This window comes from Emydura macquarii, unplaced genomic scaffold (assembly GCF_026122565.2).
Source record: "Emydura macquarii macquarii isolate MOO-44397 ecotype Brisbane River unplaced genomic scaffold, CSIRO-AGI_Emac_v2 contig_2924, whole genome shotgun sequence".
In the NCBI taxonomy this organism is placed as follows: Eukaryota; Metazoa; Chordata; order Testudines; family Chelidae; genus Emydura; species Emydura macquarii.
Genome location: NW_027133061.1, coordinates 5,009,003 through 5,262,205, shown reverse-complemented (window position 1 = coordinate 5,262,205; position 253,203 = coordinate 5,009,003). Strand labels below are relative to the sequence as shown.

At 55.2% G+C, this 253,203-nt stretch overlaps 10 protein-coding genes across 17 annotated transcripts; 1 reads left to right on the top strand and 9 right to left on the bottom strand.

Annotated features, from left to right (window-relative positions):
* Positions 1–13,985: 13,985 nt before the first annotated feature.
* LOC137167477 (interferon-inducible GTPase 5-like) lies at positions 13,986–15,253 on the bottom strand. The gene has a single exon (XM_067569673.1). The coding sequence runs from the start codon at positions 15,236–15,238 to the stop codon at positions 14,027–14,029; it is 1,212 nt and encodes a 403-aa protein (XP_067425774.1). The 5' UTR covers positions 15,239–15,253; the 3' UTR covers positions 13,986–14,026.
* Positions 15,254–20,187: 4,934 nt separating this feature from the next.
* Positions 20,188–64,880, bottom strand: F11R (F11 receptor). Its single transcript, XM_067569594.1, has 10 exons — positions 64,733–64,880; positions 39,397–39,456; positions 34,361–34,468; positions 31,708–31,851; positions 29,679–29,881; positions 29,475–29,577; positions 27,824–27,931; positions 27,095–27,104; positions 25,745–25,793; positions 20,188–22,290 (listed from the first exon to the last, which is right to left on the bottom strand). Exons 1-10 carry the CDS (start codon positions 64,782–64,784, stop codon positions 22,255–22,257), a joined length of 873 nt encoding a protein of 290 aa, XP_067425695.1. The 5' UTR covers positions 64,785–64,880; the 3' UTR covers positions 20,188–22,254.
* A 1,240-nt stretch (positions 64,881–66,120) lies between these two features.
* On the bottom strand, positions 66,121–76,204 carry TSTD1 (thiosulfate sulfurtransferase like domain containing 1). Of its 2 annotated transcripts, none has more exons than XM_067569620.1 (5): positions 76,014–76,204; positions 74,807–75,167; positions 69,581–69,703; positions 68,387–68,549; positions 66,121–67,769 (listed from the first exon to the last, which is right to left on the bottom strand). In XM_067569620.1, the coding sequence occupies exons 2-5, from the start codon at positions 74,901–74,903 to the stop codon at positions 67,715–67,717; spliced, it is 438 nt and encodes a 145-aa protein (XP_067425721.1). In that variant the 5' UTR covers positions 74,904–75,167; positions 76,014–76,204; the 3' UTR covers positions 66,121–67,714. The 2 variants fall into 2 exon arrangements, with proteins under 2 accessions (XP_067425721.1, XP_067425722.1); XM_067569621.1 differs by lacking the exon at positions 76,014–76,204 and adding an exon at positions 70,304–70,389 and having other exon boundaries at positions 74,807–74,835.
* A 1,808-nt stretch (positions 76,205–78,012) lies between these two features.
* LOC137167501 (immunoglobulin superfamily member 11-like) lies at positions 78,013–89,560 on the top strand. Its single transcript, XM_067569714.1, has 7 exons — positions 78,013–78,094; positions 81,321–81,481; positions 85,591–85,795; positions 86,952–87,107; positions 87,554–87,676; positions 88,627–88,783; positions 89,212–89,560. The coding sequence occupies exons 1-7, from the start codon at positions 78,013–78,015 to the stop codon at positions 89,558–89,560; spliced, it is 1,233 nt and encodes a 410-aa protein (XP_067425815.1).
* A 1,958-nt stretch (positions 89,561–91,518) lies between these two features.
* On the bottom strand, positions 91,519–114,751 carry USF1 (upstream transcription factor 1). 6 transcript variants are annotated; one of them, XM_067569498.1, is made up of 11 exons: positions 114,666–114,751; positions 103,366–103,455; positions 102,684–102,733; positions 101,923–102,041; positions 100,369–100,470; positions 98,953–99,151; positions 98,035–98,122; positions 97,673–97,731; positions 96,200–96,294; positions 93,306–93,434; positions 91,519–92,897 (listed from the first exon to the last, which is right to left on the bottom strand). In XM_067569498.1, the coding sequence occupies exons 2-11, from the start codon at positions 103,371–103,373 to the stop codon at positions 92,808–92,810; spliced, it is 939 nt and encodes a 312-aa protein (XP_067425599.1). In that variant the 5' UTR covers positions 103,374–103,455; positions 114,666–114,751; the 3' UTR covers positions 91,519–92,807. The 6 variants fall into 6 exon arrangements, with proteins under 6 accessions (XP_067425599.1, XP_067425602.1, XP_067425603.1 ...); XM_067569501.1 differs by having other exon boundaries at positions 98,959–99,151; XM_067569502.1 differs by having other exon boundaries at positions 101,923–102,035.
* Positions 114,752–119,644: 4,893 nt separating this feature from the next.
* ARHGAP30 (Rho GTPase activating protein 30) lies at positions 119,645–152,737 on the bottom strand. The gene is made up of 12 exons (XM_067569457.1): positions 152,629–152,737; positions 141,797–141,899; positions 137,994–138,138; positions 133,978–134,060; positions 132,110–132,217; positions 131,472–131,599; positions 130,547–130,718; positions 129,874–129,974; positions 128,604–128,681; positions 127,153–127,641; positions 123,162–123,388; positions 119,645–122,290 (listed from the first exon to the last, which is right to left on the bottom strand). The coding sequence occupies exons 1-12, from the start codon at positions 152,735–152,737 to the stop codon at positions 120,335–120,337; spliced, it is 3,699 nt and encodes a 1,232-aa protein (XP_067425558.1). The 3' UTR covers positions 119,645–120,334.
* Positions 152,738–158,035: 5,298 nt separating this feature from the next.
* Positions 158,036–194,481, bottom strand: NECTIN4 (nectin cell adhesion molecule 4). Its single transcript, XM_067569445.1, has 9 exons — positions 193,894–194,481; positions 167,704–168,057; positions 166,908–167,198; positions 166,221–166,341; positions 163,470–163,621; positions 162,428–162,575; positions 161,332–161,410; positions 159,556–159,645; positions 158,036–158,724 (listed from the first exon to the last, which is right to left on the bottom strand). The coding sequence occupies exons 1-9, from the start codon at positions 193,964–193,966 to the stop codon at positions 158,461–158,463; spliced, it is 1,572 nt and encodes a 523-aa protein (XP_067425546.1). The 5' UTR covers positions 193,967–194,481; the 3' UTR covers positions 158,036–158,460.
* A 7,852-nt stretch (positions 194,482–202,333) lies between these two features.
* On the bottom strand, positions 202,334–216,140 carry LOC137167362 (lens fiber membrane intrinsic protein-like). Its single transcript, XM_067569466.1, has 5 exons — positions 216,121–216,140; positions 210,212–210,463; positions 205,745–205,885; positions 204,434–204,568; positions 202,334–203,602 (listed from the first exon to the last, which is right to left on the bottom strand). Exons 2-5 carry the CDS (start codon positions 210,384–210,386, stop codon positions 203,535–203,537), a joined length of 519 nt encoding a protein of 172 aa, XP_067425567.1. The 5' UTR covers positions 210,387–210,463; positions 216,121–216,140; the 3' UTR covers positions 202,334–203,534.
* A 5,160-nt stretch (positions 216,141–221,300) lies between these two features.
* On the bottom strand, positions 221,301–228,217 carry LOC137167410 (uncharacterized). The gene is made up of 3 exons (XM_067569541.1): positions 228,154–228,217; positions 222,332–222,799; positions 221,301–221,395 (listed from the first exon to the last, which is right to left on the bottom strand). The coding sequence occupies exons 1-3, from the start codon at positions 228,206–228,208 to the stop codon at positions 221,301–221,303; spliced, it is 618 nt and encodes a 205-aa protein (XP_067425642.1). The 5' UTR covers positions 228,209–228,217.
* A 6,279-nt stretch (positions 228,218–234,496) lies between these two features.
* On the bottom strand, positions 234,497–250,844 carry LOC137167518 (V-type proton ATPase catalytic subunit A-like). Of its 2 annotated transcripts, none has more exons than XM_067569734.1 (15): positions 250,766–250,844; positions 247,275–247,403; positions 245,668–245,796; positions 245,047–245,261; positions 243,681–243,818; positions 242,391–242,542; positions 241,710–241,872; positions 239,398–239,506; positions 238,988–239,110; positions 238,059–238,173; positions 237,337–237,400; positions 237,041–237,244; positions 236,791–236,885; positions 235,537–235,708; positions 234,497–234,705 (listed from the first exon to the last, which is right to left on the bottom strand). In XM_067569734.1, the coding sequence occupies exons 2-15, from the start codon at positions 247,354–247,356 to the stop codon at positions 234,613–234,615; spliced, it is 1,854 nt and encodes a 617-aa protein (XP_067425835.1). In that variant the 5' UTR covers positions 247,357–247,403; positions 250,766–250,844; the 3' UTR covers positions 234,497–234,612. The 2 variants fall into 2 exon arrangements, with proteins under 2 accessions (XP_067425835.1, XP_067425836.1); XM_067569735.1 differs by having other exon boundaries at positions 234,575–234,705; positions 235,537–235,685.
* Positions 250,845–253,203: the final 2,359 nt, after the last annotated feature.

Here is a 253,203-nt window from a genome sequence, read left to right as displayed (position 1 = left end):
TCTGGATCTTCTTATTACACCGATAAAGGCCCAGTCCTTCTGCGAAACCTACTAAGCTCCTGGTCTCCATGATCCTTGTGGTAGTGAGTTCCACCAGCTCACTGCGTGGAAAAATGTTTCTGTCAAATTTTCTGGGGGGAGAGGGCTTGGGGGGGGGAGGGGGAGGATTTTGCCAACAGAAACAATGGAACTCTGAGCCCCTCAGACTGTCTTCATGGGAACGAAGAGAAGGCAGTGTGAGGCTTTGAACGGAGAAACGATTCCAGCTCAAAACATCTTCTGCTGCCCACAGGCCTTCATGTGATTCATGGTGCTGGTCTATTTTGCTTTGCCGTTGTCCTGAGCTCTTGTGCACATGGTATAGGGCCACGACAGGAGATTTATCCCCTTTGATGGCTTCTCAGCACCGGAGGCAGCTGGACCCAGGGCTGGGCAGAGCCACACACAGACCTCAGAGCCAGGGCCAAAGGTGAGTGACTGCAGAGCAGGGACTAGAGCCGGCAATCAGAGAAACTACACACTGGGTCTGAATCCCTGCTGCCAGCAGCACCAGTGTCCAGTGCCCATCAGCCTGGGTTCCTCCTTCAGACCTCTCCAGGGATTTTCGTTGCACCTAAGGGAAGCTGCGCTTCAACCAGAACCAGGCACAGGGGTCAGAACTATTTTGCATCTTCTCTTGGGTTGGCTCCCGTCCCCACAATGGTTAAAACATGGTAACAAATCTGGCTTGAATTTCACTGCTGTCAACACCCTGCTGCACGCTTGGAAATGCACAGCAGTAGTAGCTCCCGGCCATTGCTGCCTGTATGCCAGGAGAATCCTCATCAACTCTTAGCAGTACAGGGCCTATGACAGATGGCCAAGCAGTTCTGATTCCATCCAGCAGAGGACAGCAGTGACAGACACACCGGCCCGTACGAATCGCCTGCATTCAAGCCGGAGACCGGCAACACCCCAGAGAAGTTAAAACGAAGGCAAACGTTTACCTCTCATTTGTAGCCGAGTCCCAGGTACGGGCATGCAGCTTAGACTGAACCTTATCTCCACTCCCAAACAGACCTGCTGTGATCTCGTTCTTTATTACTGTAAATTCCTGACATCAGAAATGCTGAATCCAGAAGCCAAGCCTATGGGAAACTTGATCAGTGTTAAAGAAATGTTTGATCCCATTTCCTCCCAGGCTCTCTGACCTCTGGTTATCGTATCTGATCTTTGTCACATGTTTCAAGGGTCAGTGGTTCACAGCTGGGTCTTGGAAGTGTGGGAACTGAGTGGGGACATTACGCACTGATCTGCGAGTGCTGTGTCTGAGCACTGTGTGTGTGTGTGTGTGTTGAGGGTGCCATTTGAAATTGATTTTGATCCTGCCATATGGTCCTTGTAACAGTTTGTGCCTGGGTCAGTTTCTTTAATTTAGGGTCGGGGGAGGGGAGTTATAGTCATTTTAAAAAAGAAAAAACGTCATAAAAATATATATTGAAAAACATACATAATGGAGAAGCTCTAGACTGATAACAGTATAGATCTTCTAACTTTTTAAAAGGCAGCGTCTAGGACTATGTAGGGAACTACTTGCTGGCTGAATTGTTCTGTGCTGTGCAAAAATGAAGTGAAACAACGTTTAATTCTGTCTCCCTAGAGTCACGGTATTGTATAAAAATGCAGACAGATTAGTTTAGCTTTCAAAAGCAAATTATTAACTGGAGTGATGGTAATAGCTTCCACAGAGAGTTCTTTTTAATGAGTAAAGAGTGATTCTAAAAAAAAAAAAAAAAAGAAAGAAAAACAAACACTTAAAAGCTTAATATTTAAACAGCAGCCAGTAACAGTTCTGTGCTATTGTTTTTAACAGGGCACACATTGTGTATCACAAAATTGCTAGGTGAAAAACTGCTAGAGAGATACTTTCCAAAGCTGAATACCAGAGGCGTTCTCCCATTCCAAAATACCAGCAAAGACTTGGAAATGTTTTACAGAAAACACCATTATCCTATAGATTATCCTTGCTATAATCTATGGGTTGGATTAAAAAAAAAGCCAAAAAACCACAGACAGGCTCACATTATCTATTAAATTCTAAAGAACCCTATACTTTCGATAGCCCCCTGTTCTGTTTCTATAGCTCCCTCTTGGTTTCATCTCTACAAAACCATATAGAACTTTTCCCATCAGGGATATTAAAGCAGAATTACCAAGCCCTGAATTAGCTGCCGGTCAGTTTCAGCACTGATATTCCCTGAATGCAGAAAAAATGGTTTGTTTATAACAGTGTAACTTACAAATGTCAGTTTCATATCCATTCCTATTTAGTTACACAATGAGGATAATCCCAACACACCTGAGATGTTGCCAAGCCAGGGGACTGGAGAGAGCATCTCCTGATGGAGAAGGGAGGGGGCTGGACTGTGATTAAAGCTATGACTTTGCCATGCAAATATTTAGTCAGTTCTATGGTGGAGGGGTAGGGGGAAAAAAACCCATAGTTAGGGAAAGGTCATGGTCTGGGAAGGAGGGTGTTGCCCCACATTCACTCCAGAGCAGTGACACCTTCCCCATGCGTCGGGGGCTTGGGCTCCGCACACTGGGAAGTTGCAGCACAACTCAGATTTGGCGCATCCACCTCTCCATCTCCATCTACGCGGAAGTGGATGCTCCATACCTGAGTGGCAGAGTGACCACATGGTCCAGGTCGCAATGCCCAAAGCGGGGAGGCAGGCCCACAGGATCTGCCCCTGCAGGGGTCCTGGGCCTTATTAAAATTCACCAACTGTGAACACTGCGATGAGTATAAAGGTGGTTGTTTTTGGAGGATGCAGGACCTAGACAGACACTCTGTGGTTCTCTCTGGCTCTTCAGCTCCTGGCCTGTGGTGCCCAGTGTCAGGGTCTCTCTGAATTCTGGCCTGGGCTATTCTGTCATGGAAGGGATTGCTGGCTGTATACAGGCATGTACACGGCACGCTTCCTCCTGCTTTGCCCTGCATCGCAGCAGGCAGCCCAGGGTTCAGTGCCATACCACGCACAATGAAATGCTCTGAAGACAGAGCACCATGGGCAACTAAGCGGTGGAGCCAACGCCCCAGCTGGGAGCAATACGGCTTTCATTGTGACTGGCAATTAGCTTCTGTTTCCAGCTTCATCCCACTATGCACTGGGCCCCTCCAGGCTCCATCCCTTCTTCTCCCGGCTCCTTTCCCAGCATTGTAGCCTTGATTTAAACCCAGCTGCTTCCCTTCATTTCTCCATCAGGACTGATCACAAAGGTCATTAATGCCCAGTCCCCCCCCCCAGCAACAGGGGACAGGACACTGCAGTCAGGCTGGCTGATGTCCGAGTGCTTTCTTTCATGCAACCATCCCCAAGAGCTCCGCCAGTTTTACCGAATGATTTTAAACAGAGATCGTTTACTCGCCATTGAAATGCAGCCACTTCCGGGGTGGCGCTCAGCAGCTGTTTAACACTGCACAGCAGCTCAAGGCAGGAAGTGAAGAAGGATCTTTTATCTAGTTATGACTAGGGAATTTAGGTTGGCCAATTGTGTCATTACCCAAGGTGGGATCTGGCCAAAATGCTGAGGCTGCTGCACCTATGAGTGGCATGGGATTTTAAATTATTATTCTGAATTGGGGTAGTCATGGACCAGGACCCCACTGTGCTAGGTGCTGTACAAACACAGAACAAAAAGATGGTCCTTGCCCCAAGGAGCTGACAGCTTAAGCAAATGACCACATGTGATTGGGACCTCACTGTTATCTCTCATCTGTCAAATATACCTACAGTCAGGCTGTCAGGTGCTGTAAAGCAGGTGTAGCACCATCCAGGTGGAGTTAGGTCCGTCTGCAGCAGCTGGGTGTCCGGCCCATTGTGTGCTGGGTGACGAAAATAAAATGGTTTGGAAAAGAAACAGAGAGCACCACAACTACATCATTTTGTCTGAAGTTAGTCTGTGAGTTAGAACACAGAGGTTCCATTTTTACTGAGGATTAAGCCCCAACCCATCTCCCCCCGTCTCCCTACCTCCAACTTGTCCTGAGTTAGAATCCAAAAGCTCCTTATTTTGTGGTGCAGAATTAACTCCACGCAGCAGCCACCTGCTGAAAGTTTGGTTGCTGTCTGGAAGGAGAATCCATGGATCGTTTCGTTTAGATTGTTAGAGCTTCCTGGATTCTAGAATCTGGAGCCTTGTAGTAAATCCTGGGTTCTAGATGTCCACACCTGTTCCACTTCCTGGGTTCTATGATTCCAAGTCTTGCAGAACTTTAAGGGCTTCATTCTATTTAGGAGAAAGAAAAAGAATTAAAAAAAAAACTCTTTTGTGCTTAAAGGATTTCCATGGGATTTTTTTAACAGGTTGACAGTTAAATTTAGCAACTATAAATAGTCCTGTGGAGAAATAGTCCCCTGGGTAAGAAAGTAGATATTGGGGGTTGGGGGAGAAACCAGGCCAAGAAAGTACAAAAGTAGAAGAGGTGTTTGAGAAAGAACATTATAAAACCTTGATGATTTTTAGAAAAGGTCTAGACTTTTCTCATAGCCCCAAACGTCTCTGTATTCTCTCTCCTATTTCTGACTCCACTGCCCTCTCCTTGAGAGAGTCAGAACAAGCCTTTTCAGCTTCCCAAACCAGGACACATTATGCAGCATAAAACTGAAGCCCTGACTTCTAGTGACCATTCAAACAATGGCTTGTCTTCTTCTGCCATCTTTCTTTCAAGGATCTCAAATATTATATAATGAAGTCTGACAACTGTCCTGTGAGGCAGGCAAGGGCAAAATTTCACCAACCACTGAAAAGCAGCCACCTCTGGAGTGGAACGCAGCGGCTAATCAACAATGCACAACAACACTGTACAACAGCTTAGCATATAAAGTGAAAAAGAATACTGTAACTTATGGACGTGATACAGGGGGTTTAAGGTAGGGGGAATGACCCGGAGTTCAGGTTTGATAGGACACCAGAGTTACTCTTAGCAAGAGCACCATGAGATCTTTAATGACAAGATGAGGTCAGGAGGATATCAATTTCACCTGTACAGGCTGGAGCACACAACAAATACTGGAACACCTCCAGCCCCACACTGGGACCTTCATTCCCTACCTATCCAAAGGGAGAAGCACATGCCACTTAACTGCAAACATGACTCCAGTGATCTCTCTGCAGATCTCCCACCTGAGTAGCAGGTAGGATCAATCTGGCACCTTCAGTGCCTTAACTGCTAGTGTGAGCAGGCTCTTAGCGTATTTTATATATACCAGTCATAGGAGAGGAACGCAACACACTTAGCCAGAGGGCTACACCCAGACCACACCAGCTGCTGTCCTCGGCCTGATTCTCGGTCATGTTAAGTCCTCATTACACTGAGGGGGCTTAAAGTGGGTGTAGCCGTAATCTGCAGCAGAACTGTGCAAAGGAGCGATAGTGTAACTGAGCAAATCCGGCCTAGTTCAATTACAAACAGACAGGGCCTGATTCCCCTTTACCCAGCCCCTCCTGCCATCACTTACCCCTGGGCAAAGTGGGTGTGGTGCTACCCAATCAGAAATAAGAGTATTTTACACCCACTTTGGCCCTGGTGTAAAGGATGGCACACTGGAGAATCTGCCACAGGTGCCATATGAAGATACATGTACTTCCAGCCACCCACCCACCCCTGGGCACAGAACTCCCCAGAGTGCCTTCATGGTATAAACGTTTGAGGAGTCCAGTGACAAAAACAACCTAGACTAGGCTTCTCAGAGGAATCTGGTTCCAGAAGGCTAGTTCCTACAGAATTTCCTATCTCCCGTAACCCTCTTTGAGAAACCCAATCACCCAGCCCCTGGCATGGCCTTGGCGTTCTAGGTATTGTGCCAACAAGTGAAGATGACAGCTCCTTTAAAGATGGAGCCATTAGGTTTCATATCAGGATTCTTGCAGTACTGATTTTAAAGTACTGTGGGGAGGTAGATAAGACAACAGGAGTTCCCTGTTGCCAGAGCGTGTGATTTTACTGTGACTGTTGCGGTAGCTGGAGCTTTTCTTAACGCCCCAGCTCCTGGAGTCCTGTGATGATATGGGCATCCCAGCTTTTGTTTTGTTTAAAAGGAAGTTTCTAACCCTTCGGGTTGCGGGGGAAAACTGGTCAAAGTGGCCTGAATGCACCCCTACAGGCTCAGTGGCCAGAAGATGGAGCTGGAAAGGACCTGACTTCTTTGATTTTTTTTTTTTTTTTTTTAAAATTCAAGAGTTGTAAGCCAACTTCCTGATTTTCGGGACCTGCCTCCTGAATGCTCAGGGCTGGCCGTGCTGTTAATGCCGCCTGGTTCTGAATGATCCACACAGGCCACTGTCTCAGGTGCAGACTTACAGTCTGAGTCTCATTTACACTGTGGCCCCTTTGCACCACGTTGGCAAGAGTCTTAAAGTTGGCAATGTGCACTGGGCAGTGTGAGGGAGAATCCAGGCCCCTGTATTTGCGATGCTCACAGAGACGTGCGGTCTCCTGAGCTGAGCTCCTGCACGACTTTGTGGATGTTGAGATGCTCCAAGGGCTTCTTTTCAAACTACCGTCCCATGAAGAAAAAGGGAAGGAAACAATCAAATCCACATAATGCTCAAACCAAGGGCTTCTTGCTGTCTGGAATCGCGGAGCTAACGGGTGGCTGTTTGCTACGCCTCAAATGAGGCTGACCTTTCTGTTTCTTAAAACTGTTTGCAAGAGTCCAAGCCACTCTTTGCATGCATTGGTCCTCCGGACGAATGCTACAGCACTGTTTACTTCTAAAGGAAAAGCAATGTCCTCCACCCAGCAGTTAAGAGCAACCCTACAATAACTGCCCGCTGCATGCATCCCAGCACTCACAAGAAGTCCCATGAGAAAAAGCCATAGAGAGCAGCCCCGCATTCACAAGCAATCGCATGATAATAAGCCACCACGTGCAGCCCAACGCTCACAAGCAACCCTACAATAACCACAAACCACTGCATGCAGCCCAGCGCCCACAAGAATCTAGAGGATGTTCCACCCCACGGGATGAGAACTGGCATGTGGTGTGGGACAGTCCCTGGTCTTTCAGAGGCGCACAATAGCCTTTAACCTGTTCTGATGCACTTGGGGCTGCAGCTGTATCCAAACCTATCCGTCAATTATGGGTGTCATTTAGGGAGGGTAAGGGAGCAGGAGCCCCCCCTGCGTTTTGTACAGGAGGTCTGATCAAGGCGCACGACCTAGCCGCAGACAAGCTGAGTGTGGAATGTGAGTTCTGCAGAGAGGGGCAGGGTGATTAAGATAAGAAAGGGCTGGTGATTAGACTGAGGATTTGGAAGTCCTTAGATGAGCCTGTAGACAGGAATGCCTCTGCTGGGGAGGGTGTGTGTGTGTGGAAGAGAAAACGCAGGAGACTCAGAAGAAATACAGCCAAGCCCTCTGAGCCAAGGTTACTCTCAGAAAAGGAGAGAGATGAAATATCTGTAAGTGGAGGCATTGAGGGCAACACAAGTTTTACCTGATTAAGGACTGGACCCTCCAACTTTTTTTCAAGAGGAAGAGCTACCCAGAGCTCCTGTGCCTGTTTATTTTCCTTTCCTGCCTGCCGTGGCCTTGATATACCTCATAAGACTCAATTTTTTTTCTCAACTTGAAATGTGGAATTTTCTTGGTGTTTTGTTTTAAGTATTCTCCTGTGAGAACTGCAACTCAATCACTGTAGTGTTGTGTTTAAGAGCCTCCTGGAAAGTAACTAGCCTTTAAATAGAAGTGAAAGCAGTGTTGCCAACTCTCATGATTTTTTCATGAGTCTCATGATGATTATTATTTTCCTTAAAGCTCCAGCTCCTGGAGTCAAGTGGATATGTAATGATTTCAGCCTTCATTCTTAAAGGAAAAGTAAGTTTCTAGCCCTCGTGACTATAGAGAAAGCTTCAAAATGTAATCCCAATGCACCATAAAGGCTCAAAAAGCAGAAGGCAAGTAAAAAGACTATCCAATCTATTATTTTTACCTACGCTCATGATTTTTAAGTCAATCTTATGATTTTTGTTGGGCCTAACTCATGATTTTTGATTATTTGAGGTTGGCAATACTGTGAAAGTGACTTGAAAGTGTCAATTTCATTCCTACTTAAAGTCAGTTTCTAGTCTATTATTTGTAGTATGATAAAATCCCCTATAATCTCAGGCAGGTGCAGTATAAACTCATAGGGCCTTTCTCTGGTAGGATGCTTCCGAAAGTTAAATGATCTATGCCAAGCTTAGTGAACTGCAAAAAGTAAGTAGCCTAAATGATAGAAAGTAATCTAGATTTTTCTACCATTGTTTCAATTGTTGTATTCAAGAGCAGTCACAAAGTAAGAATATACATTAAAATTTTAAACCTACCCAGTGTCTGTTAAGTGACTTGACACAAGAAATCAGAACATGTTCATAGTACAGGTGAGTGGATCTAATATTTATTTAATTTTCTTTCTTTATATAGGAATTAGACTCTGTGTGACTCCTGGGGACACTACCCTCATTTCCACAGACTAAGGAAATCTCTCAGCACCCCATGCTGGCCTTGATCTGTGGAAGGAGAGGGACGGAACAGAACGGTGTCTCTATTACTTGGAATCAGAGCAGGCTGGGGCCACTGCTGTTATGTCAGGCAAGGGTCCAGCCCACGGGCCAGGGAGCTGGGATAGTGTTCCACTGTGTCTGCAGTAATGGATGTCTCGCCACGTGTACTGTGTGTCTGCTGTCGTCCTGCTAATCCTGACTAATAGACTCATAACAGTACAGGGAGAAAAGCCGTGCATAGGGACGTAACGTATGGAAACAAACCTGGCAATCTGACTGATACCACACCATCTCTCAGTATACACACGTGTGTACACGCATGCACAGATGTTCAGATGCTTCCAAAGACAGGAGGCTTCTTATCTTCTTGTAAAACTACCATTAAATAAACAAAAGGGAATTAATTAATCCCATCTCCATGAACATAAAATGGAGAGCATAGACACATGCATCCACAGTCACACACACGCAGACGCTTACACAGATGCATGCACCTATATGCTCATATATACACACACAAAGACACACATACACAAACACACAGAAACTACACTGGTTTCTTACGTTAACAGTAAAAAGCACTATCAAACACAGGAAAGGTGCTGTATACATCATTAACAATATATATTAGTCTAGCATACAGTACTTCTATAGATATATTGCACATCTCTCTCCATATATATATATATACACAAATGTGTATCTAGGAAAATTGTATAATGTTACATATCTCTGTATAAATATTGTGTTCTTTATTAATATATATAAGACATTATGTATAAGAGAGAGGGAGAGAGATTGTATATATCTAGATCAATAGATAGATAATACTTCTGCATCAATAGCGTATTTTAGAACTGTGTAAAACTGTTGCAATGAGTCTTGGCTGTCTGAACAAAACCCACAGTTCTCAGCTCTGGTTGTGGAAAATGGCCACAGACGTTCACAAATTGGGGCCAAATTTCAAACCAAGCTGGGCTTTGTGGCAGATGCCACTTTGGTGTCGAGTTTGGGGGGTCCCAATCACATGACTCCAGAGGGCCAGATGAAGCATGTGGAGGAGAGGTTCTTGAGAAGCTCTGGGAAACCCCACCTTTTGGTGCTTCCCATAGCTCCACTGCACGTTTCTTGTGCTGCTGTAGACACAGACACATGCTGTCTGTAGAAGAGGCACCTCGGTGGCAGAGCTGAGTGACACAATCAGGGTCCCACGCTGTTGCCACATTATCTATTTAGCATATGCCTAGCTAGGTAACCCTTCCATCTAGAATCAGAACCTTCCTGCCCCCACCCTGAGATCCGGAAGGGCTGGAGGACAATGGTTTCTACCTTTGGGATGCCTTAGAAGCCAAGCCCACGTGGAGACTGGAGGGTTCTGGCTCTAGGGAGCCCATGTGCTTAGGGGCCAATGATGCTGGAGTCTGCTAAGGCAAAATGGAGGTTGGGGAGTCGTTTTCAGCTTCGTCTCAGCACCACATTGTTGTAGAGCGGGGCTGGTTTCTTGCAGGAACAGTGCCAAAGTGATGTAATATAAAGATAGAAAGAGGGAGAACAGCTCTGCTCTCCATATAAGATATCTATTGAAATATATAAATCTCTATAAATGAAATATATATCTTTATTTTATTAGGGAGATCTAACAAAACTACTAAGCACTTTGTTGTCAGAGGGTTGAGGAGTAGGCACAAGACTCCAGCAAGGTCAAGGGACAAATTCAGGTGAGCCAGGGTGAAAATTTGGAATTTTGAAATTTCAATGAGAAATGTTATCCAAATTTGAAACATGGACAAAAAATGGTTGAAATGTTGACAAAAATATTCAATGAAATGCTGACAACATTTTGTTGAACTATGAAATGTTGATGAAAAATGTTGTTGAAATTTAGATGGAAATTTTCATTGATACGTGAAATTTTGACCAAAAAATTAATTAAAATTTAAACATTTTGATAAAAATTGTGTTGACATTTCAATGGAAATTTTAATTGAAATCTTGAATTTTAACAAAAATAGTTGTTGAAATTTTTGATTAAAACGACATTGAAATTTTGATGGAGATTTTCATTGAAATATGAAACTTTGACAAAAATCTTCATTGCAATTTGAAATGTTTATTAAAAAAAAATCCCAACAACAGGGGAAAAAATGCAATACTGTCACAACATTTTTGTTCCTGTTCTCAGACCATCTCTAGAGTTGGGATGCAGCTCATAACAAAACATGAAGATGAAAATTACTACTGTTACCAACAGAGAACAGTAACCCCAGATCTAAGCAAAATTATGGGGTGTAAGAAATCTGCACCTAGTTGAGAATTTTACATTGAGAATATATAATGGACATGCATTCCGGGCCTGATACACAGATCTCAGCATAGACTTTTCTCGACTTACAAATATTTCCCTCACTTCTGATCTGGGCTTGAATTCTGGGTGAAGAGTCACTCGTCCCTTGATAAACCCATCTGCACAGCCACTGATGGAAGATTCAGAGGCATAAATGGAAGCTGCTTACTGAGTGGCACAGGGCACATACACCTTTGAGGAGGTGAAGGAAAGAGTGGGCTTTGCCATTTAACTGTTCTATATGATAATCAACATAAAACCTTGAGACACTGCTAAACTTTTTCGATCTATATTCACAGCTGTCAGTAGTTCCTCAGAGTCAGGGTGAGCTGTGATTTTTAACAAGGAATTTAATCCAAGATTACCAGCAGCACAGGCTGATTTAGTGGCATGACAAACTTATATTTGTACTTTGTATATGGAGGTGCCTACATACGTACACCTGCTTAATGTTAAAGCAAACGCACCACTGCTAATTTAGTTCATCTGGGTATTAACGTGTTTGGTTTAAAAAGAAAAAAACTATGTTTATTTTTGCCTGTTAATTACGTACTGTACTGAGAAAAATATATAATATATATATATAATTAGGGGATAGGTGTTTTTATCCACTGGAAAGACGTCACACTAAAAGCCTGATTTTACTTGGGGGGAAGGGGAGGAGAGAATGTTCTTTTATTTTTTTCTCTGTTTCGAAAAACAAAAGTTACTAAATAAAAATATTCAGATTTTAAAATCGCTTTTGAACGTGTCTTTAATTTGCCATGGTGAATGAAAGGCAAATACATTGAACCAGATTCTCCTTTACACTCAGGACCCTTGACCCTCTCTGGCTGTCATTTTAGTTGTTTGCAGCACAGCAGAGCTAGCGGTCCGGACTAAGAACATAGACACATAGTGAGAGACAGTCCCTGCCTCAAAGAGCTCACGATCTAATTAGACAAGACAGAGGAAGGGTGGGAGGGTAATGGGGGCACAGAGGGTAAAATTTCCACAAGCACCTGAGTGACTTATCCGCCTATCAATACAATAACACCTCTCCCCGCCATCCAGTGACACTGACTATCTTGACAGCCATCCTCTCCTGTCAGCATAGCTGCGTCTACACTGGGGTTTTGCCAGCAAATTGCAGCAGTTAGGTGCTGTGGATTTTTCCCACTGCTGACAGATGTAGCTATGCCGACAAAACGTTGCAGAGTAGACCTGGCTCCTAGGTCACTTCTGAAGATGGGACTGAGGTTCTTAAATCATTTAGGGATTTTTGGAAATTCCACCCAGAAGAGCAGCAGAGCCAGGAATAGCATCCAGGTCTCCTGATGGCCAACCAAGGCTCCGTCCATTAGACCACACTGCTTCTCCAAGTCACACCCCCTTTAAAGCCTCTTTTCACTGCTAAAGGGGTCTGATTATGAATGAGAATCAGACCAACATCAATAACTTGGGGTACGTCTACATTGCAAAAAAAAAAAAACAAAATAAAAACCACGTGGCACCAAGTCTCAGAGCCCAGGTCAATTGATTCAGAGCCCAGGTCAATTTTTTCCCATGTCTACTCATTGGACAACCGTAACCAATGGAGTCAGTGGACCCCTGCCTTGTGACCCATGGAACCCTAACCTACGTTAGGTGACAAGGGCTGGAGAATAAAATGTTTACTCTTTTCAGTACTCGTGTGTCATGCCCTTCTTAGATTGTGCTAGAAGTGGGATTCAAGGCTGAACCTCTATCCAGGGACCAGATCTTGAAATGACCACCAGGCATCTGAATGAGTGTTGATGAATCTCGAGGATTTCACTAATTTTAGCCTGAATAGTTATTGTCTGAATGTTCACCCTGGAGTGTGTTAGCCACAGGACACTTTGTTAATCTCTGGTTTTAAAGATTTCTGTCAGCCAATAATGGGGAGGGAAAATATACCATGTGACTTAGTTGACCAATCAGCATGAATAGGAGACAGTGAGTAGCTGATTTGAATAGACACTTAAACCCGCTTCCCCACAAAGCTGAGAAAAGATTGGTTCAAACTGTTCAAGCTGTTCCAGTATATACCCAGGGTCCTCGGTGGGCAAGGTGAACTCATACAGCTGCCCATGGTGCAGTGGGTCCACTGCTGTTGTTACTCGAGCTGCCTTTGCTCTAGTTCGATCAAAGTGAGCTTGGGTCTGCCTACACGAGCTGCAGTGGCACCTCCTGAATGCAGTGTAGACGTGCCCAGAGCCATTTAGGAGCTTAATTCCCACTGAAATCAATGGAAGTTAGGGCCTGAAATATCTTTGAGGATCAGGGCCCTGGGCTTGAATATCAGTGCCTGCATTGCCAGACCTGTGTCCATGCCGCAGTCCCATGGGAAACCCATCCTCCCATCCAGGAATGCTCTGCAGGCTTGTAGGCTCCCCGGGCTTAGCCCTTCCTACATCATAAATCAACTTATTCTGCTTTCCCAGAATGAGGCAGTTTCTTGGGTCTTCTTAACCCCAGGTGGGACTGGGGCCATGGCTCAGCACAGCAGGCAGTGGTTAATCGCTCCTTACCTTGTCTGGATCCGTGAACTTCAACTCCCTCCTGTCGCCCGGTCAGCTGATGATCGACTGGTAGCTCCTGTCTGTCACTTTACTCCCAGGTTATAACAATGTATGTACAGGAAAGTTACTCCTGGTTCACACCAGCATTTACTCCTGGTATTCAGTTGATTTACTCTCGTTTGCACCAGAGTACTTAGAGCTGAGTTACTCCTGGTTTACAGTGGAGTATTTACAACAGAGTTATGACCAGTTTACAATGAATTATTTATTTATAATGGAATTACCCACGGTTTATGATGACATATTAAAGACGGATTTTTCTATTTTACAGTGAAGTATTTACAACAAAGTTACTCCTGGTGTATAGCACGTTTACCCTTGATTTCCACCAATGTGAGTGAAAGCAGAACCAGATCGGCTATTTGACGTTTAAATAGCGAAGTAACAAATGCAGCAGAAACTTTAGAAATTCAATCATGGTGTTTATATCCAGCTCAGGAATGAACTTCCGACATCAGGTAGGAAGCTCAGAGGATTTCCTGGAGAAGCCGGAGTCCTGTCTCCATCTGGGACTGGATTTGGGTCTGTTCCCTCCATAGAAAGTGTCTCTCTTCTCCTTCTCTCTGGCTCACTTCTGAGCATCCAGTTTGAAGGCTTTGATCAGCATCCTCTGGGCATCAGCGGCCACCTCATTTACGAAGCTCCTCAGCATCTTATACGCTGTGGCAAAAGAGAGTGCTCCCGATGCAAGAGAACCCAGGAGCGGGACAGAGCTCAGGACCTCATTGGAGAGCTTAGGTGTCTTGCTGCCTGCCCGTATCAGCAGCTGCACCACCAGGATGTTGGAAATCTCCTTGGCCAACGGTGACTTGATCATGGCCTTCATCTGCTCCACCGGCTGCCCCACTTGTGCCGCCAGCTTCTCCAGAGAGTCGTCGTCCAGGCCAAAGCCCTTGCAGTAACCTTGCAGGGTCCTGGCCAGGATGTCCACATTGCAGGAGATCAGGAGCCCTGGGATGGGCTCAGCATGGACACCACAGGCCACGGTGGAGACCAGCCACATGTGCTCCAACATGGCTGCCTTCTTCTTCTCCAGGATGTGCAGGGAGATGTTGGGCAGGGCCATCAGGAAGGCGTGCCGCTTGTGGTGGCTCAGCTCCCTCTCCAGCGTCTCCTCCAGGAGGTGGAAGTCATACTTGCTGAGCTCAAAGGCCGAGAGGAGGAAGACACGGGGAGAGCTGATGCCTTGGGCCCGCAGACCCTCCAGGCAGTTCTCCCGGATCTCCTGCAGCACCCCCACCTCGCTGTAGCTGGATGGCCGGCGCCTGAGGGAGGAATCCAGATCCATGTCCATCTTGGAGCGGACAAAGTAGAAGCTCTTGTCCAGGGCCTGGATGTGGTGGGCCAGAGCGGCATGGTTGGTGGTGAAGCGCTGCGAGGCGATGATGAAGAAGATGTCGTAGCGCGAGAAGCCAACCTGCTCCAGGTAGGAGTCAGGGTGGAAATCAGGTGTGCCGATCCCTGGCAGGTCCCAGATGGTCACGTTGGGGTACCGGGGATGCTGGTATGGGGTCGGGTCCCTGGTGGTCTCCACTACGCCGGTGCGGGCAGCCCCTGCATCCTCATCACCCAGGCCCCGCAGGGCATTGACGAAGGACGACTTCCCGGAGCCGGTCTCGCCCGTGATGCCCACGTCCAGCTGGACACTCTCCAGTGACTCCAGCGTCTCCTGCAGCCTGGAGGCCACTCCGGAGAGGTTCCCCTCCTCAAAGGCGGCTTTCAGTGCCTCCAGTTCCTCCCTCGACAGCTTGATGATGCTCTCACTGCTCTGTGAGGCCATGTCGGCTCCGGCAAGCTGCTGCAGCCCCTGCCTTACAGGAGGGAAAGGCCAGTTCTTGTGTGAGTTCCAGGGACTGCTAAGCCACTGAAACCCTGGTCTAGGTCTTTGACTCTGGGCAGCTCCTCCTAGAGACCCAGCCACCCCTCTGCTGGGATCCTCATCCTCTAACCTCCCAGAAATCCGGCTCCCTCTCAGCTGAGATTCTCCTCTGGCCTGGGCTATCACAGCTCCTGCCTCTCCCCAGCTCCAAACATCTGCTCTGCTGGGATCCTCCTCCCAACCTCCATCTCCTCTGGCCAGGCCTAGGGCAGCGCCCTCCCTGCTGGCTTCCCAGAGCGTCAGACACCAGCGTGGGCTGGCTGGGGACGAGGGCCTGGGCTTGAAGCAAGAGCAGAAGTAGAGCCATTTCTGCTGCACCAAAGGGCGGGAGGTCATGAAGTTACGAGCAAGGGGGAGCTTTTCGCCAAGGCCAGCTGCACAGAACGGGGCAGGGCCGTCAAGAAAGAAGCTGGTGAATCCCAGTGGGGCTGAGAGAAGATGGAAGCTGAGGATTGGACTGAGGGATGGTTCCTTACTCTGACAGTTACAGTGCTGCAGGCGAGAGTCCCATCCCACAACTACCACTAGACCAGAGCTGCATACAGACCCGGGAGGCCAGCCTCCCAGACCCCTGTGCTCTAACCACTAGACTTCACTCCACTCCCAGAGTGGTATGTAGACCCCAGCTGTCCTCGCTCTCAACCCCTCTGTTCCTGCAGCCGCCTGCCCTCCCAAGGAAGCTCTGGGTGCACAGACGGTTCTGGCTAGGGTTGTTTAATACACCAGGGAACACCTCAGAGCAGGTTACTCCCATTCACACCGGCCTCCTGGCCTCTGTCCCCTGCTCTGCTTCAGGGTCACCCAGCATCTTATCCCTGGCCATTTCTGCGGCACCATCGGGTGCTGCCATGGAAACATGATCACGTCTTATAGGCACGTGCTGATTGGCTGACTGAGCCTTCTTATGTGACATCAGCGGCCGTGTAGCACGTCCCCGCTTTCAATGCTCATTTGCACTCAGGGGGTCGGTGACAGTTGTGGAAACCTGCCCCAGGCAAGACAGGGCTGAGGTGGGATGCCCTGACCCACTGGCCCTGTATGTCATGGCAGGTGGGGAGGAGAAGAAGGGGCTTGACTCAGGCCTGGTCGACACCTAACTTTACCTCCTCCTCCATTAAATGGATCCACAGTTGGTTAAACAGCAAACAAAGGGTAGCTCTTAATGGAATGATGTTGGATTGGCGGGAGGTCTCAAGTGGGGTTCCACAGGGATCTGTTCTAGGTCCAGTGTTGTTTAACAGCTTTACTAATGACCTGTCTGCAGGGAGAGAGAGCAGAATGATCGAATTTGCGGATGACGCACAGCAAGGAGGGGTTGCCAACACTTCGGAGGTTAGAGCTAAAACTCAGAGGGATCTTGATAAATTGGAGAACGGGGCTATAGACCACAAAATGAAATTCAACAGAAATGTAAGGTGCTACACTTGGGAAGAAAAACCCAATGCACAAATAAGGCATGGGGGTGGGGGGATAACTGGCATGGCAGCAACATTGCTGAGAAGGATCTGGGAGTTGTGGTGGATCACAACCTCAACATGAGTCAGCAATGCGATGCTATTGCACAAAAAGCAAATGCAGTTTTGGGTTGCATTAAGAGAGGCATAGCATGCAAGTCATGGGAGGTGATAGTACTGCTCTGCTCGGCCTAGCTGAGGCCTTAGCTGGAGCGCTGTGTCCAATTCCGGTCATCAATGTATAGAAAGGATGAAGAGAAACTGGAAAGGATGCAGAGGCGAGCGACAAAGCGGATCCAGGGGCTGGAATGCAAGCCGTGTGAGCAAAGGCTGAAGGAACTGGGTCTGTTTAGTTTCGAAAAGAGGAGAGTGAGGGGGGACATGATAGCGGGCTTCAAATACTTGAAAGGCTGCCATAAAAAAGATGGAGAAAAGTTGTTCTTTCTTGCCTCAGAGGGCAGGACGAGAAGGCGATGGGTTCAAACTGCAGCACAGCAGATTAAGATTCAATCTCAGGAAAAACTTCCCATCTGTAAGAACAGTAGGACAAGGGAACAGACCTCCTCTACTGACCTCAGTCTGGGACAGTTCCTCTGAGAGAAACAGGAACGAGGCACTTCATTATAAACTTTCCAGAGGGAAAATAAGAGGACATCAGAGAAGATCCCCATTGCAAACCCCGCTCGATGCTGTTTCCGCGATAGTGCTTAGGCAAAGATTGTAACTTGCTCAAATTAAGTTTTAGGCACTAGAAAGCATCCTTCGTTTGTAACCATCCGTGTCTCTTTCCCCCTTGCTCAGCATCACTCAAATCTCAGATCTTTGTTAAACTTCCGTCTCTTGGGAGAACAGTGAACTTAATTTCTGTGAGCGTCCCGTGAGAGGGACTGGTCACACAGACGTCTCTGGGGAACGGCGGTTCGCTGAATGTTACCTGCAAGGCAGGGTAAAGGCTGGCAGAGTCTCAAGGCATTTTCTGGTGAGGTGGACAGCCAGGCATGGCGGGGAGCTGACATGCAGTTTAACCTCCAGCAAAGCTCATGCTTGCTAAGGCCAGGCAGAGGGAGAACACTGTGGCATATGGTTCTGGGTGTCATGACCAGAACAGCACAATGGGGACACGGGTCTTACCCTCTCACCTCCTGTACTGGGGTCCCCCAGCCCCCTTCCCCCAGCTTCACTGCATTGAAGTGAAGGATCAAAGTGGAGCAGGATCGAAATGGAGCTGACTAGTTCTGGATCAAAGTGGAGCAGTTCTGGATTGAAGTGGATCAGACTAGCTGTGGATCAAAGTGGAGCAGATCTGGATCGAAGTGGAGCTGACTAGCTCTGATTCAAGTACCCGTGGCAGTGCGAAAGGCAGCGCCAGGTTGACCCAAGACCTCAGCACACAGCTGTGTGTTATGGTAGTGCCTAAGGGCCAGCAGAGAACAATGGGCCATTGTGCTGAGCCAGGCCCAGACAGTGCAAGAGACAATCCCTGCCCCAAGGAGATCCCACAACTGAGGGCAGGAGAACGGGGGGGAGCAGCTAGTGGTGCGGCAGTGCCACCACCTGAGTGCTGGGTTTTTAATTCCTTGGGTTGGGGTTAGCAAGGTGGGAGGACAGGGGCGGTGAGACTGAGGTAACAAGACTGAGGAAGGACATGTGAACAAGGAACCATCAGCACTGGACACCCAGCGCCAATGCCACCATCCATCTGCAGGGCCATGCAATGTGGTTGGCTGGTGGCGTAAGCTAGAAATGTGCTGCCACAGTCAGAAAAAGGCTGAGGTCTCAGGCATCCATGGGGGCAGGTCTGACTCCCCACCTCCCACCCAGCTGGGCCTACGTGCTGTTCAGTATCTGACCTACCCCAAGCCTGGCACACTCACTCTCTAGCATCCGGCTCCCTTTCTCCAGCTCGCTGGTTGAGGTGGGTCTGTGCCAATCCCTGGCTTTCAATCATCCCCCTCGTGTTTGGGACACTGGGTGGAGCGTCTCCCTTTCTCCTTCATCCATGCAGCTGCAGGCAGGCTTTGGGGCTCCCTCTTCCAGGGTTCAGTCACGATTCTGTCTGGGGGAGCTGGCCTTAGATTTATTCACAGCGGTCTGGGAAGGGAGCTGGCTCCCTGCTGGTTCGGCCTGGTCTGGCCAGTTTTTACATGATGTTTAAGGGTCAACTAACAGCAAGCGAGAAACCCGTGATTGTTATTGTGTAGGTTCCTGTGCATCATACTGGTCGCAAATCCAAGCGGCACCAACAGAGGCACTGCCGGGGGGCCAAGTGGCAGAGAAGCTGTTGGTAAGAAGCAGTGCGATGAGCTAAGGGGATTGTTAGCATGCACCGAAAGCCAGCTCTGCTCTGTTCTTACTTTGCAATCCATGAGTCAGCCAATCCCGTCAACAGCAGGATGTCAAAGAAAGGGGCTCCCTTCCTCCAGTCAAGCAACCTCTTCCCTCTGAGCCCCTCTTCCTACTAACAGTAGCGGGAGGGCGCGGTGGTTGTGGATGCCCCGCCTTGCTCCATAACAGGCTACGCAGACCCAGCGCGAGATCTCAAGTTGTCACCAGCCATGCTTATATTAGCCCTGTGTGACCAGACTGGTGGGGAGAGTGGGGCTAGCGAGAGCTCAGTGAATAAGGGATGTCTTCATTTGGGGGCTGAACCAAAAATCCTGGAGAAGAATCAGGTTGGAGTCAAATCAAATCCAATTCTTTACCAAAAAAAGCTGTCAAATTGAAAAAAAAAAATTGCCTTGAATTAACAGAAATATTTTGTTTGACTCAAGCAAAGTGTGAGTTTTTCTTTTCAATTCGGCCGTGTTCAAGTGTTTTGTACATGGGCTGAATTAGAAAACAAAACCCTGTTTCTAAATAAGAAACTGAAAACATGGCTAAAAACCAAAAACCCCACTTCTTTTTTCCAGCCAAAACTATTTCTCAAATTCAACCCGAATCGGTCGAGTCCCACTGCCCCCAAAATGCACTTTCTGACGACGTTTCTATTCTCCAAAAAAATGTGCTCCCAGTCTGGAGGCTAGCACAGCTGTTAGATCAGCTGTTCTCAGACTGAGGCTCACACATGGCTTTTTAATGTCTCTCCAGTGGCTCTTTGCAGCATGATATAGAAACACTGGGATTTCATTAACAACCAATCAGGATGCTTTTACTATGTTATTAGCCAATTGCAGTTGATGCAGCAATGAATTCACACAGCTGTGGCTCTTTTGGGGAATGCTGATCACTAATTTGGTTCCTGACCACGGTGGTCTGAGCTTGTCCCCGTATTGGATGAAGAGAGAAGCACCACGCAGTTCCACCGCTGACCAGCAGGGGGCAGGAGAGCTGCAGGCCATTCCATATCCTAGCAAGCCATCCCCACCTTCCTCCTTACAAATGTGTGGGAGACAGGGCTCAAACAAAAGGGTTTATTTCCAGTTACAAATAGATAAAATTACACGAGCATTTTCAAGTGGTTTAAAAAGTGAATATTACAGTGTCTCAGGCTTTCAAGGTAAGGTCTGGGTAGGTTTCTCTTGCTGAGCTCTAATAAAAAGCAGCCACAGAGTTCAATATGTCCAGCTGTCTGAGGGGTGTCTGGCCTCTGCTCGCAGGACGGCCTCCTGGAGCGCTCCTGCCCAGGTGATTACGCACTGTGATCCAAACAAACTCAAGGATTCGACTCCAGCCTCCATTATAATACTTCCTGGTAACTGAGCCAGTCTGCTTTAGAGCCTCCCGAGAGCAATACAGATTCTACGGGCAAGGCACAATGTACCGCAACCTGGCGGCAGCACCTTTTCTGCTCCCTGCAGACAGTGGAAGGCAGGCTCACGGCCTACAAATATTTCTCGATGGATCCCGACATGTCGTGGTTTTAAACTCCTGCCGTTCATACTGAGGTTAGGGTGACCAGATAGTGGAAAAATCAGGATAGTTTTTTTTCTGGGAGGGGAGAAGAATGCAGTTGTGTATACAAGACAAAGCCCCTAATATCGGGACAATCCCATTACCATCGGGACACCTGGTCTCCCTAACTGAAGTGGGATCTGTCGCTGTGTCTGATTAGATTAGTACTTAGCAGGCACCTACAACAGGATCCTTTTAAAGGCTGAATGCTCAAGGATCTAGCCACCCATCTTCTGGCCATAGCAATGATTAGTCTTCCAAGTCAACCCTACGGGTTTGGGTCTCATTTGCACCAAGACCAGTCACACACTGAACGGCCGTTTGCCCCTTAGAGCATCTTCCATGCAAAGACGTGCTCAGGAACAAGCACCACGAAAGCTGACTGCAGCTTCCGTCCAAAGCAGGAGAAGCCACTTGGTTATGTGAGCCAGGGGGTGGGTGGGGTGCAGGGTGAAGCAGCACAAGGCAACTCAATGCCCAGCCTTGAAGAGCACCTGCCTTGAGGAAAGGCTCAGTGATTCCCCCTCAGACACAGGCGGCCAAATCCAACCCACAACTCTGAACAGCAGGAGACTGGAGAGCATCACCAGTTCCCACCACCACCCTTTTCGTATATGGCCCACGGCAGGGTCAGGGTGTGAACCCCATCTCCACGCCGTACCAGTCAACCTAGCTTCAACCCAAGTTTGGCCCAACCACTCCAGAGAGAATCAGATTGTTCCGGAAGGCTCTCCTGGCCCTGCCAAACTGTGCTGAAACAGAGCTCCAGCAAGGCTTTAGATTAGTGGGAAGAAGTTCCTGATTTCTCCTGGCCTGGATTTTCTCTCTGCTGCCTCACAACCAAATCACAGGCCGAGGGAAAGGTGAGCAAGTCCACTTAGATCCCATTGTTACATCTCTAATCCATTCTCACCAATCACCTCCCACTCCAGGGAAATGTAGAACTCATCCTATTCAGAGACCATGAAGATGACCTTCGCGACACACTAGTACAGCAGTGACGGCATGGATGCGGGGGAGGAGGGAGAGGAGACACAGCAATCTTCTACGGTCACAAAAATAGACTTGCATTACCTACGTTCAGTGCATTAGCATAACCAGGGCTCCCCAGCCTGCCACTTCTGGCAACTTAAAGCCCAAGCTGGCCTGCTGTACAGGCTGAATTTCACCCTCCTTGGGAAACCACTGTGCTAGTTGATGTCCCCAAGACAGGGTGAGCCATTTGTAATGCCAGCGAGTGGCAGGGGAGCCCCTTTGCTGGGTGCGCTCAGCAGCCGGATTTGTCGTCTGTCGCTCTTAGGAAAATAAGACTGGTTTGTGTGAAGTAGCCTGCAGCGCAGCGGGCCAGGCTCCAGCCCCACGGGCGCTGTAATAAAATCTACAGAACAGCATCTTCACCCTGACATCAAGAGAGAGTCGAGAATGTGACCAAAAAGGCACTAGGTGTAACTTTAAAAAAAAAAAAGTTAAAATCGCAGTGAGTTACAGTAGTTCACACGGGACATTTACAGCAGTTCATGGGGCAAGGGGCAGGACATCGGCACAAGAGGGAGAGCCAAGCCAGGGCCAGTGTCACACCAGGAAGGATGAGGTCTGTTTGAATTCTCCCTAGGAGAGCAAAAAAAAAAAAGACAATGAATTCCCACATACAAGAATTACAGCGAATTCTTCAAAACAAAACCGATCCCTTTGCCCCCCTCTCAGAGAGAAAAGCTCATGGGGGTAGGTGGCCAAGGAAAAGCAGCGAGTTTGTGCAACTAGGATGCTGAGCTGGGATTCAGGAGACCTGGGTTCCAGTCCCTCCTCTGCCACTCACCATGAGCAAGTCCCCTCTGCTTTCGGTGCCTCTATTTCCCCTCCCACTCTGTGTGTCTAACCTGTCTACCTAGACTGAGTTCTTGGGGGCAAGGACTGTCTCGTGCTCTGGGCAGCACCTGGCACCAGGGGTGCATGTAAAGCCGCCACCACCACTAAGTGGCTCAGTGGGCGAGCACAGACTAGGCAGAAGCACAGATTAGGTTGCAGGCGAAGTTATGTTTATGGGCTCAACCCCTCATCACAAAGCCGCCTCGTGCGAGGAAGAGCTGACTGTTTGCTTAGGAGAAACTTGGCCTGGCTACACCTTCTATTATTCCAGACCTCTGGGAGACAGAGTCAACCTCACCACTACTCTCCCAGCCCATCTCTGACATCAGTCTGTGTCACTAGCACACAGGGTTTGAGTTTTGTTAAGTACACCTTGTGCTGATGCTGAGCCAATGGGAGATCTACCTGTGTTCTGGGGAAGCTGCCCTTTTCCAGCGCACTGGAGTGGCTGCAGCACTTTACAGAGCAGAACGCAACGTGGCGTGTATGTAGTACCTGAGCCAAGGATCCCAAGCTGCTAAACAACTGAATTTTAATCACCATGACGATGTATTATACCTATTTAACAGAGGGGTAAGTGGAGGCACAGATGGTGTAAGGGACCAAGTTGGGAATAGAACCCAGGAAGCCTCTAACTCCCAGACCCGGACTCTGGCTTTTACCACTAGAAAAAACTCCTTTTTTCCCCAACCTCAGAACAGCAAATGGTGCTGGGCTCTCAGCAAAGACGTAATTTTCCTGCCCAAACTCCAGGGTAACAGGCTGCTACGTCCCATTTCCAAGAATGGTGGAGATGATTGACGGCAGGTTTTTAACTGTGTTTAGGTGCTTGAAGATGCAGATAGGCACCGAGGGAGATTTCCAAAAGCACCTACGCGCATTTATGCATCTTTAGGCATGTAGATCCTTTCAAAACCTGGCCTATGGGCTCTTGAGTCCCTGTCACTTTTGAAAATAGGACTTCTGTGCTTTTGAAAGTGTTACCTCCAGTCTGATGAGAGGCAAAGGACTCAGTGTGCAGACATCTCTTCCTGTGCCCCAGTCTGCATCTGACGCTCAAAATGGCCCCATGCTGGTTGCTTAATTACATTCCAGACACTAAGCATTGGTTGTTTATTTCTCACTGCAAGGACTGGCGTCATTCAGTTTCACTCTGACACTGCAGTTTCACTTTGAGGGCCTTCGCCTCTTTAGCACATGGAGGAGGTTAGCCTGGATTTTAGCATAGCGTTACTGACTGGTTCCTTGACGTTACGGCTTGCGCGGCCAAGCAATGCACTGGAGCTCTCTGACCCCACGTTATGGGAGTCTGTGGAAATGGTTTTGATTTTAAGAACTGGGGGCTTCAGCTCTTTTAATTCCATATGACATTGGTAAATTGCACCATGGCTGCAGACGGGGGGGAAAACTAATGGTAGCCTTCATCATTCTTCCACAGCTAGCTACAGCAAGGAGGGCCCATGGCATGATGCTTTCACTAAGCCAGAAGTTATGGGCTTGCCGCAGAGATCACGGGGTGAATTCTGTGGCCTGCGTATGCAGATGATCATCATGGTCTTTTCTGGCCTCAATCTCTGACTCTAGAATGACCTAACAGAGCAGGTAACAATGCCCAGTAGGATTGTGCATATTTGGCTTGGTATCAAAGGGTGACTCGGTGAAAGGAGTGAAAGTTACATAGCCAGAGCAGCAGGTTTTAACTGGGTAGGGCGTGGGTGGAGGCACTAAAAGGAGAGGTGTTTACATTGCTCTCGCCAGAGCTGGTCATGACTGAATAGCACCAAAACGTAAAAGCCGGGTGAGGATGGTGATGTTGCAGTGGCAGACTGCGCAGGGTGACTCTAAAGACAGTCTCATGGCAAGAGAGAAACCTTCCCCGCCAGAGCGACTAGTCCAACTCCTTGGGATAATGCTTCAGAGCCGTCCATATCGAGGGGCCAGCTGCACCCCCCTGTGCTGGGGAGGCAAATACTCAATACTTGAAACTTCTTGCTGAATGGCAGTTCGGACCCTTACCAACTCTCAGAACGGAAGGTGGGTTTCTCTAGTTTAGAAATGCCCCATTTTTAACTCAAGCCTTGAGTAACGGCTTTGGTGAGAATCAAACGTGCATTAAACAGAAGGCCTGAAAGGCGTGACTGTGACTAATGGGCTCTGATTAAAGGCAAATCTGGCTAATTCTGAACAGCCACCACACCCAGAAGGATTACCTTCCTGGACAAAGGGGCATCCAACCACCTGATTTATATGGGGGTTACAGTAATTATCTGGGTGATTTATCTGGCCCAAATCATCAGAGACCATCATCTCATGGTCTTTCATGCCTTTATCCTCACATCCCCCAGTGGCAGGGCAGGGCAGGGCAGAGCTATTATCCCCACTGCCGAGGTAACTGGATAACTAAGGCACAGAGCCACAAAAGTATTTAGGCTCGATTTCACTGGAAGTTAGGAGCTGCAGTACCTTTGTGGGTCTGGGCCAGAGAGACTCAGGCCAGACCTACGCTAAAAAGTTAAGTTGATCCACCCCTGAGTGATGTAGTTAAGCTGACGTAACCCTCAGTGTAGACAGCTCTAGGCTGATGGAAGAATAATACTTCCATCAGCCTAGCAACTGCCTCTGGGGAAGGTAGATTAACTAGTGATGGGTGAATTGCAACACAGCAGCCATTTAAGCGTAGACACAGCCTCAGTGACACACCCAAACTCATACATCTGAGGGGGGAATTGAACCCAGGTCTGCCCAGTCACAGGTTAGTACCCAAACCAGCGAGCCATCCTTCCTCTCAAGATCAGAAAGTCTCGGTTCAAGCCATTACCCAGAAACCGACACGGGGCTGGCAGCACTTGAACAAGCTTCAAACCCTCAGCTATGCCCAGCGAACGAAGAGTTTGTCAAGGGAAGTGTCTCTCCATCAGTCTGTCCTTCCCTTCCCCGAAGTGGCTGGCTTTGGGCAAGGAGTGTCTAGGACGCTCTCTAAAGCCCATGAGACATGGGCAAAGCGCTGCTGTAACCAGGCTCTGCGGCTGGGATCCATCCCGCCTCCCTCAAGTGTTGCCGAGGCACCAGACCCAGCCTGGAGGGCTTTTGATCACAGCCCTCACGCTCAAGAAGCCAGAAACAAAGTCAGTTCTTTGGGGACATGAGACTTTCTGGGCTGCCAGGGTAAAGCCGTCTGGCTGGCAGCTCTACTTACGTCACTCCGGTTGGAGGGCTGGCTGTAGATAACCTGCTTATTGGTGCTGCTAAAAAGAGAAAGAATTAAAGAATGAAACCCACTGCACAAGGGACGGATCGCTCCTCAGACCCCACCCCAGCAACCAGCTGTGCCATTGCAACCCCCAGCGTCGGCCAGTCAGCCAGCAGCGATGGGGAAGCAAGTCAGCAGGCGGCTGCTGTTCACCACCAGGCTACATCAAACGTCACATCAAAAGATTGACAAGAGGTGCCTGCTTTGCCCCTTCTCTCCCAAAACCCACCAGGAAAGACACAGCCTCCCCCAGCTCTGGCAGGAGAGATGCTTTACGGACCTGCCCCATCCGATCCCCAGCACACCCCTAGGGCAGGATTGGGAAGAGAGCAGCTACAAGGCTGTGTCCCGATACCCAACCTGCCTTGAGGGACAAGTAGGTTTTGGGATCTCTTCATTCCCCACATTAGAACCAGCTCGGAACTTGGGATAATCAGCTGCTCAGGTCAGGACCAGAAATGGCATGGAAATAAGGGCTGAGGAGGGTCAGGACAGAGGGGTGTTGGAACAGCTGGAAGAAGAGTCCAGGGCCAAATCAGTGGGGGGCTGTGGATCAGAACTGAGGTACCTGAGCAGAACTGTGGAGGAGGAAATTTGCAAGCTCATGACAGTGCTATTAGCTCTCGAGATATTGACTTCTTCTGGGAGGGGAAGCAGACAATGCCTGGCACAGTCTAGAGGCAGCATACTGCCCTGCTCGGACCCTTCTGCAGCCTTTCGCTCACTGCCATCAGGGGGACGGGGGAAGACCATGCTCTGCCCAGATGCCACCTGCTAACCCATTTGGGTGGGGAAAACTGCGTTGATGGAGGCTTGGTCCCTGTTTTCAGTTGGAAGATGCTGCTGGAATAGGGCGAGGACAAAGGCAGTGCGGACCTGAGGGGGTAGGAGCAACCCGTGGTGGGGACTGCAGAAACACATGCCCGAGTCAAAGAGGAAAGGTCGAAGTCTCAGACATCTCCCCATTGTTCCTGACCCAGAGATCCCACTTGGCAGGTGGGGCCAGCAACAGGTGCCACACAGTGGCCACACGGGGGTGCAGCGGGGTGGGGTGAGGAGCCTGGCGTAAGCGCTGGTCCCTTGCGCTCTACCCGCTGCAAGGAGGAGATCCCAGGCTGCGTTTAAATTGCCAGGGAGGAGGTGGCGGAGTCTGGCTAGTCCCCATGACCCAGGGGAACACTCTACCCACTCCACAGGGCTAGGAAGATCTCCGCAGGCCAGGAGTGCATGGAAGAGACTTGGCGGATGGGCCGAGAACAAGGCACACACTGGAACAGAGTAAAAGGTTCCACTTACCCTCTTGTCTCTGGAAGGGAAAAAGAAGAAACAAGATGGTTTAAATGTTGGCAGCCGAGCAACACGTGCTATCTCCCAGGGGCTGGCACCCGGGCACTGCTACAGTGGGCAGCAACAGAGGCTTCTGCGGGGCCACGCTGCTTTCACAGCGCACTCGACTGGCTGGGCCGAGAGCAGACAAGCCACATGCGGACGGGGATGCTGGGGAACAGAAGCCTCCACGAGAGGAATTCATGGAGGGGGGAGCACAGGCCTGACCACGCCTAGCTAACGCCGCACCACAGGCTGTGGGCCCCCATTTAATCCAGAGAGGCGGTCAGCAGAAACTACAGTTCCCAGCATGCAATGCTTCACCTTGATTCAATGGGGGCTCCCAGAGACATGGAGAGCTGCCCACAGGGTCAGCACCTCAGCATTGAAAGGGGGAAGGCGGCCAAGGTTTGCAGCATCACAGGCAGCCTTCAAGTTCCTGCCCCGGAGCAGGCTCAGCCCACTGCTTCGATGCCCCTTCCTAGAGGAGGCACAGGGAGCGGAGACCCTTGCCCTGCTTCTTCAGCAGCAGTAGCCAGAGCTCATGAGCCTGCAGCCGTCTGCCAGGTACCCTGCCCAGCCATGAGTGCCTTGGCTCCTGCAGGGGAACTGACCCAGGGTCAGCGGAGTAGCTGAGTGCAAGGGGAAGGGGGCAGGGAGAGGCGCCTTCTCAGCCCAAGTGGGTAGCTCAGTACTTACTGCTGAAAAAGCCACGGCTGTAGGCGAACCAGATGCCGAAGGCAACCAGCCCCAGCACAATCAGCAGCACGACCACAGCTGCCACAATGCCGCCCACGTTGACTTCAGCTGGGAGAGAGAAACGCTAGGGTCACATTTCCAGCCCACCCTGCAGGCCACCAGGTCACAAATGCTTTCACGTCTGCCACTGTCCCCAGGGGTGAGTGACACTAGCAAAGGCTTTCATCTGTTTAGCTGCAGTCACAGGGGAGGCCTGGCTGAAAGGGCCAACCACCCGTGGTCAGTTGCCTTTCCATTGATTTAAGCAGCTAGGGCTGAGCTGCCTCCATCAGGGGACCCACCAGCTCCCCACCCCTGGGTGGGGCACAGAGTGAGAAGCTCTGGGCTAGTTATCTCAGGGGGTGAACGAAAGGGCTCTGTAATTATAACTCTGATGACACCTCCTCGTGAGTCTGAGACAGGCTCCCTTCATACTAAGACAGTTCCCAGCCTGCACCACCTCCATTTCTTCCTAGCCACCTCCACCTATGCGGAAGTGGCAGCAGGAAGAGCAATGTCCCATGGCCACCCTCACCTGGGACATGCCTGTGAGCCGACCACCCCTCCCTGGTCTGCTGCTTTGCTGTGTGGTTCCAGTGAGCTCAGCCCTGCCCTGATGCAAAGTCTTTAGAGGCCCTGGCCTATGAAGGGAGCACAGGCACCCGAAGACCTGCAGTCGTCTGAGCTCCGTTATGTATGGCAGCCAGCCACACGAGCCACGTTTTAGCCTCGATGGGCCTGAGCAGTGAACTCAGCGTGGCAGCAACTACCCTGTGTGCCAATACGGCCCCAACGTGGAGGGGTCACCCTCTCCACGCTCGAGTCAGATGAGGCAGGAAAAGGCGTTCAACTCCCCCTTGACATTCCTCCTTTTCCTCAACCAAATCCCTGCCAGATGACTCCCAGCTGGACTAAGATGCTACAGTGTAGCAGATCTGCTCCTCCCTGTGCACCCTACTGCCTGTTTCGGGTCCGGGTCCAGGCCCAGTCAGCCAGGTTGAACCATTGAAATCTGTAGGCAAGACTTACTGGAGCAGGGATGAACCACCAGGCACAGGGGCCAAGCAGGGGTGTAACACTGGGCAGGGCTACAACCAGACCAAGGGTGTGGGAAAACAAGATAGTTTGAGCAGCTCCGGGGAACCAGGGCTGAGCTGCTGGGGGGAGACGGCAACTTTGGAGGGGAAGATTGGGATGGTTGGCCTGACAAGCACACCCATCCCCAACCTCATGCACTCAGTCACTCCCAATCCCAGGGTGCACAAGATAAGCAGAGAGCCTCCTCTGGGGTCTGTCTGTACAGGGGCCCGGCTCTGGAGGCCACAGAGGAGGCAGGACACACCAGGACACTCAGTTCTCTGTGGATGTTGCTCTTTTAGGAGGGCAGCCCAGCGGACTTCTGGTTCCAGGTTCTCCCCAGCCACTCCAGCAAAGCACATACTTGCTTTCCCATCGGGCACTCGGGTACTGTCCCACCTTTAATCTCCCAGCCAGCTGCAGGAGGCCGGGGAAGGGGTAGCAACAGCACTGGCCACTGTAAGCCTGCAGGTGACTTCCAAAGAGCCCAGTGCGGACATGTGCTCGCACCCACCCCCGCAGACCATTTCCTTACTGGCTTCCAAGTGGATGGCTTCCGATTTCTGAGCGGGCCCGACGCCATTCTGAGCCTCGCAATAATAGTCCCCGGAGTCGAAGCTGGTTACGGGCTCAAAGGTCTGGAGTGGGAAAGAAGGCGTAAGAGAGGCATGGACCGAGACCCGGACAGAAGCACCAACTGCCCAAGAGTCAGGCAGCCCCAAACCCTCCCAGCATGTACCAGCACTCCTGTCTTGGGATCGATGGTGTAGGAGGAGTTCTTGAAGTTCTGGCTGATCTTGGGGTCGGAGGGCATCAGGACGTTGTCTCTGTACCACTGAAAGGTGGGGGGCGGAGAGCCATCTGTTTCCGTGCACGTCAGCACCGCTTTGTTGCCGATTGTCACAGAGGTGGGCACCTTGGCAGTGGGCTGGGAGGGAGGCACTGCCAGAGGAGAAGGCAGAGGCATGTTACAGATGACCTTGCAGAACTCGGACCCCACCGCTGTGATCCCTGCCCTAAACACACCCAAGTCGTGATCAGTTGCTAAGTCACACTTATTAACCCACAACTGTCTGGATTAGACTAGAGGACCTGCACTAATGCAAACAAGTGGCCAGGTCATTTTAAGTGCAGTAAATGGTAAGCAGCAGCACTCATGTTTGAGTTCCTGAGACAACGGACTGAGTCAGTGACTGGCCCTCTCCCATTGGCAGGGCATCCTTGGCACTGCTCCAGGGCTGACCAGTGAAGTTCCAGACTTCAGGCCAGGGTAACTGACATTCCCGCATCATGCAGCTTTAATTGTGCAAGGGAAGGAATGAAGGGCCGCTCCTTCCTGACCTTTGCAGAGATCCTGTCTGCCCTGAAGCTTGATTACACTATAAATATTAGTGGACTTTTCTTTAAAATCCAGCCACGGCCTTGTCTGTCTTGGTCTCCTCGGGCAAATTCCACAGAGAGCCACATTTCCTTGCATGGGTTCTGAACTAGCTGCACTTTAATTCAACAGAGGTTTATTGGCATTCACGGGGCCAGATCTTCCATTCCCTGCTTCCTGGGCAGTCATTTATACCACTGCAAAGGCAATTAAATCAGAGCAGTGGCATTTCCAGGGTTTATGGGATGGCTCACTGTGCTCTGGTGCAAAGGAGGAGCAAGGAGATGGAGAAATCGGGTTCATGGCGTTCACTTAAACAGCAAGTGCATGTGGGGAGAAGTTAAAATAGAAACAGAATTAAAAGCAGTGGAATCTCCCCCCGCCCCCGAATCTTTTGCCAGGAACCTCAGCCCAACCCTGGAGGGACCATTTTGAGGTGAGGAATGGTTGGCCTCCATTGATCTCTGCTTACAATACAGTCAAGATTCAGACTGTTGCTGACAGCAAGTTTTCAAGGTGTGAAGAAGTGGACTGACAGGACACACGTACGAAAGGGATCTCTGTTTAAATGCCGTTAGCATGCAATGCAGTGTAAGCATGGACTTGACCATGGGCCCCTGAATCGCCAGCAGGTGAACAGTTCGAGTGTCAGACTTCCTGAGCACACATTACAGAAATAACGGCACCCTGATGCAGCTAGGATTGTTTCTTCACTGCCACATAGTGAGCCAGGAGACGCATTCTTTGATAACAGGCTGTGTTTAACAGTTCTGAAAATGAAGAGCCAGTAGAACTGGAGTCCGGGCAGTCGGCTCTCCCCAGGGACCCCCTTCAAACCGTGCTAGCCTGATTTGATTAGAGGATTCTTGCCACTGCCCAGAGCAGTCTGTCCATGACTCTATTCTAGCAGGACAGACACTGATCTCAGGAAGGCCCTGAAGCTCCCTTCATGAGCCGCTCTGTCCCTGCAGCTCCACGGTCAGGAGACATGGGTGAGAATTTCGGATAATCAGGTTGAGACGATTAAGGCTTCCCTAGAGTCTAAGTCCAATGTGGGAAGAGTCTTGTTTCAGTGACCTCAGGCTAGTTTATTATTATGACGCCATGATGTGCAGAGAGCAACACTATTCAAACAAGCCACTGGGCTCAAGGGCATCTCTTAGCAGGGAAAAATAATGCCCTCCCTGAGGCAGGAATCGCTGGACGAGATTCTCTGGTCTGTGCCATGCGGGAGGTCAGGCCAGACATTCATAGTGGTCCCTTCTGATCTTAAAGCCAATGAAACCCCACTCCTACCCACAGTCGGCAACGGGCCTCAAGGGCTTCCCTCTCCAAGACTAAAAGCCATGGCAACTGGTCCCAGGTTGTAATGACAGGAAGGCACCAGTACCTCGGACGATGAGATCAACTTCTGACTTTCTTAGCTGGCCATTGCTCCCAAGGACCTCACAGATGTACTTCCCCGTGTCCGTCCGAGTCACCGACTTGAAACGAATCCCCGTGGGTGTGAACTGAGCACGGTCTTTGTAAGGGTCTGCAAAGAACGGGGAGACAGCGACAGACTGAGAGCACTCGGAGGCGCAGGAATACAAGTGAGAACCAGAACAAGCTGCTGGCACTGGAGAAGATGAAGAAGGGCAGCCCCCCGAGAACCAGCCTCAGAGCAGAGAGCAGGGTAAGGAGAAGAGCTGATTAAAAGGGGGTCAGTTCAGTTCAAATACAAGAGGTCTCCCCACTGGAGAAGGAAGCTACATGTCCCTATAGCCAACAGCCAAGCCAGCCCAATCACAGCTGGCCAGTGGGATAGTGGGGTTTGTTGCAGGGTTTATGGGATGGGTTATGTTATGCTGTGGCAGACAAGAATTAGGCAGTGAAGTTATTCCACCCCATTTCGTTCCTCATAGCTCTGCCCGTGATTGCTCAGTGCTTTAAGAAACTAATTAGCAGTGGTAAAGCTGATTCCAGGCAGAGCAATATAGGTCAGAGTGTGTGTTACACCAGTCACATTAAAAGACGGTTCTCAAACAGTGCAGCTAACACGGCTAAGCTACAGAGGTTCCTACAGAAGGTGAGAAAGCCATCACTAGGAAAGAGGACACAGAATGGCTGGTTGGTTCTCACTTGCCTTTGTAATACCTTAGCCCATCCATACAGCACGGCCATGGCAGCACCAGTGCATGCTGGGATTCCTGAAATGCCTACCCGCTAGGGTCCAGCTCCATTACTGGGGGAAGGAGCTTCTGGCTAATTTCCAGATGTGAAGTACTGCATTGCGGGAAAGAGCAGCTGAATCCGGGTAACTGCTGCCAATGCCCGTGGCTTCCTGCCCACAGTGGGAAGGTACAGACAGAACTGGTTCAGAAGGACCCGAGCTAAAGATCTCACTTTGGATCAGTTGGGATAAAAATCAGTGATTAAAAGAAAGCTTTTTTTAAATTTAAATTGGATTTTTTAACGTCTAAATTAGATAAGTTTATTTTAAAAAATGAATCTGTATTTAAAAATTTGAAATTATGACAACATGCACGAAGGCCTAAACGTACTAGAGTCTATTAAAATTTAAATTTAAATTAAAAAAATAAACAGAATGTTTGCTGCTGAAGTTTTAATGTCACATCACTGAACTGGTGGAAGTCACTGGCTAAGCCCCTGGAACCAGAGATGCTAAACCAGCTTTGGATAGCACTAGCTGCTTCTGTATGTGCAGAGAATATTTTTTTCATTTCAGTTTATTAACTAGTTCATCTGAATGACTAGTTCATTCATTAAACTGATTGGGAGCAGGAAAGCACATTTTCCTCTTCCAATCTATGGATAAAAAGTAGGTGTGAGAGTATGAGATCTACTAGCTCTAAAATCTTGAAGGCCATGGTGACCAGAAACAATCAGTTCAATTCACTAACTACAGGTAATACTTTGTTTAATATATCAATTTTAAATGCAAAACAAACTGTCAAACTTTTCTCCTTATGAATCCAGTGCATGTAAGGTAGTTTTATTTAACGGCTAAAAAAAAAAAAGTTTAAATGCTGTTGTTGTGCCTTTTTCTTTGAATTTCGACCTTCATCCAGAGCTTGACACAAATCACAAAAAAGTGAATCTAGTAAACAAGGAAGGCATAATTCCCCATTTTCTAACATATTAAAAATGTAAACTTTAAGAATCTGAATAAATGTATGTTAAGCTACATAATTGCATAGCCAAATGTGGATCCACCTGGTTAGCAAAAAGCACCAGCAAACTTAGAGTAAAGCTATGTTATATTTAGTTGCAAATGAACATGCTTCAATGGTTACCAACCAATAACAATCAACCCTTCTTTAGGAAAAGAACCAGGAGGTGGATGTAGCCATCAAATTCAATGGGTGAACTATACCAAGTTACTGAGGGGGCACGGACCACCTGTGGCAGCACCCTTTGCCCCAGCACTGCAACCTTAAACCCTGTAACCACAGCCCTGGAGTGGTGGGAGGGCTGGAGAGTCAGCCCACCCCACGCTCATCCCCACAGCGGTGGCTCCTGTCTTACAAGGCTGGGCCAGCTTCCCGCTCCCGGCATTGTGACCTGGGTGCACGGGGTTGTAGTATCACTCAGGTTCGATCCCTCCATCGAGCAAGGCAAAACCTGAGCGGTGCTGCTGCCCTGTGCACCAGGTTGCAATGTCAGAGCAAGGAGGCAGAAGCTGACGTTGCAGGATGGGTAGAGGGCGCGCTCACTCTGCAACATCTCCTCTCCCCACCCCGCGCCCACTGGGGCTTCCTATCCACATCAGGCTGGGAAACAATGTACGTTTCCCTATTTTTGCACCCTTGGTTCCATGATCTCTGTGGAGGCAAGTGAACCGTAAACCCATGCTACAGCCACCACTGAAAACAACAAAAAGGTACAAATGCAAAACAAGATAAAAATTGATCATTTAAAACACTCTGATTTAAAGCAACCCATCCTGCCTCAGCTGCTGCAACCAGCTGGTATAACCTGTGCGTATCAAACAGCTGGACCATAAAGAGGCCTCAGACATCCCATACAATGGGGTTACATACCTGTTAATTTGGAATCATAATAGAACAGCACTATTGACGAGCCCTTTTCAAACTTCCACTCCACCCTTCCGCCTTGCGACGTGTAGGCAGCACAGGGTATTTCAATCGCTGGAAAGAAATAGCAATAAGTCAGCCTTTGCGCTGCTCTCCAAAGCTCCAATGTAATTAGATGCTATTTGTAAGCAGCTGGCAGAGCTAAGCCACTAACATATTTGTTTTAAGAGAGATTCAGAGCCAGATTTTCATTTATACTCAGGACCAATTACAACGTAGTGTGAAGGGAGCGTACATCATTCCTGAATCCCCAGGGTTGGAAAAAAATGCCTTACAGGGAGAGGCTTAAAGAGCTGGTTAGTTCATTGAAAAGAAGATTGAGAGGTGACACATTTATGGCATTATAAACACCTTCCCAAGAAAAAAATACCAGGTACTAAAGAGCTCTTTACCCAGGCCCAGAAAGGCCGAACAAGAACCAGTGGCTGGAAAAAGCCAGATCTGTTCAAATCAGAACTAAGGCACAATATTTGTCTGTTTTTAAAAGAGTGATTAACCATTGGAACCATCAAGGGAAGTGGTGTATTCCTCAACTCTAGATGCCTTCAAATCCAGCCAGGCTGCCTGTCTGGAAGAGCTGCTTTAGCCATACAAGTTATTGGGCTCAATACAGGGGGGAAGTAGGTGAAATTCTCCGGTCTGTGTGATGCAGGAGGTCAGAATAGATGATCTAATGGTTCCTTCTGGCCTTAAAAATCTACCATTTCCTGAGGGCCACCATCTTAAAGTCACATGGGTCTGAAAATTCAGCCTCCTGCTGACCTGGAATGCTAAGATCACAGGAATAAAACCATTAACAAGCTTTTTTGTTCACTTTGTGCATTTGGCAGCACTTTGGGTATGGGCAGTTTCAATACTGCCCATCTGGTGAGTTATATAGGTCTTTCACTTAGCAAAAAGGCAGAAATTCACTTAAGAAATGTTAAAGCAAGAAATTGACTGTGAAGCTGCAGAAACTAGCAGGGACACATCCTGTATCTGAAACTACTGGGAACTCACTGAGATTTCCTAGATTTCACAGCAAGGTTCCTGGAAGTGTCAATCCATCAGCAAATCAGGAAACTGACATCACATGGACAGCGCAAAGCAGAGTCGAGCTGCAGAACGCAGCTCCTGCTTTAACGCCTGGGAAACCAGAGATGGAGTTATCACTGGCAACTGACATTTAGAAAAACAATCTAGGGGTAAAAGTTTCAAAACATACCTAAGAAGCTTAGGAGTTTAAGTCCCTTAGGGCCAGATTTTCAAAGGTATTTAGGTACCTAAAGATGCAGAGAGGCACCTAATGGGATTTGTAAAAGTGAAACCAAAGGGGAGTTATATTCTTAGCCTGCCTAGGTGCTTTTGAACATCCACTGGAATGGACAACAGGGGATGGATCACTTGATGATCACCTGTTCCCCTTTTCCACTGGGCCTGGACAGCCAACACAGCCATTGGTACTTCTTGTGAGCTGGATGGATGGCTATGTGGAAGTACATGTCATGTCAGTAGAGAGCCATGAACCAACCTTGAGCCTGAAGAGATGGGATGAAGAGATGGGATGACGGAGGTAAGCATTACTACACTGCCTCCGATTCAGGATGGTATGTGTTTATCCACTCTTCTCAGGTCTAGGATGAAGCTTGTCTAGGAAAAAAACCGCCTTTCTTCTTTAGAATAAGGTATATAAACAGGAGTAAAATCCTCTCCCCTGTACTCCATAGAAGAGAGGAAGCTATGAGTGCACTTCTGTTTGTAATAGGCTCTCATGACAAGGATCCCTGAAGAGGGATGGGGCAGGTGGTAATCTGTGGAAATGGAGAGGGGAGCCTGAAGGTGGATGCAGACTCCAGATTGACTCCAGTGCAACTCCCAATGCTCCTGTCAGAACTACTGCCTCAGAGGGAGTCTGGTGTGCTGAGGAGGTGGAAGATGGATGCCCCTGGAGTACCTGGGATTCTTTCTTTGAGGGTGCTCCTGCTGTTGATCCCACGAGTAGCATGATGTCCTCTGCCTGGGCTGCTACGTGTAAGGCATCCTTGAGAAAGCCAGTGTGTAAATCCCTAAGAACCACAGAGCTGTCAGTAAGGGACTGGAGTACTTTGTTTTCTAGCTGAACAGCTCCATCCCATTAAAGGGCGGGTCCTCTATAGTGGCCTGTACCCACAAGGCCCATCTCATGTGATGACAGTGGCCGTCAACTATGTGGCCATATCAGATGCGTTCTTGATTGCCTGGAGGGATGTTCTCACGAGCATCTGGCCGTCCTTGATTCTTTCCTTCAGCTCATCCCTGGATTCTTGAGGGATCTTGGACAGGAAGGGAGCGACCCTCTCCCAAATGAGAAAGGTGTATTTGGTGAACAGGGCCTGGTCATTCGCCAGCTGGAGCGAGGCTGATGAATGCGCCTTGCGCCCAAGGAGATCCAACTTTTGGGGCTTTTGTCCTTAGGCTTGCCGCCTTTCATGGACTGATTTTTCCTATGCTGTCAAAACAGCCAGGAACTCTGGCTGGATGTTTGGATGGACATAAGGGCATTTAATCAAAGCCCTTTGGGGGCACTGGTATCTCTTCTCCACCCTTTTCAAAGTGGGAAGAAAAGTGTCCGGCATTTGCCACAGTCTTTTAGCAGATTCCAGGAGCCCCTTGTTAATAGGGAGGGTGATTCTGGCCAGCATCATGGTGTTCAAAATAAAGACTTCTCTTGTATAAATGTAGCCTCAACATCCACGGTCTCTACGATGCAGGAAAGGAGATCTTGAAAAGCTTTACAATCAATCGCTGGGGCCAGGGCTGGTGTCACTGCCTTGTCCTTGGGTGGAGATGGGGGTCGTTGTGATCCCTCCGTTGCTTCCTGCTCTTGGGGGGCCATGCCTGGTTCTGGTGTGGGTGGCCTGATTAATGATACCACTGGGGAACAGGATCTCCTCCTTCCTGGAAACATGGGAGGGGGGGATCTGCTCCCAGACGCAAGAGCTGATGATCCCCAGTAAAGCTAAGATGTCACATGGGTACTAGACTCCCCAGTAACCTTCTTGGGGTCTCACTCCAAAGGCAGAGGGGGATCTCTACTCAGTGTGAGCCAGGAGGAGTGCATGGGTTGTGGTGAGGAGGAGCATCTTTCTGAACAGCAGTGCCGTAGGGCGATGTGCCATTGGGGTCAGTTCCATTAGTCTCTTCAGCACAGGGAACATGTCCGGAGGTGATCCAGATTACTCCAGGGCAGACACCTGTGCTGAGATTGGTGCCAGGTCCCTCATTCCCTGTGCCACTCACGGCCTGTGTCGAGGACTCAGAGGCTCTGTCCTTTGAATGAATGTTTTGTTTCCTGCTTCCAGGACCTTCCTTCACGTTTGATGCTATATTTGGGCTCTGTCCAACCCCGTGCATTGCATCTCACCCTCATGTACAGGCACAGATGCCAGCTTTACTGCCTGGGAAGCCAGCGCTGGCTCAACCAACGTGGACACCAGGGCCATCCACGCCAAGAGTGTCAGTACCGCAGCTTTCGGTGCAGAGACCTTCGCCAATATCAAAGTGGGTGCCATCAAAGTCACTTGTGCCAGCTCTGCCGATACACTTCGCCTTCTGTCCAGCACTTGATCCTGGAGTATAACATAAGCCGATATCGGCCAGCGCTCCCTTGAGCATAACTAGCTTCAGTGGCCATCACTTCTGTGTCCTAAGTGACGCTTGTGGACTGCTCCAGCAGATGTAGCCTGCGCTGCGTGTCCCTGGATTTGTGGGTGCTGGAAGAAAAGGAGTTGCCCACAGAGCACCCAGTTGAGAGGTGGCTCTCCCACAGGCAGAAGCTGCATTGACTATTATGGATGAGTCCATGAGACATGGCAGCTTGTGTGAGGCGTCTCACACCAGAGCACAGGGAAGGGTCTGCAGTAACCTTTTTTTTTTTTTTTTTTTTTTTTTTTTAATGTCCACATGAAAGGAGTGTAAAGATGACTATTTTTTTCACAAGCCTGATTTAAGAATAGCAGTGTTCAGAGTCTCTAAGGAGAAGAGTGAGTCAGACTCTTGCTGGGTCCCATCTTGCTGCAATGGGCCTCAAAGGGAAGTGAGGGAGGGTTGTGTCCGCTCTGCCCTCGAATGGGAGCACGAAGGAGCTTGGGGATGGGAAAGGAGATGAGTGGCTCCAACAGCCCCTGCTATTCAAAAGAAACCGAACTCATGCTGTAAGGCACCCACGTGCAGCTGCCGTGGAATCCACACGGACACCAAGTCGAAGAAGAGCTGACCTTACAGCAGCTTAGGTACAAGTGATCATGATCAGATCATATTCATTACGTGCAGACAGCATCATGTCTAAACCAGTAATATACATACCTGGGCCAGTTTCACAAAGCTGAAAACACGTGAATCAAATCAGCTGGAAGGAACCAACCCAGGGATAATCTTTGCAGTTTGTGAGCTCCAAGCCATCAGAGCACCTAAAAGTCACAACAGTGGCTTCTGCTGGAAGGAAGCAGGACCACAGTAGCAGTTTGTCAGGGTGAGTGCTTCAATACAGACACTCTTTACAGCGAGGGGAGGGATTCTTGCATCACTGTAGTTAACCCACCTCCCCGAGAGGCGGTAGCTATGTCGACAGAATTCTTCCAGCAACCTAGCACTGTCTACGCCAGGGTTTAAACTGGCATAGCTATGCCTCTCAGGGGTGTGGATTTTTCACACCCCTGAGAGATATAGCTATACCAATGTGAGTTTTCAGTGGAGACCAGCCTTCAGCCAGAGATCATTCCCTGGCTGAGAAAAGCCAGTGGATGGAAATACACCTTGATTGCACAGGGCAGCAATCAACATAACTTCTCTGTCACTGGCAATTTTTAAATCAACGGTTTTTCTAGAAGCTCTGCTCTAGTTCGAACAGGGATTAATTTAGGGAAGATCTATGGTTTATGTTATCAAGGAGATTTGACTAGATCATAGTGGTCCCTTCTGGTCTTTGAATCTATGAATTGATTAATTTTGCACACCACACTTACGGTCATTCTCCGGCACTTGGATGGTTTTCGTGTCCATAACCTGGCCTGATATCAAGGACCCTACGGGAAGGAGACAAAATATGATTAGGATATGTGTTTGTTTACAAAAGAAGCCAAGTGATCCCAAAGCTGTCAAAACAGCTGCCAAGCTCAACCCCAGAGAGATTCAGACATCCTCCGAAGGATCAACACCTTAAGAACATTCTTTTCTACCCCATTTTCTTGAAGAACTCATAGCCTCAGAGTAGATGCCAAGGGACTACACTCAATTATGGGAAAGGGGTTTTTAGTCAGACTGCTTCAAGCTTTGCTTTCTGGTTGGTTTTTGTTAAGACAAAGTTAAATGTTTGCATTCATTAAGGCCTTAAGGCCCTGAACAAGGGTCAGGGCCCCACTAGGCTAGACACTACAGGTGTACAGAAAACAGTCTCTGCCCCAAAGCGCTTACAATCTAAAGACAAGACGGACAGATACACATTTCTTCCCAGGTTCCACTTTAAACAATTGCCCCCCACATTGCCTCCCCAGTCTCAGCAGTGCTCCTCCACCCCATGGGAAACCATGTAGCTTATCTATGATAGACTGAGAAAGAGCCGAACTGACCCAAGTGTACAAAACCAGAGAGTCCAGACTTTACATTCCTGGTGTTAAGGTAAAAGCACAAAGCAGGCTTTTGTTGCAGGAGAAAGGTTTTTCTAGGCCTCCTTTATATGTCAAAGAAAAAAAAAATCACAAGCCCAGATTTTTCAAATGCTTTGGAGGCATCTTTAAGCAGCAAGAAGCCTGACACTCGTTTTGCCAGAGATCAGTTTGAGGTGACACAATGTATGTTGGGCTGCGAGCTTCCTACTAGCAAGCATTCCTGATCTTGCAGAAACTGGCAGCTCCGAGACTGCACTGACTACTGCAGATTATTTTTAGAACAGCTCAACTATGAGATTCCGCAGTGCAGAATGAAACTCTCAGCATTCCCACTCCTGTTCCAGGTAACATCCCGAGCTTCTGACCTACCTTAGGCCAAGTATGAGAGAGACTGCTGCCATCTAGCGTCCCCCTGAAGCCCTGCTCACTCCTCATTGCCTCTGTGAAAGGGAACAGAGTCCTCTTCCGCCTAACCACCATCACCTGTCAGCTAACAGGAAATCCTTCTCTGGAAGTGATCTATTCAGTAAGTGGGTGGATACAGGAAGCATAACAGAGGAGGCAGGAGATGGTCTATTTAATATATCCTGAGGAATAGCAACAGCAGGACAGAGGTTTGTTCTGTGTCCGTAGCTCCCCCCAGACTGCTTTGCACTTTGCCATCATACCAGTCATTTAGCATCATATGAACTTCATTAACGTACTGTTTCTCTCATACAAGAGACAAGTGGAGACCTTTAATTTGTAAATTCGACAGCATGTTCCGCCTGCTTTACAAACATGGGAGTGTCACTAAGATACCCAAAGCTGCCTACGGGACAAATTGTAATGGGAACTGGGCATCCAAAATCCCCTAGACACAGCTTGGCGAGTCTCTCCAAACCCCAACGGGATGGGGCAAGGTAAGCCCTGTTTTATAAAGCGGCAATGGAGGCACAAAAAGTACTTCAATTGTTAGGTGTTTGGGGCAGGAATAGTCTTTATTCCGTGTTTGTACAGTGCTTAGCTCCTTGGGGCTCCTATATGTTACTGAAACACAAATCCCCAATATCAAATACCCCAGACCAATATGTGACTTACCTAGATCAGCACAAGACTGTGACAGAGCCAGGGGCACAACCCTGATCATAGGCAATCAGTCCTGTGCTGAACTACCCCATTCTCAAGATAAGACCCAACGCTGGGGCACCCAACTAGACAGTTATCTAGGTATTTATCTGGCTGTGTCACTATTAGTCAAGAGCCTGTCCCACCATGTTGACATTTACCCTGCTAGTTTTCAATCCATAGCACAAGGAGCATAGACAAGCTAAACTGAATTCATTGCAGTAGATTAAGATTGAGACGGGCTAATCAAGTATTAAAATCCAAGTGTGACATCTTCATTCCTCAGCTGCTGTTCTGTCCCAAGAAAGCAATCAAACAAAGCTGTTACCAAAGTGGAGGAAGAGAGTAGGCCAATAAAATAATGTGAACGAGACTGTGTCCCCAGTTAAAGGGCAAGAACATTGAATCAGAGCCAAAACCTGTTATCAGCAAGGACTCAGGAGACAGCTACATACTAAACAGGGAGGGGGGGGGGGAGCTAGCAGAACAAGGAAGAGAGAAGCTCTCAGTTAGTTTCTATGACTTAAGCTGCCAGGTGGAGTTTCCTGTCCTACCTGTTTTGTATCGTCTCCTCCCACGCAACCCCCCCTTTGTTCAGGAGTTTCACGGGGAACCTAGCCCATATTTGTCAAATGAAACTTTGCTTGGCATTTCTCAACTTACTTTCCCTCTCATTCCCCAAGTCTTTAGTCATCAGGCTCTCTGCATTGCCTGCTCTGTTCAGAGCAGATTACACAAGAAAGGACTCTATACAGGGACCCACATCTGGGAACCCTGCCAGCCTGCTCTGCCAGGTCTCCTTGCTCCCCAGGGATATGGCAGGTTTTTAATGATTACCAGAGATATCTCCCTGCCGCCACTTTTGCTTTGTGGGGTTGTTTTTTCCAGATGCCAGTGACTGGCAGGCAAGTTACCACCCCCCACCAGCATGAGTTTTCAATACTTCCTAGTGATCTTGTGTGCTCCTGGAACGCGACAGCTGATACATTTAGGATGCACTTCAAGTGGATGGGCTGCTTCTACAGTGGCAGTCATCTTGAATGCCTGATTGCTAAGAGCTAGTCATGGCTCTGCTTTGGTCAACTCACTCAGGTGCCTCAGTTTCCCCATCTGTAAGTACTCTCATACGTAAATCCCTTCTCACTGCACCACCTTCTCACTGCACCACAGGGCTATTTCTACAGTGTCTACAGGGGAAGTTTACAGGCTCCTCCCCAAGAAGTTCACAATCTAAACCCCCCACTGGCTTCACAACCACAGCAGGGGTGACAGCTAAATCGTGGCTCAGCTCTGTAGAGCCGGGTCTTACAGGCTTCAGCCCTGTCTGGGAATGCTTTTGCACAGCCCATGCATGTGGAGTGGCCAAGGGCCGGTCTACAACACCAAATGTAAACCATGCTTTGATTATTCGGAGGAAAAATGATGATGTAACCAGGATCTGTGACAGGGCTGTTCTGTAGATGGGGCCTTATAACCAGTTTAAACAGTCGTAAAATCTGGCGATGAGCCACCCACGTTTATGACATCATAGCCAGGACAAGAAACGATAATTTAGCCTAGTATCTACCAGGATTAAAACAGTTCCCAAACACAGTTATATCCTGTTATTTTTCCTGACTACAAAGTCAAGCGATACGTTTCACAGCTGCCTCTAAATAAGGTTCTTGCAGCGTTCAGGCCTGTGACACAACCAGAATTAGGGTAAGCAGAAGACAAAAGGATGATACAGTTTAAGGTCACATGATCCAGTTTCATTACATCTTGGTTCTTTGCTATACCTTAAGTTAAATGAATTTAATCGATATTGCAGGTCCACCAAGGACAAAGAGTAGGATGGGGAGAGAGAGAGACTAGGCTGATACTTTGCAAGGCAGGAGAGGAGTAAGGACACAGAGGTGTAAAGTGAGTGTGAAGTTGAAATTCGAAGTGTTAATGGACATTGTGGCTGTAAATTGAACCAGGAGAAGAGAGACTGAGCAGCAGTCTGATAAAAATGGCTGCTAAGTGGTAGCAACAGACTGGAAATGGGCTGAATCAAATTACAGTCATTGATTAAAGTCAGTTAAGTAACTAGAGAGTGAAAACCAGCACTAATCACATGGAAAACTAAATCAGCTAAATGACAATTGACAAAACTAACCCACAAAGGAACGGTTCTTAGAGTCAGTGAGTTTCAGCCTGAGCAGTAGTCTGAAGTCTACACAACGACATGACGACACCATTTCAACCCACAATCAAATGGCTGTAACACAAAGATGCACCACCCTGGCTAGGGTCCCATTTACAACATATAGCACAACCTCCAAGCACTGCTGTACCAGTGCATTGTGGGGCCTTATCCCACAGTTCCCTGAGGCAAAAGTTTGTGGGAGTAATGGCTAGCCTACACTAGAAGCACTGCAGCTGCGCGGTTGTAGTGCATCTGGTGAAGATGCTCTATGCCAGTGGTTTCCAACCTGTGGCCCGGGGTCCAAAAGTGGCCAGCGGGGGCTTCCAACATGGCCTGTGGCTCCCCTCCTGTTGACTGCAGAAGGGAGCCACTGCCTAAGGACCCAGGCGGAGCATGTTTCCACAGGGCTACAAGACCAGTGCAGCCAAGGGGACAGGAGAATTAGCCTTAGAATTTCACCCAGCAATTCCTGCCTCAAGTCCAATAACGAGTAACTGAGCTACAGCATACACATTAGGACACCCAAACATGACAAAGATTTCAAGTCCTTAGTTCACTGTCCCAGTGGGTGATGCCCCTCACTGTCGTGCCCCATTTCCAGCTTGAATTTTTCAAGCTTCGGTTTCTAGCCATCAAATCTCACGCTCTGCCTTTGCCTGCTGGATTAAAGAGCATCTGGCTGTGTAGCGTAGTGTTGTGCTAACAGCAGGCACACAGGAAACACCATGATCCAGCCACCATTTAACCTTCTCTCTGGCAAGCTAAATAGACTGCACTTATCTTCATTCTACTGCACTAAGATTACAGGAGCTGCCACAGCTCAAATCAGGTGGAATCAGGAGTACAGGTGACAACACACAGAGCGGTCACTGAAGGAGTGTACAGGAGCATTGCATGAATGCTCTGGAAGGACTGTAAGGACACAGCTGTGATGCCGGCACTTTCCATTTACACTAGCACTGCTGACAATGCAAGATATATATGGCAGTGAGTCTTGCTCTAAGCCAGTGTTTCTCAATTGGTGTTCCGCAAGAAAGTGACATCGCACCGCTGAGAGCAGCTGTTCTCCACGCCGCCGAAAAAGGGAAGATGTCTTGGATTTTTCGGCGGAGGGTATCGAGCATGAGTGTAATTTCCCTGTGGAGCCTAAAGGGTTCCGTGGGGAAATTTAATTGAGAAACGCTGACCTAGTTGTTTGTATATAATTTGCTTATTTCGACATTTTTTTTGGCCCCATATGTAAAAATACTGTTAAGAGTTTGGGGGTTCCGCAATTATTTATCGAGTTCAAAAGGGTTCCGTGGCCAAATTTCATTGAGAAACACTGCTCTAAGCAAACACAACAGTGCTGGATGCATTCGTGCACTGATCTGAGCATCCTGGAGGTTAAAATTATCCTGGTAGTACAGGCTAGTGGATAGAGCTGGTGGTGCAAATCCTAGCGAGCTAGGAGATGGAGCAACTCTCTCTCTGGGACAGGCGACGTGGGACAGCACTGAGTAACTATGACAAATTACTTCCACCAGCTCCCTGTAGCTTCTACTTCACCCCCCAATATACCTACAAGTCATCTTTAAAGGTGAGCTGTGAACCAGGACAAGAGATTTGCTTTTGCCCCTTGCTGCTCTCACGCAGGAAGAGGTTACAGCTCTTCAGAACAGAAGCTTGGGTATTTTATTACTGAAATATCAAAGATCTCAGGTCTCTGGGAGCCTGGATCGGCTGGCGGGCTTTGCAAGATCTGAATAATGATGGCATACCAGACAGTAGCCTGGGCAGCATCTGTCCCTCCACTTGCACTGAGAGGGAAGAAATACCAGGTCCAAATGGAACTCCAAGGATCTTGGAAGGACAAGAGACAGCATGGATCCCCAGGAGGATTTAAACCTGGAGTTCCAGTGAGTTGGTATTTTAAATCCCAAAGCGTGGCCCACTAAGGAAATCCCTCCAGCATAAGAGAACAAAGAGGCACCAAAAAAGTCACTCAAGGAAGAAAATGGAAGTCTGCCACTGTGCTATAATCCTTCACGTATGAAGATCTTAGTAAAAAAAACAGGATTGAGATGGTTAACTCTCTCAATATTAAGGTACACATATTTCCCCACCCACAACCCAGGCAGCTGCCATCTCAGCTGTGCCAAGAATCGATTGTGGATGTAAAAGGAGAGGCCACTAATTAAAAGTAAGAGGTTACCATAAACTGTAATCAGTAAAGGGTGGAGGGAGAATCCTGGTGCAAACTGAGGAGAGGAAGGACAAAGGTTAGATTTTACTTGGTGTTCTTTAGGGTTCCTGCATCCAGATTCCAGCTGATACGAAGGTGAAGAGCAAAGCCCGGTTTTGCAATTAATCTGTCTCCCTTCAGGCACTTCCCAGCAAGATCCAAACCTCACAATCACACAAAGGATAGATATCTCTCAGCAATCAAGGGCAGCTCAGTTTACAAGAGGCCTTCTGCTGAGCCAGCACAATGCAAGAGCGCACTGTTTGGAAGTGTAAAAGAAGGAGGCCTGGAAGCCTTATTGTTTATTTGCTCAGCAAACTGGGGGAGTCTTTTTTTTTTCCCTCTTTTCTTTTCAACACAAACAGGCTGCCGAACCAGGAAATGCCAAGTTAACTCTGAGTAAACCAGGGCAGGCTTACAGATCTGCAGCAGTGACATGAAGGGTCCTCAGGAAGGGTCCAAGGCATCCAGTCTATTTTGGTTTCAGCATGTCTGCACAACAGCACATGTTGATGCACTAGTTCCAAGAGACAGTCTGGTCTAGCAGCCAGGGACTAAACAGGAAATCAGTGCTCCTGGGTTATACCGGGCTATGCTGCTGACCTGTTCTAACCTCAAGCAACTCACCTTCCTTCTACATGCCTCTATTTCCCTTCCCACCCTTCTGTCATGTCTCAATTTTAAGCTCTTCAGGGCAGGGACTGTGTGTACATACCGTGTCTAGTACACTGGGGGCCCAGTTTTCGCTGGGACCTCTAGGCATTAGAGCAGTACAAAGACAAGAAGTTACTGTTCTTCCATACAGTTTCCTCACCGCATTCCAATATCAGATCCAATGTTTACTGGAGAGGAGTTCAACTCTATAGGCAAGAGAATCAATGTAACCGAACTTGAAAGGACTCCCACTGGCCAGCTCCCAGAGACCCAGCCCTTCATATTACATCAAACCGGTGCCCTGTTCTCAGTCCCATCTCTCAGGACTATAAAGTCAGAGCTGCTCCGTCCTGAAAGAGCAGAAGTGCCCCTGAGCCGATCATTCATAGATACCAGCCGGTCTAGTCTGTAAGTGTGGGTTATGTGTTTTGCTGCTGTTCCAGCCCACAGTTTCATTCGACCCAACAGGATCAGATGATTTATGTTTCTAAAAGGCAAATATCTGAGCCTATTCTCCAGGGTTTACAGATAGCTGCTGGAAAATAAACTCTGGAGCCTTCTGGGCGTGTTTGTAATACAGCACAATGGCCAAGATATCTTAAATTCGCTGATCCTGAGTTATCATTTAACCTCTGTATGAAAAATGCCTGGCTGCACCCATGCTCATCTAACCCTGATCCAGCACATTTAAATCCGCCACCACGGTGCCATTTCAACTCATGAGTCAGGACGAATGACAGATGTATTTCCTCTTTCTGTTTAACAGACTCTGAAAAAACCCAATGACACGGAACCAACTGACATCCTGGTACTGGACATACTTGGGGCACGGGAGACAAGGACAAGAATGTGTGTCAACACCAACCCATGAGCAAATAACGACAAATCACTCCCCCCAGCAATTCTAGAGGTCTCAAGTCAGCCAGCTACTGGCCAGACACCATATCAGGCAAAGCTCTCTGGTATCTGCAGGTGCATACAGTACAGCTAGTTAGGAATTTTTCAATAAAACTGTTTTCTAATCAGAAAATGCCGATTTGCCAAAACAAACTTTTTGTGGGAATGTACCAGTTCTGATGAAACTTTAGACAGGAAAGGTTTCCCAGGTCCAGGGTGGATATCTGGTCAAAACCCAAGAGAGAGAAACCCCAGAATAGCCTGGTGGTCAGGGTACTCACCAGGGATGTGGGAGAATGGTAAAGCAGGGACTTGAATCTGGATTTCCCACATCTCAGGTGAAGGGGAGACACCTAATCACCAATTGGCTATTCTGGTTGGGAAGGGTCAGTCGGTCTATCAAAAAACTTTGAAAGGAAGGTCTGTTTTGAGACTTTTCAGAACAGGAAAAGTCTCAAAAAGTTTTTGTAGGATGGGAAAACCATTTCCTGCCCACCTCTTCGTGCACAGCACCTAGCACAATCCTAAGAGGGGCCTCCAGGTCCTATAACAGATCAACAGGTTCAACAGCCTTACCCTAATCTATGTGGCAATGTTCATGCATTGCCCATGAACCAGCAACTTTTTGGAACACGTTTTCAGCTTTAGAAACCTCCAATAAGACCCTCCCCCTTGTACAGATGTCCTCTTTGGGAGGTCTTGGTCAGCTTTCCTTGCAGCCTTTTCCTTTCAACTGCTTTGAATTCTTCAGCAGTGGGGCAGGGAAATCTTCTTCCTTAGGACCAGCATAGCAGGGGATGGCTTTGTAACTTGAGCTCAAGATTGGAATCTCTGAAGCTGCAGAACCGGGACTAGAAGTTCCAGCTGAATTTGCCAAACAATTTCTTGGTGGGGAAAAAATAAAAATCCATGACCCAGTCAGGTATTTTCTGTGTCCTACAAAGTTTCTCAGCACTCCCTGCAGTTTCCTGCATCATCACAGAAACAGGGGACAGTTGGCACACTGCGGATGTGAAGAACTAGTGTATTTGAGTGACAAGTAAATGCATATTGCAGCAGTTGAAGTAAATGGAGGACAAATGGTGAGAGCAACAGTTTGAATAACTACTTCCTCAAACCCCGTATCTGCCAAGGAAACCACAGTTTCTCTAACAGTAGGAATACAAGGGAAAACTTCTGCCCCACTCGGTATTAAAACTTCCAAGTCTTGCCCAATGCTGTTGATTATACATCTCTTTGCAATGAATTATTGCAGGAGCATTTGTACCAGTTACTCAGTACACAAGAAAGAATTGCCCAGCCACTTCAACCAACCCTGTTTGCTTTATAGAGATGGTGTTAAAACATGCAGAGACCCGAGATCCGTGGCCATTAAGGCACGCAGCAGAGCGCTAATGATAGCTGTTGAAACATAGACGCTTAGAATCCATTTTAACCAGAGACACTTCTGAGTTCTTGCACTAGGGACATCACCTTATGCTGTTTGTGCAGCACCCAGCACACTGGGGCTCCAATCCTGATCAGAATCTGTGTGTGCTACTACAGTATACTTATTACAAGCTGGCTCCTGGGAGTTGGAGGGTACTTGCTAGTTCACTGGCAGTGCCAATAGCTGATGCTTTGGCTGTCAGAGAGGTGTACAATCAGGGTGGGAACAGATGGAAAACCACAAATATTTATGCAAGAACAGTCAAATGAGTCATTCTGCTCTAAAACTACAAACTACAAAATGGAACAGGCATGCTGAAAAAATTAAAGCTGCTGTGCTTTCAGGTCACTCCACCATGCAGTTTTCACCCCAAATGGTAGCCAAGCAGAAGCAAGGATACAGACCTGCACAACGCAGCTTCACTTTCCCAGCCAGAGCAAGTAAATGACATTCCCGGGACCTTTTCTGACCCATGTCTAATCCATTATTACGCAGGCAAGGTGGGTATCCAGGGCACCATATCCATTGCCATTCTGCTTTATGAAATGCCGAAGAAAAACTAGGAAGGACTCTGACCCACAAAGGAATTCTGAGCAAAATTCCCCTCCAGATGACGTGCTGGATAACCACCAAGAACACAGTACTTTGTACTTCGAGACTGCAAAGCTCTTTACCACCCCCCTATGCCCAATACAAGTACACCCCACCAACCCCCCATTGTGGGCTGTAAGTTTCAGGATACTGGGATGCTAGACTCCGCCCTGAACATAAAATCTGATTCAATAGATGGCATGTTTGTTCTATCAAAATACATTGAAGCTCCTAATCTCCCTCAACATAACAGCACCTCAAACAGAGTATTAATTAGGCTGATAGGTGGGTGAAGTATACCACTGCAGGGGTACAGCCAGCACTCAGGACAGCATGGGGAGTGCAACTTAAACAGCTGCTGTGTTTACCTGTATGTCATCACAACACCACTCCTATGCACTGAAGTGTTATTTAGCATACCAGGACAGGAGATAACTACCATCTGAGTGTGCCAACTTTCCCATCAATCACTGCAGCATAACAAACCCCAGGATCCAGCATGTTTATACTCCAGCCGCACCACTGGCATCACCCCAGACACACCCTGCCTGGAAGGAAAGAGCAAACTGTGCCTCAGGCCTTAAAGGCTGCAGGACAAGTCCTGGAAATTTGAATGGGGGGCTCTTGCCAAGCCCATACCTGGATCCCATGGCACAAGGGGTTTCCATGAATGCTCTGAACCAGCCAATATCACAGCACAGTTTGTTTCCCTATACAAGGGACAACAGAATGGATGCCCCATGAACTGAACTCTGGGAGCTGCCCTGGATTAAGGGATCCGTATTTCTAACTTGCCATTTTACCATGAGTCTCAAGACATTTGGTATTTTTCTTAAGGCCTCAACTTCCGCAGCTAGGTGGTTACATGAGAACCTCCCCTTTCAGTTCTTTGCAGTGGTTACAGAGAAGAGTTAAAGCTCAGAACCCAGAAGGTCAGTAAAGACCACTCAAATTATTTAAAATCTCATTAATTTTAAAACCATCTTGTGGTTTGGGGGCCATGGTCCGTGGCTTTTGAACAGTTGGGGTTGGCAATGCTGAGAACCCAAGTGCCAGAGGAAAGTCTTTTAAAAATGGACTTAGTTACCGCTCCTTGGAAGTGTTCGGAGGATCAGGATCGCTCTACTCACCCTGGGCTGGATTAACATAAACCCATGGAAAGACTCCCACACCCCGCTTCACTTGTCACTCATTCTGTTCCCAATACAGAGTCAAACTGGAAGCCCTCCCCACCAAAACCTGTCTGAACAACACATTCCCAGGGTTTGAGCATGTGGATTTGGCCCATCAGAGTATCAACGTGTGCAATTCAATAGCAATATTTTATTCAGAACGCTAAGCAAAGGATTCTGAAGAGCACCGCTGGACTACTGTACAATTCAAATCTGAATTAGAGACTCCCCTCCCTTTGCACCAGCAATTTGGCACTTATACACCACTTCATCTGGAGACATTAGGACACTTTATAAAGGTGGGGTGGGGAAGCCAGCATTATCCTCATTTACAGACATAGGAAAGGACGGTTACACAGTGAACCAGTAGCAGAGCCAGGATTAGAACCCAGGAGTCCAGAAGATAAGGGAAGCAGCTTTGGCCAGTGCCCAAGTAATAGCTGAAGAGCTACAGGGCTTCACACTTTCCTTTGCGGATCTACTGACAAGGGACCCCCTCATGCAGAGTCTGAAGGAATATGCATGTGGTTAATTCCGAGGGGAGGTATTTCTGCCTACGTGAAGTCATGGAGGAGCCACCTTGGCTGTTTTGCGCTTCACTGGTAAACATGAAAATTACTCCTCGTGCCCAGACATGCTTCACCCAGTGTTTGATTGAATTACCAGTCAGGTGAGATGGGAGGTGCATGGCACAGATACAACTGGCTGATAATTTGTAGTTTGAAGCCATGGAGCCAGTAGAGAGTGAATGACTCACTACTCAATTTGCCTTGGACAAATCACAGCAAAGAGGAGACAAACCCCAAAGAGTTCAAATCAAATCACTGGCAGTGGAGCCTCTGCTCTAAGGGTTATTCTTGACAATGGTAGGCACTTAGAAGGGAACAAATGGCAACAAAATGCTCCCCAGGAGAAATGCTTTTAGAAGCCAGACACAAGGTGGAGGAGGTAATATCTTTTACTGGACCAGCTTCTGTTGATGCGAGAGACAAGCGTCTGAGCTTACACAGAGCTCTTCTTCAGGGCTGGGCAAAGCTGCCTCCCTTAACAGTGGGTTTTCCTTTTAGAAGCATCAGTCACCTGCCCTCAGTCTGTCAGTGGGAAGAAGAGATGAGCCCATTTCTACCAAAAGAGAATTCTCTTTCACACTCACCACATTGTGGGAAGAGGCAGGAGATGTCTCCAGATATGCCCTTAGCTAAGCAAAGCCAGAAGCACATCCCAGCAGTCAGATCCTGTGATTTCAGGGTTTCTCTGCAATTAAGTTAATGCGAATTCGAAAGGGTGTGTGAAGACTGCATCTTGCAACAGAAAAGCACAATGTACATGCACACTGCTATATAACCCTGCCCTGCCTCCAGCCAAGTAGCAGCCAAGGTGTGAACCCACCTTTCCCTTCTGCAAAGGGGCGTTCACTTGAATACCCAGATGGCTCAGTTAAATGCTAACGTTAAGCAAAGGAATGTACAAAACAGGTTACCAGGAAGCACAATCAAGCGGCCCTGGGGGGGACTCCACTCCTAGTTCACCACAAGTTGGAGGTGGTAGCAGCTGTATTGTAACACAGTGTACAGGCATTTTACCACCATTAGGTAATGGACCAACATTCCCACCAGTGGTGAATTACAAGGCTCATTTTAGTCACAGCCTATACTTCTCAGATAGAGGTTTCATATCACACTGCCTGGACCAAGAATTCTCTGCCTCCCTGCATTCCCTTCAACCTCAGTTGTCAATGGTAGCCCCGATTAAACGTGTTTGTGGCCAGAGCACGCTGCACCATGGCTGTGTCGTATCTTTTCAGACAGAAGCAGCACTTGCAGGGATTATGTTTGAGTCCTGGAAGACACCAGTGCATTTTGTCTGCTCAGAGACAACACTGAGCCATTTTCATTTCCCAGCCTCCTCCATACAGGCAAGATGAGGACGAGCATGTGATTTTTCGTAAGGGCTGCACATTATTGTTTGACACGTGAGGGTGGGGAAAGTTAGTCACAAGAACTGTACTTTACTCCCTGTTAACAACTTCCTCCCAGATGATCTCCTTGCAATGACTCATCTATATGCAACATCTCCCAGTTTCCAAAACAGGTTTAAGTGTCGTCCACAATGCGAGATGTGATCATTTAAACAAAACCATTTCCAACAGACCTGAACGTGAGAGACTGCCTCTCACGCTGCCCTCCTGCAGCCCATTCTAAGACCTGGCTGCTGAACAGTAGCGGAGCAGTGCTTAGAGAGGGACCCACAGGAAACGTTTTGGTGGGGGCTCAGAAGTCCATGGCAGAGGAGAGGGGGATAGGAAAGGGAACTCATACCCTTCTCGGGTGTGGATTGCAGGGAGAATCAGAAGGAGGCCTCATGGGCAGTGGGAGAAGGTGGACAGTACCATTATGCAAGAGGCCTGATGGAAAATTTCCTGGGGCACATACTGTACTCATCAGCGAGCCAGTCTGGGAGGGGCAGGGTGATAGACAAACCATCATTAAAATCCAGTCCTAATAGTGTAGAAAGGAAACAGGCCACCAGAAGACACCAAAGATAGGGGATGTGAACTGTTGTATGGGGGAAGTGGAATTGCTATTGGGAATGGCAGGAGAGACAGTGGATGTTGGATGACATTATTGGTGAACCTAAGCCAAGATTTGGGGCCTCATTGGGATTCACTTAGACAGATGCTAAGCCCTTTGAGACATGACATCTCTCTGTTTGTAAAGTGCTTAGTAGAATCGCTCTCTAGCCTCCAGAGAGGTGCTACCATGATACTATTAATAGAAATGAGCCAACAACCAGAGCCCTTATCCCCTTATTTTGGCTTTTGGTTTTCAGACTGACCACTTTCCCTTCTCTATGTAAACGGTGAAAGCCCATCCCAGGCAATAAGTCATTTGCTTTCTAGTTTCGTTACAAACATTTTGCCTGGCCCTATTCTGAATAGAGGCTCAGCATTTTTAAAACATGATTTTTTTTTAACTCGACTGTGTTCCGTTAACAAAACTTGTGAATTATCTATTTTTAAACAGGACTTGCGCTAATCTCTACAAAATTAAGGATAAAACTATTAGAAATAACTGGGTAAGAGAAGTGCAGCAAGAACAAAAACAACTTGGCTGTGGGGTGGGAAAGAAGGATCTGTAAACTTTGCACACTTGTATCAGGGTTCAGGGGTTACGCTGCAGTGTGTGGTGACTTGTAAACAGCTTTAATGTGATGAAATGCAAATGGTGTGGAAAGTCCTTTCTGCTTTGCATATCCAAACCAAGTATGGAATGATCTCTGGAAACCAGGTAAATTCTGCATCCAGGGAACTTGGAAATGAAAAGCTCTCTTTCTCCGCAAGCGGTTTTGGAAGGAAAACCGAACGTTTTGGCAAGTTGTTTACATGCATGTTCCACTCCGAAATGAGTAAAAAGTGAAAGCTTGACAATCAACTTCCACTAAGGAGTAGAAATGTAATGTGGAAATAGCTCTAAAAGATGGCCACTCTACTGGGCTTTCATTTACAGAGAGGAAGGGCAGTCAACTCAGGCAGCAAGCATGCACTACCCAGCCAATATGGCCTCACTCTGATCTGGAAGAATGAGGGGGAAATTCAGGTTTCATGGCCAGTTCTGTGTCTCTCTGTCTCTACTGGGTCCTCTATCAAGGGTATTAAGCTGTGCCAGTTGTAGCACTGGGTTTTCCTGATGTGGACACTTGTCCATTAGGACCTGGGCTGCAGAACCAAAATCATTTCACATACCATAATATCACTAAAGGGCATAGATGAGGATGATGGTTTTCAGTGGCTAAAGATCTGGTGACCTAGAGTTGGCTGCGCAAGTATGGTGTTCGTAACATGTTCGTGGCTTCCTCTTTGGAAATACCAGCTGGTTTCAGAAGTTGCCAGGTAACAGCATCCTGCCCTCAGGCCAACTTCCCCCACTGAGAGCTTGTTCTGATGATGTAATGCTTGGGTCTTTATACCGTTTCAGGGCTTTGTGGGGATGGAGTCTGCACACAACTAGAACTAGTGCCTTGTTCCTTGCTCACGTGTGGTTGCAATAGGACACAGCTGAAAGGTCATTGTTCTTTCACATCCAGGCTTTTAATTGCTTGTGCACTGAACACATCTAAGTGAAAGGCTCCATATTTCCTTTCAATTGCCTGACCCACTCAGCTCCCACCCACCCACACACACACCCACACACCCACACACACCTTACCAGCTGCCATCCCAAAAATCCATCTAGTTGAGCACATGTAAGTGAAGATCTGCCTTTCCCCTCCCCTTCTATTTTGGCCTCCAGTGTGTTCCTTCCTTTCCCATACCCCGTGGGTCCTATCCCCCTTCCTCTTCTCCATCCCTGTGCCCCTTGGGGGGGGGATGCATCTCCAAATGCAGGGGATGAGCATTCGGAAGGGCAAATTTGCAAGTTGCCCCCTCCAAATGCAGATGTGCACAGACATTAACCGACCAGCAACTTCATTCTGGAAGCCACGTGTAAATATGCAAGTAACTGAATGTTTAAAAAAATCCCCCCCAAACAAAACAGGCTCCTTATCCTTACAGAGCCTGCAGTCTCCCACTGGTACCAGTTCTCCATCAGAATACAGCATGAGTGACGATTGCAAGAAACACCTACTTTCTTGGGTAAATCTCTGTCCTGTTCTTTTCCCCCCAGTGCTCTCTTGTAACACAACCTCCTCCTCCCTCCTCTCCCCCCACTGTTGTAAGAGGTGGTGGTTTTGTTTTTTTAAGATAATGGCCAGGTATGTGCACTAATGGTTTCAAATTGTATTTTATCTGCATCTCCCTTCTAGGCATTTGGACAATGACCCCGCTGATTGGAGCCACAAACACTGCTTTCTCCATCTAAGTGAAAATAAGTTTGCCCTTATTAAAATCATTTAACCTAAAAAAAAAATCCCTCCTTTAAATAAAGTTTTTTTTGTAATCTGGCCACCTGTTTGCTATCCTCTCCCCTCGTGCGATATATTCAGTATCTCACTGTAACTGAAACCTCTATTCCTGAAAGCTACATCTCATGGCAGTTTCTGAGTAGAGGAATCTAATCCTCACACAGCCACTTCCCACCTCCCCTCCCCAAGCTCTTGGGAGGTAATAAATATCCCAATTGTACAGATTTAGGAAAGTGGGGGAGAAGAGAGATTAAGCTATTTGCTCAAGGAGTCTGTCCGAGCCAGAACTGGAATTCATGCATCCAAGACTCCTGCGTTCATGTAGCCCACTGGTGAGTGTGTTACAGATCCCATCTCTGCCCAGTCCTCAGGTTACATTTCTGTTACAACCCCAAGCCTTTAGCTCTGCAGGCCCCTGGTCCAATCCCTGAGTACAGCAGTCAACACCCACTTCATTTGTTCAAGGACAGCCTTGATGATGAAGCACATGTTTAAACGCCACAGAGGAACAATGTAACTTTGGCTTAGTGAGGTAAAGGGCAGCTACATATTAACCTGAGACACTGGGATAGGCAGCTTACTAAATGTCATTTCTCCCTGCAGCTCTAGGACAGTCTCACCAAGAATGTTTGGTGGGTGGGAGAACTTTTTGCCTTTCAGGTGTCCCTCCTAAGGACACTGGGCTGAATGGTGAAGTGTAGGCCCCTCCGTCTGTAAAAATAGCAGCAACTCTAGGAAAGAAAAGCTGAGCAAGATGCTCGGATATAAAAATCAGATTTGAAAGTTGGGAACTTCTGTTTTTAACAGCATTTTCCAGCACAGAAATGAAACATTAAAGTTGCCTGAACAGCCTTCACTGCACACTCCCCTGTCCATGTGAAATAGATGTCTGGTATGTGTGAGCAAAAAAGGCATTTTAAATCCTGTATCACTGTTGCTTCAGCTATGGGTTTTCAACTCAGCTCAGCTCCAGACTAAGGGCTTGACTGTATGAGACAGTTGCACTGGTTTACAAACAGATATAGTAGTTAAACCAGTGCAAAACCCCAGGTAGACGCCCTTATTCTGATTTAAGATTTGCTTTGGCTCAGTTTAGCTGAAGTTGGGAAGGAATCGACTTCAGCTAAAATGATATAAGCCACACAAACTAAGGCCTGGTCTTACACTAGAGAGTTTTGTCAACAAAAAAGTCAGCTTTCGTCAACAAAACAGTGGAGGTGTAACACACCAAAAAGCTCCTCCCGCCGACAACACTCTCCTGCTTTGCTGACAAAACAAAACCACCTTGACAAGAGGCAAAGAGAGCGTCTTTCGGCAAAGTTAGATCGACAAAGGGTCAGTGCAGACACTGTGCTTGGTTATGTCACTGTAAATTGCTTCCAGGAGGTGTCCTATAATGCTCATCCTGACCGCTCTGGTCAGCAGTTTGAACTCCGCCTCCCTGCCAGGTATCTGCCCATCCCCCTTTAAAGGCCTGGGAATTTTTAAAATTCCATTTCCTGTTTGCGTGGAGAGCTCACCTCGCATCTTCCCAGCTGGCCATGGTGGCTCCATACAGCAAATGCTCTGCCATTTGGCGCACACCAGAGCTGTTGGGTCTGTGTGTACATGAGGCTGTGCAGCCCCAACCTCGCTCCAGACATAGGAACTTCGATACCTACGGTCAGATTTATCGAGGCCATTTGGAGAAGGGCTACAAAATGGACACACATCAATGCCATGTGAAAACCAAGGAGCTGAGGCAGGCGTACCAGAAGGTAAGGGAGTCAAACCGTCACTCTGGTGCTTCACCGAAGACCTGACACTTCTATAAGAAGCTGGACGCCATCCTCAGCGGCAACCCAACCTTGACTGCCAAGAGCCCAGAATGCAGGAGAGAGGAGCTCTGGTAAGTGATATTTTTGAGTTGAGGTGCCGACTCCTGGGTGCTCTGGGGCTCAAGTATCCATGGAAAAAAAATAAGGGGTGCTCAGTACCCATGAGCCTCAACACGGGCAACAGGATGCAGCACACCTCCCTTTGGAGACATACCAGCCCATCACCTTTGGAGCACTGCCACTAGAAGCTCCTGAGACGTGGGAGAGCCACTGGCACCCAAACTGTGGCCCTGCCGGCACTCCACTCCCAAGACCCCACCTCGCTCTGCTTCTTCCCCTGAGGCCCTGCCCCCATTCCACAAGCACCAACCGGCAAAATCAAAAGTCATCACCCGTGAGTAGAGCTGTCCTTTGCTTCATTATATTCTACAAGTTGGTGAAGATATAGAAATGCACAAGACTAGCTGTGTTTGCATGTGCTTCCCGTTCCCCTGTACAGCTAAGCAGTGCGGCAGAAAAGTGTGTTAATGCACACCGAGATTCCACAGGACTCCTCCGGAGAGATCTCAAAGCAACTTTCCTGGAGGCATTCGCCAATCCTCTGCTGCAGGTTCCTTGACTGAGCTGCTTTGCTCCTTCCCCCGTTGCTTCTGCCCCACCCCTCCCCTCTGTGAGCAGCTGCCACGTTTGCTGAGTCTGTCAAAGCCCAGGAGGCGCACTATTTGCAAGACACGTCCTATGGTGTCTATTTATATTAGAGAGAAGAAACACACTGCTCAGAGCCAGACGGAGGCATAGACCTCACAGCTACATGCCATAGGCCCTGGCACCCAGTCGCATGATGCAGTTAGAACCTCAGCTTTCATTCACTGGTGCTAGCTTCTAGAAGAGCCAGCAAATATGACCCAAGTGTAAGTGATGCTGAAACGTCTGCCTTAGTCTGCAGACAGCCTTCAGCAGGAGCAGCAGCCATTAGAGGCAGGGAGTAAGTCTCTGGCCCCACACACATCACTAGCACAGCCCAGGTACCCACTACTCTGGGGGAAGCCACCCTGCTGCCGTCTACACTAGCAGGGGGCATGGGTCATGCATATGGAGAACTCCTAAGCACGGGTGGGGTAGAGCCACAGCATGGGGCCAGAGCACGGATGGAGGGGAGTGCCCAGGGCACAAGTCAGGCAGGGCCATAGGTTGCCTGACCCTGCTGGATTCTAATGAGATCCCAGTGAGTGTTACAACCCTCAGACCTGACTGGAGAGCAGCACAGGGGTCATCTCTCCTCTGGACACCGGACAGCAAGAGGCAGAGCTCAGAATAGCTCAGGAGTGGCAAAGCAGCTTGAATGCCAAACAAATTCTGAAACCAGCTGAGATTGAGTCATTTGGGAACCTGAGTAAACAAGGCAGGCTGTCCTTCGCTCTGCTGGGGCAAGCAGCCCGTCACACACAGGAGGCCTCTCCATAGTAACCTCCACTTTCAAACCACAGGGCGCTCAGAGAAGAACCACAGATGAGGCTGAGGGGTCTGGAGGGACCAGCTTCCAGGACTGAGAGCTAAGCCATATTTATTTTAATGATGAGGTAGGTGATAAGGCCAGGTGCGCAGGAAGGAAAATACTGATTAGAGGAGACAAATACAGTCAGGGCTTCCTGGACAGTGCAACACAAATATCACAACTTGCTGATGATGATAGTGGTGCCCATTTGGTTGGTGCAGGACAAGTGGGGAAATATCTGCCCCATTGTCATGGCTTCTACCGATCCTTCCCTCCTTCTCTCCCCCTCACACACACACACTCGTAACTTAGCATTGGCTGCAAAACCATCTTCATAAAATGTGAAGTTCTGATAGCTCAGCAAACACGGGTCTCAGTGGGGCTAATGCCATTAGAAACATCAGTGGAGCATCAGCATAGACAGGACACTGGTGCTTTTAAACACCAAGGTGTCTAAACCTGCTCAGCACAGGTCTAGATGACATGGTGGCAAAAGCGCTAGGACCTGGTCTGTACAAGCACTGCCACCACTAATGACGGAGTGATAGATTTCCCAAAGCAGTCGAGTGTATGTAGACAAGGCCACTCACTCTTCAAATCCCTGCCTCACCCTTATTTGGGTCACCAGACTGTCAACTCGAAACCCTTGCACGCCTGTTCCCCAAACACATAATTATGCTTTCAGCAGTGTATAAGAGCCACAGCTACAAACAGAGCTCCAAGTATCCCACCTGGACTGGAAACTGACCACAGGACTAGATTGAACAATGGTCTAATCATTAATGGTATCTTCTACGTCCCTAGAGCTTTGAAAGGAGCTCCTTTAAACACAGCTAATTGCCAAGATCTCGCTCATAAAAAGAAACATTCTCCCTCTGCCACCTGCGTCCCAAATCGCTTGACATCTCCATTCTAGAACTGACATCACCTGACAGTTGTCCCAGCATCCAGGGTGAACCAAAATGAACATCAACCAGTTCAACATTACTAAGAACCTTCAGCTCAAATGGACCTAAGATGGAACTCAAGAGGGCTCCAGTTTCATCATCCAAAATGTACGAAAGAGCCATCAGCACCACAACAGGAGACTGGATTTGGTTTGCCATAACAGCACATCCCACTCTTCTTACACTGGAAAAGACAAATCCCGCAGAAATAGTCCCTTGGACTGATCACCTCTTTTTCAGCACCAACCTGCATCTGCATTTGCCTGTGCCATACCTCTGGCTGCAATCAGCAGCTAGTTACAATCCATTAATAGGTTTTCACCAGCACAGTTGTGGCAGGGTGTAAGTGAGATATAACTTTATTTACAGTTTTCAAAGGCAAACTGAGATTTAGGATTGCATCTCAGCCAACTCATTCCCATCCAGGTACTGGGGGCAGCAATGTGGTACTCATTTCTCCAATCTGAGCTACAGAGGTTTGCTTTTATGTATGATGAACCCAGATTCACTATAAAGATTTTTTCCAAAATGCACACCCTGGAACACAAACATCCCATAAAGCTAAAGCAGATCTAGGTAGTTATATCTGAGCACCTCACAACCACCAATGGATTTTAACCTCACACTACTGTGAAGGTAGATAAAGTATTATTCTCATTTTACAGATGGCGAATCATGGCACAGGATAGATTAAGTGAGTTGCCAAGGTCACACCAACAGCCTGTGGCAGAGTAAGGAACTGACCCAAGTCTCCCAATTCCTAGTCCAGTGCCTTATCCAATAAGCTATCCTTCCACCCCACGAGTCTAATTAGAGATCTTTATGCTTCCAGCAAAGGAGATTTCCCTTCCAGCATCTGGGTCAGTAATCAGTGTCACCACATCCCTCACAGATGAGAAGTTCAGGCTTATGAAAGAGATATGTTTCCCCTAGAGATTTTAAAGACCCAGGGAGTGAAAGGGAAGATCTCTGTACTGACAAGCCCCGTCAATACTTGTTTAGTCTAGACCACCAGCTTCCCCAGAGGCTCTTACATCCTTTTGAAACTCCTGCCCTCTATCCACACTATTGACACAATCCCTGCAGATACCTCTACCATTAAGAGTCAAGCATATTGCCCTCATTACTAATTTTTAAGAGATTAAATCTGTAGATACATTTTATAGGAAAACACAGGAAAATGATTTAGTTTCAGGTGCTTTTTAACTCACTTAAAGAAACACCTTAATTTGGAGCCAACTTTAAATTAGTGTTGATTCTTTGTGTGGACAGACTGGAGTCTTCGGCAGTCAGCATTTGTTATTTCTACTGTGATGGCACCCAAGCACCTCTATCAAGAATTAGGGCCTCATTGCACTAGGCAAGGTACAAACAAATCAGACAGTCCCTTTCCCAGAGAGCTCACAGTCTAAGGCCATGTTTATACCTACAAGCTTACAGCAGCATAGCTGTACTGATACAGCTGTGTCGCTGTAAGAGCGCTTGTGTAGCCACGGGGAGAGAGCTCTCCCATTAACATCATAAAACCAGTTCAATGAGCAGTGAGAGCGGTGATAGAGAGCATCTCCCGGCAACACAGTGCTGTGCACATGAGTGCTTACACCAGCAGGAGGGAGGAGGAAGGGATGTTAAGTGAATTGTAACAGTGATCTTAGTACTTACAAGTGATCACTCGTCTAGCCAGTGTCACATGGCAATGATCTATACATTTTACAAAGGGAGGCTTTAAGGAGGGATTTAAAAGAAGATAAGGGCGTGGCTTTGCAAATTCTGATGAGGATTTCTTCTGAAGAGTAAAGGCCAGGGCAAGCATGGGAGAAAGCCCGGAGGGAAAAGCAGACATGCAGGTTTATTAATAACCTATTATCACTAGCATGTCATTAATGCAATGCTCATGCATCATAAGAATGTCACTAAAACAGCATCGCGTGCAAAGGAAATAGCACACCCTCATGACTTAGTCAAAATATATGGTTAAAATGAACGGGGAGATTTTGAAACAGAGAAGTGGACAATTTGTCTCTTTTCAACAATACCATCTGGAATAAAAAAAGGGTGGAGAAAAAACCAAACCCAGATTGTATGAGCTATACACACATTCTGGAATTATTTGACGTTTTAATTCAAAGCTAAATTTACAGGCATGCACCATGCATTACATAAGACTGAAGATTTTTAATCGAAAGAGAGGCTACCTTAAAAAAGGAGGTTGGCAGGTCACTTATGGGTATGTCTACACTGCAAAAAAAGAGTTGTATTCTGAACTCAGGTTAGCTAACTTAGGTTCAAATAGCAGTGAAGACACAGCAACACGGCTTTTAACTCGTGTTAGCATCTTGCTTTAAAGTATATAGGGCAGCCTCGGATGAACTTGCACTGCTAGCCCAAGCTAAAAGCCAAGCTAGTGTGTCTTCATTATTATTTTACCCAAGTCAGCGAACCTGAACGAAAAATACAACTTCTTTTTCTGGCAGTGTAGCCCTACCTGTTGACTCACTCCTCAAACCCTCCCTTCCTTCTGCCTCTGCTTCTCTCTTGACACAGGATCTTATCAATTTCTTCCCAGGAAAAGTTGACGAAATATGACAAGACCTTCCCTCTCCCATCAGCTTGCCTTTTCTTCACCAACCCCTCCACCTTACAACTCTCTTTTCCCTGATCACAGACAGAAGTTTCTCAACTTCTCTCCTCCTCGAATCCCTCCCCTTGCCTCAGTGACTCCATCCCATGCCCCTCACACACACTCTCATCCTCCGTTATTCTTCTCCACCTCTTTCCCCTTACAATACAAACAAGCCAACTAGTGAGTCTCTCTCGTCTTAAATAACCCACCCTTCACCCTCCACTACCATCCCATCTCTAAACATATTGAACAATCAGTGGCTGGAATTCCTCTCCTCCAAGTCCATCCTAGACCGGAGGATGCACTAGGGGTGGGTTTATAGGGGCTATAGCCACCCCAAAATTTACCTTAGCCACCCATAGCCATCCCATAGCAGCTGCTGCTTTCTGGCCGCCCAGCTCTGAAGGCATAGCAGAGAGTGGTGGCTTCTGGCCAGGCGCCCAACTCCAGAAGCAGCGAAGAAGTAAGCTCGGGTGGGAGACGGGGGCCCTGAGAGCAGCCCCTGGCACACATCCCCCACCCGCCAGGGCATGCAGCCCAAAGCAGATGGAGAATCTGGAGCCAAGACTGACCCACTGTGGCCCAGGTTCCTGGGCCCTGACTTCCACAGTCACTGCTCTCAGAGGGCTCTGCCAGCCCCAGAGCTGGATCCCCCCCCCCCCCCAGCGCTGCCCGGCTCCAGCTTCTGACCTGGCCAGGGCCACACAGAGAAGGGGAGGCCTCATGGTGAGGGGGGACACAACCCCCCCAGTTTTCTGTCTGGCCCACCTCAAACCCCCCCACCAGAAAGAGGCTGGCTCCACTCATCCTCAACCCTCTCTAATCCAGCTTCCACCCCTTGCATTCAACTGAAACTGCTCCCACCAAAGTCTTTAATGACATCCTCTTAGCCAATGCTCAGAATCAATTCTCCATCCTCATCCTCCTTGACCTATCAGCCACCTTGGACATAGCTGATCACCCGCCTCTTCCTGACATCTTGGCCCTCCTAAGCTTCCATGACTGTCCTCTCCTGGTTCTCCTCCTACCTCTCTAATCCCTCCTTCACTATGTCTTTCTGCGAATCCTCCTCATCCCACCTCCAGCTTCCTGTGGGGGTTCCACAGAGCTCTGGCCTTGGTCCCCTTCTCTTCCTCTACACCTTGTAATTGGGTCATCTTATCTGCAAACACAAGTTCAAGTGCCATCTCTACACTGATAGCTCAGATCTAAGTCTATTTCAGATCAGTCTCCTGTCCAATCTCAAATCTCGGCCCATCTCTCTGACATCTTGGGGATGTCGAGCCAGTATCACCTCAAGCTTTGTACAGCATTTAGCACAATGGGGTCCTGCTCTATGACCAAGGCTCCTAAGCTCTTCAATAATACTAAGAGCTTGAGAACTTTCAAAATTCATTAACACATATTGAAAGCAAATCCTGACAGATTTGGGTGAATAGCTATTTATAGAAGATTCAGACACCTTCACACCCTTTTGGGTTGAGATGACTCCCAGTTCTCTCATCCTCCAGCAAGAACAGGGAAGACAAGACTTAATACTTCTAGCAACTGTAAGGTTACAGAAAACAGATAAGATCTAAAAAGACTCAGGCTGCTGTCATGAGTCATAAAGCTGCACAAAGAGAACAAGCTGCCTCCCCACCTTTAAACAAAGGAAGCTTTCCCAGGAGTGTTTGCAATCCAAACTCTGGAACAATGACATACAAGCGACCCCAAAAAAATGCAATGGAATAGCTAATTTTTGTTGTTCAGGTGCAAGAAGTGAATAACCTCAATGGCGAAGACCAGACTGGATTTCTGCTGTTCTTGTTAACACATGAAAGGACATTTGTTCAGAGGGATCTAGGATTCGTGACTTGAACGCCTGGGTCTCTAACGTGAGCACTGCGCAAACAGACCCTCCTGCAATCAGTATCTGCACAGGCCCCTCTGCGTGCTCCTGATAAGGAATCAGCAGCATTTTACAAACTGGGTTTAATTCATAAAGGGGAGAAACTTCTTCCCCCATTTCAGACCAAGCAAACATTCAGAATGAAGCATCGCTAAAATCCACCCCCCCGCCTGGCTAGCGCTTTACCGAGGATCAAACCCCAGGCACAGACCAAAGGCAGAGCCCAACCCTGACCGCACAGGCAAGACGGGCCGGTGCAGGGTGGGGACTGCGCTGACAACAGGAGGCTCAGCCACCAAACAACCCACTTGTGGAGCGAGACCGGCGAGCAAAGGCCGCCGTGGGCAGCCTCCAGATACCGGGGTCCCCCCCACCCCACAGAGACAGAGCTCCCTGGAGAGACCCCCACCCCCCCGTGCGGACACGCCTAGCGGGATGAGAAGTGAAACTCGGTCTGACTCCGGAACTGCCCCCCTGCCCTGGCACCTCACTGCCCAAAGCCCCTCCTCCACCCGCTCCGCTGCCTCGCTGCCCTTCCCCCCACACCTCCCCCGCCTCACTGCCCAAAGCCCCTCCTCCACCCTCTCCGCGGCCCTTCCCCCCACACCCCTCCCCCTTCTCTTCCCTCACCCCACACCTCCCCCGCCTCACTGCCCCAAGCCGCCGCCTCTCCCCCGGAGCCGCACTGCCCCTGCCCCCGCACTAGCCGGCCCGCCTAGGCCTGCCCCCCTCCGTGCCCCGTTCGCCCCCAGGCGCCCCGCGCCTCGGCACTCACAGGAGCCGGTGCTGAGGAGCAGCAGGAGGATCCGCGCCCCGGGCTCAGCCATCGCTGCGCGCGCTCCCAGCTACTCCACGGGACTGCAGGACCCGACCCACCGACAACGCCGCCGCCAGCGCCTGAGTGCGCCCGTTCACCTCACACACACTGACCCCACCCGGCCCCGCCCCGCGCAGGTGAGGCCCCGCCCCGTTCGCCAGGTGAGGCCCCGCCCCCTGAATCCCGATTGGATCCAGGCCTACGCCCACCGTTACGTTAGGCCCCGCCCTCCACGTGCTGATTGGATTCCGGCACGGTGTCGTAAACTCGTGACGTCATCGTCCTTGCGCGGGGACTGGCTCTCTCACTCGCAGTTCCGCCCTGAGTAGCTTAGGTGGCGGGAGAGGCGACCAATCAGAGGCCGGCCTGAACGTCACTGGGCGGCCCGCCCTGCTTCAGCCAATCAGCCTCCACGATTGCCCTTAAGCCCGCCCATACATTTAGCTCACTCCCCAGGGAAAGAGCCTGCCTCCCAGGTTGCCATGGTGACCGAGGCCGCCACCGCGCCACAGCTTGCCTCAGCCTGGTGTCCCTTGGTTACCGTGCTGCCCGCTAGGAGCGGGGCACGTCCCCGGCGGGGTGACGAACTGCCGCTGCGGTGAGTTGACTGTTGGGGGCCCCAGCGGTGCCCTGACAGGGAGAAACGCCTCCCGGATCGGGAAACGGGCCCTCCCCCCCCCGCCGAAATCTGGTCTGCGGGGAGCGCCCCAGGCGGGGGCCCTTCGCAGCTAGTCCGCGCCAGCCTGGGGCGCTCCCGGCGCATGGGGGAGACCAGCCTCACCCCCTCCTGCCTTCAGAGTCCAGCCCTGGACACAGGAGTGCGGCCTTCCTACAACCGGAGTCAAGCGGTGCCTCTAGCCCTGAGCGTGTGTGGAGCATGCAGCCAGAACACTTGGCTGGGCGGTTGCAGGCAACAAGGGGAAGCTGCTAGGTGTGCTCGCCCAGCTGGGCAATCAGGAAAAGGCATTTAAAAAATGGGGTGTTTTAACGGGGGGGGGGGTTGCTTCCAATCTCCATGGAACAGGGCAGTAGAGGTCACCATTGTGACCAGAGCAGTCACTGTCAGGCATTGAGGAAGAGCTGCGGGAGGACTGTGGGGATCAGCACTCCCAGTGCGTTGACCTCTGTAGGCCCACCACGGCACAAGGCTGGTAGCGGAGGTGGTTTGATTGTGTTGCCTTAATGGGGCCCTTGATGTCAGCAGGAGAGAAATTTGAGCATAGATACACAGCCACAGGGTGATCTAAGGTGGCTTACATCAACTTAACTGTCTAGTGTAGAGCAGGCCTGTGTAGAAAGATCACCTCCTCAGTGACGTTAGCTATGTCGACAGAGCTCTCTTTACACCAGGGTTTTTGTCAATGTGGCTATGTTGCTGCAGAGGGGAGGGAGGGTTTCACACCCTTGCCAATATAACTTTTCAGTGCAGACCAGGCCCTAGTTCCATTTAAGTGGTTTTTTACAGGTAACTTAAATCTGGTTTAAACTAAGTCAAAATAAGTTGATCTTAACCTGAAATAAAAGTGTCCACAGAGAGGTCTGCGGTGATGTAACTGAAGCAGTTTCAGCTAACGCCCTAAGTTAAACCAGTGCAGTTTTCTTTTGCAGCCAAGCCCTCAGATCAAATGAACCAACTTCCAGGAGTTCGAGAGCTGCCTGTTCCCGCCTGCTCTCTGATGGCTACGAGTTGCGGGGATCAGCTGCAAGGTGCCATATGCTGGTTGCGTTCCACTTGCAGCTGGCAGAGGTGAGACGTTTGCCAGGATGTACGACGACATGCGTGGATTATTCAGAACAACTTGTAATGCTCTAGATGAGTGTTTTGCAAGTGGTGGGCATGACTGTCCAGGGACACCATGAAAAGCAATCAGTGGCATTGAAAATTTTTTTACAATCTAAACCACAGACTCGCTCCCCCCATCCTTGCAGAGCCAGACCCACCAAGGTCAAGTAGTCTCCACACCCCCCATATCAATTCTATACCCTAAGGATACATCTACACTTAAAACACAGCAGCGGCACCACTGCAAGCCTGCAGCCGCAGCACTTCAGTGTAGATACTCACTGCAGTGACAGGAGGGGTTCTCTCGTCGCTGTAGATAAGTCACCTCTGCGAGAGGCTGTAGCTAGGTCAACAGAAGCATTTTTCCATCACTCTAGCACTGTCTGCACTAGGGGTTCGGTTGGTATAGCTACATCTCTCAGGGGTGTGGATTTTTCAGATCCCTGAGGGACGCAGCTTTGCTGCTGCACATTTTCCACATGGACCAGCCCTATGCATCATTGGTAATGAGAGTTTTTATTCTGATAGGCAATATAAAGAGAGGTTGTGCAATTTTTTTAATGTGAATAAGGGCTTGCTGATGTGAAGAGGCTGAGAAATGCTGGTCTGTACCAAGACTTGAAACGTGTTTAATAAAATAGCAAACCTGGCTGACCCTGAGTAATTTCCACTGTGGTTTTGCTGCCAACATATACCCCCACCCCTTATCAGAGCCATGTACTACATCAGGGGAAATGCTAGAGATCTCTTTTACAGGCACGGCTGCAGAAAAGATCCCCCAGGGGTCCCAGATTCCCATGGGAGGTGGGGGAGGAGTGACTGGGGAGTGTAGATATTTTCCCACCCCCAATAAAATCTAGCGTGCTTGAACCCTTCCCCTCCCGCCCCCCAGCACTATCAGGAGCGGGGGAAGTAGCTACATGAGAAGCAGGTGTAGACACTGGGCCGAAGGATGAGGCACAAAGCCGAGTGGCAGCTTCTCAGGCAGGTGCTTTAGCCAAGAGCTCACCAGGCCCCAGAACATCCCATCCCAGCACCGGGGCATCCACAGCAACAGGACGATGTTGCAGCAAGGAAGTGAAGAAAGCGTCCTCAGAGTAAAGCCAGCTGCTGGGCGGGGAAGGGCAGACGCCAGCCCCTGGGGAGCCCTTCCCACTTCACTTCCCTTCCTTCTCAGACCATTCCTTGTAGCCGCCTGCGTAGTTCCGGGCCCTGCAGAGACAGGAAGTGGCATAGGGGTTCAGAACGGGCGATGGGAGGGGAAGAGACAGACCCAGCCCAGACTGCCCACGGGCCAGAATCCCTGCGTGGGACTAGAACAACAGAGGGGGATCTGTGCCCAGAACTTTGAGAAATAACCCGCCCCCTGCACAGAGTCATAGGGATGAATTCGAAGGGACCCTGAGGAACCAAGGTTGCCATGCGAACATCCCCTGTGGGGTTTGCTAAGAATTACTCTGTCCTTTTTCTCAGTAGCTAACCAAGACTTTGTCTCTCTTGCCCTGGTGACAATCTGGAGTATCACCATCCCCTCCAGTGGGTTTACTCCAGAATACACCAGTGTAAACAAGATCAGAGCCTCTGCCTTGGGCGCCAAGGGGTATCTGATGTCTCTCCTTATCCTCCAGACCCAGAGATTCCTCCATTAGTAACTCTACAAATGAGCATTTAGGGGGGATGCGCCAAAGGGCAGGTGTCCATAGGATCCAGCACATTTTAAGCACCTACAGCCCTTGCCTCTGAACCCACAGCGCCCGTGGCACTCTGACAATCTCCCAGAGGGTCTGGCACCCCATGGTACAAGGGCCTAGGGGGAAGGGCAGACTCACTTAGCATAGCCGAGGATCATGGCAATCTCTGTGGCCTGAGCCCCTCTCCTGCCCATCTGGCAGTGGAAGATCAAGTTCTCATCATCCTTCCGTGGCTTGTCCACGCCATACTTCGTCTTAAATGACTCAGGGTCCATCTTCAATGCTTCCTCGATTTCCGCCACTGGGTGGGGGTGGGAAGAGGAAGAGAGAGAGAAAGAGATGATCACAATCAGCAGTGCTGGTGTAACACCTGGGAAAGGGTGTCACATCCCCTCTACAGGCTGTTTCACTAGAGGATAAAAGCCTACTGCTGCTCCTTGCTAATAGAGTTGCTCCTTTAGCTCAACTGGCAAAGGTCTGTATCTTGATGCTGAAGTTGCTGAGTTAAACCCTGCTGATGAGTGTGGCTACACTGTTCCATGAACACAGGTGATGATGCTCTTATGGTTTATGCTTGACAACCACAGATCCCATGTGCTTCACAAAGGGACATCAGTGATCACTTCTCCCATTACTGAAATGCAGCCCCCTCTGCAGTGGAACACAGCAAATGACCAGGACACGGAAAAAGTGCACATCCATGCAGGACAGGAAGTGACATAGAATCCTGCATCCCATTGAAACCACCACAGCAGTTTACAGAAGGAGAAGACAACTCCCCGAGCTGGAATTTGGCCAGGGCAACCAGGTTACACCCATCTCCATGAGCACATGTAGGGTCTCTAATGATCCCACTTTGGTCTCAAGTCACTTCCCCAGCACAGCACCTTTGGCACACTGGGGAGCTGGAAGGAAAGAGCACACCCTGCCAAATTACCAATTCCACTTCCTCCAGTGCTCCATGGGTCTGAGTCCTTGCAGCTGACCTGGGGCTGGCCAGCTCAGCCCTGAGTCAGGCTAATGAGTCCAGCTGAGCTGTGACAGAATCCTGCTTGGCTTAGCCCACTCATGGCTGCAAGCAGACTATGGGTCTGCAGTTAAATTCAGGAGCAGGTCACTGACTCCTCCACAGCTGCGATTGCTCTTGTGCCTGCCTTGTTTCCAGTCCGGCTCCAGCCAGGCTCAGTTCCTGACTCCAGATTCCGGCTCTAACCACTAGGCCTGACTGCTCTCGCCCCAGTCTGTCACATTGTGCTGCCCTCTGCAGTGGGGGGGAACTCTCCCGAGGTGCAAACAAAGCCCTGGTTGCTGGCACCCACGGCAAATCCTCACCTGGAATATTGACCGAGCTGGCGATACGGCCAATCGCCACCTCCTCCGGCAACCGCACGTCAATAATCCGAGCCTTCCCGCTGGCGACCAGCGCCTTCATGTCCTTGTGGGAAATGACGTTTCCTTTGTGGAAAGCAGAAACCAGGGGTCACTTCGTCCGCTCCCCTCACAAGGCTCCTCCCCCAGCAACCAGGGACAAACCCCGCTGCTCCCCCATCACAGGGACAGTACCACCCCGGGAGAGTCGAGGTGGGAGGGCATCCACAGGCTGCAGCAGATAAGCCCTTGCAGCCCCTCCCATTGCACAGCCTCCTCCCCGTGTCAGACGATTCCCACCCACATCAAGACCCTTTATGCTGCTCTCAGTGAGTAATTGCACTTTATACCCCTTTGCGCTGCTAGGGCCACTGCCCTATAAAAAGGCCTTTGGTGTAAATCAGAATTGGCAGATACGACAATCTCCTGGGCAAGCCCTCGGGAATTAAGTTTAAACACAACTGAATTAAGTTTAAGTATTTTAGGAGTCCCTTGTATTCAAAATGCAAGTGTTTATGTACTAAACGCTGGGATTGTATAGAACGTCTCTAGGTGGACAGATCTGACTAATACAATCTCTGGAAGATATTAGAAACTTCAGAGGTCCTTTGGGAACAATACCTGTGAAGTGGATTTCCCAGGAAATACTTGGGGGGAGGAGGAGGGTGGAAAATACAAATGACCCACCTCCATCCATCCTTTAGAAGCTGCACTTTGAGCAGAGATCCACTGTCAGGCAGATTACCTGTCCAAGGTCACTTCCTAGAACCAAACTGAATAAATGAGTGACTCACAGAGCTGTGGGCTGTTCTCCTTGGGAGCGAAGGGTGTGATGAACTTGAAACCACAGGGAAACCCGTGGGTGGGGCTGGGCAGGATTGACCCTGCCAGAGCCCACGCTGGAGGGGGTGATCTCTGATAAGCTTATTAGCAGGCATGTCTGTTCTTTGGATTGTTTCTTCATATGTTTTCCTCTGTTTTCCCTTAAGAGTAAATAGGCTCACATAGGAAGAACTGGGTTGTAATTTATAACTGTGGCAACTACCCTGTTATTAGTCTCTGAAGGGGAAGCCAGCAGGCCTGCTTGGGTAGATTATCTTTTGCTGAGAATAACCAGAAAGGCAGGGAGCTGCATTGCCTGGAGATAAACCAGCCAGCAAGGCGAGAGACATGTGTCTCCACTCGAGAGGCGACAACCAGGGGAGCTTCAGAGTGGGCATCCTTGCTGGGCCATCAAGGGGAATTACGGGTGGAGGTGCCTTGACGTGTAACAAGAATCCAGGCCCCTTTTCTTTAGTAGGAGTCACTCATGTCCTGTGGGGCAAAAATCAGCCCCCTAGGAGGCAACGGCAGAGGTGGGTTGTTCCTTTAACCATTGATTTTCCAGACACAGGATTTATTGGCTCCTGACATGCTGGAGGAGGGGGCAGGCTGTGCAACACACCGGGGGCCAAATTCTGCTCTTGTTCACACAGCGTAAAGCTGGGAGCAACCCCACTGACGGCCACGGGCTCCATCCAACAACACAGAGAGAGGTGCTAGGGATGGGCCTGCATACCAAGTGTGTGGGGGGGTGGAATTTTCCCCACAGCTGTAGACAGGCCAGTACTGAGGGTTGCTGTGGGGAGATCTCCCAACAAAGTTGCTTCAGCACCTGGGGCTGTGTCTAGACTAGGTGGAAAAGATTTTAAAAAACAAAATACACACCATGGAGGTAGCTCAGCCCATTTCAAACCTGATTTAGCACCCAGAGTGGCTACATCTTAACACCTCCCCAATCCCATCAGCAGGTTGTGCTGTAATTTAGGTCTTGTCTAGGGGCTCTGTCTACACACACGAGTTGTCCCCATTTAAGTAGGTCAGCACAGGAAGGGGAATAAGCGATCGCAATACGAGGCACCCTCACGCCAATAACTGCATCCACAACAGGGATTGTGCCACTCTGACTATTGGTAAAAACAACACAAACCCGGAGTTACCAGGATGGACACTGTGCAGAGAGGAAAAAGGCCCTGGTTTTCCTATTGAGTCGAACCCAATTGAAAACACCAATGCAGAGACCATCTAAAGCCTTCAGCTCAGTTCGAACATGTCAAGTTACAGCCTGTGCTTTAATCCAGTCAGTTCAGCACATGCTACAGGTGAGGTCAGTTGCTCCGGCCTGACTAGTTAGACGGAGTTAGTTGGTTGACCCAGGTCACTTGACCTGACATCACACTTTTAAATCCTAATGTGGACAGGGCCCTATGGGGATCTGTTGTAATAATCTTTATACAAATTCTGCCGTGCGAGGCACCATTTGAAAAGGGATCACTTGCTGGTGAATAGCATGGTGCAATGTATGTGGCAACATCAACCTTATGCTAATAGCATCCTTGGGGGAGGATTTCATATGTTCAAAATCAGCCAGCCCTGCCTAGGCAACAGCTGTTGAACAGGTCTGTCCTCAGAGGAATATGTCCATACCTCAACTCACATATAAGTAATAAACAGGGTCCTCAAGATGAGGGAGGGGAGTGGCCAGAGACAAAGCAAATTTAAATCTCAGCAGACAAAGGTGAGGTGCCCCCAGACTCCAGGTCCCCGCCTTTACTGTTTGAATGAACCTTGCTTTCAAGGGCAATCTTCAGAAGAATCTACTTCCAGGGTTGACTGGACTATAAAAGAAAGGGGCAGAAAACCTCAAGTTCTCGCTCTCTTTCCACTAAGACAAAGGCACCAACACATTTGGGCCTGTGGGCTAGATCCTGACCAAGATCAGGTTCAGTCGCCATCTGGCTGGAAGATTGGGGGTGCAAAAGGACACCTTAAAGCCTTGAACCAAAATTAAGGTGGTAAGCTTGAAAGAGATCAGGTGGGTGAGGAAATAACTTGTATTGGACCCGAAGAAGAGCTCTATGTAAGCTTGAAAACTAGTCCAATAAAAGCTATTCCCTCATCCACCTTGTCTCTCGAATATCCTGGGACCTCCACGACTCCACCCCCCCTGCCTACACCAATGGAAGATGGAGTTTTAGACTTAGATGTGCATTTTCACTTTTATTTGCTTGTAACCATCTCTGACTTTATCTCCCTGGACTTGAATTCACTTGCAATCCCATCTTCTTACGTGAACAAGCTTGTTTTATTTTCAAATCTAAACCAAACCAGTGCTGTGTTTAAACAAGTCCAGTGAAAGTAAACTGTGGAATATTGACTGTCCAGGGGAGCAACAAACCGTTAATATCTGAACTGTCCAGAAGGGGGCTGCACAGTGCAGGAGACCGGTGTTTGGGAAGATTCAGGCCTGGCAGTGTATTGGGGGCCCCCAGCATGTACTAAAGCAAGGCCGGTGGAAGCCAGAGTCGGACAGGTGTGTTGCTGGCAAGCTGCTGGACCAGGGCTGCAACTACACACACAGGGTGCGTGACCCGTGGGCTGGTTGTGAACAGCCCAGGCTGGGAGCTATAGCAGCAAAGTGTTGTGAGGCAACTCCAGGTTGCAGGGCAGATGGCGACACAACCCCTGACTGGTTTGGATTGCACCTCAGGATCAGAGAGACTTTGGGGGCAAAACAGCACCAAACACTGGTGGTAGGTGGTGTTTCAAATGGACTTCGTTACCCCAAGGCAGCCAGCCCCATTTATAAAAGCACCTTTTCCCGTAGTCTGGACAGATAGAGGTGCAGCCTTCACAGGCATTTTACATCTGGGCCATGCAGCCCAGCTTTGCACAGGATTACACGAGGTGGTGACCATCTACACTTGCATCCCTTCCCCCCACCACTACCCCTGGCAACACACTTCTCCTCATCCCTGGAAAGCACCCAAGAATATTATTGTTTTATTTAAAAAGCCAAATAAGCCAGAGCTAATTACTAGTTACAGACGAAAACAGCAATTCATAGCCTAGGGTGACACATGCGACCTCTCAGTGCCTCTGATTCTCCATGGTCATTACTTACCGGCTGAAGCGTACGACACACTCGTGTGTGTGTGTTTGGGTCCCAAGTTAATGAGTCCACGTCAGCCACTCAAATGCACTTGCCAGCAGAGCCTTGCAACTGGACCTGAACTTGATGGGACCCGATTACCAGGGTCAGTTCTGAAAACCACCTGATCCCCTGGGGTTCAGGTCAGGTCAGGCACTCTGTGATCACCTCCTCCCGCCTGTGGGGTTGGCCAGGTGGCGGGTGCCTGCTGCATGCATGCAGATGAGTCACAGCATCTCTCACGCCATGGCAGGAGCTTTACACTCCAAACTTAATTAAATATTTTACAAAGCTTCATTTTAACAGAAAGGTTTTTACAATGTTTATTTCTATAAGAGTGGCGAGGAGGGAGTATATTTGGGAGAGCAAAGCAGAAAATACAAACAGAGGGCTAGATTCTGAGACAGCCTCACATCAGAATAGCCCCGGGATTCAGGCACCCACCTGAGAAGCAGCAGATCCCAGTTCAAATCCTCCTCAAGTGGGGGGGGGGGGGGGTGTCCTCCCACATCCCAGGTGGGGACCCTAACCACTGGGTTAAAAGTTATGAGGGAGAGCATCTCTCCCAGCCCTTCTGAGTAAACTCACCTAGAGGGGCCGATCCAGTAGGCGAGGTCTGAACACACTTACCGGATCAGGCCCTGCTGGTGAGTTAGGCAGAGGAACTGCCCCTGGGTGCAGTGTCTGCTGTGCAGATGCCCAGAGACAGAAATTCAGGCTCATGCTTAATTTAAAGAACACTTCCTGCAAAAGTTTTACTTGCTGAGTCAATTTAGGCACCTCTGAAGTTCAGGGCCCACTGAGCTGGGGGTTTTGTGAACCCCAGCAGGGCCTGACTCTGGGATTTAGGCACCTACAGTGGCAGTTAGGTGCCTAGGTAATGAATCTAGCCCCGAAGCTGTAGGGAGTAAAAAAAAGGGCCCTGAGACCAGGGAGATGAAATGGACGGAAATTTACAAACTCTCCTGCCCGGCGGCTGGGCCCCAGGGAAACTAACCACAAAACCTTTGGCTGGCCCCGTGCAATTAGCCAAGGAACCGAGGCTGGGAGAGCGGCTGGGCAGGAGTTTGCAAGGTCGTTACGGTCGATCCCGGTTCCGGTCCCAGCCCAGCCAGGATCGTGCCCAGCCGGCGGCATTGGCTCCAGGTCCCTCTGGGGGGTCGGGGGGGGGTCCCTCGCTCAGCCCCTGGCTGCCGGCGCGGCGCGGCGCGGCCCGTTACCTCTGTCCATACTGCCCAGCGCCGGGGTGCTGCTCACACGTGCCAGCCCCAGCCCGCTGCCCGCCCGTCCGAGGAGTTTCTGCAGGTGAAGAAGCATCGCGGCCGCCCGGCTCCCTTTGCCCCGCCCAGCACCTGGCAGGAGGGCGGTCCCAACACCAGGCACCGTCCACAAACTCCTCGGCCGCCCGGGAAGCGTGGGTGGCTTGGCCCGGCGGCGCCACGATTCCAGCCGCCCTCCCCTCCCTCAAAATCCGGATCAGGGGCCCGATCCTGCTCCCAGCGGGAGCCGGTGGTGATTTTGCAGTTGGCTTGGCTGGCAGCCAGGCTGGGCCCCTCTGGGATGGTCTCAGGTGCTGGGAGTCTGGAAGAGGAAAGAGTCCTGGGGCTAATCATGAGAGGACAGGGGCCGATCCTTCCCCCCAAGTTACACACAGACAAACACACGCTGCCCCGCACCCTGGGGTCTCTCCCGCAGCCGTGCAACGCCAGGGCAAAACTCTGCCCTCGTCAAAGGCTGCAGCCGTGCACCCAGGCCGGCTTACTCCACCCCCGCTTCCACTTGACTTGGCAGAGGCAGGAATGGGGCACCATGGCCCCGTCCGGGGCATCCTCGTTCACAGGAGGGTGAAGTCAGTGTCACGGGCTGCAGGCCCCGTTCCCGCTGGTGGAAATGGCCCTGCGCCGCGCCAGGAAACAGGGACTCTGGGCCTGACTCCAGCTGGAAATCCTGGCTGGGAACTTCAGCAGAGCCCAAGGGAGTTAGGCACTGAAACCCCATTGAATCGGGGCACCCTGCTGCCTACTACGGGGGATTAGTTATTTAGGCTGTGAACTCTTCGGGGTAAGGATTGTCCGCTGCCCTCTGGTAACATGGTGCTTGGCACAGCTGGGGCCAGGATCTCAGTCGGGATCTGGGCTAGTCCCTCGGCCCTGCTGGAGTAATTAATAAATAGGGAACAATTGGGCACTTTAGAAAATCCCAGTTTAGACCCACCCCTCGGCGTCCCTTGGCAGGGTTACCAGGGGTGTAAAGTGAGGGACCCGGGAGGAGTCGGGGTGAGCTCTCAGGACACCCAGCCCAGCCACCACTCCAGCCCGGGAGGGGAGGGGGAAGCCGTGTCACTCCCCCACCCCGTGCCTGGCGCTGGATCATTCATCCAGGGTCGCCATCGCCGTCTACGTTTGCAGAAGGTGTTTGGAATTTTACCCCTGTCCCTGAGAGCCCCAAGAGGCCCGGCCCCGCACGAGCCGGCAGGAGAAGAAAGCGGATGAGATGAGCTGATTCGTGCCGGTCTCAGCCTGGGCAGCTGGGCTCTGCGCGCGGGGGGGATCGGGCCGGTCAGTCCCTGGCTCTGCACTCGCTGCCCGCAGACTGCTCGGCCAACCCTCCGGCGCTCAGCCAAGGATTTGCCCAAATGCCCAAGTTTAAGCAGCAGAGCCCTGATATTTACCCGGGGGGGCTGACCTGGGCCGGGCCGGGCCGGGGGTGGGGGGCAATGCACAGAAGAGCTTGTCCTGGGATTGGAGCCAGCTCTTGCTAATTGCTTCCTGCATCGTTTTAACTCTGTGCTGCCGGGGAGGGAGCCTGGGCTGGTGGCCAGAACCTCAGGACTCCTGGCTTCTAGTCCCAGCTTTGCTGGGTGACTCGCATAAGACCCTTCCCCACCCTGTGCCTCAGTTTACCATCTCACCCTGCATCTGTTTAGATTATGAGGTCCTTGGGGGCAGGGACAGGGGGCCCCAAAGTGCTGCAGTTATACCAATGATCATCCCTGGCTCTTACTGGTGGATCTTTACAAAGATGGTAAGTATCCATAACCCCATTTCACAGATGGGGAAACTGAGGCACAGAGCAGGGGGAAGCAACTTGCTGACGGTCACCCAGCCAGGCAGTGTGGCAGAGCTGGGACTAGAACGCGGGAGCCCTGGCGTCAGTGCATGGCCAGTGCCGGAGAGCCCCTGCAGAGCCCAAACGTCTCTCAGAGAAACCGAAAGCCAGGTTAAAAAACGAACACACCAGCCACAGCATCAAAGCCAGGCACGCACGGGAGGGGCAGGCTCTTTAAATGGGCAACCAGAAACTTGGTAAGGGTAGACTAGAGGACTGGACGTTTCACGGGGTTCTGCGTACGCAGGGGTCTAGCCATCTATCGATCTCCAAAAGGAATTGCTAAAGGCTGAGCTTTTCAAATCCATCTCTCATCACAGTCCCTGTGTAACCCCCATGTGCACCAGAGCAGCGTGAATGAGACTCAGGCCCCGAAGTTAGGCGTAGACCAGACGTTTTACTTCTGCTTTAGCTAAATGTGGATCCAGACACTCCATAAATGTTGGGGCCAAATCACACGTCAGCCTTGTCTACACACGAACATCGTACCACGTTAACTGTGGCAGAAGAGTTACAACCCCCCCTGGTATAGGCTGGGTTGTATTGATAGAAGAGTGCTAGGGCCGGGATTGCTAGCCCTGCTGGGAAAGGGCGTAAACCTTTATACCAGTCTAGCTGCAGCCACACTGGGTTTGCCCCGGTCAAACTATTTTGCTAATAAAATCAGCCCCCTCAGTGGAAGAGTTATACCGGGACAAACCCTGTGTGTCTCTCAGACCGATGGGGGCTCCGGGCAGGGATTGGCGCAGCAGCCCTCCTGGCTCCTGCGGGATTGGCACCTCTTCCGGAGGCAGGACGCTGGATGGTCTTTAACCTTAAAACAGATCAAATCGGGTACAGAGCCCTGCTTGGCTCCAGAGGCAACTGTTACCCGGTTGTCCTTCCCAGCAGAGGATCTGTTCAGTGAAAACAAGGGGCTGTCACCCTTAAAATGGGGGGGAATGGACATGCATGAAGCGTGCGTCATGTCCCCCTCTACTGGCTCTTCTACATGCAGGATAACAGCCTACTACTGCTGCCAGCAAAAAGCTCAAGCAGCTTGCAGCTGAGAAGGGGGGGGTTCAAATGCTGTCAGCTGTGCCGAGTCTTGTTTCCACCAGAGCAGCCTCAGGTGCCCTGGATTTGGGAGAGGGGAGGGGACTAGACACGAGTTGAGAAGGGAAGGGACGGAGAGAGGCGGCCAGCGGGGAGCTGGGCTGGAGCCAAGCGCAGCATGGGATGGACTCGCTGAGCGCAGCATCGCAGCCATGGCCCCGAGGGAGAGAACTAGACGAGACCCCACGCATGGGATGGACTCGCTGAGCGCAGCATCGCAGCCATGGCCCCGAGGGAGAAGGCGAGACCCCACGGCCACCCCGTCGCCCCCGCCGGCCTGTGGCTTCTCCACTGCTACCTGTCAGGTACCCCTGGGGGGCAGGGCTGGGGGCACGAGGGGAGTCACCCTGAGATAGAAAAAGGGGTGAGCATGGAAAAGAACGAAGGGGGATCCCGATGGGAGAAGGGACAATTCTTTCCCCTCCCTCAGCCAGGATGGTGACCCCATGAATTTGCCTCCAGCCCCTTCTGGGCCTGATTGCTGCTCGGGTCAATGGTCCTGCAGGTGCAATCAGCGGGGTGAGCAGGGCAGCCCGGGGGCTGGGCAGAAGAGGCTTTGCCCGGTGTGTGTGTGGGGGAGGGGTTGGCCTCGTGGGCTGGGCATCGGGGAGAGAGATGGAAAGGAAGTCCTTAAGCCAGGTGCCAGTCCCGAAGCGTTCACCACCACCCCCTGTGCCCACAGCCAGAGATTCGTGTGGCGCCTTGCTCAGAGATCGGGGTTAACGCTTCCAAGGGGGCGGGAGCAAAGGGGTCGCAGGTGAGCCGGAGGCGGCACAGGGAGGGGCAGAGAGGTGATACCTCTGGGGGCTGCTGCCCAACACGACATGGCTGCCAGTGCCAGGTGGTGGTAAAGTGCCAGCAGGTCAGGACGCAGTTAGGGGTTGGTTGTGCCCAGTGGTTTGGGCACCAGCCTAGTGCCTGGGAGACCTGGGTGCTCATCCCCGCTTTGTCGGGCTCCTTGTATGAGCTGGGAGAAGTTGCTTAACTTCTTGTGCCTCAGTTTCCCCTGTGAACAATGGGGATAGTAGCCCTGCTCCACTGGGGTGAGGGAAGACAAATACATGCCACAGGGCGGGGTGCTCAGATATTACGGTGATGGGGGCCAGATAAGGTCCATAGATAGATAAAAGCCCTGCAGAGTACGTCCACACTGCCAAGAAAACCTCCAGCGCTGCATCTCAGAGCCAGGATCAATTGACTCAGGCTCTCTGGGCTCGGGCTGTGTGGCTAAAAACCACTCCGGGCTGGAGCCTGGGCTCCTAAGCCCTCCCCACTCCCCAGAACGCTCCAGCCCAAGTGGGATTGGCTAGCTGCTGTTTTTCGCCCTGTGAACCCAAGTCATTTGAGCCGGGCTCTGAGACTCGGCACCGCGGGTTTTTCTTTGCAGTGTAGACAAACCCACCATGTCTGATTCTCTGAGCCTGGGGCAGGGAATCTCTCTCTGGGGGAGCAAAGATCTCGATTGTCCTCAGTTGACCTGCCTCATCCTCATAGTCTGGGCAGTGTGATACTCAGCTATTTGCACTGCGACATACATCCCGTGCCCTCTAATACTTCTCAGAGGGGACAGCATACCTAGTGGTTACAGCAGCAGAGGGTAGGGACTGGGAGGCAGGACTCCAGGGTTCCAGTCCCAGCTCGGGGAGAGGCGTCTAAGAGCAGAGCACAGCAGACTACAAAAGGCTGGTATTCCCAGCACTTTCTTATCCCCTCGTGTGACCCTGGGCAATTCACGTAATCAACCTGTGCCTCCGTTTCCCACATATCAGCTGCCACTTGAAGGGCTCAAGGGGGTAAATCTGCCATAAGTGCATTGTGTTACCAGGCTAAACAACAGTCCACCCACCCTGCCCGCCTGGCACCTTAGAGCTGCCCCGCTGCAGTGGCTTTTTCTAGGCTGAGAGGCTTCTTTGTTCCAGGTCATTGGCGTGGGGAGGGAGAGAGGGTGTTGATGACACCCCCACAGGCATGTGGCCAGCCACAAACCCATCTCCCAGCAACACGCCAAGGGGCACCGGGGGCTGGAACGGCCTGGGGAGGGGCGGGAGTCCTGCCACTTGGAAACTCATTGGAGAGGCCTTTAGAGAGGCTGGTGGGGAGGGGAGTGCGGTCTAGCAGTTAAAGCATAGCCGTGGCACTCAGGATGCCTGGGTTCTAGTCCTGGCTCTGCCGCTGACCGTGGGCGAGTCGCTTTCCCATCTCTCAGCCAGGCCGCTTTGGTGCATCCAGCACTGGCCCCCGATCCCCTGAACTTACTGCCCTCTGCTCAAGGGGCCGTCTGAACTGGTGAGCATCTAGGTGACCAGGCCAGGGCCCCTCAGACATGGCACCATCACCGCGGCTGCCGTTGGCTCTTCCCGTCCCATGGCCCCTCACACAACGCTTCCTAATTACTGCCAATTACACTGAGGAGCTGTCACACCCCCACCCCCCCCGCCCAGGCCTCCCTCTATTATCTGGCATGGGAATAGGACAGGCAGATGCTTCCCAGTTTGTGCAGTTCCCTGGAGCCCCACAACCGCCAGACAGTGCCCCATTGTTCAGCCCCCATCTCCTGCATCCAACTGAGATCCCCGGTGGCTGGGGGGAGGCTGGGTGTCTCATCACTACTGGGGCCAGCCTGGAAAGGGTTAACCAAGCTGGCGCTGATGTTTGGCTGGGTTCCTAATCGCTCCTCCGGTCCCGAAGGGGTTAACCCAGCCGAGCTGGGATTGGCGCTGGACAGGAGACAAATCCATGTTAATTACCGAGTGGGACTAATGACTATCGACGGGTTGGCAAAATGAATTGGCAAATATTCAGTTGCCTGGTGACAGACAGACAGACAGACAGAGGCTGCAGCTCCAAACCTATTCCAACTCTTCAGTCCAGCAATCCCGCCCGCAATCGCTTATGCGCTGGCTTCCCCAGGCACGTGGCTTTGAGGCGCCCTGGGTCACAGGTGTCTGGCTGGGAATCCTCCTGCCAGTCTGCTGCTATTTCACTTTCCCTGCTCAGCCCCGACTTTCCCGTCGTCCTCCTCGTTTCTCCAGCCACTCCCGGGTTTCCCATGGTGGGGGCGAGAGCGAGGGAAACATTCAGCCAGGGGGGAATTCCCCTCAGCAACCAGGGGAAGGCCTCAGGTAACGCCCAGCTCTGCCCGGGGGAGCGTCAGCAGCGCCCCTGCTTCACCCGGGTGAGAGCTGCATCTCTGGGAAGCTGGGCGGCTATGGGGGCAAACGGGAGCTTTGTTCCTGGATCGCTTTGTTTGACAGTCCCCGTGGTAACAACCACCTATGACCGGCTCTGGGCTGTGCCAGCGTCACCCGCGGCTCCCCTTTCCGTGGGATGTGGCTGTCTCGCACACGCTGTGGGGACCCAGTTTGTTAGTTCTGGAGGGCCCAGCCTCTATCCCTGCGTTGGCTGGTGGCGGCCGTCCCGGCTGGAGGAGCCTTTCTGGTTCTCTCTCCTCTGGCTCTGAATCTTGGCCGGGCTCCCAACTTTTATTGCCGGGGCAGGCCAGGCTCACTCCACCCATTGTGCCTCTTCCAGCGGCGGGCGCGGTGAAGGTTTCGGTGGGTGCCGCCAGCATCCAGGTGGCGAGGGGCGGGAACGCTCTTCTGCCTTGCGCCTTCCACACCACGGCCTCCCTGAATCGCCTCAACATCATCTGGACGGTCACCCCACTGGCGGAGCCGGACCGTCCCCAGCAGGTGGGTGGAGCATGGCCCCTTTACCTCCCTTCTCTGCCCTTCCATGGCCAGGGGGCCAGTTAGCTTCAGTACAGTCAGGGATCGGGGCCCCAGGATGCTGCCCAGAGAGCTTACAGCCTAGGATGGTGGCCAGAAAAAACAGATGGGGACAGCAATGAGGAGGAAAAGCAGTGGGGGGGGGGGCACCAAGTCACAAGGTCAAACCAGAAATCCTGGTTCCCCAGCTGCTGTCAGATAGCAGAGTTTTGCAGGCATCACAGCAGAGAGGAACTGTTGTGAGCTCGCCATGCAATTCCTCAAGACTTGGGCACCATTGACCTGTGGAACTCCTTGCTGCAGGATACTAGTGAGGCTAATTTAGCAAAGAGTCGATGCACAGGAATAATAGCAGCAACTGCAGGCACACGGTCCAGATAAAACAAGGATCAGATTTCAGGGTGGAGCTACCTAAAGAGTCTCTGCCCTGCCCCCGTGGGGTACTGCTGCATAGCTGCTTAGGAGCATTATATGGAGAGGGCAGTGAGTCACCTGCCCCTCTCTCATGCTGCAGAACACAGCCCAGCCTCACCTTTCAGGTCACCAGCCTAAATAGTGACTTTAAAAGCAGCCCCCACTCCCAGTCCCACGGGGGGGGTGGCAGTGCTGGTTGTTCATCCTCACGGGCCGTGCTGGTTTCTCTGCAGTAGGCACAGCCCAGCTCCTGCTGACACCGGGCTTGGCGCTAGCCCCTCCGGGTATAAGAACATACAAACAACCACCCTGGGTCAGACCATGGCCCAGCTAACCCGGTATCCTGTCTGCCAACTGTGGCCACAGCCGGGTGCTTCAAAGGGAGCGAACAGAACAGGGCAATTATCAAGTGATCCATCCTCTGTCACCCAGTCCCAGTATCTGGCAGTCAGAGATTTAGGGACACCCGAAGCATGGGGGTTGCATCCCTGCCCATCGATGGATCTATCCCCCATGAATTTACCTAATCCTTTTTTGAACCCGATTATACTTTTGGCCTTCACAGCATCCCCTGGCAGTGAGTTCCACAGGTTGTCTGTGCATTGTGTGAAGAAGCACGTCCTTTTGTTTGTTTCAGACCTGCTGCCTATTCATTTCATTGGGTGACCCCTGGTTCTTGTGTTATGTGAAGGGATAAATAACACTTCCCTAGTCACTTTCTCCACACCAGCCATGATTTTATAGACCCCCCTATCATATCCCCGTTAGTCGTCTCTTTTCCAAGCTGAACAATTCCAGTCTTTTTTAATCTCTCCTCATATGGAAGCTGTTCTGTATCCTTAATCGTTTTGTGTTGCCCTTCTCTGCACGTTTTCCCACTCTGTTATTTCCTTTTTGAGACGGGCGGCTAGAACTGCACGCAGTATTCAGGGTGTGGGCGTACTACGGATTTATATAGCAGCATTATGATATTTTCTGTCTCTTTATCTAGCCCTTTCCTTATGGGGCCTAACATTCTGTTAGCGCTTCTGACTGCTGCTGCTGCACACTGAGTGGCTGTTTTCAGAGAACTAGCCACGATGCGCTGACTGAGGCCACTGTCCCATTTGACTGCCAGATGTCAGCGACTCTCAGCACAGCTGCCTTGCCACCCCTTCCACATCCGCTGAACCCTGAGCCCCAGGGGTTCGCAACTGCTGCTCCTCTGATGGCTAGAATTCAGAGCTCTTCGGGGTAGCAGACTGAGTCTCTGGCCTGCGCACACCCATTGGCACGGACACATCTCCCCACCAGCGCCTGCAAGGGGTGCAAGAGACTGGCCTGAGCTGTTAGATCGATGCAGCCACAGGGAACTCTGTTCCCCTGGCCAGTGCGGGTCCTGCTCCCTGCACTGCCCTGGTTAGGTTAGGGAGAGATGCCCCCTCCGGCCCGGCCCTTCCAAGACACAGGATTGACCCTTGCCCTGTGATTAGCTGAGCGGCTTTGTCCATCCTCCCCAGGATGGGGCTTCCCTTGTGAGGGGGTTTCTCCAATTACAACCCCAGAGGGATCTACTCTGGCCACCCCCATCCCCCAGGATCTCACTGTCCCTTCCCCTCCTGGAGCTGCTGGCGAGGGCACCGTCCATGGGACCCACCATCACCGCTGCACCCATGCCGTCACTGGACAAGGGCTCATATTAACCCCTCCAGCGCTGATCTCCTTACTGGTCAGACCCCACTGAAACCTTGCTCCTTGGCAGACAGCACAGAGCATATTTAACCCCTTCTTGGCTACACGCAGGCATCAGTTGGCAAGTAATTAACCCGAGGGACCTTTCCTGGGCTACAGGGACATCCCTCTTAATTTCCAGCTGGTTAAAACTGTTCACACAAAGAATCTTTCACTGAACGCCTTTTTAGACAATGGAAAATTCCGTGAAAACATTTTATTTTTCTTCCAAATGTTAGCGGGATTTTTTTTTTTTTAAGAAACAAAACGAAAATGTCTCAGCTTTTGTTTTGCCTCTTCCCTCCTTTTTCTAGAGGCAAAAGGAAAAAGGGGCAAATCAAAACCCAAACAGCTTCAGTCATTTTTTTTGTGTGTGGAAATGTTTCAATTTTTTTTTTTTTTACAAAAACAAAAAATGATGGTGTTTTTCCTTCCTCCATGTTCTTCCCCTTTTTCTGTGGCAACGTGGAAGAAGGAAAACAAGTTAGGTTAGCCACCTGAAAATGCCAAGGTCAGGGCAGGCTGCAAAAGGAGAGCAGATTCTCCCAGCACTGGTGGGTGACACTGAAGTCAGGCTTCCCAACCAGCCACAAACAGCGCTTCTGATTCCCCACACCGGTTATCAAGAAGCCAGTACACAAATATGCACAGTCCCCTTTACTGCATTTCAATCTCTGGCTCCCAGTCGGCCACTAGGTCCAGTAAAGAGACCAGTTATTTAAACTCTATGCTCTTTATTAAAAAGGTTCCTCCTGACGGGTCAGCCACAGCACCAGATCAATATAAGTTTGGATTTTACCCAAAATCCCACGCCGCCAGCCAATCCTTTAGTAACTAAAACTAATGGTTTTTTATAAAAAGAAAGGAGCAAACAATCAGAGAAATATTAAAGGATTAAAGCAATCGGATACATACAAATGATTGGAAAGTCCATATATATCAGGTTTCTGGAAGAACTGTGGAGTTTGCAGGCTTGTATAGTTCCTCTGGTGCACATCCAGTACCTGGGCAGGTCTCAGCCCTTTGTTTCACAGCTTCAGTTGCAGATGAATTGATCCAGAGGAAGGTTGGTGGCTGAAGCTGAATTGGATCGTAGACAAAATGGATCCCAAGGCTTTTGCCTTATATCTCCTCTGGCCCCTGCCATGCTGCTTGTGAAATTTCACAGGAACCAACATGGAGTCCAGAGTCACATGAGCAAGTCCTGGTGACTCATCAGGTGTATCCCTGGCTTCTCCACCTGGGCCCCTTGCACCTGGGAATGTCTTAATGGGACATTAAGCAGGCTATTGTTCTGCAGCCATCCTGTCTGGGGCGTTACCCAGACAGCACCATTTGAAATACTGATATCTCACACATATCCGTAAGTTCCATCACACACATAACACCGGAACATAAACAGCCTCATCTGACTTAGCACATTACAGCCTTTCTAACAGGACCTGACATGACATATCTCACATGAATCACTATGATTTTGACATACTGATGTCAAACAATATACTAAATGCCCCCTCCCAATCCAGCCAGCATGACAGCCCCCAAAACCGAAACCCTGGACATTTCAGATATGCGTTGTCCATGACAGGCATCGATGAAACAAAACAAGTTTCCTTTTTGAAACCTGCAGACCAAAAATGCTGTCGAAATTCGCTGTGAAAAAGCTCTCCGTGCAACAGAGATGCAGGAGGAAAGGAATTTTCCGTGCAGCGAGACACAGGAGGAATCGGAGCTGCAGGGAGAGCCTGACTCTTCCAAAGCCATGCGAGTTGGTGGCAGCAGTGGGATTTGACGTCAGTGCTCCTCGCTCTCAGCCTGCGGCTTTGCCCACTGGCCCACACCACCTCTGCAAGTGCAATGGAAATGCCCTGTGCTCAATGAGGGAGCAAAGGGGGGGGGGCGTCTCTGGTTCATGGCTGGGTTCTTCCCTCCTGCCTTCTCCACCCCAGGTCCTGGCCTACGAGCAAGGAGAGGTGGTGGAGAGTCTGTCCCAGTACACGGGCCGCGTGGGCTTCGCCTTCCCACCCACCCGGAGCGCCACCATCTTCCTCAATGAGACGCGCAGCTCAGACAGCGGGACGTACCAGTGCAGCGTCATGAACCCCCCTGACAGGGACACCCCCAACATTGGGGTCATCCAGCTCACTGTGCTCGGTAGGTCCCGCCCCCCATGCGGAGGAAGCCCCGCCTCCCCTCTGCTGCCCCTCCCCCTGGCCCTCAGAGTCCCTGTCTTGACACTGTCTGTTGGGTGCTGCTTGTTACAGTGTGTGTGTGTGTGTCCTGGTCTTGGGGTGTGTCTGTCTGTGTGCAGCTCTTGGTGTGTGTGTGTGTGTGCAGGTCTTGGGGGGGATGTCAATGTCAGTGTGTCTGCCAGAATGTGTGCAGCTCTTGGTACATTTGTGCATTTGTATGTCTGAGGGTAGGCAGGTCTGGGAAGGCATCTGTGTCTTGGGGTGTGTGTGTGGGTCTTGGGGTGTGTGTGTGTGTGTGTGTGTGTCTGAGTGTGGGGGGAGTCTTGGGGTGTCCGTGTCCCAGCGTGACTGGGATTGAGTGTGTGCACCTGTCTGAGTGTGTGCATGCTTCCTGCCTGTGCCTGTGTTTGTGCCTCAGTGTGTGTGTGCGCACACACTTCAGAGAAGCTGTGTGGGTGTGTGTTGTGCGCCCACTTTGTTGCTGTGTGCCGCTGTGTCACTGTCTGTGTTAGCATGAGATATTGTGCGAAGTGCGCGCGTGGGGGTGACATCTCTGTGCAGGGGCGTGCACAAAGCGGGGGAAGCAGGGGCCCGGCCCCCCTCAATAATGGTTCAGGGGCACAGAACTCCTCCGGCCCCGGCAGAGCGAGAACCTCCTGGGGTGGGGGTGGGGCACATAAGGGGTGACATTTAAATTCCTGCGCACGCCCCTGTCTGTGTGTGAGCGCGTGGCCATGCGTGTGCCTCAGGCTGAATGCTCTGTGTGTGTGTGTGTGTGTGTGTGTGTGTGTGTTGCGTGCGCGCAGTGTTTGTTTGCACACATTGCGCTGTGTCCTGTGTATATATATGCAGGGGTGTGTGAATGCCTCTGTGTGTGTGTGTGTTAGGGAGTGTGTGTGCATTGAAGGTGTGTACTGTGCAATGGGTGTGTGTGTGCACACAACTTAGTGTGTAGCTCTTTGTCTCCGGCTGGGCCAACCCATCCCCCAACTCTCTGACATGGACTAACGAACCCCCAATGCCTGGGCTCTCAGTAGCCGCTGTGGGTGCTGGCAAGGGGAGACTGTCCCCTCCATGGCAGCCCCTCCCTAACCCAGCGTGGGTCTGTGTCCCCGCAGTGCCCCCCTCCGGCCCTGAATGCTCCAGCGTGGGGAGCGGGGAGGAAGGGGGGGACGTGCACCTGGTCTGTGCCGTGCGGGAAGGCGTGCCCACCCCCACCTTGCGCTGGGAGAAGATCCCCCCCAACAACCAGCCCCTGGTGATGAGCTACACAGGTACTGGGAGCGGGGGAGGGACGGGGGGGGGCAACGGGGAAGCGCCGAGAGGGGCCCCGGGTCTCATTAGCAGGGATCCCGCCCCTGAGCGCGTGAGCCCCCAGCTGCACCCGTGCGACGGCTCCCGTGCCACGTTGCAGACGCCGGGCACAGACCGTGTAGCACCTGCCCCGGGACCTGCACGGCCAGAGACCAAGGGGCGGGCACCCTGCAGGCAGAAGAAGCCGCTGAGGGGGGTGTCAAGTGGCTGGACTCATGGAGAGGCGACGGGTCTCGTCCCACCACCCCCTGGGCCGCCGTCCCCTTTAGCCCATGTGGCAGAGGCTCCTGTGCTCGGCCCCCCAGGGAGCTGGGTTCAAGTTCCGGCTCCCCTGCCCTGGGAGAGCCCCGTGTAACCCACTCTCTGGCTTGTTGTTTATCCCCTCGCTCTCCCGCCGGCGGGGCAGAGGCGCGCCGGGCCCGGCTGACCCTGCCGAACGTGACGGCCGACACCTCAGGCCTGTACCGCTGCACGGCCTCCAACCCGCTGGGCTCCCGCTTCTGCACCCTGCAGCTGCACGTCCGCCTGGGTGAGTCAGGCCGGGGAGAGTGGATCCCGCTCGCCAAACGCTGGCCGTTGATTGGACGCTCAGCTGTGCTGGGGCCCAATGGCAGAGCTGGACCCAAACGAGCCCTCTGATTGGCTACATAGACACCAAAGCGATCCCAGCTGGGAAGCCAGCCCAAATGCCCTGGCCACGGCTGGAGGAAGAGTGTGTCCCAGGGGAGAGAGCTGCCCCAAAGAACCCCCACGCCGTCCCTGGCGTAGGGCCCTTCTCCCACTGGGCCGAGACCTGGCTCGCTGCACCCCTGGACTAAACCTGGACCAGGTCAGAACAGCTTGCATTTGGGGAAGAAAGGGGAGATGCCCCCGCCCAAAGCCAGCATCTCTGCGCCTCTAAATCCCTCCGGCTAATGACTAGGCCTGGCCAGTAGCGATCCAAGGGACGGGTTCTCTGACAGAATGGGCTGATTTGTCGACAGCGAAACACGACAATTTCGATTCAATTTCCTTTTGGAAAATGAAACAACGCTGCAAACGTGGCGACGTCCGAGGGGCTCCAGCTTGGACCGTTTTGGACGGGAACGTCTCAACTTTTCGTTTCTAAACCGCTTTCTGTTTCGGAATTTCTTTCCTTTGATAGTATCGGGGGGAGGGAGGGGCAGGAAACATTTTTACACAATGAAATCGGTAGGAAACATTTCGATCGACCCGACGGCGCTTTTGGTTCTGGGATTTCATTTCCTGGGAAAGGCTGAAATTGTTCGTTTTCGTTCCGCTCGGGAATTTTTTCCCCCCAAACGTGCGGGATTTCCCATGAAATGAAAAATCCGATTCCCAGCCAGCTCTGCCGACAAATCCAGCACTGGGGCCAGCGTCTGGTGCAGGTCCTCTGCACCCGCTGAGACCACGAGATGCGACCGCCTGGGCAGCGATGGGACGCCGAGCTGCCGGTGACCTCCTGCTGGTGTGTTTCAGCCCCGCAGGGCACGCTGAGCATCGTGGTGGGCGTGACCGTCACCATGACCATGGGGCTGGTGCTGCTGGCTCTCTTAGCCCTGGTGCTCTGGCTGCACCACCAGAGCGTGAGGAAGTGGCCGGAAGAGGAAGAGGAGGATTCATACAATGAAATCAGGTGAGCTCAAAGGGAGGGGAGAGGCGAGGAGGGGTGAAAGGAAGGAAAGCAGAGCAAAGGCAGAGCACACTGGCCTGCAGCCCCCCCTTGGTAAAGGGCGTGGGAGATTTGGATGCGCTTCGAGAGACAAGGGATCAGACAGCTGCCCCCTGCAGCACCATCTATCGGATCCTCGCTGTGCACTACCCCAGAGGTGGCTGCATTGCCCTGTGTAGGGCCTCCCCCCCCCCTGCAGCACCATGTCCCCACCGTGCCCCACCCCACCCGCTGCAGCCCCAAACCCCCCACCACACCCCCTGCAGCACCATGCCCTCCACTGCGCCCCCCAGGCCCTCGCTTTCCCATTCCGTCAATGGGACCCTGCTGGCGCCGTGGTGCAGGCAGGCCCAGGGCAGTGGGTGATGCTGCCGTGCCCTATGTCTCCCCAGAGTCGACAGCATCTCACCAGGGCGTCTGATCGTAGCCAAGACCCTCTCCGGCGACATCCCCTTGGCCAACCGGGCTGCAAAGCCCCTCTGGGTCTTCGCCGGCTCCACCCCCACCTCCGCCAACCGCCAGCGCGGGCCAGGCGATGGGAGCCAGGCGGCGCCGCCCGGGGAGCCGAGCCAACCGGCCTGGGCAGCGCCGCGGGGCAGGAGGAAGAGCAGCAGCCTCTGCGAGGAGGGGGCCCTGCCAGGCAGCGAGTCGGAGGAGGAGCCAGCCTGGCAGCCTTCATGCCACCGAGAGCCAGCGCTGGCCGTGGCGCTGCCCACCAAGCACCCCGGATTCCTGGTCTAGGGGCAGCAGGAGCGGCACGTGCCTCCCCCCGGGATCCGACGGGCACCGAAACGTGAGGCTGATGCCCGCAGCCGGGTGTCCCTGGGCAGACCCTGCTCCTCTGGCACATGCAGCAGTTTGGGCCAAGCTGTTCCCACCTGCCTGTCTCCCGTGGGTCTTCCAGGGGAGCTCTGGGGCAGCCCCCCACCGACAGGCTGGGCGAGCTGTAAGCTCCCATCATCCCCCACCAGCCCTGTGTCCCATGGGATCTGCTCTGCACTCAGCCCCCAGGCCCTGTCCCCTGGGCACAGCCCCTCTTCTGGGGAGGCAGCCGGCCAGCCACGCAGCCCCAGGGGCCATTCAGGTGCCAGCCCCGGAGGCCTCTGCCTGGCGCCCAGGTCACATACAGACTGGGCAGAGGCAGGGCTAGCTTCCCCCATGCTGCCCCCGCCCCCCGATCTGGCCAGCCCAGTGCCAGCTGTGACACAGGGACAGGCCCGGGACCGAGCACTTCCTTTGCCCAACGGTGAGCAGATGGAAGCAGCGACCTCGCCAGCAAGGGCTCCCTCACCTGGCCCGCACCATGGCATCCTTCTCTGGGCCATGGCTCAACCCCCCCAGGCACAGGCCTCTGCCGAGCAGCACCCCCTACAGCCGCGGGGCCCTGTGAACAGTCACAAACACATCGAGGCCGGTCAGCGCTGGCATGGGAGGTAGGGGAGGGAACGGGCTGGAGCCAGGGCGGCTGGAGCTGTTTGGATCCAAAGTTTCCCCTGCCCCACGCTCAATGCTGTGCATGGGAAAAAGCCAGAGATGCTCAGATGATCCGGGGCTGGACTAGGCCCTTTAAAGGGGACAGATTCCCCCAGGGGGTGTCAGCGCTGCCTGGAAACCCTGCCCCTTTGAGGACCGCAAACTGGGCCCCTCCCATCACATCATTTCTGAACATCTTAGCCTGATCCCTGCCCCGGATGCAGCCCTGTCACTTGGGCACTGGCAGGGGCCAGGAAGCACCACACAGAGGAGGAAGGCATCTCTGCTCATCGGGCGAGGGAGAAAATAAGGGGGCTGCTGGGGAAAGGGGCAGGATCTCTCCCAGGGGATGGGGAGGTTTTTCCCCACTAAGAACCCAAGTTTTCCCATGGTTCAAGGGCCCAGCCCACCCCCGGTACCCGAGTCAGCTACACACACGGAGCCTGTCTGCACAGCCGCTATGCTCCCGTTGGTTGTTGGGTGGCAGAGACAGGCTCCGAGCTGTGCTGACACCATCACCCACCCCTGGGGGACAGGCAGGGCTTAACTTGTAAAGAAAGAGAGGCCGGCGCTCAAGCAGTCTTTTTACATTCATAACTGATGCAGGAAGCCCAGAGGTGCCAGGCGCTGCCCTGCCCTGCCCAGAGGTGCCAGGGCTATGCACAGGCACTGGTCACAGGCAGCGGTATGGTCCCCTCTAACGGTAAACCAGAGCTGGGCGTTAACCCCACCATGGCAGCAGCAGGCCCAGAGCCTGCCAAGCTGTGGGCACGGGCCCGAAGCTGCCAGGCAGGACAGCCCCTGGCACCCAAGGTGGATTCAGCAATCTTCCCCCCTCCCCCAAGTTCAGAAGGGCCATGGGAAAGGTCATCCCCCTCGGAGACTCGTTTTGGGGGGAGGGATTAATACCTCCTCCGATGCCCACCAGGGGCCAGCCCATCAACTCCAGCCCCCTGGTGCTTTTCATCCCACAACCCAAACTCCCCCCTTCAAGAGAGGGGCTCATCCCCCTCCCCGGCACCCCCCAGCTCACATCCAGCTCCCCCTCTTCAGGAGTCATGGGACATCCTCGTGTGAGCATTTGGTGGTGGGGGATCAGGTCCTACACGGGGACCCTACTGGGGAAGCTCTCTGGCCTGTGTGCCGCAGATCAGACAATGGTCAAAGTGGGGCCTTTCAGGCCCTGCCCTTTACCGGGGAGCTGGCCCTGGGGGGGCTGGAGGATGTAGCAGCAGGGGGCCTGGCCCCCTCTCCTGCCCACCTCTTCCAGGGCTGGATTGGGGGCTCCCTGCCAGTGAAATAAAAGCAGCACCACATGGAAAAACAAAGCACTATTTTTTATTAATTCTGCTTTTTAAATTCAGAGAATTAAAAAAAGTCAGAGGCCAGCAAAGCCAGCCATGGGGAGGGAAAAGGGGGGGTGACAGGGAAGAGCCCTGCTGGAGCAGGTGCTGTCCCCAGTACAGCATCATCTGCTCCCCCCCGGTGAAACGGTCCGGGGCTCAGCCAGCAGTACCTGCAGGGAAGGCCAGCTGCACTGGGGAACTGCTGGAGCCAGGCTAACAGGCTCAGCCGTGTCTCACCAGTGCCGATAGCTGACCTGGCCGCAGCACATGCTCAACCAGCCCAGGCTGGGGCGGCGACGGTACCAGGGAGGAATGGCTACAGGCAGGCTGGCTAGCGGAGCCCAGCGGCTACCTCTGGGACAAGTGGCTGTCTCCCTGTCGAAGCAGGCAGGGGAGCTGGGCCGGGCTGGGGAAAGGAAAGGAGCCAAGGCAAGGGGTGAAACGAGACAAAGAGCATCTGCCTGCTCAGAGCCCGGGTCTCAGGGCCAGCTCCGGCGGGGACTGGGATGTGACAGCACACCCATGCGAGGGGATACGAGGGGGTGGGCATGTGGGGCTGAGAGGTGGACGTGCTACTGTGCAAGCCTGAGATCGTGTGCACACGCGTGAGAGAGATACCTAGGAATACGTAGCCGTGGGCGAACACAAGCAGGGGTGGCACTGTGACGGGGCACAAGAGCCCACACACGTGCCCTGCCTTTCTGCCCACAGCCTGCCGGGGGGCCGTGCTGCGAGCAGAACAGCACACGTCATTACATGACACCAATCAAAATACTTTTTAAAGAGACAGCGTCAGCTTATTTATTCAAACCAGCTCCACTGAGGAGGGGGGCTGCAGGCCGAGTCTCTGGCCCAGGCCGGTTGGGGAGGCAGGGGGAGTTGCAGAGGGCAGGCCCATTGTCAGGAAGGGAGGGGGGAGGCAGGCTGTGTCTCTGGCCCAGGCTCGGGGGAAGCTCTGGGGGGAGGTGCGGGCGCTGCTTTCAGCCCCTGGACGCTGACACTGCTGCTTTCGAGTCTGTAGGGCAATAGCGAGGTGCTGCAGTTCAGAAGCATCAACAGGCGCGAGCTGCTTCCTGCGGGCAATCGTTACTGGGGGTCCCTCCTCGCCTCGTGCCTGGGCAGGCCCTGAGGCCTGGGGACCAGCCGCTCCCCCCCCAGCCCCTCGCCAGTCAGTGGGTGTCGTTCTTGATGATGATCTCCACCCCATGCTGACGCAGCTGTGCCCGCAGGATCAGGTTCTTGTTCTTGAGCTCTTCCACCTGGAAGAGGAGGGGGCGTCAGGATGGGGACTCGCCCTTGGCCCTGCCTAGCCAGAGGTGGCTGCCTCCTTTCCCAGCCCAGGCACATAAGGCTGTCAGAGCAGTGCTGGGCAGTAACTCTGCCCAGTGCCCAGGACAGCAACCAGGGCTGAGCCCATCCTGTGTGCCCATTCAAGACCTTGTAGCTGCCAGACGAGGAGGCTAACCAGCAGCAGCAGTGACATGGAGTCCCGCCCATCAGCATCAGGACAGTCACCCCACCCAGTCCCTAGTCAGGGCACCCCAGGCAGGTGGCAGCTACTCCCAGCCCCCTTCCAGCTGGACTGGATTGGATTTGATGGCCGAAAGGGGTGGGCGGCCCAGCCCCCAGCACCTGCGGGGCAGTGACGGGCAGCACCCTGCGCTCACCTGCTGCCGCAAGACCTCGTTGTCCATCTGCAGCTGGTCAAGGCCCTGCAGCTCTTCGGAAAGGCGGTGGTTGCTCTGCCGCAGCTCCTGGATGTAGTCGCAGGCTTTGGAGAGGATCCCTCCCTTGCTCTGCAGAACAGAGACAGCCGAGATGAGATGCGGGTCCAAACACAGCAGTAGAACACCACCACCAGGGCCGGGCTCCAGGCTGGGAACCGCCAGCCTCGGCCCCTGCTGCGCCTGGGATTTCCTTACCCCTTTAACTGGAGCACGGCCCTGTGCGGACGCTCCCGTTCTCCCTTTGCAGCTTTGCTTAATCCACTCAGCAAAGGCTTTAAGCTAAACTGAAACGAGGGTCTGCACCTGCACGTGCACCAGTTCAGTTAAAGCGGTCCAAGTTTGTGCGCACACAAGGCCTGGCTGCATCTGCCCATGCCACCCGCAAAGGCTCACGGGCCAGGAACCCAGCGCTCAATGATGGCTCACCCCACACAGGGATTTACTTCGGCCCAAACTCGGGAGCAGATGGAAGGGTTTCCACACAAAAATTCACCCCTTTGGAGGAGGTTTCTCCACAAGTTCTGAGTACGCAGGACCAGGGCTGCGGCGGGAGCACGACCGTGGCCACGCTAGGCCGCATGCCGGCAGGGGACGGGACTGCACAGAAACGTTTGCCCCACTAGCTGTGGTCAGGTTATAAATCGGTTTCATTAGAGCAATGCAGCCCCATGTGGACGCAAGAAACACAATTTAACCCCCACCCCCCCAACGAGCGAAGACTGCTAGGAATCAAGTGACACTAGACTGATGTAGCCAGGTTGGACTGAAGTCTGTGTCCATGCAGGGATCTACGTCTGCTAAGCCTCCCACCCCTGCAGCGTAGGCCGAGCCTGGCCTGGATCCATGGATCACTGCTCGCTGGCGCCCGGTCCCTTGTGCAGTCGTTTACACCAGTGCAAAGTGAGCGTCACAAACACGAGGCAAGGACCTGTCCCCATTGGGGGGGGGTGCCGAGGGCCAAGCTGCACACCAGCCTTCGGTGTGCTTCGGGAGCACTTAAAAGGATGCCATGAGCAAGCGATCGGTGCTTCTCAGAGCACGAAACACCACCTGGGGATGGGGAGCAGTGGGGGTGGGGTGATCCCAGGTGGGACACGAAACTGTCTTGTTCGACAGCCATGAGCCCAGCCCTGCGGAGTGGGGAGGGGAGTTACTGCCATACACTGGGATCCCGGATCCTCCCCGTCACTCCAGAGCCAGCTGGGGTTTAGAGCAATTCCCCTCGCTCTTCAGCTGGGCGTTTCTCTTCCACTCATCCTTTACGCCCAGCTACATGCTTGGCGTGAACTTTGCCATCCGCCAAGCGCTCCCCGGCCGTTAGCGAACCACCCTGGCCATGGACGGAGAGTGAGGCAGAGACATTTCGTTTCCATGCCCAGGGCCACGTCTGCGGCTTCAGGGACAAAAATACGTTGTTGCTGCTTTTTACCCTCCTGCTAGTGCCACACAGCCAGTCTAGCAAAGGGGGAGGAAGCGGGAGGGGCTGGGGGGACAACCCCCTTCCTGTTAACCCAGCAGGGCCAGCCTGGCCACGGGGGAGGGCGCTGGAGGGGTTGGTCAGCTGATGCTGCCGGAGGAGGGAGACCAGTCTGACCCTCCAATCCCACCAAAGGATGCAGGACTGGCAGTCGGAGAATCATATTTGTTATGACTGCAGCATGCCCACGTTCGATCTGACATCAGACACACAAATAGAGCGGGGAGCCCAGCGCTGTCTCTGCGTCACTGTCAGGACCCACCGAGCAGCCCACCTGCTCTGCAGCGTGTCCTCGATCGCAGGTGTGATCTGATGGGGCGACTCTATTCATTTCCGCTGCAGTGCCACAGGCAGGCGAGAGCGGCCCCAGGGGAGAAACCAGCAGCCGCTGTGGTCTAGAGCAAGGTCTCAGGGGGGAGGCGCAAAGCAGAGCAAAGGATGTGCCAGACACCTTCCGATCAAGGGCCCCGGCTCTGCTTTGGAAATATCCAACTCTGTACCCATTAAACCTAAATTAAACTGCATGGATCCCACCCCCAGCAATCTCTTCTGTCCCAATGATACAGCACTGCCTGGGGGGTCACTAATCCTCCTGAAATTTACTTCAACATCCCATTGATTTCATGATCCAACACATGGGCTGCAGATTTCTGAACCGACTGTAGCAGTGCAGCAACTGCAGAAGCACCTGGGGGAGCTGAGGTTCATAGGAGGTGGATTTATTTAAGAGGCTTTGGGGAGGAGAGGGGGAAAAGTCCCTCTTCTTACCCAGAGGGGACATCATATTTGAAGAGGGGTCTGAACTCCTCATTCCCCACCCTAAATCTTACAAATCTTTGCCCCATCACTTCACACATCAGCTGGGAAGGGGCACGTTTGCTGGATGTGAATGTGACCTTTACATCATTAGGGTTCAGTGTTAACACTCAATAGGGATGAACAGGGCAGTTCACGCTTCTCCCAGGCAGGCAGGGCATCAGCAGTTCCCTGGATGAAAGGTTTCTTTGCAAGCTTGAGGGCAGTTTTTCAATGAATCAGGCTTCAGAGCACAATTCTGCACCGTCAGCACAGAAATCTGGAGGTACGTGAGCATTTGCACGGATGCAAAACTGCACAACACCTGAGAGCCCAGGGGCAACGATAACTGCTGGTCAGCTGAAGGCAGCTTTTAGCCTACAGGTAAAAGCCTCTTCACAGTCCCCCCAGCCACCTGCTGAGACCGGGGAAGCCACTGGAAGCACCTAGGTCCGAAGATGGGCTGAAATGGACACTGGCATAGGGAACTGCAGCCGGTGCAGTTTGGCCCCTTATGCCAGTCCTTGGACTGTGACCAGCTCTTCCAGAGGGGCTCCCTTACCTGCCCTGACTTGGTGTTCTCCATGGAGCAGTCCGGGATGATCTTGGAAAGCTGCACGATCCAGTTGTTGATCTTGTCCCTGCGTCGGCGCTCCACTGGGCGGGGAAAAAGGAGATGGAATTTTAGGAAGGTTCCCCTTCCAGAGGATCTCCCATGCACAAGCTTGACGCACCCCCAACCCTGGGGCCTCTGGGACTGCAGACAGCTACACACACCAAAGCCCAGGTTTGCCTAGAGAGAGCTGGTGCCCTGAGGGCTGAAACCCAGCCCCCCACGACAGATGTCTCTACACCCACCCTGGCCACCGCTGCAGGTGGGACACTGGGAGGAGAGAGAAGATGGGAACCCGAGTACAAGGGGGAGAAGAGGATCTGGTGGGGTTGCATTGCAGTGTGGAAGGGTGGAGAATGTAGGATGGGGGCTGGGGATGGGACCCAAGACTTGTTGGGGTGACACTCCTCATAAGGACAAAGAGCCCATTGGGTGGGGTAGGAGCAATTAACCCTTTTCCTTGCTGGGATGCTTTCACGACTGGTGCAGGGGGAGTGAAGCCCCCTGCCCAGCTCCCCTCAGCCGGATGGGCAGAACGCCGTCATTGGAAACCCAGAGCTGAGGTTAAGCATAAGGACCCAGCCCTTTGAAAAATGGGCAACGCACAGGCCAGGCACCTAAATCACCTTAACTCTGCCCCCGAGGCTGTAAGGCTGAGGGAGGAACCTGAAGCACCTCGTACATCTAGAACATGCTGCGTCATCTCCCTGAAAGCAGGCATTCGAATCCTTCACTAGGGATCACAACCTCTGCCCTTCAGACAGCCTTACGCTGCGCACGGAGAGCTGTGGGAGAGGCTGATGAGACTAACGACATCCTGACGGTCCCCGGCCACAGCTCTTCACTAGAATGCCATGCGCTGCCAGTTACACTGAGAGCTGGGCACGTACAGAGAGAGCCCCCGGGCCCAGCTCAGGGCAGGACGGCACTGCCATGGGATGGGCAGCCAGCGCAACAGCAAGGAGCCCTCTTTATTGCTATAGCACCCACAAGGACCGCAGCTCATCCAGACAGCCGATTTCTGCTGCCGCAGGCCGCCAAAAGCCCTTACGCTGGAGGATGCTCGGGATGGGATGTAGGCAGAGGCAGGGCCACATTTAAGATGCCCACAGCAGTCGTCTGAGCTTCTGAAAGCCCTTCCTCCCAAAGCACCATCGCTACAGGATGCTGCAGAGACGGTGAACAGCCGGGGTTTTCAGGGTCTGCCCCAGGTCGAAGGGGAATAGCGAAGGGATGGCCGGAGGCAGAGTTAAGGCCCGTTTGGGTGCCCTACCTGTGCACTTCCAGATTTTCAAAGGGCTGGGTTGCTTTTAAGTTTAATCTGCTTAGCCGGGGATATCCTGGGCTCTGATAACTACAGCGCTCCCACTTATATATGCTTTCCATCTTAATCGAGTTTTCCATCTGAGCCTCTGCCCCTACCTTCATTGTGTTGTGCTCGGCGTTTCTCATCCCGGGTCGTCCGAGGAGCTTCTGACTTCCTGAAAAGCAAATAACCAGACACTAACGCAGTGATGAGCCCCCTCTCAATGCACTTTACTCAGGGCAGAGACAACATCAACCCTGTTTTACAGGGAGGGAAACCGAGCTCCCGAGCGGTGTAATGATACCCACACAGCAAGCCAGTGACATGGCAAGCAACAGAACCAAGGAATCCAGTCCCACAGATCAGCCACAGCTGTGGATTAGAACAAAGATGCCCCTCCCATCTCCCCAAGTGTTATTAGGGAAGGGAGAGGAGATGGGGGTTAGAAGCCACGCCTGGGGCTGGGACAGACACTCACGGAGAGTAGGGATGAGTCCTGGGCGCGATTGATCTCTGAGCTCCACCCTGCAGAACTTCCTGTGGCGACATCATCACAAAGAACTGCCCTGGACAATCAGAAACACAAGAGATGAGATCCCAAGGGGAACCCTCCCACAGATAAGAAAGCCACATGTGGGGCGAGGGAGCACCACTGATCTATCTCTGGGGCGACTGCACTGGCTTCATGCGCTACCAGTGAATCTGAATACAACAGGGAAATGCATCTGCAGCAGCTTCTCTGGATGCAACAAACAGGGTTTGAACCCTGGGTGTAGGAGATACTCAGTTTATGGCCTGGTTTTGAGAGGTACCAAGGAGCCACAACTCCCAGAAGGCAGTGGGAGCTAGCGAGCTTCAGTACCTTTGACAACTGAGGCTATGGCTTTGTAAGGAGCATGATTTAGGTCTGGGAACAAGAGGGGATGAACACAGCCAAATCAAATCAAAGGGTGGAGGTGTCTTCTCTGGATTTAAAGAGCCCCATTGCTGGGAACAGCTCTGGGGAGAAGCAGACAGTGAAACCGACAAGAAGCCAAAGGAAAACTGACCAGTTCAGAATCAACATCCCAGCACAAAGCAAGCGAAGCCGCACTGGGGCAGAGGGTATCCCACTCTGGTTTGCTCTGTGCTGGTGTTTAGGGGAGGAGGTCCCTGCTCTCCAAGGCAGCCTTCAGGCTGAGCAGCCCAGCAAACAGCAGCTGAGGAGTCAAAGTTCATGCCATGCCAGGGAAGCCCATCAGCATGGTAGCAGCAGAAGGCTGTGCCGCCAGCATCCAGGATTCCACAGCTAACCCATGTCGGAGCAGGCTGCACAAGTCATAGGTGACAGGCCCCAGGAGAGCAGGCAGCTGCAGGCGCGTGGGTTTGGGTGTCCCAGCCCCCCAAGTCATCCAACCTGTACCAGTGGGTGTGGCCTGCCCCAGGAGGGCCTCTGAGTTCTGGGTGGTCACCACCGCGGTGGCTGTGGTCCCTGCACCGGCGGAGGTGCTGGTGTCTGCCACGGCTGTCGTGGGGAAGTATGTGTAGTGGGTCTCCGTCGCTGTAGCTTCTGTTTCAACAGCATCTTCGCTGGTAAATGCACCCTGGATAACAGCCTGGAGCAGGGAGGGGCGGAGGAGAGAGAGATCTAGAGCAGAAGTTCCCGAACTGTAGGGAGAGAGTCTTGGGGGGCATGACGACGTTATCAGGGGGGCGCAGGACCCGATGGGGCCAGGATGCAGGGCTGGTGTCTGGAGGCTCTGTCCGGCAGGGGAACAGGCATGGCTCTGTGTGGTGGTCTCAGCTGTTGGTTCAGGATCCCTGACTGTCTCATTCCCCCCAGCTGCAGCAGCCCCCAACCAAGAATTTCCTTCCTCTGCTGGGGAGGCCAGCAGGGACTGTGAGTGTGGAGCAGAAAGCTACACCCCAGGAGTACTGCACCCCGAGCCAGACACAGCCCCCTCCTGACGCTTTCAGCTGACCCCGTGCTGCCTGGCTAACAGAAGCCTCCTCCCACCAGCCCCAGGGCTCCCTGCCCACCCCTCACCTCCCCCAGTACAGGGGAAGCAAACAGGGTTGTGCTGAAGGGCTGGGGTACGGAGACCAGTTCCCACAGGCTGCAGCCTCCCACTTCCCCTCCTGAGCCTAGCCCTTCAGCATGACCCCGGTCGCTTGCCCTGCACGAAGGGCTGGGAGCTGGGTCCTGGCAGCTAAGACCCCCGCTCGACCACTGTGAGGGGGCTGCGAATTTCCAAAGAGGGGAACTGAGGAACAAACGTGTGGGAAGCTCTGATGTAGAGCAACCCCTCCCCCAGAACCGGTTTGGCACAGCTCAGTGGAGGGGCAGCCCTGCAGATTAGCATCATCTCTGTGCCCACAGAACAGGCAGGGCCAGGGCAGGGCTAGGGGCAGTCTCCTGGCCCCCAGGGACCCCTCCTGCCCTGGAGTGACACTGGAAGGGAGAGGTTGGGCTACACAGCCCATTCGGTGCCACAAACGGGATCGTGACCATCCCAGGAGACTGACTTGGGGTACCACTGACCTGGGCAGGACTGTAGCTGGCAGTTGGAAGGGTGAAAGGCTCCACATCCCATGCCCTGCCCCCCAGACCACCCAAGCCCCCAAAGCTGTTTATCCATCTACAACCAGGGTCTCTGGCCTGAACAGGGCAGGGAGTTAGCAGGGCCTGGCAGAGAAGCGACGAGCCCCAAGTGCGCTGCGGTACAGGCCTCGGCGATCCACAGCTTGCCAGAGCACGTGCAACGCTTCCTCGTCTGCTCTCACGCCCATCGGCACAGCTCATTCTCAGCTCCTGCTCCCCAGGGCCACTTGCCTGGGTCATGGACTGTGCCGCAGGGTAGCCGCTGATGGCGCCGGTGCCCTCCGTCTGCCCATCGAGCTGCCCCTCAGCCACCTGTATCACCCTATACATCACCTATGGGAGAAAACCAAGAGGCTGTTAACTGTCTGGGTCTCAATGTCCGGGATGGAAAAAAGGCAGCTCTAAGGTCTCCCCTGTCTCTACCTGGCCCTACAGCGAGACAGAGGAGAGAGTAGGGCAAGGGGAAATGCTTCGATTACTGCATGGACACACACCTGCCAGAACGTGCCAACTCCCCCGTCACCCCAGCTGATCTCTGCCACTTTGCTTCGAACACGACTGCCAGCCGCTGGCCTCGCAAACCCCCGTTTTCCTCCGTAAGGCAATGGGAAGGGGGAGGAAGGACGGCAGGCTGGGGCTGAGGACCAAGCCCCAACTCCCTGCGGTGACATTCCCGCATTACCCGGGATACCCCTCCGCCCATAGGGAAGGTCTCTGCTCGATGCCACTGCTCCCCAGTCCAAGCCCCGGCCATCAGGGCACCCTGCGCTCGACCCAGCTAAAACGAGTGCCACGAGAGGCTGTTCACAGCCCAACAGTTCGCCAGGCTGTCCTCAAAGCAAGGGGGAGTAGTAGAAGTCCAGATGCCACTAACCCAGTGTGGGCAGCTGTCCCCCACCTCAGCTCAGGATGGGGTTCATTTCTGTGCCTGTTAATCTGTAGTCGCCTCATTGACACAGATCAGCATTACCCAGGTCAGCCCAGTCCTGCAGACTGCGGCCAGGCTCCCCCATGTGACCTCAGTCAGGGCCTCAGACTGCAAACCAGGTCTGACCAGGGAGGTTGTTCCATTCATGGCCATGCAGAGCCTTTCCCCCAGCCCTGCTCCTAGCACCTGGGGCAATGCATGACATGGCAGGTATTCTCCAGGGAGTATCATGCTCTTTTATCTGCCCTTTATGCAGAGGTGGGGAGTACTCACAGCTCCCGGCACAGAGCAACAGGCCAGGGACATTTAGCTTTTCTTTGCACCATCTGCTGGAGATCTGCATTGCAGAGTCTGCCCTGCTCCTCCCGTCCCTTTCCCCTGCCCATGGATCTGTCGCCTGGTCCCCTCTCCCTGCCCCAATTGCACTGGTGGTTAACCCCACCGCCTGGGACAGCCAAGAATCGGGAGGCATGACTCCCCCCAGTACCCACTTCGTGCACTGTCCCTAGAGGCGCCGCAATCTGGCCCAGGGCAGATGCAAACGAGAGGCCTGGCCTAGCTAGCTAGACTGGAGACTAGGTTCTTGTGCACTTGGGTTTGCTCACAGAGCTGCAAGCATTCCGCACTGGCTGGCACATACCAGCATATGGCCAAGGAGTAAACCTGCGGCTCACAGGGTCTGTGTTTCATTTCTTCATCCCGCACTCCCTCCCACAGTGGGGCTTTTCGGAGGCTAGGAAGAGTCACCCCCACCCAGCCTGAAGGCCTCTTCTCCCAAGAGATAACGGAGGGGGAGCTATTTGCAAGAAGGTGGCTGGAACCAGAGCTGCTACTACAGGGAGGCCATGCAGGCGTACCTGAGTCCCGCCATTCTCTGTGCGAAAGACATACTTGATGTTGGGGTCGGGGAAAGTGGCCGCCGACTGGATGCTGGCAATGGCAACGCTGGTGGGGTCTTCGCCTGTCGCCACTGCACCTTCAGGAAAGAAAAGAGGGACGCACATGGCAGGGAAGAAATCGTGGGGCAGCCGCCACAGCAGGCTCCACAGCCCCCACCCACACCCGTCCCAGAGGAGCATCTTGGCGAGGGAGCGGTGGGAAAGGGGAGATCATGCTGCAGGGGCCAGTCACTGCCCAGCTTCTCTGACAGGTCTTGAGTTGCTGAGGCCAACAGCTGAGCAAGATACAAGGAGGACAGGCCATTTCTCCGGTGATCAACTCATGCTAACAACAGTTATGGAAGGATATGAAACCTCATGCTTCAGGGCTTAAGAGACCGACCCCTTACATCTGAAGCAGCTGGTGCTGGCCTCTGTCACAGAGCAGGCTAGATGCAGGCTAGCAAATCCTAGGGGACCGAGGGGTTCCAGCTGTGATGGCAGTTCCACTAGGACCTGAGACCTCCCCTCCCCTGGCCACCTGAAATCACTTCACACAGCCCACCAGGCAGCCGGTAATGAGATCCTGGCACCCCCAACCTGGTTGCATTGGAAATGGTGACACAGTATCCCCAGGGACCCCACCCTGGGCCTCAGCAGTGAGAAAAGCAGCGCTGACTCAGCTTTCAGCAAGGGGCCTTGGCTGTAGCCCAACACTGGGAACGGAGGCCGCCGCTCACCTTCCTGGATTTGCACAGTGCCCTCTTCAGTCTCAGCCGCTTTCTGCTGTCTGCAAAGGGAACAGGACACCAGTGAGGACAGCAGCACAAGAAGAACCCATAGGCTCTTGACCGGTGCTGGCGACATCGGGTCAGTCTCACACTTACGCTGAAAAGCAGAGCCCCAAGTGGAACGTAATTAGCCCGAGAGAGGGAACCAACTTGGGGGAAAGTCAATGACTGTCTTTTCTGTTCCACATCTGGGTCCGCTACCATGAAAGATACTTTTTTTTTACTGCTTGTGTTTTACATCAAAAATTCAGGTCTTGTCTGCCCGGAAGACTTTCTGGGTACATCTCCACTGTACTCAGGAGGTACGATTGCAACATGCATAGGCATCATCACCAAGCCAGCTCGCTAAAAACAGCGCTGCAGTTGGATGGCTAGTGGCGACACCGCTCAATCCAAGCTAACTCAGGTATGTCTCCCCAAGCTGTCCCGATTGTCATGGAGATACACCCTCAGAAAGAACTCATCAGATGAGTCAAGAGAGGGACCGTTGAGCCATTGGGCTGGGAAGGGGTTTGGAGACGGCCTGTTCACAGCTGTGTAGTAGTTACCACTGATTTCACGCCAGTGGCTGAGGAACATTTGGATAAAGACATCTTGGTTAAAGCTGCAGCCCTCTCTCTCTGGTACTTACCCCTTCATCTCTTTGCTCTGTTATGCATCAGAAGAGCAGGTTTTGGATTCTCCCTTGTGCCTCTCACTTCACAGCCTTGTTTTCCGAACCCTGGGAAGGAGGAACACAAGTTCTCAAAGGCAGGGTCCACGTGCTGAGGACCGACAGAGCCAGCTCTCTACCTACGCTCCTCCCCAGTCTAGACCCGTGGATGTCCCAAGCACAGCTGCTCACCTTCCCTTCTTAGCCTTCTCCTCCGCGCAGTGGAGATCTCAAACAATGCTTCCATCTCTCAGCCTCACAGCCTGGTGCCATTTTAGATTCTTATCTCCTCCTCCCCACCCGTATCCAGATTCTTACCATGCCCAGTCACTTCTCCCGTCACACTCCCACAACCACTCCCGCTCCTCTCCCAGCCTTGCTTCGAGTAACCTTCTCCTCCCCCCTCCAGTCTATTCATAGATTTTAGGGTCATCATGATCCTCTAATCTGACATCCTGGGTAACCCCAGCCAGAGAACATCACACAGCGATTCCTGCATCCAGCCCAATATCTTGTGTTTGCTCAGAAAGACTTCCAGTCTTGACTTTCAGATGATGGAAAATCCATCACATTCCCGGGACGCTGTTCCAAGGGTCAACTCCCCTCATTGGTAAAAATGTGCACCTTATTTCTAGTCTGAACGTGGCTAGCTTCAGCTTCCAGCCATTGGCTCTTGGTTCTGCCTTTGCCTGCTAGATTAAAGAGCTTTCCACTCTCAGATCCCTTGTCTCTGTGGAGATCCATAGAGCAATTGGTTCCCAAACATTTTCATGCCACGACCCCCTTGGGGATCACCTCTGGTAACGCGACCTCCAGGCTGGGCCCAGGGGTTGACAGTGAACCCATCCTACCAGGGATTCCCCCAGAAATTTCTCTTATGATACTCTGATGGGAGAGGCAGGAAGGAGGCTGGGTCCTGCCCCCGGGTGTGGGAAGGTGCTGGCAGGAGCGGGGTTCAGGTGCTGGAGTGGCTAGTTGGGCTGAAAGAGGCATTAGATGTGTTTGGGAGAGCGGGGAAAGGGACTTGTTGGAGTCAGGGGGAAGATGGGTAGCTGCCTGGTATACCAGGTGCAGGTGGCGCTGAGAGACGTAGGGTATATACTCATGCCGCAGGCTGCTGTTCGGCTTGTCCCAGACCTGAAGCGCCCGCCTAACTCAGACAGAGCCAGGTACCGCCAGCCACTGTGGGGAGAAGGCATGGGGGACCTGTGCGTTGTCCTGGCCATGTGTTGCTGGTTCTCCCGGCCCTCTGCTCCTGCCAGCAGCAGCCACATGTTCGGCCCTGCTGCAGGAACACTGGGAGGGGTTCCCTCTGCCAGGGGATCTCACCAACCTGACCTCACGGTGCCACCCCTCAAGCCTCCCCAGAGTATCAGTCTCTCTCCAAAAGCCCTGCCAACAAAATGGTACCCACCACACAATGTATGTATGGCTGTGGGCCCCACACAATGCTGTGAAGGACTGGCACATCCTCCCCTCTGTAGATTTTCAATGTCTCACCACCGGCCAGTATCCTTTGGGTCACAACTACAGTTTGGGAACCACTGAGACACTAATCAAGTAGCCACTCAGCCTCCTCTTTGATAATCTGAATAGATGGAGCTGCTTAACTCCCACTGTAAAGCAGGTTTTCCGTGCCTTGGATCAGCCTTGTAACTCTTCTCCGACACCCCCCAAAAAAAATCAAATTTTCAACCTCCATTTCTGGCCTCCATACTTTTAAAAGAACACACTACTCCTGAAAGAGTCACCTTAATGTCGCAGACAAAGATACCACCCACTGCCTGTCTGATCCTTCTCAATGTTCTGTTGCTCGTACAACCAAGGACCACATTAGCTCTCTGCTACACCATCATGCTGGCAGCTCATGTTCCTTGGTTTCCACCATGGCCCTTAGGTCCTTCCCAGCATCTCCGCTTTCCAGAATACAGCCCCCGTACTGTAAGCGTGACCTACGTTCTTTATTCCTAGATAGAGGGCCTTCCATTTGGCCGTGTTAAAATATATGACCTTTCTTTGCTCTCAGTTTACCAAGCAATCCAGATGCCTGTGTGTGTGTGTGCATGTCACCTGCAAACTTTAACAGCAATGATCTTGGACCATGCTCTCCCACTGCCACTCCCCTGCTGATGTCACTTGGGCTTCTTCTGCCCACTTTTACATTCCTGCCACCAAGAGCACGAGTGCCTTCCCTTCTGCAGCACCTGCATCTCTCCACCTCACTGACACCTCAGCTCATTTCAAATCTCAGCCAAAACCATCTCAGCAGAGGCTTCCAAAGCTGCCTCAAGGATCTGAATGGCCCTTAGTCCCCATTAAAATTAGCAGCACAACTTTCCAGCCAAATCTGCCTTTTTTTTTTGTGACTATAATTATACAGCAGAAGCTGCTTACGTTGCATTCGCATTAGAAGCCCTCTGGGGATCAGGCTGCAGAACAGAAGCCCCAGATTGTTTCAGCGCACACAGATTCTGGGATAGCCTGAAGGGACCTGAAGTGACACAAGTGGCTGCCCCCGTAAGAAGGTCTTACTGCATCTAACTGTGAGAAACACCTTGGAACACAGCTGAGATGAACACAAGTACAGCTGGCGTGGCTGGTACGCATTGTTCAGAGGAGTGAGCTAAGACTCAGAAAGGAAAAAGACTGCTCATCTTGGGTGCTGAGCACCTCACTGACTTCACGCTCAGCCCACTGAAATCCTGGCCTTGGGTGTTCCGGGCTGGGCAGACAGTGTTCATTTTCAAACCACTGCCCAGGTGCGACGCACCAAGTCAGAGGTAGGGCTAGAAACAGAACAGAGAGGGCCTAATTCTAAGGCCTCGTCTTCACTGACATGAGAGGTGTGTTCTTAACTCATGTCAGTTAACACATGGGAACTCCCATGAGGTGAAATCCTAGTGAAGACAAGGCAGTTTGAGGTTTTCACACCCGTTCACAGGTCCAGGTAAACCCTTGCCTCCTCCATAGCCCATCTCGACATGCTAACGCACACAGAGGCTACAAACGGCTTTGTTGTCACTAGGAAGTTAACACAAGTTAGCTACACCAGTTAGGAACACCCCTTATTTCCTAGTGAAGACATGCCCCAAATGCCCTACTCTGAGCACTAGACAAGACAACCTCCCATTTCACTCTGCTCTCAACTCCGCAGAGAAACTGGAGCAGTAACCCAAGCGTCCTCTCTGCTCCATCCACCCCACTCACTGGTTCCCTGGCCCTTCTCTTGAGAGCTGCTTCTCTTCTCCTCCTGTTCAAGTGTTTTAGTTGGCAGTTGCCGGGCTGCTGTTTATTTTAGGCTTCTTGCTTCTATGTTGCATAACAGGGATCACCCACTGCTCAGTGTACTCTACGCATGAATCATTCATTAACATGCCACTAACCAGGGAAACGATTGATTTTTACTCTCCAGCTGGCTGACCTGAGCCTGACTGTTTGTTGTAAAGGCTGTTGGATTCCCAGACTTGCAGAGAGGATTTTAATATTGGGAGGGAGAAGCCAGTTTTCGGACAGGGCTGGGGAACGGAGATGAACTGACTGCTTGGATGCTGAACCCCTCTGTTTAGCTGTAGGAAGGTGACAGCATGGACGGCAGCTGTTGGAGCTTCCCCTCCAAGGCCCTGGAAGAATTTAGCTGATTACAGAGGGACCATCTCCACGGCCCACTTATTGCTCGGCCTTTCCACTGAGATGGCCAACAAGAGGCTGATAACATCAAACGGGGGCAGTGTCTGAGATGAGGACACCAGTTCCACTGAAAAACAGGCTGAGACTCATCATCTTCATCAGCAGAGGTGCAGACTGACTGGTGGTTAGAGCACCAGCCTAGGACTTGAAAGAGCTGGTTTAAGTCCCTGCTCTGCCACAGACTTGCTGTGTGACCTTAAGTAAATCACTTATCGGCTCTGTGCCTCGGTTTCCCATAGGTATAATAGGGATAACAGCTCTGCCCTGCCTAACCAGGGGGTTGTGAGGATAAATGAGTTAAAATTGCAAGGTGCCCAGCTACTCCAGTAAAGGGCCACACATGTCCTTTAGATAGAGGATATGTCACAGAGTCATTAGATGGAAAGGACTTAAAAGGGTAGATTGATGTCAGCTTGCACTGACCCCTTGCCAATCAAACTAAGAGCATCCACTCAGGGTTCTGCACTGGTTAATGAAATCAATTCAAAACCAAGTACTAGGCCAAACCAGGCCTTTCTGTGTTTACACGGGGGCGGTTACGACTCTGGGTTTACTCACTACTGTTGTGAGGTCACAGTTTATCCCAATGCCCTCAGCCAGCTTAGCGTCTTGAAGACAAGGATCTCTTTGGCCTCCTATGTTACTGCTGCATGCAGCAAATGCCGGTTCCAGGTTGAAACAGAAACAAGACAAAAAAAACATCCCTAAACCCCTCAAATAAGATTGCTACAGGGGAAATGGTCACGCCAACATGCTGGTGCTCACACTGGATTTACACTGCTCAACAGTCAGGCCATATTTTTCCATTGGCATAGGTAATCCATCTCCCCGAGAGGTAAAGATCAATGGAAGAATTTGTCCATTGACTCCGTGCCATCTACACTGGGGGTTAGGTTGGCTTAACTATGCTGCTCAGGGATGTGGATTTTTCACCTCCCTGAGCGACATGGTTAAATCAGCTTAATTTTCTAGTGTTGACCAGGCCTAAGACCAATATTGCCAACCCCATATGGTCAAAAAAAATGTTTTTTTCCCCCCCAAATCAAGAATCAGGTCCCTTAAAAATCACAAGATACTTTTAAATTTTGGGTCTTATACCTTTTGTGCATTTAGGGGTCATATTCTCAGGCATTTCTCCACAAACATGAGGGCTAGAATTTTTTTTTTAAGCTGAGATTCTTCTGTATTCACATGACTTTGGGCTGGTCTACACTGGGAACTAACATTAGCATAGTTATTTCTCTCAGTGGTGTGAAAAATCCACAGACCCTGAAAGATGTAGGCCTACACTACACAGTTAGGTCGACATAACCTGCTTTGCGTCAACCTAGCTGTGGAAGTGTCTTCACTTAAATTTGGTCCTGCCAACGTAAATGCCTCTCTATGCCGATTTAGTAACACAGCCTCTCTGAGCAGCAAACAGCTATGGTCGCTGTAGTTAGGTTGACGCGGTATCAGTGTAGATCACGTTCTCAACCTCTGGCCCAATCAGCACATAACTGCAGTCCATGTGACATCCTCATCACCACATAGGTAGAATATATATTGTGTGAATGTGACCCACATAACACAGAGAGCTGCATATGGGGCCCACAATGGTAAATAGGTGGAAAAGCACCGGTGTAGACATTGGATTGCTTACATCGATTGACATTTCCTTTCAGGAGCCATCCCACAACATACACTGACACTACAACCAATACAAGTGCTCCTGGTGAGGACGCACACCACTGACACAAGAAACCAACTGTGCACACAAACAAGCAATTTAAAACCAGCAGTGGCTGTGTGCCAAGGTAACTTAGGTCGACATCATTTTGTTATGTAGACATTTCCCTAGTATGATGACCTAGCCGCTGGTGTGGTCAGTGCTCGGTCAATGGAAGAATTCTTCTGTCGACCTAGCTACCCCCTCTTGGAGAGGCGGATTAACTAGAACGATGGGAGAACTCCCCCCATCGTTGTACTTAGCGTCTACTCTGAAGTGCCGCAGCTCTGCCACCATAGCATTTTAAGCGTAGACATACCCTGAAGCTGCTGGCTTTAAAGAAAAACACCAAATATTATGAGATGTGATCAAGAGTTCGCAACACTGGTCAGACTAGCTGACCCAGTGGTTCCTTATGGCCTTAAACACCATGAAACGTTTCCACGAAACATTTGTAATAATCCCCTGAAAACATTTCACCCCACTACATCAATATTTCACCCCACTACAGCAATATTCCACCGGATGCTGGCAACCCAAACCTTGAAAACGAAATTATCTAGAATGAGAAATGAAACCGACTATCAATATGCATTGGCCAAGCTGGTGGGAAAGCCAATATGTTAACTAAAAACGTAAGGGAACTAAAAGGTAACAATGCATTTGAAAAATTCCACTTTAATAATCTAAGGTGTTAATCAGTGAGAAATTTGCAGATAGAGGTTAATACATGGTGCTTCAAAAGGCAGCATCTCTTTACGGAAGAGATCAATCTAACAAAACCGTTGGCTTGTCCGATTTCTATGTTCTCTCTCTGGTGATATTTGGAATGATCTCTCACAGCTGTGAGAAGACAGCACTAGGAAGTACTATAGTATAAATATCAGTTAACAAGTTTTTTCCTTTAACCAACTCACTGAACAGGAAATAAATGACCATCCACCCTAATTAAAGTGAAAAGCTGGGGCGTATTTTGTAAACAGATATTTTACTGAAGAGATTGCTCCTGCAGTGTTAACCCTTATTTCTCTAATACTGCTGTGGCAGTTTAAGAGATGGACCCAGAAAAAAGACTGACGGCAGCATGTGCAACTTTGTTTGAACTCTCAATGATCCCCAATCAAAGATGCCTCTGGGATCTCCCTAACTGCAAGACATCCATGCTGTATACTGATTCCTGCTGAACATGGATTCCTTCCAGCTCTTACACCCATAGTAAAGACAATGCTTGAAAGATGTACCTGTCATTTACTAGGCTGAGAAAACCTATAGCCCAGAGGCCAACATAAGAGTGGGGCTGGCACCAGCAAGATCCACGGGTGATACCCTGTCAGGGGGTCCAGTACTTCTACCTACCACAGACAACAGATAGGCCTGGGGGTGAGGCTGAACTCTGTGCCAGACATATAGGCCAGAGCCTAGGGTCAGACTCCCAGCTTTTGTTCAGAGAATGTTCCTAGCTCTCACGGACACAGGAAAAGCTTGAAAACCTGACCAAAGCATAAGTGATGCCTGCCTGAGTCTGCAGACAGGCTGGAACAAGAGCTCCAAGAGGGCTGAACTGCCCCATTCCTTTTAACCGCAAAACCTGTTGCCACCACAGACAGAGGCAGAGCCCCATGTGAAGCATGCCTAGGGTCCCAGGCTAGGTAGCAGACAAAGTCAGGAACCTGGGGTTTTAGTGCCAGCTCTGTTATTCACTTGCTGTGTGATCTCGGGCCAGTTGTTGTGCCTCAGTTTCCCCATCTGAAAATGGGGATGACTGCATCCACAGCTGTAAAGCCCTTTGGGATTTAGGAATGAAAAGCTCGGTATAAATTAAATGCTAAGTGTGCTGGCATTCCTACCAGTTTTTGGTGCCACCTCCAGCTAGGACCAGTATGTATGAAATATTTGCAGTCCTGCTTTCTAGAGGAAACAGACGGTGCTCTTTTCTCCCCTCCGCCTGCCCCCAAGATGCATGACTATGTTGGATAGCAACAGCAGGAGGAAAAGGTAGTTCTAGCAACCTACCCACTATAAGAGGATGGAGGTCTCTGCTACATTACCCGTTACCCAGCATTTTTTCTGAGTCCCCCTTTCCTGTGCGCCAGCTCTAGTGCTATTTCTGCTCAGAACTCTTCCAAGCAGCAGATGTGACAACACAACCCTTGTCTGCTACTACCACATGGGCTCTGCCCTGCTGCATGAAGAGTGACCAGTATCTCATTAATTTTGCTCCAACACTGCTTGGGAAAGCTACAAGCTGCAGCAAGGACAAGACAATTCACAGACTGAAGCCAACGCTACTGCTGAGGGTTCCATTTGGATAGTTTCCTCTGCAGTCAGGGGAATGAAAATATTCAAAAAATTAAACATAATGAAATCATGAGCTATAAAAATCTATACAAGTCAATGTCTTAGCCTCTCCCACCACCAGGCTCACCAGGGAAAGCTGTCAACTCAACATCAGCAAGCAGACTTTGCCAAGCCCAATACAGATTTTAAAATACCCATTTTATTGTTTGTATTATTGTAGCACCTCTTAATAATCTGATGCGTTATCAGTAGGAAGTTTGCAGTTAGACGTTAATAAATGGTTTGGTAAATAGGCAGTGTTCTTTAAGGAAGAAAATCAATAAAGACTCTGCAAATCCTCTAAAGAGACTCAAACTCTCTCAGCCTTTTTGGCGCTGCACAGCAACAGGAGGGGAAACTCATTGCCACCAAGTCAGTGGACATGGTTCAGAGAGACAGAGTAGTAAAGAAAAGATGTGACCCTTTTTAGAGTCACTTTTCCATCTTCCCCACCCAGCCTCCCCCCACAAGACATTTTAAAAATAATATTTCCCTATCAAGGATATTTTATTATTTACATTTTTTTTAAACAAACCTGAAGTTACAGAATCAATTTCAAGGATCACATGTAAACACAAATTTGTCACCAAAACTGCTTCAGAAGCTAAAACTAAATCTTAAACTCAATCTGCAGACCTCAGCCTTCCGTCTCCTTAAATCATCTCTCCCCATTTGGACACTGGATAGCAGTTTCACTTTCTCATTCTTGATAATATAAGGCTTGTGTTTCAAACAGAGCAGGGGAATGTTTATTTGTCTTGGAGCCACTGTTTGCACTGGAACTTCTTAAAAAACAGTTGAAGCATTTCTATTGTACACAGGTTTTATAAAACCTAGGTCTGTTTGGTATGGGCCAAGTTTAACATAGCAGCTGATTTTGTTTCAACAGCAACAATTCAAATGTATGCAGAAGCTAATCTTACCACAATATCTATGTATTGGCAGCAGAAAGTCCCTCAGCACAGGCCAGCGAATACTCTTGCTAAATAAAAAGAGCATAGCTAGCGGGGCACTCACTTTTGTGCAGCTCGCAAACGCACAGGTGTGATTTATTTTTAATTTCTCAACAAGCAGTGCATGATTAGTTTAGTATGTCAGGCCACAATACTGCAAGGAGGCCCTTTACGCCTGGGGGAGCCACAGTGCCCACAGTGAGACCCACTCACGCATGGCAGATTGCAGGGTCAGGGCCTTAGATATTTGGAAGACTTTCCAATCCTACTAGTACAAGGATATTTTAATGAGCTTCTTGTTGATTCAGGGAAAGTCCATGGAGAGATTTGTTTGTAAAGCTCTCAAGTTTAGGAGCGTGCCTAGAAGGGTTAAGTATTATCACCTCTCCCCCTCGCCCATCTAGAACTACTGCTAAAATCATGGCCAGCAATCTGCTGCTGTCATCACCTATCCCCATCACTTCACAGCCCTTCACTGGATTCCGTCACCTGTGTTGAGTTCAAGTTCCACATCCTCACTTTTAACACTCAAGACAAGCCGAACACCAGCTGTATCTCTGCTCTTCCCCTGCCTCTGAGTTCTCTCTCACCTCCTCCCTTTGTCATCTTCTCCCACAGCTGGCTTCACATATTTCCCATGCCACTCCCTGGGCTCAGACCAGTCATACATGCAAAGCACCTCAGCTCTTCGCCTTCGAACCCAATTCGTGTGCAAAGCCTCCCAGTCCTGGTATCCTCCCCACAACATCACTGCACAAAATGGCCTGAAGCTGTCATCCTGTGCTTCATATTTGTCTAAGACCTGATCTAATAACAAAACCACACTAAAGATTTTTTAAAAAAAACTGATTTAGCTAAACTGGAGCAAAACTCCACATAGACATTTTTAATGTGATTTAAACCTGGCTTATGTTGGTTTAGCTTGTGTCAGTAAGTTTACATGCACAAACTGCACTGATACATTGGTTATAAGCATTAAATGAGGGATTTACACCAGTTTAGCTTAAAATCATTTTCAAAGTGAAATTTGGTTAAACCAGTGCAACTTCTGCGCTTAAAAAGACCTATGAGTGTAAGGCCTTATTTACACACAGAAGCCACACCAGTTAGAGGCCAATTTCAGTTAAACCAGATACATTTGTGGACATTTCTATCACTTTAAAACTGGCTGCATGTTTCACTTTGCACCTAGCTGTTTCCTAAGGGAAGCTAAACCAGTATAAGCCACCTTTAAATCACTTTAAGAGCATCTACACAAGGTTTTGGGTCAAATTTAAATCACAATTTTAGTTAAACCAGTGTTACTTTGTTTTTAGACCAACCCTAAGCTCTTTGAGGGAGAGAGCTCATCTTTTTGCATTTGCTGCAATCTAAACATTAGAACAGAAAAGCAAATTGAACGCGAAGCCTGCATAAAAGGGAAAATAAATCAACCACAATCATAACAGATTGTCCCTGTGCAAACCTGGATGTCAAGGCTGAAAGACAACACAAGCAGAACCCTGCGTATTCCCTGCACGCACACACACCATCTCACTACAGAGACTCAGCACAGAAACACAAACAGTTCTATTTCCCGAGCGGGGGTGGTGGTGAGCAATAGGAGATAACAACAGAAGCCTTTATTATTATGAGCTGGAGGAGACAGGCAGTGTAAGCAGCTCCTCCTGATAAGATGTGGCTGGTGAATGACTGATGATGATTGCTGAAAAAGGAGGGTTCATCCGGTTGGCGTAAACAGGGGCACTCAGAGTAGGCGATGGACCAATCACACCTGGCCGAGGAGGAGAAGAGAGGGTGGCTGTCTGACATGCAGCAGACAGTTTCCCCCAATAAAGTCTTCCCTCCAACACAAGCAGGGACCCAGCCAGGGGCAGGGGAGAGAGAGCGGGGCGGAAAAGGCCAGGCCGGCAGCAATAAGCTAGCTCTGCTGCTGGTGATGATACACTGGTGTTACTGGTACCGCCCTGCTCCTCGCATTCGCCTGTCCGGTTCTCACCGTCTAACTCCGGTCTCACACGGCCCACATCACCGGGGCATCCGCTGCCGGGGTCCTTCGGGGCAGGAAATGGGTTTGCAGAGCCCCCGGCAGAGCAGGACCGGAGCTGGGGACCCCCCCCCCTCAATAGCAGAGATCTGAGGGGCCCCAGGGCCCATGATCTGCCTCTCCCGAAGGGGGCAGACAGTTATGGTGGGGGGGGGGACCACAGCAAGCTGGGGGCAACGGAGGGCAACACCCCCCCCGCCAGCTGACACGGGAGGAATGAGGCGCTGCAGCCCCCAACCCCCGGGGGTCCCCCCAACCCGCGCGAACCCCGCGCGCAGGCAGCCCCAGCCGGGCACCGCCCAGAGGCTCCAAGGCCTTAGAATTGGGGGGGGGCAGAGGGGGAGCAAAACCAGGCCCGACCCCTCCCCCAGCCTAAGTCTACCCCTTGCCCCGGGCGGTCTGGCCTGTACCCCCACCCTCGGGCCACCCCCCCACTCCGGGCACCTCCCGGCCCATCCACCCCCAGGCCGAACCGCAGCAGCAGCAGCACATGGCTCCGCCCCCCCGGGGGGCCCCTCCCACGCGCCCCCCCCCCCGGCCCCGTTACCTGTTTTTTCCCTTTATCCCTCTTGCTCGCTCGCCCCCTTTTCTCTCCATGGAGATTTGCACATGCGCACTGGCCCGACGTCCCCTCCCCCCCCGCCGCCGCCATTACCGTGCGGGGCGGAAACAGCCGCTTAGCCCGGCCCCGCCCCTCGCTGAGCCGCCATTCGCCGCCATCTTAGTGAGGGGCGCTCTGCGCGGCTCATTTCCCCTCCCATCCCGGGCGCCATCTTAGCGCCGGGCACCTTGCGTCAGGGCGCCTGAGCGAGCGCCACCTTCGGGGCGTTGTATCCCGTTGTTGCTTCCGGCGGGCGCCATCTTAGTCCGGGGCGCTCTCCACGCCGACTTCCGGCGGGGGTCTGGGTTAAGGCACCCCGACTTCCGGTGTGGGGTGGGGCGGGGGGAATGTCTTGCGTCAAGCGGCGCCCGGCGGTGCCATTTTAGGTGAGGGCAGCACCCAGATTCGGCCATGTTTGCTAAGGGCAAAAGTCATTTTTAGCCAGCAGGTTGCCTCTGGGTTGCCCTGAGCCCCTGGGAGTGGGGCTAGTTTGTCCCCCAAATAAATGCCATAGATCGATGGGGGTTGCTCGTGCCCCCTTTTTACCCTCCTTTTTCTAACCCTCCCCCATATTAGGGTTTGACCCCCCCCTTTGATATTCGGATTTTTACCCTCTCCCCCATACTAGGGTGTCCCCCCCCCACACCTTGATATTGAGTTTTTAAAATCTTTTCCCTACATTAGAGATTTTTACCCCCTACGGTGGTTTTTTTTTTTTAACCCTCCTCCCCCATTTTTCGTGGCTCCTCCATTCCTGGAGATTTGCACCCACGGCAGCTCCGCTGCGAATCTCCTAGTGGATGAACCCACCCGGAGCCCTGCGTTGTCCGGCCACGATTGTTTTCTGCCTCGTGTCCTTTTGCTGCCGTCACCTTTCTCTGCCGCGGCCCGTTTGCACACATGGCTCGCCCAGCCTGGCAAATCGAAGCTTTCTTTTCACAAGCTCTCGAACGAGTCATTGCCGAGTGCCAGTCGCCTCCAAAGCCTCGTTGTTGGTTATGTGGTTTAGCCAAGACGTTTTCAGAATTATTCTGTAATCCCATCATTCGAAGGATTGTAATTTCTTTATTACTGATTGTCTAAATGCCCCCACGCGCGCTCCGAACATGTTTTTCTTCTCACTTACAGAGTTCTTTGGTTACTCTCCCAGATAAGAAAAGCTCTTTCACACCCTCGTCTTTTTGGGGCAGAGACACTCTTTCTGCTGCGTGATTGATCAATGCCTGGCACGATGGGGTCCTGCGCCATAACTGGATCTCCTAGGTGCTACTGTAGTACATTTAATAATAATTGAGTTCTCCCCCCCCCACACACATATACACTGATGGAAGTTTTTTCTTCTTATTATTTATTTGTATTAATTGTGTTTCCTCCCCCAAACATGGGATTTTTAAACTGCCCTCTGTTATAGGGGTTTTTCCTCCCCAATACATGGCTACTGTTCCACTGCTCACCTTCAGGTAGGTTCCTTGCCCTTCTGCAGCTCAGCATGGTGTATTAGGTACAATCCTAGTCAACACAGAAACCAACACAGGGTTTAGAGCTGAGAGAGCAGGTTATTTTATTTTAGCTTTTGGTTTGGCCTCGAACCAAAAAATAAAACCAAAATCCTGCGTGGTTTGAACCAAAACTGAATATTTTTAATTTTTTGCTCACCAAAGCAAAAACAATCGTTGTTTTGTTTTGTTCGACCTGAAATAATTGTTGTTATTTGCTGTTTCAGTCATTTCCTGTTGTTTTCACCCCTTTGGTTGTTTTTGATTTAGGAAATAAATCAGCTAAATGAAACTCTGCCTCTAAACATAAAGGTGAAACATTATCTTTCCAAACAAACTGTTTCCACTTCTTTGATTTGTGTTTTTCTTTTGCCAAACCTCTTTGCCCAATTCGCCCTGAATTGATTTATAGTTTGGGTCCCCTGAAAATGCTTTTTCCAGCAAATTTACTATTCCTCCCCCCCCCCGCACCCCCTATTTGCCCTGATGTAATAAGGGCCCCTCCTAAAATCCAGACCCAAGTACCGAGGTCTGATTCTCATTTATACAACGCCCCTTTACTCCACTCTGGCAGGGCCTTAAAGTGGGTGTATGTTACGCTGCTCGCGAGTGGCTCTGTTTCTGTTTCCAGGCTGCATGCTCTCCACTAAGAAGGGTGTTCTCATGGGAGGTTCTACAGGGGTGCATCTTGTCTCCTCCTGTTCGGTTTGTATGTGGGGCTATGGGGAGTGCTAGAAAAGAGGCATAGGCTGCAGTGCCTTCAGAATGCACATGGCGCTCAGTATCTGATCCAGCTTGTGCTGTTAGTTGTCTAGCCGTAGCGAGAGCAAGCTGGCTGAAGCTCAAGCTGGATAAGACTAAGGAGATGCTGGTAGGATGGGGAAAGCAGCTAGATGGGAAGGCGAGGTTAGTATCGCCCACTCTGACTGGGGCTGTGTGCCCACCACCCAGGACCCAGCTTCACAAACTGGGGGTCCTTTTGGATCTCCAGCCGCCCTGGGATGATCTGATAGCAGCAGCGGCCAGGATTGGTTTTCCCCCTCTACAGGAGATTGCAGCCATTTCTTGCAGGTGCAGGGGCCATGCTAGGGTGATCCACGCCTTGGCCAGCTTGTGCCTTTGCTGCTGCAGTGTGCTCTCCATGGGATCGCACCTGGGGGGTGAAAAATCGGGACGAGCCTATATAAGAAAAACCTCTGAATACTGGGACTGTTCCTATAAAATCGGGACCTCTGGTCACCCTACCACGCTGGGGGCCAATCCAGAGATTCAAGCAGGTGCAGAATGCAGCAGCTGGCCCCCTAAGCAGTACCGCTTGGGGGGCAGCAAGTCACTAGTGCAGCGTGATCGGTGTCCGGACTGAATGTGTGGTGTTGAGTTTGGTCGGTAAAGCCACAATGAGGCTCGGACCTTGGGGCTTGAGAGACAATCCTGTCACAGCTGCGATCAGGGGAGGCTCTGAGCTGAACAGCCTTCTCCACCAGCCTGAAATAGCCCAGGTCTATTGACCTACAGGGCCTGTTTACAGCAGCTGCTGCAGAGAGGGGCTGGGAGAGACAGCTGGCATGGGGGGCGGCGAGCAATCAGGATGCTTGGTGGAAGATCTCATTTTGTTAGCGCCTTGGATGGGGTTCCTTTTACCAATTTTTGTCTAAACCTAATAATCTTTCCCCTTCCCTTTGAGACTCCTGAGCACTGCCAGAGGAGGAGGAACAGACCTGGGGGGGGAAAAGGAAATGAGAATCAGGCCCATAATTTTTAAAATCTCTCTCCTGCCCCGCATTCCCCACCTAGTCCCATCCAGGGCTTTCACATAACCCTGCTGCTGCCAAATCTCAGTCCTGTCCAACCAGCTCTGCCGAAACACCTAATGGCCAGCCTGCACCATTCCTTGCTACTCCAATCTGGCTGTCTCCTGGCCAGGGATTGGCACTTCGGCCCAAAGAGACCAAACATTGGCCCGGATCCTACAATGGATCTAGGTGGGCCAGGCCCGTGTGCCCACGCAGAGAGCTTGCTAAGTCAATAGGGACCCGCCCAGGGAGCCAGGCATGTAGAGCTCCTTGCAGGATCGGGGCCTTTGGGGTTTCGTTGAGGTGAGTCTATGGGGTTGAAGGCCCCAGCCCTTACCGGGTTGGACGTGGAGAGTGCACTCCCCCCTCCCCCCACATTTTCAAACCAGATGGGATTTGAACCCAGATCTTTGCCGGCAGAAAGCCTAGCTGGCCATGCTGCCGGACTTGCCTTTCGCACTCATCTCATTCGCACAGCCTTCGTCCATTGTACTGGCAGGGTGCGCCGTGGCCCGATTCGGCCCAGTTAAACCCACGGTGCCCTGCTCTGGTGGAAGCTGGCTGGCGTGGTGTCTCCGGATTGCCCATCCAGGAGCACTCCGCACAGGACCAGAGGCATTCGTTTTAAAAGCCGCCACCACAACCGCACGGTTTTCTTCCAAACTCTTTATTATCCTATGAAGATACAGGAGCTCCAAATTGTTGTCAAACCCACACCAGCTGCTATCTCGGATTCACAAGGAGCTGGAGCACCCAAGGTGACGGATAAAATAAGGCCACTGATGGAGCGGGGCTGGGGGTAGTGAGGGGAAACCCTGGAACTTGGCTGCTCCTTTCATATAGGACAGGCAGGAGGAAGGAAGTTAGAGGTGGACCATGGCCTGTACGTCCCACCTAGCTCCTCAGCCATCTGACACAGGCTGACCTCCTACAGTGAACTTTCTAGGAATTTGCGCCATGCCCCTGCACAGAAACTTGCCATTTGCCCAGAGAAAAGGGACAATCTTGTCTGCAGAAGTGCAAGGTTCCCCATGTTGCTGCACCGGAGCATGCTAGCCCTGCCCTGGAGGGAGCATCCCTAGCGGTAAGAGAGGCATCCAGCCCCCATGGCTGGTTCATTCTTTGGCCTCTCGGGCGAGCCTGGCGACTACAGATAAGGAGGCCAAGCAGTGCCCGTGGTTTCTCTGAAATTACAAGGAGCTGACAAGAAAAGCCGATTGTCCTACATCCTTGAACAACCATCCGCTGCTGCCCTTAAGTTACAACCAAGCCGGGTGGGTTGCAAGTTTAGCAATCAGAGGTTCTGTGAGTGACCTCCCGCCAGTCCCGGCAGCTAAGAGTTGCAGGCTAACAGGAGACATGGGAAAGTCCTGGGGCGGAGAAAACTTTCTCAACCGGTTCATTTCCTAAAAGCAAAAGAGGAGATCACTGCAAGGGTGGGGGGGGGGGGGGATGTAAACGTGGGGAGCTGGGAGCAAGATAGCTGTGGTTTCAGCCCAGGGTCTTCGCTGGAGAGACCCCTTCGCTGCTGCTGTTTCAAAAATCACACCCCACATTGTTATGTTTGGAGACTGGGAAGTCACTTGTACTCAGCGAGAAACCAGCAGACAGGGACACAGGGAGATCGCTGTAAACACGCCAGACTGAGTTTATTCTTTTACTCTAAGACCAGGCAGACTGGGCTGAGCTATCCCATAATAGTCTAGCTCTGTTCGCTAAGGCAAGCTGGGCAGGACACAAAATACACAACACGTATGTCTCCAGAGCTGGTGTTCCCTCCCCCGGGGATGGAGAGAGGAACTGTGTGGCCTGTCTCAAAGGTGCTAGCCGTCTGCAGCTCCCAGGGAGTTCAATGGGTTTTGCAAGTTCTCAGCACCTTGGCTTTTCCCACCCACCCCAGGCCAAGCTGGGCCAGGTTCAGCCTCGGTGGAAGTGGATCTAGCTGGCTGGAGCAGACATTGTTCTCTTCTGCGCTGCAGATGAACATGGCAATTCGGGAGGAGGCGCTGGGGGAACGGCTGGCTCAACGATGGCGTCTGAGCGGCGTTAGCCCTGGCCGAGGCTGCGGCTCGCGTGGCCCATCGTGGTTCAGAGGCGCTGCTCCTGGGAAGCAGATCCTGTCCCCTGAACCACACGATGTTTCTTCCTGCTGCATCACCCAACCCTCCCAGCCCTGCTCATCCGGCGCCGGCCACCCGCAGCAGGGCTGGACTCAGAAGCAGCAGTGGGCGCACGATGGGGCGGTAAGGCCGTAACCCGCGGGATCGTTGGTTGCGGTTTGGCAGCCCCACCCGTGACCGAGCATGGAACCGTCCCCGCCGCTCGCTCACAACTCCTCCGTCCCACCGCAGTCCCTGATTTCCAAAGCCAGCGACCGCCGCTGTTGTGGCAGAGCCTCCACGACCTCTTCTGCGTCGGCCGGTCGCTGGCCGAGCCGGGGCAAGCTCAGCCTGCTCCTTGCTGCGGGCTCCTGGGCGAAGGGCAGCGGTTCCTGGCTGGGCGCTAGCCGCGATTCACAGGCTTCTGGGTGCTTGCCCGGAGCCAGGGCCTCTGGAGACAGTAGCATGCCGGTGCAGCTCCGTGGCCGCAGGGGCTGCTGGCGCACAAGCTTTAGGGGCGGCCTGGGGAACGGCGGGGGCTTCTCCGTCTTGGCAACGCCGGGCGCCTCCTGACCGTCCCCCCCGCAATAGGTCTGGATCCTCCGAACCGGGGCCTGGGCCAAGTGCCTCTCCTTGGCCAGGGCCACCGCCGTGTCAAAAGACATGCTGCCGCCGTTCCGCCAGCTGGCTTGCTTCTGCTTCTGGAGGGAGGCCCCGGCGGGCTCGCCGCTCTCGGCGCCGGGCCGGGGAGACGTCTCGTTCGACGCAGGGCCCTCTGCGCCACCGCAGCACGCCTCCAGGCTGACGGGGTGCGACTGCCTCTGGAGAGAGGCCCCCTTCCTCATGCCGGGCTCCCCGCCGCCGCAGCTCTTCTCCGAGGCCGAGGGCTTGGGCCACGTAGACGCTTCCCCCAAGTGCGTCTTCATCTTTACGGCAGGAGGGGCCCTGGCAAACTGGGGCTTGGGGGGCACCACCGGGACGGACTTCACCTGCTGGACTCGGACGGTGCTGGAAGCGACTCGCATGGGAGCGCTCCCGTCGGGGCGCAGCTCGGCGGGCGCATCATGCTCGAGGAGAGCGGGAGGGTCTGTCGGCTGCAGGGGCCCAGATTCCGGTGCAAGACTTGCGGGGCCGCTCCCCGGTGACGGGGTAACCTCGGGGGCAGTTTCAGACCAGGAAGCAATATCTGAGCTAGTCACAAGCCAGGGAGCAGTTTCGGGGCCATTCTCGTGCGGGGGGACAGTGGTGGGCTTGGGGCCTGTGCCTAGAAACGGGGTGGTAGCTTCATGGCCACTGTCACATATGGGGGCAGCGGTGGCCTCGGGACCCGGCCCTGGCGAGGGGCCAGGGGCGGCCTCCATTGCAAGAGGCTGTGGTGAACCCTTTCCACTTTCCGGCTGTTCGATCTGTGGCGTGGGAGGAGCAGAGCCCCCTTGGCCCTCCTGCGCTCTCGCTTCCTCTGGGGCACGTCCATCAGCCTCCTGGACGGACCTGCCCGGTGCACACAGAGCCAGCTCTGCTTCCCTGAGCCTCAGGGCCTGCACCTGCTCATCTCCGGCGTGGCATTCGTTCTCCAGAGCCCACGTACCCTGGTGCTTTCCCGCTGGGGCTGGATCAGTCCTGTGTGGGCCACGGCCTGCTCCGTGCAGCGAGCAGCCTGATTCCAGGTCATCGCCCCCTGTTACCTTTGTGTCTTCTTCTGCCTCAGCCATGTCCCACTCGAGCATCTCTGGCTGGCGAAGGTCGCCAGCGGGCTTTTCTGCAGCCTCCTGGCTCTGCCCCGGCTCGGCTGATTCTGGAGCATGAGGAGGCCCGTCTGGCAGCACTGGCAGCACCTGGCCTTCTTTGGACGAAGAGAAGCCGTTGGCATCGCTAGGTAACGACCCTTCCTCAGCAGGTCTCGTGGGCAGTGTGCATGGCAGCTCTTGAGCCAGCTCTCCACCCAGCGCCCTCTCTGCGGGAAGCGTGTCCGAGGCGTCCTCTCCGCTGAGCTGTTGCAGCTTCTCTAGTTCGGGAGCTAAGAGGCTCAGGTCATCGTTGGTGCTCAGAAATATGTCCTCAGAGTCGGTCTCCCTGGAGAGCTCCTCAGCATCTGAGCAGCCCGTGGCCAAGTAGTACAGCTCCTCGTTCATGCACTCCTCAATGGAGAGGTACTCTGGGGGCGGCTCCACGGAGAACTCCAGCTGGAAATTGAAAGCACAAGGAAGAGTCACAACGCAGCCCGGTGATAGCCCGGCTGCTCACCCCCCGGACGCAGGTGCCTTCGCTGAGTTTGCAGAGCCGTGACTGGCCAGTGGGGCATGCGGCCTTGCTTTGGCTGACGGAGGTTACAACAGCCTCCAGTTTCCCTGGGGGGGTGAGCACTGCTGGACCCTTCACTCTGCAATTCACTTCCCCACTGGGCCTGTCACAGTCAGAATTTGCCACGCAAAGCCTCTCTGGTTTCCCCGGCTCTCCCGGGGGTGGAAAGGGGCAGCTGGGGGTGAGTGGGTGAGGGGTGTTGCCCTCACTTCAGGGCAGGGGCCTTGCCTCCTTCCGTAGCCCAGAGTAATGAGGGGACAGCATTCCCATGGGGGGGCTGAGACAATAGGCCAATTTGTACCAGGTGTGTAACTTGTCATTAATGTGCCTAGAGGAAGGGGCAGCTGTATAATAAAATATATCTATCCCTCCATCTGGAGCATGCATGCATCCATCCATCCATCTATCTGTCTGTCTATCCTCCTACTCGCCCCTCTGTCTGTCTGTCCATCCCTATACACACCCCATCCAGCCATGCCTCCCTCCTCCCTTCCTCTGCATACATATCTGTCTGTCTGCCAGTCCTTATACCCACCTCTCCATCTGTCTGTCTGTCTCCATATGCATCTCTCTAGCTATTTGTCCCTCCATGCCTCTTTCCCTCCCTTCCTCGGCATACATATGTCTGTCTGTCAATCATACACACCCCCTCTTGCTGTCTGTCTATCCATCTCTTCCTACAGATCCTGGCTCGCTGATGCACTGCTGGTGCTAAAGGCCTGGAACTAGATTTCAGCACGACTGGGAACTTACATTCATGAACCTGCTCTCTATGTCATCATCCATTTCTGGGAAACCATCCAGCATGTCCCCAGCAAAATCGGAGGGGGTTTCTTCCAGCAAATTCTTCTCTGGCTGGTCGCCTTCCGTGCTGCAGTCCTGCCAGGTGTCTGGGTTGTCAAGAAATGAGAAGGAGTCCTGCACCTCCAAGGACAGCCTGTTCTCCTCCAAGTCCAGGGCACTCTCCACTTTTGTATCTGCTTCACCAATTAAAAACAGAAGATGGACTCAGCAAGCGGCCCCTGCAGCCCTTCTAGTTGGGGAGGGGGCAAGGGAAGTTTGGAGATGTTAAGGCCAGAAGGGACCATTAAACCATCAAGTCTGATCTGTAGAATTTCACCCCCTTCCTCCTGTGATGTGTTTGGTGAAAGCATGTCTCCCAGAAAGGCAGCCAGTCCAGACCCAAAGACAGCACGAGATGGAGAATCCATCACTCGCCTTGGGCGTTTGTTCCAGAAATCTGCCTTATTTCTAACTGGAACGTGCCTGGCTTTAACTTCCAGCCATTGGGTCTTGTTCAGCCTTAGGTATGAGTGGGGCAGGAGACTGGGACCATCAACAGAATTGGGGGCCTTGGGCCCTTTTGGAGGACACACCATTGGACAGAGAAATCCAGTTCAATGGGTGTCCTGAGCATCAAGAGCTCTGTGCTGGAAGGAAGCTGCCCAAGGGAGAGAAAGAAGGAGACCCCCAGGAGAAGTGACTGGGTCCAGCTCATTGCCTTGAAGTTTTTTCTGCTCAGTTTCCCCAGTACCTGATTCTGGGTCTGCACAGTAAGAAAGTTGGTCCTACTAATCCAACCGAAATCTCCCCTGCTGCAAGCTAAGCTGATTCTTTCTTGTCCTCCCCCTGGTTAACGTAAGAACAGCCACATTGCATCAGACTAATGGTCCATCTAGCCCAGTACCCTGTCTTCAAGGATCATTCATTAGTGTCTGTGAAACGCTTTGAGCCTTCCAGTGCAAGGATGTGCAGAAAGACAGAGCATTATTATGATTTATGGTCTCTCTCTACAAGACACTTTGTCTGTCTATGGTATTGCTCTGGGCCCCATCACTGCTGCGTCTCTCTGAGCCCCTGGCAAGCAGTAGGGATTTCATTGGTCCTCCTCACTAGAGCTGAGTGGATAATTGATTGTTCAGGTCAGGGGCTGAATCTGAAAAAAAATCTCAGTTCTAACCAAAACTCAGAGGCTTTGGTTCTCCTCAAAACAAAGCGACAGCCGGGCCCACAGGAGTTGGGGGCCAAATGAAACATTTTATTTGACCTGAAGAGATTTGCTTTTATGTTTCATTTGGTTTGTGAGTGTTTTGCACCTTTTTTTTTTTTTTTTTTTTTAGAAAATAAATATATAAATAAAGCTAACTTTCAAAATGAAGTAGTTCGGTTTGATGGTTTTTGAATTTTTTTTCAGCCACATTTTTTTTGCTGATTTTGACCCAGATTTGTAAATAGTTTCAGTGCCCGTACCTGCCAAAACGGCTGTGTGTGGAGGGGTACATTTATTCTTCTCTGCTCACATCCCTCCAGTGAGGAAGGGCAGGGCTACTGTCTCCATTGTAAAGAGACACACAGAGGGACTTTCCCAAAGTCACACAGGGCAGGGACTGGAACCTTGGTCTTAGAGCGTCCAGGCTGGCATTTTAACCACTGGACCAGCCTGCCACTGCAGACAGCTGGGATCTTGGAGCAGGTGCCGAGGAATGCAAACTCACGAGGGCTGGCAAATGTCACGGTGTAGGCTGGAAACTTATGCCAAATCTGGCTATGAGAAAATAGCCCTGCCACTGTGGGGAGCAAGGCAAGGTGAACCCCCTAACCCACTCATGCAGCTGCAGCAGAGAAGGAGAATGGGAAAGAGGAACATTCAGAAACAATATGGAGTACAGGAAGGGAAATTTCCCAAAATACTCTGTGGGGGTTTGAGGTCAGGCTAGCTCCTCACTGCCCTGCCTCGTCTCAGAATGGGGAAGTGAGATGCTGCGGTGAGTAGCACCGAGTCACAAACCGTTTCAGAGGGCCCGTCAACTGCGTCTCCTCCCACCCCCGCCTGCGTGTCTGTTTATTCTGTTGTGTACTGTCTGTGCTGGATTGTGAGCTGCCTAGGGCCTGGGCTGGCTGTGCGATTTGTCTGTACAGCGCCTAGCGCGATAGGGCCTTGATCCCTTTTTGAGGTCTTTAGGTACTGCCACAGCAGAGCAGAGCGCAGTCTGTGGGCCAACCTTGGTCATAAACAAAGAGGAGTTTAAATAGACTGGACCCAAGTTTGGGTCTTAATGCTTTATGCAAAGACTAGGATTCTCATTCAGGCTGATCTCTAGCTCTTAACAACGTCCCTGAAATTCACTTCCTCATCCTAACGGCAGGAATGAAACCACCAGACCAGGTGAAACTTAAAAACACAGCAACTGCTGGCTGTAAAAGCCTAATTCAACGCCAGGAGCAGGAAAGTCCCGATCACCCATCCGGTCTGCCTGCCATATACAGCCCGATAACACGTGCTACCCATCAAATGTAAGGCGGGAGCAATACAGCATCAGAACCAATTCTCACTGGCTGAGAGCACCCCGTGGGCAAGACATCGCTACTTTACAGCCCACGAGAGCTGTTGCTTTTCAGTTTTATAGAAGCCATCTACACGTACAGCTGCTTTCCTGTCCGAACACGAGCTCGGGGTCCTGTGTCGCCTCTGTGGAAGCAGACGCCCTCACAATCCTTAAGGCACCACAAGGTTCCCAGTTCTGCCTTAAGATGCCTCAGAAATGAATGCTATTGTAAAGAGGATGGTGATCCCTCGTTCTCCAGGGCTGTTGCGTTTAGGAGAAGAAGGATGGGCTTAGTCCGCCGCAAGGGATATCTCGGTGAAATATTAGGAAAAGTTCTCTGACCCTGAGGTTAGTTAAGCTCTGGAACAGGCGACCTAGGGAGGTTGTGGAATCCCGCCCAGCCAGATGATTTTTAGAACAGGATGGACAAACACGTGTCCGGGATGGGCTCGGTTTACATAATCCTGCCTCAGCAGGGGGCGAAGGACTGGCCAACCAGCGGAGGTCCCTTCCAGCCCCCAGTCCCTAGTACATCAGTGACTGCAAAGAGAAACAGAAACCTGAACTTGGTCTTCGGCTAGGGGAGCAGCCTGTCACTTTCCCTCTAACACATATTTGCAATTTTCACATCTTTGCCTGTTTTTGGACTGAGGAGATCTTAAAACTCAGCTCAGTTTAGGCTCCAAATGCAGGATTTTGGTACAAAACACGGTTTAAGGAAAACGAATCTCAGTAGTGACATTTCCATTCATGTTTCGGTTATTATCTTTTTTCTTTAAATCCCCATTTAAACAGTGTTTCATTTGGATTTCCCCCTTCCCCCCGGGAGTGTGCACCCCAGACACTGGGGCATTGTGCTAGCACCGTGATACTTGTCTCAGATGGAGGGGCAGGGACCACAAGTGATTCTTCAATGTGGCTCCTGCAGCTCTTTGTAGCACATGCTATGAAAACACCGTGTGAATCGATTAACTAGTCTCAGCAGGGCTGGTCTACACTACCTCCCGCCGATGTAAGCGCCCTGCTCCAGCAAGATCATAACTCCACCTCCATGAGAGGCATAAGGCTTATGTCGGTGTAGTTAGGGCGACGCAGGGTCTGTGTATGGTCAATGGCAGAGCTGGGTATAGAAAGGAGGGATGAAACACTGGTCATCAGAGGAGTTGGGACTTCAGTAGGCCAAGACTTCAGGCTGGGTCTCTTGACTCCCAGTCTCATGCTGTATCTACCTTTAGAAATTCAGTGCTAAGGCCCAGATCATCCCAATGGGCGTTAAGTACCTTTGGGGATCTGGGTGTGACTGGTCCCAGGTCACATAAAGCAGAGCTAGGGATGGTGGCGGGAAGGGCACGGCAGGACCCTCCACTCAACATGGACCACGCTTGTGAAACAGACCCCAAATCAAAGCAGCTGCTTACCCATGTGATCTTCCTCGCCGACGGGGATCTCAGCCCCCAGCCCCTCCTCCGCTTCTCGCTCCTTGGCCGAGTTCTCCAGAGCCTCCTTGTCTAAGGAACAGTAGCTCAGGGCTGGACACTCCAGCCCCCGGGTCAGGCGGGACAGGGTGATGTTGGAGGTGATGTGGAAGGGGACGGTGACCGAGAAGGGGACGGAGATATGGACCCCAGCGCACTTCTCGGCCCGGTTCCGCGCAGTCTTGGGCGAGCGGCCCTGGGGGATGCCCCCCACCAGCGAGGCCCGGCCGGCCTTGGGGGTTGTGGGCTCTGATTTGGCAGTGGCTTCGCCTTCAGACTCCTGCGTTTGTTGCCCCTCCTCGCCCTTGAATTTCCCATTGGGGTACTCGTCCGACTCCAGGAAGCTCTCCTCCAGGGAGGAGGGACTGTTGAAACTCTCGCGGCGCTGGGGGGCCTTTTTCTGTGACCTTTTCCTGCCCAGCCTGGCATTGTCTAGATGCAAAGGGGAGACAGATTAAAGACCTGATCTTTTGAACCTGACCCTCTGAAATTTTGTCCGGGGGAAGGGAGCTTTGTCTACAAATTCCCTAGTCCCCGGGATCAAAAGGCCCAAAGGGCATAAAGGAGGAACTCACAGATTCCTGGAGCTCTTGTTCGGAGCAAAAGGAATCATAACTTGATGCCGATTCCTCCTTTTGCTGGTGGCTGCTGGTGCACGAAGGGGAGAGGGTCTTGAGGGAGGAGTCGGAGTGGGGGGTGGGAAGAAGTGGGGCGCGGGCAGGACCACAGTCAGGGCTGGCCCTGATCTCCGGGACGGTGGGTGGGGGCGCTTCACAGCTCATCACCTGAAGCAGTGGTGGATCACTGGCCAGGCCTGCCTCTGTGGGTGCTGAGCACCCCCTATTTTTTTCTTGGTGGCTGCTCCGGCCCCAGAGCATCCATGGAGTCGGCGCCCTTCGGCGTTCACCAGCCAGAGCCCTTGCTGGAGTTGGGTGGATCTCGGGAAGGCTTATTAGCACGTGAGTAGGTTCTCGGATTGTTTTTAATATGGTTCTTTGTCACGCTTTTACCTTAAGAATAAGCGTGCTTGCTCAGAAAGAGCTGTGTGGTAGCTTAACTGGGGCGGCTGAGTGTTTGTCGTCGCTGAGAAGGAAGGTAAAGGAGCCCGGCTTAGGCAGTCTGACTGTGCTGGGGAATTCACAGTGTAGGCGGGGAACCGTGCAGCCTGGACACACCCCAGTCAGGAGGGAGAGGGAGAGGCAACTCCTGGGGAGTCGGAAGCGGCAGAGTGGGTGTCCTTGCTGGACCATAGAGGGGGATACAGGTGCACTGACACCATAAGGGGTATCTAGGGGAAATAATTCATGCCTTAGCTCTGGGGGATGGGCTAGATGGCCTGTGGAGGTTCCTTCCAGCCCCACGTTTCTACAATTCCCTGGGATTTCTCCACCTACCATCGTTAGCGTCTGACATGGAGCTTAGGGAATCCATGCTTTTGGCCGGCCGCAAGCTCATTTTAACAGGTTTATCGTCTGCAGAAGAAATACAGAGATGAACAGGAGCGAGCGTCCATCAGTGAATCTAGAGAATTTTCAGGGCGCGTCTACACCACAGCCGCGACAGAGGCACAGCCTCGGTGCTGCGGCTCTGCCACTGTAGTGCCGTAGCATGGATGCTTCCTACAGTGGAAAGGGTTTTCCATCGCTGTACTTAATCCACCTCTCTGGGAGGCGGTAGCGAGGTCTACACTGCGGGTTAGGTGGCCCTAACTACGTTGCTCAGAGCACAACGCTTTTCACAGCTCTGAACAACGTAGCCGGGTCAATCTAGTTTTTAAGCATAGACCTGTCCTGAGACGCCAGGCGGTAGGAGCAGCTGCAGAAGCAGCCAAAGCAGAGATTGCTGCGCTAGGTATGGAAGGGGGTACAGTGGGACCCAGCTGGGACCACTCCTCCCCTCTGCACCCCACAGACCCTGAACTGTGCAGGGGAGACCATCCCTCCCGGCAAACACATACACACTCTGGGAATGTATCGATTTCATCAACACTTTCAGTGAAAAATTATCAAAATGTTTCGTTTCGACTTTATCATTTTAACTGCATTGCACTGCGTTACATTGCACTGCATTGCATTATATGTATTGCATTGCATTACACTGTGTTACATTGCACTGCATTGCATTATATGTATTGCATTGCATTGCACTGCGTTACATTGCACTGCATTATATGTATTGCATTGCATTATATGTATTGAATTGCATTGCACTGCGTTACATTGCACTGCATTATATGTATTGCATTGCATTGCACTGCGTTACATTGCACTGCATTATATGTATTGCATTGCATTGCACTGCGTTACATTGCACTGCATTACATGTATTGCTTTGCATTGCACTGTGTTATTATAATATTGAAAGCAGCGCTCCGACCTTAGCAGAAAGAAGCGCATTGGTATTTCCCAACCAATTATATCCCCAGACACTTTGGTCTGTGGGAAATTTTGAAAATTCAGCTTTTCGTTCCAGTTTAGGTCAGAAGAGGTGATTTCAAAATGTGGGGCTATCCCATGGGATGGACATTCCCAGTTCTGGGCACTCAGTGGGCAGAGTTATTCCTGATAGTAGAGGCCCCAGAATGCCAGATCAAATTAACCCCTCGTTCGCCAGCCCTCTATCCCACAGTCTCTTCCCTCAGTTCTCTTCCTCCCCGCCCCGAACCTTTTTCCTCCGGCTTGGCCGGCTTGCGTTTGGAGTCATTGCTGGATCTGCCCAAGTTGAAGATCGACCTCCATTTCTTTACCTTCAAGGAGCCTTTTCTTCTGTGAAGAATTGTAGAGGTTAGAAAGGCACCCGCACGCTGGGAGCTCCAGTCCGGAGGGAGCCCATGTCCGCGGGGAGTGGGTGTGAATGGGCCCTGTTAGGTGGGGTCTGTCCGAACTGCCTGTGTGTCGATCCCTCTCTGCCATGGTGTGTGCGGGTGGTCTGCCTGTGCTCTATTGTAAGCTATATTAGGCCAACTCTTGTGTTATTCTGACCTTTTCCTGGTGTGTGCATGTGTACCTGTGGGTATATTCACTGCTGCCCTCCAGTAAACGGAGCATGTCGATGCTACGTGTCTACAGGCAGTGCTGGTCGATTCGCCAGCGAGCACGGACCTGGGATTTCCATTTCTCCTCCCACGTCTCCCTGTCTATACAGGGCAGGGACTATCCCCCGGGGGAACCAGGTGCATTAGCGCACAGATGATATGCAAAGGCATCTAGTGCTCAGTGCATTTCCTCTTTCAACCCCCCGCTCCTGGGGACTGATCTGCATCCAGGGCACCAGGGATTAAACCCAGGCCACTGGCAAAGCCCAGATGGAGAGGGGAGAGGCAGAATGGGGCACGTACTTGTGGTCACTGAGCTCGATGATGGTGTGGTAGGGGCGAATCTGCGGCGGGCCATCCCCCTGGTTCAGCATGGTGGGCACGTTGTAGGACAGGGCCTGGCAGTCAGAGATGGCTCCTGGCAACCCCAAGCCGGACAGGAGGAGGGATTTCCGGAGGCTCTCGCGGTCACTTCCTAGGGAGGGGAAACAAACACCCGGATGATTCATCTGGTGCTCTCGGGGCTGGGGGCGCCAGCAGCTGCCATCAGGGAGTCTCGGGCCCAAAGACAATCACAGATCTTGTTAAAGCCAATGGGAACCAAGGGCCTGCCGTCAGGCTCGGGGGAAGGCGCAAGCTCCTTTAGGTAGTAAAACTAGCTGGAGCCAAAGGGAGCAACCAGCCAAGACACTAAGCCGTATGGCCAGGCCAGAGCTAACGCAGGTGGCTGGCAGGGCTGTGGGTATCGGCTGCAGGCTGCGGGTGTTGGAGGCAAAAAGCCAGGAGAAGCAGTTGTGGGTGTGATACTGGGAGGAAGCAAAGAGACAGGGCTTCTTGGGCACAGAGCTGCTGGAGGGGCAGATGTGGGGATTTCTGAGCAAGGAAGCTTCCTGCTGTTGTTTGTTCTGCTAGCCCAGGGCTTACGCTGCAGTGTAGACAGACCCTCCGCTAGACAGTAGCTAAGGCCCAGATCCCCACAGTTATTCGGGTGCCTAACTCCCATTCATTTCAAGGGGAGTTAGGCACCAACCGACCCATTGGGAGCTAGGCTCTGCGTTCTCCGAGAGCTGGCGGGAGGAACTCGGGGGGGATGCTCTGCGGATCATCGCAGCCAAGACTCCAGCCCCGGTGGCCGCAGCTCCGTCAGGGCCTGCCAGCTACCACCACACAGTGCAGGGCCCCAGGGCCGCAGGGGCTCCACACCAGGGCAGGGGACCAAAGCACCTACCGCAGAGAGGGGCGTCTCTGAACAGCTGCTCCACGTGGTTGAGGATAAACTCCACGACAATGGACTGCACCCGCACCTCCATGAAGGCAGCCGTCCCGTTGAACCCCGAGGCCTCGATGTCCTTAGACCTGGCGGGGAGGGATGAAGAGGCCGGGCTGAGCCTCGCACTCAGACCCGGGGAACGGCACAGCTGGGGAACGCTGCTGGGACCCAGCCCATTCTTCCGCCGGCGACGCCGGGAGAACGGTCGCACTCTGCCCGTTACACGCAGCGGGGCAGAGACCCCGCGCCCGGAGCACCATTTGGCTTTGATTTGGGGTTAGCGTTCTGCCACAGGAGACCCCTCGCATCCAGGGAGAGGAGCACAGAAAGTAAAACCGCCTGAGTGTTTGGGGGGGGGGGGGGGGGGGGTCACGTGTCGCTGTCTTGGGAGAACGTGGCAAGAGGGAGGTGCCCTGTTAAAATGGTTTCCTCTTCCCTTCCCCCAACCCTTCTGCAGTCCCTATCTGCTGTCCCCCGGCCCCACTTTATCCCCCAACCCCTCCCCATCTCTGAGTCTCTTTAGGCTGGCGTCACACTCCATCCCCATCTGTCCCTGGCTCCAGGAGCCCCCCCGGCTCCATGCCGCTGGCTCTCACCTGAGTAGGTTGGGCGCCCAGACGATGGCCAGGTTCCTGGAGTGCATGTTGGTCTGGGAGCTGTAGGAAGCCATGTGAACCAAATGTCTCATCAGAAACTCCAGCGTCCTACAGCAGCCAATGCAAGAGGAGGAGACAGGTGAAGACGGCACGACACAGAGGGAGAGATTCAACAGGGAAATTCTGGGCTGGAGGCCTGCCAGGAGGGATCAGACCCCAGGCCCATCTAGCCCGGTGTCCTGTCTCCGACAGAGGCCAGCACCCAGTGCAGCAGGGTGTAACAACCCCGCAGTAGCAGCTCTGGGACAATCTGCCCCCATGGTCCCACCCTGGTCTCCAACCAGTCGCTCTGGATATCCCTGTTACCCTGATCCTGTCCAATCCCTCTGGGAATCTTGTCGAGTTCTGGGCAGCAGCGACAGTGACATTTTGTGGCAGTGAGTTCCACAGGCCAATCGCATGATGCGTGGCAACGTATTGCTTTCTATCGGCCTTGGAGTTCTCATCTTCCCGGGTCATTGCCTGTCCCTTGCTCTTGTGTTGTGAGACAGGGAGAATGGAAGCCCCCGACCTCCCTTCTCTAGACCATTCAGTGTTTTATCAAGTCCCCTCTCGTTCGTCCCCTCGCTAAGGTAACAGTCTTGATCTTGTCACTGCTTTTCATAGCAGAGCGTCTCCAGGTCCCGGATCATCTCAACACCCTAGTTCTGCCCTGTCCTGTCTGTGGTGCCACTGGACTGGCACCGCTGGTGTTGGCACATCCTGTTTATCCACAGGACACACAGCCACGGTTCTGGTTCTCACCCCAGCCCCTCTGCTGGATCCTGGCCAATGGAGAATTCCCCTGGCTCTTAAGGGATCACATCCCGGTGGCACAAGTGAAAGAAGCCCCTAGGCTGCTCTAACTCGTGCCCGGGCCAGCGCCGTCCAGCGCACTGATCGTGGAGCCATAGCCCGGTGCTGAGTGAAGGTCAGACACCGGAGAAAGTCTGGCCCACAGAGAGCAGCAGCAGCAGAGCCAGGTTCCCTCCCAAGGCCAACGGCTATCAACCCAGGCTGGGCTTGGATGTGGGCCACCTCGATCAGCCGGGACCACAATGTCTCCGCCTGAGCCAGCTGAGAGCGAAGGAGGGCCGTGTCCTCAAACACAAGGCCCCAGGGGAGCCCCAGCCCTTGGAACATCCGCAGTCTCCCTGGGGGCTGACGTTGAGTGCAACGGAGAGCCCCACCCCGCAGGTCAGCAGCCCCGCTGCAGGGGCTGGCCACAGAGAAGAGAAGAGGCCTCACCGCTTCCTGCTAGGCAAGCCCACCCCAGCTTCCCGCCGCTGACTCTCCTGCGACGGGAGGATGGGCTGGTCACGGGCAATGGGGCTGCACGGGCTGCCGGAGAGGGCCGGTGTGTCACTGATCCGGATGGCTGGGGCTGACGGAGCAGATGGTTGATTGATATCAGGGTCAGGGTGAATTCTCACCCCTCCATGGGCTGTAGGAAGGGTGTCCAGTGTCTGGGATTGACAGCCAGCGGGGCAGCCCCCACCACAGCCGGTGACAGGTACCCGGCTGGCAGCCTGGACAGGGTAGGGTAACAGGCCAGGCAGGCGTGCACCGTCCCCGAATGGCACAACCCTGACCTGGAGGGGCCGGCCTGGGTGCAGGAGGGGAGCTGGGTCCCCCATGGCCTGCGCCCTTCGATCTCCAAAACTCAGGGACTTTTTGTATGGCCGAGCCCAAGGAGCCCTGCGCGCCCCCCCCCCCCCGAGAACCCCCTCAAGGCCTTTGCCCACATGTCATGCTGGCGCCGAGGAGGACGGGTGTGGGCAGCGGGGTGAGGGTTGCCCCCCACCCCGTCACCCCCATCCAGCAGGTACCTGTAGTGTGGGAGTGGAAGCTCCTTCAGCACCTCTTTGATTTTCACCAGCCGTCCCTCCTCCATCTGGATGGCCACGGCGTCCTGGGAGAAAAGCAAGACTCAGGATCCAGACTTTCCTCTCCACTGCCCCATCCCTGCCATCTCTCGCCAGCGTCCTCACTGCACATCCCAGGGTGGGGTGAGGGCGGCTGCAGGGTCCCACCAAGCCCAGCCCAGCCCTGGGCCAAGGACAGAACCCAAGACCACCATGAATCTATAGCAAGGCCCTACAGAGCCTCACGCCTGCCGCACTGGAGCATTTGGAGCTTTCCTTTTGTCCATTGACCCATCTCTGTTCACCACTCTCTGATCCAGAGGCGTGACCCTGACAGAGTTAGACCCTCACAGCCTGCCTTAGCCCTAGGGGAACCCAGCTGCGCTCTGGAAGTCGTTCCTATGGATATGTCTACACGGGAGCTGGGGCCAGAATATACTCCTGCCTGGGACCACAGGTAGGTACTTGGACAGCTAGCCCCTCCTGCCGTGGCCGTGTTGCTATTTTTAGTACACTAGTTTGTTCAATTACACCAGCCGCTCCAGTGTAGACACACCCTTCATCATTTCGGCTCGGGTTGAGAACAAGCCTACGCAACCCAGCCTCCTACTGTGGCTGCTGGCTGTGTCTGTTCCTCCCGGACGGGATCCAGGCTATGTCTTCACTGACGGCGGCAAATTCGCCACCGTCAGATCGACTTATCTGGATCGACTGAGTGGTCAGTGAAGACCCGCTCAGTGGATCCAGAAATCGACGTATTAAGACCACCTCCACAGCGCTGCGTTCCCATCGGCGCAGTGCAGTGAAGGCGGCAGGCAGAAGAGAAGCACAGAAGTGGACGGGAGTTACGCAAGTTTTTTGCGTAGTTTGCGTAACTCCGGTCGACTGCCGCCGAATCTCCGAGGCGAGTGTAGGCAAGCCCCCAGAGACACTCGGGGATTCCTGAGTGTCAGGGGCAGTCGAAAACAGAGGAAATCGGGATCTGGGTTCGGCAATGGAGTGGCAAGTTGTATGGCCTTGCATACCCCAAACGTAGCCTTTGCCCCTCCAACTCCCTTCCAGGAACCAGGGCTCTCCGGGCCAGCCAGGCCTCTCCACCTCACACGTGGAACGGCACCATACTGTCTGTGCAATGCCATGACAGCAAACGCCCTACCCCAGGTCCCAGGAGACTCCCCAATCCCTCCCAGCCCGAGAGGCCAAACTGCGAGAACCCATTCTCTAGAGAGGACCCGTGCACCGTTACTTTCGTTTGTATTATGGGGGAGGGGGTGGTCCAGAGGCCCCGGTCCCTTATTTACTAGCAATCATTTCTATAGCACCCACGGGAGCAGGCGATTAGGGAACTGTGGTGGCTGGCACAGAGATACCAGCAGGGACTGAACTCAAACTTCAGCCCCAAAAGCTAGAGAATCAGTAACGGATTGTTATAGTCCCTAGCACCAGCCGTTAGAGGGCGACTTGATCACATCCACTGCCCCCAGCTGTGAGACGTGGCCCTCACCGGTGGGTTGAGTGTGCCCGTGCTCAGGCTTCCTGCACCACATGGCCTGCTGGGTGAGCCGGGGGCGCTCTCTGTCTGCTCACTGCAGTTCTCTTGCATGGTAAGCTTTTGGGGGCAAGGTTTACTTCTTTGTTAGATGTTTGCACCTGCCCTTGGCCTGCTGGGTGCTGCTCTGGGCCTCAGTTTCCCCCTTTGTACAATGGGGATACTGATCCTGACTCTCCTTTGTGAAGTGCTGTGGGACCGACGGATGAAAAGCGCCAGGGATGATGCGGGTGATGATTTGTATAAGGCAAATATCAATACAAAATAGCAAAATAAAGTGTCCATGGCTGCCGTATCTAACTGCCTGCGGTTACTGAAACCGAAAGAATTTTAAACGGGCTGTCACAGGTCGTGCTGTGCCATGACTCTTTGCATGGCTCTCGCTCAGCTCACCAAGTTTCACTTTTGGATCGAGGCAGTTTCCGTTTCCAGATTATGAGTCCAATGAGCAGAGGCCTGTTCCGCACGGCCGCTTACATTTGAATAGAGTCAGAAACTCTAGATTCGTAGATTCCAAAGCCAGAAGGAAGCACTGGAATCATCTACTCTGACCTCCTGGATAACACAGGCCATGGGACTTCCCTGAATTAATTCCCATTTGAATTACAGCAGATCATCTAGAAAAATACTCAATCTTGATTTTAAAATTGCCAGTGATGGAGAATCCACCATAAGCCTGGGTAAATTGTTCCAATAGGTTAAGTACTCTCACTGTTACATTTTCCCCCGTATTTCCTGCCTGCATTTGTTTAGCTTCAACTTCCAGCCACTGGATCGTGTTAGACCTTTCTCGGCTAGACTGAAGAGCCCGTTATTAAATATTTATTCTTCATGTCGGCACTTACAGACTGTGAGCAAATCACCCCTTGGTCTTCTCCTTGTTAAACTAAATAGACTGAGCTCTGTGAGTCTAACACTATTCAGAACCCTACTGCTCTGGGGGGGAAATTAGAAAACTGAAAGGGGAAAAAATGGGGGGGGGGCAGGTGGAGCTCTTGCCATCTGATAAGGAAAGCCATGGCTGTCCTACAATTTTTTGGCATTTTCCTTCCCCCGCCTACACAAATGTAACAGCAAAAACCGACACGAATTCAAGAAAATGTGCAGTGTGGCGGAATCTGCATAACATTTCTCCCAGCTCTAATCTCAGCCCCTGCCTTTGCACTCAGTAAAACACCCGGTTAGTCTCCCTGGGTCAGCTCAGGCCTGGCCTGTCTGCGACATTGGTAGGGCAGTCACTCCCATTGTCTGCAGCTGTTTCTATGACAGCCAGATTGCGCCTCCCATGGAACCTGCAAGTGAGTGCTTGACACCGAGACCGGGTGACTGTCCCAGTAAGGGCAGTAATGACTAGTGGTCAGTCAGTACCTGTTCTGCAGCGTCTCCCTTTAAGTCATGGGATGTTTCGAGCGGATGAAAATCATCCTGCTCCAAGCACCCATTGCCTTTAATGAGGTCTGTGACTGTCTCTGGATCCGAGGCTCCTCTCATAGCAACGGTTCAGCTCTTTCAGCAGGACCGAACTCAATCTGACCGTGTCCTATTTAGGACAGGACACCCCGGCTCCTACGGGACATTTCACCAAGAACAACCTCATCTGCCACACAGTGCTCTGGGAGCGGCATGAGCTGTCCCTTCCCAGGCTACGGCTCACATCTGGGCTGAACGGCACATGCTCTTGTGCTCCTCTGCAGGCTCCAGGGGACACACAGAAACACACTGATTGGCACACACAAGTCAGCGTGCACGCAGCTTCACCCTCGCCCTGCTGGGAATTTGCCCATCTGAGTGTGGGGGAGATCAGGGGGGCGGTAGGATGCCAGCTGCTGCAGATTGAATTCCCAGTGCTTCGCCCCCCTTTCCCCCCCGTGAGGATGAAGATTTGCCACAGTGGGTAGCCAAGACTGTTAGGGTGTCTTTGCTGCAGAGGCTCTTATTAATGCACTCCTGTCTACACCCACACCCGCTCACCCCAGTTTGGTGGTGCTTTAAACCTAGGCTAGCTGGCCGAGCTGGGGTATAGCCTAAAGCCTGAGACTTTCAGTGGGGCTAGTAACCTGCTCACTTTGTAGTGTGGACACAGGCTAAACCCCTTGAGTAGCGATAGCCCTCCGACCTCTTCCTGCAGTTCCCCCTGTGTGCCCAGGATGGACAAGTCCTCCCCCGATGCACTGGCAGAAAATCACAGCGCGGCTCAGCTCACCACCACACTAAGACCCCTGGGATTTCCCCCAGCCGCCCGCTAGCGGGTGCAACGCACACGGGGGGAAGGCGGCACAGTGAGGACACAGGCACTCGGGTCAGGCTCTGCCGGGCAGCTGCTCACGCCGGGGCTAGGCCAAGCCAGGGGCTCAGCCCCGGGTGCCGAATTTGCCCGAGGTAGCGCGGAAGCCGAGACGTCCCCATGGGCAGACTGCACGGCCAGACTCACAGCAAACTTGTCGTAGAGCTGGTAGGTGAGGAGGGGGTTGGGGAGCTCCCGGAAGTAGGCTTTGCAGAGGGAGCTGACGCAGTGGATGTCCTGCAGATACACATCTTTGTTGAGATCTGGGCAGCGGTCGCCATCAAATTCCTGCCTGTGAACCAAGACCAAGAGAAGGGAGGAGAGTGATTGCAATGGAAATCCTGGGTGTGATAAGTCCGGGGAGCAACTAGAGGGGCCAGTTTGGGTTGGGTGTGTTCCTGGTGGTCTCATCACATGACGTGATCTTTAATTCAAGATTCATCTCTAATTCCTGGAGACTCCAGGACAATCCTGGAAGGTTGGCAACCCTGGGCAGCCGTTCACATCTGGGTTCCCTGCGCCACATGCACCATCCACACACCCACAAGGACACACGACCCCAGTCCACACACGCCAGAGGGTAGGACCAGCTAAATTCCCCCGGAACCCTAAAACCTTGGTCCATGTTTCTCACAGGGTGTACGTCTCCACTAGAGCAGGGGGGTCATATCCAGCTCAGGGAGACATACCCGCTCACACTCTGTAAAACTAGCAGTGTAGCCGTGGCAGGATGGGCTACGTGCCCCGCGTACGATCTCATCTGAAACCCTAAGTACGTCCTGCAGTGGCTCCTCGTCCCACTGCTCAGGCCACGGCAGCTACTCCGCTAGTTTGGGCGCGCTAGCTCGCCCTGAGTCAGAAATGACACCTCCAGCTCTTGGGCAGATGTCCCCAGAGACTCTCTTTGCCCTGAGATGAAGCCACGGCTTGACCATCTCGTAGGATTTCCAGCGTCCGGGGACCTGAAGAGGCCTGAGTGAGTGCCGAGTGCAGCTGCCCAGTGCGGTGTGAGCTCGGAGGCGCACACAGCACCAACCGCCCCAAAGTTGCACGGACTCCCTTTCTGATCCCGGGGGCAATCCCAGGGGATGAGGAGGGGTCAGTCTAGACATGTAGACATCCCTGATCTAGCTTTCATCTGGCTAGTTCGGGTCCTGGAGCAGTGAAACCGCGGCAGCCTGGGCTATGCCAGCCCACCTGAGATTCTGGGTAATCGTCCCCTGGCACCAAACGTAGCTACATCCAAGCTAGCTTGGGGACAGCTACAAAGGCCTCGTGGTGCCAATGAGCAAAGGATTCACTGTTCTTTGCAAGCAACTCCTGTCTCAGACAGGACAAACTCGCTACACCTAATACTTTCACGGTATTTGTCCACCAAGCAGAGCGTGTGAGGTCTCTTTGGAACGCTTGCAACTGAACGACTCTCATAATCAGTGCAAGATGTGCGTACGGCTGATATTTAAGAAAGAATGTAACGATATTGAAAACGATGCCTTCTGGTCCTGGAGGGAAAGTGAATCACCAGGGAATCACATGTCTCGGTGCCGGCCCCTTCAGTTGGGAGGGAGTTGTCACCCCTGCCTGGCTAGCCCATGATGTAATGTAATCACTCCATTGTCCACCATCGTAACAACCCAGCAAAGTCAATTGGAAAAACCACCAAAGATAAACTACAGACACTAAAACCACTTGGAGGTAAAAAGGAGCGTGAATGATACAGAGAGGGGATCGCTCCATCTGGGAATAAAGACAAAAGACTGATGCAGCGTATCGCCGGGTGGAGAAAGACACACTCTGCATCCATTTACAGAGGAGACATCTAGCTGAGCGGGCGTGTTTCCTGAAGGATTGGATCCTGGTACCTGGGAAGCCAGCCAGCTCTGCAACACGCTGAATTTTGCAGGGGGAAACCTCCTTTATGAGCTAGGAAAGGGAACTATTAATAAATGTAAGCTCCAGGTGCCGTTTTACGATGTTGTTTTGTAGTGTAACCATCTGCTTCCATCACTCTCTCGTTTCCAGTGGACCCTCTGTTCTTTCTTAAATAAACCTTCTTTGGGTTTGTTATAAGTGCTCACAAGTGCGGTGTGTTATATAGGAGCGGTGATTTAAGGTAAAACTGGTAAACTGGGATGCACTGCTGCTTTGGGGGTAGAGGATCTGGGATTTCTGTGAGTTGCCAGTGTCAGGGGCTGGACATCACAGGGGGATGATTCAAGGGGACTTGGGATTGGGTGTACCTTTTGTTAGGCTGCGAGACAAAGACAGGGCTGGCATAGCCTGGACGACAGCGCATGAGTGGCTGTTAGAAAGCTAACCCCCAGCTACTGCTAGAGGGAGAGAATAAGAAGGCAACTCATGGTCTGGGGTACCCCAAGAACCGTCACAGTACACGAACCACAATCACACCCCGGGACTGCAGTCTAGACACACACTGGAGCTAGGTGACAATTTCTCAGCGGAGCAGTTTTCTGTCAGAAAATGCAGTTCTAGCAAAATTGAAACATTTTGTGGGAACAAGTCAATTTCAATGAAATTTTCGAAGGGAAAAAGTCAAACCTATTTTAGCTTTCACGTTCCAATAAGGAAAAAACGTTTCGTGTCAACATTCTCCGTTTGTTCCACTTCGCTTTGATTTGTTTTACTTTATATCAATATATTAATTTGTATCTATATTATATTTCATATTTAATATTATATTACAACCTTTTTTCATTTGCGGACCACTGAAAAGTTTCGAATAGTGGTGCAGACCCCTCTGGAAATCTTAGACATAGTCTGCGGACCCCCGGGAGCCTGCGATCCACAGGTTGAAAACCACAGGTATACGGCTTTGACATTATCCAAATGAAACAATTTTACCTTACTGAAACTCAACATTGCAACATTATTAAAATGAAACGTTTCGATGGCTCCAAATGGAAGTTTTTTTAGACTTTTCGGTCTGAGGGAAATTTCAAAATTTCCGCTTTTCATTCCAATTTGGAACAAAAACCAATTTTGAAATGTCAGAATTTCCTGTGGAACAGAGATCCCAGTTGCCAGCCAGCTCTATTGCTCCATGATACCTAAGGCCCTGCAACGTCTGGGACCTAGTGTTAATAGGGCTTCATCCCAACCATTCAGATCAGCTGGGACTGATCCCTAGATTTGCATCCTCAGAGGGGCCGTCTTGGCTTTTGCAATCTGCCTCCTCCACAGCTCTGCAGGAGTCTCTGTCTGTTTGACACTCAGAGAACAGGGGAAAGGTCCAGCTCCTCTCCAAATGTCCTTGGGGGAAATTTGAGGCTGATTTCTAATTTAATGCTGGATGGGTTGAGACGACCAGCAGTGAGGTGTGTTGTTTTATTAAATACTCTTCAGTGCCCAGAGGCTGTGTCATGGGAGATTTCAGAAAGAAAGAAAAAGAAAGAAAGAAAGAAAGAAAGAAAGAAAGAAAGAAAGAAAGAAAGAAAGAAAGAAAGAAAGAAAGAAAAAGGATCAGCATCCTTAAAAATTCCTAGATTCATAGAGTTTAAGGCCAGAAGAGGCTGTTGGCCATTAGATCATCTTGTCTGACCCCCTGTACAACACAGGCCAGCGCGTTTCACCCAACTACCTGTGTACTGGGCCCAAGACGTTGCGTTTGACTATCACGTATCTCCCAGAAAGGCAGCCGGCTGGATTTGAAAACAGCAAGAGAGGGGGAAGCCCTCGCTTCACTCGGGAGTTGAAAACGGGCCCACGTAGGCAGGTCGCTAGACGTGCCCTGTAGGAGCTTCGGGCGCCCAGCTCTGAAAATTTCAGCCCACGGCTTTTAATGAAGAGCCCTGGAGAACCACACATTGTGTCCCGGAAGCCACTGGCACACCCGATGCACAGCCCGACTCAGCGGGGTGCCCGCCCCCCGTGCCCCTGCATGCACGCGAGTGGCCCCGCCCATGGGAGGCGTGTTCAGCCCCTGTCCTTACCTCAGCTTCTGGATGTTTGACGAGACCCCGGAGAGCCTGTAGATCCCGTCCACTAGGCCGTGCTGCTCGACAAACTCCGTGCAGCACCTCAGCACCTGGGGGACTGGCCGGAGGCAGAGAGGAAGATCAGCCAGAGCCCCAAGTGACCCCCCCTCTCCCCATCTTTTCTTCTGGAGCAGGGCAAGTCCGCTGGGGCGTCCCCCTTTCACTCCCCTCTGCCCTCCCCCAGCGGAGACGAAGGCCGCCTCGCTCTCCAGTGGGCAGCTGGGGAGGAGTTCCCACCTCTCTGGGACTCGGGGGGTCAGTCTGTCCGGCCACAGACGTCAGACCCACGCAGGGAAGGCGCTGATTTCCCGAGGTGGGCTGGGGAGGCAGGAGGGGGTGGATTTTTTAGGGGGGTGCAGTAGCTGCAGGAAACCACCAGGAGGAGTCCATGGACATGGGGCTTGTCTACACAGGGAGATACTGAGGAACAGCTAATCCGCTTTAAATTCACACCCCATCTTATTTCGGATTAAATTTCCTGTATTGACAAATTCCTGGCTGCAGGGGCAGCCCCTTCGAGAGGCACAGGCTTCGAGAGGCAGCTGCCCAGGACGTCACAGCAAAAAGGACATGGCTATCGCCTGGGGAGTTCCTGCCCCCGGCTCTCTGAAAGGCAGACTCCGCTCCGACTCAGTCCTGTGCAGCGAGGGTTGGTGCCCCCCCCCCGAACCGAATCCTTTGCTCTGACCGTCCTGAGCCCTCCTTGCAAAGGGTTCTGGATCGGGGAAGTATTTGAACTGACGGCGCCTGCCACACAGGAACCAACAGGCATGGGGGCTTCCTGCCAGGTGAGGAAAGGGGGCAGGGGAGAGTGGGTGGGGCTGTGGAGATGGCTGGGAGGGAGCAGCAAGCATCCGTGATCCCCCACCCTCGCAGTCCTCAGAGCCCACCCCTGGGTGCAGGGGGAAGGGATCCACACACGCTGCCCGGCGTTAAGGGCCTAGCACTGGTCACACCTGAGCTCGCCCACCCCAGTGGGACCCGCCTGCCTCTGCCTGGTGCAGCCTCACAGCTCTCAGCCAAGCACAGCTCCCCAGTCCAACGCCAGGGCTGCTCCCAGGGGTCTCCTGGCCTTGCTGGAAATCAGGGTCCTCCCTGGGGGATTGCTGACAGCTGGCATGAGTTCCCCTCTGCTCAGCCCCTCCATGCCATGTCCTGCTCCTCCAATGACTGCGTTGGATGAAGTCTGATCTGTGTGCGTGCGCACGCGTGTCACCACTGCCCCCTTTTGGCTATGATTAGAACTGCATGGTTGTGTGTCCAGGCCGTATAATGCCAAGGGAGACCAAAGCACGACACTAGGAGAAAAGCAGCCTGGTGGCTAAGACACCCCAGTAGGACATATGAGACCTGGCTTTGATTCTCAGCTCCGACACATCTACCCTGTATGTGACTGTGGCCAGTCACTTAATTGACCCTGTGCCTCAGTTTCCCATGTGTGAAATGTCCATTTAGTTTCTTTTGGGAGCTGTCTCTTATATGTACGTGCAGCACCTAGCGCTGCAATTCAGTTGGGGCCTCTACCGTAATACAACTAACAAATAATTACGACGTATTCATTGCAGTTACCATGGTAATATACGTATTTGGTCTTGCTCTCTGTGTCATATGCAGAGCTGTATGTAGGGTGCAGAACCCCCCCCCCCTTTCAGTCCATTTGATGGGCATTAAGCAAAAAAGAAACCAAGTTCTGTCTGATGGCTCAGTCTCTGGTTGGGGAGGTTTGAGGGGGTGGAGTCACTGGCTGATTTCATTTCTGCACCGCATACAGGAAATGAAATGCACTCCCAGAATGAGGAGTGAAATCTCTGTGCTCAGCTAGTATGCATGTGAGCAAGGGGGGCTAGAGACATAAATTGCCTTTGTTCAGAAGTTGCATTGACTCAGCTTAAACCAGTTGCAAAATCCATTTCAGTTAAACTGGTGCAAATTCCTGAGTGGATGTTCTTGCATCGGTTTAGTTTGTGCCTGTAAATCTGCCAACTCAAGGTACGCCAATATGTCAGGCTTAAACCAATCTACAAGCAATCCCACAGAACGGTGCACTGATTCTGCTGAATTGGATAGCTAGCTCGCACGGTCTCGTGATATTTGATGTATTAAAGCTCCAGCTGCTGGAGTCAGGTGATTCCACAAGATCTCAGCGTTCATGTAAAAACCCTTAGGTTCCTAGGCTTCCCTGTTGCAGAGAAAAGCTGGAAAATGTGACCTCTGAAGTCTGAGGCATCCGAAGGCAAAGAAAGAGAACCCACAATGTATTACTTTAAAAAACATTGCATGATTTTGAAGCTGATCTCAAGTGGTTTTAGCGGCCGAGCTCCCGATTTTTCATTGCTTGGGGGAGGTGATACTAGAGCTCAGCACTTGCCTGCTCTCAGACTAGCACCAGAAGAACTAATCAGGCGTCCTTCACCCCTCTGGCTGTCTCAGGCCCAGCCTGCATGTGGCGACTCCGAGCGTCTTATTTCCATTTAATTCATGCTGATTTTTTACTGATTTCTGTTCTGTCTTAGACAAGGCCTGAGAGAAGCCAGGGGAGAGAGCAGGGCCAGAGAAATGCAATCCAGGGTCCTAGATACAGCCCCATGGTCCCACCCAGCCCCATGTTTAGGGTGGCACCCATACAAGAGCTGTCTGCGGGGGGGCCCTGCACTAGTCTCTGGGCAGCAGAGGACCTCCCCTCTCACCAGGCCAACGCTCCCTGCCCTAAGCAGCTGGAGTTTGTCACCGAGGAGGGAGGGCTCTGCCCCCACCAAAGCAGAGGGCTCACAAGGGAGGGTCCATAAAGACCCCCACTCTGCAGCAGAACCATAAAGGGGCTAACCCATCCCAGTAGACACTCTAAATAGTTCTCCCCCCGGGGCTTGCCCTAAACATGCTTACCCCACTGCCCCGGTGCTTACGCCCCTGCGCTCACGCCCCTGCCCCTGTGCTCACCCAAACATCTCCCTCCAGCACCTGATTAAGGCAACCTGCCACCCCAGCCCCTGCACCACTGCCCTGTCCTGTTGGGTTTGCCGTATCAGGCACTGTCTACACAAGAGACAGATTTGTGGGAGCCCTGCCTCGCTTCCTGTCTGGGCAGCCGTGGGTCTCCTGCCCCCCCAGACCAATAGTTCCTGCTTCAAGCTGGCGGGGTCTATCCCTAAGAGGGGAAGACATGGCCCCTGCATCCTCCGAGGACTCTGGAGTGGAGCAGGCTGGAGATGTGACCTCAGCAGAGCCACGTGGCTGCAGAGAGACCCCCGCTGGGGTCGTGTAAGCGAGGGCCCCAAAGCCCGTTTTCAGCATTAACCTGTTGAGATGCCCTGGGCAGCGCAAACCCCACAGAGCAAGAGGCTCAGGCTCGGCAGACGCCGGCAGCGTCGCCGCAGCACTTACAGCAGGTCACATTTTCAGGGTTTTCTTTGCAGCCGTAAGGGCGACAAACGTCACCGTTCCAGAAGCAAGCGCTGAGATTCTAGCATTCTCACATGCCTGTGGGAGCTGGGCCCTGAACACGGTCCTGGGAGCGAGACCAGATCAGGTTATTATATGACTGCAAACAGCAAAAGGAGATCCCTCTTTGGTACACAGGCCTGGGCCATGAAGTTCTGAGTGACCATAGGATAACCGTGGCCGTCTGTCTATTTCCGTGTTAGATATACCATATATTGCACCTGCCACCTTCCGCCTCTGCAACGCCCATTCTCAGCAGAGGCTGCCACCTACCACAAATGCTCCTGTGTCAGTTAGCTAGGAGGTACTGCAGAGTGGCGGGGGCTAGAGCCCAGCCCCTCATTGGCTCCATCGCCCACAGCTGCACTTCCCATGCTGCAGCCTGTCTGATCTGCCGCCCCGATGGCTGAGCAGCTCAGGTGTTTGTGACCAGGTCGCTGGAACAACCACGTCCCACACACTGTCCTGCTCTGATTTCACAAAGAGCATGCCCACAATCTTCATAATTAACAGCTGCCGTCTAATTACAGCCAAGTCATGGCTCTTCTCCTGCAACATTTCACTTCAGAAGCAGCATCGTATGAACACCGAGCAATCACCTGCTGCCCTCTGCTCTGCACCAAGAGACAGAAAATAGATCCCGGTAAATCTGGGTGGCATGAGCTTTCTCCCAGCCTGGAGCACACTCCCCGAGCCCTCTCGCTGATCTCCTCAGCTAAGTAGGGTTGACCTCATTAATATGCAAATAAGGGAAAACCCAAGGCACTGCAGGAAGTGGTGTCTGTGACTTATAGATGCATCCTTTTCTTGTTCTCATGAACAACTCCCTGGCATGGTGCTAGGGGTACCGTCCTCTGACTGAGGTCCTGGCCACATCTCTGCTTTAGATACCATGGCCCCGGCCAACTTTTATGCTCACCTCCATCCCCATGTCAATTCGGGGAATGAACATTCTGTCCCCCTACGTTCTCCCCCACTTTCAGTAGGGCATAATATCCCCCCCCCCTTCTGATTCCAGGGTGCCCTGCAAGCATTGCCGTGTGGCTGTTCAACATTCCACCCCAGAGGTGGCTGCATTTCCTTGATGGGTGAAGTGATACTTGTATCTAATTAGGCCCAAGCTGCCAAAGGTGGTCACTGCTGATGCAGTCTGGAGGAGCCCAGCTTGAGATACGAAGGGTCTGAATTTCAGAGGGGCTGCAAATCCACTGCCCTCGTGGTGAGTGAGTGGGTGCTCAGCACCTCTGAAAATCACATCCAGCTGGTCTCACGTTGGATGCCCCAAAACTGACACCCCCTATCAGCAGCTGCTTTTAAACCCCAGTTTCTGCTATCAAAGGCAACCCATTCAGAAACTTCTCAGCTGCCATCTTCGAGCTAATTAGATTGTTCGCTCCCCACTTTTTTCCCTGGGAGGCTGGTCCAGAACCTCCCTCCTCTGATGCTTAGAAACCTGCTTCTATTTTCCAGATTCAGTTAATTCCGGGCCAGTTTATCCCCATTTGTTCTTGTGCCAACTTTGTCCTGTAGCTTTAATAGCTTTTCTCCTTCCCTGGCGTTTTCCCCTGCGTATTTATAGACAGCAATCAGACCCCCTCCCCCACACAATAAATCACTGCAGTGGTTCATGTCCACGCTGCTCGTCTTCTGTCGGTGGTGCACATCCTCGCCAGGAGTGCTTCCACTGACTGAAGAGGAGCCGTGCAGCCTGAGCTCTCAGCCCTGCACGCAGCTTCTCGCCGGGAGCTGGGCTGCCCCCGGGGCTTCCTGCTCCCCGCCAAGAGCCTCAGCGCAGTGGGGCTCCTAGCGAGGAACGGGGAGCCCAGGTGGGGCGGGGGGACAGCCTGGCTGGGAACAGAGACCTGGGAACCCAGGCAACAGCTTGGCTCTAAGCAGGGAAGCAGGGAGCCAGGGGCGTTGGCGTAGCCCCTGGACTCCCGGCTGGGAGCAGGTAGCCAGGCCAGCAGCCTGGCTGGGAGTGGAGAGCCAGGAACTCGGGGTGCAGCCCAGCTCAGGGCAGGGAGCAGAGACCCTGGGCAGCCGCCCAGTGGGGAGCAGGGAGCGGGGAGCCTAGGGGCAGCCTGGCTATAGCTGGAGCCCACCACCCACTCACTGGGCTTTGTTGTCAATTTCACGGCTCTGGCAGGGAGCCGTGAAATCGACAAGGGTGACAGCCAGCCGCGGAGGTCAGTCACCTACGGTGTCCACACCGACACTGCGTCAGCGCCCTAACTACACCGACATAAGCCCTACGCCTCTCGTGGAGGTGGAGCTGTGATGTCGGTGTAGTAGGGCGCGTACATCGGCGGGACACTGACGTAACTCGGTGGAGGTAAGCTGCCTTATTTCGACTTCGCGCTTTAGTGTGGACCAAGCCTCAGTGCACCCTAGTATCCTTCGCTGTACCTGTCCCCATCAGGATTGCCTGGGTCATCCGGGTAAGGGAAACAGCCAGGCGTGGAGTATCAGGGCATTCTGGGCACAGAGGGGCACCTGGGAGTGCCCGTCCACGAGATGTGCTCCTTATCGTATCACCAGGGGAGCACCAAAGCCAACAGGCCAGTTCGAGACGCAGTTTAACACCAAGAACAGCCTGACATCAAGAAGCTGAAACTCTCCTGTCTCCACCCCAGGCACAGGCTGCCGCTGCCCGTGTGTGTGTGGCTGGAGGAGCAGATAATCCCCAGGGCCAGAGCACCTAGCGCTAAGCCTGGTTCCTCGTGCACCCACCTCCAGAGCCTGGGTTGTAGAGCAACCAGCTGCAAATTGTGGTTCCTGCCCCTATCAGGTGATTTCAGCTCAGGCAGGCTTCCCGGAAAGTGACTAATCGCCCCTGGCTCTGCCCTTGTGGGGACGGGGAAAGTACTGGGAAGCGACTGCTGCTGCCAGTCGGCACCTCCAGCGGCCCCGGCTGGGTCTGGCACGGAGTCCAGAATCCTGCATCTCCTCCCTCCCACCCCCCCCTCACCGCTGCTGCCCGGCGACTCAGGAGCAGAGCAGAGTTACTGTAACACCAGAGCTTTCGTTGCAACCTGATGATCACATCTGTGACCCAGCCTGGCAAGTGTGGGCGCCTGGCTCTTAACCCCTTGCCTCCTGCTGCTCACTTGCAAGGCGACGGCTAGAGGCCGGAATAAGCAAATTTAGGAGCCTTAATCCAGATTTAGGAAGCCCGCTAGTGCCAATTAACACCCAGAGGCCCCAACTATGATCAGGGCCCCACACACATGAAGGACAACCCCTGCCACAAAGAGCTCACAGTTTGAACAGACAAAGGACGAGAGGGGAAACTGAGGCACAGAGCAGCCATGACTTGCCCAAGGTCGCACAGCAGGCCAGCGACACAGCCGGGGCTAGATCCCCCCGCTGGGGTATCCAAGTCTGGTGCTGCATCCGTTAGACCACGCTGTCTTTGTGGAGCTAAACTAAAATCAGTGGACGTTAGGAGCCTAAAACTCTTTGAAGATCTGGTAGGGCTGCTGCAGGCAGCCAGTCAGGAGAGGGAGCACTAGGTGAAGAGGTCTGGCTTTTAGAGATGCTGGGTGTAATCCATTGCTTGGGGGGAGGCTGGAGACCTGCTGTATGTTAGATCCACAGGGAATAGGGAACTTGAGTGGGGCTTTCCACAGCACCCAGCGGCTCAGGCGAGCTGGTCGGGAATTTTTCAACAGATCCTTTTTTTTTCATAGAAAAATGCATATAGGTCGAAGCCCAAACTGGTCGTGGGCCAGGGTCAGAGCCGACGGATCTCCCAACGGGCGAAAACCTTGAGGAAAGCCACCCTGAGGCTGTCAGCGTAGGCTGACATTTTCAAAATGCACACGGCCAGTTTGCCTTCTCAAAGCAACTTTTTGGTTTGAAATTTAAGCTAGTCTGACTGGGAAAAAATGTTGAAAAAAAAAACCCCAGTTGAAATCAGAATGAAACGTTTCCACTGAACTGACAGGAAAAAAAATGAGCTTTTTTCATTCATGGATATTTCCAAGATTTTGACTTTTCGTCCCAGTTTCAGATGGGGAAATATTTTGAACTCACAAAAGTATCTGTGGGATGGGAAAACTAGTTCCCACCCATCTCTCTGCTGTGGAGCCCCAGTCCTCTGGACTGTACAGGACCATGTGTGAGCTCTGGCTCAAACCCCTCTAATATGATGGTCATTAAAAAAGCTCCCAGCTTACAAATTGGACCTCTTACCTAGCTATCTGTGGGCCTCTGGCTTTGCCAATGTCAGCCTTAAATGCCCTGTGCCTCAGTTTCCCCATATGTAAAATGGACATTATCCTAATTACCTTCTTTTAAATGGGTCTGAATTCCTCAGGCGAGAGGCACTGGCACAGGTTGGGTGTGACTGCTGGTGACAAGGCATCCCAGCATGCAAAGCTCTAGCCAGCTTCATGCAGCCAGGCCAAAGCAATGCATGTTGGGAAACCTACCTCTCCCAGCTGCACCTCAGCCTTGGGTGACTCCAGTCTGCTCCGGTTCCCATGACCACCTGTAGCTGTCACTCTCAGGCTGTGGGGGAGGGACCTGTGGGGTGCCTGTCCTGACCCCCCGGAACCCCTCCGGCCTCCAGCATGTTTACTAAGCACCTCCCGTGGGGCCCTGCTTGCATTTCCTCCGGCAGCTCACGCTGTTGCTCAATACGCAGTGATGCAAGGGCCCGTGTCAGCAACAGCAAAACAATTGGCATGATTCATGCCTCCGCCCCCCCTCTTGCCGCGCATTAAGCCACCCGGCCTGCCCGGTGGCAGGGGCTGGCACCCCGCTCCGCGGAGCCGACTTCCTGTGTGTCACGTGGGGGCCTCCTCCTCCCCAGCGCCGCCCTGATGCTGCCTCTGCCAGAAGCGAGGCTGAGAACTGAGGCCGGGGGCAGGGACGCTGCCGTGTGGGCCCTGTCCCCGTGAGGTGCCGGGGCTAGGGTCTGTTACAAGAGGACGGGGTCTGGCTGGGGCTCCGGCTTCGGGCTGGGGCATCCCCTCTCATGCCAGCTCCCCCAGGACTTTGCCCCTCAGTGCCGCCAGCTCTAACAGGGGGCAGGCGAGCCGTGCGGCCCGTGCCAGGCCCAGCCGCCAGTATTAGAAGCCGGGGGTTACCTCACAGAGCATGCCAGCCGCCCCACCCCTGCCAACAGGCCCCAAGCTCTGACAGCCCCTACAGGGAGGGCAAGGGCCACTCCCTGCCCGCCCTGGGCCAGGCAGGCCAAGCAGGCTGGGCCGCTGAGTCCCTCGCTCAAGCGGCACGTTGTGTCTTTGAGTCAGTCCTGACCTGGCATTTACACGTGCCTCAGAATCTCTGCTCTGTGCCATCCTCCCGGAGTGACCCTCCCTGCAGTCCCGCGAGGAGGTGGAGGGAGCCCAGGGTCAAGCTCCAGGATCCAGCCCGGGGTTCCCGGCTCAACGTCTGAGCTGCTTTGCTTGGGGACACGTCCCGTGGGATGAGTCTGTGCCCTGGGGGCAGGAGCCTGATTCAGGGACCCAGCTTTCCAGTGGGACAAGGACATAAGAACGGCCAGGCGGGGTCAGACCAATGGTCCATCTAGCCCAGCATCCCATCTTCCGACAGTGGCCAATGACAGGGGATTCAGAGGGAATGAACAGAACAGGCAATCATCACATGAGTCCCCTATCACCCATTCCCAGCTTCTGGCAAACAGAGGCTAGGGACACTTCAGAGCATGGCTTTGCATCCCAGCCCATCCTGGCTAATAGCCATTGATGGACCTACCCTCCATGAACGTATCTACTTCTTTTTAGAACTCTGTTATTGTCTTGGCCCTTGCAACATCCTCTGGCAAGGAGTTCCACAGGTTGACTGTGCATTGTGGGAAGGAATAACTTCCTTTGGTTCCTTTTAAACCTGCTGCCTATTCATTTCATTTGGTGACCCCCAGTTCTTGTGTTAGGAGAAGGAGTAAATAACACTTCCTTATTGACTTTCTCCACACCAGCCATGATTTTAGAGACCTCTATCATATCCCCCTTAGTCATCTCTTTTCCAAGCTGAAAAGTCCCAGTCTTATTAATCTCGCCTCATATGGCAGCTGTTCCATACCCTTAATCCTTTTAGTTGCCCTTCTCTGCACCTTTTCCAGTTCCAATATATCCTTTTTTGAGATGGGGTGACCAGATCTGCACGCAGTATTCAAGGTGTGGGCATGCTAGGGATGTATAAAGAGGCAATATGATATTTTCTGTCTTATTATCCATCCCTTTCCTAATGGTTCCCAACATTCGGTTAGTTTTTTTGACTGCCGCTGCATGTGGAGTGGATGTTTGCAGAGAACTAGCCACAATGAATCCAAGATCTTTCTTGTGTGGTAACAGCTAATTTAAACCCCATCATTTTGTGTGTCTAGGTGAGATTATGTTTTCCTATGTGCATTTCTTTGCGTTTATCTACATCGAATTTCATCTGCCATTTTGTTGCCCAGTCACTCCGTTTTGTGAGATCCCTTTTAACTCTTCACAGTCTGCTTTGGCCTTAACTATCCTGAGTAGTTTTGTATCATCTGCAAATGTTGCCACCTCACTGTTCACCCCTTTCTCCAGATCATTTAAGAATCTGTTGAATAACACAGATCCCAGTACAGACCCCTGCGGGACACCACTATTTATCTCTCTCCATTCTGAAAACTGACCATTTATTCCTCCCCTTTGTTTCCTATCCTTTAACCAGTTACTGATGCAGGAGAGGCCCTGCCCGCTTATCCCATCACAGCTTACTTTGCTTAAGAGCCTTTGGTGAGGAACCTTGTCAAAGGCTTTCTGAACAGCTGAGTAAACTATATCCACTGGATCGCCCTTGTCCACACGCTTGTTGAACGCCACAAAGAATTCCAGGCGCTTGTGGGAATGCTGCAGTTCTACATGCCAGACTAGCTGGTGGTGTCTGTTCAGGGCCAGCCCTAACGCCCAACCCTACGGGGCCCTGATCTCTAACCAGGGCAGCTGGGTGCAGCCTAGATTCAAATGACAAGTGAGAACAGGAGGCTGCAATACTGGCTCAAAGCTCTCTGCACCCTGGAAGGCTCCTGCCTGAAGCCTCGTCCATCTGCCCAGGCTGCTGCTGGGCAGCAAAGCCGGAGGCTCAGGAACACGCCCAGAGAGGCTCAGCGCAGAGATGAACGGATGTTCAGCGAAAGCCACTAAAACATCAGCCCAGCCCCGCTGCCGGAGCGAGGATGGCTCTGTGCTGGAGGCACCAGCCCACCCGGAACGGGGCTCCAGGAGGGTCCCCACGGAGCAATGGGTCAGCACCGGCTGGGAAGCATTTCCTGGACTATTCCCAGCTGCAGCCCCGTGGAGGGCGGGGGTGGAACGTCAGCTAATGAAGGAACAAACCGCCCTTACCTTCCTGGCCAGACTGCTGCAGGTGCTCCAGCAGGTCACACCCGAAGACCCGGTCCTTGGCTGCTCCTTTCCGTCTCACCTTCTGCCGGGCTTTCATGGCAAGAGACATGAGGATGGTTGGACCAGCCCGGGGGGGTCCCAGGCTCTAACACACGAGCCCCAGCCCTTCCCGCTGCTGGAGCCACCAGGCCCACATGGGGGCTGGGCAAGCCGGTGAGGAAATCCTCAGCCCACGGCCCCTTTGGTGGCTGCCATTTGCCGAGCGGTCCCGGGGAGGCGTCTCTTCCTCAAATCCACCCCATAGTCGCCTCTCCGGCGTGAATCCTTCGCTGCCGAGATCTTCCCTGGGACAGGATCCAGACGAGAAAGCGGGCCAGAGAGAGTGTGCGGCCTGGGAACAAACTCCCGAGAGCCCAGCCCCAGGGTGCGGGGAGCCCCTGGCCGGGCGGCTCAACAGCGGAAGCAGCACCCGAGAGAGGAAGCTACCGAGGCGCAGGCCTGATGCAGAACTTGTTGCACCGTTGCACTCCTGTTCACTGTCGGGGCTGGGGATCAGCGCCCGGCAGGAAGTCAGATCTGCAGCCTCCAAGCCCGACTTCCTGCTCACAGCATCTTCAGAAACCACAGCGCACAAAACAGAGACCGCACAAACACAAGAGCCACACCCCGGGCTCGCGCACACGCCCCAGGGATGGGGAACCGAAGGCGGCACACACGGCTTCACACCCACACCGACGGACTCAGGCACATGGACGCACACACGGACTCACATACACACACACACTCGCACACAGATTCACACACGCACACACCATGGAATGGGATCCAAATCCAACAGACACACACACACACACACACGGACCCACACACTGACTCAGACACACCTTAGAAAAGGATCCAAATCACTCGCTCTCTCTCTCACACACACGCACAGATTTGCACACCCACGTTTTGACGTGAGTGGTTTCTTCTCCCTCCATTCCAGGCTTTGCTCTTAGACTCCCGCCAAGCCTTCGTTATCTTGGAGAGCAGAACTATCCCACTGACCCGATTCCCTTCCACAGGAGAAATAGGGTGGCGCAATTCCTGCATTTACCAACAGGGGGCACCCTTCAGCCAAGTGGGGGCCCATAGGGACCAGTCTTCATGTGGGTCACCAGGCCGGAGGCCCCGAGGGTGGGCTTTTTGCACTCTGAGCCCACCAATGGAGAACACGGTGCAGGAGGGCGTCACTCAGCCCAGGCAGGGACGTTTACTGGCCAGCCGGGCACCTGGCCCTGCGCTAATGAAAGGCCGGTGGAAATGCATTTTAAAGGGCCAGCAGCCAGCTGCATGGAGCGCCCGTGAGCTGTTGGTCATTGCGTTAGCTTCCGTGCACGTTTAATAAACTCCCTTGGAGTGAGGGTGGGAACAGCAGGTTTTCTGCAGACACGCGCCCCGACCCACCCACACGCGGACGTTCCTGATCGCCAGAGAAGGAGCTGCTCTGACAGGTGGAGCCGGTCCAGACCCCAGGCTCTTGGGTGTTTCCTCGGGTCCCTTTGTCGATCTCAGGGACTCGCTCAGTCTGCGTCGAGGGTCAGTCCTCCAGCTACAGCCTCTCCCTCGGCCCCTAACCACGGAAGCTGCACACCCGGCAGAAGGTGCATGACACGGAGCAGGGATCAGCTCTTCAAGCAGCATTGACTTGGGCTTGGAAGGGAATGTCCATTGATCCCGAGACTTTGACACACACTGACACACACATACAGACAGAGATGCACACACACAAATACTCAGCACATACAGCTGGACACACAGATACACACACAGCTACACACTCAGACTTTGACACACACACAGCCCTGCATCCACACTGCAGAAAGTGGCCGTGTTAGCAGCTGACAACTTTGGCTCACTTGGTCTTTACCCTCTAGCCCTGTAGACGTAGCCAGCTGACGTTCCCAGCACCACGACACCTGCGGGAGGGGGTCTGGGGGTGTGGAGGAAGGCTGAGTGTGCCAGCACACAAGCTGACTTTGCAGGGAAGACAAGCTCAGCGCCAGTCGCAATTGCACTAACAAAACCACATGCACGTAAACATACAATCACACAGGTGCGCGCGCACACACACACATTTGCACATGCAATCCAACACAATCCCACATGTAAACACACTCACACACTCATGCATGGAAACCCAATCGTAAACACACAATCACAAGCACATGCACTCACACGTACAGAGGTGCACGCTGACAGCGTCACGGGCCTCGCTCAGGGTCACACAACCCGTCCATGGGCACCAAAGCTGGGCTCTGCCTATGTGGCTGAAAGCCAAGCGCTCACGTTCCTTTTCTCCTCTCCCCCGCCCCTCCAGCTCTGGGCCGTTTGCTCTGAGGTTCTCTGGGCTACCCGTTTCCCAGTTTGGCTGCTTCAGCCAGGCCAGGAGCCCCAGCGGGAAGAAGGAAAAGGGACTAACCCGGAAGTCCCAGGGTGCCAAATGGAGAATTTATTTACAAAACCAGTAGTGCATATAACAAAAAAAGGGTGCGCGGCCTCGTCCTATACATATATTTACACATAGATCAGGCGTCCTATATACACACACATTCACAGAACATACACAGGACAGGGATCCCGCCACTAACTCCAGAGACTCCCCACAAGCCCCCCGGAATGAAAAAATGCAACACAATCAAACCTTCCCTGCCCCTCTGAAATCGACCTGGGCTCGTGCCCAGTGCAGCTCTCCGGGGATGGGCATTGCCTCCCCAGCCAGCTGAGCCCATGCTCAGAGAGGTGCTGCCTCGCCCCGAGCATCTCTGCCGCTGGTGGCTCGGGAGACAAGAATCCAAATTTCAGACTGCGCCTTTGGGATTTTTTTTAAAACCTGATTTAATTTCCTTTTCCAGCTCAGATTGAGGGTAAGAATCCAGTCGCCCGCTTCGGGGGCGTCAGTTGGCAGCCACAGGGGGCTGGTGGCATGGCGCAGCCGGCGACACACCCCAGGGCTGGCTCTCTGCTGAAGGATTGGCCAGAAGTGGCAGTGGGGTACGGGCCACGGGGTCTGCGCCCATAGACGCGGCCGTCAGTGGAAAGACTCCCATTGACTGCAACGGGCTTTGGACTGGGACCTAGAGGAACCCGTGGTCTGCTCTGATGAGACGGGCCAGGGCAGCAAACCTTCTGTTCCTACAGCGTGGAAAAGCCAGACTCCCGATCCTCCACGTTCCCACCTCTCTTAGCTCCCCCAGGGGGTGGCCCTGCCTCTCTTCCCGCTGGCCAGGCTGACTGGGAGCATTAGCGGCTTCCCAAGCCCTCCTAGCCCTCTGATTAGCCAGCAGGACTTTCTTGGAGCCTTGGCCTAACTCCACTCCTGCAGCAACCAGAGAGGGGTTTTAGCTTGGAGCTGGGGTAGGCGGATGCTCATTGCTTTAGACCCCTTCTGCCCCACCGTTGGTCTTTGCCCTGAGAGCGGCCCGCAGAGGGGCAGCAAAACGTAGCAATAACCCATAGAGGAAAACGTTATAAATATCACCACCGGGGGGCAGCAGCACTCGGCCCAGGTCAGACCCAGCCTGGCCTGGTCTTGGTTTGAATCTGTGTCTCCCCCACCACGGCCCCGGCCTGGGATCCAAATCTGTGCCTGGCGCCCCCCCATGGACTTCACGCAGCTGTGAGCTCCACCCAGCCTGATGCTGAGCCCAGCCCAGATGTGCTCTCCATTTGGAGGTGGGGGGGGGGGTGTCTGCTCCACAGGGCCCCTCCCCAAAATACGGGACGTAGGGCGGAGAGGACACAGAGCCTGATCTAGCGCCCTGGGGAGTGACTGGAAAGGCTCCCGCTGGTCCCAATGGCCTTGGAGCCAGGCTCCTGTGCAGACCTGCAGCCCCCATGGCCCGTGGGGATGAGGCAGACCCTTTGCCCAAGCAGAGGGCCCAGGCGTACATGCTTCCCTTGCAGCCCAGGGGAGGTTTCCCACGGACTCCGAGGGGACCCGAGGGGGAGCCGTGGCCCAGCATCACTGAGCCGCCTGCTGTGAAGGAGTGATACAAACGGCTCATTTCTCCCCGCAAAAACTTCAGCCCCTTGGTGAGTGTTGGGCTTGCACCAGGCTCCCTCCCCAGCGGGAACGAGGCCGTTTCTAAGCACCAGCAGCCCTTGGGATTCAACCCCGGCCGCTCAGCGGGGCCCGCAGGCGAGTGGGACTGGGGATCACGCTGATCTGGACACGAGAACCAGGGCTGGGAAAATGCGCTAGGCCCAGGTTCAATCCTGCTGGGTTCCAAGTGGAGCTCAGCCCCATTCGATTTGTACGTGGCCCGGGAGAGAAACCCCAGGGTGAAAATCAAACACAGCCTAGCCGTGTAACCCAGCGGGGATCACCTGTGCCGAGCCTGATGCAGCCCATGGGACCTCGTCCTTTTGTTCGTGCTCATTCGGCAGGGCCCCGGTTCAATCCCTGCTCACGACCGCTCGGGCATACGGGGCCACAGCTCAGCTGTGGGACCGGGGCCCCAGATGCAGCTGCCCCTCTAACTAAAAAACCAGGGGTTTAAAATACTTGTGCATTACACTGAAGTGGGGGAGGGGGAAGCCCCCCAGCTTTAACTGACCAGGAAAAAAATCTTTGGTGACCTGGAACCCCAACCCCCAAAGTATTCAGAGACTTTGGAAGCCCGCAAAGTCCCCGCTCAAACCAGGATCCCAGTCACTCCACACCAGAGGAGTTTTACCAGCCAGGGAGCGCGCCCCTGAACCCCGACTGGGCCTGGATTAGCTCCCAGGCGTTGGGGTGCTGCCTGTGGCTGTGGGACTCAGGCTGGGACCCAGGCTGGAAGCTGGAGAGCCAAGAGAACGACAGGGTCTGTCTGTGTCCAGCAATCTTGGTCCAGATCCTCCTACCCTGGGGTTCATCGCAGCCAGGCCACAAGGGTGCTGTGCCCCCGTCTTGCCAAGATCTCGTGGGGCAGAGGCAGGAGCTCAGCGTCTTCTTGCTCAGCAGAAGGTGCTTATCCACCCCCCGCCCCCAAGTGCCCCTGTTGGGGTGTCTCCACATCACTTGCCCTTGACGCCAGTCCGCCTGCGGCCACTGGGGGTCACCACAGAGTATGGAGACATCCCAGGAAAGGCGCACGAAGCCAGGGGCTCTCCGGGGAACAGGAAAGTCTGCGTGGGGCGGCCCATTCCTCGGGGAGCCCAGGGGCTGCTGCTTATTAACCCTGCTGGCTGCACCGAGGGACTCGCCGAGGGCGGGGGTCCCACGCTCCCGCCCTGGTGGGGGCACGGCTCCCAACGCAGCCTGGGCCAGATGCCATGGGGGTGACAGCACCCCCTACAGGAGGCAGCGTGAAGTGCCCTCCCCACTTCTAACCCCCCAGTCGTTACCCCCCCCCACCGCCCGCGTTGGGATGTGGCCGTAGTCGCTTCCCGGCTAGTCGTGTCTCCGAGGATAGGCAGGGCAGGCAGGCACCGCCCCCTCCAGCCCCACTGCAGTGGGGGTTAGAGGGAGGAGCTGGCTTCCGAGGGGCATGAGGCCCTCGGGGCTGGCGTGGCAGGATGCATCCATGGAGAGAATCTAGGAGGCAGGCTGCTGCGGGAAGCAAGGCCCCAGCGGGACGGAAGGGGACCCCCCTCCCACTGCCCAGAGGCCCTTTTGCCCCACAATGAACCGGATCCGCTCTCCCCAGAAGACCAGAGTCAGGGCAGGCTGTATGTACAAGGGCAGGTGACCCTGCGGGCTCAGTGGGTCTGCCCCAGCCGAAGGCACTGGCAGGCTGCAAGGGGTGTCCGCGTGTCCAGGGCCCGGCGCGGCGTGGCGCCAGGCCGGTCCGTGCCCACGGCCCAGCCTCACACCAGGTGGCCCCGCCCGTTGATGTAGATGCCGTTGGTGGTGGGCTTGGCCCGCAGCGTGCCGTTCTCCTGCACAAAGTGGGTCATGGCCGCCTTGATGGTGTTCTCGTCGTTCCGCTCTTCCTCTTCCTCCTCCTCCTCCTCCTCCTTCTCCTCCTTCTCCTCCACGGTGGGCGCCGGGGCCGGGGGCTGCTCCGTCTGCGTCTCAATCTCCCGCACCGTCGACAGGGTGGAGTAACTGCGCCCCTCTGCCTCCTCGCTCTGAGCCGGGGGAGAGAGAAACTGAGCCAGGGGAGGGCGGCAGAGCAGGAAGCCCCCCGGTCCCTGAATGCCTCCTCCCACCCCCATCCTCTGGCTACTAGCGAATCCCGGGGCAGCCCCCGGGTGGCGCTGTGGCAGGGGATTCGGTGCCTGACTTCGGGTCCTCCTCGCCGAGGCCAGGGGACCAGCTCTCTGGGGGCTCTGCCCTGATGCCATGTGCCGTGCAGAGGGTCTCAGGATGTTTGCCATCGGGCCCCGGTGACCTGGAGACATCTCACGCGTCTAAGTGATTTTAAACTTGTTCTCGCCCTCTTTTCGCCTCTGATCCTACCCCCTCTTCGCGGGCGTTCACCATGTCAGACGCCCCATCGCGACCCACCTTCTCTGGGCACAGGCCTCCCCCGCCCGCGGGAAATGCCAGGGGGCCTATGGCCGGCGCAGCACCAGCCAATGCCGGAGGAAGGCCAATTTCTGATCCCTGTCTCCCGGCTGCACATGGGGCTTTGCACTCGGGGGCGATGTGGCAGCCGGGCCACCTGCCCTCCAGGCCACGTCCCTGCTAACCGGCCCCCTTGGCCCATCCTCAGAGGCCTTGGCCAGGGGGATCTGCAGGCAGGCGCATCGTGGGGCCAGGCCCACTGCTCTCCAGTAGCTCAGGCCCGACCCCACGGGACATTGCGTGGGGTTCCCGGGGGCGCCTCCCCAGGGCCTGCGGCTCCGAGTTCAAAAGGAATCGGGACGCGACAGGGGCAACGGCAGCCGCCCTGCAGGGGGAGCTGCGTGAGAGGCCCCCCCCCCCTTCTCCAGGACGCCCCCAGGGCCGCGCCTCACCATGACGGAGCAGATGCTGGTGCCGCGCAGGCTGTCCCCCCGCAGGCTGCCCTGCTGGCTGTCCCCCCGCAGGTGCAGGGTTTCCTCTGTCTGAAAACCAGAGAGAGAGGGGGAGGGTGACAAACGCCTGGTGCCGGCAGCCTCCCCACAGCCAGGGCCAGCCGGGGCAGGGCGAAAGGGGCCGTTTGCCCCAGTCCCAGGTTCGACCTGGTCCCCAAACCCACTGGAGCCAATGGGGCTGCGGCACCGGGCGCCGGGGCACGAGGCCGGGCCTCGGATCCGACCCAGCTGCTCCCCCGTTGCGACGCAGGAGCAGCCGGGCCGGAGCTGAGCGGCGCTGTGACCCCGCGCACCGGGTGCCCGTGCCGGAGGGGGGAGGCAGACCCAGACCCAGGCCCGCAGGGCACGTGAGCCATCGCTGCGGGGCGACCTCTGCTCTGGTAATAGCATCTTTGCACCCGCAGCCAGAATTCGTCTGACGCTCTTCTGTCTCCACGGTCTTTTTTGGCGGGGTGGGAGGGAAGGGCTCAGTTTCAGATTTTGCCCTACGGGGCCCTGGGCAGTTGCCCCCAGTTGCCCCCACCAGGCCAGGTAGCCACCTCCTGGTTACCCCCTACGGGCCCTGGGCAGCCACCCCCAGTTGCCCCATACGGGGCTGGGCAGCCTCCCTCCATGAAGCCTGCAGCCTCCTCCCTCCCTGCGGGGCCTGGGCTCTCCCCAGCACCCCAGGGGTCCCTGTAGCCTCCTCCTCCCCACACGAAGCCTCTTCCCCCCCCACACACTCCCACCCCCACTGCAGGCGGAGGAGGAGGCAGCGAGTCCTGGGCAGGACCCCAGCCAGCACAGGTCACCCTGAGCCCTGGGGAACCAAGACCCGGGGGAGGCAGGAGAGGGCGACCCTCCAAGCGGCCCTGAGCGTCCAGGCCAGCCCAGAACCAGCAGCCATGGGGGGATCCAGCCCCGAGAGCGCTCCCCAGTGTCCTGCCTTTCCCGGCGCAGGGAGCAGGGGCTGAGATGCCGTCACTGCACCCATGGGTGGCTCAGCCTTGCCCTGGCGGGGCCAGCTGTGGGGCGAGAAGAGAGCCCAGGAAAAGAGGGGGCCCCCGCTCCCCGTGGCACTGTTCTCAGGCAGGGGGTGCAGCCACCGCGGCGAACGACTCTGAGCCTGCCGCTGCCCTCTGGGGACCTCCACCCCACCCCGGGGCTCTGCCTTTAATTCACACCCACTGCGCTGCATGTGCTGGGGGACGGACGGACGCCAGACTGACAGTCGGGCATCTCACCTTGGGAGAGACCCCCAGAAGCCTGTGCAAAACCAGCCCCCGGAAGCAGCAGAGCTGCAAAAATATGCAAATGACTATGCAAATGGGGACAGCCCTGGGGAAGGGGGCAGATCTTAGGGAACCTGGTTCCTACGGTCTCACATCCCCGGTGCCCACCCCTCTCCCTCTGCTAGGGCATTTCACGATCAGCGGCCAGCTGGGCCCCATTCCGGCTCAGTCAGGGATTCGGGCCGTCGGCAGCGAGAGGCGCCTGTTAACGGCACAGGGCACGGCCTTGCTTTGTAGCCAGCCTGAGCCCCACACCTCTGAGCCCCACACCCCACTCGTGTCCTGCCACATCTTCCCTGCAGGGGGCGCTGGGATTTTTACTGCCCTCGCTCCCCTGCAAATCGATGGGAAGAAAATTCACCAAAATATGGGGGAGATGAATATCCCCCTGCCGGCGCCCCGCTCCCTCCCCATGGGGCTCCCCCCGCTCTCCCAGCCCCCTCACCTGGTTCCGCGTGTTGCTGCTGTGGCTGGAGTACAGGCGCCGGATGGAATTCTCCCGCGTTAGGGTCAGCTCCTCCTCGCTGCCGGGCAGAGAGACAGCAGGGCCAACTGTGAGAGCCGTGTCCCCGGGGCAGCCCCAGGAGCCCCCCGGCCTGGCTGAGCTGCGGGCTCTCATCAAACCCCAGGGCTGGGCTGGCCCAGCTGCCTCCAGGCCTGTTCCTTGAGACCTGCTCCCAGCCTCCTGCATCCGGCCTGGCAGAGGTTAGCGCAGCGATAAGGGAAGCCAGGGGTTTGATTCCCACCAGGAGCAGCCTGAGGCAGGATCCGGGTGCCAGAGTCTGGATGTCTGCCCCTGGGGAGGGGCCAGTCAGGGGCGAGGAGGGGAGAGGAGTCTAAGCGAGGCTCCTGGAAGATCCCCCATCCTGCAGGGGCCTGGGTTGAAGGGCGTCATTTCGACCTGCGCTGGGCTCAGTCGTGGATAAAGACGACTCCCAGGCGATGTCTGACGTGGGACCGGAAACGCAGCACAACCCTCCCGGGGAGAAGGCAGCCGCGGTTTTAATGTGTCGCCTTGACCAGCCGGCAGGGGTTAAAACTACAGCTGCCCAGGCCGAGCCCCGCTAGGACTTAGCCACATGAAAAGACACCTTTTTTCATAGCAATGACAAGGCTTCGTGGGGGGGCAGGGCTGGGATTGAGGGGCATCGGCAGAGCTGGGGGGAGCTCAGGGCTGGAATGGGGGGGCTGGCAGAAGTTTGCCCAGCCGCTCTCTGCAGTGGACCCAGCAGCCGCCAGCACCATCCGTCCCACGCTGCTCACCGGGCCTCCCAGCTGATTCTTTTCTGCCGCTTGCCCAGCCCCGCTGGGGAGTCGGGTCCCCAGGCCTGAGGCCCCCACCCAGCGAGTGACGGTGACCGTGCTTCACGCTGGGGCAGGCTCCCAACTGCAGTGAGGTGTGCAGGGGCTCAGCTCTTCTCTCTGTGGGCCCTGTGGACAAGGGACCCTCCAGAGGCGAGGCAGAGGGGCCAGGCGAGGGGGGTTGAGGTATCTCTGCCGGGGGGGTCCCAGGGAGCCCCTTACCCCACTCCCTCTCTTACTATTTCTTGGAGATGCGTCTGGTTTTCCGTCGGTGGTACAGGGTCATGAACACGACGACCAGGACCAGCAGGCAGAGCAGCAGGGCCGCGATGACGCCCACCGCCACCACCGAGGCCGAGACCACGTGCACCTTCTGCAGCTCGCTCTCTGCCGGGGGAGAGACAGGGACAGGCTAAGACGGCGGCCTGGGGAGCCCGGCCCATCTGATGTCTGAGCAACGGGGGTGGGCGGGCAGGAACCTGGACGCCGGGGCTGACGGGGTGTCAGATTAGACAGACAGATGCTTTGGAGAGACGGATGGGTGGATGGATGTTGGGCCGCCTGGATAGATGGACGGATGTAGGGATGCATGGACAGACGGACAGGATGGGGGGATGGACGGACAGGGATGGGTGGGTGGACAGACGGATGGACGGACGGAAGGATGGACAGACGGAGGGATGGACAGATGGATACCTGACGGTTAGTTATCAGCCCCATCCCGTGCTACTCTGAAGAGCCAATCTGCTTCTGGAAGGCGACGGATCCCCCACCCTGCTCCCCACAGCGCAGCGCAGGACCCCCTAGCATCGCTCCGGGGCTCGGCGTTCGACACGCTCCCTACTGAATTGCTATCGCTGCCTCGGCCGGCTGGGCTCTGGTGCTGGACCCGCGACGAGCTCAAGCCTTGATGCTCTCCCGGACTCTGCAGCCCCCCCTGACACCGAGAAGGGCTGGGCCGTAGAGCAATTGCTGGGTGGCAGGGACAAGACGTGCAGATTCCTCCAGGAGAGCTCAGGCCCTAATGGGGGGAAGGTGCCTGAACTCAATGGGGCCGGATTTGGACCCAGACACAGAGGGCCCAGCGACGGAGGGGCAGGGTAACCCGCAGTCCCCTGCCCGGCTGCCGGATCCAGGCTCGGACTGAGGATGATACTGTGTGGCGCCCCAGGGCATGTCTGCGCTCTTCGATCCATCGGAGCCAAGCTCCCCTCTACCACAAGGGGCCTTATAAACCCCACCACAGGGGGGCGCTGCCACCCTGCCTGCCCCAGACTCTACCTTTGATGCTGACGCTGGCCCGAACCTCCTTGGCTGCAAATCTGTTGGCGACTTGGCAGACGTAGACGCCCGTGTCGTCGGGGGTGAGGGGTCTCTGGAAGAGGAGGGTGGCCCCCTTGACCTTCACTCCTTCGGGCATGGGGCCATTGAGCCTGGGGAGCAAAGGGGCAGGGTGAGCAGGGGGAGCTAAGCGAGGAGGGCAAGGGGTTGATCAGGGAGGGGTTAACCAAGCGGGGTCTGTGCTGGGGGGTCCCAGCTAGATGGGGGGGATGCTGAGGGACAGACTGAGAACCCCTGGATTAGAGAGACACGGAGACAAAGATGCACAGACACAAGAGAGCCACACAGAGAACTTCTCGTGCCCCCCAGCCCCTCCCGCCCATGGCCCTCCCTACAGCCCCGTGCCCTCCGGTTGCCTCCCAGGCCGACGTGCCTGGACAGGCGGCTGGAGGTATGCTGGGGTGGGCGGGGCGAGCCGTGACACCCTGAACAATAGGTGCTGAAATCAAAGGGCTCCCTGCCTTTTCCCACGGTTCCTGCCCGGCGGCAGAGCCCAGTGCCGGGGCCTGTCCAGACACGGCTCGAAACGCCGGGCCGCAACGTGCGTCATCGCACTGGGGTTGAGTCGGTGTGACGTGGGCCACTGGAGCTGGCGTGCATGCAACCACACGGACACACAGGCATGTGAACAGTGGGACACATGGACACCCATGCATAACAACACAAACATACACACCCACGCACAAACGTACACATGCACGCACACACACGCCCACATAGACACCCAAACACAAATTCATCTCCCCAGACACGATATATACACACATATACACCATATATATTGTCAGTGTGCACACAGACACACACCTTCAAATTTACACATACACACATGCACAAACAGGCACACAAGGCAGACACCTGCAGACACACAGGCACAAATACAAAAACAAACACACACGTTTGTACACAACATCACATCTACACACTTAGGTGTATACACACACACAAACCCAAGTACATACACACACAAGGGTACAGACAATAATACTCACATGAGCACACACACACACACACACACACACACACACACACACAAAGGTACACACAATAATGCTCACATGAGCACACACACACAGGGTACATGCACACACACACACACACACACACACACACACACGAAGCCAGCTACACCCAAGAATGATCCCAGGATCTCACGCTCGCTCTTCATTGTGGACTCACACACACTCCCCCACCCAAGACACGCGTGGGATGCCACCCAAACCCCTGCCCTTTCCCCTCTGCAGGCTCGCTGGGTGTGTTAACCCTTCGGCGGCTGCTGCTACTGGGAAGCACATGCCCCTTTGGCCCCCACTCAGGCCTGCCCTGAAGCAGGGGCTCAGGATCCACCAGGCAGGTTCCAGGGGTTCAAGTTATACAGCCCCCCAGGAACTGGCCCCCTTGGCCCCTCCCACAGCTCGGGAAATCCCACAAAGACGGGGGAGATGCCCAGGGAGCCGTGGCAGCTTCTGGGAGGGGAAAGGAAAAGGGGAGAGGGGCGTTTCCCCAAAGCCCAGAATGTTTCAGGCCTGGATTGCAGGGGGCAGGGGGCGGCATGGGGAGAGAGATCCAGCCATTGAGTATGTAGCACACTCAGTGCAGTAACACCCGAAGCCTGGCCCAGGCCAGCGTCCCATGGTGCCAGGCGCTGGCGCACACCCTCCTTGGTGCCAGCTTCTCCTAGCAGGGCATTCCCAGGTCTCCTTCTAGGGCAGAGCACCCAGGGAGCCTCGCTAGCCCCACGCTCCCCTCTGCCTCTCCTCCCTGCAGGTGCCTTTGGCCCCTGGCTGCCTCCCGTGACCTCTGGCATGTCCCAGCCGGTCCCTGCAGTCCCAAGACAACAGAGATGACTGGGCGATGAATCAGTGTCTATGGAGAACAGAGCTTCCCTTTGAACGGCTCCTGGGAGCTTTGCACTCCAGCCTCCCGGATTCCCAGCCCCTGGGATCATGAGCGTCCTTGGCTGGGAATGCAGCCGCAGATCTGGGACCTGGCTAACGGGCACCCAGCCTTGGCTGGCAGGGGAGAGGGTGGGCAGGAAGAAGATGGAGATGAAATTGATTTTGTGGGCTGGAGTGGGAGGGCACTGCTCAGGGGAAGCTCACAGCCGCCAGGGTGAAATCACAGGCAAACCTCAAACAGCTCAGCTGGGACCCCTGCCCGTTGAAATGCAGAATTTGTCACCAACTCGCTGGCTTTGAAGTCACCAGGACCAAAGAACCTGTTCCCTACAGACAGGCCTATGGCTTGGGGGGCAGCCCCCAACCCACAACACAACCTTTGGGGGAGCTTTGCCCCCCTGCGCAGGCTGCTCATCAGGGGGATTTGAACCCAGGACCTGCAGAATTCTAACCCCAGCCTGAGCCGCACAAGGATCTCCACTAACCGGTAGCAGTAGAAGGTTCCCCCGTGGGTCACACCAGCTCCTTCTATTTCCTCACGCCGGGTGGAGGTGGGTGGGGCGTGGGCAGGCCCTTCCCTCATGGCATCCCCTATGAGACCCATAGCCGGGCCCTCCTGACCCACGAGGTCGAGAGGCTAGTCCAAACCTTGGGGTGCTTCTCAGACTGGAGCGCCCCAGCCCTCCAGCCCTGCCCCCTCCCCGTGGAAATGAGGGGCTCTCTCCTCCGCCCCTGGAGCAGCATGGGGAGGTGGGGGGAGCAGCCCTGCCAGCACGCCGGGGCTAACGCTTACCGGGTCCAGTTGTAGGTGGGTGGTGGGTTGCCCTCGCCCAGGCACTTCAGAGAGGCGCCCTCCTTGCCCACGTGCCAGTCCTCCTCCTCCTCGTGCCCGCGCACCGACGCGTCCGAGAGATCTGGGCAGGGGGAGGGCAACGGCCGTGAGGGGGGGCAGAGAGGAAAGCCCGGACGCTGGGCATCTGGGCCCTCCTTCACCCCTCAGCCTGCACCCTTCCCATCAGTGACCCCACCTCAGTCTGTGCAAATGGGCCCCCCCCCCCGTCCCGAACCCCTCAACCGAGCCTCTGGGGCACCACGGGATCTAGGGTTCCCCTTAAGCCCTCTCCCCCAGAGGGTAAGTGCCCTCCCGCCCCATTGGCAGGTCCCCCAGGAGGTCTATGGCTTCCCTCCCCCATGGAAGTTCCCCTTGGGGGTCTCTGCCCCTCCCACTGCCCCAGGGCACCCCCATGGCAGCTTCCCAAGGGAATCTCTTCCCCCCCCCCTCCCCGATAGCAACTGCCGGGGGTCGCTGTCCCTCCCCCATGCCAGGGGGCCACCACCCCCTCACGGCAGGGCCCCAGGGCACCTCCTGGGGAGATCTCTGCCCCCCTGGCAGCTTAGTTCTCTGGGGGCCTCCACCCTTCCCCATGGCAGCCCCCCAGGGGCTCTCTGCCCCCCTGCAGCCGGCCAGGGCGGGACGTACAGGCCACACTCAACACGTGGGTGATTCGCTTCTCGTGCTGCAGCCCCGGGTGGCTGACGACGCAGGTGAGGCTCTTGCCGTTCATGCTGCGCCCGGGCACCAGGAAGAATTCGCTGGTGACGGAGGCCGAGCGGGGGTGCGAGGAGTGGCGGGTGCTGTTGGTGCCCTGCACCTGCGTCTCCCAGGTCACGGTGGGCATGGGGTTGCCCTCGGCAGTGCAGGAGGCGGCCAGCGTCCTCCCTTGCCCTTCCTCCAGCGGGGGGCCGGGGTTCAGGGTCGGCAGCGGGGGCACTGCAGGGAGAACGCAGAGCGGTGATGGGGCTGGGAAAGGCAGCACCCCACGGCGCCCCACGCAGCCCGGAGAGTGCCCCCCACGCAGGCCCCACTCCTGCCCTGGCGAAGCCATTCGGGCCTGGCTCCTGCCCCCCGAGGGGCTCACACCCCTGAGCAGGCTCAGCTCCCCCCCTCCCAAAGGACCCCACACAGACAAACAGCCCCCCTCCCGTCCAGGGCTGTCACCCTCTTGCTATCACCCCATGCCCGCATCCTCAGCTCCCCCTACCCACGCTGCATCACCCCACCCCGTGGGGGTCCCTCTCGCCCGGCACAAGCCTGGCCTGGAGACCAAGAGTTCAGGTCCCCGGCCGGCTGGGGCTGAGGGCTGCTCTTCTCCCAATGGCCGGGGCACCCCCCGCGCGTGTCCCCGATCTCTGCAGTGGCTCAGGGGCAGAGACCAGCTGTGGGGCGGAGCCAGGCAGCCCCCGGTGCCCGGTGGGCTCCACGCTTAGCCCCTCACCCAGCACGCTGAGCGTCATGCCGCCCTGGAAGTTGCCCGAGGGGAAGGTGATGAGGCGGCATTCGTAGGCGCCCTCGTCGGCCTGCACGGCGTTCTTCAGCACGATGGCGCCGTCCTCCAGCGCCCCCGGCGCCCGCCGCCGCACCCGCCCCACGTAGGGCGCCTGGACGTGCTCCCCGTACTCCGAGTTCAGCACCACCATCTCCAGGTTCTGCCCGTCGGCGCCCTGCTTCAGCCACGTCACCTGCACCACCTGCTCGCCCTCCTGGGCCCGGTAGCGGCACGGCAGCACCACGTCCTTGCCCAGCACGGCGGTGACGCTGGGCTCCATCTCCAGCACCCCCGCCAGGGACCCTGGGGACACAGGAAAGGGAAGGATTAACCCCCGGCTCCCAGGGAACGAAGACCCCCCCCCCCCCCCCCCCCGCCCCAGCCACACAGAGCAGGGCAGGCCGGGCCTGTGCCGGGAGCCGTGAAGTCCTCAGAAGAGGTCCAGCATGGGCAAACTTCTCTCCCCACAAGCCCTCCGCCTGGAGGGACCCCACACACAATGGGTCAGCTCCCATAATGCTCTGGATACATCCTAAGATGTCATCCCCCCCCCAGAGCAAAGCACCCATGATAGACGGACCTTCCAAAGATGTAGCCATCTGAGCTGGTCCAGAGGCAGACCAGGCGCCCATCCTACCCAGACGGGGGGGATGGGGAACCTCTGGGATCAGCCCATGCTAGTCCTAACTGGGATGGCTCCACGGAACCGGCTCCCGACCCCCTATGGGATCAGGCGTGCCCCAGAGGGCAGCCTTGCGAGGGCTGAATTCCTGCTCCGAGCCCCTCGGAGGACAGGCGGGAGAGACAGAGAGAGAATTGTCATTTTACGGACGGGGAAACCGAGGCACCTGGCAGGGATGTGCCTTGCCCGAGGTCACCCAGTGATTCGGCAGCAGAACCAGGAATAGAACCCAGGAGTCCCGACCCCCGCCCCACGCCCGTGCTGTGCCCACGGTGCACTTCTTGCTCTTCAGCCCCCAAGTACCACTAGCCGCTCGGCCCAACGCAATCACACCCTACAGAGCGGCTGTGTTGCCAACTCCGTGCTGACGGCAGCAGGCGTCCTCACTGTTCCCTGGCACGGAGCTAAGTCGGCTCCCTGGCAGTCGTGCCAGCTACGTGGCAGGTACTGTGCCACTAGGATCCGCCTCCCCATCTCCTGCCCACCCCGGGCATCATGCCAACACCCAGCCTCTCAACAGAATGGGAATGCAGAAGGTGGGTCAGCAAGAGCATGAGAGTCCCGGGCTGGGTGGAGAGCATTTCCTGGGGGGGCCCGGGATGGTCGCTTCTTCACCCGACGCACATAGGAATCAGTGCAGCGGGTCAGAGCAGCGGTTCACCCGGCCTGGCATCCGCCAGCATCCAAGGCCAGAAGGGAGCAGCGTTGTGAGCGCTTCGTCTGGTCTCCTGCCTAGCACGGCCCGAGAAAACAGGCCAGGGGCAGGTGGGAGTTTTACCATTTTCTGAAGCGCCAGCTGGAGGCAGGACAGTCGGCTCCGTGCGCCGACAGGCCCGTCCGATCTGACAAAAGCTGCGTCCCTATAATGTGCCCTGGGCCACATAGTCAGTGCCCCAATGGGGAACAATCCTGGGGCCTTCCTCCCAGAGATGGGAACAAAACCCAGGAGTCCAGACCCCCAGTCCTGGCGCACTAACCATACCAGAGCCCTCCTGCCATAACAGGACAGACTGACGGGCCATCCTGTCCCCTCTTTTCTCCGGCTTTCCTTGAGTTCCCCCATCGGTCTGTATCTAGCTATTGTCTCAAACTTTGATTGCCAGCTCTTGGGGTAGGGGCTGTCTCTGTTCTGTGTTTGTACAGCCCCTAGCACAGTGTGGTCCTGGTCCGTGACAAGGGCAACTAGGTGCAATACCGCAATACACCTAATAAATAATGTACAGCGCCTGGCACAATGGGTCTGAGTCCATGGCTGGGGCTGCAGTAATGCAAACAATACATAAATAATAAAGGCAAACAATCCTAAGTGTGCAATACCAGCCCAGGGGGGCGGGATGACTCGTTCCTTCCTGTCCCCCAGCTGGCGATCAGCCCCCCACCCTGAAGCATGAGGATGGAGAGCCCATGTGACCATGTGCCCTTGCCGACGAGTCTGATCTAATTAGCTCCTGTGAGGAAGGCGCTGGCTGCGTTTCAGCCGGGCCGGCCCGCAGCGCACACGTCTGCGGGTCACTGCCGCGGGCGGGCGTGCTGCGTTCACACCTGGCCTCTCTCCAGACGGAGGAATGCTGCTCCCTCTGGGGAAGCGGACGGGCCAGCGAGTCCAGAAAAACCTGCCTGCTCGCATGCCGGGGGCCTGCAGCAGCTTGTGCGGCTTGCACTCCCTTCCTCTCCCCACAGCCTCCCCTTCACCCCCCCTTGCCGAGGGGCCGGCGTAGAAGCTGGGCGAAGGCCCTGCCCCGCTGGAGAGGGCTCAGGCACTTCCCACCTCCTTGGTGGCTTCCCTGGGAATCTCAGAATGGGACTCGGTGCGTTTCCCACCCAGCGTTTCCCGGGGCTCCTGCACTGGAGTCTGCTTACACCGCTCAAAGAGTCACGGGACAGGTCCCTAGCCGGACCAGGTATGCATCACTTCTGGCCATTAGCCTGGGACGCTGGGGTCAGAGCCCAGCATCCCTCACCCGTCCTGCTAACAGCCACTTGGCCCTGAGACTGAGCACGGGAGCCCTGTCCAGGCCCCTGGGCCCCCGGGGAGGGGAGAAGTTGCTTTGTTACATTTAGAAGCCATTGAAAATAACCAGCCGTAGCGTCACCTGCTGGGAATCAGGGGCCAAGCCCTCATCTGGTGTAAATCCAGCATCCCTAGAACGCTGCTCGTTGACGCCAGCTGGAGTCTGGCCCTCCCAGCATCCGGATTTACCCACCGAACTGCAGGGATTCCACCCGGAACCCTTGCAAACAGGCAGCTCCCAGAACGAACCGTTCCACCCACAGCGGGTCTAGATTCACCCGTTTGAGAACCAGGGGTTCTAGATTCAGAACAGCACTCGAACCTTGGGGTTTCCAAGCTGCATTTCGCTTTGGAAAAACCTGCGTTCTTAGCTACTGCTGCTGGGTTTATTGATGTATTATTATTTACATAGTGCCGGCTTCCTACTGAACTGGAAACTGGTGGGTGTTTAAATCTCCTTCAAAATCTGTTTTGATCCACCGTCATAGGAATGAACCACTCCCTGCGTCGCTAATTCTCCACCAGCAGCCGGTGGAGTTCTCAGGTCCCAATTGTTATTCAGCGTGATGGAGGCATTCCTCCCAGTACGTTCTTTGTCTGGCCATGGGTCACAGGAATCAGAGATTTTGAAGCTACGAGAACGTTAGATCTGTATCTCCCAGGCCAGCACATTCCAGTCCCCCCTGTACTGAGCCCAATAACTTGCGTTTGGCTAAAGCGGCTCTTCCAGAAAGGCGTCTGCTCTGCATCTGAAGACATTGCAAGATGGAAAATCCACCACTTCTCTTGGGAGTTTGTTCCACTGGTCACCCACCCTCACTCACAGAAACGGGCTTTGTTTTCTAACTGGAATTTGTCTACCTTTAACTTCCAGCCCCTTGTTCCCGTTCTGCCTTCCTCCACTAACGAGCCCTTTAATGTCCAACATTTTCTCCCAGGCTCTGACACCAGGCTCAAGTCGCAGGCTGCGTAAATCACATGTACACTTTGCGCTGTATTAATGAGCGACATCAGTCATCCGACCAGCTAACAGCAACGAGGCCGTGTGACTTAACGTAACTCGCCGACAGCATGAATGGCAGAGATCACCATCGAATAGAAATGCGCTCGCCCTCCAACGCACCACGGGACATTCGCCTTCAGGGACTATGTCAGTGCTGGCGCTAAAAACGCGCCGGGGGCGAGGATTCGCAGCACCAGCCCTGTGGCCCGTGAACGAACAGGGAGTCCGAAAGGGTCATACTTAGACGGACGTGTTTGCTGTTCTATAAGGCCTGCGAGCCACAGCTCGGCAGAGCATGGGCCTGGGGATTGCGTAAGATTCTTACGCAGCCCTCGGCTCGGATCTGCAGCAGCCTTGGGTGCTTTAGGCTTGCACGCCTCGTACAGCTCAAATCCTGACCCACAGCCCCTCTGCCGCCCCAGTCCTGGACTCAGCTCCCCTGATCCCAACTCACAGCCCACCCTGCAGCATCACACCGGGGCTCCCCCCGCGCACACACTGCTGATGTATCCACCTGTGTACTTCACTGGGCGCTGTTGTATCTGAGCACTTCGCCACCGTTAATAGGTCTTAGTCACACCACCCCCCTGGGAGACAGGGAAGTCCTACCCCCACTTTCCAGGGCAGAACAGGGTAAATTAAGTGATTTGCACAGGGTCACACAGGGAGCCTGTGACAGAGCCAGGCCAGGCCTCAAATCCACGTCTCCCGTGTCCCCTGCGCACCAGAGCAGCCTTCCTGCTGTGATGCGGGACTTGCAAGAAAAGAGAAAACAGCCCAGAGAATGCAGATCCCAAGGGACCCTCCAAGGAAGTGAACAGGGGTCGCTAATGTGACCAGTGTGGGGGCAGGGCTCTGGGGAGGCCGCTAGGGCCGCGTTCCTAGGGCCGTGCAGAAATGGGGACGGTATCCTTGTGCACGTCTGCAGTTTCAGTCTGGGCCATGGGTGTTTCCGAAGAGCACTGGCCAGGATCTGTACTGGGGGAGAGTCCGACAGACAGATAGGGATTTTCCCTCTGATGTGGCCCTCCTTTCCCAGAAATCACCCCACAGATTTCACAGGCTCCCCCTGTTCCCTGGGGTCTAACGGTTGGGGGTGAAACTGAAAATCTCCAAGTTGGAGGCTTTGGAACTGTGGCTATCAATCTTCTGCACAGCCCTGGAGCTTCCCATGGGAGACTCACCCCGTGCTGGGGCTGGGGCTGGGGCAGCTTCTATTGTGAAATCCCGACCCCCAATGGCAAAATTCCCATTGACTCTGACGGGGCCAGGATTTGACCCTCGCTGTGCCTTTAGGAGATGCCCTCCCTGGAGTCCCTTGCCCGTGACGTTCACTCCTGGGCAGCATGAGATCAAAGCACTACTTCTACCACACACAGACTCTCTCCAGGGGCCTTGCGTGGAGCCTAGGAGTCACGCTGGCACGCTGCAACGCGGGGGATGCCACACGGTGACCGGCGTGCTCATCTGCCCTATGCAGCCAGGCGGCTGGCACCAGAGGGGGCTGCAGACCTGGGGGGGGTTACACGTTACAAGAGACCATCTGCAGCGTATTCAGGGGCACTCGCCAGCAGCCCAGATCCCAGCACCTTTGTCAACGCCAGCAGGAGATGAAGAGGGAAATGTCCAGCGTTCCCAGTGCCCAGGCCTGGCGCCCCCTGCCCCGCTGTGACCAGGTCCCCGGTCTATAAGATGGAGGCAGGCAGCTCTTTGCCCATCTCCTCCTCCGTGGCTTGCTGTCCCTGTGCCTCCCTGCCAGCCTGAACTCTTGCGAAGGGACCGACTCAGCTGGGCAAAGGTTCCCATCGTTGCCGTGCCCATGGGCATCTCCTGCGTCAGTGGGACCGTCCATCCCCAGGGGAAGACGTGATTGAAGCAGGGGTGACCGCGGGAGGGCAGACACAGCCGGCTGGCATCCGAGCATCCTGGCGGGCTTCTCCCGGGGCAGCTGAGCCATGCTGGCGCCCGTGCCACCACGACTACCCAGCCCCAGCCAAATTAAAGCTACGCCTCCTGCGCCTGTGGTGTAGACGTCTGCGTGCCGCCCTGGTATTTAACACCAGGCCTTACCGCCCCAGCTGAGTCTATGCAGGAGTGAGTGCGTGTGTGCATGACTCTATGCCCCTATGAACGCTGTGCCCCAGTATAGACGGGGGATCGCACCCAAGGCAGCTAAGCCATCCCGCCACCCGCGCCCCCATGGCTACGCGGCTGTTTTCAGTGCGCGAGCTCGAGCAAAGCTGGGAATCACGCCTCCAGCCAGAGTGCGGACGGACCCCGCCTGTCGTCGTGTTTCTGTGTGCGTCCGCGGCTGTGGATGTCCGTGTCCACGCGTCCATATTTGCGTGTGGGTGTCCGTCCATCACCGTGCCGCTGTGTGTGGGTGTGCCCATGTCTGTGCGTGTGTCCATGTCTGTGTGTCCTCGTCTCTCTGTGTGGGCGTGTTTCTCCGTGCGTGCATCCAGGTCTGTTTGTGTGCGTGTCTCCCTGTGTGTCTCAATGTGTGGGTGCGTGTCTGGGTCTCTGTCCAAGTCTCTGTGTCTGTCTGTGACTGTGGGAGAGAGACAAACAGCAGAGCGGAAAGACGAGGCTGCAGGGAGGGGTCGGGAGAAGCTGCCACCCACGTTCCCAGCACGAGACGGGGCAGGGAGAGCGGAGGCTGAGAGAGGCAGTGGCTCTGCCGCTCTGTTATTTCTCCCCTGGTTCTATCTCACCATCAGAGAAGGTGCTGAGAAAACATGATCACGGGGCGCCAGCTCCCGGGCCATGGTGTCCCGACCCCCGCAGGCCAGCCCCTGAATGTGTGGGGCGGGGGGTGCGTGTCACCCAGCTCGGCCCTTCCCTATTGCCCCAGCCCGATAACACCCGGCAAACCCTCACATCCCACCCCGTCCCCCCTCTGGCCTCGGCCCATACAATGCCTCTCTGCCCCATACACCCCTGCCTATGCCACGTGGATTCCCAGCCCTGCCCGCTGGGCCAGGACTGTCTCCACTTTACAGAGGCAGAGCAAGGGACAATGCCCAGAGAGTCCATGGCAGAGCCGGAATAGAACCCAGGCGTCCTGCCTCCTCCGCTCCCTCCAGCACAAGCCAATGTCAGCGCCGCGCCAGCAACGCATGGCCCGGAGCCGTACAGCAAACACCCCGGGTGCACTGTCAATAGCCCGTGTTTGCTCAGCCTTGCAGGAAAGAAAACAGCTTCTGTCCTCCACGCTCTTGCACCATGGGGAGAGGCGCCTTCCTCAGCCCCACCATGGAGGGGCCCCACCAGGAAACACAGACACTCGCTGGACTCAGGACATTTTACACTGGGGGCTCCTCCCCTGTACATGATCGGTCTGGGCAGCGCCAGGCGCAATGGAGCCCTGATCTCGGTCAGGGTCTGGGCAGCGCCCGGTGCAGAGGGTAATAAACAACAGCGACACAATTTCATAATAATCCCTAGCCTGTATCTAACCCCTTGCAGGGTAGATCTCAAGGTGCTTTACAAGGCAGGTGAGTGTAATTATCAGTGTGTGACAGACGGGGAAGTGGAGGCACAGACGGGGAAGTGACTCACCCATAGTCACCCAGCAGGCCCAGTGGCCGGGCTGGGAAGAGAAGCTTGGTTTCCTAGGTCACAGTCGAGTGCTCTGCCCACTAGGCTATACTGTTTCCCTGAGAACATGGAGACGCTTGTCATACAGAGGGGTCAGACGAGATGTGGCTACGGAACCTGTGAATCTAGGACTCTCTCTCCACACCGACCCAAACGCTCTGTTTTCTGCTGCCCGAGCCATTTTGTTGCAAACTTAGCCCAGCCCAGCCCCACCCCCTGTTCCTGCTGCCCCAGCACCGGCAGGATCAGCCCCTGGTGCCAGCAGCAAGAAATTGCCCTGGCAACAAAAGATGGGCCCGGGTCTTTCCCCGCAAATACAGACCCTTGAGCGCGGGGTGAGCTGCTGCTGTCAGACCCACCGTGTCAACAGGACGCGGAGGACAAGATTCCCCCCTCCCAGGGGCCGCTGCACCTTCAAGGGGGCTTTAGACGCTCTTCAACTATCCTTAGGCCGGGTGGGTCTTTGTCACCCTCCAGTAGCCGGCCCGCTGACGAGGATAAGCCTGGACTAATGCTGCCAGCCAGAGTTCCTCCCCGCTGTCCCCACCAGTCAACCCCCACTGCCGGCCCCGGGGGGTCGTTCAAACAGCACTAAAGCAGAGTCTCTCTCCCCGGGGCACTGGGGCTGTGCTGCCTGACAGGGGTGGGAGGGACAGGGCTGCGGTTTTCCGGAGAACAAAAGGGGCATTTTGAAGGGTCGTCGCCTGCTCGAATGGCCGGACGTGCCCTGTGTGAGTCTAGAAAAGGGGCCTGACCCGACTGCCGGTGCCCTGCGGAGCCGCTGACTGCAGTGCACGGAACCGCGGGGCAACGGGGAACCAGGTGGCTCAAGGCCCCTTTCGTTCGGTAGAAAGGGACACGGGACCTGCCAGACCAGGGGCCCATCTAGCCTGGGATCCCGTCTCCGACAGCAGCCGGACCAAGGGGCTAGAAAACCTCTAGGAGGAAATGGTGGAATAACCTGCCCAGAGAGGAATCCCCCACCACCTCCCAGCCTGTGCCCCAGGCCTGTGCTCCTTCCCCCTGCTGTTGTCACAGGCCCCCCAGCAAAGCACAGTGCTCCCTGCAGCAGGGCAGAGGGCAAGCACACAAGCTACAGAGCATCAGCAACTCCCATGGGTTTCCCCGGATGCCTGGCACCTCTCAGGATCGGGTCCTGTGTGCAGCCCTCCTCCTCACTCTGCTCCCCGGCCGACCTGACCATCTGGTGAGCGAGTGACTTTGCCCCACTGACCCTGGAACGTGCCAGCCAGCTCCCTGCCAAGGGCAAAGGGGGCTTAGGCCAGAATGCCTCCTGCCACAGATGCCAGAGGCAAAGCTGACCCGCTGCGTGCCCCACGTCGCCAGGGGGCTGCGCTTAGCCTGCCAGTGGCTTCCGGAGGCTCAGCCAAGGGGGCAGAGGCGGGGCTCCCATCTCATGAGGATTTCTGGGCTCAACACTTTGCCCCAGCTGAGGACGTGCCTGGAACGAAATGCCCCATTGCAGCAGAGGATCGTGTGCAGAAACGGCTGCAAACGCCTAGCTCCATACATTACCCTTAACTCTGACCCTGCATCCCTCATGCCTCTTCCTCGCTGGCCCAAAATCCCCATCTGAGCCTGAGGCACCTTCACTGACCCCCTGACGCAAGCTGGAACCCCCCTCCCGCCATCACCAGGCCTTCCTAATGCACCCCCACACAGCCAGCTGGTGCCCTTTGACCTCCACACATAGGAGTATGAATCCTTGCACTGAGCACAAGGTCTTTCACTAGTGCAAGGGCCCATGCTCAGCGACAGAGCACGGGAGGAACCATGCATCACTGTGCTACGCTACAGTCAAACCGCCGCACTTAGGGAGAACACGGGGCACATCAGAAACCTGCAGAGACCGGACAGTGACCTGAGTGTGAACAAGTGCACAGCTGTTCACCAGCTCTCCTAGGTCTGGCCCAGGCACAACCGTGGAATCTGGCAGGTGTTTCTTTCTGTCACCTCAGCCAGTGCACAGCCGGCTTTCCGAGACCTGAGGATTTTGTTTCCAGCTTTTCACGTCTTCCTAGGAACAATCGAGAACAGGCAAACCCCAGTCACCAAGCCCCGATCGCGGAATAGGCTCGATTTCTCTGGGACCAAGGGCCAGGTTTTTAAAGGTGTTCGGTGCTTGAAAATGCAGACTGACACCTAGCAGGAGTTTCAAAGGGACCTAAGGGAATCCAGCACCTGACTCCCTGTGACTCACCATAGGAGTTAGGCACCCAGCCAGCTGAGGTGTTCCCCACCCCATGGGGGGGTAGCAGATTTGCAAACTGGAAGCCACCACACCTGTCACCCCAGGGCCCGCGTGCACCATCCCCCTGCCCACCCCTGCGGTTTCGACGCTGCGTGGCAGGGTAGGGCCTGGAAGGCACTTTTCCCAAATGCGGGCTTCCATGGTGGTAGCTTGACGCGACCGACGACAGCCCCCCCGTCAGCCTCAGAAGGAGGTTTCCTAGCAGGGCCTGGTGCTGGCGGGGGTTGGTTGGGGGGGGGGGGGGGGCAAATGTCTTCAGCCAGCTTCTGGTCAATTGCACAAGCAGCTGCTCTGCGGAGATTGCAAAAACTGTCAGGCAGGCAGGAGCTGGGATCAGGGACAAGGACCACCCCACTGCGCAAAGCTCAGTGCCGGAAAAACCAGCGCCAGCCCAAAGGGGTTACTGGGAGATCAGCGCCGCCCTGGCTGAGGTGTCAGGCACTGAGCTGACGGCTCCATGCGTCAGCAGCGCATCACTCAGCACTCGGCGCAGGAAGCGGCCGCCCGCACCAGGCACCGGACAGGAACCTCGCCTCCTCGAACTGGGGTCCTGGCTGAGCTCCGAGCCCTTGGCTTCTTCGGCACTTTTTACCCCTCCCGAGCTGAGATTCGGGTTAGGGATCCGGAGCCCTTTGTGTGAGCGTGGGTCCCAGTCAGCTGTGCAGGCAGCTCTCCTTGCCGCCCGTCCCCCCGGGGCGTCTCCAGCAAAACTGGGTGAATCAAAAGGAATCGCTCCCCAGTGCGTGAGAAAGGAGACGCCAAACCAGAAGAACCAGATCTCCAGCGGGGCACTTTCCTTTAACCCTGTAAACCCCTGCGAGCTGCAGTGCTGAGAAGCCTTCCACCTGGGCGGGGAGCGTCCGGGAAGGAATGGGAACTGGCCCAGCATTACCCAATGTATCTGCTTCTCGGCGCCTTGTCTGCACCAGCAAAACCAGGCCTGCGATTCCCTCCTGGGCCGGCCTCTGTCCCTCCAGCACGCCTGCTGGGAGAGGCTGGGCCCGGAGCAAGAGCGGAAGGTGCTTCCAGCCTCTCCCAGCAGGGGGGCGCTCTGGGGAGGGGGGCAGGAGCGCTGGCTGTGAAGGCGCTCACATTTCTTGCAAGACCAGACCTCCTGCGCTGGCAGCTCTGGGCATGGGCACTGCAGCAGGCTAGGAGCTCCTGGAGCGGGGCGGGGGGGGTTGAGCCTCCACTGTCCCCAGAGCCAGAGAGCCCGGCTGCGTTCCCCTTGCTGGGAACTGTACATCCACCTGGCTCCTGACGCCTGCACTCGCCTTCCCATGGCGAGGGGGCCCTCCCCGCCCTGCAGGGCAACGCGGGGCATGCCGCACACACGCACATAGGTGGACTTTCACACAGGGAGACATGGGAAGACGAGGGCCAAGGAAACTCCACTGGGGGACCCCTTCTTCCCTCCACCCACCCCCCAGCTCCCTGGGGGGAGGGGAGCCCATCACCTCTCTAAGCCATGCCAAGGGAACCCAGCCGCATGCCAAGGGCTCACCCAGCCCTTCTGGCCCTGCCGATCTCCCTTGCTGTTGCCATAGTCAGGGTTGCTGTAAACAGAACCGCCCTGGCCTGGTAAATGAGCAGGGGTGGGGCCGGGTGCCTGGGGGTGCCTGGCTCTCCCTTGCCACCCCCGGGAAGCCCAACGGCCCCTGGCCTTAGGAGGCAGCAGCGTGAGTGTGATGCGGTGGGTGTCACCCTAGTCCCCTCCCATCCCGGCAGCTGGGCATTCGGTCACGTCTAGGGGCTGTTCTTGGGCACAGGCGGCAGCGCTGGGGCAATGGGTCCAGCCACAAGGTCTGTGCTTCACAGGGAGAGCAAAGGGGATGCCCCCTGCCAGCTCGGCAGAGCGCGGGCACCTTCGGACGGGTGGCCCAGCCTCCCTGCTGGCTGCTCTGTCCACAGGAGCCCACATCAGACACCCCACGGCCCCCTCTCGTCCCGCCCCCCAATCAGCTTCCTTCCCCCGTAACGTGCCGGGCCAGTTGTGCTGGGTGGCGCAAGGGAGGCAGTGCGGCCTGGTGGTTAGCGTGGGAGACAAGCCAGCAAGACAGCTGGGCCTCATCCTGCTCCCATCGGAACCTCCCACACCACTGCTCTGGCTTCCTTCTCCCTTACACCTCTACTGATTTACCCCAGGGCACACAAGAGGAGAGACTCAGATGCACACCCACCCCAAAGACTTCACTGGGGGCAGCTGGAGTGCTGGGGATCTGCTCCTTGCTCTGCCCCTGGCCATGGGCAAGTCACTGCCCTTGCTTTGCCTCAGTTTCCCCATCTGTAAAATGGGGACAACGTTCCTGCTGCACCTCCTTTCTTAATTAATGAACGTCTGTAAAGTGCTTTGAGTGCCTCACAATGGAAGGTGCTCTAAAGAGCCGGGTAGCACGTGAAGGGAATCCTTCCTGTCCCCTGGGGTTCTGCCCTGAAGCATGACAGTGGATCCCTCCCTTTGCAGAGATTCTACTGCAGACCAGCAGCACTTTTATTATTTCTAAAATAAATATAAATATAAATATTAAATATTAAATAAATTAATTAATTAAAAATAAAACTAAAATAAACTAAAGCCCCTGGTAGCACCGAGGGGCTCCGACCGAGCTCAGGGCCCTGTTGTGCTGGGTGCTGCACACTGTGCAATAGTATTGGCGTCTGGGAACAGGGCATGGTGTAGAAAGAGTGTCTCATTTTCATGCAGCTGGTCATTTCCACTCAAGCCCCCAGGCTGCCACATCTCTGTGCCCCAAGCCAGCTACCTGCAGGCTGTGGGATGATGCCAAAAGTATTAATTTATTATTATTAATAATAATAATAAATAATAGTTTGTATTACGGTAACACCTCAGCACCCCAGTCATGGACCAGGATTCCATTGTGCCAGGCACTGTACATTATTAGGTGTATTACAGCAATACATAGGTGTCCCAGTCCCACACCAGGACCCCGTTGTGCCAGGCACTGTGCATTATTAGGTGTATTACGGTAACATCCAGGACCCCAACTCATGGGGGGTCATCCCTGAGCTTCCATTTTGGGTCCCAGCCCTGACCTGCCCTTTCCAGGCCAGCTGAATGAGAGCAATAAACAGCCGTCAGCAGCACACACAGCCCGTCTGCATTGTAACAACATCGCCTTGCTCCTACCCGGTGCGATTCCCCAGGAGATCTCACCCCCTGCACGGGGGTATCTACGCTGCTCACTGCGCTGGGGCTCTGATCACATTTGAGCCCAAGCCGCCCTCCTGTCCGCATCCAGATCAGTGACTCAGGTCAGCAAGCCCTTGGCACCCGGGTCCTAGGACCTGCTAGGGGATGGTTCAGAGCCGAGTCCAGCTGAGAGGAGGGCAGAGCAGGATCTAGCCATCGAGATGCCCTCACCCTGCCCCAGGGGGCACAGCCAACTCCTCACCAGCTCCCACGCACCACGTGAGCCTGCCAAGCTGCCGGCTGAAATCCCCTGAGGCTGGATTCGTGCAGCACCCAGCGCACCGAGGAGAAAGACGGGGGGCGGGGAGGCGTGGAAACCGCCTGCCATTATCTGCAGCTCCCAGCCCAGCCCCACATCACCCTAATCCCTGCTCCCAGCCACAGCTTCCCACCCCCGCCAGGCTCTGAGCTGCTGGTTTACAGGTTTAGCTGCTCCCAGACACCGAGGTCGGGCTCCGGGAACCCCCAAGGACAGGCATAGGGGGTGGGGGTGGGGAGAGGCACCTGCCTTAGGGAGCCCCGCACACCCGAGCCGGGAAGGGGGACGTCAGCGTCAGCCAGGGGGTGGCATTTGCTTTGGGTGACGGGGGGCAATTATCCCCCCCCCAAAACTTGGCTCCCACAACTTTTCACAGGTCTGTCTGCTCCAGTTCCAGCACGCTGGACACAGTATAACCCCACACAACATCCCCTCTGCTGACACTGCTGTGTCCACCCCCACTGCTGTTCGGAAAGGCAGCCCCCCCTCTGCGGTCAGCGCCTGGGGGTGGAACACACACTCACACAGACCCTGTGGCTGGTTGCCCTTCCTGGCCCCGGCTGGCACATAAGCCCTGCAGGCTGAGGATGGTGAGCGCAGACTCTGATTCTCCCTCCTCCAAGTCGGCTAGGACGTGTCACCCCTCCACCCTGCCATTGCCACCCTGACCCCCCCGAGTGCGGGTGACAGAGCTGAGTCACAAGACCCCGGAATGCTGGTTCTGCCCTGGCCTGGGGTCCTGGGGGCAGCAGGCGCCCAGAACAGGGCCCGGGGAACAGTGGGATGGGGGAGGGACGGGGCGCCATCGCTGCCAACTCGCCAAGGGCGGGTCTGCACTGGGACCGTACAGCGGCCTAGCTGTGGCTCCAAGGGGGTGAGAAATCCACACCCCGAAAGGTGGAGCCATGGCGACTCAACCCCGGAGCCGCCAGCGCTGGGTCGATGGAAGGAATCTTCTGTCAACCTAGCGGCCGCCTCTGTCCCTGTGGGGAGCATCTGCACTGAAAGTGCCGTGCTGCAGCGTTTCAAGTGTAGACAAGCCCGGAGGGTTTACACTGATTCGGAACACTGAGCCTCCCAAATCCCCCTCTCCCTGAGCTCAGCTGGCGTTTCCCCAGCCCCGGGACAGGCTGCAGCTTTCACGGCTGGGGACCCAGCTGCTTTAGCCCTGAAACTGATGGGGAATCAGAGAAGGAAAGAAACAGGGCCCAATCCTGCTGTCCGGGAAGGGGACAACGCCCCTGGCTGTCAGTGTGGACAGGGCTGGGTTTCCACAAAGATGGGGGGAGTCCTGCGGGGCTGTTTGAGTGGAAGGGGGGAAGTGACGTTATTCAGATGCAAAGCAAGGGGAGTGAGCAGGGGATCTCCGGAAAGGGCCTCACCCCACCCCTGCCCCATCCCATCACTGGATCCGACCCACACAAACCCAGCTGCAGCCTGCTGCTCTCTGCTCTGCTCATCAGCCTCCAAACCCCCAACATCCCCCGGTCCAATACAGAGGTATCTCCTTGCATCACATGCCCCATGGCACGGGGCAGCGCGCTTCTGGCACCAAGAAGCAGCCTCTTCCAGCAGCTGAGGCCTTCACTCCGTTTGCACCAGTGAAGCCTGGCCACAGGGAACATGCACTTATGGCCCGGCGACACGCGGGAGGCAGGGGAGCTGAGGGCTGCCTGCGGCACAGGGCCCGGGGCTCTGGAGGACGTGGCTGGGGCTCAAGATGCCCGCCTCCTCGCCCTCAGCAGCGTTCCAGGCTGGGAACATCACCGAGGAGGCCCTGAGACGGGCCGGGACACCCCGTCCCTTCCAACCAGACGTTCCCACGGGGGAGCGGAGCCAAAAGCTGCTGTCGAACCGTAGGGACGAGACACACAAAATCCCTGGGAGCCGGATTGTTCTCTGCAGACCATTTGCCAGCACTGCACTGATCTAGCCGGGGGCGCCACAGGCTGGGGCTCGCTGCACTTTCTGGGGGTGGCCACTCCCGACACCAGGCAGATGGCACAGCTCCTGCTCACGGCCTCTGGATCGCGTCTGCCTCTGTGGGGCCTGGAACCCACAGACAGCTCCCGTATTCCCCTGCTCCCGCCAGCACGCGTTCTAGCTGTCCCTCCAGATCCAACTCTTCCAGCCAGATTTCCTGGGAAAACGAGCATGTAAAGGGCCGGGGCAGGAAGATACAAGGGTGCACACAACCATCGACCTCACGACCGCATGCATGGTCATCGGAACCGTGCAGGCAACAGGCCAACTGCCTCTCCCAGCACTCGGCGATCCACTGCCTGGCAATTGCATGCATTGTTTCTCCACCTGCATTTCTGCTTGCCCCATAACCCGTCCCCTCCTCCCTCCAGCCCCTTCTCCCCCCGTCCCAGGAGCTGGCCCAGCTTCACAGAAGGGCTGGGCGCAGTAAGCCCTGCGTCCCCTCCCCGCTGCAGCGACAGGCACCACACTTGGCGCTCTCTGCACGTGGCCGGGAAATGCTGCCTTTCCCGTGGTCATGCCACGCTGCGTCTTCCCAGCTGTAAGTCAGGGAGCGAGCAGCATCAAAGCCCTACTGCCGCTTCTCCGAAGGGGAACCTCCCTCCCGCTCCAGTGGCAGAGGCCTGTTGCTCTGGGGGCAAAGATCCAGAGTTCTTGTCCCGGCCCCCCAGGGGGTAAGTGGTCTGGGGGCTGGTGCACATTACAACAACCCTGGCACTAGTGCCTCTGCAACGTGGCACCTGCGTGTGACTCCTTGCTACCTACTGCTGCCTAGTGACGGGAAGGCCCAGCCCTTCCAGAGGACACAGGCACCTAACTCCCTTTGTGGAGCTGGGCTGCAGCGTGTGCTGGACTCAGAGTTCCCAGGCCCCGGCCAGGCAGTGCCGCAGGAGTCTGGGGCGGCTGGGCAGGGAGTAGCACGGTGCCCGGGCCCAGGAGGGCAAAACAAAACTAAAAGAGCCCGAAACAGGCTCCACCAGCTCCTTTGGCGTGTCAGCGAAATGCACAGCAATTATCCCTGTGCTCCGGAGTGCTCGTAACACCACAGCTCCGGTGCCCGCAGGCCTGCAATAAAGTTAATTGGCCAAACGACTGCTGCAGCCTGCTGGCTTCGCTGCCTCAGTGCTGGTTGCCCAGCCCACAGAGGGGGTGGTTGGGCCAGGTCCCCTCCCCAGCCCCCTCTCACCCCATGGCCTAGAAACCTCTGCAAGGGCAGGAAATGAAAGGCACCGTAGCCAACCACGGGAGCAGAGGGACGGAGGCGGAAGGGAGGAGACCAGGCTGGGGTCTAGACTCTGCAGAGGCTGGGGACCACGCTGCTGACGTCAGCTGGGCTCTGCTCCCTAGAGGGACCACTGGGGATGTGCGGGAACCCACCTGTTTTAGAGAGCAGATCCCCCGGCGGTGGCCACGCCCCCATTTTGACTCACACGCCCGTTGCACAAGCGCCTGTGTTTTGCTGGCACACAGAGCCCGCCGTGGGAAGAGAGGCAGCCTGCCAACGCACAGCGGGCAAAGCTGCTGAGCCCGGCACAAACCCCGAGAAAGCAGGAGACACCTGCAACCCCATGATTGCAACCCCATGCCCTTCACCCCACCCCTCCACAGCCCCTCCACCCCCGACGCCCTTCACACTCACCCACAATCCTTACCCTCAAATGCCCTTCGCACCCCCACCCCTTCCGCTGCCCTTTGCGCCCATCACCTCTCTCAGCCCCACCCCCGATGCCCTTCACACTCCCCAGTGCCCTTCACACCCCCTCTGCCCCAGCTTGCCAGGAAGAGCGGAAGGTCAGATGCCCAGCGCAGGACGTGGGCATCAGTGGGCAGCCAGGAGGGAGCAGGGCCTTGTTTGCTAAGGGACAGAGACAACTGCTCTGGGTTCCCTCGGGCTGCTGGCCAATCTCGCCGTGCTGCAGTGACTGGCACCCTGTCAAACAGACGGACAGACGGATGGGTGACTGGGAGCCAGGACTCCTGGGTTCTTTCCACTGTCCTAGCAAAGATTCACCAAGCGACCCTGGGCAAGTCATTTTCCCCACTCCGTGACTCAGTTTCCCCACCTGGGGGTAACGAGACGAACCCAGCTGGCGGGTGGGTGCGAGGACGGATTCACTGATGTTTTGGCCGGGGTTACAGACCCGCAAGGCGGCTCCTTCCTCGTTCGCCCCCCAGGCTCAGTGCACAAAACCCAGAAGTGAGCACCCCCGAACCCCTGCAGTGAGAGTGGGGGAGCATTTTCGGGGCCCCTCCTGCTTTTCGCAACCCAGCCGTCCCATCCCTGCCTTGCGAGTCCCGCCCCGCTCATTATCCTGTGAAGCTAACTGCACCGGCAGCCTGAACTAGCGAAACACACCCGCCCAACCAGAAAAACAGCCACCGCTCGCTCCTACCGCCAGCCTGCTCCTCCCCAGCCCCGTGCCTGGCGTCCGTGTGGACGCAGGCAAAACGCAACCCAAAGCCGCTGGTCCGACCCAACCTCCCCGCTCTGCAGGGCCCAGGAGTCGTTCCCGTCTGATGGCTGGTCATTGGCCTATGTGAGCCCAGTCGGCGTCGCACCTGACTCAGCCCGGCCACGGGCTGCCCCTTTCCGACAGGTTCAGCGGAGAGGCCAGGCACTGGTTGAACACTCAGGAAGGCAGGACTTCCCCGGCCCTTCCAGCTTGTGGCAAGTGGGGGACAGGATGGAAAGCAGGCGTTTGCATAGCCCCTATGCTGTTATCCCAGAGGCTAGCGAGGAGGGAGAACTGCAGGAGTCTCCAGCCAACGCGGTCTCTGTCCAACCAACGGCCCCGATGAGGGACTCCAACAGCCTGCAATGAATGACTGTACCCATCCGCGCTAGAACGGGTCGAGATGTTTATGAGAGGATGGCTTCCCATTGGAAAACGGGCTCTCGTCAGAACCAACCCGTTTCCACTGGGACGAAACATTCAACAGGAGAGTTTCAAAACGATTCACACTGGAAATGGAGGCTCTGCTTTCGCCTTTCTCGCTCCATTTCATTTCATTTCGAGTGCCACCAGCCATTCGTTTGAGCTACAGATAATCACAGAGGTGGTTGATGCTGCGGCTGTGCTAATCAGATGGCAGGGGCGCCACATGTCCCCCCTTTTGCCCCCTTTCTGTTTTCCCCCAGATCAGTCGGGTTCTGCGTGCTGGTGCCTGGGAAATTCTGGAATTGATCAGATACAGCGTTGAAAAGTCATCGCTGTGTGGCAGACGGGCGAGGTAATATCTGTTACGGGACCAACTTCTGCTGGTGAAAGAGACAAGCGTTCAAGCTGTACAAAGACGAGCTCTGTGTAACTCCAAAGCATCTCTCTCTCACCAACAGAAGCTGGCTCAATAAAAGCTGTCACCTCACCCGCCTCGTCTCTCTGATATCCTGCGACAGCTACACCGCAGACAACATGTCGCAGACAGACAGACAAGCCAAGGACGTGCAAGTCCTTCACAAGCTCACCCGGTTAGTTCAGTAGGGTTTCGAGATCACTGAATTGTTTCATGTCAATGTTTCTGAACCGGAATAAATTTGTTCCGTCAAGTATTTTGCGATTTGGACTTTTCATCACGATTTGGGGTAAAAAACCAATTCTGGACCGTTGGACAGAAATTCTGTTTGCCCACCCGCTCTGATCTGCCCAGAGCCCAGGCTCAGTGCCCTGGCACCATGGACCTTCGCAAGGGGGAACTGAGCCATTGATCCCAGCTGGCAGGTTTGGTGGTTATCTGAAGTTCTGCGCGAACTTTTGGGTCAATTCTTCTCCGTTACGGGTGGGGCCTCACCCCATGTGCCAGGAACAGACCCTTCCTCTGAGAGCACAGCACTGGTCTCATCGGAGCACGGCTACTCTGTGAGCTGGGGAGCAGACTGGTGGTCAGCGTGAACGTTGCTCTGACGCACCGTGGAGAATGACAATTTTCAAAATTCAGGCCACTTTGGTCAAGACGCGAGACTAGTTCTTATTATTACTGGGGTTACGGTAGCATCTAAAGGCTCAGTCGAGATCAGGGGCCCCGCTGTCTCATGTGCTGCACAGCCCCTGAGCAAGATCAGGGGCCCTAGCCGTCGTGCCGGGCGCTGCACAGACAGACAGTGAGAGACAGCTGCAGGCCCATTGAGTTCACAGTCAGTCCCAAAGTCAGACTAAACATTGCCAAACTCTGCAGTGACTGGCCCCGGGGCTGTATGACATAGTCCGGGCCCTGACAAGCTCACAGGTTGGGTAGACGAAACACACCCAGGGTGACGAGCAGGAGGGATCATCTTATCGCTCTATCTTACAGAGGGGGAAACTGAGGCGCAGAGGTGGGACTTGAACCCAGATTAGCTGAGGCTTCCTCTCCCCCCAGAGCTTTAATCACAAGCCCATCCCCCTTCTCTTCCCTGCTTGGGCAGCTCTCCCACAGGCAGGTGTCAGTGCCGGACTCAGCGTGCCGCAGTGGGAGCCGCTGGGAACCCCGGCACACCATGCTCAGACCCTGGGGACGGGGAACGCAGAGCGCGGTGTGCAGAGCCAGACCCCAGAGAAGCACCGCTAAGAAATCAGTGCAAGTAGGGCAGCTTCCCGGGACACCCAGCTCTGTGTCCCCGGGGGCAGCGGACAAAGGCTGAGACCTTCTGGCTTGCGGGAAAACTCCCCGATTCACCTTGCTCTGGAGCTGGAAGCTCTGTGAAGGCCGGTGCCCGCTGGCATGCAGTGCTGCCATGCAGGAGGGTCTAGTTTTGGAGGCTAAGGGGCTAGGCTTGGTCTCATGCCCTCGCCTGGCAGAGTCAGTGCCCTGCTACGCTGGAGACTCAGTCCTACCCCTGGTCTCCTTCCTGCTCGTCCCTCCCCATGGTACCAGCTGCTGCTTCCACCAGGCCAGCAATTGCCAGACCCGCTCCCCCTCCCACGGCTTCCCTGCATTCAGACCTGCCCCGGGAAGTCAGCAGCCTGCAGCTCTCCCACTGAAGTGGACAGGAGATTTCCGTTGCGGCGGACCAGGCCGGTGTGTGGTTGGGGACGATCCCCCATCCTCGGGCTTTTGCTGGAGAAATTCGCCTGTTCCCGTAAGCCCATGGGCAAGGGGGAAGTGAAGGAATGATGGCCCCGCTCCTTCCCCCCCCGACTTCCCAGATCCTGCTCAGGACATGCTGAACTGCCCGACAGGTGCAGAGCACGCAGGCTCAGCAGTCTGTCACCCAGCACTTGGACACTGTCCTGGCAGGGCCACCTTGGGAGAGGCAACGTCCAGCTAATCGCCGCATCTTAGCACAATGCAACGGGAAAAGCCATGGCTACTTGGCCTGGTCTGCTCTTGTCTGCGCCGTCATGGGGCTGGGGAGTCAGCGGGCCGGCAGTTTTATTGGCAACATGCGGTGACAAACAGCCAGCTCCCAATGGCCGGGGGCTGAGAGTTTTGGGCTCCCGCCCACTCCTGGCCGCACAGGTCCAGTGAGGCTGGGTTTGTGCAAAGACTCCAGTCCCGAGGCATCACATTTCCTCCTGCCCTGCAGGGTGAATGCCACTGAATCACACCGGCTTCCTGGGTCCCGGGGAACCGCTGGAGGTTTCAGGCCCTGGGTCTCCATAGCTAGCCATTCAGGAGTGCCTCAGGCTCTGCCCCAGCAGTGGGATCCCCGCCGGCTGGGTTGGGTGCAGGGTCCGTGCTAGGGCATCCAAAAGCAGGCCAGAGCCTCCCGCAGTGGGGTAACAACCCAGCATTGCTGCGCAGCCACGGAGCTTTTCCCACTGGACCACCCGTTACACGCGGCCAGGGAAATGGGACTAAGGTCCCAAAGCCCCCACCCATACCTAGAACCCCTCCATCAGAGTGGGTGAGCCCTGGGAGGGAGCCTGTGCCCTTCAGCCACTCTCCTGCATTCACCAGGGTCCAGGGGAGTTTTGCCGTTGATCTCAATGGAGCCAGGATTTCACCTAAGTTTTCAAGGCCAGAAGGGCCCATGCTGACATCTAGCTTGAGCGCTTGCATATCCCAGGCCACAGACCCTCCCCCAGGGATTCCCGCAGCCCGCCCATCGCCCCCGTGTGAGCCCAAGCGGCTCTGTCAGGCAACGAAGCCCCGTCTGGATTTAAGGATCCCAGATGGCAGAGGCAGCATCATTCCCCTGGCGCCTTCCCACCCGGCAGACCGCATGCACCTTCAGTGAACCTGAATCTCTCTAGCCCATTGACTTCCTCCATCCCCTAGAGAGGGAGGGACGAGCCAGGCTGGGTAGAGGAGCTGAGGAGAGCGGGGCTGCACAGTGCTGGATGGACCGCACAAAGCCATCGGTTTACGCCAGCAGAAGAGGAAGCCTGAGCCAAGAATCTCACAGCAGCGACCTCCCTGGCAGCGCTTCATGGATTCCAAGGCCAGGAGGGCTCATTGGGACCATCTTGTCTGACCTCCTGGTTAACCCCGAGAGAAGAGAAACCTCCAGTCGTAACAAAGGGGACGCTAGATGCAGAGGAACGGAGACAGAGCCACCCCAACCAGCAGGAAGAAGCTGAGCATCCTTGTAACACAAACCAGGCAGAATTATCCTCTCCATATGACATCAGCGCCCTGCGCAGACACAGTGAGAGAGGATCCCTACCCCGACGAGCTCACAGTGGAATCAGACAAAGGGCGAGAGGGGAAACTGAGGCACTGAGTCGGGAAGGCACTTGTCCAAGGTCTATGGCAGAGCCAGGTGTCTTAAATGACAATACAGCCCCCTTGCACTACACCACTGCCTCTTGGCAGCATAATATAACAAACTCCCCCTGCTCTTGAGTCCCCCGTGGAGCTGCAACTCCCGCCACCATCAGGATTTGAACCAGGACTTTCAGCAAAAAGACCAACCACTGGAGACAAAGGAGCAACTCCAACATACAGCAGTAGTAGGTTGTTATCTGCCAGTGAAGTAGCCCCTGTGGGGGGAGAGCAACGCTCATTGCTGGCACATATCAGTCAGGGGAGCTAACGGGTAAGCGCTGCCTTGTTACAAACAGGGGACGATCTGGCCTCAGAGCGATTCCCAGCGCCGGAGGGCGTTGCTGTGTGACAGATGCGTCCACCCCACCACAGATGCTCCTGCACTCCCCCCCCCCCCCACTGGCACTTCCTGGCTAATCAGCTGGCTCAGTGGGTGTGGACATGCTCCCCCCCCCCCCCCCCACACACACACAGCCTGCGCCCGCCCGCCCGCACGCACGCACACACACACGCTATCCCAGCTGGCTGCTGACTCCTTTAGCTCTTGTGACTGGGGCTCAGGCTTCTGGGGCCTGATCCAACTCCCAGCAGAGTCAATGGAGCGATTCCCCTGGAGGCTGCAGAGAGTCCTCAGGGCTGAAGGGCCCGCGTGCCAGGCCACTTGTACAGCCCCATGCACACACGCCCCCCACTTCTCCCCCCCAGCACAGGCTGGTTACAGCAAGATCCTCACCGAGCACGGAGCATTAAGCAGCTCGCAGCCCTCTGGCTGCCGAGGGCTGATTACGGAGCATGGCTTTGGGAGGAGACGCCTGGCTTCCCCTATAGCAGGTATTGCGTGTGCTTAGCGCAAGGATGTGCCCGGACACATACAATGGGCAGAGAAACCAAGAGAAAGGGAATCAGGGAGGAGAAGACACTGAGTTCTGTAGCCACCTCCACGCCCGAGAGTCACAAACACTGGGAGAGAACATGGGGAGGTGTTAGGGAATCATGGAGCTGGAAGGAGGAGGAGGGAGATTATCACCTGGGCATCTCCCTCAACCCCAGCTTCCCTCAGCAGCTGCCAGGATCTCAGGGGAGAGCTGATCTGCTACGTTCGGATCCAGAGCCCGACCGGTTCCTGGGAGCCAGGGTTCGGAACCAAAACAGGAAGCTGGATCTGGATTGTAAAGCATTGCCTGTGCCGGAGGAGCCCATGGCTGGCCCGGTCTGGGCTCCAGAACCAGCCTCCCCCCTCACAGTCCCGCAAAGTTAGCCAGTCACAAATTCTGCCCCAAATCTAGGTTGGTTTTAACCCCACCACACACACACCTGAAATGCTCCCGCGAGGCTAGGCATTGTACACAGCCAGTGGGAACAAGTGGCTCCAGTGAGCCCCTGTCTCCCTCAGGCTCAAGTTTTGTGGTGCAGGAGAACCAGGAAGTGCAACTGACTAGAAAAGCCTCTGTTTTCCTTGCCCTAGCTGGCTAAAAAGGGCAAAAAGAAAACAGTGAAGAGGGCCCATGATTCATCAGGTTCAGCTTTAATTGGCTCAGGAGCAGAGACCGGGGGAAGACGGGGAAATAATCATCAAATCCTGGAAATGTAGGGCTGGACGGGAGCTGGAGAGGCCATCTGGTCCATCCCCTGCACGGAGGCAGGATCAAGTGTACTTATAACAGCCGGGTCCAAACCTAAACTCAGGATCCGAACCACCTGAAGCTTTGAATCCAGATCTGATTCAAAGCTGAAGACGGCACAGGGCAGGGTCCTGGAACAGCTGCGGACCCAGGGCCCGTGTCTTACTGCGGCTACTTCCCTTGTATCATCAGCCACCAGTGCAAGGTCTGCACCGGCCAACACCCGCCCCAGCGTTCAGAGATCCCAAAGGGCTCACCCCAGGAAGCGTCACAGTCACCATTTCAAAGATGGGGAAACTGAGGCAAGGAGGTGGGGCATGACTTGCCCGACGGCCCCCAGATCTAAATGGGCCCATCTCTAAATGAAACCCAGCAATGTCTCTTGACATTGTCTGCGTCCCTTTGAAGCGCAGAATCTCCCGTCACGTGGCTGGAAACCAGCTCTGACTGTGCAGTGATGAAATGGACAGGCTTCTCCTTGCGGGACATGAATGTGCAGGCAGAGCTTGCTCATAACTCCGGCCTCCCAGTAAAAGGCAGCGATAGAAGGAAGGAGTGGCGAAACTGATGAGGAAACACCTGTTCCTCCCCAAGAAGTGAAGGAATGAAAGCGCTCAGTGATTGTTTCCAGCACACCCTCCTGCCTCCCACCCATCTGGGGTGAACAGCTCCCAGGTTACCGCAGTGGGGTCAAAAACAGCTCTGCCAGATAAATCCTGCCAACGTTTTTCAGCTGACAAAGAGAGGAAACCGGAAGACTTCGCCCATAATTAATAAAGGATCATCGTCAGTATTATGGCTACTTACAGTCACACCCAGAGACCTCAGTCAGGCTGCTAATATGTATTGATCAGAGTGGATTTATGGAAGCAGTGATTTAAAAAGGTGGGTGTCAATTAAACATGCAAATGAGCTCTTCCACATTCCAGGGCAGGGGGCTGGGAGCCCCAGAGAGATGCAGATCGATCGTTGACGCTGGAGGCTTTGGGGTGGCAGCGCAACAGCCCACGTCCAGGGCACGGGGGTCGTTATTACCCCTGCTCACTTTGCCCCCAGTAGGGTTGGGAGTTGATTCGAGCTGCAGAGAAACGCTCAAGCCCTGCTGGGCCCGGTGCCCAAATGCCGGAGACGCACGGGGCTGACACCCTGTTTAATAAGAGCCTGGTCACTGGGGACACACCCCGCCAACCTGCCGCCAAAGAGTCAGTCACCAGCCGTCGGGCTGGCCCTGGAGACAGGCAGCAACTGTGTCCCGTTCACATCGCAGCTCCCACTCAGGCACGCAAGATGGGCAGGGCCTGAAACCTGCCAGGATCTGCCCCGAGCACAAGCAGCTGGGCCTGGTGCCCTGTCCCAGGCATTCCCTGCGCTCCCCTCCCCGCCAGCTTGCTCTGCCCCTTCCCTGCCCGTGCCCAATGCAACAGCCGCTCTCATTGACCCTTCTCTGCCGTCACAGATCCTGGGGCGCCCGTTTCGGTGCACCCATTCTCAGCAGACTGAGCTAAGCCAGACTCAAGCTGCCCGGCCTGCCCTGTGCCACGCGCTGTCTCTCGTCCAGAGCAGACCAGTGAAAAGCCGGCATCGCAGGCTACTCAACGGGCCTTGGCCACTTGCAAGACACCGCCGTGACCGACAACACAGGCCCAGGTGAAGGAGGTCTGGGCCCATTCGCGGCCAGATCCTCAGCCGACGTAAAGCGGAGTTGCCCTCCTGACTTCAGCAGAGTTATGGGGACTGACACCAGCTGAGCTTTTCTGGCCCATTTCCTATGCCAAGAACAGAGACATCGGGGCGTCTCCCCCACGCTGGCGCTCAGCCTTTCCCACCTGCACCACGGCGGGGCTCAGAGGCCCCCAGCGGATCGGGGCCCCGTTGTGCCGGGTGATGTGCCGACACAGACACAGAGGACCCGCTCACCTGCCCGGCCCTGCCCAGCCCGGCTTGTTATGATCCTGCCGTGCTCTGAGTCACGGCTGGTTTCTGAGCCACCACCGAAGAGCTAAAGCCTGAGTCAGCAGCTCAGCTGACAGGGGGCAGGGCTGGGAAGGGGCAGCATTTGTCAAGTGCCGGGGAGGGGGCAGGGTGGGTGCCAAGCACAGACAGGACCCTGCTCGCAGCACAAGGGGCAGCAAACCCCTGCTAGGGTGGGCCTGGGGGAGTCCCATCTCGGGGGGGTCACACACGCACACACCCATGGGAAGGCAGCACCAAGGACTACACCTCTAAAGCGCTCTCTGCAAGGAGACAAGGTTCTTATCCCTTGGAAACCCCTTTAGCCAAGGGCCCCTGCAGCCTCCCCCACCCCATCCAGCCACCTGTGATCTCCACCCAGGTGCAGCCAACAGCCCAGCAGGGCGCTCCCTCCGCCTGGGGTGCACCCCCAGTTCTAGGGGTGCAGAGCTGGTCGGGGGCGGGGGACCAGGACCAGCTCAGAAGCGTGACCCCCCTGATGCTTTGATGCTGGGGGGAGGGACAGCAGTGCCCGGTGCTCACTTTGTGGGGGCTGCAATAGGGTGGGGGAGGGGGAGAAGCCCGTGTAGGGGGGAGCTGGGCGGGGGGGGGGCGTCCCGGGCCGGGGGGGGGGGCGTCCCTCCGTCCAGGAGGATGTTTGAAAACTCCTGACAACCCACGGGCACAACAATATCACTCCGCAAAAGCATGGGGGGGGGCCCCGATCCTGCCCGGGTTCCTCCCCCCTGCCCCCTCTCCACCTCACCGCGCTCGGGGAAGCGCAGCGGGCACAGGCCGGTCTCCGGGGCAGGCCGAGCAGCGGGCTCAGGACGCGGGGCCAGGGGCGCGGGCGACTCACCGGAGGCTGCGAGCAGCAGGAGGAGAAGCGGGGCTTTCCAAGCCGCCGGGGCCGGGGCGCAGGAGCGGCTCATGACGCTGCTCTCACGGCACCGGTGGGACACTCACAGCGGCCCCCGAAGAGCCCCCCCGGGCCGGGACCTTCCTCCCTGGGCGAGCCGCGCGGCCCTTCGCATTCAGCCCCCTGCAGCCGGGAGCGCGGTCGGGATCCCCCGGGGGGCCGGGGCAGGAGCGCTCAGGGCCCGCTGGCTCGGGGACTCATGCGCCCGGCCTCTGGTGCGCTCCCAGGCTCCCCAACCTGCTCGCCCAGCATCGCCGGGGCGGCGGGGGAGGAACCTGCCTGGCAGGTCGGAACAGGTGTTTCTGCGAGGGGCGCGGCCTCGGGACGGGGAAACCTGCCCACGCCTCCCTGCTCCGCCGGCCAGACGCGGGAGGCTCCGGATCAGGGCTCGATCCTGCCGCCTGGGGGCGGGGCTAGTAGGATCGGGGCCCTAGGATCCGGGACCCGAGTCTGCAGGACCCCCCACGAGCTGGGCTGCCCTGGACACCCGCCCCGGGGAGGAGGGGCGAGTCCGCTGGGGCAGGCAGTACGGAGCGCGGTCCCGGAACAGCTGCGGATCCAGGGCCCGTGTCTTATTGCGGCCGCTTCCCTCGTCTCATCAGCCACCTGTGCACGGTCTGCACCGGCCAACGCCCGCCCCAGCGTTCAGAGATCGCAAAGGGCTTGCCCCAGGAAGTGTCACAGTCACCATTTCAAAGACGGGGAAACTGAGGCACGGGAGGCGGGGGCATGACTTGTCCTACGGCCCCAAGCAGCAAAGCCAGGAATATGGCCTAGGACTCCTGGGTCTCGACCCACTAGGCCGGACTGCCTCCCAGGAGTAGCTTCCCCCCGGCCGTCTCCCATGTGAGCTAGGGAGGGGGATTTGCCCCCCCCCCCCCCGGGGTACACTAGACACAGGCTGGGCTAAGTGATAAGCCCCAGGTCACCGGCATCCAGGTCCGGTGGGGAGATAATGTGGCAAAACCAGCAGTTATTGGCCCCACGGCCCCGACTGCACAGATCAGTGCAAAGTCGGCAGCTCCTGCAATATTTTGTGTGTGTGTGGTTTTTTTCTTCAGACCTCAGCTCCAGGAGTCCTGTGATGACCGGGGAATGTCTGCGTCACTTAAATAAAAAAGGCAGGTCCCTGGCCCTCCTGGTTCTAGAGAAAAACTTGAAAACACGACTCCCCAGCAGCTGAAACACCAGAAAGCAAATGTTGGGGTTCTTTTCATGAAATTTATTCACTCGAAAATCTCATGATGTTGAATCCAATCTCAGGCTTTTGGGGATGCTTGGTGATTCGGAGTCAGGTGAGGTGATCATAACGGTCCCTTCTGGCCTTAGAATCTAGCAATCTATGAAAATCCTTGAATTACAGCCACATGGCTCTGACTCTCCTCTTGGCTTCCCTGGTGTAAATCAGGAATAATTTCGCTGGAGCAAATGGAGCATGTGTGAAGAGAATCCAGCACTGATTTCTCCTCCCCGTTTCCTTTAATGGAGAGCAGCAATTTCATGGCCCAACAGGTCCAGTATCAACTGGATCAGGGACACGGCAGCTCCCAGGGAGAAAGACATTAACCCCAGTCCCTGTGTGTGACCCACACTCAGCAGGGACGTGTTTAGTCTCCTCCAGAATCACAAACCTCACCTGCGACAACTGAACTGAGCGGATCCCAAGCAGAGCTGAAGGAAAATGCCTCCTTGAAACAAGAAAGGCAAAAGGCTCCATCTCCAGAGACAGATCCTGTTGCACAAAACATGCCTGGTGTGATGCAGTGGGGATTTCTCTGTAATATTTTTAATGAACCCTATGTGTGCCTCAGTTTCCCCTGTATTTTGCATGGCTACTCAGTGGGGGGAAGGACTCAGGGCTTTTCTACACTATAAAATTAAGTCGATCTAACTTACGTCGGCACACGGCCGCTGCAGTTATTACATCACTTGTGCGTGTCTAGACTTTGTTCCTTGTGTTGGCAGTGCGTGTCTTCATCGGGAACGCTTGCATTGATTGCACGGTGTGGGGTGTTGTGGGAAGGCTCCTGAAAGCCAATAAACGTTGACATACGCAATGCGGTGTCTGCACTGATGCTGCGTCGGCCGGACTGTCTGGACCGTAACTCTGCCCGACTTGTGGAGGTGGAGTTCTTAGACCGTGTTTACACGACAGAGTTTTCGCCACAAAAGTCAGCTGTCGTCGACAAAGCGGTGGAGGCAGCCACACTCCGGTGCTTCTTCCGCCGACAAAACTCTCCTGCTTTGCCGACAAAATAAAACCACCACGACAAGCGGTGTAACTTGCGTTGACAAAACTCTGTAATGCAGACAAGGCCTAAGTCGGTGTAGCTGGGCAGTGACAACCCCAGGTCATTGGCACCCAACAACCAACACCCCAGAGGGAGATGGACTTTCCTGGTGAGCACAGTCCTCAGCTGGGGAACAAAGGAATGGGAAGATGTGAGGAGGGGGGATAAGAGTTGGTGGTGGAGGGGGTGGGGGGACTCCCGCCTTGGAACTGACAAAGGAGGTCAGACCAAGAGAGACAGACAGAGCCTGAACATGGGGTTCACTGCAGCATGGCTGGGCTCTGGGCTGCCCAGGCTGGTCTGTGCTTCAACCTTTCTCTCTCTGTGCTAACCTGAGGACTTCCACGGCTGGCTTCCAGGGGACTAATACGGCATCCTGCAAATGCTGGGTGAGGTGCCTGAATCCCTGCGGGCGGACACGACTCTCCCAGGGGGTCTCTCTCAGTTGGGCTCGCTGAGCAGAGCGCACGGTGTGATGCAGGAGGGCTGGAGCCCAAGTTTCAGCCAAGGCGGTGGAGAGGTCACGTGGCTTACCCTGGAAGAAGCGTGAGACCCCCTGAGGGGGTCTGGCACACTAAAGGGTTCCTCTGTGGCTTTTCCAAACCAATCCTGTGGTTCCGGGGCACCCGGCCTGCTGCATTCCACATCAGTATCAGCGCCTGGCTTCCTGCTGCAGCTCCCGGGCCCTGCTAACCCTGCTGGCCAAGGAAAACAGTACCTGCAGATTAGGCGGATATTTGGCACAACTATCTGGAAAGGTGTTTATTTCACGGCCAAGCTGGAAGATCCGTAACCTGCATCTCCACTTTCACACGGCGAGCGTGAGCCAAGGTCAACAGCACTCGCAGCGGCAACAGGCATGGCTGGAGAGCAGGCGAGTTGTGGAATACAGACGCACACAAGATAAAACCGCCCCCCCCAGCAGGGGCCCAGCACACAGCCTCCGTGGAACCCAGAGGATGTGTTAGTCTTCATCCTCTCCCTGCCCGAGAATCCAATAGGATGGCTCCAAAAACCTAAAGGACGGGTCTGAGCCCCTGGTAAATTCTGCAGGCTCTAGGAGTAACTTGTATAACCCCTTGTCCATGTCAGTAGCGCTGTTGTAGCAGGTGTCACCAGGTGGCGCTGTAACACAACCTCCCAAGTGTTTGTTCTTAGTGTGTGAGCAAGTTTGCACACTTGGGGAGACATGCTGTGATGGGGTTAATTTATGAGTGATTCAAGGGTTTGGTGCGAGCAGCGGGAGTGGTTGAAGTCAATTATTGAGGCAGAGTCGCTCCCTGGGAACCCGGAGTTAGCGCTGGGCTGAGATTCCTGGGAGATGCCGTATGCACTGTTTGTAACCATCCCTGCTCCAGAACGGGTGCATTTGTGTAAACACGCTAAGTTGCACTCTGAACTCCACGTCACTCATTTCTCCTCCACTGACAAGGCTGAACTGCAAGACCCTGGACATCTGCTGCTACCCAGCATACAATGGTGTGTCGGAGCAGCACATGGGTGACGACAGATTGGGCTCTATGCATGGCTCCCGCGATGCAGCCCGTCCCCCACTGATTGATCTGATCCAGCTCCGCCAGCCTGAATCTCACTTGTCATTTCCTGCCTATGTTTCTAGCCTCCCTTTGTATCATTTCTCTCAGCTCCCACTTTCGTCTGACCTCGTGAGTTCCATTAACGCGCTGTTTGCCCCTTTCCCCCGTCCATTGACAGGACTCATTATAATGATGGTTTCTATTACACCAGAGATCAGGGCCCCATTGCGCCAGGAGATGCACAGACTCTGACCTCTGCTCAGGTGTAAATGTTAACGGTGAGAATAATTAACCACTGGGACAATTTACCAAGGGCTGTGGTGGATTCTCCATCATTGGCTATTTCTGAATCAAGCTGGGATGTTTTTCTAGGAATTCTCTGGCCTGTGTTACCCAGGAGATCCAGCCCATGATCACAGTGATTCCTGCCAGCCTTGGAATCTAGGAACATATGAATTTTTCGGTTGGACATGGTCACAGGTGTGGTACACTGTAATGGGCTCACATTTTTGTTGTTCAGCAAGACAGTTTTGGTTGTTGGGTTCTGGGTTCTGTTGGGGGCCTGTGGTAAACAGGGGGATCACACTACATGATGTAGCGGTCCCTTCTGTCTTCAATGCTATGATTCTATGACAGAGATCATGGTCCGACTGGGCCGGTGCTTCACAGACCCCAACCAAGATCAGGGCCCCATGGTGCCAGGAGCTGAACAAAACGAATGAGCATATTTAGTTCTACAGCACTTCTCAGCCAAAGACCTCAACCCAGGGCCTGAGGCTGGTCCCTGTGCAGCCCTGGATCCCTCTCCTCAGACACAACAATACAGCCCAGTTTGCCATTTCCGGCCCATCAGCCAATCGGGGACTGTGCATCAGCACCGGGGACTAAAGACTTGTCTACATGAGACAGACGCAGAGGATTCAAGGTGTGATTTGTGAGTTAAACTGGTGCAGAGCCCTGCCAGAGGCGCCCGTTTCCATTTAAAGAGGGTCATTTCGGTTTAGTTATTTCCTAACTGAGTTAGGAATTGACCTCGGCTAAACCATAAGATGTCGCTGTTAACCGAAAGAAGAGCGTCCATACGAGGCCTTGCGCTAGTTTAACTCAAAATCGGTTTTAAAACAGCCTTGAATTAAACCACTGCAATTCCCCATGTAGACCCGGCCGTGAATTTTGTGAATGAGGTTTGGTGAGCCGGAGATCTGATTTGAAAGTGGGAGCGAGATTTCATTTGACTGGAGACGGCTCAGTCACCCAGAGGCTGGGAGAAGGTAGATTAGATCGACTGTATCAACTTGGATTAGGAGAGAGGAGATTAGAGCGGAGGAGATTAGATAAGAGAGGCTGAATGCATGCCATGCTTACTAAACTCCGGACGTGTTACATCTGTCCTCCACGTGCTGGGTAATCCTAGCCCAGACCTCATCAGGGTTATCGGACGGGTGTTTTCATTGCTTGTCTGGGTGGGAACAGGCTGGGTCTTTAAATACATGCTGGGTGATTTCACCAGACTGAGATTTACCAGCTGGTGATTGCTAGGAATTGCTCTCCTCTTCTAGCCCTTCCAGTGGCTACCACACACACAAACACACAGAGACAGTCACACACACACTCACACACAGTTACACACACACACTCAATCACTTGCAAAGTTACACACATTCTTTCACACGCACAATCACGTACACACAGAGTTACACATACACACACAGACGCCCTCCCTCCCCAACTCGCTGTTATTTTTTTCAAACGGCCTGTGTCAGCGGCTGGTTGGGTTCAGCCGATCTGCAGGACGCCCCCGGCTGCCCGACATCCAGCCCCACTGGTTTGTGCACATTCATATATTCCAGGCATTCCCTCAACTGTCCCCACCCCACGGCTCCTCGACTTGTCCCTGCTGCTGTTGCCCCAGGACCCCGCTGGCTGATCAAAAGGAGACTCCACCCTGCGCTGGATGCTTTCAAGACTGGCAGGGTCGTCGAAAGGAGACATAGGCACACAGAAACACACAACGACACACACACAGACAAATGACACCCAGAGACGCCGATACAGAGAAACACACAAATATATGCTGATCCATACAGACGCACAGTGATACAGACACGCACACGCAGATCCAGACACAGAAACGCTGATACACACACACACACGCACCCAGCTCACACCCACCTGCAGCGAAGTGTAGACACAGCAGGGGGCGCTCCATGGGTTCCAGGAGTCACCCAGGCTGGCTGGAGGCCAGTTTCCCAGCTGGTCACATCAGAGCTAGAGCAAGCCCGGGTCTGAGTGGCGGGTACCCCTCCCCGCCTTCACCTCCAACAGCCCCGGTCCCTCCCAGGCCCAGGTGGGAACCCGCTGCCCAACTGATTCTCTGCGAAGGAAGGGGCCATCTGGGAAGCGGACCCCAACTCTCTCCAAGGACAGGGACATGGGGCGCTCACGGCGCTACCGGAGCATTTTGCAGCTCGCTGTTCTACACAAGCGGCTGGGGTGCCAAGGAAGCACTGGCCCAGCCCCGTGGCCCAGCCCTCACCTAGCCCAGCCCTCCCGGCCCAGCACCGCAGCCCCAGCCCAGCCCCCCACCAAGCCCTGGGCCCAGCCCCTGGCTCAGATCCTTACGTCAGCACTGCAGCCTTTGGCCCAGCCTTCACCAGAACCTGGGCCAGCCCCTCCCTGCCCTCACCCCTCCAGCCAGCAGCAGCCTAGCCCTCCCGCCTGGGCAGGCCCTCGGAGCCTGTCCAGCCGCTCCAGCCGTGAGTCAGCACGAGACAGAAGCACTGAACCTTCCTGTTACTCAGCCCCAAGCCGGGCAAGTCACCCCAGCCGCCTGCAGCCATCTCACGCACTCTGGCTGTGCCAGCTGCCACCTGAACGCCGCTGGCTAGTAGCCATGGCGCCTGACCGCCCTCCCTCCTCTGGGCACGGCTTCCAGTTCCCCTGGGCTAATGCTGGAACCCAGCAGCGCAGAGATGCTGCATCTGCCCCCCAGCAGGGCACGGTGGGGCAAGGTCAGAGTTCAGCTCTAGGAGCCAGCCTGGGCTAAAGGACCAGCTTAACTCGTTGCTGCTTGGGGGGGGGGGAGCACCCCTGAGGGGCACAGCCTGGGGCCTGCAGAGAGGCAGGAGGACAGAAAGATACCGTGACAATCACCTGCCCCGAAAGCACAGGCCCCTACTGCCCCTTGACCAAGGAGAATCGCCACTCAGAGCGGGCAGTATAGAGGCTATGAAGCAATCCCCGTTGGCTCCTGGTGCTGCTTTGGCGAGGAGGGGGCAAGCCGGGCCCCGTCGGGGCATCGCTTCCGCTCTGCGGGTGGTTCCCGGCGCAGCCAGGGCCCCGCCAGGGTGGCGCTGCCTGAGTCACCCTGACTGACAAACCAGCAGGGTCAGCAAAACCTGCCTCAACCCGTTGGGCAGGACAAGCCGCCAATCCTGAAGAGAGGGGGAGGGCGCCGTGTGGGCCAGGACCCTGGGCGGGGAGGGTAAGAGGGAGGAGCCCCCCACCCCGAGATTGGGTTGGAGGGAACCTCAGGAATTTGGGTGCCTATGGAAGCAAGAAATGAATCCTGCCCGCCGCTATCCCAGCCCTGGGCTTCCCCCGACCCCACAGCTCTGCCAGTGCCCCTCAGTTCCTGACCCCCTGCTATCCCAGGCCTGGCCAGCCCCCACCAGCTCTACCGCTGCCCCTCAGTCCTGACCCATAGCCCCCTTGACCTTTTCTGGGACCTGTCTTGCCAAACTCTTTCCTTGTCCCAAAGTGTTTCCCGCTGGGACCGGAGCGTTATTTGCACCCGGTTCTGGGGAGACAAGAGAGACGAGGACGTCACACCACGGGGCCCGCGAGACTCGGCCTGGCCATGTCGCGAGAAGAAGCCGCTGAGCCTTGGTGGACCAGATCCCGGCCGAAAAATCCTCCTGGGCCACAAAAGGAGCTTTTCTTGGTAGGCAAAGCCAGTGTACCCGGGCCTGGGGGGGTTGGGGGGGCTAACAAGAGACGAGTCACGAACCGCGAGCTGCAGCATTGGGCAGGGGGAGTTGAGGGAAACCACCAGGAGCGAGCCCCCACCCACGCCACGGGGAGTGATGGCGCAAGAGAGAGAGACAGAGGGAGCTGTGGGCGGGGGCAGCCCTGGATGGGAGTAGCAGGGGCCGTGGGTCAGGACTGGGGCAGAGACAGGGCTGGTTCAGCGCTGGGTCAGCCCGATCGGCCACGGGGGCTCACGGCAGGTGTCAGTGCGGGGGAAGAAGGGAGGCCAATTACCAGGGAAGGACGTGTGTCCTGACCGGCCTACAGCGACCCACCCTGCCCCACCCTGCCCCCAACCTCAACACGCCCTGAGCCCCCCAGCCCACTTCCCCCGCCCCCGCACTCTGATCCACCCTGACCCCCAAGCTCCCTCCATCCAGCCCCCACACCCCAATCCTCCTCCCTTTTGCCAGCCAAGAAAATCCAGGGTCTCCCCAGTACAGGCTCTGACCCGCGCCTCCCCCTCTCCTGCCGACCTACAGACTCCGGCGCCGTGTAGCAGGCGCCCGCGAAATGTGCCCTTGGGCCCAGGGGTCCCGGCAAATCCTCACCGCCGCGGCATGGCTGCCTGCGCAGGGGAAGCCTCTCAGGAGTCTGCCTTCGGCTGGACTCACTGCAGAGAGCCCGGCGAGAAACGGGGCTCGCTGGCACCCCACGGCCCTGGCTGGGAGCTGCTGGGGCCACGGGCCTGCCCGTCTGGGGCAAGGGGGGTTTTGGTGTCTGGCTCGCTCGTGGTCTGTCCATACTGCATCGTAACCAGGGCTGTGTTGCACCCGGCTTCGTGGCCCTGGTGTTTCCACACTGCATCTCCGGGGCTAACAGCCGCGGGACCCGGCTCTCCTTGTGGTGCTAATGCAGCGTGCAGCATCTCAGCGGGACTCGGGCTCTGACACCCCCCCCCACCATCCCCAGCGGGGTCCAACTCCAGAGGGGTTCCTGGCCTGAGTCAGCCTGATTGGGGTGTGGACAAAAGCGGGAGGGGGGATAAGGTCAACCCTGAGCATAGACAGACCCGGAAGGGGGTTACTTCCATGCTCGAGGCAGGGACTTAGCCCAGAGCCTGGGAACTCGGGACACCCACCTCCTCCCCCGGTGGGGCGAGTGGCAGCCGCGCGGAGCAGGTCTCAGCCAGGAATCACCCATAGGGCAGGTGGGCGGGCGCTGCGCCGAGCCTGTCCGCGCTCTCGGGACGCCGCAGCACCAGGACGCGGCTGGGGGCTGGGCCGGTTTATTGGCACATTCAGATCACTGCCACAGCAGGAGCAAAGCTGGCGCGGGGCACCACGCCTGGCCAAGGGGAGGGGGCTGGGCCACAGCAAAGGACTCAAAGGTGGGTGTCACTGGAGGGCAGGGATTGGCTGGGGTCAGGTGGGTGTTCCTGGAGGGCAGGGATTGGCCAAGGCCTGGCAGGTGTCATTAGAGGGTAGGGATTGGGTGGGAGCAGGGTATGTTAGTGGAAGGTGGGGATTGGCTGGGGCCTGGCAGGTGTCACCAGAGGGTGGGGATTGGCTGGGGCCTGGCAGGTGTCACTGGAGGGTGGGGATTGGCTGGGAGCAGGGGATGTTTCTGAAGGTTGGGGATTGGCTGAGGTGCAGTGGGTGTCACTGGAGGGTGGGGATTGGCTGGGCCTGGCAGGTGTCACTGGAGGGCAGGGAGCCATCAAGGCAAGGGAGCGAGGGTGGAGCTGTCAGGACCGGCTGCACGCCCAGGCAGGTGTGGGGGCCACTCAGCCGCTAGCCACGTTGGAGCTCTCCGGGGCCGGGCTCTTGGCGAAGGCGCAGATGTGGAAAACACCTGGGGAAGAGCAAGAGAGTCAGGGGAGGGAGGGGTGGCCGGCCGGGGTGGGGGCAGGGAAGGGGTGGGTGGCTGGGTAGAAGGGGCCAAACGGGGCAGGCAGGGATGGGGTGGATGGGCAAGGACATGGCAGGTGGCATGGCCCCTCCCCGCTCAGCCCCTCCCCTCGCCCCAGGGGTGTCACACCCACAGATTGCCCATCTAACGGCCCCCGCTGCCCATGCCGCTCGGTGCTGGGAGTGCGCCTCGCCAGGGAACGGTGCCAGCGCCGGGCCAGGGGGGCCGCAGGGTCCCTTCCCTGCCCACCTGTGAGAGAAGCCGCCACCCCCCCCCTGGCTCTGATGAGGCCAGGGCGGGACGAGCTTGGGGCTGAGGGAGCTGACCGGGGCAAAGAAACGACCCCTGGGGGCAGCCGGTTTCCTGTCTGGGCCCATCTGCGGCAGGAACCTCCCCCCAGCCTCCCACGCTACCCCATGCTGCCCTGCCCCCCACATTCCTCCCTGCCCCACTCCCCCACCCCATGGCTCCCTGTCCCCCAACTCCTTCATGCTCCCTACACCCTGCCTCATAGAGCGCAGCCCCCCACCCACTCCTTCCTCCCCCTGCTCGTACCCCCATCCCATGGCATCCCTTGGCATCCTGATTCCCACCCCTTGCTCCCCCCACACCCATGTCCCACGGTGCCCTGCCTCTTCCCCTCACCCTACACACCCCCTGGCACCCTGTCCCCTGCTCCTCCCTCCCCTCACCCCATACGCCCCCCCGAGACAGAAAGGGGAGCGGACGGGGCTGGGGACCCCAGCCCATGGGCAGCCCCCCCGGAGCGGTTACCTGCTGAGATGGTGAGGATGACAGCGATCCAGCCCAGGATATAGGACCAGGAGAAGCGCCAGTCGGCGTAGCGCTTCCCGAAGAAATTCACCGTCACGCCAGTGTACACCGACAGGCCAAGCAGCGCGAAGAGACCTGCGGGGGCGAGCGTAGGACGGGGCCAGCTGAGCTCTGGTTCCACTCATCCCACGCAGGCGCAAGCACCGCAGGGCTGCCTTCCAGAACACCTCACCCCGACACACTCGCCACGCAGGGACCCGGCCCGGCTCGGCACCGCGGTGCAGGGACCTGGCATCACTGGGCCTATGGGGCTACTCTGAGCTATTCCCCCAGCCCCGCCCGCCCTGCCCCATTTCCCAAGCAGCTCCCCTGGGGATAGCAATGAGGCATGCACTCACTCGGCTTGTCTTGCTGTGCCACCCGGCCTGAGTGCCAGCGGCCACTCGCCCACATGACTGCGGCCATAGCCCCTGCCTGGGGGAGCCGCATCCCTTCCCCCAGTGCCTGGGCGCTGCCAGAAACGGGCCAGCACAGAACCGGCCCGGCAGTTCTTGGGCTCCCTCTGGTGCCCCTGACTGGGAGTGTTTTCCTGACCCGTTTCTCTCCTGATTCCTGACACCTGCAGCAAACCCTGAGATGGGTCTTTCCTTCCAGCGAGGCTGCATCCTGCCCCCCACCCCACCCAGCATCAACCACAGAGGCATGGTCAGACCGGTCTAGCTGGCCCAGCCGAGGGCAGCACCAGGTGTTTTGCCCCCCGCCGCTCCTGCAGCACCCCCAAGATCAGTGCCGGTTGAGCCCCACCTTTTGCCAGCACAGCGATGGGGACTAGATCTGCGCTAGGAGTCAGTCTGGGGCAGTTCTCCGGGCTGGGTTACCCAGGGGGGTCAGATCACAAGGGCTTGGGAACTGCTGACAATCATGGCGCCGCCCAGCTCCATTTGACAAGCCCCTGCTCCCCTTTCCAGGCTCCTCCACGTGCTCAGATCATTCCTGTCGCCACCTCCGACACGCCCCCTTCCCGCCCGGAGCTGGCATCTTCCCTCTGTCCCTCTCTGTTGTCCTCTCACCGGGCTCTGATGTCCCACCCCAGAGATGGCTGCATGTGGCTGGCAGAGGCCGCGGGGTCGGGCTGCGGGGTGTACGCTCTGTAATGGGATGCCCGCCTGTCACCTCGTGGGCATTTCTCCCTTGCCTGTGGCTCCCTCCCTGTGGTGCCCATCCCACTGTTCCAGTGGCACATCCCATTGGTTCTAATGACGCCCGGTGTTTCTCCACCCCCTCCCCTTGGCTTTGCCGGGGCCCACGTACCAGCGATCAGCAGGGTAATGCCAGCGGAGCGGGTCCGGGACGCCCTGGCGCTGCTGGAGAAGGCGGTGAGGCCCAGGATAATGCCGGCGAAGCAGGAGAGGATGGAGAGCAGCATGAATGCCCGGGTGGCGTCCCAGAAGGCTGCAGGGGGGGACAGAGAAAAAGGGATGTGCTCGTTGGAACCCGGCGCTCGGAGATCGGCGGCGGGAGCCGGGAGCTGGATCTTCTCCGAGGAGCAAGGGAGGAAAGGCCAGTGGAACCGGGTAACGGCAGGGCCAGCGCCTCCAGCGCTCGGCAGGGTCTGTCGCTGCAGGGCGGTGAGTCCAGAGCAGGGCCGATGCAGAATGGAGATACATGGGCTTGGGGGTCTGGGCTGCCCCCGAGGCAATCCCCATGCAATCCCTTCCCCATGCAATCCCTTTTCCTGGGGGGAGGCTGCTGCCCCCATCCGCACTCCGCCCCCCACTTCTCCCTGTCCCCTCAGAGGCTGAGCCCTAGAGTGGTGCCTTTCTTTGCAGCTGGGTTGGGGGCGGCAGAGCTGTAGTAATGAGATGCTCAGCCATGGGGCAGCCAGTCACCTGGACTGCTCCAGCCCCTTCTTGCGGGGCGGGCAGGGACTCCTGAAGCCAGGCGGCTCCGTTCCGACGGAGCCAGCAGCTTGCCTAGTGACTTATACGGACGCTATGGCTGGCATTCAGGAGGGCTCAGACCCCCCCAACGCGGGGCCACACTTTCCAAGGTGCCCAAGGCCTGAATGCCGGGCCAGCCCTGAATGCCGGGTGCTGATCAAGGAGAATCTGCCCCAGAATCCTGGCTCCCCCTAGCCCCACACCCCAGGAAGCTAACAGGAGCTTTGCCAGCACAATGGCTCTGCAGGGCACCGGGCGGGTGCCTGAGGGCTGTGAGATTGTGAAGGCATGAAGACAGAGACCGGGAGGAGAAGCGGCCCACAGACAATCAGGGCCCCGGAGGGTGAACGGAGGAACCAGAGGAATCAATGCAAAGCCTAGGAGGGAGCCGGGATGGCTGGGTACCTGGCAGGATGCGAGTGGCTGCATTTTGCATGAGCTGCATCCTAGATATGACCCGGAGAGTCGCTCCTGAAAATAAAGAATCACAGTGATGCGGCCTCCGAGAGAGACAAGGCTCTAGGATGCCAATGTGGACCCAGCGTGGGCTCCCCCAAGGGCAGGGAAGGGGGCTGCAAGGGGGCAGGATCCCACTGAGGGCTCCCAGAGGGACCGGGGGGGGCTAGCACTGGGGGATCCCAGCAACAGCTCTCCAAGGGGCAGGGAAGAGAGCTGGGACTGCGGGATACCAGCGACAGCTGCCCGACAGATGGAGAAGGGGCTGTGCGTTCAGGCTCCCCAGTGATAGCGCCCAAGGGGTCTGTGTGAGAAGTTGGGAATTTTCTGTACTATTTGTATGACTGTTATGTGTGCCTCAGTTTCCCCGTATGTTGCATTGTTACCTAGGTTAGGGGGGAGAGGGCTGTTTGCCATGAGGGCAGGCGAAGAGACACGAGTGTGACTGGCCCTTGGCTGTCGGAGCCTGAATGGGTCATTAGAAAGGATTGGCCAAGGCCAACCCTGTATCACGGGACAATCCCAGAAGACAATGGCAAAGCCAGTCACCAGCATATTGACCATAAAAACCTGGCCAGCTTCCAGACTGAGCTTGATACGTTTATGGAGGGGATGCTCTGATGGGACAGCCTAATCTGGCAATTAGATCTTTGACTAACTAGCGGTAAATACACCCAATGGCCTGGGATGGGGTGTTAGATGTGGGGGGTTCTGAATTACCACCCAGAATTCTTTCCGGGTGTCTGGCTGGTGAGTCTTGCCCACATGCTCCGGGTTTAGCTGATCGCCAGATTTGGGGTTGGGAAGGAATTTCCCCCCAGGGCAGCTTGGCAGAGGCCAGGGGGTTTTTTCACCTTCCTCTGTAGCATGGGGCCCGGGTCACTTGCTGGTGGATTCTCTGTACCTTGAAGTCTTTAAACCAGGATTTGAGGACTACAATAACGCAGTCACAGGGCAGGGGTCTATCACAGGAGTGGGTGGGTGGGGTTCTGTGGCCTGCGTCGTGCAGAAGGTCAGACTAGATGATCATAATGGTCCCTTCTGACCTTAAGGTCTATGGGTCTAGGACACCCAGCAACCCACACCGCAGGGGGAGCGAGATTTCCCACCTTGCAGGAAGGAAGCAGCTGAGCCCAGACACCAGCTGGAGAGCCAAGGATAGGGAGGGGGGATGAGAGTTGGCCGCTGAAGGAGCTGGGGCTCCCTGTGGGAACTGCCCAAGGAGGTCAGACAGAGCCAGCCAGACAGAGCCTGAACGGGGGGCGGATCACTACAGCGTGGCTGGGCTCTGGGCTGACCAGACTGGTCTATGCTTCAACCATCAGTTCTCGGGGCTGACCTGACACCTTCCTGTGCTGGGGCCCAAGAAACCCGACTGGTTTGACAGCGCTGCCTGCGTGTCGCTGCCAATGTCACCCGGGCTGGATGCATTAATCCCTGCGGCGCGGACACGCCTCTCCCAGGGGGCTGTCTTGGTTGGACTCGTGGAGCAGAGCTCACAGAGCGACGCGGGAGCCCCTGAGGTCCAGTCTAAGGTGGCGGGTGAGGCCGCGGTCCCTACCCAGTGCAGAAAGAGGGAGACCTATGGGGGGTCTGGCCCACTGAAGGGGTCCTGCCTAGAGACTGTTGCAGAGCTGGAGGTGCGGCACTGATCCTGTGGAGCCGTGACAGCTGGTGGCAGCGGTAGGATACTGAACGCACCAGCCAGTATGTTTTGCCATACATGACTTGCAGCAGCAAAACAAGGCTAGTTAAAGGGAACAGCAAGAAAACAGTGTATGACCAGCTCCCTACGGAGACATCGCAGACCTGTGCAGGGAGAGAGGGTGACGTGCTAGGCGCAGCTGACTGCACGGCGGGAGAAGGACAATCAGACCAAGACGCAGGTCCCAGACCTAGGCAGGGTTCCAAGAGTGACTGAGACAGCAGCAGGGCGACCCTCACGCTCCAGTTCCCTGCCCAGCAGGGCGTCTTCACGACCCGGTTCCCCATCGACAGATCTGAAGCGGTGGAAGTGGGGGCTGAGGGCAAAGAAGCTAGCGGACTGTGAGGAGCAGCAAAAGCATGAGGAATAACAGGGGAGGAACCAGGAGAAGCAGAGAAAGTCTGAGCTGGAGATGAAGAAGCGGAGGGGCAGGAGGACCCACGGAGGGGTAAGTGGGGGAACAGAGATGCCAGTTCCGCAGGGATCCTAGATACCGAGTTGTCACCCCAGTTTAAGGAGGGAGTAGAGATACCAACATCACTGCCTTTGAAAAGGCCTGAGACTTGAACCTGGGTGACTTTGCTGTTTCACTCCCTTACTGGCTCCCAAAGCCGGAGGGGTGCACAGCCAGATGGACAGCATTGACCCTGGGGCTGGGAATAGTTCACAAAGCCTCCACTGCTTAGGTTTGAATTGGCACCTGAGGCTTATAGGAAAAGGTTTCGGGGTGTGCAAAAGCCACAGGTTGTGACCTAGATGGAGGCCACCGCCCTGATGGGAAACCATCTCCACCATCTCCAGGCATTGCTACACAGGAGGATTTGTGTAACCTGGTTGGCTTGGAGCAACGATGAGATCTGTCTGCATCAGCTTAAGATGTGGCTAGCGGCCAGGAAGCCAAAGAGTCAGTGCAGCGCAGGCCAGCTGGTGGATGAGTTTTGGACAGTAGGTTCAGGTATGAAAGGAGACCCAACGGAGACCGGCCTAAACGTGGGTCCTAGGAAAAGGAACCAGTGGAGGTGCCCCAGAAGTGGGACTCGGGGAACACCCAAGCGGGGGGAGCGGCTGATGTGGGTAGCCCAGCTCCACGGGCCCTCAGAGAGCGGAGGGATGATGTCTGTAGGAAACAGGGCACAGGTGAAACCAGGGCTTGATGAAATAGTGGCCACACGGGACCCTTGGTGGGTTCACTCGGAGAAAGCCCATCCTCTGTCCAGCCAACGCAGCTGGAGGTTCAGTCAGGGAGGCGGTGAGGCCGTGGGCAGGAAGAGGGAGCTCCAGGGAGCCTGGTGGCCAGGACAGGCTGCAGCCACGAGAGGGCAGCGGAGCTCACAGAAACCAGCAGCCAGGGCTGTGCTGGGGAAACCCGGCGGGAGATTCCTGGCCTAGGCCGCTGGGCGGAAGGACCAGCCCATCTCAGCGCAGCGGCTCTGCCCAGGGATCGGGCCGGACGGCTGGAGCCAGGCTGAGCTGGACACCCCAGACCGAGCCGGCAGGAGCCACGCTGAGCCGGACCCAGCAGGGAGCCCCTGCCTGTACATCTTCTACAAGTCACGTCCCGTTCAGTCCCACCCAGGCCATTTCCCGGGGCCCAGTGGCAGCCTGTCTGTCCCCACAGCCATCCATCACCCTCGTTGTCCCTGGCCCTGCTGGCGGAGAGCCCCGGGGACTGCTCACCGATGCTGATGGTGTGGGGGTGGCACTTGCCGGCCATGCAGAACCGCCAGAGCCCCTGGTTGCTCAAGTTCCCCGAGTAGCGATACTGCATCCAGAAGTCGGTCGCCGTGGCTACGATGAGAAGGACCAGACCCGACACTGCACACAACAGCCCGCCTCCCATCAAGGTGTACATGGCTGGCAGCTCACGGGTCCTGCAGGTCGAGCGGGGGAGCCTTTCTCCTGCACCGGGACAAGAGGAGACGGGGCCTCCTAGGAGAAGGCCCGGTGGAAAGTTACTGGGCTGCGCAGCAGTCACATCTGTTGCCCTTCGTGTCACACAGACCTTGGGAACTCCCTGCTGCAGGACTTGCAGCGCCAAGGGCTGTGGCTGAATTTCAAAGGGGGCAGGAGAGTTCTCTGCAGGTATCTGAGGTGAGGTAGGAGTCTTATACTTTAGGGCATGAACATCAGGCAAGGGTCATGAGGGAATGTCCCCAACCCACCCCCCACACAAACCATGCGATGTTGCGTGTGCAGCCAGGAGCCGTGTGTCAGGGCGGGAGGTCCAGGCCCTGCTCTGACCCATCAGGCCCTGGCCGCTGCTGATGGCGGGAGAGTGAGACCAAACGGGGTGATTGCCCCACATGGGGTGGGAAGAGATGGGGTACGAGATGGACTGAGCCCCCTGATCCAGAGCCAGGGGAGCTGTATACTGGGCTAGATGGACCAGGACTCTGATCCAGTCTGGCAAATCTTCTGAGCCAGTGCGTGGAAGTAAGGCACCCCCTGTGTCTCGGCCCTTTCCAGAGCTTGCCCAGCTGTTCCACCCAGTGTCAGGGACTGCACGGCTACAGGCATGGGTGACGCGTGCCCCCATTTCTCTAGGCTTCACCCAAGCAGCGTGGGGGGCCCCACGCCCAGCTCCGCCGCCCTGGCACAGCCTGGGCTTGTCCTTGTGCTGTAGCTGGGAGAGGCAGATGCCCCAGTGGCTCCCAGCCACCCGTGGAAGCAGAAGATCCCACCCAGGATTGAGGGACAGGCCTGGGAACCACTCTAGGCAGCAGATGCTTCTGGCTCAGGCCGGGACCAGGCGCTTCCCACTGACAGCCAAGCTCCAGAGGTGCGGGCGGGGTGCAGGGGATCTCCTGCGTCAGGCAAACCGGGTCTTTTTGTTCCCAACAATGAGCTGAGCATGTGATGTTTCCACAGCGAGAACAGACCCAGCTGAGTCAGAGCTGGTGTCAAAAGGGCACGGCAGGCAGCGCTTGGCAGAGCTGCAGGGAGCTGGGCTGAGCCCCTGGGAGGAGGGGAATTCAGACCGAAACCGAATCGGGAGAAGTGATGGTCTGATGGCGGCACGGGCAGAGTGGGCCGGGGGAGGGACTTGTGCGGTGCATGCCCACCCTCGCCCTGGCTCGGGTCAGAGCCCTCGGCTCTCCCCGTGCGGCAGAGGAGCCAGCTTTGAACAGAGCACCGCCCTGGGAGATGCTCACGTGAAGCAAATCGAGTTCTGGGTGGCTCAGGATCCGTCCCTCTCCCCAGACTGCCGGGGGCATGTCCTGTGAGCCCGGCGCGGGGGGCACGGGGCGGCAGGCAGACGTAGCTCCGGCCCATGTCGTTGCTTAGCTATCCCGGGAGGACAGGAGCCCAGGAGACGCTCTGGGCGCTGTGGATGGCGGTGCACTGATGTCAAATATTTCAGCACTCTGCCTAGCACGGGGCACTGGCCAAAAGCAGGGTGCCAGGAAGTCAATTCGCCCAAAGCAGGCAGCTGAGTTAGACTAGCTGGGCTGGACCATGTGGGCGGAGGATGCTGAATCGGGGCCCAAATCTCGAACCGGCCCCTGAAACCTTGCCCCAAATCCCAGCCCAAGGCCCGGTCTGTTCTGGGCTGGCGTCGTTGCTCAGGGGGGGAGTGGCGGGTGCAGGAGGAGGGTGCTCTCCACACAGGGTAGTTTTGCCCCAGTAGATGCATTATCAGAGGATATGCACCTCCAGTATCAGCCCCTGGGATCTCCAGGTGGCCTGGCCTGGCCACATCCCCATATGTGCTCTGCAGAGCACGGGCTGCCCCGGCCCCTCTGCAGGAGAAGCTGTGGGGCACACAAAGCACTGCCAAGGGGCCACAACCAGACAACACCGACATGAGGGGCTGAGCCCAGCGCAGATCTGTCGGGGCCTGAAGCGACAGGCGTCTGCACTGCAGCTGATTCCCGGCTGGATGGGCGGACCCATGGCAGCTCTGATCGAGCCAGCGCACTAAAAGAAGCAGCGCGTTTGGGCCGGGGTGGTGCGAGCGGTGAGCCGGGCCACCCACCCTGGGTGCAAACCCAGCCGGGCCCCAGGGGGATACTCGGGCAGCTAGCCCCGCCGCTGCCCCTCCCGGCGCATCTACACTGCTACTCTTACTGCTGCTTAGCTCTTCCTCGGCCCGCTTCGGGCACCGTTACTGCCCTGGGGGGCACAGACAGGCCTCCTCTCTCCCTCCTTCTCCCCCCTCTCCCTGGGGTATCGGGGCTGGGCTGTGGGGCAGAGTGAGTGGGTCAGCGCCACAGGCCGGCAGCTCTCCACGCTGCTTCCCAAGGCTTGTGATGAGCTGCCCTGGGCGCCGCGGCGGGAGGCCGGGGCCAGGACAGCCCTGGGGTCTGTTACACCCGTGGCTCCTTGCGGGGGGGGGGGCGCGGGAGGGAAGTGCCAGTGGCTCCCCAGTGAAGGGAGGGGGCAGGAGCCGAGCAGCAGGGATGTCCCTTCCCCAGAGCTGGGGGAAGGGGCAGCAGCCACAGGAGGCCCCCCCCCCAGACCTAAGTGTGGGGGCGGGGGCATCAGCCAGAGGGGGCTGCCCCCAGACTAGAGGGGGGGCAGGGCTTGGAGGCCTGTGTCTGAGACGGAGGAAAGAGCTGCCTCCCCTGGGCAGAGCGAAGGGGGCAGCCCAGAGTCGGCTCTTCCTCGCCTCATAGCACCCGCCCGCCTCCCGGGCAGCTTAGAACCCCCTGCCCGCTGCCTGGCGCGGAGCCGCAAGCGGACTGGAGACCCCCCAGTGCTATGACGCCTGGGGGCGACCCCGCCCCCTCCCGGGGCACCCGATTACACCGCCAGCTGCAGCGGTGCCGGGCCCCTGCTCCCTAATTACGCTGTGGTTCCAGGCAGTGAGGCCAATAGACAGACAGACAGACAGAGGGGGTGTATGTAGATAGAGAGAGAGAGAGAGACGGGGTGCATGGAGACAGGCAGACAGAGCCATCAGTCGAGGGGGGGGCAGTGGGGAGAAACCAGGGCTGCTGGAAAGAGACTAAAGTAACTTACCTTCAGCGCTGGCTGGCGGGAGAGGCCATGGTTAACGAGGGCTGACAGGTCACTCAGGCGATCAACTCCTGTTTTCTCCGCGGCCACGGTTTGTGCCTGGGGTTCCGTCGGAGGCAGCCAGGGCAAGGGGTGCTGGGGGGGGATGGGGCTTTTATAGCGTCGCCCCCACGTGCTCCGCTTTGCTCCATTGTCCAGGCCATGACAAAAGGCCCTCAGTGGAATGGAAGCATCTCGCAGCCACTGGCTCCGGCCCCCGGCCGCTCCGGCCCTGCCGTTCTGCTGATGCAGGGGGTCGCTGGCCCTGTGCATGGGGGCAGGGAGGGAGCTACGTTCTTCTGGGAGGGGGACAAACAGAGCAGGTCCTGTACCCCCAGCCCCCAGGGGGTCCAGCTCTTCTCTTGGGGGGGAGGTTTTTTTGGGGGGGCAGTGAGTGATCGGGGGGGTTGTTTTTTAAATAAATTAATGGAAATAAAAAATGGGGGAGGGAAGAAATAAGCCAAGGAGGGTGACTGTCCAGCAGGCATGGGAGGGGCAGGGACTGGGGGGGAGAGACGGGGCGGGGGGGCTGATGTGGGGCAGGATCAAGTTGAGACAAATTTTCTGAAAGATTTTGATGAACCTGATGTGCGCCTCAGTTTCCCCTCTATTTTGCATGGCTGCCCCGTGGTGGGAAAAGGCAGGCTAAGGGCCAGACGGTCGAGAGGCGTCGCCCGGCTGTCTGAGCCTGGACGGTCATTAACAAGGACTGGCCGAGGCCGACCCCCTATCAGTGGGAAATCCAAGACGACAGTGGACACCCAGCAACCAGCAGCCCAGAGCGAGCTGATTTCCTCGCCTGGCAGCAGGGAAGCTGAGCACAGTCCCTGCTGGAGAGCCAAGGACTGGAAGGTGTGAGGAGCTGCGGCAGCAGGGACCAACAGCTGACATGTGGGGTCCAGGGCAGAAAAGCCCAGAGAACTGGGCAGCGAAGGGGCAGGAGATCATGGCAAAGGACAGGGCGAGGTGGCTGGTGCAGTGCTGGTGGGTATCTGGTTGGGTGTTCCTGGTCATCAACCATCCCCCTGCACACGCAGATCCTTGGGTGTGTGATGGGCTCTCAGGGAGGGGTGGAGAGGTGGCGGTTCCTCCATATACAGGACTGGTGAGTCCTACACCTGTTCTGGCAGCTGCGCTGGACGGGGCGTTGGAAACTTGCAAGACGAGACACGCGGCTTGGCAAGCCGGCCCCCTGGCGAGAGGCTGCTGCGCTTGGCAGAGGGGAGATTAAGCGGCGCCCTGGTCTGCTCCCGGCCAGCGGGTGCAACATGCATCGGTCGTGCTGAGCAGAGATTTCGGTTTAAGGGCCAATTTTTCCAAGTGCTCCAAAACACGCAGCTTGCCCTGAAAACAGCTGTGTCCCATCCGGGGCAGGGGCAGAGGTAGTGTGAATTTGGAGTCGTTTGGCCCAGGGCTTCCCTATATACGGAACGCCTCCCCTCCGAACTGAGCAGCTGGTGACATTCTCCCCTTCTTAGCGCATTTCTTAGCACGGAGTCGGGGAAATCCTAGAGCAGGTGGTACAAGAAACCCGCACCTCTGAGCTCGGCTAGCGGCCAGCTTCAAAACCCAGCCATTCAAACGTAGCTGGGCTTTGACCGGGGCTCGGTGGATTGGGAGAGGTCCCAGAATGGCCAGGATAAGGGGTGGGGAGCCCAGGGTTGATGGCAAAGACGCCCCAGGCCTTGCCCGAGGAATCGCTCCCCATGCCAGCCGGCTCTGGTTCTGGGGTATAACAAGCCTGGTGGAGGGGTGTTCTGGAGCTGAGCAATAAAGAGAGGCCGTTTTATCTTAGTCACATGGGGGTGAAGGAGAAATCAATGAAGTGGGGAATAATCCCAAGTAAATCAGAGTTATTTGTTTTAGCAGAAGCTACTACTTAGCCCTACACCATGAACTACTGTAACCTAGTCCTGGAATCTACCAAATATTAACGACTATTATCTCAGTTAAATTCACTTTATCGGCAGCAATTTACGTAGATGAAATAACAGAATTTTGAATTAGAAAACGCAGGGCACGAGAACATAAACCCCACCAGTGTTGTCAGTTGGCTCGTTTGTGTTTTCTCTCTCTTCGCTGCCCCAGCCCTGCGCAGACAGGTGGGCCCGCAGACTCGGCCAGGTTTATTGCCCTGGCTCTGTGGTTACAGGTGTAACCCTTTGGCCAGACAGAGTCGGCAGCAGCAAGGGCTGGGTTTTATATTTAGGGGTTTTTGGTAATGATATCACACCAAACTTGCTCGAGCCCCCACCCAGTTAGCTGGGAAATCACACGCTATTCCCTGGGCACCCCCAAAGGGCAATACTTTTCCTTTTGCAAGCACAGAGTTTGAGTGTAGAAAGTAAACCTTATAATAACAGAAAGGAAGTAACACAGCACTGGTCTGCAAACAGAATTAATTAACTTAATGGGCCAAACCCAGCCCAGAGTACGGGGCGTGTCCTTCACCTTTTCCTTTTTGCTTCTCCCTGTACTGACCAGCGTAGTTGCAATGTTTATTTGTTGGTTGGAGCTTAGCCAGTTCCCCTATGCAGGCTTTTGTTTGACACAGGCTTGACCGGGCCCCCTCCGCTGCTGTTTTTTACCTCTTTTGGGTCTTGTTGAATTCCTGACCGCTGGGGGCGACCCGCCTGGCTTTCGTTGATTCTGGCGCTCACCACGTCTGGCTCCCTCCGACAGCTGGCGCCGACCGCGCCTGGCTTCCGCTGACCACAGCTGGCTGGCTTTTACCGTGCCAGCCTTTTTGCCGACCGCTGACCACACCAGGTTAGCACCGACTGTGCCGGCCTCCCACCGAAGCCGACTGTTGCTGACTCAGCTTTATCAGTTGTCAGACAAGGTTTCCCAGGTCCTCTACTGGTTCAGCTTTTAGGAAATTTTAGTTTATGGGTAAACCTCTTGCTGACACAGAAGCAATGTCCCTGCTTCTAAGAAACAAAAGACTCCAAGAGAAGTTATTAATTTGATCTTTTAAGAATGGGAGGAAATAGTTACTTCATGCCTGGGGGTGGCTCTTTGCCAGAACTAGCACAATTTTAGTAGAAGACTTCTTACCCCCTTTCCAAGGCTGGAACATTTGTCTGCCATCCTTGTGGGGCTCTGTTTAGTTTAGAGTGAAGTATTTGATCATAACAGGCTAAGCACAGTTCTGCTGACATCTGTTCATACAACTGAAGGACAACATTTTATTACCCCAGCAGTTAACACAGAAGTGGTTTGTATCCCCAAACCAGCCCGGTTAACCATTTCCCATTATGCTCAGCACCTAGGTGTGCTTATCCATATGCAGTGAAATTATGCTAACTACTTCATTGTACTTATGCAAATACAAAGCCCATGCAAATCAAGTGTCCCCCCGCCTTTCAGCTGACTGAGCACCACTCAGACCTTGCTTACACAGGTACACTGAGACATGGGTGCTCAGTGGCAAGGAACGGGGAATTTCTGCTGTCCCCTCGGCCGCACAAAGGGATAAGGCGAGGTTCCCCGACATTTATAGCCAGAGACAGCGTCCGTCCCACCTTCCGTGTTTCGTGACATTGGCTTGTTACCTCCCCTTGTACCTTACTCCAGGTGTCTCAGGCAGAACATCCCTATTCATCTCTTCCAGCAAACCCTCTTCTCTGGTGTTAGGCCAGGATCTCCTGGAGCGTGTTCACACACAGAACCGAGAGCTGTGCCTGTGTTTTAGCAACACTCGCAATCGCTTTGCCAAGGTCATGTATCGGACAGTGACATGTAAGCTTCTGCTTTCATCCATGGCCTGGCTTTGGTTCAAGACATGGCCTGACTTTGCTGACTATGGTTCAGGCCTCAGATCTTACCCACACCAGGCTCAGCGCTCCAGGGTCTCTCTCCTACAACAGGCCTACGTCCCCTTTTCAGTGTGCAGCTGCTGTATGACCCCAGGAAAGGAAAAGGTTTCATGGTTTTGAATTCCAGCTTAAATCAAGACAGATACTCTTTGATGCAATGTGCTGGCTTCTTGATTGAAGAAATATCCCTGCCCTGTTTTCTGGCTTCAAGTCCTGTTGCTCTCTCCTAATTTCTTTTTCCCTGTCGCTTGTGAACTTTACCATGCTCTCCGGATGTTTTGCTTTACCCACCTTACTAATCTCTTACTTTCACTGCAACTCACTTCCTCCTTATGTCTGAAGTCTGCTTCTCTTTAATTACAATTGAACTTGCATTACAGCTTTTTTCCCTCTACATTTCATTCTTGCTGTGCTTTTCTCCCAGTTTGCCAACAATTTTTTAAAGGAATGTCTTAGTTTACTGGGAGACTCTTTAGTTATTTCTTCTCTGATTTAACCATCCTGTTCTTCCGTCAACATTTCCTCTTTCCCCGTGTACTGCTGGCTTTCTGCTTTCCAGGGATTGCCTCTTTTGTGGCTATCCCTCCTATTCCTATTGTCACTGTCCCACCTGCACTGGATTCCCCACACTGTTTTTTTTCCTGCCCCCTACAAAAAAAGACCCATCCCAGGGTCAAGCTGCTCCCGCTTCAGTTGCCTGGGATCCTTAGGTCCCCAGACCCACCCCAGCGTAGCTGTTTGGTGCTCCCCTTTTTTATTAAAGGAACCCCCCCATTCTAAACCCCATGAGGCTGCTTCCGGGCAGCTGCCTCGCACTGCTCCCAGTCCTCCCGCGTGGTGGGGTGGTGCGGTGGCAGTGTGGTTGCCAGGGGGCAGGGAAGGGCGTGGTGAGAAGCGGGTACATGGGTGGCACCATGTGGGACGCAGGAGGCTCTTGGGGCAGGGAAGGAGCCTGTGTGGGGAAGAGACACGGGGCGCTGGGACAGGAGGGAGACTGTGGGAAATGGGGGAGATGTGGGGGGACAGAAAACTGAAGGCAAGGGGGAAAAAAATCTGGGGTGCAAGGGGCAAGGTGGCAGGGGAGGTGGGGCAGCGGATGGTGGGGAGGGGTGGGTGGGATATCTAGGGGTTCCTCTTCACATTACAAACCAAACCTAAGCCCCACCCCAGAAACCTGGGAAAAACACCCCCCCTCCCCCTTACCGGGCGACGCTTCCCCCCTCCTGGGCACTGAGTCAGCGTGTGCACAAAGATCCCTGTTCCTGCGGGGGAGGGAGCAGAGCACTGAGCTGGGAAAACCCAGAAACCACGGCTCAAAAGGAGGCAAATATGAATTCAGATCCTCTCCCCGCGGTCTCTTGGCCTCAGCTTCCCACCATCCAGTGTGAAAAGCCAATGGACGAATGACCCTTTAACCCAGCGGGTTCCAGCCTCTGGCCCAGGGGCCAAAAGTGGCCAGCAGGGTCTTTCAAACTGGCCCGCGGCTCCCCTCCCACTGACTGCAGCTGGGAGCTGCGGCCTAAGGACCCGGGGGGGCGCATTGCTGTGTGGCTAAAAGACCGGTGCAGACTGGCGGTGGCAGGGAGCAAGGCAAAGCGCTTCGCCTGGTCCACATGTGCCGGGGTCCCTGCTGGAGGCAGAAGGAGGGGAGCACGGATTTCCTGTCCCCCACCGGCTGCAGAAGGGAGCCACTGCCTGGGGTGACAGGACATGTGCGGTTTCCCTGCTGCAGCTGGGGAGATGAGAGATCAGTCAGGAGGCTCCTTCCGTCTGGCTGCACTGGGGCGGGGGGGGGCGCGGGCGGAGACTGGTGGCTCTTCAGGGTTGTAAAAACGATATCTGTGGCCCTGGAGCCAAAAAGGTTGGGCACCACTGCTTTAACCCTTCCCCTTCCCATCCAGCTCCCACGCACGGTTGTGCCAGGCTAGTGACCTCCCAGGAGTCCAGTGCATTCACCTTCAGCCCCTCGGTGAGGGTGAGTAACGGCCGGCACCCGACACCTAGCGGCCTGTCACTGCTGCTTTGGTGACTTAGCTGTGCAGCTGCTTCTCCAGCTGGTCACGCAGCCCCACGGCCACCTAGATCCCAGCTCTAAGGCTTCTGGGTAGGAGGGACCTTGCTGCGCTCTGTCTCTCCCCACAGCCCTGCTCCATGCCCGGAATGAAGCCCCTTGATAAAGGCAATGGTAATATTTGTTAATGCTCTTTCTTCAAATCAGGCTGATTTCTACACACACAAGCGCATGCCGACACACGTGTGCTCAGGTACACACGCGCTCACACATGCACACACATCCAGACATATAACTACACCTTCATAACAACATGTGCATGCGCACAAACATACACTCGTGCACACACGTGTACGCGTGTGCATGCACATACACACAAAAATGCACATGCACACATACGCAAACACCATAGGTGACACAGAGCTACTTGGTTCCAGAGGGGTAGCTGAGTTAGTCTGTATACAGCAAAAACAATCAGAGTCCTGTAGCACTTTAAAGACTAACCAATTTAATTTCTGCAGGCATCAGCTTTCGTGGACTGTAACCCACTTCATCAGATGCAAGAAATAGAAATCAAATAGGAGGTATATATATACATCCAAGGGTAAGGAATTACAATGGGGAGGGTAGGTGTTAGCAAAGTCCATTCAGTGAGAGTAGATGAGGCCTATTCACAGCCATTGATGAGGGGATGAGAATGTGGGACCAGTGACAATTACTTCTTGTAAGGAGAGAACCATCCCAAGTCCCTGTTCAGACCCAGTCTGATTGTGTCAAGTTTGCAGATGAGTTCCAGTTCCTCAGTTTCTTGCTGAAGTCTGTTTTTGAAGATTTTTTGTAGAAGTTCCCCCATCCGTGAAATAAATCTACAAAATCAAGCCATTTGGGGGGTTTTGTCCAAAAAACAGTCTACAGTCTCTGGGGCTGGCTGCAATGTCCCAGGTTTTCCCCTCGCCCAGTGGAACATCTGGGAACTACAGACAAGCGGTGGCCTTGGCATAAAGTCCCGTCCCTGGCGCGCACACATCGCACAGCGAGCGCATTTCCAAACTCCCCTCCTCGAGGATAACAAATTGGAAACAGCCTAATCATCAGTGGGGGGTGAGGGAGACGAGCCAGATGGAGGGGGCATGCGCTGATGAACCCAGCTGCGTGGAGGAATTTGTCTAAAAGAGGATACACGCTTGGCAAGGGACCGGTAAATCTCAGGGCCTGTTCTTTAACCACTTGGCTTCGGAGACAGGGTTTGTGTTTGCTCCGTGTTTATCGAGAAGAAACAGCTCCAGGGGACAAGTCCTCGGTTTCTGGCTTGAAGAGAAGCTGAAGGAGAACTGCCATCTTCTGAGCTCGTCAGCGCAATGTGACCCTGGCTGCTGCTTGTCCGGTTCTGCATGATAAGCTCCTCGAGACAGGGTCATTTGCAAAAAAAAAAAACCCTTTGCTCTGAGAAATACACCCCAGGAAGCCGGCAGTAGCAGCATAGACTGGCTGCCTTTCTGCCTTGCTAGGAGCAATGTGGGACTTTAAGGCCTGGTCTAAAATAGACAATTAGGTCAGCATAACTATGTCACCCGGGTGTGTGAAAAATCCACACCCCTGAGCGGCGCAGTGAAGCCAACCTAAGTCCCCGTGTAGACAGCACCAGGTCAACAGGAGGCTTCTTCCATTGACCTAGCTACTCCCTCCCGGGGCGGTGAATTAATGACAGCGATGGGAGAACCCCTCCGTCGGCGTAGGCAGCGTTTCACGTGTAGACAAGCCCTCCGTGTCCCGGTTGTATACGTTTCACGTACGAGCCTGCCACGGAGGGCCCTGTGCCCTCTGCAGCGCTGGGGGGTGAGAAAGGCTGGCACGTTCAAGGAGGGGGCCGTCGCCTTTGATCACGCAGAGGCTACAGTGTCAGAGCCACGTCCCAGGGGTCTGGCCCTCATCCCGGTGCTCACACGCGCAGGGTGACAGCTGCAGCAAGGAAAAGTACCAGGCCAGGGAAGCAGGCGGCCGTGAGCCCACAGTCCAGGTCCTTAGGGGGAGGTTCTGCAAAGAAGAAGGAAAGGGTGAGCCACTTGAAGCTTCCCAGGGTGGCGGGGACCTGCTGGCATGTGGGGAGTCCCAGGATCCCAGCAGAGCTTCCGTTTAGCAGACTTCCTCTGCCTACCAGCTTGCTCTGGAGTTCCAGGAGCTGGGGCTTGACCCTGGCAGAGGTTTCACTGGCACACGCAGAGGGCTGTTTTCGTGGCCGGCGGCCGCTGGGCCTTTGCCTCCTGCCCACGTTGCTGTGTCTGGGTGCCGCGGCATCTGCACCGCCGTGCCACGCTGGGCTGGCATTGCCCAGAGCCGAGGCTCACCCAGGGCCGCCTCACCATCCCTGGGGGATTTGTTCGGCGGGAGGTCACGCTACTGGCACGTCCTCAGCCCGCGGCGCCCGGGCATCATGGTGCCACAGCGCCACGTCGTAGCCTGGAGCCATGAGCCGAAACAGGGAACGCAGGACGAGAGGCAGGGTGGCCCCCGTGCTTAGAACACTAGCCTGAGACCGGGGAGACCCAGGTTCAATTCCCTGTTCCTGCCATGCGGGTGCGGAATTGCTGCGTAGCCGGCTCACGTACTGACAGCTGTGAAGCTGCAGCAGCGCACGGGCTGTGCCATCCAAGGGTCCCAGGGGGTTTATGCAGCCCTGGCTGCTGTGGTGTCCCTGCTGTCGGTACTCCGTCTACACGAGCTGCAATCCCACACATTCTGAGTGCCCCTGCCTCGCTCTGTGCCTCAGTTTCCCCTCTGTGCAACGGGGGCAATAGCCCTGCCCAGCCACACAAGGGGGGTTGGGATTAAGACACTCGGATACAATGCAAAGGGGGGCTGGGTACGAACTGAGAGAGGGCCTGGCGCCCTGCTACACGCAGCTGCCGGGTTCAGCTAGGCCTGGTGGCACCCACCGAGGGGGGGCGGGGGAGGATAAGCTCGAATGGACACTGAGCTCTGCGGTTCTCTGCCCCCCCGAAGCTGAGCCCGAATGCCCAGGGGGCCCGGAGGCCTCTCCTCCCACCACGTGCCTCCTCGCCCCTCCCTTGTACTTGCCGCCGACACAGAGTTGCACCTCTACGGACACGCAGTCGTAGCTCAGGCCCACCCAGCAGAAGTAGTTCCCTTGGTCGGACGGCGTGACTTCGGCAAGGTGCAGGGTGGCGTCGCCGTGGGCCAGCCCCGTGGCGTTCACCCACGTCCTGGCCTTGAAGCGCGACCCGTAGCGCAAGTCGCTCTCAGTCCAGTTGCTGTTCTTGTAGAGGTTGATTTTGTCATTGGCCTGGATATAGTTCCACTGGATCTTCGGGGCCGTTAGGGGGTTGGGGACTGTGAAGAGGCAACGCATGGAGACGTTCTCCCCCACCTTGGCCTGCAGTTGGGTGATGGAGTTGTCCCCACACGGCTCAGCTGGGCAGGCTAGGGAACGGCAGAGCAAAGTCACAACCCTGGGGAGCGGGAGCCAGGTCTAACACTATCCGCACCCAACTGAAGTTGATCCTGACCGGAGCCTCCAGCGGCTACCGAGCCAGTCCTGTGGCCTTGCCACTATCGGAACTACACCGTCCCAGTGAGCCCGTCCTATGGCCCCACCACCACCACACCACTAGTACAACCACTGTCCTGTGGTCTTGTCACTACCAGAACTACACCGTCCCAGTGAGCCTGTCCTGTGGCCTTGCCACTATCGGAACTACACCGTCCCAGTGAGCCCGTCCTATGGCCCCACCACCACCACATCACTAGTACAACCACTGTCCTGTGGTCTTGTCACTACCAGAACTACACCGTCCCAGTGAGCCTGTCCTATGGCCTTGTCACCACCACCACACCACCAGAATTACACCGTCCCAGCGAGCCCATCCTATGGCCTTGTCACCACCACACCACCAGAACTACACTGTCCCAGCGAGACAGACATATGGCCACCACCGTTACCTCACCACTAGAACAACACCACCCCAGGAAGCCAGTCCTGTGGTCTTGTCACCACCATCCCACCAGAACTACACCATCCCGGCGAGTCAGTCCTATGGCCTTGTCACCACCATGCTACCAGAACTACACCATCCCAGTGACCCATTCCTATGGCCCTCACCACACCACACCATCAGAATTACACCGTCCCAGCGAGCCCGCCCCTATGGCCGAAATAGCAAAGCAACTTTACAAATCGCATGGCCCAAATCAGACCTTTAGAGACATATTATAGGAAAATACAACGGTAGTGAGGGTCATTCCTTACAAGGAGACTAGAGCTTGGATATGCAAATGTATTCTTGGTAGTTATTTGATGCTGTTTACATATATCTTGTTAAGAGGTTAGCAATGTAGCTAAACTGCTTTCCTCTCTATCACTGTTCTATTGAGTAAGAGTTCAAAAGGAACCTATGAACGTTTAGATGGAACTTGAATGTAATGATACAATTGTTTTTGTTTCTCTTTGAAGTTTAAGTAGTAAACACCTGTGAATGGTTGTAAATGGCCAATTACCTTGTGCTAAGGTGTGCACAGGACCTAGGAGATGATGCTTCAGAGTCCCCAGTAATCATCTATTAATTGTTCAAGGAGGTACCTGCTGTCAAGAAGATATCGGTCAGCCTGCATGGATCTATAAAAGACTCTAATGGACTGACCCTTTTTTATCTCCTAGCTTGTCAGGGAAAGTTTGGATGGCAAGACTGGGATCCCAGCGATCACCCTGGAATCACCCTGCTATTCTCATGGGAGAATCTGAACCAACTCTGCACATGGACTATTTAGTCTTCATTTCTCTGGACTGGGTTTCTAACAAAGAGGCTCTAAACAAGGACTGATGACTCCCCCAAGCTGTTTGGGTAATTTCACAGACTTTGCAATTTAAGAACTTTACAATTCAGTTATCATCACTACTTTGAAACTGACCTAAGAGCTTTATTTTCATCTGTGTATGTACACTGACCTTTTAACCATTATCTTTTCCTTTTTTAAAATAAATATTAGTTTAGTTAGTAAGCATTGGCTTTAAGCGTGTATTTGGGTAAGATCTGAACTATTCCTTGACCTGTTTGTAATGCGTCCGATCTTTTGGGATTGGTAGAACATTTTTACAGATAATGGACACAGATCTGCGGCAATCCCCATCATATCTGACTTGGCTGTCTGGGTGCTAGCCAAAGGACTGGAGAGTTTTAAGGAAACTGTGTTTTTATCTATTGAATGACCAGTGAGGTCATCAGAAGCTGTTTATTGCTGGCTTGGTATATCTTATGGAAGAAAAAAACCCCAGGATTTAGGGCTTTGCCTGCCCCATTCTTTGCACTTTGCCCTGTTTAAGCTATTAAGCATGGCTCCCCTGATGGCCAACGTCACAGGCCTCCACCACCATGCCACCAGAACTGCACTGAGCCAGTCAGCCCAGGGCTGTGCCCCTACTCCGCCTCCCCCCCGCCCCCCAAATAACCCCATGGAAAAGACACAGGTGAATGGACTGAGCTAACAGCAATAGGATTTAATGCAACTACGCAAGCAGAACAGAGCTTAGTGAAGGACCCCCATTTCAGCCCCGAAAGAGCCCTCTGTTTCTTACCCACCATGCACCCAGCGTGAGAGTCGCTCCAACCACCTCAGACATGCAGCCACCCCTGGTGAGACACAGCAGCTGCTGGTCAGTGCACACAGCAACACCGAGCAAAACGAAGGGGAGGAGAAACCTGGGTCCGAACGGGTGCGGGGAAGGCTGAGCTGGGAGTCAGTCAGGGCACTTGTTACATACTCCTTAAATAACTGCGCTCACACAAACATGCGGAGAACAGCAGCCACGGGAAATAGTTTCCACCCACGGCGGTTGTTTTAAACTGAGGAAATTAAATGGCCTCCGGGGGAGGACAGCAGAGGGTCGGGGACAGGCAAAGGACTGAAGCAGGGTGTGTGTGTGGAGGCAAAGGGGGGAGTTTACAGATTTCCAGCTCCTTCCCACCCCAGCTTTGGGGAGAGCATTTGGGGCCTGTGGTGGGGCAGAAGCAGCTTCCACTTGGCAGGGGATCGGGGAGCTTTGGCTGAAGCCAACAATAGGGCAGGGTGGGGAACTTCTTGTAAAACAGTGCCTTGAGAACCCCCCAACTCCCTGCACCTAAGACACCACTGGGCAGAAACAGAAGGGACAAATCAACAAAGGCTGCAGGATCTCATCAACATGCTACTCTTCAATGCCCCAGAGAACTTCAGCTTTGACAAATCTTCCTAATGGTCAGAGTGGAAACATTATTTTGCAAAATTTCTCATGGCCACCAAGCTGCACAAAGAAACTAGAAATATGCAGGTATCGTCTTTAATTATGTTATGGGAAAGCAGGCAGAGCATATCTTAAAATCCTTTGACTTTACTGAAGACAATTATAAAGATGACTATGGAAGGGTCCTGGCTATGTGTGATGCAGACTTTATATCTTATATAAATGTGCTTTATGAAAGAGCATGTTGTCACCAGAGAACTTAAGAACAGGGAGAAAATGTTGACAGTCTTCTAAGAGCTTTGCAGATGGACGAAAACTGATTTGGGAATGCAAAGCATGAAAGTATCAGAGACAGGCTGGTTATTGGGTTCACAGCAGCTAGAGCTGAAGAGATGTAACTTTAACCACAGCTATACGGACGGCAAAGCAGTCAGAATGAGTCAAACAACAGAACAAAAGGCAGGAGCAAAATGAAAAACAAGGAACGAGCTTACAAGCAGTTAACAGATGTGGCATGAGTCCTAAAAGTCATTCCCATAGAAGTCATTCCCATAAGACCCCTTAATGAGGTAAGGAGAGAGAACTCTCAGGCTAAGAGGGACAAATTCCAGCCTACGTGCCCAAGATGAGGAAAAAGTCATATCCCAAGAGATGATGCACACCCAGCCAGAGGCGTGTGTGTAATAAATGCAAAGAATGTGAATATTTTGTAGCTGTTTGTCACAGCAAGGCAATCAGGAAGTCGACCCATATTACAGACCATCAAGAGCATTGTTTCTGGGATCTGTAACGTGTGACTACACAGAGCCTGCGCGGTGAGTGAAACTGAATATTCCAGGCCAGATTATTGACTTTAGAATTGACTCAGGACCTGACCTCACAGTCCTCTCAGACGGCCTTTACAATCACCTTCAACCCCTCCCAAAGCAGTGGCATACTGAAGAGGGATGGGGCCGGGCCAGGCCCCTGGGCGCCGGCCTGCGGGGGGAGGACGACGACGCTGGGCCTGCCCTTCATGACACAGAGGGGATGGGGGGCGCCGGCCCCTCCAGCGCCCCTCCCGACCCTTGCACATCATGAAGGGCCAGCCCGGTGCCCCCCCGCAGGCTGGCGCCCAGGGGACTGGACTGCCCCCATCCCTCCTTAGTATGCCACTGCTGTGGGCTGTGGGGCTGGAGCAGCGGGTAAGTGTCAGCTGCCGGACCGGCCCTTCACGACAGGCGGGGGGGCGCAGGAGGCTGAGGGGCAGCTGCTCCCACTCCCGCGCCCCCCCCCCCCCGGCGTGCCGTGGAGGGCTGGCCCACCCTGCCCCCCCAGGCCAGGGGGCTGCCCCCATCCAAGCCAGTGCCGGGCTGCGGGGCTGGAGCAGGAGAGGCGGGCACCGCGCGGTGGGTAAGTGTGGGGAGGGATGGCGGCGGAGCCAAGTCTGCATATGTGCCCCTCACAGGGCTCACACACCCCTGCCCCCGCAGGTACAGACCCTCCCTCCCTGGGGCAGCTGGGGGGTGGCGCCAGGTCCCCTCCTGCCCTGTGTGGTGGGGGAGTGAGGGGGACAAATGCAGGCTTGGCCGGAGACCCACGGCACGCCATTGTCCCACGGCTGAAGTCACCTGCCACAGTTCTGACTGGCCCTGGAGGGATCCTGCACCGCGGAGGCCAGTTCTTCATGGAAACAACTTACAAAGACAAAAGCTGCTCACTCACGGTGTACGCCATCCAAGGACCACAGACCAATACCCTTCCCAGCTGCAGCCTGGCAGTCCCGCTGGGCCTAGCTGGGGAGGGGGAAGAACTTGACAGAGGATTTGATGATATTGGACTTTTGAAAGGAGACCCAGGACAAGAGACAACGCTGAGCCAGGCAGCGTACAAACACCCCTGCCAGAGAGACCTTGGAAGAGACGAGCTGCGGATTTATGCAGATTCAGAGGACATCATCACCTGGTCATACTGATCTGTTTTTTGCAGGTACACAGAAATAATATCCTTGACAGACATAACAAGTTGCAGGGTTATTGACAAACACTTGTGCTCACTCTGGTATTCCAGAACAACTAGTGACCGACAACAGACCACACTTCACTGCACCAGAATTTAAGTCACTCTGAATAAAATATGATTTTGATCATATTCTTAGCAGCCCGCATTACCCACAAGAGAATGAAAAGGCTGAGAGAGCTGTACAGACAGCCAAGAAAATCCTACAGCAGGAAAATTAATTTCTGACCTGAGTTACCAACACAATAGCAGCTACTGGATATAATCCAGGGCTGGCAACGGCAACAAAATTCTGTTTAAATATTTCAACCAACTCGAATATCAAGCTGCCTTCCAGAGAGATTGTGAGTTGATCAGTGATGATCAACTGCCTGCGGTGATGGGCAGCACCAGGTGATACAAACCTGAATTGAACAGAATAAAATAGAAGAGAGGCTTAGTTAACTACTATCTGCAGAGTTCACTGAGATCCCTGGATGCAAGGCTCTGGAGAAAGACCCCAACCCATATGAGCCCCCATCCCATTCCCACACAGACAGAACAGCACACTCCCAGTATTTACCTAGGTGCTGGAGAATTGTGACGAGGAATCCCAGGTGCAGCAGAATGCTCCTCATCTTCACCAACTGTTATGGCAGCAATGGTCCTCCTGACCTGCAAGAGGGAGAAGAAAGGCAGGGGGGTGACTATGTGCAAATAGGAAGGGAACCCGGCTGAGACAGCAAAACCCCAAGCAAATGGTACCGGGGAGCAGCCCCGTTGTGGAGGGGCGAGTTCAGAATTGATCAGTTATAGAGACCAGAGACAACTGCGAAGCTCAGACCCAGCCCAGGGAGGGAAATTCCGCAGCATTCTGAGTCCTTGGGAGAATCTGGGAGTTTGCCTCAGGCGGCCCATCATAGGATCATAGAAGAGGAGGGTTGGAAGGGACCTCAGGAGGCATCTAGTCCAACCCCCTGCTCAAAGCAGGACCAACTTCAGCTAAATCATCCCAGCCAGGGCTTTGTCAAGCCAGGCCTTAAAAACTTCTAAGGATGGAGATTCCACCACCTCCCTAGGTAACTCCTCAGTCCCTGCAATCACTCCCCATACTCTCCAAAAGGGCAGTTATTCCTCTCTAGCCCCTGCCCCGTTATCTCTCCTCTCAGCCCATCAGAGGCTGATTGGATGCAAATTCTCCTTGCTTCTTCCTCGCTGGTAAAGCAAGGTGGTTTGTTATCATAACGGAGGTCCCAGCATGGCTGTCCAGAGAAATTACATCCACCTGCATCTCACTCCATAGCTTTATCAGTTGTTTTATTCTCTCTGAACAGGCTACAATAGAGTATGAGTAAGCTTGGAAAGTTTTCGTTATCATCAGTAAGTGCTGATAAGGCTGGTTACCCACAAAAATATTTCCTGCGATAATCATTCACGTTGACAGAGAGGAAAGGCAAGAAAAATATTACTTGAAAACGCGTAGGAAACGTTAATATAAACCATGATGTTTGCCAGCAGTCCTGGAGCTGGAACAGAGGCTCCATTTAGGTGAGAGGGGAAGTTCTCCCCCCTCCCGCCCCCAATGCTCCCTATAACATGTTAATTTTAGAAAAAGGGAGGCACTGAGATAAGGGCACTTGTGATGTCAAATCACGGCAGTTTCCTGCAATTGTGACCACCTAAATCAATAAACATCTACAAAATGCTTTAAACTAGCCATCGATATCATCCAGCAAAAAGATCGAAGAATGCAAATCTAATTCTGCCAAGCCTCCATCGCAAATATTCAGTTACGCTAATCCATGGCCAGGATTATCCCCAAGGGTTACTACAAGACACTCGCTTCAAATCCAGCAATAGGTAAACCAATGAAAAGAAGCTTATTCCTGCTTTAAAAGGCAGATACTGACCGGGGGGCTGCCCCTCTGACCCAGCCTGAAAATGCCACTAGAAACAAGCGAAACTCAGTGTCAACGTTTAAAAAAAGCAAAGGGAAGCTGAGAGCATGAAGGCACAGGTTTATCTGTTTGCTTTCCTCTGGGGAACCATCCAACAGGGCTATTACTCACTGAATGCACTCCTCTGGGACGCTGGTGTTGCCAACGGCGGGAGAGGGTGCAGGTTATCAAGGGGATTTCTCTTGAAAAATTAGTCAAGAAAAATGTTGTATTTTTTAAACAAAAATTATGCCAGCACAAAGAAAGCATCACACACAACGCGTTAGGAAATGGAATCACAGCTCCTGATGGATATCAGCTTACTGGGGATGCATTGAGATACTGTAGGGATTGACTGAGCCGGACGCATGGTGGGTAAGCAGGGCGGAAGTTACCCCTTTGTGCGCCTTGTTAAGCAGAAGTGAAATTTGTCATTGTCATTAACTAGCTGTGTTGCAGTCGCATCTAGAGGCTCCTGCCTGGGACCAGAGCCCCATTGTGCTAGCACTGCACAGTCCCTGGCCGAGATCAGGGCCCCATTGCGCCAGGCGCTGCGCAGACCCTGACTGAGATTGTGCTGGGTGCTGCACACATGTCACGAAAACCCAGGCTCCAAGGAGTTTCCACAGCCAGCTCTAGCTCGTGACGCTGAGCAGGCCAGGGCGTAGGCTGGCGTCTTCTGGGCCACAGAACTTGGGTGTCAACAGTGTCTCCTCTAAACTGTATCGCCGAGGCGAGGGCTAGCACGAAAGGATGATCGTGGGGGGAAATCGAGAGGCCCAGAAGAACGGGAGACGTGTTTCCAGCTCTGAGCAGCAAGTTAGCCTCTCTAATCAACACGGATCTTCACGGCCGCCTCGATAGCGTTATTAGAGCTCCCGCGGGCGCCTCCAGGATTTCCACCTGGGGCGGCCAGAACCGTACCAGCGGGCCAAGAACCCCCAGCCAGAGTAGCCGTGCCAGCCAGTGCTGCCCCACGGCTGAGCTGGGATGTGCGAAGGGGCCTGAAGGGGCTGGAGGAAGTTTGGGCAGCTAAAGTTCTTGGGGCTCTGAAAATGCCAGCCTGAAGGACTGGGGCACCAAACGCATAGCAGGGTAAGAGATGCTCCTGCCCGCCCGGGGTCAGGGCCTGGGCTCGGTGAGGATAAGGGGCATAATCCGTTGGGGGAGGGGAAGGCAAAGGCAGGGGCACCGGGGAGGCAAGGGGCAGGAAGGAAACGTGGATGCAAACATCTGTCAGCCTGGTACACTGGGCCCATGTCTCCCCGCCTCCCGCCCCATTCAGCACAGGATAGCTGTCTACGCGCCAGCACAGCGGGTGCCCGCCTGCACCCACGTAGGAGACGGTCTGTGCAAATGCCCCCTGCACCCATTCACCTGACACTGCAATACACTGGCTGCCGCCAACACGGCACCCGACGGCAAGTGGAGATAATATCGGGGCATCTGGTCACCCTTCACAGCCCCGGACACTCCCCTGCTGCGTGGCATGGCCCCAGAGACTCACGTGCCACGTAGCATGTCTCCAGACGCTCCCCTGGCCCGTGGCAGGGCTCCAGCACACCGGCCAGCTGCTCACCCCCCCTTAGAGGCAGAGACGGTTGCTTGGTACTCTGGGTCTCCGGCTTTGAGCGGGACCCTGTGTCTCTGTGCAGCTGTCTGGCGCCAGCGAGAAAGCTTTTGCCTGACTCCAGCTGCATCTGGGCGTTTCCATGGCTCGCTGCCCCGTTCCTGAGGCCCAGCTCCAGAGGGAGGGAGCTGCTCACATTAACGCAGCTAGGTACGCGCGCGGCCCAGTGAAACGGCACCGGCATGGCTGGCACCCTTATCTAGTGCCCATCCAGGGCACAAACCACGCCGCCCCTTCAGAGCCCGGCCCCACTGCCAGGCACAGGGGTGAGACAGGCGCAGGGTGGTCCCAGCTCTGAGCGCTGAGGTCTCTTGGGGGCGGGAGAGGGGGAGGCGGCGTCACTGGTGCGAACCCAGCCTAGGCTGGTGCCATGGGGCTGCGTGGCCGCTGTCTGTGTGATGAGTTGGGTGGGTCTCAGTCTGTTTCTGAATGGACGAGTGCCCCTCTCACTAGAAGTGCACACACACACACACACACACACACACACACACGGCCCAGGGGGCAGTAGCTGGCAGAGAGACCAAGGCTGGAGCGGGCTGGGGGGCAGTGCCTGTCCTGGGGGAGGGGAGGCTGGGCCGGAGCAGGCTGGGGGGCAGTGCCTGTCCCGGGGGGCTGGGCTGGAGCAGGCTGGGGGTGGGGGCAGTGCCTGTCCTGGAGGGGGGGCGGGGGGCTGGGCCAGAGCAGGCTGGGGGGCAGTGCCTGTCCTGGGGGGGTGACATTCAGAGCAGCCCGAGGGCAGAGGTCAAGGCTCACTTTCTCTGACAATCCGGGGTACAATCCAGACTAGTGAGAGGCTGTGTCAGCTCTGCCCTGCAAGTTGGGGTGCCTCACAAAGCTTTGCTGCCGTAGCTCCCCTGGACCGCTCACTGCCAGCCTGCCAGTCACCCCCTGCGGGTCCATGTCACCACAGCCCTGGGGCCAGCAGCCTGTTAGCACACACCAGCCTGGGTCCCTGCGTGCAGGGTGATCCCAACACGCTCCCACTCCTGGAGTCCCCCTCCGCCTCCGACGTGTGTTCTGCACTGACCAGCCCCCTCCCAGGCAGTCCAGAGATATCCGGTGCGCTGCCCCTCGCAGGGGCTCCATGTGCACGTCTGCTGCCTTAAACGGGGTCACCAAACAATCCACAACACGGGGCTCGTTTTAACTGCAGAATCAAACAAGTTCACTGACCTCCAAGGAGCCGGGTTTGAAGTGAGCGCAGGTGGAAGGCCCTGAAGTCCAAAGTCGTTAGAAGAGAAATGATGACAACCCCCCTCCCCCCGAGTACTAAGCTCAGCGAACTAGACTTGGTTCAAGGTGACGCCCCTTACCCCACGTTTCCAGCACGTGGCTGACCAAACGCCCAGGCCAGGATCTGCTCCCAAAGTCCCAGGTCTGTTACTTTTAGTCATCTTAGGTGGAAAGAGCGGGAGATGGACAGAGCGAACGTGGGGTGTCTTAGCCCCTTGCTGTGGTAGTTCAGTCCCCCTTTGAAATGCGTGTTCCTGACGCTCATCCCTGGCTAACGTTCACTCCCGCTATGAGCCTGGAGCCAAGGAGTCTCCTGGTGAAAGACGGTCCATGCTGCTGTTTGCGTCACTTTACGTTGATAACTGCACGTCATGTTGCTACACACACGTCACCAGGATATTATTTACCAGCAAGTTATTAGTTTTCCAATGATACCTCGGCAGACGTATTTTGTACCAGGAGCATTGCAGTGGGGTGTTGGGTGTGACTATGGGGGTGCTTTCCATCACAGGCACCCAGACAGCCGGTCGTGAACTGCAGCCGGCTTACCCCGTTGACGCATACCCCAATTCGTTCGTGTCAAGCATGGTTGTGGCCGTGTGCATACGTGTGTGCGCGCTCGTGTGCATGTGTGTGCGCACATGCGTGCAGTTGGGTGTGCAAGCGTGTGCATTGGTATGTGCGTGTGTGTTTGTCACAGCCCCACAGGATCCCTGCAAGGAGCAAGGGCCCGTGCTGTCCTTCAGCAGGGCCTGGACAAGCAGCTCAGACAGGAAACGGGCGGCTCCTCCCAGGACAGCCGGGCCTCCAGCCTGTTTTCCATGACAGAAGAACCAGCCGGGCCCCTCGGCCATTCCCCACCCCTGGGACATGTGGGAATTTCAGCCCTGCACTGGGGGTGGGGGGAACATCTCTGATTGGCTGCCTTCCCCTCTCCCCCCGCCTCCTGGGAAGAGCAGCCAATCAGCGGGCAGCACTCCCCCTGCCACTCAGGACAGGAGCCAGAGGAGTTTTGGGGGAGGCAGCGGGGGCAGAAAGAACCAGGCAGCGCAGGACAGCTCTGCTTCCCCCTCCCCTCCTGTGAGCAATGGGTCACTTTGCTCCCCCCAACCCGCAGGGTCAGGCTGGGGTGGGGGGGTTAAAGAATCCCTGGAGCTGTAGGAGGAGCAGGGGTGGGGTGGGGGGCACTGAAGGAATCAGTCGCAGTATTGGGGAGAAGCTGAATGCTCGGCCCCCTTCAGGGCTAGACCCCCCCCCCTCGGTGCATGGGGGGCAGCCGGCGACACAAACTGTCACCTATGGAGTGGGGCAGGCCTAGTTCAACCACCAAAGCACAGCCACAGCTGCATCTCTTTTTAAAGCAAACGTCTCGCGGTTTGGGGCCATGCTCGGGGGGTTTGGGTCGGATTCACGATTTCTGACTGTGCCGGAGAAGGGAGCGCCCCACGCCTCTGCCCGTGCAGCTGATGAACCAGCAGAAACCCTGGGCCACAATCCTTCTGCTCATGTCCCAGCATCCTCCTCTTTCAGGGAGGTTGGGTCAATACCAGGAGCCCCCTTTTCCAGAAGGGGAAACTGAGGCACAGAACAGGGCCCACAGTCACACAGGGAGTCAGTGGCAGAGCTGGGCACAGAACTCAGGAGTCTTGGCTCCCAGTCCCCTGCTCTAATCATTAGTCAACACTGCCCCTCCACAGCTGGGAAGAGAACCCAGGAGTCCTGGCTCCCAGTTGCCTGCTCATTAGGGGTGTGTCTGCCGCAGAGTCCTACGTCTGCTGAACCTCTCCCAAGTGACCCAACTCAATGCAAGCTGCCCTGTGGCAGTGCCCATGTGCTGGAGTCGCTGGGCTGCCCCGCACCCCCTGGCGCTGCACCGGTGCGAGACGCAGCGATTTAGGGGGTGTGGCACGCCACGTCCAATTTCACACAGCATTCTTGGCAAACTCATCTGCAATCATCAGCGGCAACACCTCGGCCGTCTGCACAGCCCAGACACAACCAGGGCCAGCAGCTTCCCTTCCCAGAGGAAACGGAGGTTCTCTGATAAGGAGGCTGAGATCACCAGGGCAAGGAATACAGGCCAGAAAACGCTGTGCAGGATTTATGTCTCCCAGCACTGCAGACCTACAGCGGGGGGAATTTGGGAGTAAATGGACAATTTGAAAAGGATTTTATAAAAACCGATGTTACTGACAAAGACACAAGCCACCAGCCAGCCCCGAGCGAGGCCCCGCCCCGGCCCTCAGTCCTCCAGGCCGTGGAAAGCACTGTGCATTTCCTCATTCAGCTGAGCGTAATCGGCCTTAATCTTTGCTTCGCCGTCCTTTACTGGATCCTTGGAAAGGCAAGAGGGGGAGAGACAAGCGGCGGTTGTTAGAAAACCCCTTGGACCAAAAGCGTGCACAGGAATTTAAATTTGACCCCTTTTGGAGGGGCACTTTCTCTGGCTGCCCAAACAGGTGAAGTGAGGGTACCCCAAGCCCAGCAGGCGGCTCTTGTAAAGGTGCCCCCCGCCCCGACTTCCAAGGCTAGGCTATGGCTTGGGGTGGGGCCACAGCAAAAGGCTGGGGAACCCCCCCTGTGCGGGTATGGCTAGGGCCCTGGAGAACCTCTCTGTCCAAGGAGGTGACAGTCTGGTCACGCAGCACGGGACCGAGTGACTCCAGCATGTCAGCAGGGGAGCAAGAGCGCAGCTCCGCCGGATAACTGGTGCGTGAGTGATCTGGGGTCACAGCACTCAGACGGCAAGGAGACGGCTAGGTACAAAGACTGCAGGGGGAAGGACGGGGAGGGGGTGTGGGTGGAAGAGTCGGTAGATGGATGGAGGATGGGTGGATGGATGGGCTGGTCGGTGGAAGGATGGCTGGATGGAGTGTTGAGTGGACGGACAGATCGGTGGATAGACGGAGGGATTGATGGACAGTGGGTGGGTGGATGGATGAGATGATCGGTGGAAGGATGGATGGACAGGTCTGTGGATAGATGAATGGATTGATGGAGGGTGGATGGAGTGTGGGTGGATGGATGAGTGGACGGGTGGACGGCTGGTGGATAGCCGGCTGGCGGGAGCTGAAAGCCATCCAGCACCAGCTGTAGTTTAATTAGCTAATGCACGGTTAACCCCTTCAGCCCCAGAGCCAACTGCCCCTGCAATAACATGGCTCACCTTGAACTTCATGGAGCTCAGCTTGTACATGATGTCCCCGAGGCTCTCACGGATCACGGCCCAGGTGATCTTGTTCTCGGAGTGGGCCGTGGACTCCACCGCGTGCCGGGCCAGCTCGTAGAAGGTGACCATGTTCTGCAGCATCCCCACTGTCTTGAAGAAGGGGCAGAACCTGCCAGGGCAGAGACAGGACCGGCCTGGGGGGTCAGGGAGTCTCTGGGGAGGCACTGGAGCGTCAGCCTTGCCCCAGAGCACGGCCTCACTGGAGCAGCGAGCAGCTCGTGGGGGGGGGGGGGTCAATCAGCAACAGAGGGGGCTCGGGGTGGGGAGGGAGTCAGGCTAGGGGGCTCCCATCTGCTGTGAGGAAGCCCACGGGGCTCTTGGGCACCTCTGCCTCAGCTGGGCCATGCTCAACACCCAGCTCCTCCCGCCCGTCAGAGCCCTTCCCGGTCAACGCGAGCCCACCATGGTCTCTGTCATCACCCCAATGGGTCCCTTGGCCCCCCCATCCCTGCATCGCCCCTCACTCCCATTTCCACCCCGTCCGTGCCAGCGCAGTTCCGCCCAGAGGAGAGTCGCTCCCCCTCCGCTAAACCCAGCTGCTTCTGGGGTGAAGCACGTCAGCGCCCCGCAGTCCTTTAGGACAGGAAGTGAAGAACGCCTTCTCCAGCTGCCTCCTGAGGTAGGGAGAAGGGAGTGAGCTGGCCTGGAAGTTGGCTGGGGCACTAGAGCGAACCCAGAGGGCCAGGACCCAGGCACTACTGTGATGGAGGGAGTGTATGGGGGGAGAGAGCGTGATGGGGGTATCCGGGGACAGACAGAGAGTGATGGGGGCGTACGGGCACAGAGAGCAGTGGGGGTTTACAGGGACAGGCAGCTCCCAGTCACTGACTCAGCTCAGCCCCGTTGGCCTTTGGGGGGAAGTACGGATGGATGGATGGACGCTGAGCACTCCACTCCCTTTGACCTCAGGGGAAGTGAAGGCCCTCAGCACCCTCTGTCCATCCATCTCTCCACACCACACAGTCAATGGCGCTGGGGACAATTAATATTGGATAAGGGCTTCTGCACCCGCAGCCGGAAGGGGCCATGATGCTGGCCCTGCCCGCCCCTCCCCGGTGGATCTGTAGAGACTTCAGGGCCTGGCACTTGATGCTCCTGCTTGAGCAGGGGGAGCCTGGGGGTAGGGGGGGTCACAGTCCGTGGCCCAGGGCCGTGGCTGTGGGGCAGGCAGGGGGCCAGGGCGGCCGGTACCTGTCGTAGGAGGAGTAGCCGTTCTGCTGCAGGAAGTCGTCCTTGAGCAGCTTGGCCACCTCCAGCGTGATCTTGTCAGCCTCGGCCAGGGAGGCCTGTGGGGAGAGTTCGGGGGGAGAAGGGGAGCTGAAAGCACAGCTCGGCTCTCCCCCCTTTTCCCTTCCACTCCCCTTCCCTCACCCCTACTCCCCCTGTCCTCTCAACCGTCTCCCTTCGTCCCAGGCCCCAGCCCCGGTCCCCAACTCCTCACCTTTCCCACCAGCTGCACGATCTCTGCCAGGTCCTCCTCCTCCTGCAGGATTTCCTTGGCCTTGGTGCGCAGGGCGGTGAACTCGGGGTGCTGGCGCTCGTAGTGCTCGTCCAGTGCCCGCATGTACTTGCTGTAGCTGATGAGCCAGTTGACCGAGGGGAAGTGCTTCCGCTGGGCCAGCTTCTTGTCCAGCCCCCAGAAGACCTGCGTGGGACGGGAGAGACGCCACGCGGTGGGGAGGGGGGGTGAGAACGGGGCCGAGGCCGGGGGGTGGGGGATTCCCAGGGGAGACTCACCTGGACGATTCCCAGGGTTGCAGAGGTCACAGGGTCGGAGAAGTCGCCTCCCGGAGGGGACACCCTGGGGTGACAGGGAGAGGGGCTTAGTCTGAGCAAACAGCCAGTACTGACGCTAATCCATGGCTGGATCCTGCTGGTGCTGAGTTCCCTCCCCCATGGGGCTAATGTACCACAGCGATGAGCGTGGTATAGACACGGGGATGGATGGGTAGAGGGTGGATGGATGCAGTGACGGACGGACAGATGGGTGGATGCAGAGATGGGTAGATGGACGGATGCAGGGATGGGTGGGTGCAGGGATAGACAGACGGATGCTGAGGTGGGTGGATGGATGCAGGGATGGATGGACAGATTGGGGGGAAGTACGGATGGATGGATGGATGCTGAGCACTCCACTCCCTTTGACCTCAGGGGAAGTGAAGGCCCTCAGCACCCTCTGTCCATCCATCTCTCCACACCACACAGTCAATGGCGCTGGGGACAATTAATATTTGCGAAGCCCTGCTCTGTGTGACCCCAGCTACATTGACACCCGGCTGCAGTCCCGTCTCCCTCGCCCATCACGGGCATGTGGGGGTGTCGGAGGGCCAGGGGGTGTCGGATGGCCGTGGAGGGTGTCGGGGGCCTTTCCCCATGTCGGCTGCGACTCCCGCTCCTGGTCAGTGTCACGGCTTTGCAGCGGGTGGCCGGATGCTCTGGGGAAAGAGAGAAGGACTCACGCGCCGACGATGCTGACGCTTCCCTCCCGCATAGGGCTGCCCAGGCACTTGACCCGTCCCGCACGCTCATAGAAGGACGCCAGGCGGGCGCCGAGGTAAGCCGGGTACCCGCTGTCTGGAAAGCAAAGCCGTGGGGTGACTGGGGGGCACGCAAAGCAGGGAGGATCCCAGTGGCACCAGCAGGGGGAACCCTCTGGACCAGGCTGGGTTGGGGAAGGGTTAGGAAACAGGGATCCCAAGCCAAGGGGTAGAAGGTGTGGAGGGCTGCATAGCATCCAGGTCGGGGATGTGGCTGGGGTCCCTCTCACAGGGGGGCGGGGAGGGCTCCGTTTTGGCACAGCCTCGCCCCCCGCAGTGTGCTCTGCCCAGGACCCACACCGGGGCTGGGAACCCCTCTGCCCGCCACAGCCTGAGCACACTGGGACCAGGGGGCGCCCCCAGGGACAGGACGACACCAATCAGGGGCTGCCTGGGGATATCCCCGGGGATGGTACCAATTGGGACAGCGAGAGGAGGGTGACCATGGAAAAGGGACAGAATTAATCAGGAGCAGTGGGGCGGGGGGCACATGGGGACAAGATCGCACCAATCAGCAGACGTGAGGAGGCCTGGGGAAGGCACGTCAGGACATTCATCCAGGCAGCAGGCAGGACCCGTGGGGGCAGCATGGCACCAATCATGGTCAGTGAAGGGGGCAGAGGAGGGAGGGTCACAAGCACTGGCAATGGAGCAGGAACGTGCCCAGCCCCATGCCCCACCGTCTGGTCCCAGGTCCCAGGAGTTGGCCCCATGCCCCAGCGCTGGGAACCAGCTGCCCCAGAGAGCATGGCTGGGGTTGGGAGGGACGCAGACTCGCCGGGCCACGTTCTGCTTTGCTAGAGGGGTTCAGAGTCAGGCTGCCTGGGGCTACACAGTGAGCAGAGCATCACCTGCAGGCATCTCTGCCAGCCGGCCGGAGATCTCGCGCAGCGCCTCGGCCCAGCGGGAGGTGGAATCGGCCATCATGCTGACGTGGTAGCCCATGTCGCGGAAATACTCCGAGAGCGTAATCCCTGGGAGACACCAGCATCAGAAGCAGGAAACCCACAGACCCCTGCCAGCTCCCTGCAGCTCTGCTGCTGCCCCCCCGTTATCCCCACCCTGAACTCCCTACACACAGCTCTGCCGGTGCCCCTCAATCCCGACCCCCCGATATCCTCGCCCGGGGCAGACTGCGAGTCAGACTGAATTTTTTATGCTTGTCCCACGGGGTGACCAGCTGGGAGCTGAGCCCTCCCCCCTCGGCCCACTCACCCTGCCGGGGGATGCATGGAGCCCCATGGGTAAGGTGGGTGCTCACCTGTGTAGATGGAAGCCTCCCGGGCAGCCACGGGCATGTTGGACGTGTTGGCCACCAGTGCGGTGCGCTTCATGATGGTTTCCGTCTTCCCGTCCACCTCCATGGTGAGCTGGGGACAGAACACAGCAGAGTCAGTCCTGGGGAGGGGCTGTGACCCGTCCGTGCCTAGGGCAGCCACCTGAAAATGCCAAGGTCAGGGCAGGCTGCAAAAGGAGAGCAGATTCTCCCAGTGCTGGTGAGTTAGCAGGCTTGTATAATCCCTCTGGTGCACATCCAGTACTTGGAGGGGTCTCAGTCCTTTGTTTCACAGCTTCAGTTGTAGATGAGTTGGTCCAGAGGTAGGTTGGTGGCTGAAGCTGAACAGGACTGAAGACAAAATGGATCCCGGGCACCTGCCTTTTATGTCCTCTGGCCCCGGCCATGCTGCTTGTGGAATTTCACAGGAACCAACATGGAGTCCAGAGTCACATGAGCAAGTCCTGGTGACTCATCAGGTATATCCCTGGCTTCTCCCACGGGACCCCTTGAACCTTGGAATGTCTTAATGGGCCATTAAGCCGCCCATCTCTGCAGCCATCCTGTGTGGGGCGTTACCCAGACACAGCTACATCAACCATATCCATAACTTCCATCACACACAGGAACATAAACATCCTCATCTGACTTCGCACATTACAGCCTTTCTAACAGTACCTGACATGGCATGTCTCACATGAATTATTATGATTTTGACATACTGACGTCAAACAATATACTAAATGCCCCCCGCTTCCCCCCCACAATCCAGCCAGCGTGACAGAGGCCCTGGGAGCAGACATAACCCCGGGCCCGGGAGACCTGGAGAATCCCCGGGAGACGTTCCTATCCGGGGACGAGTGGGATGGGCAGAGACGGACGCTTGGCTCAGCACAGACCCATCTGGCCCAGCCAGAGGCTCCCAGCTGGAACTGGCCCAGCCCACTCCCTTCTGGCCCCGCCATGAGGCTCCCAGCTGGGACCAGCTCAGTACACTCCTCACGAACCAACCACGGGGATCCCAGCTGGGACCAGGCCAGAAACAGAATGTTTATGCTACCTCAGATATAATCTGTGGGCCAGGAAGCGGAGAGACAGAATGTATGAGCCAGCCAAGATAAGAGGGAGAACCCCAGGGACCCATTTACTAACAAGGTAACAATGGACAAGTCGGGGATGTTGAGATGAGGTCAGGTTGAGCTTGGACAGAGCCTGCTGCCCAGGGATTGGCTCCTACACAGTGACCGCGCCAGTCCCCGAATGTCCAGTAAAGGCACTGTGTGATGTACCAGATGCGGGGAGGAGGGGACACTGGGGGCTGGTGTGTGACTATGGCTTTGCGGGGCTGCCTGTGCCCATCCCCGGCGCTTGTGTCTGATCATCTCTGCACCGCGTTGCTGGCCGCCAGATAAAGGAACCTGAGTGATGAGACTGGAGTCTCTCAGACTCAGACTTAAGGGACCATTATGATCATCTAGTCTGACCTCCTGCACGACGCAGGCCACAGAACCTCACCCACCCACTCCTGTGATAGACCCCTGCCCTATGACTGAGTTATTAAAGTCCTCAAATCCTGGCTTAAAGACTTCAAGGTACAGAGAATCCACCAGCAAGTGACCCGGGCCCCATGCTACAGAGGAAGGTGAAAAAACCCCTGGCCTCTGCCAATCTGCCCTGGGGGAAATTCCTTCCCAACCCCAAATCTGGCAATCAGCTAAACCCGGAGCATGTGGGCAAGACTCGCCAGCCAGACACCCGGAAAGAATTCTGGGTGGTAACTCAGAACACCCCCCAGCTAACACCCCATCCCAGGCCATTGGGTGTATTTACCGCTCGTAGTCAAAGATCAGTTAATTGCCAGATTAGGCTGTCCCATAGTCCGACTGAGGTCTTGGGGATCCAACTGAAAGACGTCTCAGGGAAACCCCAACAGGGGGTCCCAGCTGGGACCAGCCCAGCCCAGTCTCTACCAGCCCAGCCAGAGGGCCACAGCTGGAGCCAGCTCAGAGCCAGGACGTCACCTGGGGGGAGCCGTAGGTGTGGCTGACAGGAGGGAAATGGCTCCTGAGCCCAGCTTGATCGGAGAAGCCCAGACAACCCAGGATCCCCCCAGTCACAGCACCCCGGGCTCATGAACTCATCAGGGAGATGCCCCCGTCTCCCAATAACACAGGACTCACACCCCCCATGAGCAAGATGTTTCCCATGTTCCATGGGTCCCACCCGCCAGCTGGGTTCACCCCATGGCTCCTGCCCTCCTCAGCTGGGTTCACCCCGTTGCTCCCGCCCTGGCTCACCTCGGGGAAGTCCCGCAGCACCTCCGACATCTCGTTGCCGCGCTCGCCGCAGCCCACGTAGATGATGACGTCGCTGTTGGAGTACTTGGACAGCGACTGCGAGATGACCGTCTTGCCGCAGCCAAAGGCCCCCGGGATGGCCGTGGTCCCGCCCTGAACGCACCTGGGGGCCAAAGGGACCCTGAGCCAGCAGCACGGGAGGTGCCTTGGGGCACAGACGCCCCCCTCGCCCGGGGAGCTTAGGGCTTCTGCGGTGTCTCCGCGGGCAGGGCACGTTCCCGGCTGGCGGCTCCAGCCCTTGTCCCAGCTCCCAGTGGTGACTCAGGGCAGCCACATGCTGGCTGGGGGGAGGAGGGGGGACCAGGGCACCCACTAGTGGCCAGTGACTATAACAGCCTCCTCCTTACCCACCCCCACACCTCCCAGGGTAGCTCAAGCGGCAGAGGTCTGTGCTCTGGGCACCGGCAGGCCTGGGTCAATCCCCACTGACAGTTACCCTGCAGCTGCTGGGAGAAGCTAGGATTGGAGTAGCCGGGAGCAACCCCCACTGCCAGGGCTCCTGCCCTGCTCCCTACAGCACCCCGTTGCTGGACAGTGGAGGACACCCACTTTCCATTACTCTCCTTTGCCTTTGCCTTTGCCTTCAGGGCTGAGCACAGGGGCCAGGAGGGCGTCACTTACGGGAAGAGGGAGTCCAGGACTCTCTGGCCGGTCAGCAGCGGGTAGTTGGCAGGGAGTTTCTCCGTCACAGGCCGGATCTGACGCACGGGCCACACCTGCACCATGGTGAGCTGCTCTGCCACACCCTCGAAGTCCAGCTCCAGCACCACGTCCTGGGGACAGGGCAGACACGGCTGATGAGGCTCCAATTCAGCCACAATGAGGGGCAGGAGGCCAGGGGGGCTGATTCTCAGCTACCCCATCCCTGCAGGGGGGCTAAGGGGCTTTAATCAGCTTTGTGACCCCCATATTCTGGGCCCTGCACAGTCCCTGGTGTCTCAGTGTCCCCGCTCTATGCCTCACTTTCCCCATCTGTAAGTGGGGGGACGATACCGCCCTCTGAGGGGGGTTGTGGCTGGGGCTGGGTGCTTGTAAAATGCTCTCAGATGATCAGCTGGACGGCCCTAAGCCAGAGCAGAGGGGAGCCGATTTCTGGGGTGCACTGGCTGAGGCTAGGCAGCATCACGCTGGAACTGCTGCTGTGTCTGGCGAGCTCAGGGCTGGGTGCGGCGCGTTGTCCAGACAGCCGGCTGGAAAGGGCTCAAGAGAGGTTCCTCCTGGACTGAGAGGTTCCTTAGCCGAGAAAAGCAACATGAGCTGCTGCTGGGATGCTGCGATGCGGGCCGTGAGCCGCCTCTGGGCGAGGAGAATACTCCAGAGGAGGAAAATCGCGTGTCCAAGGGTTACAACTGATTGCAGGGAAGAGACAATTGCTGGGAGAGGAAAGCAAACGGCTCACTAAATATAGGGGCCCCGGCTCATTCATAAGCAAACAGGAAGTGACTGTCTGTCCGATGACATCTTTTGAGACACAGGAAGCGCAATTCAGCTGCTGGACTAACAAAAAAAAAAGAACCTAAAACTAAAACCAAAACACAACTGGTTCAAGATGAGCTCGAGCCGGACTCCTGGGCCCAAACCGCCTCGGAACTGACCCGGAGCCAAACTTCCCAGCTCAGGGCCAACTGGCTCAGAACCACAGACCCAGCTTCGAATCCCCCTCGAGCTCTGGGGCAGCTCAGATCCAGGACCCCCATTTGTCTGACACTTCCCCTGGACCACCAGGCTGCCCTTGGAGCAGTGATAAAGCAACAGCTCCTGCATCAGCAGCTCCCAGAGCGATGGGTGAGTGCCCCGGGCTCTGGCTCCCAGCTGCTGCGGTATAAATAACGGGGAATACTCATTGCTCTGGGCCCCCCACTGTCCGTGAGCCCAACTGCTGCCCGCACCATCCGTCAGCAGTGACCCTACCGAGATGTCATAGCGCCCTGGTGGGGCGATGTAGGTCACGGTCCCCCGGCTCCGGGGTGGCACCATGATCTTGTGCTTGATGAGGGAGTTCTCGGTCACCAGGCCGTAGATGTCCCCGCCGGTCACGTGGCTCCCGACCTGGAAAGGGGGAAGAGACGTGTGAGATACAGGACGGTGCCTCCCGTAAGGCTGCAGGGCCAGGACGGCCGGGTCGCCAGGCACACGTACGACTAGCAGGGGGGCTGCCTGGCACAGATCCACGCTAGATTCTCCAAGAGCTGCAGGCCCAGCGTCCCCAACCAGCAGCCGTTCTGCTGCCACGGCCGGGCTCCCTGTGTCTCTCCTCACCCTTCCTTGCTCCTTTCCATGCCCAGGTCCTGGCTTATCCTCAAGCATTCGTCTGCCCCCCCCCCCCCCTGCAGCCCCTTCCCCTTCATGAGTGTGGTTGGGGCGTCACGGTGACAGACCCCAACTGTGATGCATTCAGAGGGGAACCAGCAGCAGAAGCAGACGAATAGTTCAAGGAACAAAAGTGCTGGTTTCCTTGTGTCCCTCGGGGCTAGTGTGACCAGAGAGCGGGGGGGAAGGGGATCAGGATGCAGGGGGGGCGGGGCAGTAATAGGCGCAGAGGCAGCAAATAGGACAGAGCCCCAAATAGCGGGACGTCTGGTCACCCTACCTGAGCACGAGGACTTTAGGAAACACAGGAGCTGAATTTCAAAGTTTTCACTAGGGGGCGCTGGCTCCGGGCAGGCAGGGCTGAGCCCAAATCCCAGAGTAGCACTGGGAGCCGCTGTGTTGCAGTGGGCGGGGAGGGGGCTCAGTAGGGGGCGCTGTGCTGCGGGGGGCAGGGTAGGGGTGCAGTAGGGGGTGCTGTGCTGCAGGGGGCGGGGTGGGGGTGCAATAGGGGGCGCTGTGCTGCAGGGGGCAGGGTGGGGGTGCAGTAGGGGGCGCTGTGCTGCAGGGGGCGGGATGGGGGTGCAGTAGCAGGCGCTGTGCTGCAGGGGGCGGGGTGGGGGTGCAGTAGGGGGTGCTCTCCCCAGCAGTCAGGGCTGACCCCGGTGCCCCCACGCAGCACTAGGGGGCGCCATGCAGCTGGAGGTGCCGGTTTTTGGCTGAGACCCCAGGGCAGGTTCTCTGGGAGCTGGTGCACGAGCCGTGCTGCCCTGCTGGGGTATTTCGGGGTCTGCTGCCTCTCCATGTCCACGCGGGACCAGACCCTCCCGATCTCCTGGGTTCTCTCCTCCGCCGGGCACAGGCCGTGCCCATGGGGAGCTGCAGAGACCCGTGCGGGGGGCTCAGCCCAGGAACCTCCTGCTGACAAAGCCTCCCCCATGGCGGGCGTTGCCCCGCGCCGGGCCCCTACCCGGATGCTCTCGCTCAGGGCAAAGTCCCACTGGACGTTCCGGGACAAAGCGGGAATGTTGATGCCGCGGGGGATGTAGATGCTCTGGGTCAGCTCCGTGATGTCCTTCAGGGGGCGCTGGATGCCGTCGAAGATGGAGCCCATGATGCCCGGGCCCAGCTCCACCGAGAGCGGCTTCCCCGTCCGCAACACCGGGTCCCCCACACAGACCCCCGCTGCCGCCAGCGTTCAGGAGAGGGCCCCGGGCCCAGAGACATGCACCAGCCGGGGGTGGGAGGGGGGACAGGGGCTAATTGCCTCATACATATTCAGGGTCTCCCCGTGACAGATAGATGGGGGGGATATAGGCATGGCCAGGGGATGAGGGAGATCAGGGGGTGCGAGGTGCAGGCCTGGCAGGGGGCACAGCCTGGCAGGGGTCAGAGGGCACAGGCTGGAAGAGGGGTTCAGGGGACACGGCCTGCGGGGGGGGGGGGGGGGATTCAGGGGGCATGTCCTGGCAGAGTGGGTCCAAGGGGCATGGCCTGGCGGGGGGGCAGGGGACATGGCCTGGCAGAGTGGGTCCAAGGGGCATGGCCTGGCAGAGGGGGTTCAGGGGGCATGGCCTGGCAGAAAGGATACAGGTCTCTTCGTACACCTGGACGGTGGCCAGGTCTCCCTCGAGACGGATGATCTCGCCCACCAGCTCCGCGTGCCCCACACGCACCAGCTCGTACATGGCGGCCCCGGCCATGCTGCGGGCGGTGACCACTGGGGGGGAGAGATGGAGGGGGGCGGAGGGGGTTATACCCCAGGGACGGTGCCCAGGGCTGGGCTGTGGGAGGGGGAGACGCCCTCTGGCCCAGGCGACTCGCACAGCCCCAAGCCCCTGCACCTCACAGCAGAGTTCACCTGCCCCATCTCCTCTCCCGCCCCCTTTATCCCTCTGCTCCCTCCCTCACCCGTCCCCTTCCTCTCCTCAACCCGTCCCCATACCCCTGCATCCTGCCACACCCCCTCCCCCAACTCATCCCTCTCCCCACCCCCCCCACCTCCTCCTGCTCCCGCCCCTCCTCAACACCGTCTCTAACCCCTACTCTGCCCCACCTGCTCCCACCCTTACCCTGCCCCGGGGGAAGGAAATCAAAGCCATTTAAGTCATTGTTCAGATCACAGTTAAAAATCTCTTGGGGTGTTTTCAATCATTCCTTTGGGGTGGGGGTGAGGGTCTGCACAGCCAATAGGAACCTTGGGGCTATTGCAACTTCCCCCTGAAATGCAGGACAGGTTCAGTGATCAATGCTGGGGGCCGGGAGGGGGATGTTAAATGTCACAGCTGGATGAGCATCGGATCTGAATGCTACAGACTGCCACAGGCTAAAAACAACCCGGGCCAGTCACATCCCTGCCCCGTGCCTCAGTTTCCCCAGTTGCGTACAATGGGGATAACAGCGCTGCCCTCCTTTGGAAAGCCCTTTGAGATCTGCTGATGAAAATCGCTAGATAAGAGCTGGGTATTATTATCATTATTAGCACTTGTCCGAGAAGACGAGTGTGCACTTAAAATTAAGCCCAATTAAGCATCAAATCTTTGTCGCTTCCAACCAAAACGGCTTCGGCAAGGACAGTGCAAACCGACGAGGACTCTCACTACGCCCACAGAGTTACTGGGACGTCTTTCGCCACACGGGCCGGCTATTGGGAGGCAGAGCTCACTGTGAACGGAGCACGGGCGGCTATCCAGGGTGTGTGCTGTTGTCGCAGGAGGACTGCTAAAGCTGTGTCAGGGAAGGGGGGAAGAGAAAGCTCTCTGTGAAATCTGAAAGCTCCCTAACAGCTGGGAAAGTATTTCAAGGAGCAGATAGAAAATATCCCCCTTAGCTACAGACAATGGGAGGAAAGTCAAGAATCAGCCACAGGGAAGTAAATAACTGGATGGAAATTTAAACAAGCCATTTAACGTAAATAACAACAAGCAATGCTTACATTTGACTTTAAAAAAAGGAAAACAAAAATCCAGATTTCTTTCCTTTCCCCTTGTTTTGTGGCCAAACGTGCTTCTTCCCAAGCATGCCCAGGATCTGAGTTCTGCAGCCAGGACTCATGGCCAGCATCCCAGACCCTCGGGTAGATAGCCCTCAAATTGTCCCAGCTGGGCCTGCCAGGCCCGGTTCCTAGCACCACACGGGCTGTGTCTGCATCCTCCCAAAGTCTGCCTGCCCCTCGGAGCTGCATCCCCGTCACCTTACCTGGCCCAGAGACGCCATGGACAAATCCCAGCTCGCTCTCCTTCTCCGCATCCTCCATCCTGGGCAGCGTGGAGAACTCCATGGCTCACTCTGGTGCTGCTGGGAACCAGTTCCAGGTTACGGCGACCACTGCGTTTCCAAAGAGAGACACGTTTAAACCAAACCAGTCGGGGGCTCTGTTGGTGCCCTGCAGGCTCAGCCAGCTGCCCTCATGGCCCCACAGGCTGTTGGGGTACCAGTACCTGTGTCCGTACCTGGACTTATGGCCACAAAATACAGCAGGGGGAGGTTTAGAACTCACCCCCTTCCGGGCAAGAGGACAGAGCAGGCCCTGGAATGCAAAGGGGGAAGGATGGGCAGCCGGGGCTGGAACAGGTTTGAAATCCCTGTTCCTGAGCTGGGCAACCCAGAGGCAAACAGCCAAGGATTCTGGGTACATAGCGCCCAAAAGGATGGGCCCTCGAACATCAGCACTGCCAGCCCCGCACTTTCGGCTCACTCAAACCCCTTGAGAAACGTGCATGGCCCGTAACACCTATGCAGGAAGAAATGGGGGGGGAGCTGAAAAAGCTCTCCATTTTAGTGGGACCCACTAGAAAGACACGTGAGTGCAGCAAATAACTGAATCCAGTTCAAGGCCAGAAAGGACGGTTATGATCATCCATTCCTAGGGCTCAGCCTTTCATTCTTGTTCTGCAGGGAAAGAATCTCTCTGGGGAGGGCGGGGAGAATCTCACTGAGAGGAGAAGTCCCATCCCCAAATGCCAGAGTCTGCCTACGGGAGTAACTGCCAGGGAATAGCATGTATGCGACTCTGCTGGCAAGTCCTCTTTGCTCCAACCACTAGACTCCACTCCTGTTTTGGAGCTGGGAACAGAACCCAGGAGCTCTGACCCCCATGATGGGGGGCTGGCAAGGAGGGTGCATCAGCCGATGAAATCAGGGTCTGGGGAATGTAAAGGAACCCAAAGGGAATGCCGCTGCTGCCCGTGCATCCTGGGGAAATCCCTGCTGCGGGTGATTGAGTCGCACTCTGTGACCAGGGCTGGGAAATGGGGTGACATTTACAGCTGTGCTCAGGCAGACGAGGCTGATCAAACCACAGGCTTCAGGGCATGACCCCACACATCAGGGCAGGGGGAAGGGGGGGCGGGAGGGGACCCAGCGTGCTGCACAACTGACCCAGGACGCCTTGCAGGACCGGGGTCACCTTCCGCTGAAGAACCAGACGTTGCTGCTGCCAGGGGCACCAGCCGGGGGTTGACGGGCCAGTTGCTTGGTCCGCTGTCCTGCATGGCCCCCCCCCTCGGGGCAGGCGCTCAGTCTCCGTGACCCGTCCACTCCTTGGCCTCTCCGCTAAGCATGCCAGCCGGGGCAGGAGCAATTGTGCCAAGGTGCTTCGGGACCCGGGGACACCCTGCTGCCGTTAGCTGAGAAGCCACCAGCTCGTTTCACACCAGCCCCGTTGCCCCCTGCACCATGCAGCGGGGTCGGAGAGGGGGTAAGCTCAGGGCCATGTCCTGGGTGCATTGTGTCGAACCTGCACCGTGGCGCTCCAGCCCCCTCTAGTGGTGGCTGGGACACACATCGAGTGCGACGAGCCCACAACCGCCTCGGCTAAGAGAGGGAAGCGTTTTAGCTAACAGGACGCAGAGCCTGGAGCGTTTCACGTCAGCAGGTCCCACATCTGTTCTCATTGCAGGCTACACACAGGCAGCCCCAGCTGGCAGGGACCTGTCACGGGCAGACACAGCAAAGGGCATGTTTTGCTTTCCTTTGCCTGCAGTGGGGGGGAACCAACCTCTGTGTCAGCCCCTGGGGAGAGGCCTGGCCTGCAGCCTCTGGGATGCATGCTACATGCATGAGCCTCTGTCCTGGAGCCCCAGGCACCGGTGAGGCTGACTGGGCATGGCGAAAATCTGCTAGCCAACCTCTGGGGTGGCTCGGTGGCATAAACCTTGGGTTTGAACCGCCTCAGTTTCCCAACAGCGCAGTTTCAGACCCCACGTCCTCAGGCAAAACTGAGCCGGCGGGAGGGGGTTATCCAGGACGCCGGAGACGGTGCTCTAGCCCGAGTCAGAGCAGCGAACAAGCCGTCAGAGCGTTTGGGTTCTACTCCTGGCTCTCGGAAGGAAGCGGGTGGGACTGGAAGAGCGGGGATCTGGCGGTCAGGACACCTGGGGCCTGTTCCTGGCGGGGTGAGGGAGGGCGTTTGAAGCAGGACTGCCAGGTTCTCTCCTGGGAAACTTCAGTCAGCCGCTCCTCCAGTAAAATGGGAGGCTAATAATCTTCACCTGTCCCCCAGGGCAGGGCTGCACGGGCATGAAGTGACCTATGCTGGGCAGACAGCTGAGACTGCCCATGGTCCATCACTCAGTGTAGTGTCTGCCGTGGGTCCCAGGGGTCTCTCTGGCCTGGGGGAGCCCGAAGTGCTCCTCGAATCCACGGCGCGCTGTGAGTTCAGAGGACAGGGCCCCGCATTCCAGAGGCTCTGGCTCCGGCCACGCCCTTGGCTAAAGCAGCAGCGACCACGGGCATCCGTGAGCCAGGCTGGAAAACTCCAGGGTAATACATGAAGGCGCAGACTCTGAGCGGACAGTCTCAGGGCTGGGCAGTGGCATGCCGTGGGTCTCCAGTGCCCAGGGGCCAGACTTACATTGGCACCTCTCACCCCCATCGGTGGCAGCACCTCATGAGTGGGGTTGCGGGACTATGTCCTGCTCTCCCTCACTTCCCCCCCCACCCCTGGTCGGCGGCAGCAGCCTACGGGGGGGGGGGGGGGGGGGTGTTGTGTTGTCGGCTTGTTTCCTGCTTCCCCACCCCCGTGAGGGCAGCAGAGGCTGCCCGGTGCGGGGGGGGGGGGGGGAGCATGACAAGCTCTGGTTCTTGCAGCTCCCTCCTTGTGCCCAGCGCAGGCGTGGAGGGGCCGGGAGTTCGCCCTGGCAGCCTGCAACAGGGGGTGGCTCCTCCTCCGAGTGCCTGGCCAGTGCCCCCCCAGGCCAGCACCTGAGGGCATGCCCCCCCTCGGTACGCCACTGGGGCTGGGGGAGGGAGCAGGGATGGGGCAAACGTGGGGCTTGGAATGATGAAAAATGGGGTCCCAAAACTGTGCTCTATCTCCCTGGCTGGGGAGAGGGAAATCTCCCTGAGAAGGGATTTGCTGTGTCCTAGTGCCAGAGCCTGAGTAACAGCAAGGGACTGGCACGTCTGTATGTTTGCAAATCCTCCTTGCCCTCAGCACACTCCCCTGCCGAAGGTGGGAACAGAACCCAGGGGTACCCAGCTCGCCGTAGCTCTAACCACTAGCCCCACTCCTCACCCAAAGCTGGGGATAGAAGCCAGGACTCCTGACTCCCAGGCCTCTCTGCTTCAGCCACTAGACCCCACTCTCCTCCCAGAGCCAGGGACAGAACCCAGGAGTCCTGATCCCCAGTCCCCTGCTCTTACAGGGCCCGATAGCGACTGGTGTTGCAGACCAAGAGAGTTCCTACCTGCTGATCTCCGGCTCTGTCTCTCCTCTGCCCTTGTGGCTGACAGGCTGTGAGCAATCACCCGGGCTGTGCCCTGCCTTCACATGGGTTTATACGACAGGGAGGCAGAGTGGACAGGGCCAGGGCGGCCTCCCTCCTGCCTTGAAACCAGTTCCAGCCCGAGCAGGTCCTAGGGAGCTGGGGAAGGGCGTGGAGGTCACTGGAAGGGGAGTCAGTAAACAGAGAACTCAGAACCAGCATCAAACAGCCAGCAGAGCTGTGTACAGTAAACAGCCCCACGGCACCATGTCCCACTGTCGGTCCCCCGTCCCTCTCCTCCATCTGTCCAGCTGCTCCCTCAGCCACTGTCTACCTGCTGCCGTCCCGCTGCAGCTCAGGCACCACGGCTTCTGTCGGCCTGTCCTCCACCCACCGACAGCACTAAGCTCACCCTTAGTGTCAGGCCGGGCGGACGGAGCAGCCCTGGACGCCCTGCTGGTCAAGGACCTGGTCCTGCTGGTCTCTGCCTTTCCCCCCTCTCCTGGTCCAGGGGTAGCAAGCTGGGACGGAGGGGGGCAGCACTCCCATCACCTTTGTGAAATCTCTATTTTAAACGTGGGCACAAATAGAGGGAGGGGTCTTTGCGATTTGGAAAAGCACTCGGCAGAGTGAAACCGCAGGGCCGGGGTACGTAACACCCTGCAGGGAGGCATTGCTCTTCCTTATTGGGCTCTCTGCGTTGTAGATTAGGCCACAGAGTTTCTACCGTAAGCACCCAGTTATTGCACACAAAACACTGGAGACGTGGGAAGTGTTGTAAACTGGATCACCTCCCCCACCATTGCCTCTCGAACAGACCGACAAGGCTCCAACTACTCTACTTACACCCAGAGCCACCCCTAGGGCACGGGGAATTGCAGTAACTGCCCGGGCCCACGCTTTGCGCCCAGGAGTGGCTGGGAGGCGGGCGGCTGCTGCTGCTGCCAGGGTCCCAGCTTCATGCTGGGACGGGGTGGGAGTTGGAGGGCTGCAGCCCATCTCCCGGCTGTGCGCTGGGACTGGGCAGGAGGTGGGGGGCTGCTGCCAAGGTCCCGGCTTCGCCCCTGGCTCCGCACTCCCCTAGGGATGGCCCTGCGTATACGATACTTGAAGTACTTATGAATGCCTTTTAACCACAAGCTATGAGGCAGAACAGCTGCCATTATACGGACTCTCCCGGTCCCCCCTTGTCACTGTTCCACGTATCGGACAAGTTTTCCACACAAAATGTGCACGTCTGTCAATGGGGGGAGGCCTCTGTCAACGGTTATTTATTTATACGTATTATTCTCACAGCAAAACGACTGACCAAGCACTCTCCGTAGCAAAGGCATCCTGACGGGTTAATAACTCAGACTGGTGAATCGCCCAGTGTTTTAACATCGTGTGCTGCGAAGAGCCGCAGGAGACACATTCAAGAACCACTTGCAGTGTGAGCGTCACCGAAACAAACCTGCGCACTGCCGTGAGGTTTTATGCACACGTATAAACCGATCCGGGACTCTTCTGAACACGAATAACGTTTATAACAATTATCACTTTTGGAGGCGTGGGTATGTCAAATATTTCACTGAATCCAAGCGTCTTTGGCAGCTCCGTCCGTCATACAGACAGGGAACAGGTGCCTTGTCTGGTGTTGGGGTGCCCTGAATTTTTAAGAACACTGTCCTGGGAAGTTGGTGCTGAGCTGTACCGTCCTGTTTGTGGGGGGAGGAGGGGGAGAAGAGACCCTCTGCCCCCACCACACTATTTTTATAACCACTGCAGAGGGCTCAGCTCACCTGGGTAACGTTCCAAAGGCCGGATTTAGAGGCAGGCAACCACCTGGGGGGCACCAGGCTGGGGTGGCTGGTTTTGTTGTTAACAACAATAGACGAATAGAAGGTTTGAAGTCAAATGTCTCAGGTACCCCGGATGTGGACTGATTTCGTTTGTCACGAACCTCAGCCTGTTCTGGCCCTTTGTGGAGTCTCGTGGAACCTTCCAGACTTTCCGAGAACGACGTTTTCCTCAAACCTCCTAGAATGTTGCCAGCCATGCCAGGCAGCCGGGCACAGAAGGGGCTGGGCATCCCCAGGCTGTCAGGGAGAGACAAGAACCCGTGAAAGTCAGAGCCCAGCTGCGATATTGCAAACCTTGCTTTACTGTGCAACTGTGACAGTGCACGAAGATTTGGAGAGCATAAGCGGCGACTAATAAAGGACCTATTTAATGAGAGGCCAGGGGTATCTATCGACCCCTCGCTATGCAGCAATATCAAGAAATACTGGCCCTACTTTTGCCACGCTCAGCACGGAGTGCTTGCTGACTTTCTACGGCTGTGGACCATGGACTTTCGCTCTCCCTCACACGGCCTGGTTTCCATCCACAGGAAACAAAAGCTGCCCCCAAAGAAGTCTTTAGGAGCTCAGCGAAACGCT

What these genes read in the sequence shown, in the direction of transcription:
- NECTIN4 (XM_067569445.1), bottom strand. Translation starts at nt 193,966, where the DNA reads ATGAGCCGCTCCTGCGCCCCGGCCCCGGCGGCTTGGAAAGCCCCGCTT. An exon ending in CCACGTGTTGAGTGTGGCCT is followed by an intron (nt 166,342 to 166,907) that starts GTACGTCCCGCC and finishes CCCCCTGCCCAG; the next exon opens with ATCTCTCGGACGCGTCGGTG. An exon ending in GGCCAGCGTCAGCATCAAAG is followed by an intron (nt 162,576 to 163,469) that starts GTAGAGTCTGGG and finishes CTCCCCCGGCAG; the next exon opens with AGAGCGAGCTGCAGAAGGTG.
- USF1 (XM_067569498.1), bottom strand. An exon ending in GGCCACACCCACTGGTACAG is followed by an intron (nt 98,123 to 98,952) that starts GTTGGATGACTT and finishes CTGATTGTCCAG; the next exon opens with GGCAGTTCTTTGTGATGATG. An exon ending in CCGAGCACAACACAATGAAG is followed by an intron (nt 96,295 to 97,672) that starts GTAGGGGCAGAG and finishes TTCCCCGCCCAG; the next exon opens with TGGAGCGCCGACGCAGGGAC.
- LOC137167410 (XM_067569541.1), bottom strand. Translation starts at nt 228,208, where the DNA reads ATGAGGAGCATTCTGCTGCACCTGGGATTCCTCGTCACAATTCTCCAG. An exon ending in CACAATTCTCCAGCACCTAG is followed by an intron (nt 222,800 to 228,153) that starts GTAAATACTGGG and finishes GCCGTTCCCTAG; the next exon opens with CCTGCCCAGCTGAGCCGTGT. An exon ending in GCAGAGAACCGCAGAGCTCA is followed by an intron (nt 221,396 to 222,331) that starts GTGTCCATTCGA and finishes TCTTCTTTGCAG; the next exon opens with AACCTCCCCCTAAGGACCTG.
- LOC137167501 (XM_067569714.1), top strand. Translation starts at nt 78,013, where the DNA reads ATGGCCCCGAGGGAGAAGGCGAGACCCCACGGCCACCCCGTCGCCCCC. An exon ending in TCTCCACTGCTACCTGTCAG is followed by an intron (nt 78,095 to 81,320) that starts GTACCCCTGGGG and finishes TGCCTCTTCCAG; the next exon opens with CGGCGGGCGCGGTGAAGGTT. An exon ending in CCTGGTGATGAGCTACACAG is followed by an intron (nt 87,108 to 87,553) that starts GTACTGGGAGCG and finishes CCGGCGGGGCAG; the next exon opens with AGGCGCGCCGGGCCCGGCTG.
- LOC137167362 (XM_067569466.1), bottom strand. Translation starts at nt 210,386, where the DNA reads ATGTACACCTTGATGGGAGGCGGGCTGTTGTGTGCAGTGTCGGGTCTG. An exon ending in CCCCCACACCATCAGCATCG is followed by an intron (nt 205,886 to 210,211) that starts GTGAGCAGTCCC and finishes CCCCCCCTGCAG; the next exon opens with CCTTCTGGGACGCCACCCGG. An exon ending in CATTACCCTGCTGATCGCTG is followed by an intron (nt 204,569 to 205,744) that starts GTACGTGGGCCC and finishes TCGCCCCCGCAG; the next exon opens with GTCTCTTCGCGCTGCTTGGC.
- ARHGAP30 (XM_067569457.1), bottom strand. Translation starts at nt 152,737, where the DNA reads ATGTCTCTTGCCATGAAAGCCCGGCAGAAGGTGAGACGGAAAGGAGCA. An exon ending in GCAGCAGTCTGGCCAGGAAG is followed by an intron (nt 141,900 to 152,628) that starts GTAAGGGCGGTT and finishes GCCTCCGGCCAG; the next exon opens with TCCCCCAGGTGCTGAGGTGC. An exon ending in TAGAGAGCAGGTTCATGAAT is followed by an intron (nt 122,291 to 123,161) that starts GTAAGTTCCCAG and finishes TTCAATTTCCAG; the next exon opens with CTGGAGTTCTCCGTGGAGCC.
- TSTD1 (XM_067569620.1), bottom strand. Translation starts at nt 74,903, where the DNA reads ATGCTTCTTCACCTGCAGAAACTCCTCGGACGGGCGGGCAGCGGGCTG. An exon ending in GCTGGGCAGTATGGACAGAG is followed by an intron (nt 69,704 to 74,806) that starts GTAACGGGCCGC and finishes CTTTCCACAAAG; the next exon opens with GAAACGTCATTTCCCACAAG. An exon ending in CAGCTCGGTCAATATTCCAG is followed by an intron (nt 68,550 to 69,580) that starts GTGAGGATTTGC and finishes ACCCCCACCCAG; the next exon opens with TGGCGGAAATCGAGGAAGCA.
- LOC137167477 (XM_067569673.1), bottom strand. Translation starts at nt 15,238, where the DNA reads ATGGCCTCACAGAGCAGTGAGAGCATCATCAAGCTGTCGAGGGAGGAA.
- LOC137167518 (XM_067569734.1), bottom strand. Translation starts at nt 247,356, where the DNA reads ATGGAGTTCTCCACGCTGCCCAGGATGGAGGATGCGGAGAAGGAGAGC. An exon ending in TGCTGCGGGACTTCCCCGAG is followed by an intron (nt 239,507 to 241,709) that starts GTGAGCCAGGGC and finishes TTCTGTCCCCAG; the next exon opens with CTCACCATGGAGGTGGACGG. An exon ending in GGAGGCTTCCATCTACACAG is followed by an intron (nt 239,111 to 239,397) that starts GTGAGCACCCAC and finishes GGTGTCTCCCAG; the next exon opens with GGATTACGCTCTCGGAGTAT.
- F11R (XM_067569594.1), bottom strand. Translation starts at nt 64,784, where the DNA reads ATGGCTGAGCCCGGGGCGCGGATCCTCCTGCTGCTCCTCAGCACCGGC. An exon ending in CCAAGTGCCGGAGAATGACC is followed by an intron (nt 34,469 to 39,396) that starts GTAAGTGTGGTG and finishes ATTTCTTTCCAG; the next exon opens with CGATTGAAATACCCTGTGCT. An exon ending in AGCCATCCACTTGGAAGCCA is followed by an intron (nt 27,932 to 29,474) that starts GTAAGGAAATGG and finishes TCTCTCTCCCAG; the next exon opens with CTGAAGTCAACGTGGGCGGC.